Below are 288358 nucleotides of genomic sequence, written 5' to 3'. Positions count from 1 at the left end.
TTGACACAATTAAGTCAAACAAAAATACACATTCAGAACGTTTTAAATCAATACTGTTTTGTATGTATATATGGGCATGATGCCAATAAAAGGTCCAAATTAGTTCAGAAGATATGTTCATCTTTAATCATCTTTGGTTTTTGAAAAATGCGACGACGGAACTCTTCTTTTGTTTGCCGTTTCATCACTCTCCCTAACAAGACCCCAGCAGTAGTCACCCATCATCGAAGGGTTCCAATGGCCTTGGTAACGGTGTTCCATGGTAAGAATGTCTTGGTGAACGCGTTCACCATGCTCATCGCTTACGGGTCCCAAATTTTCCGGGAAGAAATCAAGGTGAGAATGTAAAAAGTGAATTTTAAGCGACATTCTACACCCCATGTTCTTATAGTTGTCCAACAGATCATTCACAATGGCAACATAGTTTTTGTCTTTCCTGTTACCCAAAAAGCCCTTCACAATTGCTTTAAAAGAAGACCAAGCAGGTAATTGGATATCTGTGAGTTTGGTATCAAAGGTTGGGTCTTTCAGCAATTTTCTTATTTGTGGTCCAACAAATATACCCTCTTTCAGCTTTGCCTCACTTAATTTGGGAAACTTTTCTTTTAAGTGATTGAAGGCCTCACCTTCTTTATCCAGAGCTTTTAAAAAGTTCTTGATAAGGCCCAACTTGATATGAAGGGGAGGCAAAATGATTTTATCAGGCTCAATCAATGGGGTATTGTTCACATTTACGTTTCCAGGAATATATGACTTCCTTATAGGCCATTCCTTGACTGTATAGTGGTTCTTGGTGTCACGGCTGTCCCAAAGGCACAAAAAGCAGCAGTATTTCGTGAATCCAGCCTGTAAACCTGTAAGGAGTGCAACAACTTTTAAATCACAGCAATGCTGCCATTCATGATCCTTTCTTTCATGTCTACTGCGTAAGCCAAAGGTACCGATAGAAATGCATTGCCATTATGCATTAGTACTGCTTTCAAGCTGGTATGTTGTACACCTAGCTGCATCATCAGGCCATTGACATCTCTACATACACACATTAAATTCTGCATATCGAAATATTGATCGAAGGAAGCACCCCTTGATCTGAAACAGGAAATTTTTGTCCCTGGAGCTAGAAGGTTCTGTTACTGCAGTCTCGACCCCAAGAGTTCAGCTTGCTGTTTCGAAAGTTTTACATCGCGAACCAAATCGTTCAATTCCTCTTGATTAAAGAGCTGAGGTGAAGTGTCATGATATTGAGGGCAGTACTCTTCTATATGTTCAGTACTTTCTGATTCACTTGACATGGTGTCTGGTTCCGTGCCTTTCAAGTTACAGACAGGAACAGGCAACCCCTCATCATGGGGCACAGGCAAATGCACTGAAGATACATTTGGATACTTTATTTTATGTCTAGTTTTGCTTGAATGTCCCTAAATATTTGTAAGACAGAAGTAACAGTCTGAATAATGGTCTTTAGGCTCACACCACACCATCGGAACAGAGAATGGCATGGCTCGGCGTTTTCCTTTCAACCACTCGGTTAAGGTTGTAGTACAGGTTATGCAGGCAATATGAGGTGCAAAATTTTTATCTTGATCACCAACAGGACGATCAAAATACAATTTATATGCCTTCTTAACCAAATCAGTGATTGGTTTTCTTTGGGCTTTTGGAGTGAATTTCCCACACACACACACACACACATAACAAAAGTTGTCGGGGTGGTTTAGACAGAAACGAGATTTACTAGTTGCCATTTTTCTTAGTGTAAGTTTTATACACAAAAAGTTTGCACTATCTTTCACAGGAAACACTCACTGAGGATCTCTTTCACACCACTGGATTACCACAGCAACCATTTACTGACGATTTGTAGATCTTCTAACTCTCCTCTGCAAATCAATAAGAAACAATTAGACATCAAAACAGAAGAACAGCAAAAAGCGAAATACTGAATACAAAAATAAAAAACCTTTAAAAACTCAAAAATGGTACGTGCTAGAACATTTTGAAAGGTATATTCGGATTCTACACACCAAAATACATACTAATTGATGTATCACATTCCAGATGCAAAATGGCTGTTGACTAGTGTTATATTATACTAATATCAGCTCTCTAAACACCAGCCGTGCTCTACTGGACAACTCCCTCTCACTGTACGACCCGGATATTTTAATCTTAAATGAAACATTCCTAACTCCAAAACAAAGCCCACACTTTAAGCTATTCCATCTCCACAGAGCAGATAGACCAGGTCTATAGACTCAACTTTTCATAACTACACATTTATAGCCGACATTAATATTAATTCTTATAATGTAACACAATCTAATGACTTTAATACAGTAATCTCGCAAATCCGGGGAGTACAGATTCCCTTCCCCTTCCACACCCGTCCTATTTCCAACTCCACTCCCGACATGCTTATCTTATCACCCTCACTCTCCACTAACCCAGTAATAGAAAAAGGACTATGTATAGATTCTGACCACTCACCAGCGATAATCACCATCCCAAACATATCCTATACATTACGTAACCAATATTCCCGCCCTCCTCCCACCAGACGTTATTTTCAAACCGACTGGCAACAATACCGCCAAACAATAACAGAACTGCTCCAGCACTCCCCCCCCCCCCCCCCCACCTACTTCAATCCCGAACCTACACGCACTAATTAGTCTAGTAGAGCAAGTAATAATAACAGCTGACCAAAAACACATTCCGAGACATTCCTACCATCCTACCAAACCCCCAATCCCCCCCAAAGCACTATCATTATTAAAACTAGCCCACGAACTGTACAACTCCTATTTACGTACTCGCGACAATACGACTTTACGAGAGCACAGAAGAACACTAAGACAAGCACGTTCGTACATCAAAGCAATAAAACAAAAACTATGGACTACTGCATGTTCATAATTATCTGATATGCACGACTCTAACAAATTCTGGACTACATTTCGAAGACTAACTAAAACACATAAATCACGACCCACCTATCCTATACACGTCGCTCCCAACCCTCCTACTACAGACAAAGAAAAAGCAGACGTTTTTGCCGACCATTATTCTCAAGTCTTTTCTCCCCCACAAATACCACAATACAGACATCCAGAAGAACCTACAATAATACAGCATAATAACCCAGATCTCACTCATCTCCAACCCTCCTTCAATCATTTTCGAGAAGTAGACTATAACCATCCACTTAACGCTCCAACCACACTTCAAGAAATACAAAACTTTCTACGTCACAAACGTAACACCGCTCCCGGCCCAGATAAAATCTCCTATCGCCACATTAAAGAAGCCCCACTCATCCTAATTAACATACACTGCTCGATCTATAACACTATGTTATATACCGGTGTTTTTCCCGAACACTGGGGTAAATCTATCATATTATTATTCCCGAAACCTAGCAAGCTTCCGTCTGACATTCACTCCTATAGACCAATATCACTCCTCACAGTACTCAGTAAAATTTTTGAAGGAATATTATATAAAAGAATGTCGAGATACCTACACTCTCTCAACCTCCTTCCAACCTCCCAAGCCGGCTTCCGACCACATTTTTCCACCCAAGACCACCTCTTCCACATCACATCCTCCGTAAACACCTATATAAAGACCCGTAAACCAGCCGCCCTAATATGCCTTGATGTTAACAAAGCCTTCGACTCTGTCTGGCACGAAGGACTTATGTTCAAAATTAGCCACCTCCCTCTCCCCACCACCATCATAAGACTAATATTTAATTATCTCAAAACTAGGAAAGCCGTAATTAACATAAACGGAACCCACTCGTATACCTTCCCCATAACCTCAGGTCTTGCTCAAGGCTCCCCACTCTCTCCTTTCCTTTATATACTATACACATACGACGTACCGCACCCATCACCACCATTACGACTCTACCAATATGCTGATGACCTTGCCATCCTAGCCTTCGGCACTACCTTCACATCCCTCAACAACAGGCTACAGAAACCTGGCTAAACCACTGGCACATCTCCATCAACCCCACCAAAACCCAATTCATAGTTTTCCGAAATAAATCCCGTCTCTGCCCTGCACGCCACAAAGTCCACATAACAATGTATAACACACCCTTTGTTGAAACTAAGAGACTAACGTACCTAGGAATTAAATTTCAAAATAACCTGCAATGGAACCATCACCTAGATGACATCCACAGGAAAGCTATAAACCGTTTTCGAGCACTCAGATCCCTAACAGGTTTCACATGGGGACTTAAACCCACCCAGATAATTAACGTTTATAATACTTTCATCCGACCATTAAAAACTACGCCTCCCTGACATGGATTACTGCCCACCCAACTGAATACGTTAAACTTAATCGACTCGACCGACACGCCATACGTATAGCTCACCATCTACCTACAGACACACCCTCTGCCAATTTCACCCCCTACTATACCTTCCCAAAAATAACTTCATACCTACATAAACTACGCCTCCAATATTTGACAAGAGGCACACTCCATAACAACCCTATAATTAAAGAAGCCCTACCACTGTCCCCTAGCCACCGCAATTCTAAACGACAACCACACTCCAGAAAATTCCCATATTTTCCCACCTCCCATCACCTAACTTCCACCACCTTCCCACTGTCACCGCCACAAAGTCTCAACAATCGCATATCACAATTGAAAGGATGCTCCTGACCACGGTGACACATCACCAGAATAGTGTACCGGCCGACTCAGGCACCAAAAGTGCTGTCACAAATAACGAGTGAAAGTGAAGTGAAGTGAAATCTCTAGTAATTCTCAAAGATACTGAAAAATTTCAGTGAATTTACCAAATAAATGTTTCAGGTTGTATACGTGAAAATGAATAATATCACAATCACCACTATTATTACTAAAAGATTATTACTATTATTATCGCTTTTCAAAATATGATTATTATTATCATATTATGGCTATTAATCAAAACTATCACTACTTCCCTGGATAGCAATAACAATATCTAAACGGACAATATAAACATTTGGTTAACATAATTATCATTATCATTATTAAATTACTATTATTATTATTATTATTATTACTATTAATTTACTAAAATACTTTATTTCCATCCTATGCAAAGATAAGTATTCAAAACATAAACCGCCACAAGACGAGACCAAACCATCAATGAACACATAGTTACACATAGTTGACAACACTGACTGACCCACTAACGCAGTGACCACCACGACTGTGAATGACATTCCAAACAAACATGTGACTAGTAGTACTACCACAGATGTTTATAAACAAACAAATAACACCAAGACAAGACAGACCATACCCCGCAAAAGACGTACTAAGTAGTATAAACCACTGCATAAATAAATATTAAATAATGTACCTTGTGAAATACAAAAGTGGATCGTATTACCTAATACATATGTTACAAATACAAAACAAAATGGACCTAAAAACTATAGCCAAGCAAGAGGCTCAACGAAACAACAAATTTACCTTTAAAAATTGTGTAAAATATATAACTTGTGCTAGATATGTAATTATTGTAAATTGATGCATATGTAGTGAATACGATCAGCAAGAAGGACTTAAAGACTCTAACCAAAGAAGAAGCTCAATGAAACAATTACCAAATGTAAATATATGTAAATATAAATGTACAAAGAAAGAATTCAATAAACGGGGTCTAGCGGCGGAAGACTATGGGGGGGGGGGGGTGCGGGTCCTCTCCGTGGGTTGGTTCCCCTTGGTGGTCCGGCGATCTCTGCGCCAAGTCAACAATAAATAATGACGAATGTACAACACATACAACCACGTTTAAAGCCAAAGTATCAATAAATCAACAATCAAAGGCCAAAGAGCTACTAGTTTAGCTGACGGCCCGCCTGTCAAAGGACAGGAATGAAATAACCTCAGCAGCAGCCTCCACGGGGCGGAACGTATCTTTTTTTCGGCCGGGTGACTGCTCATCTTTAATTTAGCACCCCGCCGAGACAATAAAGCACATAGGCTGGCACCAAGTTGGAGGTCGGCCTTCCCATCATGCTGTTCACCTGTGTTCTTCACGACGTTCCCCTTGTACTTTCTGAAGATGATCTCCTTACTGAACTTCATCCCACCGGCGCCTATTCTGTCTCCAGGCTCTACGAAGGGACTCAACCAGCACCAGATATACTTGTGTATTTTCACTCTCCAGCAGACCTCTCCACCATCTACAAGACTGGAGCCCGTATTCGTGGTCATCTTTATCCAGCGGAACCCACTCCAGAGGATATTCAAGTCCAGCTCCAGCTACAGGACGACGAACCCTCTCAGCCTGCAACAGTCGCTCTGATCGCCGTAACCACGCTATCTTCCTCCACCTCATCACCACAACCTTCGTCTTCCATTTACACCACCCCTGCCACTACCACCACTACTATCACCACCATTACCACTTCAGCCCACCTGCCTATTACTACTACTGTCATGTCTCATTCCTTCCCTCTTATGACGTCTACTCTTCCCTTCCCTCCCAACCCTGATCTAACACATCCGCAGAGCGCATCTCTTCAGTCACCTGCCGAGGGAAATTCTACTACAGATGCTCCTGGAAACATCGTACATCTTCCACCGACACCACCGCCTTCTGCCTATGCTAACACCTATAGCTGCGTGGTTTGCGGTGTAGAGCCTAGCAGGAACTCCGCCAGGCAGGACTTCCCGTGCGAAGAGCTTTCCGCATTTACAACGCCGACGGTCCAACATATTTAGTCAGACTTCTTGTTGGGTGACGAATTGAATGCTGTAGCACACATGTTGTATTACTAAACAGCGATGATTACTCTGGTAGTGGACTGTAGTTTGGTTAAGCACGTGATAAGACCATAGGGCCGAGTCATGCATCAATATTACACGTAAATAAAACTTTTATTACAATTAAACATGATTAACAAACTGCATAGAAATTATTTACACATTAACAATAAACTGAAATGCCTGGATGGCTATTGATTAAGTTAGAGGCCATGTGGCCGCGAATGCATCTCTAGCCGACATGTTGTCTTGTTAGAGTCTGTCTCTCTTTCTTGCCGGAAACCAAATACATTCTGGACACTCAATAGAGACGCGGACAAGAGTGCGCTCTGTATAAATTTTCTAAGAGGACGGAACATTCTCTCCTCTGTTGATTGCATTCAATCAAGACAAAATACAGTTTCAATGAAAATAACACTAACTTAAATGAACGTCAATCACTAATTAACATAGATAAAATGAAACAGAACTGTACACTGGTGTGCAGGCTGATGCATTGTTTTGTTTACAGCTGCACAATGAGAGTTTTTGAATTGTTCATTTGTTAAATGACTGTACAGTATAACTACAAATACAACTTTATACACCAATCAACTCACTGACACTGTAAGGATTCATATTGTCATTAAAAAGAAAACACTACTCGATGGGAAGGGGACACAACTTCACTATTGGTCTCTTGAAATTTCCATGAGCAGTTTTTATGGTGACTGCTCGCACAAGTCCATCGAGACCTGGGTGAAGTTCCTCAACCACACCTAGTCTCCACTGAAGCGGGGGTAAATTGTCCTCCTTGATAACCACCACTGCTCCAAGTTGTATACAAGGTTGCTGGGAGGCCCACTTTGGCCTGTTTTGTAGTTGGGTTAAGTATTCCTTATGCCATCTGGTCCAAAAGTGTTGCACCATTTGCTGCAACCGTTTCCATGCTGAAAGTTTATTGCTGGGTACAAGTGTCAGATTGGATTCAGGAATGGAATTCAAACTGTTTCCAGTAAGAAAATGACCTGGAGTCAAGGGTTGAGGGTCAGTCGGATCTGAGGATAGGACTGTAAGTGGACGAGAATTTAAACAGGCTTCAATTTGTGTGAGCACAGTACTAAGCTCTTCAAATGTTAATGATGAGTTTCCAACAACTCGATGCAAATGATATTTAACTGACTTGATGCCAGCTTCCCATAATCCTCCAAAATGGGGTGAACGAGGTGGAATGTAATGCCAGTTGATACCCTTGTTTGCCAGATTGCTTACAACTTCCTTTTGATGCTGCGGTGATGCCATGAATTGGTGAAGATCTTTTAATTCTCTATCGGCTCCAATAAACGTAGTATCATTGTCACTGTAGATATCTGCGGGCTTTCCTCTTCTGGCTATGAAACGGCTAAGTGCGGCTAAGAAGGCATCTGTAGTAAGATTGCTGACTACTTCCAAATGTACAGCCTTTGTCGTGAAGCAAACAAATAGTGCGATGTATGCCTTGAAACGGACATTGCTCCTCTTGTTAATTGGGCGAAGTAGAATAGGACCTCCATAATCAATGCCACAAACACTGAATGGACGTGCTGGTTGAACTCTATGCTCAGGATAGTCAGCCATGAGTTGATGACTAGTTACGCCTTTCAATTTGTAACATGTTACGCATTTGTGCACTTGCTGTCTGGTTACATTTCTGCCATTCAGAATCCAATAACGTTGACGAAGGGTTGCTAACAACAATTCTGGTCCTGCATGAGCTTGTTGTAAGTGTTCATGTTTGACAATTAGAGTCGTCAGGTGATGTTTTGATGGTAACAGTATTGGATGTTTGGATGAAAACGGAATCGATGCATTCTTCAACCTGCCTCCGACCCTTAGAATATTGTTGTGTAAGAAGGGACATAGGTTCCTTGTCTGGCTCTTCTTAGAGACTACGCCTCCGTTTTTCAGGTCTCCAATCTCTTCTGAGAAGGCTGCATTTTGTGCAATACGAATGCAGACTTCTAATGAATGTTCCAGTTCTTCAACATTTAAAGGTCCAATTTTCTTGTCCCTGGCATGCTTAGTGTTATGCAAAAATCTGTAACAATAAGCTATTACTCGTTGGAGTCTTATTAATGATGAGAATTTCTCAATAATAGTTTCAGCTTGTGTCACTACTAATAGTGTGGATGATTGTCGCTGCTCTGCTATGGCGAGCGAATCCTCAACATTGTTGTTCTGCGGCCAATGGTTGAGTTTTGCAGATCTGCTGGTCTGACGCCTCGAGAAATCAAGTCCGCTGGATTATCTTGTGATGGTACATGATGCCAGTCACTAGTGTTCGTTGATTGTTGAATGTGAGCTACCCTATTTGCTACAAAGGTCTTCCAACGTGGTGCTGGTGATGCTAACCATGACAGTACGATAGTGGAGTCTGTCCATAAATGTGTTTCATTAATGGCCAAGTTTAAGACTGGCATGGTTTTGTGTACCAACTGAGATAATAAAGCTGCACCGAGAAGTTCTAGACGAGGAAGAGTGACTCGTTTAACCGGAGCCACGCGCGATTTAGAGCATAGCAGTTTGACTGATACTTCACCCTCCTGATTCACTGACCGAAGGTAGATGCATGCGCCATAAGCTCGCTCGGAAGCGTCTGAAAATCCATGAACTTGAATATTTGCCAAGTCACCCTCAATTAATACGTGGCGTTCTACTTGTATATTGTCAATGTGTGCTAGCTGCATTTGTAATTTTGCCCAGTCTGATGCTAATGGATCTGGCAGTGGGTCGTCCCAGTGAAGTTGATGTAACCATAAGTCCTGCAAAAATATCTTGTATAGTATCACTAATGGGCTGATCAATCCTAATGGGTCAAATATAGATGCTACAACTGACGTAGTGGTGCGTTTAGTAATGTTACTGTTCCCTGGAATGTGTTTGATTCTGTTTGCCACTAAGAATTTGTCTGACGTAGGATGCCATGATAATCCTAAAGCTTGTATGGTGTCATCATTATCAAACTGGAAAGGTAATTTAATTTCTCTGTCTTCAGGTGGAACAGCAGCAAGTATAGCTTGATGATTTGAGCACCATTTCCTGATGGGAAAACCACCTTTATTGAGTAAGGCTATGAGTTCACTTTGCAATTTTAATGCTTCAGCAATGTTGGACGCACCACACAGGGCATCGTCAACATAAAAATCCCTTTGTAAAACCATTGATGCCAGTGGAAATGAAGTTGCTTCATCTTCTGCCAATTGTTTGAGGCACTGTGTTGCCAAATATGGAGCTGAAGCTGTACCATACGTGACAGTCAATAGTTCGTAAGTCTTGATAGCTGTTTGTGGCGATTCGCTCCAAATAATTCTTTGCAACTGCGTGTCATTTTCATGAACCCGAACTTGTCTGTACATTTTCGTGATGTCTCCCGTAAATGCAATGTTGTGTGTCCTGAATCTCAACACAATGGAATAAAGGTCTTGTTGTATAGTAGGCCCTACTAACAATGTATCATTAAGCGTCACTCCAGTAGTAGTTTTGGCTGATGCGTCAAAAACTACTCTGACTGATGTAGTTGTGCTTTGTTTAAATACTGCGTGGTGTGGCAAGTAGTACTGTTCAGAATCATTTGTTGCATGTAGGCCTACCTCCCTCATGTGAGATAACTGTTCATACTCGGACATGAAGTTTGCATACTGTTCATGCAATACTGGATTTTTCTTGAATTTTGCTTCCAGTTGTTGAAATCGTTGTGTTGCTATATCACGAGAATTGCCCAAGGGTGATCGAGTTTCTTTACGAGGTAACCTGACAACGAATCTTCCTTCAGGAGTGCGTGTGGTGTTTTCCTTGAAGTGCTGTAAACACTGTTGTTTATCCTGAGTTTTAGGTTTAGTGTGCAATTCTTCTATTTCCCAAAATTTACGAAGTTGCGTGTCGAGTTGATCTTCCTTTTTGACAAAGAGAGAAGTGACTGTGTTGCATGCAGGATGGCTGTTTGACTGAGGGCATTTACCAGAAATTATCCAACGCAGATGAGTGTCCTGCAATACCGGGTAATCACCTGCACGTTTTTTCCCATCTGTCTTTAAAATGTTAAAGAACATCTCTGCACCAATGATTAAATCTACCTTGCCTGGACTGTAGAATTTAGGATCTGCTAGTGTGATGTCATTAGGTAGGTTCCACGATTTGTAGTCTAACTCCATGGAAGGCATTTCTCCTGTGATGGCAGGAACTACTAAACAATTTATGTTAGTGTTAAAATCTGATGTTGTGGACTGGAGGTGAATATCCACACTGTGTTCCAGAGTTGATGAAGAATTGTTAATGCCTACAATAGAAGTGGTGTCTTCTTTACATTTTAAATTTAGTCTGCTGACAGTGTCTGTAGTAATGAGATGAGTCTGACTGCCGCTGTCCAAGAGTCCTCGAACCTTGCGAAATTTACCACTGTGATCCTTGATTTTGACAATAACTGTGGATAACAACACATATGGTTTGTTTCGAGTACATGGATGTTCATTCTTGGTGGTTGTGTAAACGCTGGCAAATACCACCTTGTTGTTAGAAGTAGTTTCGTTAGTTGTACTAGACTTGTGATTTTCAAGATGTAGTAATGTGTTGTGGGGCTTGCTGCATTTGCGACAGTGACTGGATGTACACTCTGACGTTTTATGTGATGCTCTAAGACAATTTAAACAGAGTTTGTTGTCACGAGCATATTGAATGCGATTTGACACTGTTAACTTGAGAAATGCTTCGCATGCAAAAAGTCCTGGTGTATGACCTTGTTTACAATAAGAGCACTGATTGTTAATGCATGCAACATGTGTATAGGACGACGGTTTTTTCTTGTGTGAGCTTTCTTTACTACCGCGCACCTTGACTTGACTGACAGATGTTTGCATGGTTTCAAGGACTTGGCAGCGATGTTCAATGTAAGATGTGAATTGTTTGAGGGAGGAATTTTTATTGGCGTTTGCTTCTAGTTCCCAGCCCCTCCTGGTTTCATAATCAAGATGATCAACAATATGTTGTGATAATATTACTTCTTCGAGGGGAGTATCTAATTTCAATGCTTTAAGTGCTTGTAAGTTGCTTGAGAATGTGCCGATGAACTGCCTGAGGTCTTCAGCGGTTTCATTCTCCACTGTTGCAATGTTTAAGATTTCTCTAACATGCTTTGCTGCTATTAGTCTCTTGTTTTGAAACCGATCACATAATAGGTTCCAAGCTACCGTATAGTTTGTTTCAGTAGTTGGAAGGTTCTGAATTAATGCTTTAGCTGAACCTTGAACTGTTCCTAGTAAGTAGTGAAATTTCTGAATGGTTGCTAGACTGGAATTTTCATGCACCAATAGTTTGAAATTATCTTCAAACGACATCCAATCTTCATAGTTACCACTAAACATGGGTAGTTTAATCGCGGGTAATTTGATGTTGATATTTTCATGCGACGAATTGGAAGTGTTACTTCTGGTACTACCGGCATTTTCGTGTTGGTCTGGCGACAATAATACCTGCATTTTTTCCTTCAAACTGTACACAATGTCATCTACTTCATCTCTATCTACCCCCATGATCTCGTTTACTATCCTCCACCTCAAGCTGCGATTGAACTAAATCGTTTTTGCTTTCTAAATCAATAAGTGCATCATATCTAACCCTAATGTCTGCTAGGTTTTGAGTAGTGTCGTACTTTTCGACGAAAGTTTTGATTTTTGTGATTCTACCTTTCAGATAACCCCGTTGCTTGATCAGCTTTGCGATTTCGTTCTCGTCCATCGTAAAGCACTGGCTCACACAAATGTAAATAATGCAAGGAAAAGGTAATTAAAGGGAATCTGACCTTGTAAACTGAAGAGTCCCACGTTGCATTGTATGTTTCCAATCCTGCGGATATTTCACACGCGTTTCACTTTTACCGTGTAATATCCGGCCCGGAGGACCAAAATGTTGGGTGACGAATTGAATGCTGTAACACACATGTTGTATTACTAGACAGCGATGATTACTCTGGTAGTGGACTGTAGTTTGGTTAAGCACGTGATAAGACCATAGGGCCGAGTCATGCATCAGTATTACACGTAAATAAAACTTTTATTATAATTAAACATGATTAACAAACTTCATAGAAATTATTTACACATTAAAAATAAACTGAAATGCCTGGATGGCTATTGATTAAGTTAGAGGCCATGTGGCCGCGAATGCATCTCTAGCCGACATGTTGTCTTGTTCGAGTCTGTCTCTCTTTCTTGCCGGAAATCAAATGCGTTATGGACACTCAATAGAGACGCGGACAAGAGCGCGCTCTGTATAAATTTTCTAAGAGGACGAAACACTTCTCCTTCCAACTTCTGACGACGCCGCACGACTCATCGCCACCGGGATACACCTCAACGGCCGCCACTATCGGATCGAACCATCTCGTTCACCTCCCCAAACTTCGCCTCGTCCCACCACATCTCGTAGCCGTCCCCGGCCTGCCCCACCTCCCGAACCACCTAGTCCATATCTTCGCTCTTATCCACCCCCACCTCCACCCGGTTATTTTTCACCACCACCACCTTCCTTTGACATCATTCGACTTCTCCTCACTTCTCTTGTTAACTTCTCCTCCTTCTATCATAGCTTTGCACTTCACCTATTTCCCTCCCACCTTGTCTAAACCTTCGCTACATAGCATCGCTGTCCTGTCCATTCATGTCTTGTATCCAATCTCAATCAAACACAGTATAATTACCCCCACTTCGCCACCTCCACTCTTTAATTACATCACCTACTACCCATCTCCTTCTTCTAATACCCCTCCTCAACCCCGTCAACTCTCCTGGCCAGAGAGAGGGCGACACCCTCTAGGTGGCCCGCCCCACCCCTTCAGGGTGGGGAATGAAAACTTCGATAGATAGATAGATAGATAGATAGATAGATAGATAGATAGATAGATAGATAGATAGATAGACAGATAGATAGATAGATAGATAGATAGCCTCCACGGTATGCACTAGCCTTGCGTCTTGGGTGGTGTGCTAAGTCCCAACTGATGAGCCTAACTTAGCACACGAGGGCGAAACGCAGGCAACCAAGAATGAGTTAGCTGGAAAACTTATAATGTCCAATAACGGACCATTATATTGGTATTATAAATAGTCTCCTGGAAGAATTCCCTGATGTACTGTCTACTAAGCTAGGATGTGCTAAGGATTTTTCGTATCGTATCGTACTGAATGATGGCACGCCTGTTAGACTCCCTCCTTTTCCTTGTTCTCCACCTAAACTAGCTGCTATGAGGAAACGCGTCAATGATTTGCTGGATAAGAGTGTCATAAACCCGTCGAAGTCGTCTTACAGCAGTCCTGCCTTTTTAATCCCAAAAAAAACGGTCAAACGCGTCTAGTCATTGATTACAGGGTCCTGAATCGTAAGGTAGTCTTCGACACTTTCCCTCTTCCTACGATAGAGTCCGCCTTGCAGTCCTTCGGAAAGCCAAGTTTTATTCTGTCTTGGACTTCAATTCAGCTTATTTTCAGATTTCCTTGGATCCTAGTTTGTCGCGAATTTACTGCTTTCGCTACTCCTTTCGGCCTGTATCAGTTTAATAAGGTGCCTATGGGCATCTCAATTGGTGGTCAAGCTCTAAGCCGCATACTCGACACGGTCTTCGGTGACTTAAAGTTCTCCTGTCTGTTTTCGTACCTCGATGATATCGTAGTCTTTTCCAATACCTTTGAAGAACACATTTCCTATCTCCGTGAATTTCTCACAAGGCTAAAAAGGCATGGTTTTACGGTTAACCCGGAGAAAGTGTCCTAATGTACTAGAAGGATCAAGTTCTTGGGACACATCATCTCCGATTCTGGCATCTCTGTAAACCCCGACAGGGTGAAATGCATCTGCGAGTTTCCTAGGCCTAAGAATGTCCGTGGTATCCGTAGATTTCTTGGTATGGTTGGGTTCTATTCTAGGTTCATCCCAAACTTCTCTGACACTTCTGCCCCTTTGAACCTGTTGAAAAGAAAGAATACTCGTTTCTGTTGGGGCGATGCTCAAGAACAAGCTTTCAGCAAACTCAAGGGTGCGCTCTGTCAGGCTCCGGTCCTGCACAGTCCCGATTTCGACAATGACTTCGTCCTTCAATGCGATGCTAGGGACATTGCAGTCTCTGCCATCTTGAACCAGAAGTTAGAGAATGATAGTCTGGCCCGTATTGCATACTTCAGTAAGATGCTACATGGTTCAGAATTAAGCTATTCTATTTATGAGAAAGAATGCTTGGCTGTCGTTCTCGGTGTTGAAAAGTTTCACTCCTACCTAGAACACCGTCATTTCTGGATTCACACCGATAATCAGGCCTTATCTTGGATGAGCGCTAACGTAAAAAAGTTAGGGAGAACTGCCCGCTGGATACTTCGCTTGTCGTCTTATAAATTTACTGTTGTGCATGTGAGAGGCAAGGACAACGTCGTAGCTGACTGTCTGTCACGCATGTTTGATGGCGTGGAAAATCCCAACGACAACGTTGAATGTAGTTCTGGTTCTAATCTTTCGGTCAACGTTCTTCAAAATTACCCCTATAGTTTTACAAATATAGGTGAATTCCAAAGTCAAGACGATGAGTGTGTTAAGATAATGGACGGAATTTCCAAGAACGACCACAGCTACGAGTCTTTCGAAATTAAGAAGGGTCTCTTGTGCCATAAGTGTCCTCGAAACAAGTCCTCGAAAGTGTTCATTCCCTGCGCCGTGAGGACTGTGATTCTGAATTATTACCATGACTCATATTTGGGAGTGCACCTTGGGCAGCTTAAAACATTTCATAAAGTTCTAGTTTTCAGAATATGTGTTTTTCGTGGGGTATTAAGCATATCCGTCTTAGCCCTCACCACCCTCAACCGTCCCTAATCGGGAGATTCCATCGTAACCTCAAAACATGTTTATCTGCCTTTCACCATAATAATCAGTCCCGTTGGGACTCCTGTTTGTCTTTTTTCAGTCTGGGTTTCAACACCGCGGTGCATGAATCCAGCCAATTCACGCCAGCCGAACTGTTTCTGGGCAGAATCCGTAACGATCCACTTATGTTACAGTAGAATATCGACTATCTCTCCGTTCATTCCCGTCACCTGAGTGTGTAAGAAAAATGGAAATTAGCTTCCGATCATCTGATAAAAGCAAAGAACAAGGTGGCTCGGAGGTATAACAAGGGGAGGAAACCGGTCCCTTTTGGTGTTGGGGACCTTGTTTTAATCAAGAAATTTCCTGTCAGTTCCGCCTCGGACCATATCAGCCGGAAACTATGTCAGAAATGGTCCGAGCCAAAACGAATCGTCAAATTCCTGGGACCTGTAACGGTCGAGCTGGAGGACATCGCTACGCAGGAGCTCTCCAAAGCCCATGTATCCTTGTTAAAACCATATTACGCAAGGAAAACTTAACATACATTTTACTTCACTTTTACTGGCTTATCATATTGTTTTCTGCATCTACCATGCAAACATGGATTATATCTTAGCGAGAAAACGGTATAGTCAGACTTCTTTCTGTTTCAGGAATAGAAAACTGTTATCTTCCTTATGAAATCAAATAGATAACACAGATTAATAACGACAAAAGGAAAGCCAGGAGTCGAATCGTAAAATATGGAGAAAATGAAGTATGATCGTACTTGACATGCGCATGTTTATACGCTTTACTGGACTGCGACACACTTCAGGTCTTAAAAGACTCTGCTCTTCATTGTTTCCTTGCGTTGACCTTAGTGGCAGGACACTTACGTCTATACGTGTTCTGATGCAAAACGTACATTCTCCTACATGTACCTAGCTTTGTATTATACTCATGTACCTGTATTACGTTAGCATTAAGTTTAGTTGTAGTTGTATGTGCACACTTTATTTACACTTCAGCCTTCAAGTAAAATGAATTCTTCCTATCTGGCCAACAGGACAGAATTCATTTTCGAGGGGGCACTTAGAATATTTCTACCGCACCATATCATTTTATGGTACATTTACTTTTTTCTGATATCTTCACGTTCCTAGCGAACTCTAGTATCTATCAACTATTATTCTTTCCCATCTTGTGTCGTTACCACTATGTAATCCTTCTCTATTCCGACAGATGGCGTCTTATACGATAGGATAGGTCAAAGCATTTCTTTTTGCCCCCTTTTGTGGGATTATCTTTCTGATGGATTTTTTTGGAAATCTTTTCGACTTGAGAAGATGGAAATATTCGATTTTCATTTCGCCTTTATGGCTTATAAAAGATATTTTAAGAAATTCAAGATGTCCTTGTAATTATCTCAGCCTTTTGTGTATGCTGTTTGCTTATGTAGTCGAGGTATTTAATTTTCTTTTTCTTCTTTTAGTTAGGTTAAAAAGGCTTCCCTCATTACGTGTTTTTCTGTTTTATTCGTGTGCTAACCTTGATTTTCTTTTACTGATCCACTATGTTTATTTTGAGAATAGAAGGTAACACGGATTCATGTGTGTGTATGAGATTGTTTGCTGTGTGCTTCCAAGACCTTTTACCCATGTCGCTTCATTAACATTCCGCTTGAGCTCATGTCGTATTATTTTATCGCGTGTTCTGTATAATTCATGTCCATTTCATTGATCTGGTGTGAATTCAAGCTAACTACGCGATTTGCCTGCTTCTGTGTGTTCTGGTGTTGGAGACACTCCGTCTCTTTTGATGGACCACTTTCTGATTCATATTGTCTGAGCTCGAGAGCGGTTGTTTATTTATTATGTGCTGTATGTCGACGCTCTTATAAGTCCCTTTATTTGCGACAACCTAACCTCTTGGTCTCTGTGTGTGCGTGGGTGGTTCTGACGTTTGATTCGTGATACCTTTTGTGCTTAATTTACCTGTTTATTGCTCGTTTCACATCGCCGTCATTGGCTTTCTTTACTTATTTTCTAGTTTAATATGTTTTATTCCTTGAGGGTTGCCTTTCCATATTTTCTTGTTGTGTTGTGTGAAACTATGGTAACCGCCCCTTTTGTTTTCTCTCTGGTTGAATTTTAAGAGCTCGGTGCACCCATCCCTCTTCTCCATTTTATGCTCCTTTTACTTAATGTTATTGTATTCTCGGGGATGTGATTTTTTATTGTTGAGAGTCTTGATGCCTTGACGGTGGAATCGAATGAGAGTACGTTATGATGTGAGGCTATTACTCTCTAATCTTATGATTGTCTTGACCTGACGTGCTATAAAGAAATGTTTTGTACCGTCTACATTCATATGCTTCAGCTAATTGATATAGATGCCAGACCTTTATGCTAAACTTTTCTTCACGTCCTTTACGAAGGTAAGCGTTTGCGAAGGTATTATTATCATTGTATCTGGTGTATTTTAATCACGGGCCACATATTATTAATATTACTCTTTTAATTTTCGGCCCACTGTTTTATTTATACTATTTTCTTTTGATTTTCTTTTCATAATAAATTTAAGTTCTTACCCTTATCACTGTTATGTTTTATTCTCTTTGCGTCTCTTATATGTGTCTTTTATCTATAAGAGGCCCGAGTCCAGTTCCTGGCAGTTTTTTTTCGCTAGTTTTGACCAAATCCACTGCACTGGGTCTTCATCGTATCCTTAACGTCTGTTCACAAGGTAGACCACCCAATTACCGTATATTTTGATGGAATGACGGTCAAATACACTTAATAGCACAGTGTTATGACACAGATACGCACTTGAATTAATTAATGATCTCGAATTCAGAGAATAATGTGCATAATTTTTAGATGTGATGTTTGATCATAATATTTTAAGAGTATACATTGACTTAAAGGGAGTTGTCGATGCTTATGCAAGAAGATTTGCCAAGGAACATGAACATGTTTTGAAAATACGATATCTGTCAAGTGTTTTAAATATTCTGAAGATATTTTCCCAGGTTAATTTGTTTGTGTATTTGAACACAAATATTTAGAATCAAGAAAAGCTAATGTATTCCCAGGAATTAACGAAAAAGACGAAAGCAAATAGTACATTCAGATTAGTTTCTCAAGTATTTAGGGAAGGATGTGATTCCAGTTCTTAATTGATTCATTGCCAAATATGAAACTGCGTCCTACATTTTCAATAAAAGCTCTCAATCCTCGACAGTGTACATAGTATGTTATGATGTAATTTTTCATTCATTTTTATTAGATGCATCTAATACTTTTATTTAACTTAGATTCTTTCCTTTTCAATTAGATTTTCAGACTAATGTCAATTAAGATCTTTTAAGGTCGTGTTTATTTTATTTTTAAGCATTCTAACTGGATATTTTATTTCTACCCAAAGACTTTAACTTAATGTTCCCAAAAATGAACTTCAAGACATATGTATAGTTCAACATGCATTACCTTTTATCTCAAAGAGAGAATATAATAATCTTTTACTCCTGATGGGAGTAACTTTTAGAGTAATTAACTAGTTGTAAGTGCTAATGTCTTGGTAATTTCTCAATCTACAAGTGGATACTAGCTAGGAATACGAGTAGGAGACGTCCTTCTGCGTAGGTTAGATATTTCCATGAGTATAGATCGGTGTTCTTTTCCTCATTCGGAACCCATAGCCCGTAATCCATGAACGGCGACAATTATAATTATATTTGAGCTAGTCTGGATCTTATGCGTCCTTACCTGGACGTGGGAACGGCGCATTATCAATTTAGCAAAGGTGCATAACACCACTCCACACAACAGCACACCAGCATCACCCGTATTGTACACCAAACTCGAGGCTGGGTTAAAAGGACCTACAAGTTTCAACATTCACAATACCCGTAATGTTCGTTTTGACAATGTCTGTCACAGTTGTATTTCACCTATTTATTTTAACTTTCAACACAGTTACTGACTGTTAAGGGGGGCTCATACAGAAGATTATACTAAATAATGTCAGTTTTTAAAATAAATCTCAGACAAAAGGTTGAGGCTTTTTAAATACAGATATGAAGTTTTATGTAAAAATTCCTCATAGTTTTAGAGATATTTGCAGTTTAGTGACAGCCTGCACATTGTGATGGGCGTGGTTACCTAGCAATGGATGAAAATGTACAGCGCCAGACGTTTGTGTGTTTTCTCTTTTCATCAATTTCTTATAGCACTGGCTGCATGGGTAGTATACACGTAGTCCATGCCTGTATCCTTGGTTTGAGTTGTCTTTCAGAGTGAAAAGCTTTGAAATTCTGTTTCCAAGGTTTCTGTTGTGTACTCCTTGGCGGTAGTACCAGTTTGTTTTGAAATTTTCCACGTGCTTTTATTACATTGTGTTGTGAATTGGGATCATAATTCCTAAGAAAAGGAACGTTGCAAGACAGAGAAGGAGGAGATTTTCTGGAAATCGCTTTTCTAATGAAGAGAGAGGTGTTATTATGACGTAACCAGTGGGCCTAGTGCATCAGCCAGGAAAATTGGGCCAGAGATTAGGTCACCTGTCACTGATGCTAAGGATACTGATAGCGTGTCATATAGGATTATAGATTTTTTACTTTAGTGGATAATATAAGTGAACATTTGTGTGGCATGTTGTGTCATGGAAGTGTGAAATTAACTGAAAATAATATATTTGGGTTGGCAAAACAGAGTTACTGAGAAGATGTCTAATAGGGAGAAACCAAAATGCAAACGAGTCATTCAACAGTAAAGTTTGCTCCAGTTGTCCCGAAACATCATACAATGGTAATAAAATTGTTCAAATAGCAACCTACAGTTCAGAGGCCGGTTTTAACGATGGAGATATCAGTAGTCTACAAGTGTTCAAGGCATTGGGAATCAAAGTTGGGAAAAATACTGTGGAAGCTTTTAGCAAGTTTGACAAGGTACGTGTAGATTCTGCTGAAAAAAAGAAAAAAATCAACTTTGGAGGCTAGAAAGACTAGGCGAAGACTCAGACTGGAAGAACAATCCAAGAACATCCGGTTACAGGGTATAACATTTCGCAGTGGAGCCTTCTGAGGTGATCGGTGAGTAGAACTGTGTGTGGCAACTTTACATGCGATACCTGAAAACGTATTTCTTTTCAAACAAGAAACGTAATATCACAAAAACCATTTCTCTGATCTAAATGAAACTTTGTACAGGTGTTCAAATAGAAATACTATAGAGGATAAACTAAAATAATGGAACTGGGACAAAATTTAGGCTTAATATAATGATATAAATAGGTCATGAAATGTAAAAATTATATGTACATGTTTTGAAAATATGCCAAATTAATTTGAATGCACTAAGAGATTTCATCTTAGACCATCCTCTATAATATTCTGTCAGTTTCAGTTCAAAAGAAGGAAAACAACCTTTTAAGCTCACATGTAAAGGGTTATCATATTTTCTGTCATATCATGTGTTTAATAATTTTACCAAATTTATGAATTAATAATGTGGCTACTTTACATTAAATTTTGATTTGTACTATATCAAACAATAGGTTAGGATGTAATGTATCATCGTATTGATTTTCAATGTCCTACTTGAAATAATGTAGGAAATAGTCATATTTTTGTCAAGTGGTAACTAAACATGGCATATCTAGTGTATGACCCCCCCCCCTAAGCAAATAAATTCATATTTTCTAGCCAACTCGTTAGTATTTTTTTACTTCATCATCAGAAAATGGTAATCTAAGAAATGTTAATATCAAGAATGTTGGTTATATAGCCTTTTAAGTGAATCAAGAAGTTTTTTATATTAACAAGTTTCTCGCGGCCGGAAAGGCTTAATATGAGTGGAAACATGTACTGCTTGTAGTTATTTAACTCGTACTAATAACGAAGAACCTCAGTTGAAATATAACAGTACTGCAAAGGGGGGAGGGAGAATTTATACGATTTCCAGATCAAAATTTTTTTAGTAAAACAATAAAAACTTACATTAAGTTAGAGATTTCAAAGGAATGAAATACGGTATTTATATCTGAATTGTGGTCATTTAATGCTTCACAAAGCTTGTCAACAAGAATCTGTCGCATTTACTTGCTTTTGTATAATAATTGACTGCTATGAGGTACGATCTCGCAACTTGTGATATGAGCTCATCTAGTCTCCTTGAAGCAGTAAAGAAACATTACACTTACCATTGGGCAATGCCTCAATGTTGTTATCCGTCAAGTTGAGTAACTTTAACTTCGGAAAGTATCCCAAGAGTTTCTCTGGTCTTCTCCAGTCGTTCCCAGAAAGAGAAAGAACAATTAAGGAGCCACTGGTGAGATGGGGCACCCATTGGCTGGGAATATTCCCCCTTAAAGTGCGTATTTCCATTTTTCTGATCCACTTCTTATTAAAGACGTCGTTGTCGTTGAATTTTTTCCAGAAATTCTCCGTCAGCGGTGAATGCTTAAGAGGCGCTGTCTCTATAAACTCAGGTGTAGTATGGAAGATGCACCCCTCCCTGAAATCACATGCGCGATTGTTAAACAAAGGAGGGACTACTGACACTGTGTTCATAGCCATAGTACCTTCAGATCTACGTGGAATCCGAACAAAGAGGACATGACATTCATGACGTTAATGGTCTTTGTGTTGTTTGGTATTCGGATCACGGTAAATCAACTAATCTATCAATCAATGTCCGACTTGTTGGCTGAACGGTCAGCGTACTGCCCTTCGGTTCAGAGGGTCCCGGGTTCGATTCCCTGCCGGGTCGGGGATTTTAACCTTAATTGGTTAATTTCAATGGCACGGGGGCTGGATGTATGTGTTGTCTTCATCATCATTTCATCCTCATCATGACGCGCAGGTCGCCTACGGGAGTCAAATAGAAAGACCTGCACCTGGCAAGCCGAACCCGTTCTGGGATATCCCGGCTCTAAAAGCCATACGACATTTCAATCAATCAATCGGTCAACATTGATCTGCATTTAGGTCAATCGTCAAGGTGGCAGATTTCCTATCTGTTGTCTTCGCAGCCTTTTCTTAAGTGATTGCAAAGAATTTGGAAATTTATTGAACATGTTCTTTGGTAAATTATTCCAATCCCTAACTCCCCTACGTATAAATGAATATTTGCCCCAATTTGTTCTATTGAATTCTAACTTTATCTTCACATTGTGATCTTTCATAATTTATAAGGCAACACTCAAATGTATTCGTCTACTAATGCCATTCCATGCCATTTTTCCGCTGACAGCTCGGAATAGATCGCTTTGTAGAGCAGCTCGTCTCCTTCCTCCCAATTCTTCCCAGCCCAAACTTTGCAACAATTTCGTAACGCTACTCTTTTGTCCGAAATTAAACAAGAAGAAATCGAGCTGCTTTTCTTAGGAGTTTTTCCAGTTCTCGAATCAATTAATCCTGGTGAGGGCTCCATACACTGGAAACATACTCTAGTTGGGGTCCTGCCGAGACTTGTATGCCATCTCCTTTAAATCCTCACTACAACCCCTCATACTCATGTGCAGAGACCTTTACCCTTTATTTACAATTCCATTTATGTGATTACCCCAATGAAGGTCATTCCTTATATTAACACCTGGGTACTTACAGTGATCCCCATAAAGAACTTCACCCATCAACACAGTAATTAAAACTGAGAGGACTTCTCTTTTTAGTGAAATTTACAACATGTTTTTAACCCCGTTTATCATTATACCATTGCCTACTGTCAATCTCACAACATTATCGAGTTTATTTTGCTTTCTTTTTGTTTTTTGTTTTGCAGTTGCTAACAATCTTGTAACATTTATTACTCTGTACAGAATAACATCATCCGCAAAAAGCCTTATCTCTGATTCCACTTCTTTACTCATATCATCTATATATATAAAATAAGAGTCTTGTCTGTACATTGTTCAGAATTTAAAATATATGGTATTTCTGTATCGGTAGTGTCCATAGTAACTAGAAAATGCACTTTTCAATTTTCCAAAATGTCTGTCTGTCTGTCTGTCTGTCTGTCTGTCTGTCTGTCTGTCTGTCTGTCTGTCTGTCTGTCTGTCTGTCTGTCTGTCTGTCTGTCTGTCTGTCTGTCTGTCTGTCTGTACAGGCATCACGAGAAAACGGCTGAAGAGAATTTAATGATAATCAGTATGTAGAATAAGCCGCTACAATCTAGGTCATGAATAATCTTATTCATGCTGAGAGAAATGGTAGCTTAGGGGAAGACCTAAAATTTAATTCTCCAATATTTATGTTATTAGTGGTCTTATGTTAATGAAAATCGGTATGAAAATTCGGGAAATAATGTTATTCACGCTGAGTGAATTGATAGTTTAGGGGAAGGCCTGAAATTTAATTCTCAAATGTTTGTGTCATTAGAGGTCATATCAACAAACACTACATAACTAAAGTTATATACTGTAGTATCAAATTATATATATAGATTTCCGATCATTTAGGTCTTATACATTTTTAGCGTACCGGCTATGATAACAGAGATGTTCATGTATTTGGATTTTTGTTGCTAAGTCCATAACAGCGCCGTGTCACGGGAAAATGGGTAAACAGAATGTAATGACAATCGGTATGTAGGCTAAAGTCGGGGAATAAGGAACTACAGTCTACTCTGTAAGACGCGCTAATATCAGAGAATCGAAAGAAAACTGAATGTGAAGACCTACTATACAGAAAGCTCATATTATTGATCAACAATTACATCACTTTGACCATTGTTTATTGTGATGTGCTTTGTGTCTCTCTCGCTACTCATTTCCGATAGATTGGATTACCGCTGTATACCGAGTATTTTTTAAATTTGCTTTACGTTTCACCGACACAGTTAGATCTTATGGCGACGATGGGATAGGAAAGGGCTAGGAATTGGAAGGAAGCGGCCCTGGCCTTAATTACGGTACAGCCCCAGCATTTTTCTGGTGTGAAAATAGGAGACCACGGGAAACCATCTTCAGGGCTGTCGACAGTGGGGTTCGCCACCTCCCGAATGCAAGCTGACAGCTGCGCGCCCCTAACCGCAAGGCCGATTCGCACGGTCGTACGAAGTATAACACCCTGCCTGAATATTGGCGGGAAGTAGCTGGGGAGTTAGATAATTTTCTTGTTAAGCATACAATTCCTCTGGTTCATTAATTTTCTGATACTACTGGTACGTAATACACTGGTTGATCATAGCATTTGAGCTGTTCAATCCCTACTCTGAGGCACTGATTGGAATGAGCAGTGTGCATATTTAACGGAATAATGTCAGATGAGTGTTCACGGTTGTCTGCGGCCTGGTTATTCCAAGACTGGTACTTTGGACTGCTAGTTCGGCACCTTAGTACTGCAAATATAAATGGTCCGTTATTGGACATTATATCACAGTAGTACTGTTCGTTAAAAGTGAGAAAATCTGCGGTTTTTCATTTGATCGAGTATTTTATATGATAACATTGCTTTTAATCGCTACATTCCTACTGACGTTTTTGTAATGGCCTAGGTTGATTTCAGTTAGGAAAACCACAAAGACAGTCCTGAGAATCCCGTAGCGAAGCACGGGTACATCAGCTAGTTTATATACCGTATATAAGAAGAGATAACGGTCCATTAGAGGAATTCCTCTCTTAATGATTACAGGATCAGATAACACTTCACCTACTATAATCCTCTGTGTTCTATTTTCTAGAATTATAGCAACCTATTCAGTCCTTATTTTATCTAGTTCAATTGCACTCCTTTTTGCCAGTAGTCTCCCTTGATCCACCCTATCAAATGCGTTAGACAGGCCAATCGCGATACAGTACATTTGACCTCCTGAATCCAAGATATCTGCTATATCTTGCTGGAATCCTACACGTTGAGCTTCAGTGTAATAAACCTTTCCTAAACATGAATTTCCTTCTATCTAACCAAATATTAATTTCACAAACATTGTATAATATAATCAGAAAGAATGCTTTTCCGAAGCTTACATGCAACGCATGTTAAACTTACTGGCCTGGTGTTTTCAGCTTTATGTCTATCACCCTTTCCTTTATACACAGGGGCGACTATAGCAACTCTCCATTCTTTTGGTATAACTCCTTCATGCAAACAATATTGAAATAAGTTCTTCAGATATGGATCTATATCTCAAACCATTGTCTTCAGTATATCCCCAGAAACGGGTATCTTGGAGAGCCTACCACGGTTTGCATTGTTCGATGCGCTAGCGAGTGGTTGACTGTTCCAAGAGCTCTGTGTTATCTCAGTGATAAAGTAGTTAATAATTCTAGAAATTAACCGAATTTTGAGTGTGTGTGATACATTTAGCTCCACAAATAATTGTGGTTAGTGTTTATTTGTAGTAATCTGCGATTAGTGGCATTTATTTACAGTTTTCACACTGAGTAGCTCCGTAGGCGTTCGCTAGATTACAACCGGTAATTTAGGTCTGCGTGAAAGAAGAAATATATTTTTCTTTTTAATAGTATTATTAAAATATCAATAGATTTGTTGATAAAAGTACGGTACTTACAAGGACGGGATATTAAAAAGAGTCGTAACTTCGGCAGTGGTTATATCTACTAGTGCAGGCATTTGACAGGGTATTTCAAATAGCAGTTCAAGTGCCCCACCTATCACGAAGGTAATAACTTCTTTTAATAACGCTATACTGTTGTAACTTTTGTTTAAAGAAAGGATTTCAACAGAATAGACAGTATTTCACTGGCGAAATAGTTAACAGTCGTAATTGTTATTGATTATTGTCGCTCTTCTTATTCAAATATTGGCATTGTTGGCTACAGTCTGTGAACAAAAGGTGTAGTGTATCAAGAAAATATAAATAAAAATCAGCTGATTCTTGTATTCCAGTCATTGTAGTTCTGAGTAGGCAGTAAAAGTATCCGTAATTTATATTTCACACCCTCGACATTTCAGTATTTATAAGCGGTTAGCTAATAATAAAGTTCCTACATTCCAATAACTGCAATTCAAGTCCCTGGCGTAGTTTAGACAGAAATACTTTTGAGAAATTATTGTAAACAACCTCATATTTTTCAACATTTAAGGACACTTTTATTCTCCGTCCCGCGGAGTAGGAAAAATATTAGTATTCCACCATCTGTAAAGATCACATAACCGCATTTCAGTTGAGAATTGTAGTGTAGATACAGTATATTAGATAGTACCTTGTCTGTTAAATTCGTGTGTATTTTTGTGCAAACGGCAGGTTTCATTTCTATTACAGCATTGTAGGACAAAGTAGTACTAATATTAATCTGTATACGTGTTTAACTTTGTTGGTAATCTTTGAGTACCGTATCTACCGGTAGTTCTTGCGAATATCTAAATTGAGGCCTAATTGGAATTTTCATTTCTACTGTGCTTAGTAAGAAGCTAGGATACGCCCGAACGTAGTTTTAAAATTATTGTAATGTAGTATAGTAACTTATTAGAAATTAGAGTGCCTATTCTATAATTTTGAGTAGTTTTGCGAATTTCGAACTTTAATGGTAATTTTCTTTTCTGTTTTTGCTTGGTAATAACCTGTTGTAATTAGAATACGTCTGAACGTAGTTTAAAATTATTGTAGTGTATTATAGCATCTTATTAGAAAGTAGTGTGTTTATTCTATTACTGTTAAATATTTGTATAATGTAGTACCGTTTCTGTGGTATCTGTAGTAACTCTCTTAAAAAAATTCTGTTGTTGTAATTAGGGTAGACTTAACTGCAGTTAAGAATTGTGTAATTCTTGTGTATTATTCTCTGTTTCCAGTAATTAACAGCAATTTTCATCGTGTTAGCGTGTTGTTAGAATAAAAATAGTACAGTTAAGTAGGTAGTATTGTAGTGTAGTAGTAGCCTATATTAAATAAATTACTGTCGTGTGTTCTTTGTGAACTAACCTAGACAATATTTATTTCCTTTCATTTTTATTTTGCACAGAATAAGTTATCTTATTTTTCCTTTTCTTTTCATTATTTAGTAAAAAATGCCTAAGCAGTGCGACTGTAGGAACTGTGGGTGTGGCCAGGCATTAAGGAGTAAGAGGGAGGAGTTGGAGAGCTTGAGGGAGATAATTAGGATACTCGTAGAGGACAGGAAGGAAAGTAGGCCTCCAAACAATGTGCAGGATACAGTACGTGAAATAGAGGGATTGGAAGGAAATGGGGAATTGTGGAAGACAGGTGGTCTAATGTTTTAAGGGGAAGGAGACTGCAGGCTAAGGGCTCCATTCAGGATCAAAATCCAGGACAGGTGTCGGTGAGAAATCGGTACTAGTCACTCCAGGTAGTACAACCGAGGGAAGATGAGGGACAGGGAACTGTTGCCGAGAAGTTTGGAAGTAGGAGAGAAGGAAGAGGTAGGAAAGGGAAATGTGGAGTTGTTAATAGGAAACGACAGGTGGAACAGGGTCATAGGATGGAGAAAAGGTAGGAGAAAGTATCTTCTACAGCTATCAGGAAAGATAGGGCTGACCAGGAGGGGAGGGGATCAAATGAGGTGGGTAGGGTTGAGGCTCTGGTCATGGGGGATTCCATCGTTAGACATGTGGGGAAAGTGTGTGGAGGAAAGGGTGCCAGGGTAGAGTGTTATCCAGGAATTAGGTTAAGGCAGATGTTGAAGAAAGTAGAAGAGAAGGAGGAGGGAAAAGAGAAGGTGGTAGTGTTTCACGTTGGTACTAACAACGTAAGACAAGCAAGTATAAGTACCAACATAGTTGGAGATGTGTGGGATCTGGTAAATGCAGCACGGATGAAGTTTAAGGAAGCGGGGATTGTTATCAGTGGAATACTGTGCAGGAGGGATACTGACTGGAAGGTGATTGGGGATTTAAATGAGACTATGGAGTGGGTATGTGGGAAACTGGGAGTGAAATTTCTAGATCCTAATGGGTGGGTAGGAGATAGGAATCTGCGTTCAGATGGCCTCCATTTAAGCCGCAGTGGTACAAATAAGTTAGGAAATTTGTTTAGAAGGGTTATAGGGAGGTACATTCAGGGAAACAGGGTGTGCTAGGCAGCGGTGTTAAGGGAACAGGGAGCTGGAAATCAAGTAGGGATGACATAAAACTGTTAGTGCTCAACTGTAGAAGTATTGTAAAGAAAGGAATAGAATTAAGTAATTTAATAGATATATACTTACCAGATATTGTAATAGGAGTTGAATCATGGCTGAGAAATGATATAATGGATGCAGAAATTTTCTCGCGGAAATGGAGGGTGTATCGTAGAGATAGGATAGGAAAGTTGAAAGAAGAATTTGTAAGCTACTAAAAAGTTAAAGATGACAAGCACGAAATTCTAGGTGTAAGGCTCATTTCTAAAGATAATAGGCAACTAGATGTCTTTGGAGTGTACAGACCAGGAAAGGGTATCGCAGATGCTGATTCAGAATTATTTGATAAGATAATAAGCTATGTGGGAAACGATAAGGAAAGGAACGTGATCGTAGCGGGTGATCTCAATTTACCAAATGTCAATTGGGAAGGTAATGCGAACGACAGGAAGCATGACCAACAAATGGCAAATAAGTTAATATGGGAAGAGCACCTGATTCAGAAAGTGATGGAACCATCTAGCGGGAAGAATATTCTAGATGTGGTGCTGGTTAAACCAGCTGAGCTCTATAGAGAAACCGAAGTAATAGATGCTATTAGTGATCACGAAGCTGTTTTTGTTTTAATTAAAAATAAATATGAAAGAAAGGAAGAGATTAAAATTAGGACTGTTAGGCAGTACCATATGGCTGATAAAACAGGCATGAGGGAGTTTTTAATAAGCAAATATGATCGGTGGAAAACGGTAAATAAAAATGTAAACAGACTCTGGGATGGGTTTAAAGCAATTGTTGAGGAATGTGAAAATAGGTTTGTACCTTTAAAGGTGGTAAGGAATGGTAAAGATCCACTATAATATAACAGAGAAGTAAAGAGACTAAGAAGGAGGTGCAGGTTGGAAAGAAATAGAGTTAGAAATGGCTGTGGAAGTAAGGAGAAATTGAAGGAACTTACTAGGAAATTGAATCTAGCGAAGAAGTCAGCTAAGGATAACATGATGGCAAGCATAATTGGTTGCCACACTAATTTTAGTGATAAATGGAAGAGTATGTATAGGTACTTTAAGGCAGAAACAGGTTCCAACAAGGACATTCCAGGAATAATTAATGAACAAGGAGTGTGTGTGTGTGCGAGGACCTTCAAAAGTCAGAAGTATTCAGTAAGCAGTATGTAATGATTGTTGGTTACAAGGATAATGTTCAGATAGAGGAGGTGACTAATAATAAAGAAGTATTAAAATTTACCTATGACAGCAATGACATTTACAGTAAGATACAAAATTTGAAAACTAGAACAGCGGCTGGATTTGATAAGATTTCTGGGGATACACTAAAGGCCATGGGTTGGGATATAGTACAATATCTGAAGTACTTATCTGATTGTTTGCATGAAGGAGCTATACCAAATGAATGGAGAGTTGCTATAGTAGCCCCTGTATATAAAAGAAAGTGTGATAGGCATAAAGCTGAAAATTACTGGCCAGTCAGTTTGACATACATTTTATGTAAGCTTTTGGAAAGCATTCTTTCTGATTATATAAGACATGTTTGCAAAATTAATAAATGGTTTGATAGAAGGCAGTTTGGGTTTAGGAAAGGTTATTCCACTGAAGCCCAACTTGTAGGATTCCAGCAAGATATATCAGATATCCTGGATTCAGGAGGTCAATTGGACTGCATTGCGATTGACTTATCTAAGGCATTTGATAGGGTAGATCATGGGAGACTACTGGCAAAAATGAGTGCAATTGGACTTGACAAAATAGTGACTGAATGGGTGGCTCTGTTTCTAGAAAATAGAACTCACAGAATTAGAGTAGGTGAAGCTTTATCTGTCCCTGTAAAATTTAAGAGGGGTATTCTTCAAGGCAGTATTATTGGACCTTTATGTTTTCTTATATATATCAATGATATGTGTAAAGAAGTGGAATCAGAGATAAGGCTTTTCGCAGATGACGTTTATGGTATGATGATAAACGGGGATAAAAGTCAGGTTGTGACTTTCACAAATAAGAAAAGTCCTCTCAGTTTTATTTACTGCATTGATGGAGTGAAAGTTCCCTTTGGGGATCGTTGTAAATACCTAGGTATTAATATAAGGAAAGATCTTCATTGGGGAAATCACATAAGTATGATTGTAAATAAAGGGTACAGATCTCTGCACATGGTTATGAGGGTGTTTAGGGGTTGTAGTAAGGATGTAAAGGAGAGAGCATATTTGTCTCTGGTGAGACCCCAACTAGAGTATGGTTCCAGTGTATGGGACCCTCACCAGGATTACTTGATTCAGGAACTGGAAAAAATCCAAAGATTAGCAGCTCGATTTGTTCCGGGCGATTACCGACAAAAGAGTAGCGTTACAAAAATGTTGCAAAGTTTGGGCTGGGAAGACTTGGGAGTAAGGAGACGAGCTGCTCGACTAAGTGGTATATTCCGAGCTGTCAGTGGAGAGATGGCGTGGGAGGACATCAGTAGACGAATAAGTTTGGATGGTGTCTTGAAAAGTAGGAAAGATCACAATATGAAGATAAAGTTGTAATTCAAGAGGACAAATTGCGGCAAATATTCGTTTATAGGAAGGGGGAAGGGACTGGAATAACTTACCAAGGGAGATGTTCAATAAATTTCCAATTTCTTTGCAATCATTTAAGAAAAGGCTAGGAAAACAACAGACAGGGAATCTGCCACCTGGGCGACTGCCCTAAATGCAGATCAGTAGTGATTGAAAATTGAACAAATTATATAGTGGTGTTATCTGTTGTTGACTAGGTGCCAAAGAAGTGTGGTCACTAAAGAAGCAACGTAAGACTTCTTTCCTGAATGTTGGCGTCACCAGCCGTGCAGTGCTTGCAATACGATATTCTAACTAGCACGTTGGCCGTGAGTTGTGCCATAACATTTTTGTATTACACATGAACGTCACTGGTGGTATCTTCGCAATGAGATGGATTAACTGTTTTCTTTTTCTTCAGGACTGTAAACCTGTTAGGATAATAGTAGGTAATGAATATGGAATGTTTACGACCGCATTGTAATCGAAACCGACTTTCAATTTATTAGGTCGTGTTACGTACATTTAGTATGTGTTGAAGGGATATTAAGTACGGAACAAAAATGGCCAACCGGACACCAGTGGGATCCGAACCCACAACCTCCCGATTTCGCGTCGGTTGCTCTACCAACCGCTACCATCTGCTAAAGTGCAAATATAGACAAAAAAAACTCTAACAGAATACAGCAAAATGTAAATTAACACAACAAAATTAACACTCACTTGAGTGCTTCTTATTGGGTAAAAGTAATCGTGGTATGTTTGAATAACGTATCCATTAAAGTAGTTACAATAGGATACCAAATACCCTTTAGAAGGCAATAGTGTTATTATTTCGTCCAGTTCACATTAAAATTGTCATTAAGATGTCCACGGAAGAAGAAAAATCTCTAAGAACTCCTCCAAAAATGGAAGAGAAATTATCTGCTGTACAAATCTCATTTCAAGAATCCATCGTTAACATTTACGGGAGGCTGAAAATTTAGGAGGATGCTATGTAGAAGATGAGAAGCAGAGATCCTGACAAGAGTTACTAATTTGGCTGGGGTATATATTATATATTGTTAAGTGATAAATTTCTAATTATAACGTGAATTATGCGAAATGTAACCAAACTTTTACTTTTCGTGTTTAACCTGTCCTAACAGTAACACATTGTTCAAATATTATCTTGACTTCATTGTGGTACGGTTTCCATTATGCCTGTATTCTTGCTGATTTATGGCAAATGTGTATGTTATATATTATTGCCTTGCTTTCAGTACGTCAAAGGAGGGATAATACGTTCTCCGAAAGGTGCTCGACTTGTTATATAACTAGTCAAAGTGAACCTCCTAACCTCAAAAGATGCATAGAATAATAAGCTTACCTACGTCAGGGAATAGGGCCTCATGAATAAATACCATTTTTATTTGTTTTTCATGAATGTTCATGTTGTTCTTTTTGTCCCGCGCACATCTGAAAATTGAACAAACAGTTACGGGACTCGTGTGTTTCTTGTGGATAATTTATTATTTTAACCCACATTTTGGTGACCCCGATGTGATGCCGCAAGAAAACGTAGAACTTAATTCCGGGCAAGAAACACGCTTAAGCGCTGAAGTCCCTCTGTTCTGGAAGCCGGATCTTAGGATATGGTTTATACAACTTGAATCTCAGTCCCGTACGTCCAACATAACCCGTTATCAGACGGAATACGAGATAGTGGTGAGTTCAGTCGACGACATCCTCGTTAAGTTGCCCGAATTCAGAAATTGTGGTACCATCAAAGAAAGATTGATATCGTTTTTTACGGACAGTGAGACACAGAGAACTACTAACGGAACCGGAAACTGATGGTCGGAAGTGCTGTGTGAGACGAGGAAGTTGGTTAGTGAACAGTTTCTACCTCGTGACATTATCAGTGGGCGAGGCTTGCCACCGCGGCAGGTAACATCTATAAATGTTGTCAAGCTCCACCGAGGCGACATAGAGGAATTGAAGGAACAGGTATCTGAACAGTCTCGCTCCCGTCAGCGGTACAGATCAAATTCGAGAAGGAGGGATAACAGCCGTAATTCCCGTGCAACTCCAAAAATGTGGGTAAAAATATTAAATTATCCACAAGAAATACACGAGTCCCGTTACCGTTTGTTTACTTTTCAGATCCGCACGGAACTTACAGGGCAATAAGGAAGAACAACACGATAATTCATTTGAAAAGCAAGTGAAAATGTCATTTCTACATTATTCCATGACGTAGGTAATGTTATTATTCTATGCATCTTTTGAGGTTAGGAGATTCACTTCCACTACATAAACAAATGAAGCGTGCACTGGAATCCACAATATTACTAAGCAAGCCATTGTAAGGTTCATTTATTGTTATTTACATCAAGGCAGGGTGACTTCACAAGGAATCGATTGCAAGATTATTTATGAGCAATTGCATGCAGGTAAAATAACACCTCAGAAACGTTATTGGCAAATAGCGTGCCTCATTGACATCTCTCTCCGCAAGAGAATTAACAAATGCAGCAGATTTCTTCTCCACAGGAGTGGAAATTATGATACTTTCTTCCGACATGATGTTTTCTTGGATGAGAGAATGTTTTATGAGCTTTAAATTTTGATATATTTGAGTAGTCCAGTTACAAACATGGCCACCTCCATTTCTTAAAATTTTTCAGGAGAGGCAAAAACTGTTTAATATATTTCCTGCTTACCTTCTGAGTTAATTTCAGGAGAAAGAGTAGTGTATCAGAAATGTTAGAGGAACTTGGGTGGGAAACTTTAAGTAAGAGAAGGGAGAAAACTAGACTCATAGGATTATATAGAGCCTATACAGGAGAAGAAGCATGGGGAGAAATCCGTGAGAGGCTTCAGTTGGAAAATAATTATATTGGTAGAACTGACCACAAGTACAAAATTAGAAGGAATTTTAGCAGAAGCGACTGGGGTTCATTCATTGGGAAGAGCGTGAAGGAGTGGAACAGTTTACCAGGGGTAGTGTTTGATCCTTTTCTAAAATCTGTACAGGTATTCAAGAAGAGAATAAACAGCAACAGGGAAAATAAATGAAATGTTAGAGGGCATTCGACCAGTGCAGGCTATTGTAAATAAAAATGTGTGTTAAAAAAATGAATTCCATTCCCTGGTCCATGGAGTTGGACAGCCAAAGTAGGGGACTGTCTGTAGGGGTGAAGTACAGTGGGGACTTCGAGGGCTCTGGGACCGCTACGGTAGCTGTGAAGGCCCTTCAGGAACTCTGAAAAGTGGTGGCAAAAGGGGGCTCTGGTTAAGACGCAGCAGGTCGTTATGCTACTTAGGTTCCAAAATGGGTAAAATATAAATATGTAAATAAATTCAATGTTAATTTTAATCTTATACCAGTTGCATAGTATTATTTGAAGTAATTCCACATACTGTATATGAGTTGACTATGTTTGTAAGTATAGGAGATATTATAAGTAGAATTTTGTAAACAATATAAATTTATTAAGGATGATCTGTTTGTTTAATAGAAAAAATTGTTAGCATAAATTGTATATTATTGTATTCTAGAAAAAATTTTCTTCTCTTGTTAATTTAAAATTAAGTGCTTGAAAATAATGTATTTTAGTGTACCATTTGCCACCGAGGTAGACACCTCATTTGCAAATAAGGAGATTTTTGATTTGATTTTTGATTTTGAAACTGTAACAGTATAACTGTCGGGAATAGTATGCAATTTGATCAGGCAACTTTGGTATGGGTAAATTCTTCTGCATGTCGAATAATATGATGTACACGCCAGGGGTTTCCTGTCTTAGAAAATTGAAAAGTCCTTTAGCCTGCATTGTGTGTAACGTCAAATCAGTCTGTAGTTTCTTCAGTACTGCCTCATCTTTTTCATGCTTTATTTTCTCGGTTAGTTGTGGGCAAGTAGAACAAACATCTGTGGATGGTGCTTTAAAACTGGCGTTAAAATTGGTAACAAAATTTTTTCGGAACAGCGATTGTTTAACTTTTAAATCATCGGAGACTGTTTCTTGGTACATTTTCCACATTCTAGCTATGCTCAGATTAGAGTCCAAATAAATACGGGCACTTCTTGACGTACAGTAATGCGGTTCACTTCCTTTAAACTGTTTAATGAAACTTTTCACTGACAGAATTTTGCTACTGTAATCGGCAGTCTTTCTGTAACTTCCGCGGGTTTCAATGGGTATAAGGCATCCTTCTTTCTTAAAACGTTTGAAAACCCCTTCATCCCGATGTTTTGTAATGCCAAGTACTCCTAAAATGTTTTTCTGCAAACTTGAATTCTATTTCCTGGCATGTTCTCAGTGGAATATTCAAAGGTGTAGCCTTTCTCACCCCGTTCCCCACTATCTGGTCGGTGTCCAGCTGGAGAATTTGACGAACAGTACTTCGTTATGAACGCATCTTGACTCTGCTTTGTCAGTACAGCATAAGATGCTCTGTGGAATTGCTTTATGTCCATCGTTTTCAGGAGACTGCAGTTCTTCTTTCCTCTATGACCACAGCTTGGAAATACCGGTAATTTCTTTGGTCCATACCTACACGAAACAATTAAATTAAACAGTAACACAAACTCGTGTTTCTAATAAACTATTACCATAATAAAAGTTAGGTGGAGCATTATTAATTTTCAAAGAAATGAAACTACTAACCTCACTTTCTTCTCTTTTGCACGTTTCCATTCTTATGGTCTGGCGACTTTCTTCCTGCTCTTATCAGGAGGAGTCTCTTCTATATTTTTCTCCATATCATAAAGTAACCTTTCGATGTATAACTACCTAATTCCTTTTACGGTACAATAAAACTATTAACAACAGCTAAAAATTTCTAGTACATCTATCGTTCATATCACATAATATCAACAACCACTGTTTACTCCCAGTTCCCAAAATCGTCTGCGCCAGTCACGTGATTAAATTGAAACTCGACGTGAAATTGGTCGATTTTGTTACCAATGCCTTAAGGAGTTGGACGTTTATGTAACTTAGGCTGATTTTATAATGCTAAATTAACACTGTTATGGCCGATTTTGATACTAACTAATCTCGTAATTAGATTCCCCATATTCTTTACTGTATGAATCGGCAATAACCCCGATTTTTAAAAAAATGGAGTTGGCCATGTTTGAGAGTATACACAAATTTCCAGACTTGATTATTTATAATTTATATTCAAGTACACATTTTTCTTTCAAAATCCCTCATATTCCCATGAAAAAGCCGCAGAGGTTTGGAGGTGACGTTGACATTTCTGAAAGTAGATGACTGGACGTTATTTATGCTGTAACAAACGACAGCTTTGTACCTTGTATATTTCTACATGATTTTTCTAGTCATTATGTATTGAATTTGACTGGATAATAAGGGATCGGGTACGAAGACAGAGTTCTATCAGTGCTTCTCCTCGTCTAATACTAACAATGCTTTCCCCACGGTTAAGGGATCTCTGGTCCACCGACGCGTATTCGTCTTTAGACGCATTTTCATATTCGTATCAACAAATTTGCATTCATCGTATTTCGTATTAACAATCTCCACCTGAGGCGATATGAATTAATTAGTCAGTACTTGATAGATGCGTGTGAGATATTTACTTTTTTAAGGATAGAATTTCCTAGTGCCTTCTATATTAAAGTAAGTGAATGGACTTCTAATGTAGATGCTATTGTTGAAGTGTAATCATGGCAAATTTTAGGATAGGTTGGTAATTCGATTATTCCAAGTTTAGGTGAAATTTCTGGATTTAAGATTCTTTCACTTAACATCAGGCATATTTTTCACTCATTCAACACAAATCACAATTTTTGCCTGTTAATATCCTTGAATAACGTGATCTAAAATATTTAGGGAACAGATATGTAGGGCAAATAATTTCAGGTTAAATCTCAGAATTCTTGCAAGTATTGATTTAATATTTGCAACGAATGTGGAGAAAAATCAAGAATACCATGGAGCTATGAATAGTCACGAATTTCATCGTGGGTTGAAGCACCTTTAATCATAGGATTAAGAAAAACAGAAATCTGTGCCATTGTGACGGATAATGCAGTATATAACTATTAACAACGAAATGGGGGAAGTAGTGATAATTGTACTAGATATAATATCTTCTCCACTAAATGACACTTAATGATGTTAGAGAAATTTCTTTTAAATTTTTATTATATATACAGTCATGGTTGAGGCCTAACGGACTGCCCCGTCAGACAATGCAAGGAAATATGAGGTTCAAAGGTTGTGTGTATGAGTTAAAGCCATTTAAATGGGTAAAACATATAAATATGAGCTTAGTTAGTGTCGTTTACTTACATTTATGATAATAACACAACTTTTTAAAATCTGATATGTTCATGAGATACTAGGAAATGACTTCCTCCATAGAAGGCCATGGAATTGGTACGCTCTGTAACAAAGCAGTATTGCAACCAAACAGTGGTTTCAAGGTGAGTCCATGGATTGGTCAGAGCTAGAAGAAGTCTCTTGATCAGCAAAGACAAGAGGAAGTGTTATTGGATCTGGGCAGTCCAACAAGCGGCAGAAGAGGTATGGAGAAATGCCGAGGAGATGACGTGTTTGTCATTTATCATCATCATCATCATAATAGAGGTACAGTTTGTTTGTATGTGATGGCTAATCTCAGGAATTACAGGACCGATTCTAAAAAATATTTCACCAATGTAAATATTCATTATCCGTGACGGACATGGGCTGTATTTTATTTTCAAAACAATTCACGGGGGATATATAAAAATACTAGGCTAACATAGGCGAAATACCGAATTTGTCGTACAAGGACGAGGCAAAGTTTAATTTAAGCCCGTTGACGCAAAGAACAAAACTCGGTAAGGCCTACGGTCCCTGGTAAGACCCCAACTAGAGTATGGTTCCAGTGTATGGGACCCTCACCAGGATTACCTGATTCAAGAACTGGAAAAAATCCAAAGAAAAGCAGCTCGATTTGTTCTGGGTGATTTCCGACAAAAGAGTAGCGTTACAAAAATGTTGCAATGTTTGGGTTGGGAAGAATTGAGAGAAAGAAGAAGAGTTGCTCGACTAAGTGGTATGTTCCGAGCTGTCAGCGGAGAGATGGCGTGGAATGACATTAGTAGACGAATAGGTTTGAATGGCGTCTATAAAAGTAGGAAAGATCACAATATGAAGATAAAGTTGGAATTCAAGAGGACAAACTGGGGCAAATATTCATTTATAGGAAGGGGAGTTAGGGATTGGAATAACTTACCAAGGGAGATGTTCAATAAATTTCCAATTTCTTTGAAATCATTTCGGAAAAGGCTAGGAAAGCAACAGATAGGGAATCTGCCACCTGGGCGACTGCCCTAAATGCAGGTCAGTATTGATTGATTGATTTAACCATGTTTTAAGGCCCTAAAATCAACCGTTATGGAGATATTGGCACCACACTACCCTCGCTCTAGGAATCAGATAAAGAAATGAACTGCCGTAACCATGGTAACGTCAGCTCCAGCATTCTTACAACAGCGAGATTATCTACAGGTATCCCAAAATCCTAACATGTTACAGACGTAAAAATCGGTATTTGGAATCTCCTTTAGAAATAAAGAAACCCTTTTTCTCGACTTCAAATGAACTGTTTCTCGCATGTAGAGTTGCAGATTTAGCTCGGCCAGTAGCCAATGCCAAATATGTGGTTTATAAAAAGGTTCTGGGGTAAATGAAATGCAATTTTTCGGTGAGTTATTATACATTAGGTAACTTCAGATAATGTGTTAGTTTAGTACCGAGGAACAATTAATTTTTATCAATTTACCAAATCCTCGCGAGCGAAGCCGTGGGTATAGAAGCAGCTGTCGTAGGAGGAAGAAGGACGAAGTGGAAGAAGTGACGAGAAGTTAGAGCCATTCCATGAAAATGACAGTATTCAAGCTCTGCAGGTAAATAATACATGTTTAACTGCCTTGCATTTCTAACATGAAAAAATACATCTATATTAATAATATAATATAATATATTGTACCAGAAAAAGTTGATTTTAAAGAGCATGAGGTCTTTCTGAGGGGTGCCTATTCCTTAGGAGATGGTACAGAGAGGGAGGATCACAAGGCGAAATAATAGATATTATATCTTTCTTTCGTTTTTTCAATCTTTGGAAGGCCACCCTATTATTTTGCCGAATCATAAATTTTAATGGAAAATAAATTCCAATTTCAACAACATAATAGGGAAATTTAAGTGAAATTCAACTGAATAATATCTTCTTCAATCTGTTATGTCCATTATAACTTTTATGGCGTAAATTAGAAGTAAATAAGAAATCCTAAAGTCTTTCTATTGGCACTTGCGTTTTCGGATTACACTTTCTACATGAATTGAATAAAGTAAATTTAGTAATTCCTTCTCAATAACAACTCAGAGTCAAATATAAAAACACTGGATATCAAATCTAGTCTTCTTGTATAAAGTTCTGAGTATCGTCCTACTCTTTATTGTAAATTATTGCACTTTATGATAATATTATGTATTAAGAGTTTATGATATACTTCCACTACGAATAATGCACTCAATTGATATTTCAAAGTTACAATAAATGAGAATATACGAGAGCACACTGTTATTTGAAAATCTGTCTTGACTTGAAGAGTTGTAAAACGTTAATTTTCCAAGTAAAATATTAATTAAGTGAGCTTTTAATGTTTTTGTCAGTAATGACACTGTTTATAAAAAGTTCTGCTCAAAGTCAGAATTGAATGGAAAAAGCACTGATATCACCTGATATACGCCTTCTCGTTGAGCTCGAACAGTTGAACACTGCTCTGCAAACAGCAATCTGGAACTCAGCTGTCAGCAGACACCAAGATGTTCCATAGTACCACGTCCCTCGTAGTACCAAATCTCCGTCGTTCTACGCCGATATCCGTCGTTCTCCGTCGATCTCCGTCGTCTTTAGTCAGGATTTCTCATGTTATTAAAAGAGTGGCTTTAACACGAGAAAGTCCAACTGACTAGGTTGAAAATGTGCACCATTTGATTTTGCACTGTTAGAACTGATGACTGTTTCAAAAAGAATCATCATTCACTCGATGAAAAATACGTCGGAGCATTATGTATTATCGTAAATCACGATAATGACAAATACACTTCATTGCACAGTTCGTCTAGACACTTACTGCTCACTGTTAGTATAGTCAGAATAACTTTCGTTTGGAGCACAGTTTATTATGGCTCAACTTCACAGCAAAGAAATGAATAAATGGCTCTCTCGCGTAATATCTCGTAATGTTAATTCTCACTAACACAGTTCTACAATTATTCATGTATGAGTCCTATACTTCACAATATCACTGATTACGAAGTTCATTATACAGTCTGTCCACACGCGTTGTTTTAAATGGTACAGTCTGTTATGACGATACGCGAACAGTCTTTCCACACAAATTTAAAGTGTTCTAGGCTCTGATAATACTCAAATAGTCACTGTGTTGCGACCTACACTCCTGATATTCAAAGTAAAAACAGTCCAAGATCATTACAATGTGAAGTAGCCGTGCTAACTTCAAGTTGGTTATGGCTATTCACACGAAAACTAAGATACTTGTCAAGTTCAAACATTGGTGAAATATTACAAGTCTTTATGACTTTGATGTTACGCACACGTTAATTTCCTAAGTATGAATGTGTGACGAATTACAAGTCCCAAAATTTATAAGTTACTCACTGGTATTCACAGAAAATAAGTGTCAACTTGCCGTCGAAATTTTCTTAGTACGGTATTACGATGTCCGGCAGTAGGAATACTGAGTTCGACTCGTCGCGTACAGCGTAGCATGCTAGCCAGCTGTGAAGAATGCGAACTGACTTGCTGCGTTGTTGTTTCAATGCTTTCATTCCCCACCCTGAAGGGGTGGGGCGGACCACCTAGAGGGTGTCGCCCTCTCTCTGGCCAGGAGAGATGACGGGGTTGAGAAGAAGTGAGAAAAGAGGGAGATGGGTAAAATGCGGTATGAGTAAGTAATGGAGATGAGAAGAAAGGACGTGTCGGTTATCGATTGCTTTAGCGACAGATTTACAAGGACAGATGGGCTATGAGCGAGGTGTGGAGGTTAGAGCGGTGTGCTTGGATGGAGATGAAAGGTTAGAAGATTGAGGGTAGCGGTGAGATTACGAAGGGAGGTAGTGAGGAGACGAAGGAGTTCGTACGTCGGAAGGGGTGTAGCGAAAAAACTTGTCGGGGGAAGGGGCGGACAGACTGGTTGACGAGGTGGCCGGGGGCGACGAGACGTGTTTGGAAGGGAATGACGAAGTTGTAGGGGCGATGAACGAGAGGGTTCCACTTTATACCGATGGCGGTAGATAGTTGCTCCGTTGTGAATAACATGGTGTACATCGTTGTCAGTTGGAAGGTGTAGTCTGACCATGTATGTAGGACCGGAGTCGTTCTGGATCCTGGACGCACGGCGGGCGGGGACTCCAGCTGCTTGAAGTTCCCGGAGTATTTCCCGTGGTGAGATTGCAGGGTCGATGCCGCGAAGTACACAGCTAGGCATAGCTGTGGATGATGGTGGTAGCTGCGTTGGCGATGACAGAGACTCGCGGTTGCTGCGGCGTCAGGGTATGGAGATAGTGGCGGTGGCGGTGCTGCGTGGGAATCCAAGACGTTCGTAGGGGGTTGCTGGGGGATAGGTTGTGCGGGAAGTGAAGTAAGAGGAAGGGATGATATCATTATTGACGAAGGATGACAGGTTGTTACAGTAGCGGGGGGAGTATTAGAAGGGGTAGAGTCTGAAGTCGTAATGGTGGTGGTGGTGGTAGTGGTGGTCGTGGGAAAAGGGGGCAGTGACTCTTCTTGCGGCGTCCTGGGTGAGAATCAACTTCGGCGAGCAGGTTAGCAGGATCTGTGTTGAGTTGGGCGATGATGTTCGGAGGAGTAGACTCCACTTGGTAAAAGCGTTGATAGATAGTAACGCCGGTGTCAAGGAGACGGGTCACATCGTCCACTCTGGGGAGATAAAGAAGGACCTTTGATGACCGTAATCCAGTAGTGCCATCCAACAGCCTGCAGGCATCGCAGATGGGGGCGCCGGTTGAGCGGAGTTCGTGATAGATGTCAGTATCGGTGAGAGCGGGATCAACACCGCTGAGAAGACAGGTGTGCATGGCGGTGTTGGGAAGGCTGACCTCCAACTAGGTGCCAGCCTATGTGTTTGTCTTGAAGTCGGCTGGGTAGCGAATATAGATGAAGGCCGCCCAGACGAGCGAAAGATTTGAAGTTGCTGCGACGGGGAGTATGCGTCCGCTCCCCAAGAGAAGTGAAGTTTGCTGCGGTCTGGTCTGCTGCTTATATCCCGTACGACTCATGGCTGCTTGCCACGTCACGAAGGGGAAATGTGCTTATATCTCTTGAATGCCGTGACGGATTTTATTGAAATTAACATATGTTTACATTTAGAACATGGGCTACACGATGATATATGTCTCATTTCCGTAACTTAATGGGCTGAAAAGTTAGACATTTCCTTTCCAGTACATTCGATAGAGAGGCGTGCAACATATGATAGTGACGTCACCCGCAGGTTCCTTGCTCGTGACGTGTCCAGCTCGCCACGAGGAACTTCGTATTGCGCTAGCACAAGATGTCGGGCATACGAACAGATATTATCACCGTCCCTTTTCCATATGTTTCGGCTATTATACACTGACTGACAGAGCAAATGCAACGCCAAGAAGGAGTGGTTCGAAAGGGATGAAAGTTGGGGAAAAAACAGAGACGGCACGGAAGAATAATTGATGTTTATTTCAAACCGATATGCAGGTTACACAATGCGCACGGCATCGACTCAGTAGGATGTAGGACCACCGCGAGCGGCGATGCACGCAGAAACACGTCGAGGTACAGAGTCAATAAGAGTGCGGATGGTGTCCTGAGGGATGGTTCTCCATTCTCTGTCAACCATTTGCAACAGTTGGTCTTCCGTACGAGGCTGGGGCAGAGTTTGCAAACGGCGTCCAATGAGATCCCACACGTGTTCGATTGGTGAGAGATCCGGAGAGTACGCTGGCCACGGAAGCATCTGTACACCTCGTAGAGCCTGTTGGGAGATGCGAGCAGTGTGTGGGCGGGCATTATCCTGCTGAAACAGAGCATTGGGCAGCCCCTGAAGGTACGGGAGTGCCACCGGCCGCAGCACATGCTGCACGTAGCGGTGGGCATTTAACGTGCCTTGAATACGCACTAGAGGTGACGTGGAATCATACGCAATAGCGCCCCAAACCATGATGCCGCGTTGGTTAGCGGTAGGGCGCTCCACAGTTACTGCCGGATTTGACCTTTCTCCACGCCGACGCCACACTCGTCTGCGGTGACTATCACTGACAGAACAGAAGCGTGACTGATCGGAGAACACGACGTTCCGCCATTCCCTCATCCAAGTCGCTCTAGCCCGGCACCATGCCAGGCGTGCACGTCTATGCTGTGGAGTCAATGGTAGTCTTCTGAGCGGACGCCGGGAGTGCAGGCCTCCTTCAACCAATCGACGGGAAATTGTTCTGGTCGGTATTGGAACAGCCAGGGTGTCTTGCACATGCTGAAGAATGGCGGTTGACGTGGCGTGCGGGGCTACCACCGCTTGGCGGCGGATGCGCCGATCCTCGCGTGCTGACGTCACTCGGGCTGCGCCTGGACCCCTCGCACGTGCCACATGTCCCTGCGCCAACCATCTTCGCCACAAGCGCTGAAACGTGGACACATCCCTACGGGTATCGGCTGCGATTTGACGAAGCGACCAACCTGCCCTTCTCAGCCCGATCACCATACCCCTCGTAAAGTCGTCTGTCTGCTGGAAATGCCTCCGTTGACGGCGGCCTGGCATTCTTTGCTATACACGTGTCCTGTGGCACACGACACAACGTTCTACAATGACTGTCGGCTGAGAAATCACGGTACGAAGTGGGCCATTCGCCAACGCCGTGTCCCATTTATCGTTCGCTACGTGCGCAGCACAGCGGCGCATTTCACATCATGAGCATACCTCAGTGACGTCAGTCTACCCTGCAATTGGCATAAAGTTCTGACCACCCCTTCTTGGTGTTGCATTTGCTCTGTCAGTCAGTGTAAAACAATGTACAGGGCTGGAACAGTTCCTGGTACAATATAGAATAGAAATAGAAATATATTTATTTAAAGTTTATTACAAGTTGGACCAGAGGTCCCTTTGGCTGTAACTAACTGCCACTTTAACTTAAATGTAACACTTAACGTACAAAATCTAACAAAAGAATACATAAAAAGCGTAAGATACATTTTCCTACTGAGGATATAAGAATAAGATTAAAAACTAAACATCTAGGAGGTTACAATAATACTTTTAACATTTCATAAACACACACTGTACTAACAAGGAAGAGAAGACTTCACAAACATACACTATACTATCAAGGAGCAGAAGACGAAAGAGAAACCTAAGAATTTTAAAGCCGAGGATGAATTAAGAGTAAAACTAAGCACCTAAAATGTATCTAGGGGATTATGATATTTCGTACTACTAAATGAATTTGGTGAAAATTCATTTACATGGCTTAATAAGTGGAAAGGTAGCGGTATTTAAGAGATTTTTTCTGAGTTCCAACACTACTTTGCTGAATTTCATATAGTTTAAGATCGTTGTATAATTGAGAGGCAGTGACAATGAACGACTTACTGCACTTTACCGTCCGATGCTGTGGAACCTGAAGGGTGTTAGCTGTAAACCTATTGTCCCGGTCGTGCACTTGACTCATCTGAACAAAGGACTTGGTCAAATATGAGGGAGCATTAGATTTTAAAATTCTCAGAAGTAAACAAGCAGCTGAGTATGATCGTCTATCCCTGAGTTTCCATCACTCTGCAGCTTTGTAGTAAGATGTTACGTGACAGTCTTTACGAATATTGAAGACGAATCGAACACAGGCATTCTGAATTCGCTGGAGTTTGCTATTATATTTCTCAGAGATATCGCTGTAAATTACAGCGCCGTAATCTAAAATAGGAAATACCATAGTTTGGATCAACATCTTTCTCACCGAGAAAGGAAGATACGGCAAGTTTCGTCGAAACTGATGCAATATGCCAGACACTTTCTTGACCAAGTGCTTGGCATGAAAGGTCCAGGACAGTGTTATCAATTAGAATACCTAAATTCTTAACACATTCCTGATACTTGACTACAGAACCGTTTACAATTACTGGAGGAATGTCCCTGTTGAAAAGATTCGATAAGTTTCTTCGATATCCTAGAAAAATAGCTAAGGTTTTGTTTTCATTTAATAGTAAATTATGACTTAGTGTATATTGATGTAGTCTTTCTATATCTAGATTTATTTTACTAATACATTTGACAACACGATTCACAGGAAAATGGTAATAGATCTGTAAATCATCGGCATACATATGATGTCTCGTGTGGCGTAAAACTCCAGGCAGATCGTTTATATACAGCGAAAACAAAACGGGACCCAACACGGAACCCTGAGGGACGCCAGAATGCACACCAGACCACTTAGAAAAATTTTGTTTGTCAAATACTACACGCTGAGATCTCCCTTTCAAGAACGATTCAAACCAAGAGAGAGCTGATAGAGATATGCCCATTGTACGTAATTTAGTCAGAAGGAGGTCATGATGAACTCTATCAAATGCCTTGCTTAAATCGAATAGTACCAGAAGTGTTAGTTCCTTTCTGTCCATTGCAAACTTGATATCATCGGTGACTTTGAGAAGTGCCGTCGTAGTGCTATGGCCTTGTTCGAAAACCAGACTGAAATGTGTTAAGAATAGAATGAGTATTTAAATACGAAGTGAGTTGTTGGTAAACAATCCTTTGTAATCCTTTACCTAATATTGACAAAATACTGATTGGCCTGAAATCATCAAATTTTTGAGGAGAAGGAACTTTAGGAACAGGTCTTATATTGGCCATTTTCCATACAGCTGGAAATACTCCTGATTGTAAACAAAAATTATACAGGTGAGCTATAACCGGAGTGATTATAGCCAAACAGTTCATTAGGAGGGGATGTGAGATACCATCTGGTCCAACAGCCTTCGTATTCATGCTCTTAAATACCTTGACTACATCCTCTGGGTAAATGTACGAAAAGTGAAAGAGATCATGTTGAGGTTCATTTGTGTTCATGTAACTATGAATAATTTCGGATATTCTGTGAGAATTGTTCACTGGTGAGATTTTTAAGAAATAATCATTTTGCAATTCTGCAGATATGAATGAGGAAGTATGTTGCGAATTTTTCTTAGCAATACCTAGTGATTTTATAGTTCCCCAGAGAGCAGACGGAGTTGATCTCTTACTGAACATGGAATGCATGTGTTTGACTTTAGCATATAAAGAGGTAAAGTTTGTTTGCATATAATGGCTAATCTCAGGAACTACTGTACCGATTCTAAAATGTATTTTACTAATGTAAATATTCATTATCCGTGATGGACATGGGCTCTTCTTTGAGGCGGGGAGCACGGGGAATATATAAAAATACTAGGCTAACATAGGCGAAATACTGAACTTGTCGCACAAGGACGAGATAAAGCTCAATTTAAGCCCCTTGACGCAAAGAAAAAACTCGATAAGCCCTACAGGCCCAAAAACTATGTTTTAAGGCCCTAAAATCAACCATTATGGAGATATTGGCACCACACTACCCTGCTCTAGGAATCAGATAAAGAAATGAACAGCCGTAACCATGGCAACGTCAGCTCCAGGATTCTTACAACAGCGAGATTATCTACAATATATCACCTAAACCTAACATGTTACGGATATGAAAACTGGTATTTGTAATCTCCTTTGAAAAGAAATGAACACACGTTATTTTGAAAATCAACTTAAGGAGGTGAAAAGAATAAAAAGAGGGTGAATTATTCAAATGAGTATCTTCTTCTTCTACCACTTTGCCCACGCTTGTGGGGTCGCGGGTGCGACCTTTGTCGCACATGTGGATTTGACTCTGTTTTACGGCTGGATGCCCTTCCTGTCACCACCATATGTGTAGAATTAAGGCCATGGCCGCTTCCTTCCAACTCCTAGGCCTTTCCTATCCCATCGTAGCCAGAAGACATATCTGTGTCGGTGCGACGTAAAGCCACTAGCATATGTGTAGAGATGTAATTACTATTACGTGTTCCTGTTGTGGTTGGTAATGTGGCGTGTTGAGTGAATATGCAGAGGAGAGTGTTGGGACAAATAAAAACAGCCGGTACCCGAGCAGGAAGAATTAATGACAAGTGTTTAAAATCCCCGACGCAGCCCAGAATTGAACCCGGAACTCTATGAATCGAAGGCATCAACGCTGACCACTCAGCCAAGGAGTGGGGCAGGTTTTAAAATGAGTATATCTACAGTATATCTCATAAACGTAACACGTTACAGACGTCACAATTGGTATCAGCAATTCCCTTTAAAAACAAAGAGTTTTGTTTTCGGTAAATAAGCAGGAGATCCAAAATAAGTGAAGGAGTTGGGTTCTCTTTTTGAGGATACTTATATGTCAGGAACTAAGATGTTACAGACGTGAAAATTGCTATTTGCAATCTCCTTTAGAGATAAAGAAACACTTTTCTTCTTCGACTTAAAAGGGACTGTTTCTCACATGTAGAGTTCCATGTCGCATGTTCCAGATTTAGCTCTGCCAGTAGCCTGGTCATCTTAGCCCCCAAAGGCAATGCCACAAACGTGGTTTACAATGAGATTCTGGAGTAAATGAATTGCAATTTTTCGGTGAGTTTTTATACTTTAGGGATTTTTAGATAATGTCTAAGTGCGGTGCCAAGGAACAATTAATTTTTATCAAATTATGAAATCCTCGCGAGTCAAAACCTGTGTAATAGCTAGTATTAAATATATAAGGCCCGCCTTCAACTCTGAATCATAAATCAGTCATCACTGATATCCCTTTAGGCTCTCACTCAGGCGGCAAATTCTCTATCAATTGCTTACCTAATATTATCTTAAATGATTTCAAAGAAATTGGTAAATAGTCAAGATTTTCCTAACACCTCCTGCTAATAATAAATATTTGCCCCAATTTGTCCTCTTGAATTGAAATTGTATCTTGATTTTATAATATTTCCAACACTCAAAATTTTCACACAAACTTATTTTTCAACTAATTTTAATGTACGCCAATTCTCCACTGACAGCTCGGAACATACCATTTAGTCTAGCAGCTCGTCTTCTTACTCGCAAGTCTTCTCCGATCTACTCTTTTCTCGAAAATCACCCAGAAAACATCGCTTTGCTTTCCTCTTTTTTTTCTTTTACAGTTCACGTACCAAGTTATCCTGGGTAGGATCCCATACACTGGAAGCATACTCCAGTTGGGGTTTTAGCAGAGACTTATGCTCCCTCCTTTACCTTCTCACTGCAACTACTAAAAGGCTTCATAAATATATGCAGAGTTCTGTAACCTTTATTTACACATCACCTTAATGGATGTTACCTTACACTAACACCTGAACCCCACTCTCACTCCATCAACACAGTAACAACATCTGTGAGGATGTTTCCTCTTTGTTAAACTTACAACCTGAGGTCTTTCTGCATCACTCTGTAGGGTATAACATCGTACGTGTGATTCCTGTTCCTTACTCGTGTCACTGATATATACAAGAAAATATAAAGGACCAATAACTCTATCTACCTACTCTAATTCTATGAGCTCTATTCTCTAGAAAGTCAGCCAACCAGAGAAACACTCCTTTGTTCTGTTCAATAGCCCTTATTTCCTTCAGTACTCTCCGATAATCTATCCTATCATAAGCATAGGATAAGCCATTTGACCTCCCGAATCTAAAATGTGTGCTACATCTTGCTAGAATCCTACGAGTTGAGCGTCCCTGGAGTAAACGTTTCTAAACTCGAAGTGCCTTCTATCAGACCAGTTAGTAATGTTACAAACATGTCTAATACATTAAGAAAGAATGCTGCCCCATAGCATACATCGTTCTACTGTTTCAATAAGAGTGGCCCCGCTGTGTAGGGGTAGCGTGCCTGCCTTCTACCCGGAGGCTCTCGGATCTATTCTCGTCGATGTCGGGTATTTTACCTGGATCTGAGGGCTGCGTGAATACAAATGAGAAGCTATCCTAGGTTGAGATGACGGCCCCCCTCTAGAAAGCCAAGAGTGATGGCCGAGACGACTTCTTGCGCTGGCTACACAACACCTCGTAATCTGCAGGCCTTCGGGCTGAGCAGCGGTCTCTTGGGAGGCCATGGCACTTCGGGGCTATTGCGCCATGGGGTCTGGTGTTACTCTTTTTTTTCAATAACAACTTTACTTAGAAACATGTACCGGAAGGTACACCTCAACTCCGTTCATTTAAAATAAGCGCCTTAATAAACTCCTCTATCGGTCAAAAGGTGAAATTGAAACTACAGAAACTTGGAACTTTAATCAGAAGATGTTACCACTGAAATATTAAGTAATTGTTTTGTTGTGTTTACTAAACTGACTGAATTACTCCTTGTTTTGTTTTGCTATACATCAACAAGTTTGGACATTTTTCCACAGATGACACTACCAAGAAACAATGATCATGCACTCTGGTGCCAGGTGAAAGAACTTATAACTTAAAGAAATTTCATATTCCTAGGTTTTCCATAACTAATCTATGTTCATTTATTTTTGGGTTTTGAATCTAGCCAATTACGAATTTTTGTAATTAATTTTCAACCAATCCCGCATTTCTTTTTCACCTTGAATCTGCCAATAAAAATTAAGAGTTTGTGTCCTGATTAATCTTGAATGCTCTCGAACTTTTCCTGAGGGTATATAAACTGCGGCTTTTCATGTTTCCTTGTCAATTGATCACCGTCTTGATAAGTGTGTGTGTTAAGGCAGGAGGCGGGGCCGCTTCTTTCTTCCGTCAGCAGAACATCTATAAGGTAATGGCCACGTAAACTTTATCTTTCTTGCTACCTCCGCAGCTTTATTCGAGGGGAAGGTTCCAATCCTTAATTACGTAACCATACTTTTATAAAATGTAACTTTTTCTTTCCGCTAATGTAAGAACTTCATAAAATCTTTAATTGTAAATCGGGGATAGAGAGTGAGTAACTCTCTCGAGCTCTCCTTCATCTTGATTTGAGGTGTCTGCGATTTAGCAACTTTTTTCTGTAATGTATTACTGTTATTTCCATGCTCGCCACCTCAATTAGCTTGGGATTAGCCCCTGTTTCATCGGCCGAGAGCTCTGTAGATTTTAATTTTTCAATACCTGGGAGTGCAGTTTTTTCGCAAAGGCCCTGTAGGTTGGGTACTAAATAACACTGTGCCTTGAGAGGCCAGAGATTGTAAGTTGATGTTGCCTTGAGTAGGCTGGAAGAAACTGAGGGCCTGTAAGCTCTTTTCAAAGTTTTGTAATTGTAACGAGTGCCTCTGGAAGGCTAGATATTGTATTTTGGGAGCAAGTGCTCTTGAATTAGGGGATTTCTGCCCTTGACTAAAGGATTCCTTATTTTAAATTAAAGTTTTATAAACTGGATCCGGTATCTCTGGAATTGTAAAACTAGGGGCTTGAAGCCCAGAATCTGTAAAAGTCACTAATTTTGGATTTTCCTAGTCTTGTTTGAAGATTGTCATCGTACCTGATGTTTCATTGTTATGAAAAATTGTTAAGTTTGAAGTCCTAATAGAAATATAACCTTCAGTTCAAGTTTTAAGTTAATTTTGATATTGTAGATAGACGCATTCAAGCCAGCTCCTTCTTTCACCATCTCTGCGCTCCACACAAACCCCTGAACAAAACACACGGAGATTAAGTACACAAGTTCCTTTGGATGTTGCTCCAAGTAAATTAACTGCAGCTTCGGGGAATGTTAACAGCCTCGAATTATGCAGTGTATTACGTGATATCGAGCTTAGTCACGTTAATGCGAAATGTATGTTGCTTTCTTTATTAATACCAGTAGGAGATGAAGAGAAATCAATTCCCCTTCAGTTGGTAAGGTTCTTGGCTACAAGTCTGCAACTATCCAGTAATATCTGGGAGGGAATATGAATCTTCTGTTGGCGAGAATCTTCAAATTATGCAAATATTATTTGGCGTGATTCAGAATATTTGAGTACAGGAACCTCCTTCCACCCAAAAGAAGAATAAATAAGAGCAAGAATGAATTACCCATTTTAAATGTATATGAAAGAAATATCACAAAGAAATATTGCTCAGAATTCAGGAGTGCTGTCAACAATAGTAACTGTTACAGAGTTATCCGTGGAAGGCAGAGGTGAAAGAAGGTGCGGGCTGGAATGGGTCTAACTACAAGTCCGAAAGATGAATTTAAAATGTAAATAAAGGTTATATTTTCAACAGACAAAAAAGTTTAACAATTTTCACAAGGTGAAATAACAAAATATCAGGTACAATGTAATTTTACAAATTCTGGGCTACGAGCCCAAAAGTCAGAGCTTTCAGCTCATAACCACAAATTACCAAAAGGCAGAAAACCCTTAATTACATGGAGCATTAGCTCCCAGCAATCAAAAATGTCACGCCTCCCCGAGGCACCTTTCAAAATACCAAAAAGAGCTGACCCGCTCTCGATTTTTCAAGCCTATTTAAGAGGCCATAACCTGACTTTACACTAACTACCCTCAAGGCACATTTATAATGGCACAGGGGTACCTCGTACCCAATCTACTGGGCCTTCTCAGGAAGGAAAACAAAACGGGTTAAATAAATGGCCCAAAATACAAAATTGAATGGAGGCGAGTACTTGCACTCCTACACTAAAGTTTTTTAAAACCTATGTGGCGCTAGGCCGATAATACAGGGACTAATCCCAAGCTAGGGAGGTGACTCGTATGAGAAATTTTAATACATTAAGGAAGAGAAGAAACGGTCACGAAAACGTAGTCACCTCAATTTCAAATAAAGGAGAGCTCGAGAGGGTAAAGCACTCTTTATCCCCAAATTAAAGTTCAAAAATACTGAAGTTTACCAGGAAAAGGGTTTACATGTTTAATAGTTTACATATTAAAGGTTTCGAACCTTCCCCGAGAGTTAAACTGCTGAGCTAGTAAGAAATAAAGATGTTAAGAGGCCATTACCTTGATGAAGAGCTGCTGTCTGACGAACAGGGCGCTTCCCGCCCCCTACTACATATTCACACACTGAATTAGATGTTATACGAGTGGCCCGGAGACAAGAAAATCAGCAGTTTTATACCCTCGTGGAAAGTTCGAGACCTTTTAGGAATGAGTAGACACACACACTCAATTTTTATTGGTTGACCAAGAGTTACACATGGAAATTCAAAGAAGAAAGCTATGATTGGAGGAAAATTAATTACAGAAATTACTGATTGGCGAAATTCAAAACAGGCGGAAGGAAAGGATTAATACTGCCAACCCACAAACCACAGAACAAAATTTAGTAAAGACACAACTTATGAATACAACATATCTCCAAGAAGGTTCATTCCTTTACACCTGAGTTCGTTATCATAGTTTTTGGTAGAGACATCTGTTAGAGAATGTCCACACTTCTTCATCAATGAAAAACAAAAGCAAATCAAAAACACACAGTGACATCTTCTGATAACCAGTAGAGTTAGTTCAGTTCTTAAAGTTCCGGGTTTCTCCAGTAGAGAAGTTTCAATTGGCGCAAGATTTGTGTACCGGGCGGTACACCTCCACGCCGCTAATTCAAACATTGCGCCAGTTGAAACTCCTCTACTGGAGGAAGCCTGAACTTTAACAACCATGTTAATTCTAAAGTTTCTCAGAAGATGTCGCTATTGTAAATTTTGAAAAGTTCTGAACTGTGTCTTTCTCGATTTATATTTGTTTGCTCCGTAGTAAGAAGTGTGAACATTCTCTTCTAGATGGCACTACTTAAGAACTACAATTGTGCACCCTAGTGCGAAGTGAAGGAACTTTTTTTTGAAGAAATTTTGTAGTCATAAGTTTGTTCTTTGTTCAATTTCTTTCAGTTATATTTTGGGTTGGCAGTATAACCCTTCTCTTTCCGCTTGTTTTGAATTTAGCCAATCCTGAATTTCTCTAATTAAATTTTGACCAATAACGTATGTCTTCTCCGATATGGAGATGTTGCTTTAAGCTAACCAATAAAATGGAGGGGGGTGTGGGTTCAAATTCTTGAAAGTTCTCGAATGTTCCACGAGCGTACTTAAACTGCTGATTTTCTGGTCTCCGGGCCACTTCAGTAACATCTATCTTAGTGTGATTATGTAGCAGGGGGCGGGAAGCGCCTTTTTCTTCGGGCAGCAGCTCATCCAACAGGTAATGGCCTTTTAATAACTTCTTTGCTCGCTAGCTCAGCAGTTTAACCCTCGGGGCAGGTTCGAAACTTTTATCATGTAACTTTCCTTTAAAATGTAAAAGACACTTGGTATAAATTCTGTCTCTTTAACTACAAATTGGGATAGAGAGTGCCTAACCCTCTCGAGCTCCCACTCATATTGTTTTTAGGTGACTACGTTTTCATAACAGTTTCCCTTCTCTTCGTAATGTAATAAAGTTTTACTATCGTGTCACCTCCGTAGTATGGGATTAGCCCTTGCATAAGCGGCCTAGTGCCAAAATAGGTTTTAATAAAGTGTATTAGGAGTGCAAGTTACGCCTCCACTCAAGTTGGTATTTTGGGGCCATGTAATTGTCCTATTTCTTTACTGTATAGGCCTCAGGAGGTTGGGTATTTTTACCCCTGTTCTTATGTGCCTGGAGGGCAGCTTAAAAGTGGAGTTTGGTGTGGCCTTTGAATAGGCTTGAACTTTAAGAGCGGGTTGCTCTTTCTTAAATTTGGTTTCTGTGTGCCTCGAGCAGGCTTAACTGGGTAATTGGGAGCTAGTGCTCCTTGGCATGATTGGGGTTTTCTGCCCCTTTGTTGAACCTTGTTCATATATAAAGTTGGGCTCATTGCTCAAGGATTGCGTGTCTGGGGGCTCGAAGCCCAAATCCATTAACAAATTGCAATTGTACATTCTTAATTTGTTGATATGCTACTGAGTACCTGTCATTCTTGTTATTTATTTATCTTGAAAAGAAAATATAACCTTTGTTAAATTTTAAATTTACTTTAATTTCGTAAGTTGAGATCTATTCATCCCAGCACCTTCTTTCACCTCTGCTGTTCCACAGATACCTCGGAACAAGTGGTAGCAGAGCGTGGTTGAATGGGTCTCAATTTAGCCCCCTTTGACGGCTAAACATTGTTTTTAATTCGAACTCTAACAATTTTCTCAGTTGCTGGAATTTTTTTGATTTTTTCTAAAAGTTGTCTGTCATCATGTCCGGCCTTCGCGAGGTTCTCCATCCTTTCTATTTGCGTAAAGAAGAATTAATTTATGAACTATCTCTCCGAGACGTTCAATCTGGAGGCACGGTTGCGTTGGATGCTAATAAACTTTAAGATTCCCTTGAGTTGCCTATTATCACCCCTACGTTGGGAGAGAAAGAAATTGACGATGCTCTATCCACGATCAATGACAATACTACTGAGCTAGCATCTGTAGTTAGTTTTTTTGAAGAAGGGAACCCATCCCCTAACCAACTTAAACGTGTGTATTTCATTTTTATAATAGGCTTAATGATCTATTGTCTCTCAAGTTGAGTGACATTCAGGGAAAGGAGGCTAGTGCCCTCATTGAAAACATTTTTAAATTGTCCAGTACTGTTGATCTCTTGTTATCGGGGGTAACGCCTCCCAAAACTGACCCGCCCCTGGCGGTAAACACTGTTAGCGAGAAAACTTCTCCCAAAGGGGAAGAAAATGGAACATCAACAGTTACTCAAAAAACCACTCCCCCATTAGAAACTGAGTCCGATCGTCGCACGTCCATTCCACCCTTTGTGTTAAATAGGGCACTTTCGGAATCGGCTTCTCCGCCACTTAGGCCCCTTTCTACTATGTCACCTGGTTTCATCAGTTTACCCCATCCATTATCTATGGTACTTAGAGGTATTTCCAAGCTTTCTGTTAACTCCACAACCAATGTCATTGCTTTCTTAAGGTTTTTAGTTGAATTCCAAAATCATGACCTTGTTTTTTCTCTGTCTCCGTGTCAAATCCTTCAGATAATTTACCCTTATTCCATTGGTGTTCTCTCCGACAAGATAGTTAGGGCAATCGCTGAACAGTCATCCATAGAAGACTTCCATGCCCATCTGTTGTCAAATTTTATCCCCGCTCGAGCTAGGTCATCGCTCATTCAAATGTACTACTACCGAGTGCAACAGTTGGATGAGAATTTGGCAGACTTCATCCAAGACATCAAGTTTTACACTAGGGTGTTTGCCCTACATTTCCTTGAAGATCAAATTGTTCAGGCTATTGTAGAAGGTATTTCACCACCTTACAGATCATACTTGTGTTTTGCGTCGCGTCCGCAAACTTTCGCTGAGTTAGAGGTTATGGCTGTCTCAGCCGAAGGAGTCAGATACGCCGATACCTTGCGTGTCACGAAAGAACCCCCTCCATCCTCTAGTAGTTTTCGGCCTCCTCCTCGCCGACCCATCACACCCCGTAAATGTTAGGCTTGCGGGTCGCCTGACCATCTTCGCAATAAATGTCCATTCATCAAATCTAGTAGGACAAATAATGGAGCAAATTCATCCCAAGGTTGCTTTAAATGCAGCGCGTTTTCACATATTGCCAAGAACTGCCCTAATGCTAACAGCACTCCCTCCTGCTCAACATCTGGTGCAACTACCACCAAGGCCAATGAAATGAAATGAAATGTCGTATGGCTTTTTAGTGCCGGGAAATCCCAGGACGGGTTCGGCTTGCCAGGTGCAGGTCTTTCTATTTGACACCCGTAGGTGACCTGCGCGTCGTGATGAGGATGAAATGATGATGAAGACAACACATACACCCAGCCCCCGTGCCATTGGAATTAACCAATTAATGTTAAAATCCACGACCCGGCCGGGAATCGAACCCGGGACCCTCTGAACCGAAGGCCAGTACGCTGTCCGTTTAGCCAACGAGTCGGACACCAAGGCCAATAATAATAAGTTACTAGGGGCTTCGGCTGAGTCGGCGAACCCTTCTTCTCGAGGCTCAGCCCCAGGTAATCATGTTGAAATTTCAGGGAAAAATCTGTCTTCAAATTTATCTTTTGAAGGTCCCAAAGAATATCTTAGGATTGCGGCGGATATCCCCGCACCTGTTCCTTTTCTCAAAATTGAAATAAATAATGAACCTGTAACAGCTTTATTAGATTCAGGCAGGGTGTGTTCTATTATTTCGGCTGAATGGTACTCCAAACTGAAAACTGTTTGTAAACTTCCTGACTATTGCTCATCTTCAGTTCAATATGTTTGGGCTAATTCTTCTCCATTAGAAATTTTAGGTTTTTTATATGCCAAAATTCGGATTTCTAAATTTACTTGGAAAGTTAAATTGTTTGTGGCAAAGCACTTGTCGTGCCCCATTATATTGGGAGCCGATTTCATGTCCCATACTGGTCTACTGCTCGATCTTCAAAGTAAGTCGTGCACATTCAAATTTGCTTCTAATTGTAAAATCCCCTTGTTAAAGTGTAGTTCTGTATCATGTTCATCTATTTCGCCTACCCAGGATGAGATGTTGTTAGATCTTAGACATCTACCTGAGGAGCAGGCTGATAGTATTCGTAAGCTGTGTCAGTCGTTTCCAGAGGTGTTCTCCGATACTCTTGGTGTTACTGACCTTATTGAATACAAAAGTGAGGTCACGGATTCGATTCCTGTCCGTTTTCCACCTTATAGGCTATCTCCACCTAAAACGAAGGCATTGAAAGAAATCATCGATCAAATGTTAAAGGATGGTATTATTCGGCCCTCTAAGTCGGCGTATTCTTCGCCTATTTTTGTAGTCCCGAAACCCCAAGGTGGCTTCAGGCCTGTGATTGATTATAGGGCTCTCAATCGGAAGGTGGTGTTAAAATCTGTGCCCCTTCCAGACCTTCACTCTTGTTTTTCATGGTTTCGGAAGGCTAAGTTCTTTACCGTATTGGATCTGAATCAGGCCTATAATCAAATTCCTCTGGCAGAAGAATCTAAACATCTTACAGCGTTTGCCACGGATTGGAATTTGTATGAATATAACCGCGTACCGTACCTTTCGGGATCCCCACCGGAGCAGCTGTACTTACGAGACTGCAAGATAGTGTCTTCTCCGACATCAAATTTGAGTACTTGTACCACTATCTTGATGATGTCGTCGTATTTTCGGAGACCTTCGAAGAACATATAGATCATCTGAAAGAAGTTCTCAATCCCCTTCGTAAGGCTGGGTTAACTGTGAAGTTGTCCAAGGTCGCCTTCGCTAAGCCTTCCATGTCATTCCTAGGGCATATTGTGTCGCCCGATGGTGTTGCAGTCGATCACTCTAGAACACAGGCCATCCGTGATTTCAAGCCTCCTAAGGACATCAAAGGTATTGCTAGGTTCATTGGTATGGTGAATTTCTTCAGGAAATTTATTCCAAATTTCGCCAATAGAGCGGCGCCCTTGAACTTACTACGTAGGAAAGGCGTCAAATTTGAGTGGGGACCTTCTCAACAAGCCGCTTTTGAAGATCTCAAATTAGCCCTGTGTAATGCCCCTGTTCTGGCTATGCCCGATTTCTCCAAGAATTTCATCGTCCAAACCGACACGTCGTCGTCGGCGGTAGCGGCAGTCCTTCTTCAAGAGACTGAACTAGGGAGGCGACCCATCGCCTATGCCTCTAGGACTCTATCGGCTCAAGAACCCAAGTATTCCATCTATGAGCTCGAAGGTTTGGCAGTCTTATTTGCTTTAGAAAAGTTCCGCATCTATCTGGAACATATCAAGTTCGACTTGGAAACTGATAACCAAGCCTTAAGCTGGGTCTTAGGTAGGCGGCGTCGTACTGGTCGTATAGCCCGATCTGCCATCCGAATTTCTGCCTTCCAATTTGATGTTAGGCATATGAGAGGTACTGAAAATGTTGTGGCAGACGGACTAAGCTGTATATTTTCCAATGATGTAGAGACCCATGAACTGGTTGATAGTTCGTCACCTCCCGAGTCCATACTACCTGAGGTTTATGCCATTATGACTGATGCTCCCATGTTGTTTAGGGATATTGAAAAATATCAACGTGAAGATCCAGTGCTGGCTACCATTATGGAAACCCTTTCTTCTGGGGAACATGTCGTCCCTTATGTATTGAGGAATGGTGTTCTATGTTGCCCGTCGGGGCATGATAAGAGGATGAAGGTAGTTGTTCCAGTTGTTCTTGTACCTATGATCTTCAAGTACTATCATGAAACCCCATTGGGGGGGGGCATTTAGGCATCTTCAAAACCCGAGAAAAGATTCGTGAGATGTTCATCTGGAAGGGTATGGACGGAGAATTCCGTGAATTGGTAAAATCTTGTAAATCATGTCGGCTTAGTAAACCTACCATGTCAACCAAGCAAGGGCTTTTGTCTTCTCATCAAGCTTCGCGCCCCATGGTACGTCTCTACATCGATTACATAGGACCCTTCCCCCAGTCAAAGGGGAATGCCAACAAGTTCATCCTTGTATGTGTAGATGGTTTTACAAGATTTTCTTGGTTATTTCCAACTAAGCTGGCTACCGCCCAGTCCACCATTACTTGTTTAAATTTCATTTTTGCTTCTTTTGGTCCTTGTCAATATATTGTGTCGGATAATGCTAAAGCTTTCACATCCCATCTCTTTCGTAAATTCTGTTTTGATCTGTCCATATCGCATGTAACAACCTCTGCCTACTATCCTCAACCATCTCTAGCGGAACGGGTCAACCGTAATCTTAGATCGACCCTTATCGCCTATCATCACGACGATCATTCTAGGTGGGACACATCCCTGCATTGGTTAGCTTTTGCTTTGAATTCGGCGCTTCACGAATCTCATAAATTTACTCCAGCTTCTTTGATGTTCAAGTTTGTTCCAAACAGGCCGCTCTCTAACCTTTGGTCTCTGAGTGACATTCTACCTGAGACAATAGATCCTGATAATATTAAATATCTTTGGAAGAAGGCTAAAGCCAATCTTAAAGTGTCTCATGAAAAGTTTAGGGAAAGATATGATCGTGGACGGAGACCCAACCATTGGAAGGTAGGCGACCAGGTTATGGTCAAGAATTTTGTTCCCGCGGGCAAGCTTTGCCCCCAGATTTCATGGGCCATGTATTATTCTTGATTTCCTTACACCCGTTACTTTATTATTAAGCAATCCAGCCACCGAGAGGATATTTAGGGTTCACCTGTCGCAGGTGAAACCTGTGTAACTTCCGCGCTAACTTAGCTGGTTTTTATTTTTTGTTACATTTTGAAAGAATTCGGAAGGTTATATTTTTTGGTTTCACTTTTAGGCCTTCTGCCCCTGGAATTAGGTCTTTTGTATTAAAATATTCTTTGTACAACCTCCCCCGACCAGTTAAACTGATATCCTGTCCTCACCATGGCCATTACCATGCTCCCGTCTCCTGCTCAAACACACCAGTGGCTAATTGAAATGAAATAAAACCTCCACGCCGCTGGCCCCTCTGCCTCACCACAAAGACTGTACCCTAAAATCATTATGGTCCAACAAAATTCTGCCGCCGAGGTCTTAATGTTTCAGTGCCCCAGCAGCCGTGCGGCGCCGCTCCGCTCCTGTAGTAGAGAACGGGCCCGATCTACTCAAGTGAGGACAACCAGTGTACGGCGAGCCGGAGCCCTCCTCCCGGCCAAGGCTGATGTGCGGCGCTCTTCCGGCAACTGCCCGCGGACTGTAAACAATCGTCGCGGGTGCGGCGTACTTCACCACCACTACCCCTCTCATAGTGCGGGAGAGCGGTATCTCAGGGTACTTGAGGGGTCCGAGCGGCCTCATCAGGACACAAGCTGCTGCGGCTGATCATGCCATCAAGTAATAGGCAACTAATGTACTTATCCAGCTACACGGACATTCCATATCTACAATTACTACATTTTTGGATTCAACTGCAACATATGGTGGACTTAGAAATTTTGTTTCCCTTTCAAGAATTAAAAGTTATTTTTTCTGAATTCAACTACTACAAGCATAAAGACCTTACATCAAAAGCTAATACAAAGGATTTTGAAACTGGATCCAACCAATTTAAGAAAACTTGTTTGTAAATCCTTCTGCAAGTAATTTCTATATCAACATCATAACTTGGACCTCGTTTTAAAACAAAATTTGGTGTTCTTCTGTGTCTCCCCTTGGAAGGACTTTGGGGCGGGGGGGGAGGTCTGTACCGGGCGGTACAACTCCACGCCGCTAATTCAAACATTGCGCCAGTTGAAACTCCTGTACTGGAGGAAGCCTGAACTTTAACAACCGTGTTAATTCTAAAGTTCTCAGAAGATGTCGCTATTGTAAATTTTGAAAAGTTCTGAACTGTGTCTTTCTCGATTTATATTTGTTTGCTCCGTAGTAAGAAGTGTGAACATTCTCTTCTAGATGGCACTACTTAAGAACTACAATTGTGCACCTTAGTGCGAACTGAAGGAACTTTTTTTGAAGAAATTTTGTAGTTATAAGTTTGTTCTTTGTTAAATTTCTTTCAGTTATTTTTGGGTTGGCAGTATAACCCTTCTCTTTCCGCTTGTTTTGAATTTAGCCAATCCTGAATTTCTCTAATTAAATTTTGACCAATAACGTATGTCTTCTCCGATATGGAGATGTTGCTTTAAGCTAACCAATAAAATGGAGGGGGGTGTGGGTTCAAATTCTTGAAAGGTCTCGAATGTTCCACGAGGATACTTAAACTGCTGATGTTCTGGTCTCCGGGCCACTTCAGTAACATCTATCCTAGTGTGATTATGTAGCAGGGGGCGGGAAGCGCCTCTTTCTTCGGGCAGCAGTTCATCCATCAGGTAATGGCCTTTTAATAACTTCTTTGCTCGCTAGCTCAGCAGTTTAACCCTCGGGGTAGGTTCGAAACTTTTATCATGTAACTTTCCTTTAAAATGTAAAAGACACTTGGTATAAATTCTGTCTCTTTAACTACAAATTGGGATAGAGAGTGCCTAACCCTCTCGAGCTCCCACTCATATTGTTTTTAGGTGACTACGTTTTCATAACAGTTTCCCTTCTCTTCGTAATGTAATAAAGTTTTCCTATCCTGTCACCTCCGTAGTATGGGATTAGCCCTTGCATAAGCGGCCTAGTGCCAAAATAGGTTTTAATAAAGTGTATTAGGAGTGCAAGTTACGCCTCCACTCAAGTTGGTATTTTGGGGCCATGTAATTGTCCTATTTCTTTACTGTATAGGCCTCAGGAGGTTGGATATTTTTACCCCTGTTCTTATGTGCCTGGAGGGCAGCTTAAAAGTGGAGTTTGGTGTGGCCTTTGAATAGGCTTGAACTTTAAGAGCGGGTTGCTCTTTCTTAAATTTGGTTTCTGTGTGCCTCGAGCAGGCTTAACTGGGTAATTGGGAGCTAGTGCTCCTTGGCATGATTGGGGTTTTCTGCCCCTTTGTTGAACCTTGTTCATATATAAAGTTGGGCTCATTGCTCAAGGATTGCGTGTCTGGGGGCTCGAAGCCCAAATCCATTAACAAATTGCAATTGTACATTCTTAATTTGTTGATATGCTACTGAGTACCTGTCATTCTTGTTATTTATTTATCTTGAAAAGAAAATATAACCTTTGTTAAATTTTAAATTTACTTTAATTTCGTAAGTTGAGATCTATTCATCCCAGCACCTTCTTTCACCTCTGCTGTTCCACAGATACCTCGGAACAATTTGAACTTGCGTCGTAGAGGTGTACCGCCCGGTACAGTAACAATCATTGATTCCCAGCTGTTTCGTCTATTATTCTTGAATCAATAAATGGATAACCCGGGAGCAGACATTGCGAGGGAACAAATCATATTGGACCTTCGATTATCTGTACATTCTTCAAATGGGATGAGTCTGAGTGCCCACAGAGCAAGGTTTGCGTCAACAAGCCGCCTGAAGTTTGGTGGTTGCCACGAAGTAGCATCGTGTGGAGTGATAACAGTAGTTAAATACCGGAATTCCGCGGCCTCCGCCTCCGCAGGCTCCCAGGGGCCTCCCCCTCCGCCTCCGCACGAGGGGCCTTCCCAGGGGCCCGCTCCTCCGCCACCGCACTGGAGGCCTTCCCAGGGGCCCGCTCCACCTCCCGCTCGAAATTTTAATTGGTAAACAAAGCCACGTGATTTATGACAGCTGTCATTGACAACAACGCATCGCTAACCACACTGCTGCCACATTGACGGGCCTAAACATCAATGCTGCCAACTTAACCTAACTAGCGCAAGGTTTGTATGGGTAAACAAAGCCGCGTGCTTTTTGACAGCCACGTGCTTTTTGACAGCTGTCATTGACAACAGCGCATCGCTAACCTCAGTGCTGCTATCTTGACGGGCCTAAGCTTCAGTGTTGCCAACTTAACCTTACTAGCGCGAGATTTGAATCGGTAAACAAAGCCACGTGCTTTTTTGACAGCTGTCATCCGCTATCTTCAATCAACAGACCACCGTGCTGCTATCTTTATCGTAGTAGCGAGCAATTTCGTCAGCTGTCATCCGCCATCTTTAATCATCAGAACACCGTGCTGCCCTCTTTATGGCTACTACCTTAAGCACGTAGTAGCGGGCAATTTGAAAAGTTCCGTTAGCTGTCATCCGCCATCTTGCATCACAAACCTCAGTGCTGCACTCTTTAGCTACTAGCTGAATTAGTAAACAAAGCCACGTGATTTTTTTACAGCTGCTATCAGCCATCTTCCATCGCTAACTTCAGTGCTGCACTCTTTAGCTACTTACCTTTGAAATGTGGTGGCGGACAATTTGAAAAATTATATTTGACAAGCTTCCATCTTTAATCAACAGAGCACCGTGCAGCCCTCTTTACCTACATACTTTTGAAATGTAGTGGTGGGTAATTTGTAACATTCTATTTGACAAGCTGCCATCTTTAATCAAGAGAGCACCGTGCTGCTATGTTTATCGTAGTAGCGAGCAATTTCGTCAGCTGTCATCCGCCATCTTTAATCAACAGAGCATCGTGCTGCCATCTTTATGACACTAAACATTTTTCTTTGACATGTGGTGGTAGGTAATGTGCTTTATTAACAGCAGCTATCTTTAATCAAGAGAGCACCGTGCTGCTATCTTTATCGTAGTGGCGGGCAACTTAAACGAACATGTCAAGCATACCTTTGTACTAAGAAGATCATATTACAAAAGAAGTGATTAAGAATATAATTGAACACTGTACTCAATACAACATGTGATTAGAACAATGATTGATGTGTTTACAACATATCTGGGGTATACCTTTGTTCTAAGAGAAAAAATAAGACTAGAATTTTGAACAGCTTATGCAACATAGCAACTCTTATAACTTCCTTTACCTTTACCTAATCTGCCAAGTATAGCTTTATCGAACATACAACGCTATTTTATGCATAAGGCAGCGCAAATATCGCGTACCTGCAGTGATGCATGTTTAGACTTGAACACATACTGCTGTTCAAAACCTATTACAACTAGAATCGCATACTATAGTTCGATGTTGTAGAACACTGCATTGCAAGACTAGAATCAAACACTGTTTAGGAAAAAAAATCTTCTCAACATACTTACTGAGCTGCTCATTCTTTTCAGTCAAGGTACATCTCTATGGAACATGAATTGTAAAAGCAAGAGTGTGCAAGTTTAGACTTGAACACATACTACCATTCAAAAACATATATACATACTATATTTCGATGTGTTGAAAACTGCATTGCAAGACTAGAATATAACACTGTTCAGAAAAAAATATCTTCTCAACATACTTACTGAGCTAGACGATAACATACTTACGAATCTGCTAAACACCTTATTTCTTACTCTTGCTCTTCTTCGAGAGGAAGGAGAAGATAATACCTAATCTAAAATAAAAGAATATGCCAATTCCACATTATTTATTTACACCTTGTATGTACAAGTTTTATCTCAAATCATTTTACCGTAGTGATGTTTGCGTACTTCTCCCTTCTCGACGCAATTCTTGTATGTACATGTTTTATGTTACAAGTTTAAACTTGAATCATTTGCTGTACCACACGCTCAGCGTACCTCTCGCTTCTTACTATCCTTATACAATACGTACAGTAAATTGTGATGTAAGACAGCTTAGCGAATATATTACAAAGTACACACCTCTAGCATAATGTTCACACACACTTACATCTGCTTTATGTGAAGTAGTACCTATCAGTACAACTATGCCCCCAGGCTAGAGTGTTGGTAGAATTTGGGATGACAAACAGTTTGCAATCATCATTATTAAGGGCTACCTTACTAATTAAATGAGTATACAACTGATGCTTCTTGCTTCTAATAACAGACATTTGCTTATGTAAAATAGGTGGATTACTTTTAATACAATTTTTATAATTTTCTAAACTTAACTGATTCTGAACTACATTTTTAATCCCTTTCAATTTCTTTATTTGTAGTTCATTTAAGAGTTTTATGCAATATGACTTGGATTTAGTACCTACAAATGAATCGATAAATTTCCAGCACATTCGTCTTTCATTTTACCTAGAACCTTGTTGTTTACTAGCGGTAGATGATATTGATCATTTTCAGGATAGTTACTAGTATCAAACATACCCAAGTCTGGCTTTATATCATTGTAATAGTCATCAGTTTGATTTGGTAAATAAACGAATCGGCATCTGTGTAGAGCAATTGCGCATTATGAGCGTACTTCTTCGTCATATAATCGTAATGGAATTCATACATGAGTGTTTTAGCTAATTCACTACTGCAAAGCCGACGTAAGTAGGTTTGTCGTACTTAAACTTAACACCATTCACCTGTATAATAACTAAATTTTCATGTATGATAGTACAGCTGTGAAAATTCGGTTTACTTATTAAATGGTTAGCACCATATCTTTTCTTAATATTTTCCCAGTTTGTAATCAATTTTACATTAACGCGTTTGTCAACATTTTCCATAATCTTACCAAATACACTGTTATTCATGAGCTTGTAGAAATCTTTCTCAAACTCGTTAACTGCATTTATTCTTATTGTTGAGATCGATATATGGCGTTAGCCAAGGTAACTGATTAACTTCTAATACGCGATGAATTTTAATTCACTTCAAACCATGCTGCAAACATTGTTTTAAATTTCGATAACGAATGGCATAATTAGATTTGTCACACAAATTAGGAATTAGCATTTTTGTTGTTGATGTGATGTACAGGGACTTCATATTTTCAGGGCAGAACGGTAAGCCATTGTGAGAAGTGTGTAACTCTTTAGGATACTGTAAGTCAACTTCAAGGAAATAGTCTTTATTAGCTTCATCGCCTAGGGTGTGCAGCTGTAAATCATCAATTTCGCACTGCGTTAGCCAGCGGAAACCACTTACTGGTAGATGCTGACTCATCGTCCACCCATACTGATTGTTAGCATCGAGATAAACAATATACTGAGATTCCTGACTAGACTCAAAACTCGGCATGTACTTATTATTTGCCTTAGAATACCGCCCACTACACTGACTTAGACCACCTCGAATAGACGGTTTTATAATGTGCACCATATCAATATCAGTTAGCAGTTCCAAATTCACTTGCGTGTATTTTAACATGGCATCCCAACTTAACCCAGGTGTTGTAAAATACTGACATGGATCAAGGCGGTAGGTTTTCTTGCAAACACAGCGAAAATTTTCGAAAACATCAGCTAACAAAAGTACATTTGTCTTATAATATAAGTCAGATTATTCACCTAGCGTTTGAATGTAGAACTGCTCCCAGATACGTTGCGCATGTAAATAGTCATCATCACTAATATCTGCTGAATTCAGTGAGCTGTAAAATGATTGTTTTGATGGTAAGGCGCGTTCTTCCAGCTTTCTAAGCAGTCAAGATATTCATAACACAAGACACCCTTACGTCGAAGTAAATTAAACTGCTTTTCTTCAGGAAAAACGCGTCGAATTTCTGTAAATTTTTGTGGCTGCAAATTACTAGAAAGTTTATCAAGGCTACTCGCCATAAAGCGAAACGAGTCAAGAAACATCAGTTTTATAATATGCTCCTCATCTACTTTTACGCACTTTGTAAATGCAATGTACCGCTCTTTGTTCTGAGGGATTATATCTACTTTTTCATCTGAAGCTCCAAATTGTGAAACGATGAAATGTGAGTCGTAACCAGATAAGTTATGAAAAATTACAGGAATAAATTTGGAACTCTACACTTAAGATTACAGCTGTAGTGAGTAGGACATCTGTTCAAGCCAGTGAAATGAACATGATCGAAAATTTTAGGGTCATTTTCGGAAAATTTATCATCACAAATACTACATTTTGTAGCACGTTCCTGTTCTTGTAACTGAATTTCGGTGAGTGGTTTCATAGGAATATTAGTATTCAGAATACTGCTAAGACGTACTGCATCACTTTCAGGTCTTTCTAAAAATACTTTAGCAGCATCAGGTCCTCGATACAACTCTAACTTGTTAAGCGTACTATCATAACTACACTTGATATAATACGCGAAGCTATACGGGACATGCATGTGTGTAGTATTAGTGAAAGAGTTGTCAGGATTAGGCGTGCATGTGCAGCATGGTTTGAGGATGGCTTCAAAGTCTGCGTAAATGACGAAGGGCACCCACATCTGCTTGTCATAATTCGTAAATTTTAAAACATTATTGCCTGTAGTAGGTATCTCTGTACATACATGATTGCAGTCATTCTTGGAAAGGTTTGTTAACTGATCTTCAGTTCTAAAATACTGCAAGCATCCATCGCATAGCCACTTTTTACACCTTTCTTTTGACAACTGACTACCAACATGTCTACTCAAATTATTAATCCAACAAACGTGGCTAATCTCACTGTTTTCAATATAGAGTAAGTTAACATGAGTACACTTCTTATTACATGTATAATACAGAGGACCTACTACAGACTTTTTGTCTACACCATACACATTAATGTTAATATTATTTAGTTGTTCAAAGTGCTTAATGTCCTTTAACTGCATAGGAAATTCTATACCATCTAAATGTATTTGCGTTGAATAGTGTGGATACGATGATGTTCTTTTAGCCACGTCCGATTTCGCAGGATTTAAAGCCGACACCACAGTCCATGCAATATACGCCTCGTCATCGTTTTGGATGTTTACAACAGCTTTTCTTCGCTGAATCCATGTCGCCAGCTCGATGTACGATGAACCTCGCAAGGGATTGTACTTATTGATGTTAACTTCTAGATACAATATTTCAACTAAAGCCCACCCTGATTCCTTTTCCTGAAATTCCTCGCTCTTAGTTGAAATAATGTTCGAGATATCCCTAAATACATCACCAAAATTAGTCGACTCACTTACTACAAAATTCTTCGTATTAAATGATTTAATTTCAGTTATTTCGGATTCATCAGTGCTCTTAATATACAACGCAAAAAGTTCGAAATTAACTTTAAATAAATTAAGATCAGACAAAGTTTTGTCAAGAAACTGTTGTACATCCAGTTGAACGCAATTTAAAAACTTTTCAGTACTTTGAAACTTCTGACGGGTACGAATTCTGCAACTAAAAATTCTACTTTTAAACGCAGTATTAATTTCCTCGATGTTTTTATTACTAGCACTTCTGCACGCATTATTTTTATGTGCATTACTCCGTAAGTGACCCTGAAAATGTAAAGATGACACATTAGTGTTACAGTGTTCGCAGTGTATAGTTTGAAGTTCTTGATTTTTCCTTGGTTTTTTACTACTACTACAACTTTCTACAGCTACATCAGTATTTACACGCTTTTTTCCTACTACCTGAGGGTTATAGTTGTAAGTAGATACCTGATGTACCTCTACTAATTGAGCCCGGTATTGCTCCACATTAGCGAAATACACCCCACAAACTTCACATAAAGCTGATGTTATGCTAGGATGTTTTGTTTTTAAATGTCGTGGGAGGATATCCTATCTTGCGAATGTTACACCACACTGCTCGCAGGGGAACAAAGCTGATACCTGTTCATGTTTGATTTTTAAATGACGTGTGAGGTTATCCCGTCTTGTAAAATTTACGTTACACTGCGAGCAGGGGAACATGCTGTCTTCAAGTTCTGAAAAGAGAACAACCATTTATCAATAGAGATTAGACGAAAGTTGTGATTTTCGGAAGAAACTAAGTTTCGGGGGAAAGTAAGTTTTTACCTATAGAGGTTAGATACTGTCATAAATTTAAAAAGCAGACAGAGAGAGATGAATGTTCTGTACCTAACAAAGTAGAAGCACTCTTGTTGTTAAAAATATAGTAACTCAATGTCCTACACTCGAGTCGCAAGGAAAAATTAAAATTCAATTAATAACGGTCAACCAGCATGAGGATTGAAGAGAACAAATATATATCAATAGAGATTGGACTAAAGTTGCAATGATCGGAAGAAACCAAGTTTCAACCTATAGAGGTCACACATTGTTGTGAGTTTGAAATTACAAGATTAACCTCTTCTATGTCTATGCCTTCTAATTCTCCTATCCTAGAATACTATTTTTTTAAACAATGTAAACATATAAGATCGATAAAAAAGTTTGAAACATACGTTAAAATGTACACGCTGCAGACGTCAAACTATTACTCGGATGAATAAAATGTGCACGTACAAGCCTGTAACTCGAATAAATGCCAACGATAATATTATTGATGTACCTAAAAGAGAACAAAAATATATGAATGTAGCGTAGAAGCACTTGCGATGATGGGATATGAAAGGGTAAGTCAGCTAGCCTAGCTATCTTTACAAACATGCAACTCAATTTTTTTTATTAAAGTTCGAAACATACCTTAAAATGTACACGCTGCAGACTGCAAACTGTTACTCGGATAAATAAAATGTGCACGTTCAAGCCTGTAACTCGAATGAATGTCAACGATAATATTACTGATGTACCTAAAACAAGAACAAAAATATATGAATGTAGCGTAGAAGCACTTGTGATGATGGGATATGAAAGGGTAAGTCAGCTAGCCTAGCTATCTTTACAAACATGCAACTCAAAGATTTTTAAACCTCGAAACATACCTTAAAATATACACGCTACAGACTGCAAACTGTTACTCGGATGAATAAAATGTGCACGTTCAAGCCTGTAACTCGAATAAATGTCGACGATAATATTCTTGTTGTACCTAAAAAAAGAACAATGAATGTAGCGTACGAGCACTTGCAACGCACATAGTGATGATAGGATATGAAAGGGTAAGTTGGTTTATTAGCTAGCGTAGAAGTTGCTTTCGAACAAAAATGCAAACACTAACCAACAGTTTAGGCTTACATTAAGTTGAAGGCTGCAAACTGAAGAATGTTTACTAGAATAATATTCACAGCAGACAGTGATTTTCTAAAAACAAAGAAAAAAGAAATCGTAAATAATAATAATAATAATAATAATAATAATAATAATAATAATAATAATAATAATAATAATAATATTCAATGAATTATTCTTACCTTTTGTTTTACTACTAGACGGTAGGCGATAAAGTAGAGGATGCGTACACACTTAACAAACACAGAGAACTGCGAGCGCTTCACACAGACTACGCCGAATAAATATGTGGCTTGTTACTAGGCGGATATGTAATTTGCAAACGTCTGCACTACAGTTGTAACGAAATGTTTATGCAACAAGAGTTCTTCCGAGTACCTTTATACTGTGTTAGGATCGAGACGCTGAGGTGTCAGAATTTAGGAGTTCTACAGGGTAGCGTATTTAAGCACTATCGGGCTAAGCCAGGATCGAACCTGCTGTTTTCGAAGATGCCGAGGTGCCGGAATTTAGGAGTTCTGCAGGCTGATGTATTATACTAGCGGATCGAACCTGGGGGAGGCAGCGCGCGATCCTCGACCTCTGAACTTAAACGGGGTACTAAGCTAAGCAAAAAGCTAACATCTACTGTATCCCCTGCCTGTAAGTAGACGGGGCGCTTGGCTGAGTTGTGTTCCTCATGGGCACTGAGCTAAGCTAACATCTGCAGTATCCCCTGCCTGCAAGTAGACGGGTCACTGAGCTAAGTAAAAAGAGAAGATGTCATCATCTACGGTATCCCTTGCCTGTAGGTAGACAGGGGCGCTGAGCTGAGAAGCGATCCTCGGGCACTGAGCTAAGCTAACATCTACGGTATCCCCTGCCTGTAAGTAGACAGGGGCGCTGAGCTGAGAAGCGATCCTCAAGAGCACTAAGCTAAGCTAACATCTACGGTATCCCCTGCCTGCAAGTAGACGGGGCACTGAGCTAAGTAAAAAGAGAAGATGTCATCATCTACGGTATCCCTTGCCTGTAGGTAGACAGGGGCGCCGGGCTGAGAAGCGATCCTCAAGAGCACTAAGCTAAGCTAACATCTACGTTATCCCCTGCCTGTAAGTATACGGGGCACTGAGCTAGCTGACATCTACGGTATCCCCTGCCTGTAAGTAGACGGGGCACTGAGCTAAGCTAACATCTACGGTATCCCCTGCCTGTAATTAGACAGGGCGCTGAGCTAAGTAAAAAGAGAAGATGTCATCATCTACGGTATCCCTCGCCTGTAGATAGACAGGGGGCGCTGAGCTGAGTTGCGATTCTCGGGCACTGAGCTATAACCACATCTACGGCATCCCCTGACTGTAAGTAGACAGGGGCGCTGAGCTGTAAAAAGAGAGGGAGCTATCATCTACGGTATCCCTTGCCTGTAGGTAAACAGGGGCGCTGAGCTGAGAAGCGATCCTCGGGCACTGAGCTAAGACTACATCTACGGTATCCCCTGCCTGTAGGTAGACAGGGGCGCTGAGCTGAGTAAAAAGAAAGGGAGCTATCATCTAAGGTATCCCTTGCCTGTAGGTAGACAGGGGCGCTGAGCTGAGTTGCGATCCTCGGGCACTGAGCTAAGACCACATCTACGGTATCCAGTCGTCTTTGAGACAGCAAGGAGTGCGGATGTGCTGAGTAGAGCGCGGAGCAATGGGTAATACGTTGACACAGTACAGGATAGCGATTGGTAGATGGAACGGTATAAAGGGAAGGAGACAAGAATGGAGCTGAAAGGTGAAAAAAGGAGAATAGTGGCTACTCTACTGGTGGCGGCGGTGGTGATGGTGCTATTGATAATAGGAGGAGTGGAAGTTAATCCTGGCCCAGGTCCAGTGAGTTCCATTGGATGAGAGGAGTTTGAAACGATAAGAGAGATGAGAAGAGAGGCTTGTCAGACGATGCAAATAAAGGAAATGTTTCGAGAGCTATCCAATGACTTTATGGACATAAAGTTGAGTAATAAGGAAGACGTAAAGAAGATATTAGAAGAGGAAGGATGTAATAAAGATGAGTTGGACGTGTTGAAACAGAAAGTAAGAAGTTTGGAGCGGGAGCTGAGAGATAGTGCAAGATAGTGTGAGTAAGAATATTGTTATATATGGTGTCCAAGAAGAAGAAAAAGAGACAAAAGTGGGACTAGTATACAAAGTGGTGGAAGTGGTACAGAATAGGATGAAGATCAATTTTAGTGAAGTCGAAATAGACGATGTGCATCGTGTGGGGAAAGTTAAGGGAAAAAGACCCATCAGAGTGAAATTATTATCCACGCTGATGGCTGACATTATGATAAGAAATTCGAGCAATTTAAAAGGAGAGAAAGTGTGGATAAGAAGGGAGATGAACAGGGAATCCATCAAGAAGAACAGGATCCTTAACAGGCACTTAAAAGACGCAAAAAACAAGGCCTTAAAGCATATATTAGAGGACAACAATTGGTGGTTGGAGACGGAAGATGGAATCGTATATGGGGGGTAAGCCGGAAAAAAAACTTGATGAGGAACACCAACAACAGCAGAAGGAGTCCTTGAGGGCAGAGGAAGTAGCAAGGAAGGGCACAAGGAGAAGTGGCAGTGACGTAGAGGAGAGTGACATTACGGAAGTGAGCGAAGTCCACATCATATCAGGTGCAGAAAGCAGAGAACTGCTGAACAGCAGAGCCAGCAAACAGGTGGTCGGGACTGCAGAGACCTTGAAGAGTCAGCGCAGCGTAGAGGTGGAGGAAGCAAGTAATGTGTCACAAGTGGTGCAGAGTGAAGTGAAAAGTGCAGTTGAAGACAATAGGAAGCAGGGTAAGGATTCACCCTCCCCGAATAAAAGGAATACAGAAAATGAAATGGAGAGAAGGCAGGTACTAAATAAGTAAAGATCATTAAGTTTGAAGGATTTATGGGCAAAGAAAAAAAGGCATAGGCACGGAGAAAGGGAAGGAGGACGAGAGGAAGGAAGAAGAGGAGAGAGTTGGAGAAGACCTGCAGGAAAGTGTGACAAGGAGTAGGGGTGGAAGTGGAGAAGTACAGAAGCAGAGCGGGGGAGGGAAAAATAACTAGATATGACGATAGGGTTGTGGAATATTGAGGGGTTGATTTGGAAGCTAGGGAATAAAGAAATAGAGAAATTAGTCAAAGAGTTTGAGATCATTGCCCTAGTAGAGACTTGGTTAGGGAAAGGGATAGAAATTGAATGGGATGGGTATAGAGTAGTCAACGTCACAAAGAAAAAATAGGGAGGATGGGAAGGAACCCTGGAGGGATAACAGTTTTAATAAAAATGAGATAGTAGGGAGAGTAGAGAGAATGCAGAATGAGGTAGAAGGGATGGTGTGGTATAGAATTAAAATGGGAAGTGAAGAGAAGGAGGCAATTTGTCTAGCTCTTTTGTACAATCATCCTAAGGATTCAGTTTATGCGAATATTTTTTTTGCAGAACTGATTGAAGAAATAAATAAAATTAAATGTACATATGTGGAAGATGGAATGATATTAATAGGAGATTGGAATGCAAGAGTGAGTAATAGGGTACAAAATTATGGGAGGGAGGATACCGAAGTGAGAGGGTACAGAAGAAGCAGTAAAGACAAAGAGATAAACAGTAATGGTGTAAAGTTGCTAGAGCTATGTGCTATAGGAAAATTATATGTTTTAAATGGATGGATGAAGGGAGACAGTACGGGAGAATTGACATTCATCACATCGAAGGGAGGGAGTGTGGTAGATATAGGAGTAAGCTCGGAAACAGCTTTAAGGAAAATAATAAGTTTTGAGGTGGTAGAATGTGGGAAACAGATCACATGCCCATTAGGATAAAATTAAGAGAGGATAATGGTGAAGTAAAGACAGGGTTAGGAAAAAGGGCGAGGCATAAAGAGGGATGGAAGTACATCTGGAATGAAACTGCGATTGAGAAATTGAGATTGGAGCTAAGTGAGAGGGGAGATAGTATAAGAGTAGAAGCTGAAAGGGTGCTGGAAGAAGAGGACATAGATAAAGCTTTAAAAATCTACCGTATCCCCTGCCTGTTAGCGACCTTTGAGCTAGGGTAAGAACAACACGAGACGCCGAGTTGCTGAAATATAGAAGTTCTGCAGGCGGACGTATTTGTGCTGCGATTGAACCAGAAGGCCAACGCCTCTGAGCTCAGCCCGACAAGCTGTCGCTGTTAATTTTGATGCGGACTGTACGTAAGCAGTGAACTTCGTACTCGGCGAAACTAGCTGAAGCATCACATTCCAGCAGTGTCTATGTGCTCGCCGGCCGGATGTAACTTGTGTATGGGCTTGCTTCAAGCTTACTCTAATAGAACGTTTTAGTAAAACACATCCCCGATATTTTTCTTGTTCAGGAAATCTAGAGTCTGCTTATTCGAAACCCGGTGCTAGTACATACCTACTTGCAAGGCATAACGCTTGAACTACACTAGGGAGCAGCTAGCTGCTGCTGCCACCCCGCTCCTAGTCCTGTTTTACAGCCGAATGCCCTTCCTGACGCAAGATTTTAAGTCGCAAGAACCTGTTTTACGGCCGGATGCCCTTCCTGACGCAAGATTTTAAATCGCAATAATCTGTTTTAGAGCCGGATACCCTTCTATGATTTTAAATCACAGTATCTAGTGTCTTACATCATGAACCATTGCTTTACGGCTAGATGCCCTTCCTGACGCCGAAGGACCAGGATTCGACCGGTTGCCCTTCCTGATGTAACAGGACCAGGATTTATTTTTTCGCAAAATCACTTCCTGCACAAGGGCATGTCAGATGCAAGTCATGCTGAGCAGCATTCGCCTATGGCTGTAGTCGCTTCTGCAAGCTTTAACTCGAATCCTAAAACAGATCCGTTGGATAGGGACCGTCAACAATGAAAATAGCACCTAACAAATTGCCTGCGTAAAGTTGCAAACATGTAGATTTAGCTAGCACTTTGTTGATGGTCGCTGTAAAATTACCCACCACAACATGCCAAAGGTATTAAAGATAGCGGATAACATCTGTTAAAAAAGCACATTACCTACCGACACATATCAAAGAATAAAGTGTCATAAAGATGGCAGCACGATGCTCTGTTGATTAAAGATGGCGGATGACAGCTGACGAAATTGCTCGCTACTACGATAAACATAGCAGCACGGTGGTCTGTTGATTAAAGGTGGCGGATGACAGCTGTCAAAAAAGCACGTGGCTTTGTTTACCGATTCAAATCTCGCGCTAATAAGGTTAAGTTGGCACCACTGAAGTTTAGGCCCGTCAAGATAGCAGCACTGAGGTTAGCGATGCGTTGTTGTCGATGACAGCTGTCAAAAAGCACGTGGCTGTCAAAAAAGCACGTGGTTTTGTTTAGCCATTCAAATCTCGCGCTAGTTAGTTAAGTTGGCAGCATTGAGGTTTAGGCCCGTCAAGATGGCAGCAGTGAGGTTAGCGATGCGTTGTTGTCGATGACAGCTGTCATAAATCACGTGGCTTTGTTTACCAAATAAAATTTCGAGCGGGAGGTGGAACGGGCCCCTGGGAAGGCCTCCAGTGCGGAGGCGGAGGAGCGGGCCCCTGGGAAGGCCCCCCCTTGCGGAGGCGGAGGAGGAGGCCCCTGGGAGCCTGCGGAGGCGGAGGCCGCAGAATCCCTGTATTTAACTACTAATTACGAACAGTTCCGAGGATGAAAATCGGTGGCTTGGGAGGAAAACACCTGCGATAATGGGTAAGGTGTAGTGTTGGCTACTGAATGCATGATTCGAAGCAGTGTATCGATTCATGCAAGTGTCCGAGTGAATCGATTCACAGGAACGGCGAGCTCACGGCACACGATTCAGCTTACTCCCATTGGACAGTGCTGAGTGGCGCACTCACTGGACATTGACGGGGAGCCGAGCTTCCGCTGCAGCGAGACAGTGAATCATGGCACATCGAAAGAATCGCGTACGAGCGCGGCTCAGTGAGACACATGATATACACGGCTCCTTATCGGCTCACTGGACACACGGAGAGCCGAGCTTCCGCTGCAGCGAGACTGAATCATGGCACATCGAAATAATCGTGAACGAGCGCGGCTCAGTGAGACACATGATTCACACGGCTCCTTATCGGCTCACTGGACTCGCGGAGAGCCGAGCTTCCGCTGCAGCGAGACTGAATCATGGCACATCGAAAGAATCGTGAACGAGCGCGGCTCAGTGAGACACAAGATATACACGGCTCCTTATCGGCTCACTGCAGCGAGACATACAGTGAGCCATGCTACACTGAAAGAATCGTATGCTCTAATGGACTCTCGAGCCCAGCTCATTTGAAAATAATACCCATTTGCATTCACTGTCTTCTTCTTACAGGGAGGATTTATTTGCAGTCACAACATAATTCTGAAGTAGCTAGTAAGTAGGTAGGCTATTAGGTTATACTATTTATTAGTTTAACGAATCTTAGTATTATAACTTAGTTGACATTTGACAATTAAACTCGACTCTAGCCTGCCCTATGACTATGAGTCATGCTCATGACCACTCAAAAGTACCTGTTTTATATTGGGAAGAACGGCTCAGTATTCTCTCAGTTCATATGTCACATCGTTGCACAAGACTTCAATCATATGTGGACAGACGCAATAACGGTATGTTGAATCAGAAAACCAGTGGGCTACTGTACATCTCGGGTAGCCTATACAAAATATGACTAAAAATCCTCAGCTGATAGAAAAATACTTTTTTTTAAATGACTGAGCGAGTTGTCGTGTGGTTAATATCGCGTGGCTATGCGCTTGCATTCGGGGGATGGTGGGTTCAAATCCCACCGTCGGCAGCCGTTAAGATGGCTTTCCGTAGTTTCCCCATTTTCACACCAGGAAATGCTGGGACTGTACCTTAATTCAGGCCATGGCTGCTACCTTCCTAATCCTAACCTTTCCCACCCTGCGTCGCTGGAAACCTTCGATGAATTACAGTAACTAGCATTTTTTCTAAGAAAGGAGTTCATAGTATGAAGACCAGATGGCAGCTGCGAGCACTGAATGCTGTTGCTGCTGTCTTACCAGCACATACTACACAGATGCAGTAGGAGCGGTGACCAATGAGCCGTGAATCGGATCACTGTATCGATTCAGTAACGTGAACGGAATCAAATGAATCAATTCAGTAAAATGAATCGAATGTCCCATCACTAGTAAGGTGGAGTAATGCTGTCAGCGAGGATAGAACTGAGCCTTACACACACCGCGGCCCACGTTCAGAGCCTGACGGAAAGGTAAATTATGAGCAGGCTTACGTAATGAATCTTGAGAAATATTTTGGTGAATATTGAATAAAAATAGACATAAACGTAACGCAATATATTCCAACCATACAAAAGTGACTTAATCCTTAACTGCACAGCACTACGTGTGTGCAAGCGAGAATTTACTTGCTTGTTATATCTGCTTTATGATTTTAAAAGAGTGCATTTACTGCTACCTCGCAGACGAACTCGCCAGGGCTCGCTAATGTTTTAAAAAGTGAACAATCTTTTGTTTTATGATTTTTCTTGCTAATCAGCCGGAGCGAAGTGTTACAGTTACCAGCGCTGCTCCGCAATATTCGTTATAAACAGGTCAGGTACGCTTTCGCTGTCATATTGTTTTGCCTGCCCTTTTCAATAGTTTTATGAACACTTAATACCGGCACATGACACTTCTTTCCGCACAGTATTCACCGTGCTTCGACCACTCGGGCGTATCTGGATCTTGACACTGTCAAACGATCCTGCCCAAGATAGTGCAACGTGACTGAATGGGCTACTGATTCGGGTAAGTAGACACCCACTTTTTCAAGAGTATATAGCGGAGAATAGTATTTTTCCATGACCAGAGGAAGTTTATACTCTCTGGCTTGACAGGTAGTAATCAAACATGGCTGCACGCAATGGCACATGAAAATCACATATACCAGAATATTAATGAAAGTGTTAGTCGCTTAGCAACCTGCTAAGTACAGAATGTGTTGTGGTTTAGAACGGGGTGATCATATAATGATTAGATTTTATGGTTTCTCAAAGTTGGTTTAACTCAGAGACTTTGTCTCATGATTCACCGGCAGGTAAAGCAAATCGGTCCAGTAGTACGGACAGACGGATTTGCCAAAGCTGTTTTAGTAAACTCTTTTAATATATAGATGGTAAAACAAATAAAATATTTTACAGAAGAGAATTCGTGAGCCAGGATATCGCTGAGATTGAAGTGTGGCAGTAGATACAGCAATCGTACAGCTCTGCACGTAGTTAAAATTTTGACTGAACCAAATAAATGAAAAAATACTTAATTTGTCAAATAACTTTTAAAATATGTTTCTAATTATAATGTATTACTTTTGGAATGAAATATAATCACATTTAAAAGAAATAATGAATTTCGCATTTCAAGGATTAAAGTATAATTAATCCACGAAAGGCACTACTCACCTACGTGGATGTAAAATATTTTCTGCTTTATCAGTATTACTTCCCTGCGATTTTCCTATCTTAGATTTGTTTTTAAGATTGAACTCCTCTGTGTAAATGTTTGCTACGGAAGTAACGAAATGCTCCTTCTCCTTGACTTTATCGCCAGTCGCTGTTCTCGTCATTGACGAATTTGGGTGAACGAGTGTGTGCATTTGATATACTTGATGTGTAAAAGGGACTGCCATTGCAAATTTTTCTCAGTGCGAGTTAAAGTAGTCATTTGGGAGGACAACACTGTGGAATAGAAGGGGAAGTGGTCAGACTAAATAAATATAAAATCTTACCTTGAACAGTTCGTAATGGAAGGGGTCACTGCTCCGACCAGTATTTTAGGGTCTGTTCGCAGAACGACAACCGCTCTACCTTTCTCACCATCCCTTCTGGAGCTCCGGATCCGCACCTTCGACATGCCAAAGCAGGTAGAGTTCGAGTGAAGAGCATCGAAATTCCAATCCGTAGTTCGAAACCAACCAATGTGAAATCTCAAACCAATGACGAAAACTCCGCTTTCATACACTAGATCATCATAGAAAGATATTTTCTCCGTCAGGTTTAGGATAATTGTATCATTCTCCTGGTTTCTTATCAAAACTCCACAGGTAATCTCATTTGAGACAGAGGCATCAGCCGACATGGCCGACACAAACAGTATTTCTATTCCCAAGAGAAGAATACCTAACATTTTCGTGTGTCCGTGTACTATCTGAACACTATGCACTGATTAAAGCAGTCTTCAATATTGACCAAATTATCGCGACCACACGACCACATCCGATGAGCCTGTCTTATCGACTTAACAATAACGTCACACGTAGGTCGTCTACTGTAATTCTGTAAACGAGATGAGGAAGGCTATTTGACCGAGCGAGTTGGCCGTGCGGTTAGGGGCGTACAGCTGTGAGATCGCAATTGGGAGATAGTGGGTTCGAATCCCATTGTCGGCAGTCCTGAAGATAGTTTCCCGTGGTTTTCCATTTTCACATCAGGCAAGCTGTACCTTATTTAAGGCCACGGCCACTTCCTAGCCATCCCCTATCCCATTGTTGCCAATAAACCTATCTATGCCGGTGCGACGGATAGCGAAATGAAACAAAAGGTTACTTGGGTTATGTGTTATTACAAATCTTCCTCAGGTGGACGGTGTACCAGGTACTAACGCCAGAAACCAAAGCAGGAAGGACCAGGAGATGTGGAACGGCGTGGTTGATACCGACTTGTGCTCCATAGCTCTGATGCAGGCCAAGGACGGCAGCACAGAGGTGGAGAGAGACGCACCCTCGCGACGCACTGCTTTCCGAAGTGGACGCACTCCCTTAAGTCTGCCAGCCAGGAATGACCGTCACTTGCACGTGTCACCCAGGAAGGGCCCACGAACCGGGCGCAATCGAGCACGGCGCCCGGGACTAAGGACGACAGCACGCCGTCCCAAGGCTGTTCGTCAAAGACCGGACAATCATTTAACTTGTCGGTACCTCAGTTTCATTAGCTGATAAGCAGGAAGAGGGGTGATGTGACTTTTCTTCACGGAAATTCAGAGATAATTTCTCGACCAGCTTAAGTGGGTATCCCAGGTCTACTTATTGGCAGAAGAGCACAATTTAAATACGATAGGAATAGGTCTAGCGATTGGAAGTAATCAAATATTTGCGACAACAGAGCTCATATTGGTAGGAGGACAGATGATTTGTGTCCAGGGGTGAAGCTAGCAAAATATAGCGGATTGTACGATGAGGAACGTAGAAAGATAAAGACTGAAATAACGAAGTTATTTACTTATTTCAACTTTTCGCTACTGCAGATTACCCCTGAGATGAAAGCATACAGGAAAAGTTTAAAATTAATTTTGAGTAGTTAATTACTTACGGATTAATTACATAGAGAGAGTTAGTGTGTTGAAAGGTTTGAAAGGTCTGTGGGAAAGGAAAGAGCGAAGATAACTGTTGGTATCACAAAGTCCGTTTGTGTGAAGGAAAAGTACATTAGGCTGGTACAAAATCTATAAAGAAGGACTGTTACGAAGTGTTGAGTAGAATAAATCAAAACGGCAGAGAGAGAAATGCGTAGAACTGGTGAATAGCTCATGCAGTGTGGATCGAATATTTCGCTCACTTGTTACGGGGTGAGGACAGTAGAACGGTGTAAGGTTTTGGGAGTGGACCGTGCCCCCTTTATATGAGGATGTGGATCAGTGATAGAGTGTCGGCTTCCGGATAACAAGATAGCGAGTTCAAACCCGGCAGTGGTAGTCGGAATTTTGAAGGGTGGAAAAAGTTTTTGGACACTCCATGTCGTAGATGTCGGCTTTTAAAAGATCTCTGGTGACATATTTGGTGTTCACCCGAAGAAATTAATCAAATCTCAACCATAGAGTTTCGGCTTACTCTGCCATATAGGGAGCAGTGTGCCAAACTTAGTGGTCTTATTATTTAATTCTTCAAATGGTCTCGTTATTCTAAGCCCTAATATCGATATCATATGTCTGTTCAAGACCGACTCTGACTTGATATCTGCTTCCTCCCGGTTATGACAGATGGCGCCTCATGCCATTATGAATTTCCAAAGCATTTCTTTCTATCGAAATTTTGCTTTGTATGATCTCTTTGAAAATAGAATGGAAGCCTTGGTTAAAAAGATGGAGAAGCAGAGCTATGAAATGTGTTTCGTATTATTTAAATGGTACTTTTAAAAAAAAAATTATACTTTTTCGTACGTGGCTCTCTGCTTTGAGACAACGTACAGGATCTGTTAATATGTGTGGGCTCTTATTCCAGGTATTTAATTGAGCCATTCATTCTCCTGGTAGCCTCCGGACTGAGCAGTTCTCCGAGCCTTCTCCGTCGTTCTGCCCAGCCTCCGCCTCTGCTAACTGGTGTCAGCGCATTCTTCGTGGTCTCCTCGGTCGTCCCCAGCCTTTGCCTGGACTGCCAAGCCGCTCCCGGCCAGATACTGCTGCCTTCAATTGACTTCACCTACCCGGAACTCATAAGAAGCGAGGAGGTATTCCAACTGGTAGTTGGGCTGGTTGCCTACCTGCCTCTCCCCTGCGGGCCATTCTTCACGGCTACTCACCTCTACTGGGACGTGACTTCACGCCTGCTACCCACGGTCACCCGACCCTCGCCTTGCTGGTTGCCTACCTGCGCCTGCACCTCGCCTTGCGGGTTGCATACCCGCTCTTGTCTCCGCTTCGCACTTCGTCTTCGTCGCAGCCTCCTGACTGCCACCAGCCCTCCATCCTCGGCCTGTTTCCAGGCTGACCAGAGCAATTTGTCTTTATAGCGGACCTGGTTCAATCCATAGTCCAGCTATAGCCCTCCGGTCTCCGTAGCAGGACTGGTAGTGTAGGTTGAGCACTTAGCGTCCTGCTTCGGCCTCAGGTCCCCGCTAAATCTTTTCTCTGCTGTACCGACAGCCTTCGTAACTTGTGTCGCCTGTTGACCGCAGCTCGCATCCTGTCAGTGGCCCCAACCACTACCAGAAAAACTCGCCCTGGTGCGACCTCGACAACAGGAAGACACTTTTCTGACAGTCCACTCCTGGTGTTTGACACTCCCCCCCCCCCTGCTGCTCGCTCTTTTCCACCCTGCCCGACTGCATAGCTGTTATTTTGGCTGCCCCCTCAGCCCTAGTGACTAAGGCCCCTGCCTTGGCAGGGGCTAACTTTCATTTCTCACTCTAACTAACTTATCATGACTAAAGTCGGCAAGAACCCTTCTGGTTCTTTGCAGTCTGCTTCCACCTCAGGCCCTTCAGGCCCCTGTAATCAAAGAATCTTCAAAATGAAAAACCCTAATAGAAACAGCCCAAGTGTGCTGTCCAACGCCAATCCTGCTGCAGTGAGCATTATGCCCGAGAGGACAACCAATTGTTTAAGAGTTGAGGTACCTCCAAGTATTACCCCGCCTTTTCTACGCAAGACTCGGTCACCTCCCCCCCTCCCCCCCCTTCTGTCACCCCTACATCCTCGGTGGTCACCACTACAGCTGATCCACCCGATTCTGGTCCTGAGTCGGAGCCGCCTCCAGCCACCTGTTTGAGGATAAGATCTTCTTCGCTTCCACCTCCGTTGTCAAGAGCCAGGTCCCCGGCCACCCAGTCTGTTAGCCTGGACAACCTCACTCCAGACTCCGATGATGCTGCCTCCACGGATGGTTCTTCTGATGACTCATTTACGTCGCCCACTGGACGTTCCCAAAGAAGACGTATGAAATGCCATGATGTGAAACCAAGACCACTGGTTGTGTCCAACAAATTTGATATCTTCAGTAAACCTTCTGCTCCCCCCACTTCGCCCCCAAAAACCCCCGCCGTCAAGCCCTCCACTCCCTCCCGTTCTTCCCCCCCACCTCCCCTCACTGACAATAATTCTTTCCAGCAATCTAGAACTGATTCTAACTCATCCCCTCCTGCGCAAAACTCCTCCCAGACTTCCCGGACTCCAAGAATCAAGATTCCCCCTGTCTATGTCAGGGACGTTAAGGACATTAATCAATTCACCGACCTTCTGAAGGCAAATCAGATTGAATACGCAATCAAAGTACTTCACGACGGCATCCGGGTTCAAACCCGCTCTTTAGAAGACTTTGAAACGTTGAAAGCCCTCATCCGAAAATGCAACGGGCAATATCATACTAGACTCCTAGTTGACAAAGCCTACAGGAAGGTGGTAATCCGTGGCCTCCATCACTCTCAATCCCTGGAAGAGATCGCCGAAGAATTATCGTCCATTGGTTTTCGCATAGCATCAGTAGCCCAGATGACGTCCATGAAGACCAAAAGGAAACTCCCGCTCTTTCTGGTCACTTACTTCGATGACCACGACGACGATCTTAAGATCTTCGACATCAAGCACCTCCTGCGCACCGACGTCAAAATTGAGAAATACAACAGCCCTTCTGGTCCAGTCCAGTGTTTCAAATGCCAGCGCTACGGCCATCTCTCAGGAGGTTGTCACTGCCTCTCAAGATGCGTAATCTGCGGAGACTACCACACCACCAACGACTGCCCCAAAAGAGGCGACCGCTCCCAGAAGCCTCGCTGCGCCAACTGCGGTGAACAACACACCGCAAACTACCGAGGATGTAGTCACTACCTCCGACTCCTGCAATTGCACAACTCCAGGCTCCCCTCTGCCCGCAAAGGCCCCTCCGGTCCCCCTCCGTCAAGACTTAAAGCTAACATAACTTACGCCAATGCAATGAACCCCCAGCCCTCCGAGTCAAATCAGACCACCACTCCCAATCCGATAAACCTTTCCCTTTCCGACTTCCCTCTTCTACCAGGAACTACGGCCCCCTTACCAGAAAGGGAAGCACCGTTAAACCTTACCTCCACCTCCAGCGCTTCTGACATACTAGAACTTTTCAAACTTCTCACAGATCCAACCATCAAAAGTTTAATCTCACTTATCAAGAACACTCTTTCTCGCATTGCTGCTGCCCCTACACCTGCTGCCAAAAAACAAGCCCTCTTTGAAGCCTTACTTGAGTGGTTCCAAGATGCCTAAACTTTCCACCAACCGGGCATCCCCCAGGGAACTGAGGGTCCTCTTTTGGAACGCCGAAGGCGTTCAACGTCAACACGTCGAATTGTGTGAGCTAATCAAGGAACTGAAGGTCGACATCGCCCTTATTTGTGAAACCTGGCTCAAACCCCGCCACTCCTTCCACCTTCCCAACTTCAAGTCCTACAGAAACGATCGTCCCAACCGAGAACATGGCGGCACTGCCATCTTTATCAAAAACACCCTTTCCCATCAACGTATCCCTACTCCACCTGACCTTTTCTCACTTGAAGCCACAACCGTCGAAGTAGCCACACACAAAGGACCCCTCAGTCTCTCTGCGTGTTACATCTCACCTAATGCAGTATTTGACTCAGCTGATCTGGATAAGCTCATCCGCCCTGGCCACCAACACCTGCTTGCTGGGGACTTTAATGCCAAGAAACCACGGTGGAACAGTCGCACCTCCACAACTAGAGGCAACCAACTGGCCCGATACTGCGACAGAAAACTCCTGCTTACTCACGGTCCTGATAGGCATACCCACTACCCCCATAACCCCAATCATATGCCCGATACTCTAGACATTGCCATTTCCTCTAACATCCGTCATTATATCAAATTGACTACCATTGATGCCCTAAATTCAGACCATTTACCAGTTCTTATCAATATTGCTTCCAGTCCCATTCACTCCCCAATCCCCATCCCCATACATCTACGCAAGATCAACTGGCAATCCTTTCGAGACTATCTACAAACGCATGTCAACGGTAACCCCAGCATAAAAGGTCCGGAAGACATCGATGCCCTTACAAAGGAGATCACTACCGCTATTATCTCTGCCGCTGAAACTTCCGCCGTGGGACCCTCGGTGGCCAGGACCAAACCTGAACCTCTACCAACAGAGATTCTACAACAAATTAAAATCAAAAACCGCACCCGCAAGCAGTGGCACCTATCCAGAGACCCATATCTAAAATCAGTCTGGAATCGCCAGAAAAGAAATCTGACCACCCTCATCAGAAACCACAAAATAAGTTCTTGGAAATCCAGATTAGCTGAGCTCAGTGCTGCAGATAACTCACTGCACAGGATGGCGAGACGATTCACTAGGAAAAGGACTGGCATCCCTACCCTACATGGTCAACAAGGATTGGCTCATTCAGATTACGAAAAAGCTAACGCTCTTGCAGACACTCTTGAAGAAACTTGCACCCCCAATGTAGACCCGTCCGATGACGATTTCATTGACCTTGTCGAGGAGGCTATTGACAACCTCGGTGACTTCAGTCTCCCCCCTGACTTCAAATTTGTCTCACCTTCTGAGCTCCAGGCTGCTATTCGCAAACTTAAAAACCGTAAAACTCCTGGTTTAGACAACATCTCAGCCACCTTCCTAAAAAACCTACCCAGGAAGGCCTTAACTTTTATAACCAAACTCTTCAATGCCATCTTCAGATTTGCACACTTTCCCAAACCATGGAAACTGGCAAAGGTCATCATGATCCCCAAGGCTCTCTCTGACCCCACTTTCCCCCAAAACTACAGACCCATCTCTCTTCTCTCTATTCTCTCCAAACTTTTTGAATCTATCCTACTTTCTCGTCTGCAAGTTATCATTGATGCCAAGCAACTCCTCAATGACGAACAATTTGGTTTCAGAAGTGGACATTCCACAGTCCACCAACTTATGCGAATCACCGAGGAAATTACAAAAAATTATAATCACAGGAGGCACACAGGAGTCTGTTTTCTCGACATCTCGCGTGCGTTTGACAGGGTATGGCACGAAGGACTAATCTACAAACTCAATCTTCTTCAGATTCCCAAATACCTGATTCACCTTCTTCACAGCTATCTCTCACAAAGAAAATTCCAAGTGCAAGTCGGCAACTCCCTGTCGGAACCCCGCCCCATTAACGCCGGGGTCCCTCAAGGGGGTGTCCTCTCACCGGTTCTCTTCAACCTATTTATGTCAGACATACCTCGTCCACCGCGCGCGAATGTCTACATGTATGCGGACGACACCGCTATCTCTTCTGTATCCTGGCAACCACCCAGAGTACAAAATTACCTCCAAGAAGCCCTCTCCACTATCGAACCTTGGCTCCGACAGTGGAGAATTAAAATTAATGTTACTAAGAGCAGTGCTACTCTTTTCTCCAAAAGAACTCATTCTGACCCACTACCACTGGTCTTTTTCGGCGAGGTGATCCGGTGGTCAAATGTCACTAAATACCTGGGTGTTTCCCTCGACAGAAGATTAACTTTCAGACACCATATTGAAAGAATTTTGGCCCAGGCATACAAACGCCTTTATGAAATTATACCTCTAATGAAAGCCGACAATGGGCTCAACTTAGAAAACAGGCTCCTGCTGTACAAAACCTCCATACGGCCAATCCTTGAGTATGCCAGTCCTGTCTGGGGGATCGCAGCCAAAACGCACCTAAACAAAGTTCAGCGCTTTCAAAATCGTGCCCTTCGCATGATCAGCGGTGCGCAATGGTACGAACGGAATCGCGATATACACAATGACCTTCATGTGGATGAAGTTTACTACAGAATCCTGATCTCGGCACAAAGATTCTACTACAACCTGAACTCCAACCCAAACCCACTCATATCCAACCTGGGTAACTACGATACTGATGGTCTTATCCACAAGCGACCAAAGTCTCTCCTAAGTTAAATCCACCCTCCGGGGTGCAGGTCATATCCTGACCAGTGCGATTCCGTTCAAAAAAGTACCACCTCATAACACCTATGCAGTCTAGTTAGAAACCTATCGAAAGTTGCACTCAAGGCCCCTAAGGCCGAAGGGCTAAAATTGCTCACGGGATTGGGTTCCGACCCTCTTATCCCACGAGATGTGTGGTCTACTACTACTACTACTATTTAATTCTTTCACTACTTCCCTTGGCTTGCCACACCTATGCTAGGCTAGTGTTCCTTATGATCCCGCTTATGTTCTTTGCTCTTCATTTTGATTGTGGCGGATTAATTTTCACTTTTCCCTTTATTTTATAATTTACTTGTTGTATATGTTTGTTCCTACGAAGGGACAAAAAGGTAACACTGACTCGTTTTGATAGAGGTATGTGTGATGTTGTTTGATTATGAGGATTATTCATTTGGGTCCTGTTTCTTTCTCTCCTACTGCGACGTCTTACTTGAGCTCATGTTGAGATGTGTATATAAAACGCTAGTGCCGTAGAATTCATGTTCGCTACCAGGGGCGATATGAATATGTTCACAGCGTATTTGTGGTTTGGTTATTGTAATGACTAGGCGAGTCTTGCCCTGTATTGCAGCCACCCTGATTATTTGATCTGGACTCGCAGATCGAGCTCATGATCGTTTGATTCACTTTCTCATGCTACTGCAGTTTTTATCGCGATGTGTCTTGTTTCTGCATTTTATTTAGCCTTGCACCTGGTCTCTACGTGTGCATGTGTGGATGCGTTGTGTGAATGTCGGGTCTGTGTTTTTTTTTTTTGGGTACTTTATGGATGTTATCTTTAATTTTACTGTTATGGCTGTTTATTTGATTACCTTGTCTCAGCTCCTAGCTGGTTTAACCGTTTTATGTTTATATTTCGGCATCTTATCCTATGTCTTACATATCATCTTTGACTATGTTTATTTCACTTCGCTATAACCTCTTAGTGTTCTTTGATTATTCTTTTCAGCTGAAGTGCTTCTATGTCATTTTAAATTCTGAGAGAGGCTCCTCTTTGGAGATTGTTGATGTCTTTGGCCTCGTTTTGTTCTCGAGCGGTTGCAATTACTTTCCGGATTTAAATGCCTATATATGTATATATTATTAATCGTATATTCGTCCGGCTCGCTGGCTGAACGGTCAGCGTACTGGCCTTCGATTCAGAGGGTCCCGGATTCGATTCCCGGCCGGGTCGGGGATTTTAACCTTAATTGGTAAATTCCAGTGGCACGGGGGCTGGGTGTATGTTTTGTCTTCATTATCATTTCGTCCTCATCATGACGCGCAGGTCGCCTACGGGAGTCAAATAGAAAGACCTGCACCTGGCGAGCCGAACCCGTCCTAGGACATCCCGGTACTAAAAGCCATACGACATTTCATTTCATCGTATATTCACTGAGGTTCCACTTTCACGAAATAAATGTTTTGTGACAAATTCAGAGTACCATTGGTCGGTATTTTCTGAATCTATCGATAATATCCTTCCCTATGTACCTATAAAAGAGATAAGTGAATAAGTTGATGAGATTATTTCTGGGGAAGTAAAAGACTCCTATGCATTTTAAAAGGAAATAGCATCCAAAAATATGTATGTGAGTAACATTTTTTCTTATGTATCCTTTTGTTTGTTACGTGCCCATCTCATATCTGCTTCAGTCTATTTTATGATAATAAACCCTAAACTATTTTAACTTATTTCTGTCTTGGATGCTTGCCTTTTATTCTTTATTCATTTATATAAGAGGCCCTGGTTCAGTTCCCGGCTGTCTTTCGCCAGTTTCGACCAGTCCACGATTAATGACCTCGTCAGCACCCTTTGGAGCAGACAGCCAGATGGCGTCAAATTGAAATGTCTGCACTCAGTAGCGGAGGTCATACGATTATTATTATTATGAGGATGTATCATCTGATAAAGTAAATTAGTTATTAGAGAAGGAAGGAAGGAAGGACTGATTTCAGATATTAAGTTAAATATTGAAAGAATGAAAGCAAGTAAGAATAACGTCTTTGCATGAGAAACGGCGTGGAAGATAAAACACATACAATATAAAAGGGGAGATTGGCCTATGTGGACGGCTTGGTCTTAATGGCAGACTGTGGTGAAAGGCTGGAACTTGAAAGTAGGTGCAATGAGAATGACATTAAAATTGGCATTTCCAGGACTAAAGTAGCTGAAGAGACCGCAACAAAGTTCGTTTACAGACCATATTTGTTATACGGGAGTGAAAGTTGCGTGGACACCGGATATTTGATTCAGCTAAAAGTAACCGACATGAAGAAGCGGGAATGGTAGCAGGTACAGACGGATGGCAACAATGACAGGAGGATCCTTACTGTTAGGAGGTACAAGTTAAGTTAGGAATGAACGCGATGGATGAAGGAGGGTAGGAGAATAATGGACTTTATCGTGGAAGGTAAGAGACTTAGAGGTAGACAAAGCTGACGGGGTATAGGCAGAGCTTGTAATGATTCAGAGATAAGAGGTATGGAGTTTGCCAGACCACAAAGCTAGTTTCAAGTAGGGGATTTTAGTAAATGTTCAGAGGCTTGCAGACTGGTCATAACAGCCCATAATGAGCATGAATATTTGTACGTACTGAAATTAAATTTAAAAATGAGCTGAAGAAAAATTAGGCCGTTTCTTGGGGGAAAGTATAATCGCAATAATGTAACAACATTACTGCAGTAACATCAGATATACAGTATAATAATAATAATAATAATAATAATAATAATAATAATAATAATAATAATAATAATAATAATAATAATAAATGATTATAATAATAATTATATAATTTATAATTATATATAATTATTATATATAATTATAATTATAATTTTAATTATATATATAATTATAATGATAATCAAATTATTATTATTATTATTATGGCATATGGCCTCCGAGGAGGCCTGATTCAAGTCTCTTGAGTTGACACCCTATAGGCATCCTGCACGTCTATGAGGGTAGGACCTTACCTATGAGGCCTCAGGGGCTCTGAACTTTGGAGCGTGGGTTGGCGACCACGAGGCCCTAAGCTGAGTCCTGGCATTGCTTCCACTTACTTGTGCCAGGCTCCTCACTTTCATCTATCCTATCCGACCTCTCTTGGTCAACTCTTGTTCTTTTCCGACCCCGACGCTATTAGGTTTGCGAGGGCTAGGGAGTCTTTCATTTTCACGCCCTTCGTGGCCCTTGTCTTTCTTTGGCCGATACCTTCATTTTTCGAAGTCTCGGATCCCTTCCATTTTTCTCTCTGATTAGTGTTATATAGAGGATGGTTGCCTAGTTGTACTTGCTCTTAAAACAATAATCACCACCACCACCTTACCTATGATCAATTCTAATGATGAAAACGGCACAGTCAACCAGCCCCGAACCATAAGAATTAGGCGATAAACGTGAAAACCCCCGACCCAGCCGGAAATTGAAACCGGGGTCCGCTGGTCCAAAGGCAGGTTCGCTAACCATTTAGACATGGCGCCTGGAAAGGTGTGCAGTGCATGATACTAATGAATTCGAGGGATGGAAACATCGAAACAAATAATAATAATAAATAAAGATAATATGCATTTCCTACAGCTATACTTATAAGTGATTTTGTATCTCCTATTGCATTCTCCTGTAAATCTAACTAATCTCGGGCGCACTACAGCCATTCTGTCAGTTGTCCTCAGTAGCAGTCTCGGTGGATGATCTCAACTGGTAACATATGATGTGATGTAGGACACTGCACGTGTGGGAGAATAATCGACCGGGCAGTTACGTGCACGCAGCTGTGAGCTTGCATCCGATAGAGAGTGGGTTCGATCCCCACTGTCGACAGCCCTGAAGATTGTTTTCCATGGTTTCCCGTTTTTACACCAGGCAAATTCTGGGGCTATACCTTAATTAAGGACTCGACTACCTCCTTCCTTTCGTATCTCATCGTCGCCATAAGACCTATGTGTGTCGGCGCGACGTAAAGCAACTTGTAATAAGAGTAACAATACTTTTACCAATTACCAGTGGAGGTTGAAGGAACTAAATTACCGGAACATTGTTGCGTAATGTTACCCGAAGTTAGAAGAAGGCGCGATATCGCTGGAGGTAATTGTCTTGGCCTCCGCTAAGTGTCCCTCTCCTAAGCCACATGCAAACATTAAGGTAAGATATTGTTTTCCCGAATGAGGGATTAATTCTCAATGTTGTACAGAACATGTGAGAATGTAGAGAATGGATGGGATGCGAGGCACGTTTCAAGAATGTAATTTCTGGTGTTCGGTACAAAGTGAATTCAGATTTCAGTAATATGTATGAATGTAAAAGGTCACTGTCATTAGGAACCTTTAGACTACGAATGAGAAGGCAAGCGCCGTGATTCTACAGCTGATCGTCCCCCGGGTGTAACCATGCCATACTTGTGTTACGGCGTGGTATGGACTTTCCTTAACTATCGGAGCAAATAGTTGGCGAATGTTGGTAACAATGCCTTATTTATGTTACGGCGTGGTATGGACTTCCCTTAACTAACGGAGTAAATAGTCGGTGAATGTTGGTGAGTTGGTAACAATGTGTTATTTGAGTTATGACGTGGTATGGACTTCTCTTAACTAACGGAGTAAATAGTCGGTGAATGTTGGTGAGTTGGTAACAATGTGTTATTTGAGTTATGACGTAGTATGGACTTCTCTTAACTAACGGAGTAAATAGTGGGTGAATGTTGGTGAGTTGGTAACAATGTGTTATTTGAGTTATGACGTGGTATGGACTTCTCTTAACTAACGGAGTAAATAGTGGGTGAATGTTGGTGAGTTGGTAACAATGTGTTATTTGAGTTATGACGTGGTATGGACTTCTCTTAACTAACGGAGTAAAAAGTGGGTGAATGTTGGTGAGTTGGTAACAATGTGTTATTTGAGTTATGACGTGGTATGGACTTCTCTTAACTAACGGAGTAAAAAGTGGGTGAATGTTGGTGAGTTGGTAACAATGTGTTATTTGAGTTATGACGTGGTATGGACTTCTCTTAACTAACGGAGTAAATAGTCGGTGAATGTTGGTAAGTTAATAACAATGTCTTATTTGTGTTACGATATTGAACTTTCATTGATGTCGGTTTGGTTTCGTCTCAAGTCCTGGGAAATTTCCTACAATACGTCAGAAAAATGAGACAAAGTGATTCTTTTCACTTGGAGGAGACGTAGGTAGAAATGTAACTGGTGATGTCAGACAGGAACTTCCTGTTATTCATACGGCGGCAGGTGCTGAAGTTAAACAGGATGCGGCGGGAAGCGGGTAAGTCTTCCGGAAGAAGTCTCCTAAACTGACGCCACACATTCAGAAGCTTGCTCAGGTTTTCCAGATATCTAAAATCAAAACACGGTTCAGAGCTCGTAATCTTCACGCTATAAATTTTTTTTCGGAATGATAAATTGTTAAAGTTGATATCGTAGTGAAGTTTATTAACAAATGCCTCAGCACATCTACTGTACACAGACTGAAACTTACAGAGTAAGGGGAGGGGGCGGGCCACCTTGAAGGTTACGCCTTCGCCCTGGCCAGGAGTTTCGGCTGGTTTGGAAAGGAGCGATAGTGTGAGGAGGATGGGTATTTCGAAGTAAGGGATGAGGAGATTTGCGCGGATATGTAAATACCGGGGATGTGTTTAAGGAGTGAAAATTTAGTGGGAGTACTAATGGGGAAGTGATGGGTTAGAATGCGAGGGTGCTAGGGGTAATTTGGAGGGCGAGGACGTGAAATAAGGAAGAGATATTGTCTAGGTAAGTGAGTAAGAGACGGGAAGATATCGGTTGTGGGCGATGTTGGGGGGAAAATAGCTAGGTGGGGGAGGGTAGAACGGTTATGTGGGCTAGGTGAATGGAATGGAGGAGTTGGCCGGGGACGGTGACGGGAAGTGTTAGGGCGGTTAAAAAGTCCGGGAGGAGAGTGTGACGGTTCGACCTGATGGTGGCGGCCGTGAAGATGTGTACCATTGGCGATAAGATGTTGGGCAGCGTCGGGAGTCTGAAGATGTAGTCTCACTATGTATGTGGGTCCAGATGCGTTGTAAATCCGGGTAGCTCTTCGAACGGGCAATCTTGCCAGGCGGAGTTCATTGGCGATGTCTTCTGTGGGTATTAGTGGGTGCACACCAAAGACGACGCAGGTGCAGTCGGGTGGTGGTAGCTACGATGATATCTGCAGGAAGAGATGTGGCGTAGTCATCGATGGGTAATTGGGTAGTTGTATGCGGATAACTAGGTTGATCAGGGGTGGGACGGGTGGGGAGAGAAGACGTCAGAAAGGAGAAAGGATGGCACATAACGGTCGTGGTTACAGGAACATTGGGGGTGGTGTAAGCAGAGGTGATTGTGGTGGTGGTTGTGGTAGTAGTAGTAGTGGTGGTAGTGCTATAGGATGAGGACGAAGTCTGTGGAGTTGGCATCCATGGAGGTGGCAATGTTGTTGCAGGCGTCTCTAAAGCATCGACGAAGTACGGCGGACAAGGTTCCACTCGATTCCCGGAAGTGGAGATGTACACACCGTCCTGGATCAATTGCTGTGCGGCGTCTTCTGTGGGTAGTTGAATAAGGACCCGACTTGTTGGGACAATGTTCTACTGGATCCGAGATAAATTTGTAACTGGGATTCAGTTAATGCGGAAGAAGTGGAGTAGATCGTCTTCAGAATAGTCGAGTTCAACATCGTGGATAAGGCAGTTTGGCATGATGGGAAGGACGACTTCCAACTTGGTGTCAGGCCTTTTTGCGTTATTGAGGTCGGCTGGGTGCAATAGTAAAGTTGTAGAGGCCCCCGGCCGAGCAAAAAGAGGCGTTGCGTGGAATTAGTGAATACTCCACTTCAGAGATGATGACGTGTGGATTTTGACTAGACAAGCGATGATGTGAGGTACAAAATGAGATGTTCACCGGCATTTTGGATGGGAGAGTGCGTTAATAGTTGGGAGTAAGTTCGCCTAAAATGAGAGTTCGTTCAGACCACGGAGGTGTTACCAGAATCAGATTTTCAGTATGTGTCAGGTAATTGAAAATGCTACAAGATGAATAGACAGTTATGTTCCGTACATCTTGAGGTGGCATATGATAGGGTACCGTTGGAAAAGGTGTTAGCCGCACTGGAAGATTATGGGATTAAGGGTAGATTATTAAATGTAATCAAAGATACTTAGTTTGGCAAGTGGGCTGGTAGAATGCGCTCTTAGTTCAAGGTATTCAGGGAGGTTAGAGAAGGATGTAACCTCTCACCTTTCTTAGCTTACATGGATCATCTGCCGAGACGTTTACATTTTCAGGGAGGGATTCACTTAGGTGGAAATATAGTAAGCTGTTTGGCTTCTGCTGCAGACTTTGTCTTAATGGCGGACTGTTCTCAAAGCCTGCAGTGAAATATGCTGGGACTTGGAAATAGGTACTATGAATATGATATTAAAATTAGATTTTACAAGCCTGAGTGACGTCGGTAGGGAAAACGTAAGAGAACTGAATGTCAGGTTGGGAAGACAAATTGGAGCAGGTAGATCATTTTAAGTATTTAGGACATGTGTTCTCCCAGGATGGTGGTATAAAAAGTGAGACTGAATCAAGGTGCAGGAAAGATGATCCAGTAAGCCCACAGTTGCGATCAACAGTATTCAGTGGGAAAGAATTCAACTCCCGCACAGAACTTCCTTCACACCGATCTGTTTCCAGAACAGCTTTTCCTTATGGGGGTGAAACCCGAGTGGACTGAGGACACCCTATTCATAAGTTAGAAGTAACAGCCATGGAATTAGCGAGAATGATCGCTGGCACAAGCAGGTGCGAACAGTGGCTGGAGGGTGTTGAGAATGGAGCTGTGCGCATAAACCGGTATTTGGTCCATGTGAGGCGAACGGAGGAGGATTGTTTATCTAGAACAATAATGGGCTTGGTCTTCCAGGGTAAGAGGGGTAAAGGGAAAACTAGACGACGAAGTTTAAACTCAGTTTCCATTGATTTCAAGATAAGAGGTGATCAACTAACAGGTCTGTATTTACAAGTAGAGGCTTGTGGACGTGTTCTGTAAATTCATGTTGGCTTGCAGACTGAACGCCGAACGGCATAACAGTCTATAATGAACATATGTACGTATGTCTTGTAATACATAATAATGTTTGTTATCTTTTCCCGTGTGATCTACTCTTTGCTTAATACTTCGACAATTGTGCGGAATTCCTTCATCTTGCTGGAGAGACGTGCACAGATATTCACTGATTTTTTAAATTCTCTGTAACTTGGTCATTATTTGCGTTAGGATCATGAAACTTTTAAACACATTGCTATTAGCTCTAAAGTTGTCCGGCTTTGTGGTTGAATGGTTAATGTTCTGGCCTTTGGTCCTGAGTGTCCCCAGTTCGATTCCCGCACCTGCCACGAAATTTGAAAACTGGTACGATGGCTGGAACGTAGTCCACTGAGCCTCGGGAGGTCAATTGAGTAGAGCGGGGTTCGATTCACTCCTCCGCCATCAGTGGTTACCCACTTCTCCTCTAGGAGATGGTACATAACTTAAGGCCACGGCCGCTTTCTTCCCTCTTCCTTGTTTATCCTTTCCTATCTTGCCATGCCCCCACAAGGCCCATGTTCAGCATAGCAGGTAAGGCTGCCTGGGAGAGGTACTGGTCATCCTCCCCAGTTTTATCCCCCGACCCAATGTCTTACCCCCCAGGAGTCCGGCTCCATGGCTAAATGGTTAGCGTGCTGGCCTTTGGTCACAGCGGTCCCGGGTTCGATTCCAGGCAGGGTCGGGAATTTTAAGCATCATTGGTTCATTTCTCTGGCACGGGGGCTGGGTGTATGTGTCGTCTTCATCATCATTTCATCCTCATCACAACGCGCAGGTCACCTGCGAGTGTCGAATCAAAAGACCTGCACCTGGCGAGCCGAACATGTCCTCGGACACTCCCGGCACTAAAGCCATACGCCATTTCATTTCATTTAATTTCCATACTCCCCAGGACACTGCCCTTGAGGCGGTGGAGGTGGGATCCCTAGCTGAGCCCGAGGGGAAATCCAACCCTGGAGAGTTAAGAAAGAATACACATTATTCCCCAGTTCCTCATACATTCCCATGTAAATCTCAATAACGCTCAGTTCTTCTCAGCAGAAGTCTCGACATCCCGAACACCTGGTCACGTGATTTATGGAACCACAGTATTCGGATAACATTGAGATCCCGTAATTCCGACGTAATTTGCATACACCTATTGCCAATGAATGTAGTCGTAATTAATTACTAGAGCATTGTTGCTGGAAGTTCGCCAGGGAATAGAAGAGATACTCACAGCTCGATAGATAAGACATTGATTTACGTAGATGGACCTGATACAGACAGAACATCTACGCTACTTGTGACATGGGGGGAAGGAAGCTTTAGAAATATATTTGCTGGTTTTTTACAGCAAAATGAAAACTAATTTCAGTATTATGTATGAATGTAGAACATTGCTATGAGCTGCGCTTTAGACTGGCGTGCAGCCTTCATGTGGCCGTCTCTCCTCTTCGTGTGATGACGAGGGAAGAAACTCTGTAAATACCGGGTGAAATACGTTATAATGTCGTATTTCCATTGATGTTGGAGTGGTTTCGTTTCAAGCCCCCGAAAATGTTCCTACGATTCCTCTGAATCACTCAGAGAGCAATGGAGTGTTTGTGATATCAGACTTCGGTCAGAAATTTCCTGTTATTCGCGGAACCAAGTTGTAAAAACAGGATGTAGCAGGAAGCGGTCGACTAGTCTCCTAGCACCATCACAACAAATGATTCTGCCAAACCGAGGAAGCTTGTTGCAAGATTTGAAACTTAAAGATTGTCCTGCCCTTCAGAAAACCATTTAATGAAACTAAGAGGCTTCAAATAAGCAGGACGCTCGAGAAACTTGTCTGTACTGCGCTAGTGACAACTGCAATGGATAGAACCATCACCTTTGATGCGCATCAAGGTGTAACTGCTTTACCTGGGCTTTTCTTAAGTCTACAAGCCAACGATTTCAGTTAAGAAATAAATTGGAAATTTAATGAATGGCCCGCTTTGTAAATTATTACGAATCCTAATTACTCCAGTTATAAGCGAATATTTGTCCAAATTTGTCATCTAGAATTCCAGATTAATCTCTCGTACTTTTGACATCTTCACACAAGCCTGTATGTCCGCTGACAGCTGCGAACTAACTGTGCGCATGTCCTGCAGATGTCTCTCGTTTCGCTCGTTGTTATGATGTCACAGAACTCTTCCCTCCTCTCCCTCGTATTTGCACTTCCTTCAACCCGAGGAACAATCCAGAGTGCTCCAGTTTTAATATGTAGTTACAATTTGCTTCACGTCGCACCGATACAAATGGATCCTTTGACGGCGCTGGAATAGGAAAAGGAAAAAAGTGGGAAGCAAGCGGCCGTGACCTTAACTGAGGTACAGACCAGCATTGACTTGATGTGAAAATGGGATATGGTGAAAACTATCTTCAGGGCTGCCTACACTCGGCTTCAAACCCGGTACCTCCCGAATGAAAGCACACGTCATATATTATGTACCGTATGGATTTTAGTGCCGGAGTGTCTGAGGTCAGGGTTAAGATCTTTGTACCTGACTCCCATAGGAGACCTGAACATCTGGGCAGGAGACTGTACAAGTCGCACATCCTCTCCCAACACTAAAGGACAGCACCACGACTGAAGACCTCTAATACCTTCTGGATCGAAAGAGAACACGAGTTGACCAAGAAACGTCGAATAGGAAACATTAAAGTGAGAAGATGGGCACAAGTAAAAGACTAGGCTCCGGGACCCAAATTGAGTTCCCGCGAGACATCTATATGACAGGCAAGGGATGCAATGGGCGTATTCTACCTGCGTTATCCTCTCTCGGTCAGTTATTGTTCTCTTCTGACACCGTTAGGTTACTGAGTTCTATAGAATCCTTCATTTTTCGTCTCCCCCGATTTCTTTTGCTCATACGTTCTTTCTCCTCAGACTGGTGTTAAAAGAGGTCCGAGACTTCGGAGGCTGAACGTGAGAAAGCAAAGTGGGTGAGAAAAAGATTGTGTACACCTCACAAGCATAATACCGTTCGAGATGGAAGACAACAAGCTTTGAGCAAGGGAGGTCGTAAGGATAACATGAATGTTATGTTTCTGGATCATGTAAGTCAAGCAATGCCAGGCTCAGCTTGCGGCAGGCTTGTCACCAGGACAGGTTTGTAACTTGAGACCCACTGGGAGCTAAGCTCATTTAGTCGCTTATCGCAAGAAGCAGGCTGGTCACCAGGACAGGTTTGTAAGTTGAGAGCCACTGGGAGCTAAGCTCATTTAGCTGCTTATCACAAGAAGCAGGCTGGTCACCAGGACAGGTTTGTAAGTTGGGAGCCACTGGGAGCTAAGCTCATTTAGTCGCTTATCGCAAGAAGCAGGCTGGTCACCAGGACAGGTTTGTAAGTTGAGAGCCACTGGGAGCTAAGCTCATTTAGCTGCTTATCACAAGAAGCAGGCTGGTCACCAGGACAGGTTTGTAAGTTGGGAGCCACTGGGAGCTAAGCTAATTTAGCTGCTTATCACAAGAAGCAGGCTGGTCACCAGGACAGGTTTGTAAGTTGGGAGCCACTGGGAGCTAAGCTCATTTAGCTGCTTATCACAAGAAGCAGGCTGGTCACCAGGACAGGTTTGTAAGTTGGGAGCCACTGGGAGCTAAGCTAATTTAGCTGCTTATCACAAGAAGCAGGCTGGTCACCAGGACAGGTTTGTAACTTGAGAGCCACTGGGAGCTAAGCTCATTTAGCTGCTTATCACAAGAAGCAGGCTGGTCAGCAGGACAGGTTTGTAAGTTGGGAGCCACTGGGAGCTAAGCTCATTTAGCTGCTTATCACAAGAAGCAGACTCGTCACCAGGACAGGTTTGTAAGTTGAGAGCCACTGGGAGCTAAGCTCATTTAGTCGCTTATCGCAAGAAGCAGGCTGGTCACCAGGACAGGTTTGTAAGTTGGGAGCCACTGGGAGCTAAGCTCATTTAGTCGCTTATCGCAAGAAGCAGGCTGGTCACCAGGACAGGTTTGTAAGTTGGGAGCCACTGGGAGCTAAGCTCATTTAGTCGCTTATCGCAAGAAGCAGGCTGGTCACCAGGACAGGTTTGTAAGTTGAGAGCCACTGGGAGCTAAGCTCATTTAGTCGCTTATCGCAAGAAGCAGGCTGGTCACCAGGACAGGTTTGTAAGTTGAGAGCCACTGGGAGCTAAGCTCATTTAGTCGCTTATCGCAAGAAGCAGGCTGGTCACCAGGACAGGTTTGTAAGTTGGGAGCCACTGGGAGCTAAGCTAATTTAGCTGCTTATCACAAGAAGCAGGCTGGTCACCAGGACAGGTTTGTAACTTGAGAGCCACTGGGAGCTAAGCTCATTTAGTCGCTTATCGCAAGAAGCAGGCTGGTCACCAGGACAGGTTTGTAACTTGAGAGCCACTGGGAGCTAAGCTCATTTAGTCGCTTATCGCAAGAAGCAGGCTGGTCACCAGGACAGGTTTGTAAGTTGGGAGCCACTGGGAGCTAAGCTCATTTAGTCGCTTATCGCAAGAAGCAGGCTGGTCACCAGGACAGGTTTGTAAGTTGGGAGCCACTGGGAGCTAAGCTCATTTAGTCGCTTATCGCAAGAAGCAGGCTGGTCACCAGGACAGGTTTGTAAGTTGATAGTTCTACATCAAGTTCCACAAAACTGGTGTGGAGTGAACGCTCCTCGGTGAACCTTTCATGCGACGGCGTTCTGGAAGTGCAGGCGAAACCGTGCTTGCAGCGGGATTGCGGTAGGTGTGTTGTGTTGTGCGGGAGATGGCTTACATGATGGTCAGTCACGGTACTACAGGAAGCGATCAACTAAACACATTTTCTAGCTCCAACCTATTCCTACTCAGCTTGGTGCGCATGCTACACCCAAACATATTTCTGTGTAATGTGTTAAGTAAGGAAAATTTAATTGTAACCCACTGATATTTGCGTAGCCTAATCTAAAAATGACCAAAATTCAAGTAAATGTTTATTTTCGTTTCCTTGTAGCTTTCGTGGTATGCCCGAAATGGAAGTCTTAACAATTTCTGGAGCAGGTTACTTGGAATTCCTCAAATAATCGACCGTATCCCAAAATTTAAAATATTGTGAGGTGAGGATGGTTCACATGAAGAATTCTTCACCATACCACTGGAGACCTTACAGAATCTTTAAGTCCTACCCAGAGATCTCAGAAATGCTACTACGATTACTCAACCTACATTGTCGTAACTTACATGAAATTAAAGAAAATAATTTCGTCGGGTTTCCAATGCTAGAACAATGAACTCTATCCAAAAATATGTTGATTTAGTTGAACAAAAATACTTTCCGTCCCTTGAAAAGACTAAAATTATTAAGAACCTGGCCTGTGTTGTATGACATCTCATTTATACCTCTGGATATGTCTCTTCATTTTTTACTCGACGTGCATAACTTAGGTAGGGCCTGCCTGGCCGAGGCGGTAAAAGCGTGCTCGGTTCGCCCGGAAGGACGTGCGTTCGAATCCCCGCCAGGAAGTCGTAAAATTTAAGAAACGAAATTCCCACTTCCGGAGGTGCATATGGACCTGAGGTTCACTCAGCCTACACCAAAAATAAGTACCAGGTTAATTCCTGGGGGCAAAGGCGGCCGGGCGTAGAGCTAACCACTATACCCCATGACGTGCCGAGGTTATCAATGGTAGAAGCCTTTACCTTCCACACCTCCAAGGGCCTGTACGGAGCTGACTTTGCCTTGCATAACTTAGGTAACAATAGAACGACCGTTCTGTTAGAAGAAAGATTCATCTAACAGAATTTCATATTGGGAGGTCAAGTACGTATTCTCACTTCAAAAATCTCTCAATCCCCATAATGATCAACGCTACGAACTCAGTACGAACATATTTACTTTTGTTTCTGCAAAAGCTAATAATATTTTTAAGATCATGGGATTACCGACTACTCAAAGAGCAGAATTAAGCATTCCTTTATAATCTGGATCTCATAAGAAGCTTTTTAATCATATTCTTCAAAATCGTTTGTTGGTGAACAACTTGTATGGGCAAACCGAACTGCCAAAGACCGACAGGGGTGCTTAAATCACAGTCAACACTTTTGAGAATACAACTGAATATAGTTCTGTTATGAATTCCGCCGGGCTGAGTGGCTCAGACGGTTAAGGAGCTGGCCTTCTGACACCAACTTGGCAGTTTCGATCCTGGCTCAGTCCAGTGGTATTTGAAAGTGCTCAAATAGACAGTCTCGTGTCGGTAGATTTACTGGCACGTAAAGGAAGTCCTGCGGGACCAAGTTCCCGCACCTGAGCTTCTCCGGGAAACCGTAAAGGAGTAGATATTATTATTATTATTATTATTATTATTATTATTATTATTATTATTATTATTATTATTATTATTATTATTATTATTATTATTATTACCGTGGTTTGGAGGATCAGCAGAGGTGAAAGAAGGTGCCGAGGTGAATGGGTCTAACTACCAAAATGAAGTCAATTTAAAACTGTAACAAGGTTATATTTTTTCTCCTATTTTTTTTAACAAGAAACAATGCAATAGGTACAAGTAGCAAAAATTAACTCTAGGAAAGATAAGATTGGTGGTATAAACAGAACTTGGGCTTCAAGCCCTCCCTTTACATTTTCTGAGCTGTCAGCTCACAAACACATATTTACCAAAGGGCAGAAAACCCCTAATACCTGGAGCACTTGCTCCCAACTTTGAACCTCAAGACTCCCAGAGGCACTATTACACACTGGAAAAGAGCTAACACGCTCTCAGTTTTTCAGGCCTATTCAAGGCAATATCAGACTTTACCATTGATTGCCATCAAGGCATGACTTACAACAATGACACGGGGGTATCTTGTACCCAATCTACTGGGCCTTAGCAGGAAAAGAACAGGTTAATAAATGGCCCGGCATACCAAAAGGAATGGAGGCGTATACTTGGGCTCCTAAATACACATTTTAAAACCTAAAAGGCACTAGGACGATGAAACAGGGGCTATTCCCAAACTATGGAGGTGACTCTTATAAGGAAGAAATTTAAAACATTGAGGAAAAGAAGAAAATCAGTTACCAAAACGTAGTCACCTCAAACCAATATGAAGGGGAGCTCGAGAAGGTAAATCACTCTCTATCCCCGAATTACAGTTACCAATTTACTTAAGTTTTACATAAACTGGTAGAAATGTACATATTTGTAAAGATGGGTTACATGGTAAAGGTTTCGGACCTTTCCCGCCGGTTAAACTGCTGAGCTAGCAAGAAATAAAGATGTTAAGCGGCCATTACCTTACTGAAGAATTGCTGCCTGAAGACAGAGGCACCTCCCGCCTCCTGCTACACGTCCATACACAGGGATAGATGTTAAACAAGTGGCCGAGAGACAACAAAATCAGCAGATTTTATACCCTCGGGGAAGGTCCGAGACGTTTCATGAATGATCAAGACACACCCACGGAGTTTTATTGGTTAACAACAAAAGGTACACACAAAATCGAAGAAGAAATACGGGATTGGCCGATGTTGTTATATGTGAGATGGAGAGATCAAAACAGAATTTACGGAAGAGATTGGAGGTAAAGGCTTTAGCATTGTCAGAAACAATGCACTGGCATGGAACAAAAGAAGCAAAGATGGTATTTAAACAAGCAACGGTGGACTGAGCGGTAGCCAGCTTAGTCGGAAATAACCAAGAAAATCGAGTGAAACCATCTACACACACGAGAATGAATTTATTAGCATTCCCCTTTGATTGGGGGAGGGGTCCTACGTAGTCGATGTAGAGGCGTTCCATGGGGCGCGACGCTTGATGAGAAGATAGTAGCCCTAGCTTAGTGGACAAGGTTGGCTTACTAAGCAAACAAGATTTACAAGCTTTTACCAATTCACGAATTTCACCGTCCATACCTTTCCAAATGAACATTTCTCGGATCTTTTCTCGGGTTTTGAAGATGCCTAAATGCCCACCCCAATGGGGTCTCATGGTAGTACTTGAAGATCATAGGTACAAGAACAGCTGGAACCACAACTTGCATCTTCTTATCATGCCCCGACGGGCAACATAAAACACCATTCCTCGATACATAACGGACGACATGTTCCCCAGAAGAAAGGGTTTCATAATAGGAGCCAGCAGTGGATCTTCGCGTTGATATTTTTCAATATCTCTAAACAACATGGGGGCATCAGTTAAAATGGCATTTACCCCAGGAGGTATGGATTCGGGAAGTGAAGAACAGTCTTCCTGTTCGGAGGCGTTTACATCATTAGAAAACATACGGCTTAGTCCACAACATTTTCAAACCCCCTTATATGCCTGACATCAAACTGGAAGGCAGAAATTCTGATGGCCCAGCGGGCTATGCGACCTGTACGACGCGGCCTAGCTAAAACCCAACTTAAGGCTTGGTTATCAGTTTCAAAGTCGAACCTGACATGTTCCAGGTAAAGGCGGAACTTCTCTAGCGCAAATAAGACTGCCAAACCTTCAAGTTCATAGATGGAACACTTGGCCTCTTGAGCCGATAAAGTCCTAGATGCATAGGCGATGGGTCGCCTTCCAAGTTCAGTGTCTTGAAGAAGCACCGCAGCCACCGCCGACGACGACGCGTCGGTTTGAACAATGAATTTCTTCGAGAAATCAGGCATACCAGGGACAGGGTCATTACCAAGAGCTAATTTCAGGCCTTCGAAAGCGGCTTGTTGAGAAGGCCCCCACACGAATTTGACGCCTTTGCTACGGAGTAAGTTCAAGGGCGCCACTCGGTTAGCGATGTTAGGAATAAATTTCCTAAAGAAATTCACCATGCCAATGAGTCTGGCAATACCTTTGATGTCCTTGGGAGGTTTGAAATCACGGATGGCCTGTGTTCTAGAATGACCCACTGCGACACCATCGGGCGACACAATATGCCCTAGAAATGACATAGAAGGCTTAGCGAAAGCAACCTTAGATAACTTCACGGTTAACCCTGCCTTACGAAGGCGATTAAGGACCTCTTTCAGATGAGCTAGATGTTCTTCAAAGCTCTCAGAAAATACGACATCATCGAGATAATGGTTATAAGTATTCAAACTTGATGTCTGAGAAGACCATATCTAGCAGTGTGGGAAGCACAGCTGCTCCCGTGGGGAGCCCGAAAGGCACGCGGTTGTACTCATACAAGTTCCAGTCCGTGGCAAAAGCTGTGAGATGTTTGGATTCTTCAGCTAGAGGGATCTGATTATACGCCTGATTAAGGTCTAAGATGGTGAAGAACTTAGCTTTCCGAAACCAGGAGAAACAAGAGTGAAGGTTAGGAAGAGGCACAGATTGTAACACCACCTTCCGAATTAATGCCCTATAATAAATCACTGGCCTGAAGCCACCTTGGGGTTCGGAACGAGAGAAATAGGCCGTGAATACGCCCACTTAGAGGGTCGAATTATAAGTTACCATCTTTCAGCATCTGATCGATGATCTCCTTGAGAGCCTTCATTTTAGGAGGAAATAGCCTATAAGGTGGAAACCTCACAGGGATCGAATCCGTATCCTCAATATTGTATTCAATAAGGTCAGTAACACCTGGAGTGTCGAAGAACCCATCAGGAAACGACTGACACAATTAAAGAATACTCTCAGCCTGCTCCTCAGGTAGATGTCTAAGGTCTAACAACATCTCGTCCTAGGTAGGCGATACAGATGAACATGACACAGAATTATATTTTAACAAGGGAATTTTACAATTATTGGCAACTTGAAGGTGCACGACTTGCTCTGAATGTCGAGCACTAGACCAGTAAAAGACATGAAATCCGCTCCCAATATATTGGGACAGGACAAGTGCTTAGCCACAAATGATTTTACTTTCCAAGTAAATTTCGAAATACGAATTTTGGCAAAGATGAAACCTAAAATTACCAATGGATAAGTGTTGGCCGACACACATCGAACCGAAGACGAACAAAAATCGGAAAATTTACAGACTTTTAATTTGGAAGCCGAAATAATGGAACACACACTGCCTGAATCTAATAGAGCGGTGACGGGTCCATCATTCAATTCGGTTTTGGGAAATGGTACATGTGCGGGGGTATCCTCCGCAATCCTAAGATATTCTTTGGGACTTTCGAATGATAAATTAGAAGAACCCTGACTTTTCTCTGAGCTTTCGTCGGGTTTAACAAGGGCTGAGCCTGAAGGGGAGCACGCCGACTCAGCCGATGCCACTAGTCACTTTGATAATTGGCGTTGGTGGAAGTTGCACCAGAAGTTGAGCAGGAGGGGTCTATTAGTATTAGGACAATTCTTGGCTATATGGGAAAATGAGCCGCATTTAAGATAGCCTTGGGTGACCCTGCTCCATTCCTTATTCCGCTAGATTTAACCAAAGGACACTTGTTCCGGAGATGATCTGCCGACCCACAAGCATAACATTTGCGGGTTGTGAAAGTTCGGCGAGGTGGAGGCCGAAAATTAATCGAGGATGGAGGGGGCTCCTTCGCGACACGTAAGGTTTCGGCATATCTAACGCCTTCGGCTGAGACACCCATAGCCTCTAATTCAGCAAAGGTTTGAGGACGCGACGCAAAACACAGATATGACCTGTAGGGAGGTGAAATCCCTTCCACAATGGCTTGAACAATTTGATCTTCTAAGAAATGAAGAGCAAATACCCTAGTGTAAAACTTAATATCTTGGATGAAGTCTGCCAAGTTTTCATCCAATCGCTGTACTCTGTAGTAGTACGTACTTCTGTATTAATGAAGACATTGCTCGAGCGGGAATGAAATTTGCCAGAAGATGTGCATGAAAATCTTCGATAGTTGATTGTTCAGCAATTGCCCTAACGATCTTCTCCGAGTGGACACCTATGGAGTAGGGGTAAATGATTTGAAGAATTTGACACGGAGAAAGAGAAAAACAAGAGCGTGATCCTGGAACTCGACTAAAAATATTAAAAATGAAAAGACATCACTAGCAGAGTTAATGGAGAAGTTAGAAATACACCTAAGCAACATCGCTAAAGGATGAGGCAAACTACTGAACCCGGGTGACATAATAGGTAAAGGCCTAAGGGGCGGAGAAGCTGTTTCAGAGACTGCATTATTCAACATAAATGGTGGGATTGAGGTACGACGCTCAGATTCATTTTCTAATGACGCAGAGGTTTGTTGAGTTGCCACAGATTTTCTACCTTCTTCACCCTTGGAAGAATCCTCCTCGCTAGCTATGTTTACCACAATGGACTGGTCGGTTTTGGGAGTAGCAGATCCATATAACAATTGACTAACCTTACTGGACATTTTAGAAAGGTGTTCAACAAGAGCGCTAGCCTCCTTCCGCTGAACGTCATTTAACTTAAGAGACAATAGATCACTAAATCTATGATAAAATGGAACAGTCTAGCTTGTACTCCTTTAAGTTGATTTGGAGATGGAACACTCACTTCAAAAAAACTAACTACGGATGCTAGCTCAGTAGCATTGTCCGTGATCGTGAAGAGAACATCATCAATATTTTTCTCTCCCAAGGTTGGGATACTAATCGGCAAATCAAGGGAATCCTCCGTGCCTCCAGATTGAACATTTCTAATAGTTAATTCATAGATCAATTCCTCCTTGCGCAAATAGCCAGGATGGAGGACTTCGCGAGGGCCGGACATGATGACAAAAGATTATCAAATTTAGAAATTTGGAAAAGAAAATTCCAGCGACTGAGAAAATTGTTGGAGTACAAATCAAAGATTATGTTTAGCCGTCAAAAGGGGCTAAATTGAGACCCATTCAATCACGCTCTGCTACCATTTGTTACCGCGGTTTAGTGGATCAGCAGAGGTGAGAGAAGGTGCCGGGGTGAATGGGTCCAACTACCAAAATTTAAAGTTAATTTAAAACTGTAACAAGGTTATATATTTTTCTCTTCTTTTTTTGAACAACAAGAAACAATGCAATAGGTACACGTAGCAAAAATTAACTCTAGGAAAGATAAGATTGGTGGTATAAACAGAACTTGGGCTTCAAGCCCTCCCTTTACATTTTCTGAGCTGTCAGCTCACAAACACATATTTACCAAAGGGCAGAAAACCCCTAATACCTGGAGCACTTGCTCCCAACTTTGAACCTCAAGACTCCCAGAGGCACTATTACACACTGGAAAAGAGCTAACACGCTCTCAGTTTTTCAGGCCTATTCAAGGCAATATCAGACTTTACCATTGATTGCCATCAAGGCATGACTTACAACAATGGCACGGGGGTATCTTGTACCCAATCTACTGGGCCTTAGCAGGGAAAGAACAGGTTAAGTGAATGGCCCGGCATACCAAAAGGAATGGAGGCGTATACTTGCACTCCTAAATACACATTTCAAAACCTAAAAGGCACTATGGCGATGAAACAGGGGCTATTCCCAAACTATGGAGGTGACTCGTATAAGGAAGAAATTTAAAACATTGAGGAAAAGAAGAAAATCAGTTACCAAAACGTAGTCACCTCAAACCAATATGAAGGGGAGCTCGAGAGGGTAAATCACTCTCTATCCCCGAATTACAGTTACCAATTTACTTAAGTTTTTACATAAACTGGTAGAAATGTACATATTTGTAAAGATGGGTTACATGGTAAATATTTCAGACCTTTCCCGCCGGTTAAACTGCTGAGCTAGCAAGAAATAAAGATGTTAAGCAGCCATTACCTTACTGAAGAATTGCTGCCTGAAGACAGAAGCCCCTCCCGCCTCCTGCTACACGTCCATACACAGGATTCGATGTTAAACAAGTGGCCGAGAGACAAGAAAATCAGCAGGTTTTATACCCTCGGGGAAGGTTCGAGACGTTTCATGAATGATCAAGACACACCCACGGAGTTTTCTTGGTTAACATCAAAAGGTACATACAAAATCGAAGAAGAAATACGGGATTGGCTGAAAATTAATTACAGAAATTATTGATTGGTTAACTTCGAAACAGGCGGAAGAAAAATGTAAATATTGCCAACCCAAGAATGAATGAACAAAATTAAGTAAAGAAAAAACTTATGAATACAAAATTTCTTCAAATGAAGTTCCTTCACTTCGCACCAGGGTTCATGATCATAGTTTTTAGTAGAGACATCTATGAGAGAATATCTACTCTTCTTGATAAATAGTAAACAAAAACAAGTCGAAATTCACACAGTGACATCTTCAGAGGAAAAATTTAAGTTGGTCTAGTTCCAAGTTCAGTGTTTTTCCAGTAGAGGAGTTCTAATTGGCGCAAGATTTAAACGTGCGGCGTAGAGGTGTACCACCTGGTACAATTATTATTATTATTATTATTATTATTATTATTATTATTATTATTATTATTATTATTATTATTATTATTATTATTATTATTATTATTATTATGGTACCGGGAGGTACACCTCAACGCCGTACATTCAAAAGAAGCGCCTTATGAACTCCTCTATAGACCATAACGTGAAATTGCTGCTTCAGGAAGTTCGAACTTCAATCGGAAGATGTCCCTACTGAAATTTTAAGTAATTGTGTTATTGTGAAGTTTCCTAAACTGATTGGATTTGTTTTGATTTTGTTTTTGCTGTACATCAAGAAGTTTAGACACTTTTCCACACATGTCACTACCAAAAAACTCTATTACAAAGTAAAGGAAGTTGTTTTTGAAAGAAATTTTGTGTTCATGGGTTTTCCTTAGTAAATTATCTTTCATTTGTTTTTCTTAAATATTTCAAGGTTTGTAACACTTATTTCTCAATCCGCTAGTTTTGAAGTTAGCCAATTGGAATTTTATGTAATCATTTTTCAGCCTATCACATCGTTTTGGTTCTTTGGGTGTAACTTTTGTGTCTGCCAATAAAATTCAGAGGGCGTGTCCGGACTAGTCCGGAATCTTCTTGAACCTTCCCTGAGGGTATATAAACTGCGGCTGCTCTGGCTCATTGATCGTCATCTTTCTGAGTGTGTGTGTTAAGGCAGGAGGCGGGACACCTCATTCTTCGGCAGGCAGAAAATCGGCCAGGTTATGACCACCAGACTTAGTTTTCTGTAGCTACCTGCGCAGACTTATCCGAGGTGAAGGTCCGGATTTTTAACTATGTAACAAACCTTTTCTAAATGTAAATTTTCTTTCGACTAATGTAAACTTTCTTAAAGTCCTTAACTTTAAATCTGGGATAGAGAGTGATTTACCCTCTCGAGCCCCCCTTCAACTTGGTTTGAGGTGACTACGATTTCATAACTGTTTTCTTTCCTGTAATGTGTTAACTTTCATTCGAGCCACCTCAGTAGCTTGGGATTAGCCCCTGTAACATCGGGCCGAGAGCCCTGGTAGGACTTTAATTCTTCATTATTTAGCGCCGCAAGTGTAAGCCTCCATTCAGTTTGTGTTCGGGACGTTTATTTAACCTGTTCTTTTTCCGCAAAGGCCCAGTATGTTTTGTACCAGATACCCCTGTATAAAACTATTTCCATTTGTAAATCGCGCCTTGTGAGGCCAGAGAGTGGTAATGTTGCCTTGAGTAGGCTGTAAGAAATTGAGAGAATGTAAGCTCTTTCATAAGTTTCTATAATAGTGAGGGGTGCCTCGGGAAAGCTAAAGATTTTAAACTTTGGAGCAAGTGCTTTTGTATTTAGGAGACATCTCTCCTTACCTGATCAACGAAACATTTGCGAATATTGTAAATTTTTAGTCTGAAGCTCAATGCTTGTAAATCTGAGGGCTTGAAGCCCACAATATTTAAATGTCTATTCTGGGGTTCTCTATTTTAACCCACAAATTTGTTATTGTTCACTCAGTGAAGAAATTTGTTAAGTTTGAAATTCTAATGGAAATATAACCTTTATTTAACTTTTAATTCAGTTCTTGATATTGTCGTTAGACCCATTCAAGCCCTCACCTTCTTTTACCTCTCTGCGTTCCACACATACCCCGGAACAATTATTATTTTTATTATTATTATTATTATTATTATTATTATTATTATTATTATTATTATTATTATTACTTATGAAGTCCGATTTCAGGGTGAAGTTAATTATTTCAAGCAATTTGATCTCAGACTTGTCAGCGACTATGATTCAATCTTTAGAATGAATTCATGAAGTGGATCTGAGTGGTAATCCATTCAAGTGCGTCGACTGCAGAATGATTCCTTTTCAGAAATGGCTGAATACAACCTCTACAAATGTTAGCAACTTGGGAACTCCAGATCCTCTCGTCTACTCGGCTCCTCCTAGTCTGAGAGGAACACCTGGGGACCTCGTACAGTAAGATGAAGAGCGATGTGTGGAGAAAATGCGAACTACAAGTCTACTAACGCTTATCGGTGTTCGTGTTGGTTGTTGCCGCAGCAGGAGGAATTTACAAGTACCGATCAGCAATCTGTTATATGCTACTTTCTGTACAGCTCCATGGATGACTGTTTGAGGCCTTGGCCTTCGATCCTCGGAACCCCAGGTTCAATTCTCTACCGAAATGAGGGTTATACGCTTTATTCCCCGATCTCAGGGATCAACATTCCTGTAACCCCTACACCGCGCACTACACCATATTTCACCAAGCATTTTCCTGTACGTGGCAGACTAGACCCACCTTCAACGGAGGGACATGTTAGCAGAAGCTGCACGAAGTTATCACAGACTAAACGCTAATTTGTCATATTTCATTCTATTCGTCTTATACACGAGAAATATCCTCTATGTACACTACAAAAGTGATCTCTGTAGCTTCAGGGATCTCCTGTCCACCTAAGGTCAAGAAATGTTTGCTTTTCAATACCACTTTCTGTTGTTTTATTGCGGGCTAAAAACGGGGGGGGGGGAGATATTTTAATGGAAACATATTCTGTTGCTCTATTACAGTTATAAATATTCTACAGTCATCTGTTTTTCCCCATGACGAAGATTGTTAATGTAATCTCCATATTACACTCGCCAGATCTCCTCACGTATCAAAACATCGCTATTTTCTTTCCAATTATTTCAAATAAAAAAGTAGTAAATTTTAATGATATTTTCAGAAAATTTTCCAGTAGAAATGTTCAGTACAACTTCTCTGTAAAATATCGTATGCCTGAGACGAAAATTTAAGGACAGGAATCTTGTTCATGAAATGTGCTGGTATCCTCAAATGTTTGGTAGGATGTGTACTTCAGAGGAGGACGTAAAGTAAAAACCGTTAGTGAAATCATAAAAGTTTATTTTAAAGGATGTGAATATTTTTCCAAGATATCCTCCGTATACTAAAGGATTTGGAAACAATTATTCGACATGTCCTGTATGAATCTTGCCACTTTATTCAGTTAGTAGGTACAGTGGTGAATGGAAGTAAAGATTTGTCCCGATCATGATTCATGTCGCTACTGAGGTATATAATGGGACCTGCAGTTCCTATTTTAAGAGGAACCTAGCCTCCAATAACTCTGATCTGAAGGTAAAGTTGAAGAGATCCGACATTTCGGAGTGAGAATGTATTGGCTAAGGAAAGGCAAGAACCACAGAGTGTTTGAGCTTCTCAAAGCTACCACCATCGCTGTTGGAAGAGGCTGAGTTCGAATATGAACGATGAAAGAGAGGAGGCTGGCAAATGTAAGAAGAATCACTGCCAAGATGAGCCAGGAATTGGCACAGTTCGTCTCGCCTCTTACGGCAGGCAGGGGATACTGTGGATGTAATCTAGCTGCCCTCCCACTGGAGATGATGTGTCTGCAATGTTCACATAAACCACAACTTGCGCTAACTTCTTAACTACAGTATTCAGATCAAGTGTCTATTTACTGTCCATTACATTTCGTGCTCTCTCATCTTTAACGTGGCATCACATTCTATAACTTTGTACTTTCTAACTTGCACTTTCCTGCTCTTGCTGATACTGTGGCATTTAACAGGGCATTTTTGTGAAGTGGATGTATAAGTAAGACATACTGTGACTGACTGGGTCCTGTACCGTGTGCTACACATACATACTCCGAAGTATGGTGGTTTGCCGCACACCTCAGGTGCAAGGAAGGGAAACCAAATCCCATGGCGCAACAGACTCGAAGAGCCATACGCTACTGAGATATACGAGGTGTGCTTTCGGTCATTATTCGTGGCTCTCTAGACGAGACCACCATCTCACAGTCAGGTAGCTCCTCAATAGTAATCGCGTAGGCTGAGTGAACTGGAAACAAGTCTCAGATCCAGGTAAAATTCCGCTAGTGTTGGTGATGATTACTGTAATAAGACATAGCACAACTAGGGAAACGTCCCCTAATAACACTAATCAGAGAGAGAAAAGGAAGGGATCCAACACTTCAAAATATGAAGGTATCGGCCAAAGAAATACAAGGGTCATGGAAAGCGTGAAAATTAAACAGTTCGTAGACCTCGATTCGTAATAATATCGCGATCAGAAAAGAGCAAGAGTTGGCTGAGGATAGGTCAGATGAAAGTGAGGAGTGTGGCACAAGTAAAAGGAAGCAAAGCCAGGAGGCAGCTTGAGGCCCCGTGGTTGCCAACCCAACAACTGAGGTCTCATACGACAGGCAGGGGATAGCGTGGATCTTATTCTACAGCCCCACCCACTGAGGGAGGTTATTTCCGACAAAATGGCAGTGTAAGGAAAATGTTGGGAATAACAACACGAGCTGCTCGACTTAGCGACATGTTCTGAGCTGCCGGAGATGAGATGGCAGAAGGTTGGAGTAAAGGTATGAAGCAAAGTTTGAATTGAAGAGGAAAGATTGGGGAACATATTCTTTTATATGAGGATGAAATAGGGATTTTAATCAATTATTTATCGAAAGGTCCGATAAAAATTCTTTTAAAACATTTAAGAAAGGAACAGGTAAACAACTGAGAGGAAATCTGTCTTCTGGATAACCGCGTTAAAAATTAATTGATTGATTGATTGATTGATTGATTGATTGATTGATTGATTGATTGATTGATTAATTGATTGATTGATTGATTGATTGATTGATTGATTGATTGATTGATTGATTGATTGATTGATTGATTGATTGATTGATTGATTGATTGATTGATTGATTGATTGATTGATTGATTGATTGATTGATTGATTGATTGATTGATTGATTGATTGATTGATTGATTGATTGATTGATTGATTGATTGATTGATTTACGTACACGAGACAGGTGGATACGTGCGCCTTCAGTCACCACTGGACGGAGCCTGGATCGAATCTGCCAGCTTCGGCTCAGGTCAGCACTTGCACCTTCTTCTTCTTCTTCTTCTTATTATTATTATTATCATTATTATTATTATTATTATTATTATTATTATTATTATTATTATTATTATTATTATTCCGAGATATCTGTGGAACAGCAGGGGTGAAAGAAGGTACGGGCTAGAATAGGTCTCAACTACCAAATTAAAGTTAATTTAAAAATTTAACAAAGGTTATATTTTATTTTCAAAATCAACAAATAACAACAACAGAGTAACAGGTACCAAGTAGCCGGAAAACAAGTTAATAAATTATATTTGCTGGGGTTCAAGCCCCGGGTGAATAATTAATGAGCTCCAAGCTCCACTTTACCAATATTCAACCAGACCACCTGGGGCAGAATTCCCCTGAAATCAAAGATCACTTGCTCTCACCTAATACATTCCGGCCTTCTAGAGGCACTCAAAATCTAATTCGAAACGAGCGAACCGGCTCTCAGTTACTCACGCCTATTTAAGGCATCCTCGTCTTTTACAATCACTTGCCTGCAGGCACAACTTACAAATTTACACAGGGGTATCATGTACCCAACCTACTGGGCCTACTCAGAAAAGGAACAGGTTAATTACATGGCCCAAAATACCAAATTGACTGGAGGCGTAGCTTGCACTCCTAAAACACTTTTAAAACCTACTTGGCACTAGGCCGCTTGTACACGTTTAAGTTGATTAGGTGATGGATCACCCCCTTCAAAAAACTAACTACCGATGCTAGCTCAGTAGCATTATCAGTGATCGTGGAGAGAGCGTCATCAATCTCTTTTTCTCCCAAAGTCGGGATGGTCAGGCTAATCCCATACTAAGGAGGTGACTCGTATAAGAAAACTTTATTACATTGAGAAAAGAAGAAAATCGGTTATGAAAACGTAGTCGCCTCAAAACAATATGAGTGGGAGCTCGAGAGGGTTAGGCACTCTCTATCCCAATTTGTAGTTAAAGAGACGAAATTTTTACCAGATGTCTTTTACATTTTAAAGGTAGGTTACATGAGAATAGTTTCGAACCTGCCCCGTGGGTTAAACTGCTGAGCTAGCAAGAAATAAAGTTATTAAACGGCCATTACCTTGTTGATGAATTGCTGCCCGAAGAAAGAGGCGCTTCCCGCCCCCCGCTACATATTCACACACTAAGTAAGATGTCGATGGAGTGGCGACGAGCCATGAACCTCAGCAGTATTATACCCACAAGGAAGCTTCGTGACCTTTCATGAAATAAAAGCGCCACACCCCTTCCCTTTATTGGCTAACATCAAAAGTAACACACAACATGAACAAGAAACCTAGGATTGGAGGAAAATTAATTTAGAAAATTCGGGATTGGCTGAATTCAAAACTGGCGGAAACAGAGATCAATATTGCCAACCCAAAAACTGAAGAAAGAAATCTAACAAAGAACAAACTTATGGATACAAGGTTTCTTCAAAAAACAGTTCCATCACTTCGCACCAGAGTGCACAATCCTAGTCTTTTCTCTGTAGAGACATCTAGAAGAGAACGTCCACACTTCTTGGTACAGGGCAAAACAAACACAATTCGAAGTAGACACAGTTCAGAACACTTCAAAATTACAAAATTTACAGGGGTGACAGCTTCCGAGAACCGTTGAGTTAATTCAGTTTGTTAAAGTTCAGGCTTTCTCCTGTAGGAGTTTCAACTGGCGCAATATTTGAATTAGCGGCGTGGAGGTGTACCGCCCGGTACAATTATTATTATTATTATTATTATTATTATTATTATTATTATTATTATTATTATTATTATTATTATTATTATTATTACTATTATTATTACTATTATTGTACCGGGCGGTACACCTCTTTGCGACGCAAGTTCAAATCTTGCGCCAATTGAAACTTCTCTACTGGAGAAACCCAGAACTTTAACAACTGACCTAACTCTACGGTTTATCAGAAGATGTCACTGAGTGTTTTTGATTTGCTTTTGTTTATCATTGATCAAGAAGTGTGGACATTCCCCAATAGAGGTCTCTACCAACAAAACTATGATTATGCACTCTAGTGTGAAGGAATGAACTTTCTTGAAGAATTTTGTGTTCATCAGTTGTATCTTTACTAAATTTAGTTCTGTGCTTTGTGGGTTGGCAATATTAATCCTTTCTTTCCGCCTGTTTTGAATTTAACCAATCAGTAATTTCTGTAATTAATTTTCCTCCAATCATAGCTTTCTTCTTCAAATTTCCATGTGTAATTCTTAGTCTACCAATAAAAATTGAGTGGGTGTGTCTACTCATTCCTGAAAGGTCTCGAATTTTCCACGAGGGTATAAAAACTGCTGATTTTCTTGTCTCTGGGCCACTCGTATAACATCTAACTCAGTGTGTGAATATGTAGCAGAGGGCGGGAAGCGTCTCGTTCTTCAGACAGCAGTTCTCCAACAAGGTAATGGCCTTTTAACATCTTTATTTCTTGCTAGTTCAGCAGTTTAACTCTCGGGGAGGGTTCGAAACCTTTAATATGTAAACTATTAAACATGTAAACACTTTTCCTGGTACACTTCAGTTTTTTTGAACTTTAATTCGGGGATAGAGTGTGCTTTACCCTCTCGAGCTCCCCCTCATTTGAAATTGAGGTGACTACGTTTTCGTAACCGTTTCTTCTCTTCATTAATGTATTAAAGTTTCTCATACGAGTCACCTCCCTAGCTTGGGATTAGCCTCCGTATTATCGGCCGAACGCCACATAGATTTTAAAAAACCTTAGTGTAGGAGTGCAAGTACTCGCCTCCATTCAATTTTGTATTTTGGGGCATTTAATTAACCCGTTTTGTTTTCCTTCCTGAGAAGGCCCAGTAGATTGGGTACGAGGTACCCCTGTGCCATTAAAAAATGTGCCTTGAGGGCAGTTAGTGTAAAATCCGTTTATGGCCTCTTAAATAGGCTTGAAAAATTGAGAGCGGGTCAGCTCTTTCTTGTGTGTGAAAGGTGCCTCTGGGAGGCTTGAGGTTAAAAGTTGGGAGCAAGTGCTCCATGCAATTAGGGGTTTTCTGCCCTTTGGTAATTTGTGGTTGTGAGCTGAGAGCTCAGAAATTATACTTGGGGCTCGAAGCCCAGATCTTGTAAGAATCCCCTAACAATTGCGATTTCTTTGTACCTGATTTTGGCTTGTTGTTGACTTGTTACTTGTTGAGTTTTGAAAGTCTATATGAAAATGGTTAAATTCTGAAAATATAACCTTTATGAAAATTTTAAATCATCTAACGGACTTGTAGTTAGACCCATTCCAGCGCGCACATTCTTTCACCTTGGACTTCCACGGATCACTCCATAACAATTATTATTATTATTATTATTATTATTATTATTATTATTATTATTATTATTATTATTATTATTATTATTATTATTATTATTATTGTACCGGGCGGTACACCTCCACGCCGCGAATTCAAATATTGCGCCAGTTGAAACCTCTCTACAGGAGAAACCCTGAACTTTAACAAACTGTATTAACTAAACGGTTTCTCGGAAGATGTCACTACTGTAAATTTGGTAATCTTGAAGTGTTCTGAACTGTGTCTATTCTGATTTGTGTTTGTTTGCTCCGTATCAAGAAGTTCGAACATTCTCTAACAGATGTCGCTACCCAAACAATGGTAACACACTCCGGTGCAATGGAATGAACTTTCTTGAAGAAATATTGTATTCCTAACTTTTATTTTTACTAAACTTTGTTCTGTGGTTTGTGGGTTGGCAATATAATCATTTCCTTCCGCCAGTTTTGAAATTAGCCAATCATAAATTTCTGTAATTAATTTTCCACCAATAAGGTGTTTCTTCATCGTCTTTTGTATTAATTTTTGCTGGTAGCCAATAAAAGTTTGTGGGCGGGTTGTTATCATTCAGGAAAGGTCTCGAATGTTCCACGAAGGTATATAAACTGCTGATTTTCTTGTCTCGGTGCCACTTCTGTAACATCTTTCTTAGTGTATGGATATGTAGCAGGGGGCGGGAAGCGCCTCTTTCTCCAAGCAGCTGTTCATCTACAAGGTAATGGCCTGTTAACATCTTCATTTCTTGCTAGCTCAGCAGTTTAACTCTCGGGGAGGGTTCGAAACCTTTAGTATGTAACCTACCCTTTTAAAATGTAAATTCTTTTCTGTCTATCTACAAATTACAAGTCTGTAAAGCGGGGATAGAGAGTGCTTCACCCTCTCGAACTCCCCTTCATTTTGAATTTTGAGGTGACTATGTTTTCGTAACCGTTTTTCTCTTCCTTCTTAAAGTCTTGAACTTATTTGCCGACTAGTCACGTCCATAGATTGGGATTAGCCCTTGTATCATCGGCCTAGCGCCACATAGGTTTTGACAAAACTTGGTGTAGGAGTGCAAGTTATCGCCTCCATTCGATTTTTGCATTATTGGCCAGTAACTTAACCTGATGTTTTGTTTTCTTCATGTGAAGGCCCTGTAGGTTGGGTACAAGATACCCCTGTTTCACTGTATGTGTGCCTTGAGGGCAGTTAGGAGTGAAGTTGGTTGTGGCCTTTGATAGGCTTGTAAAATTGAGAGCAGGTCTGCTCTTTCCTAATTTGATCTCTGCGTGCCTCTCGGAGGCTTAACATTGTAATTAGGGGCAAGTGCTCCTTGGAATGATGGGGTTTTTTGCTCCTTTGTTCATTTGGTAACTGGGTAAAGTTGAGCTATTCGCTCAAAGGTTGTGAGTGTGGGGCTCGAAGCCCAAAACTTGGTAAAAAACCCCTGACGGAAAAAATCATTTTGTACCTGACTTTCATTGTTATTTCACCTAGTGGAAATTGTTGAATGTTGTTTACTGTTATGTGTTGATTTTGAAAAAAATATAACCTTTGTTAAAGTTTTAAATTAACTTTAATTTGGTAGTTGAGACCTATTCCAACCCGCACCTTCTTTCACCTCGGCTGTTCCACAGTACCCTCGGAACAAGTGGTAGCAGAGCGTGGTTGAATGGGTCTCAATTTAGCCCCTTTTGATGGCTAAATATTGCTTTTGATTTGAACTCTAACAATTTTCTCAGTCGCTGGCATTTTTCGATTTTTCCATATTTGTATACTTTTGTCATCATGCCCGGCCCTCGCGTTGTCCTCCATCCCGGCTATTTGCGCAAGGAGGAGTTAATTTATTAATTAACCATTAGAAATGTTCAATCTGGAGGCACGGTTGCGGTAGATACCAATAAGCTAAAAGACTCCCTTGATTTGCCTATTTCCATCCCGACCTTGGGAGAAAAGGAGATCGATCACTGATAATGCTACTGAGCTAGCATCGGTAGTTAGTTTTTTTGAAGGGGGTGATCCATCACCTAATCAACTTAAACGTGTACAAGCTAGATTGAACCATTTTTCCAATAGGGTGAGTGATCTGTTGTCTCTTAAATTGAATGATACTCAAGGCAAGGAGGCTAGTGCCGTCCTCAAAACCCTTTCCGATTTATCCAGTAAGGTTGGCCTACTCTTAACTGGGGCAGTACCTCCCAAAACCGACAATCCCACTCTGGTAAACGTTGTCAGCGAGGAGCGTTCTCCCACCGAGGAAGAAAGTACTAAATCTGTAGGAGCTCAACAAACCTCCGCTCCATTGGACAACAAATCTGAACGACGTACCTCTTTGAATAATGCACGTTCTGAATTAGATTCTTCACCACTTAGGCCTCTACCTACTATGTCACCAGGGTTCAGCAGTTTGCCTCACCCATTAGCAATGTTGCTCAGGGGTATTTCTAAGTTTTCTGTTAACTCTACCAGTGACGTAATTTCATTCTTAAGGTTTTTAGTTGAATTTCAGGATCATGCCCTTGTTTTTTCGCTTTCTCCGTGTCAAATTTTGCAGATCATCTGTCCCTATGCTATTGGGGTATTATCAGACAAGATAGTTAGGGCAATTGCGGAACAGTCAATCATAGAAGACTTCCACGCCCATCTGTTAGCAAACTTTATTCCGGCCCGAGCTAGATCATCACTAATTCAAAAATACTACTACAGAGTGCAGCGACTTGATGAAAACCTGGCAGACTTCATACAAGACATCAAATTCTATACTAGGTTATTTGCCCTTCATTTTCCCGAAGATCAAATCATTCAAGCCATTGTGGAAGGAATTTCACCACCTTACAGATCATACTTGTGTTTTGCGTCGCGTCCGCAAACTTTTGCCGAGTTAGAGGCTATGGCTGTCTCCGCCGAAGGAGTTAGATACGCCGATACCTTGCGTGTCGCGAAAGAACTCCCTCCATCCTTTAGTAGTTTTCGGCCTCCAACTCGCCGACCCGTCACACCCCGTAAATGTTACGCTTGCGGGTCGCTTGATCATCTTCGCAATAAATGTCCATTGATCAAGTCCAGTGGGACAAGGAATGGAGCAGGGTCATCTCAAGGCTGTTTTAAATGCGACGCGTTTTCCCATATCGCCAAAAATTGCCCAAATTCGAATAGCACCCCCTCCTGCTCAACTTCTAGTGCAACTTCCACCAACGCCAATAATAATAAGTGACTAGTGGCTTCGGCTGAGTCGGCGAACCCATCTTCCCGAGGCTCAGCCCCAAGTATACATGTCGAAATTTCAGGGAAAACTCAGTCTTCAAATTTATCTTTTGAATGTCCCAAAGAATGTCTTAGGATTGCGGCGGATACCCCCGCACCGGTTCCTTTTCTCAAAATTGCATTAAATAATGAACCTGTAACAGCTCTATTAGATTCTGGCAGTGTTTGTTTCATTATTTCGGCTGAATGGTATTCTAAATTAAAATCTATTTGTAAACTTCCTGATTTTTGCTCGACTTCGGTTCAATATGTTTCGGCAAATTCCTCTCCATTAGAAATTTTAGTTTCCTTAAATGCCAAAATTCGCATTTCTAAATTTACTTGGAAGGTTAAACTCTTGGTGGCCAAGCACTTGTCTTTCCCCATTATATTGGGAGCAGACTTCATCTCCTATACTGGTCTAGTGCTCGATCTTCAGAGCAAGTCATGCACTTTCAAATTTGACAGTAATTCCAAAATCCCTTTGCTAAAATGTAGTTCTGTGTCATGTTCATCTAATTCGCCTACCCAGGATGAGATGTTGTTAGATCTTAGACATATACCTGAGGAGCAGGCTGATAGTATTCGTAAGCTGTGTCAGTCGTTTCCAGAGGTTTTCTCGGATACTCTTGGTGTTACTGACCTTATTGAATACAAGATTGAGGTTACGGATTCCATCCCCGTTAGATTTCCACCTTATAGGCTATCTCCGCCTAAAATGAAGGCTCTGAAGGAGATCATTGATCAGATGTTGAAAGATGGTATTATTCGGCCCTCTAAGTCGGCGTACTCTTCGCCGATTTTTTCTAGTTCCGAAACCCCAAGGGGGCTTCAGGCCTGTGATTGATTATAGGGCTCTCAATCGGAAGGTGGTGTTACAATCTGTGCCCCTAACAGACCTTCATTCTTGTTTTTCATGGTTTCGTAAAGCTAAGTTCTTCACCATCTTAGACCTTAATCAGGCTTATAATCAGATACCGCTAGCAGAGGAATCCAAACATCTGACAGCTTTTGCCACGGATCAGAACTTGTATGAGTACAATCGCGTGCCTTTCGGGCTTCCCACGGGAGCAGCTGTGCTTACGAGGCTACTAGACAGGGTCTTCTGCGATATTAAGTTTGAGTACCTGTACCACTATCTCAATGATGTCGTCGTATTTTCGGAGACCTTCGAAGAACACCTAGATCATCTGAAAGAAGTTCTTAATCGCCTTCGTAAGGCTGGGTTAACTGTGAAGTTGTATAATGTCGCCTTCGCTAAGCCTTCCGTGTCATTCCTAGGGCATATTGTGTCGCCCGATGGTGTTGCAGTCGATCATTCTAGAACACAGGCCATCCGTGATTTCAAGCCTCTCAAGGACATCAAAGGTATTGCCAGATTCATTGGTATGGTGAATTTCTTCAGGAAATTTATTCCAAATTTCGCCAATAGAGCGGCGCCCTTGAACCTTCTTCGTAGGGAAGGCGTCAAATTTGAGTGGGGACCTTCCCAACAAGCCGCTTTTGAAGATCTCAAATTAGCTCTGTGTAATGCCCCGGTTCTGGCCATGCCCGATTTCTCCAAGAAATTCATCGTCCAAACCGACGCGTCGTCGTCGGCGTTAGCTGCAGTCCTTCTTCAAGAGACTGAACTAGGGAGGAGACCCATCGCCTATGCCTCTAGGACTCTGTCGGCTCAGGAAGCCAAATATTCCATCTATGAGCTCGAAGGTTTGGCAGTCTTATTTGCTTTAGAAAAGTTCCGCCTCTATCTGGAACATGTCAAATTCGACTTGGAGACCGATAACCAAGCCTTAAGTTGGGTCTTAGGTAGGCCGCTTCGTACTGGTCGTATAGCCCGGTGGGCCATCCGAATTTCTGCCTTCCAATTTGACGTTAGGCATATCAGAGGTACTGAAAATGTTGTGGCAGACGGACTAAGCCGCATGCCATTTTAACTGATGCTCCCATGTTGTTAAGGGATCTTGAGAGATATCAACGTGAAGATCCGACGCTGGCCCCTATCATGGAAACCCTTTCTTCTGGGGAACATGTTGTCCCTTATGTGCTGAGGAATGGTGTTTTATGTTGCCCGTCGAGGCATGATAATAAGATGAAGGTGGTGGTTCCAGCCGTTCTTCTGCCCATGATCTTCAAGTACAATCATGAGACCCCATTAGGGGGGCATTTAGGTATCTTCAAAACTAGAGAAAAGATCCGGGAGATGCTCATTTGGAACGGTATGGACGGTGAAATTCGTGAACTAGTTAAAACCTGTAAAACTTGTTGGATTAGTAAACCCTCCATGTCCACTAAGCAAGGGCTTTTGTCTTCTCATCAAGCGTCGCGCCCCATGGAACGTCTTTAAATCGACTACGTAGGACCCTTCCCCCAGTCAAAGGGGAATGCCAACAAGTTCATCCTTGTGTGTGTAGATGGCTTCACTAGATTTTCTTGGTTATTTCCTACTAAGCTGGCTACCGCTCAGTCCACTATTTCCCGTTTAAATTCAATTTTTGCTTCTTTTGGTCCATGTCAATATATTGTGTCGGATAATGCTAAAGCTTTCACATCCAATCTCTTTCGTAAATTCTGTTTTGATTTGTCCATCTCTCATGTGACTACTTCTGCTTATTATCCTCAACCATCTCTAGCTGAACGGGTCAATCTTAATCTGAGGTCGACTCTTATTGCCTATCATCACGACGATCATTCTAGGTGGGACACGTCCCTGCATTGGTTAGCTTTCGCCTTGAATTCGACGGTTCATGAATCTCATAAATTTACTCCAGCTTCTTTGATGTTCAAGTTTGTTCCCAACACGCCGCTCTCTAACCTTTGGTCTCGTAGTGATATTCTACCCGAGACGATAGATCCTGATAACATTAAAGATCTTTGGAAGAAGGCTAAGGCCAATCTTAAAGTGTCTCATGAAAAGGTTAGGGGAAGATGTGATCGTGGACGGAGACCCACCCATTTGAAGGTAGACGACCAGCTTATGGTCAAGAATTTTGTTCCCGCGGGCTAGCTTGCCCCCAGATTTCATGGGCGGTGCGTCATTTTAGATTTCCTTACCCCGGTGACGTTGTTACTAAGCAATCCAGCCACCGAGAGGATATTTAGGGTTCACCTGTCGCAGGTGAAACCTGTGTAATTTCCGTGCTAACTAGGTCTTTATAATTTTGTAAGAATCCTGAAGGTTATATTTTTAAGTTCATTTTAAAGCCTTCTGCCCCTTATTGTTTTACATTTGGTTGAATCTGCCTTGTATAAAGTGTGTGAAACCTTCCCTGAGGTTATTCTGCTGTCCTCTCCGTAAGGCCATTACCAAGCTCCCGTCTCCTGCTAAACCACACCAGTGGCTAAACACTTCCACGCCGCTGGCCCCTCAGCCTCACCACAAAGACAGTACCCTAAAACCATTATGGTCCAACAAAATTTTGCCGCCGAGATCTTAATGTTTCGGTGCCACCGCAGCCGTGCGGCGCCGTACCGCCACTGAGGTGGGGTACGGGCCCGCTCCACTCCAGTGAGGTCAACCAGTGTACGGCGAGTCGGAGTCCTCCTTCCGGCCAAGGCTGATGTGCGGCGCACCACCCGCAAACTGCCCGCGGACTATAAACAATCGTCGCGTGTGCGGCGTGCTTCACCACCACTACCCCTCTCATAGTAGCGGGAGAGGTGTATCTCAGAGTATTTGAGGGGTCCGAGCGGCCTCCTCTGAACACAAGCAGCGGCGGCTGGTCTGGCCGTCAAACTTAATCAACAGCTAAAGTTCTTCTTCAGCTACATGGACACCTTATAGCTACCATTAATAATTTTTTGCTTCAAATCAACCTTTGGTGGACTTAGAAAAGTTTTCTTTCTTTCAAGAATTAAAGTGTTTTTTTGAATTCAACTCCTACAAACATAGAGACTTTTCATCAAAATCTACTACAAAAGTTTAAAAACTGGACTTAATCTAGTCGCACCCACCAATATCAAACCTATTAAGAGATCTCTGACTACTGAAAAATTGGTATTTTCTCTGCTAAATTTTTCTTCATCCAATCTGCAAAAAACTTAGACTTTTTTAAAAACAAATTTTTGGTTTCTTCTTTGTTACCCCTTGGAAGGACTTTTGGGGGGGGGGGTCTGTACCTGGCGGTACACCTCCACGCCGCGAATTCAAATATTGCGCCAGTTGAAACCTCTCTACAGGAGAAATCCCGAACTTTAACAAACTGTATTAACTAAACGGTTTCTCGGAAGATGTCACTACTGTAAATTTGGTAATCTTGAAGTGTTCTGAACTGTGTCTATTCTGATTTGTGTTTGTTTGCTCCGTATCAAGAAGTTCGAACATTCTCTAACAGATGTCGCTACCCAAACAATGTTAACACACTCTGGTGCAATGGAATGAACTTTCTTGAAGAAATATTGTATTCCTAACTTTTATTTTTACTAAATTTTGTTCTATGGTTTGTGGGTTGGCAATATAATCCTTTCCTTCCGCCAGTTTTGAAATTAGCCAATCATAAATTTCTGTAATTAATTTTCCACCAATAAGGTGTTTCTTCATCGTCTTGTGTATTAGTTTTTGCTGGTAACCAATAAAAGTTTGTGAGCGGGTTGTTATCATTCAGGAAAGGTCTCGAATGTTCCACGAGGGTATATAAACTGCTGATTTTCTTGTCTCAGTGCCACTTCTGTAACATCTTTCTTAGTGTATGGATATGTAGCAGGGGGCGGGAAGCGCCTCTTTCTCCAAGCAGCTGTTCATCTACAAGGTAATGGCCTGTTAACATCTTCATTTCTTGCTAACTCAGCAGTTTAACTCTCGGGGAGGGTTCGAAACCTTTAGTATGTAACCTACCCTTTTAAAATGTAAATTGTTTTCTGTCTATCTACAAATTACAAGTTGTAAAGCGGGGATAGAGAGTGCTTCACCCTCTCGAACTCCCCTTCATTTTGAATTTTGAGGTGACTATGTTTTCGTAACCGTTTTTCTCTTCCTTCTTAAAGTCTTGAACTTATTTGCCGACTAGTCACGTCCATAGATTGGGATTAGCCCTTGTATCATCGGCCTAGCGCCACATAGGTTTTGACAAAACTTGGTGTAGGAGTGCAAGTTATCGCCTCCATTCGATTTTTGCATTATTGGCCAGTAACTTAACCTGATGTTTTGTTTTCTTCATGTGAAGGCCCTGTAGGTTGGGTACAAGATACCCCTGTTTCACTGTATGTGTGCCTTGAGGGCAGTTAGGAGTGAAGTTGGTTGTGGCCTTTGATAGGCTTGAAAAATTGAGAGCAGGTCTGCTCTTTCCTAATTTGATCTCTGCGTGCCTCTTGGGGGCTTAACATTGTAATTAGGGGCAAGTGCTCCTTGGAATGATGGGGTTTTCTGCTCCTTTGTTCATTTGGTAACTGGGTAAAGTTGAGCTATTCGCTCAAAGGTTGTGAGTGTGGGGCTCGAAGCCCAAAACTCATGGCGCGGAATAGTTATGTCGTGTTAAGAAAACAAGGTGAAGCTCTTTACGTTTGTTCCGCGTTTGCAGAAAAGAAATCTCAGCTTTTAACGACAAAGACTTTTTACTTCAGACTTTTGCGAAACGTAAAGTGTTTCACCTGTTTTTCTTGACGTGGCATAAGTCAAAAATCATGTTATTATTATTATTATTATTATTATTAGTAGTAGTAGTAGTAGTAGTAGTAGTAGTAGTAGTATAATTGGATGGTTCTGGCGCCTCCTCTCGCGGGAAATTTGAATTCTGGCTGGAAATTTGAATTTTGGCGGTAAATTTGAATTTTATCGGGATATTTGAATTTTGGCGGGAGATTTGAATTTGTAAACAAAGCCACGTGCTTTTTGACAGCTGTCATCGACAACAACGCATCGCTAACCTCACTGCTGCCATCTTGACGGGCCTAAACCTCAGTGGTACCAACTTAACCTAACTAGCGCGAGGTAAACAAAGCCACGTGTTTTTTGACAGCCACGTACTTTTTGACAAACAACAACGCATCGCTAACCTCAGTACTGCCATCTTGACGGGCCTAAACCTCAGTAGTACCAACTTAACCTAACTAGCGCGAGGTAAACAAATCCACGTGTTTTTTGACAGCCACGTGCTTTTTGACAGACAACAACGCATCGCTAACCTCAGTACTGCCATCTTGACGGACCTAAACCTTAGTGGTACCAACTTAACCTAACTAGCGCGTGGTAAACAAAGCCACGTGCTTTTTGACAGCCACGTGCTTTTTGACAGCTGTCATCCGCCATCTTTAAACTACAGAGCACTGTGCTGCCCTCTTTATCGTAGTAGATGAAAATTCGTCACCTGTCATCGGCAGTGCTGCCATCTTGGCGGGATTAAAACCTTAGTGCTACCAACTTAACCTCACTAGCGTGAGATAAACAAATCCACGTGCAGCTGACATCCGCCATCTTTAATCCAGAGAGCACAGTGCTGCCCGCTTTAGCTACTTACCTTTGAAATGTGGTACGTCACAGCTGTCATCCGCCATCTTGCATCCGAAACCTCAGTGCTGCACTCTTTAGCTAGATACCCTTGAAATGTAGTGGCGGCAAATTCTTTATGCTCTTGTTTGGAAACAAAGCCACGTGCAGCTGTCATCCGCCATCTTTAATCCAGAGAGCACCGTGCTGCCCTCTTTAGCTACTTACCTTTGAAATGTGGTACATCACAGCTGTCATCCGCCATCTTGCATCGCAAACCTCAGTGCTGCACTCTTTAGCTAAATACCTTTGGAATGTAGTGGCGGCAATTTGAAAAATTCTTTATGCTCTTGTTTGGAAACAAACCTATGCGCTTTTTTTTGTCAGCTATCATCCGCCATCTTTAATCCAGAGAGCGCCGTGCTGCCCTCTATGTGGTGGTGGTAAATTCTACACGCTTTACAAACCCATGTGTTTTCTGACAGCTGTCAACCGCCAGAGAGCACCGTGCTGCCCTCTTTGTGCCGGTGACAAATTCCACGTGCTTTTTGACAGCTGTCATCCGCCATCTTGCATCACAAACCTCAGTTCTGTACTCTTTAGCTAGATACCTTTGAAATGTGGTGGCGGCAAATTCCACGTGCTCTTGTTTAGTAAACAAAGCCACGTGCTTTTTTTACAGCTGTCGTCCGCCATCTTTAATCAAAAGAGCACTATGCTGCGGGTAATTTCGTCAGCTGTCATCCGCCATCTTTAATCCACAGAGCACCGTGCTGCTCTCTGTAGTAGCGGGTAATTTGGAAAGTTCTGTTAGCTGTCATCCGCCATCTTTAATCAAGAGAGCACCGTGCTGCCATCTTTAGCTAGATACCTTTGAACTGTGGTTGCGGCAAATTTCACGTGCTCTTGTTTAGTAAACAAATTCACGCGCTTTTTGTCAGCTGTCATCCGCCATCTTACATCGCAAACCTCAGTGCTACACTCTTTAGTTGAAAAATGGTGGCGGATAATTTAAAAAGGAAAAATTCTACAGCAGCCATCTCTCGACGCTAATTGCACAAGATGGTGGCTATACATGACTCCTTAAAGGTGCTTATGCGAGATGATCGCTATACATAGTTTCTTATGAGACACCCTTGGGATGCTTGCGCAAGATGGCGGTTATACAAGGCTCCTTATGAGACACCCTAGGGATGCTTGCGCAAGATGGTGGTTGCTCTTATGAGACGGCTTAAGGATCCTTGCACAAGATGGCTAGAGACGCCCCCCCACCCCTAAGGATGCTTGCGCAAGATGGCGGACGCAAGATGGCGGCTATACATAGCTCCTTATGAGACAGCCAGTACTCGATACAACATGTGATCAGAACATTGATTGATGTGTTCAGAATACACAATAAGTGATCAAGACTAGAATCGAACACTGTACTCGATGTCGTTAACTTCAACATGTGATTAAAACATTGTTTGGTGTGTTCATAACACTACATACGTAGAATCGAACGCTGTACAACATGTTAGGGGATACCTTTGTTCTAAGAAGATCAGATTGAAACATAACAAGACTAGAATTGAACACTGCACTCGATGTCGTTAACCTTAACATGTGAACAGAACATTGATTGATGTGTTCAGATCACTAAACAAGTAGAACCGAACACTGTACAACATGTTAGGGGATACCTTTGTTCTAAGAAAATTAGATTGAAACATAACAAGACTAGAATCGAACACTGCACTCGATGTCGTTAACCTTATCATGTGATCAGAACATTGATTGATGTGTTCAGATCACTAAACAAGTAGAACCGAACACTGTACAACATGTTAGGGGATACCTTTGTTCTAAGAAGATCAAATTGAAACATAACAAGACTAGAATTGAACACAACACTCGATGTCGTTAACCTTAACATGTGATCAGAACATTGATTGATGTGTTCAGATCACTAAACAAGTAGAACCGAACACTGTACAACATGTTAGGGGATACCTTTGTTCTAAGAAGATCAGATTGAAACATAACAAGACTAGAATTGAACACTGCACTCGATACAACATGTAATCAGAACATTGATTGATGTGTTCAGATCACTAAACAAGTAGAACCGAAAACTGTACAACATGTTAGGGGATACCTTTGTTCTAAGAAAATTAGATTGAAACTAACAAGACTAGAATCGAACACTGCACTCGATGTCGTTAACCTTAACATGTGATCCGATACAACATGTTAGGGGATACCTTTGTCCTAAGAAAATTAGATTGAAACATAGCAAGACTAGAATCGAACACTGTAAGAACATTGTTTGATGTGTTCAGAGCAAAAGTACAACTTCAATGATTTACCTAGTATGAAAATCAAAAACACACTGTGCACATATCGCATAGCTAACTCGGCAACACTTCAAATGATTTGCTTAGTACGAAAATAAAAAAATCTATACCGCGTAGCTAACTCGTTCATCGCACTGCTAAGACGCTTAGTAATTGCGAATACACTGATATATCTCATACGAAAATCAAGAAAGCACACTGCGTAGCCAACTCGCTCGGTCACTCGCTTAGTAATTGCAACACGACTAGAACACTGATACACACACGGATAAGAATGTTGTGAGATACTACATACTTACATGGTTTTTTTTTTAATATTGGGGGTGAAAGATCATAAATTATATGTACACATGTCGTCTCCTCCAAGTTGTAAGACGAAATAGACGCAGTACTGCGAGTTTCCGCTATAGCTAGCGAACGGAAGTAGCATGATATCTCAGCAAAAAAATACGCGTGAGCTTGCATACACGCAAGTAAGACACAATGATGGATACCGCGATTCAAATTCTGGCAACTTATGCCGTCAGGAAGGGCATCCGGCGAGCATCTAGCTGTAAATCCCCGATTCTCGTGTTAGAAAGAGCAACTTGTTGTAAAACATTTTTAATCCCAGTTCTTTGACGTCAGGAAGGGCAACCGGTCGAAAACAATAGTGTATGATGTATGAGGCTAGATACTGCCAGTTTTGCGTCCGGAAGGGCAACTAGTCTTAAAACAAATTCTTGCGATTTAAAATCTTAGTTTTGCGTCAGGAAGGGCATCCGGCTGTAAAACAATAGTTCGTGATACAACGATTTAAAATCTAAGAAGTGCATCTAGCTGTAAAACCCCGATTCTCGTGTTAAAAAGAGCATCTAGTTGTAAAACAGATTCTTAATCCGAGTTCTTTGACGTCAGGAAGGGCAACCGGTCGAAAACAATAGTGTATGATGTAAGAGGTTAGATACTGCTAGTTTTGCGTCAGGAAGGGCAACTAGTCTTAAAACAAATTCTTGCGATTTAAAATCTTAGTTTTGCGTCAGGAAAGGCATCCGGCTGCAAAACAATAGTTCATGATACAAAGATTTAAAATCTAAGAAGTTCATCTAGCTGTAAATCCCCGATTCTCGTGTTAAAAAGAGCATCTAGTTGTAAAACAGATTCTTAATCCCAGTTCTTTGACGTCAGGAAGGGCAACCGGTCGAAAACAATAGTGTATGATGTAAGAGGTTAGATACTGCCAGTTTTGCGTTAGGAAGGGCAACTAGTCTTAAAACAAATTCTTGCGATTTAAAATCTTAGTTTTGCGTCAGGAAGGGCATCCGGCTGTAAAACAATAGTTCGTGATACAGCGATTTAAAATCTAAGAAGAGCATCTAGCTGTATATCCCTGATTCTCGTGTTAGAAAGAGCAACTTGTTGTAAAACATTCTTAATCCCAGTTCTTTGACGTCAGGAAGGGCAACCGGTCGAAAACAATAGTGTATGATGTAAGAGGCTAGATACTGCCAGTTTTGCGTCAGGAAGGGTAACCAGTCTTAAAACAAATTCTTGCGATTTAAAATCTTAGTTTTGCGTCAGGAAGGGCATCCGGCTGTAAAACAATAGTTCACGATACAGCGATTTAAAATCTAAGAAGAGCATCTAGCTGTAAAACCCCGATTCTCGTGTTAAAAAGAGCATCTAGTTGTAAAACAGATTCTTAATCCCAGTTCTTTGACGTCAGGAAGGGCAACCGGTCGAAAACAATAGTGTATGATGTAAGAGGCTAGATACTGCCAGTTTTGCGTCAGGAAAGGTAACCAGTCTTAAAACAAATTCTTGCGATTTAAAATCTTAGTTTTGCGTCAGGAAGGGCATCCGGCTGTAAAACAATAGTTCACGATACAGCGATTTAAAATCTAAGAAGGAAACGTATTTTTGATTCTCCTGCAAAATATTATGACAAGATTTTTAGAAGTTTGTCGTCGATAAGCTACACTGCATCAGTGTATACAGCTTGAGGAAGGGAAATGATGAAGTGATGAAAATAACACATAAATATTAGTTGTTATAAAATTCTTTGTATTAAGGCTACTTGCATACCGGAATATGAACAATACCTAACAAAACTCGAAACAGGAGTATACCCTATCTAATAACAGCTGTTTTACATGTTCATGCAATTATAAGTCCGGCTCCATGGCTAAATGGTTAGCGTGCTGGCCTTTGGTCACAGGGGTTGCGGGTTCGATTCCCGACAGGGCCGGGAATTTTAACCATCATTGGTTAATTTCGCTGGCACGGGGGCTGTATGTGGCGTCTTCATCGTCATTTCATCCTCATCATGACGCGCAGGTCGCCTACGTGCGTCAAATCAAAAGACCTGCACTTGGCGAGCCGAACTTGTCCTCGGACACCCCGGCCATACGCCATTTCATGCAATTATAACTTTACTCCACTCGATGCACTCTTTCCATGTACTGGACAGTTTTCTTAAGGAAGGTGTTAAGAATAAAATATCCAGTGATAACACAACTTTTATAGTGGGTGACTCACAATTCTCCTTAAATCGAAGTCGTGAAAACAACCTCTGTTGACGCTTTATAAGTTCAATTATCTTCTCGATTACCAACCATCTTCATAATTGTTAAGATTTACAGGAGAGAATTTTCACGTGATATTCCTCTGTGTTCCAGAACAGCCGTGGTTCAGTTTGGAACAATGGCCTCTCTTTCACACGTCACATTGCCACTTGTTTAGTAACCAGAGAGTATAAACTGCAGAAGAATAATCAAATATGTTGTGCAACAACCTGTTAAAGTTACATACAGTGAGCGATCAATGGAAAAGAAGGAGCAGGCATTGAGTTCAATCCTCATAGACTGTAGTTGTAAGGAGAATTGTCTGAGCAATTCGTCCCGAGGTTGCTGGTACTGCAGCTCATGAACGACAATCCTCAGTTGTGAAGTTTCGTTCACCACCCTGTGGCAAGGTTCCACCATCACGATTGTCTCAATTACTCCTATCATAGTCCTCGTTAGAAACGCGAGCACTGTCAGAGTATTCAGCTGGAGGAAATGACCCGCCACGCACATAAACAAATAAAATATGCTGGTAACGACAGTCATCAGTATCTGAATTACTAACAGGACCAAGATGTACCCGAACGAACTGTTTATGATCTGTGCGATACGACAAAGCATTGTGTAAACTTTACGTATGTTCTCAAGTTTTTGGAAGTCCCTATCGACTATAGAAATGTTCCTCAGTGTATTCTTTTTGTTCACATAGATAGGTGGTCTTTTGGAGCTACGTAAATAACGGAAGTGTGAGACTGGATCAGTCGAATACTCTTGTTTGAATATTCTGTGAGTCTGATGTTTAAGAGCTCTGACTTTACCATGCAGCAATGTAACACACGTTACAAACTGCCACAGCGCAAGAAATCCCCAAAAATACATGGCATAAATTGGCACTGTGTTATAAGTATCGGACTTTTTAATTGTTATGAAAAATCCAGTAAAAATGAACAGAAACATGAATAATGCACCTATGATGGTGTGCAGGTACACGAGCCTGTGTTCAGGAGCACTTTGACTCCCCAGAATGTTATCTGTTTCGTGGATCAGGATCAACACCCGCTCAATCTGTCTTGTCATCGAAGTCAAGTGAAGGAGCAGAGCCGCGGCAGGAGTGACATGAGTGGTGATTATCATGAACGTGTAGGGCGCCGTGATCGACACACTAAAGTAACCGTAGAAGTAGAGGACCTCAATGACCATTTGCCAGATGAGCGATATGATGACGGCAGTGAAGACCACGGCTGCGTGAAGCGTGGCCCAAACGGAGCGTCGTAATCTCGGACCATCTTCCATGTAGCAGTTGAAGGTGGCGTATCCAAAAATTCTAGAAAGAACGAATACTGGCTTGAGGGCTGTATACAGATCCATTGTTGAACATTGCGGTTATGAACTGTGAGTGTCTTCCTATTTACGTACTTTACGGCACAGGGAGTGTCTCAGATCGATTAATCACTGTCACACTTTCACACGACACTGGAAGCGATAATCTCAACGTTTTTGCCTTAGAACAACCATCCTCGCCACTACTTATCACTGAAATATCTGCACATATTCCTTGTTTATATTATCGTTGCTACGGGAACACGTTTCCTCTTTTGACTCCCAAAATATTGAAATAAGCGAAAATAAATTTCCAAACTATTTTAAAATAAATTGAATATTGAGTTAAATATGCTGATGTTATTCCCGCAATAAAACTTTTGAGTTATTGTGTTGAGGTTCCACGCTGTCTTCATGTTTCCAGCCGAAGTTTGCTAAAGACGAGTGTGGTCGTTTACCATAAGTTAAACGGTGGTGGTGATTGCTGTACAACAATCCTCCATTGACACTAATCAGAGTTAAAGTATTGGAAGATATCCGACACTTCCGAAAATGAAAGTGTCGGTGAAAAAAGGGCAAGGGCCAAGAAAACGTGGAAAGACCTCGACACCTAATACCACCGGGGTCGGAAAAGAACAAGAGTTGACCAAAGGAGGTCGGATAGGACAGATGAAAGTGAGGAGCCTGGCACAAGTAAGTGGAAGCAATGCCAGGACTCAGCTACGGCCAACCTTCGCTTCCAAGTTAGGATCCCCTAGGGCTCTTTTAGTCGCCTCTTATGACAGGCAGGGGATACCGTGGGTATATTCTACTGCCACCACACAAGGGGGTGAGTTAGTGGGTGCACAGAGGAGTGGATCAATGCGTTATTAACTTCTAGTTCCTGGATTGATTGGCGTGGATCTGCCCAGTTTTAACGGCCGAATGTCCTTCCTAATTGTGGTTTTTGTGTGAATGAAGAGTTCAGTGCAAACACTCAGTCTCCGAGCCATAAGAATTAACCACTTCCGACCCAGGAGTCATACCTGGAAACCGAACGTCAGTACGCTGGAGTCAGCGAAGGACGTGGAAGTTCATTTTGATCATATTTAATGCTACTGTACAAATATGAACAAGTTGAACGTAAAACATTATTAAACTCAAAACTGTGCTGTTCAAAGGTTTTGTTAGGAAGTATATCATTACAGCAGTGCCATTGGTTTGCTTTGTTTTACTTCCTGGTAAATAGAATACCGTTAGTGCGGTGTTAGTGAAAGAGAGGAATATTATAACTATTTTGTGAAATAAAATATCAACGATTTAAACCTTTACAAATCAATGTGTAACTTTCTGAAAGAGATGCAATATTTTTCATTTTGGTGAACAGCTTTTCACCAATCACAATCGAGATAGTTATTATTACTGGAGTAAATGGCACTTACTTTGCACTACAGATATCTCATAAATAAACTCTGTACAAATTTAATTACACTATCGTATTCCGAGCTCTGCAAGTAAGAAAGAGATATGCGCCCTGACAAGGCTGGAAGCAACCACTCCCAAAATGAACTTCACTAATTTGATCAGCACATATTAGTTTTCGAAAATTCAACCAATGACGTCAAAAGCAATAGAGGGGGCCGATTTGTAAACAGTAATAGGTTAGATTTCAACGAGTAGAAAGCTCTTTAAGTAGCTGCATAAACAGTAGGGACAAAGGCCTCAAAACCCCTAACATTTCGTACTGAAGTTACGCACAGGACAGTGAGGAAGAGAGATGAGTATTGAGAAGGGCAGTATGAATGTCTAGTGAAAGTTGTCAGCTGAAAGTGCCTCGAAAGATTTATGGGACATTGGCTGGCTATTTGTTTCTGACAAATAGCGGTATAACATTCATGCAAAAAATAATAAATTGCCACTGTGGTAATAGATTCGATATATCAGGAGATGAAAGAATTCCTCCAAATTATTCTATTTATTAATTCGACTAAGGAATTTAGGCATGCACCCGATTGTAAGAAGACAATGGGTTCGATCCCATCCGAGGTCGTCCCCTGAATTTATTATGTAGCAATTAGTGTTTCACTAATTTAATAGTTCTAACCTATACAGTACTAAAGTACTATTAAAGTACTAAAGTATTATTATTATTATTAAAGTTAATTTAAATGATAATAATAATGAAATTAAGTGTTGCCTTCCAAGTAGGTAGAAATGCTACCATATCTATAACGAGTTTACTCTGTCTTTGCGTGGCGTTCTCCTTAATTCACAGTAACGGCACCGAAGGCAGCAGAATGTTCTCATAATACGTATCTTGTGAATATGCGAGTAAAACTGTGTGCTAAATCTTTCGTTGAACGTTGATCTTGAGAGGTGGGACTATCGTTCTTAGTTGTTACAGTTAGGGAGAGCCAATTTCATCAATAATTTCAGCAGACGCAAACTCCGGCTGAAAATATGTAGCCTGCCTATATACATGTACCGGTACAGTTTTGTACCTATCACCAAGACATGGTTAGATTTGTACAGCACTATGAAAGGTGAAAATATAGCTTCAAGCCGGCATGTTATGCCACCTTTTCGTCTCCCCAGTGGCCCTAGCTGCGCCAATTTGTGGACTGTGTAGTGGTCACACGTAAGTCAATCTGCAGTCAGAAAGGTTTCTACCATAATGACTGCGTCATAAGTATTAAAGACAAGTTCTGAAGCTGATTTCTTGATACCTAATAGTCCCTCAACATGCCATAATAGTACCTTCATTTCACTGATTTCCACTGACTTCATATGCAGGTTAGAATCGAAATGGCCGAAAGGTTATACCGGCCGCCCAGAATGCGGTGTCTTGTGCTTAGTCCTTTCGCTCAAAACGAATTCCCAATCTGAAAGCTTTATTGTCTCCCTTCGTCTTGAGTTCCTCACATTTTATACACTCTTCGACACCTTTACCTTTCAAGTACTCCACCACATCATTAGGAGACGTTTCAGCATTCGCGCGACCAATGTATAACCTCGCTGTACTATTCGCGGCTCTGCTGATGCTCTTCTGGGAACACTGGAGAGGATGCTCGCCACCCGTGACATCACTGAACCCTTGTGACGCAGTGAGGGCCCCTTCTTCACTAACTATTTATTCGTCGGATATTTCATTCAAATGTGATGGTATTCTGTTGTCGTAAAGCGATGAACATCGTCCTGTTTTCCTTTCTGACTGGCATTCGCTCGAATCTCCTGCACTAACGTTGGATCATATGTGTGTTTCCGATCTTCCACTGGAATCGCTGATCTGATTTCTTCACTATTTTTTTTCCACAATGTCACTTTCCATGCTATCCAACATTTCCTTTTATCTCTCCGTCAGTATCTGCAGATGGTTACTAACCTTAGGAGTATAAGTTTGCAGTGTCTGCTTTTAATTATTTCCCATTCTCCCTTTGACAGACTGCTGCTATCTGTTACAAGCTTCATATTGTACAGTTCTGTCGCTCTTTTCAACGTTCTTATTGAGCTTCTTCCTTGATTACCTTGTCCATCATATCGCTCTTGCTTTCTCTGTGGAACGTAGGTGCGCCTCGCTAGTGGCGTGGTGTAATGAGCAACTATACTCCTTGACTACGGTTCATAATTTGACGATAACCCCCATCACAAGTTTAACAAGACACAAAATACACTATGCGGTTCGTATATATATATTCCTTAGCTATCCTTAAATATACCGGTATTATACAGTTCAGTAGACACGAATGTATCACTTATATAAATCCTGAAAACACTTCTGATAGACTTATTTCCCGGGATCGTATTACTTTCACTTCAGCCGAGCCCCTTTTACATTTCTGCCACCTCGCCTTTCTTTATGCGTTTGTTATTATTAGTGATATTGTTGTTGTTTCATGTCGGTAATTGGCAAAATATCTTATTAATAATAATAATAAGCCCAGTTCACGTATAATAAATTACAGGCAAAATTTTGAAGTAATGTTGTGGCCAGACATTAAGTCAGGATGTGTCTTACTGAAGCAATTAACATTTCAATGTAAGATGAACTGTGTTTCTTACTAATGGGATGGATGATAATAAGAATAATAATAATGTCACATAATAATTCTAGTAATAATGCCAGAGAAATTTGAACCGAGCTCGATAGCTGCAGTCGCTTAAGTGCGGCCAGTATCCAGTATTCGGGAGATAGTAGGTTCGAATCCCACTGTCGGCAGCCCTGAAAATGGTTTTCCGTGGTTTCCCATTTTCACACCAGGCAAATGCTGGGGCTGTACCTTAATTAAGGCCACGGCCGCTTCCTTCCCACTCCTAACCCCTTCCTGTCCCATCGTCGCCATAAGACATATCTGTGTCGGTGCGACGTAAAGCAACTAGCTAAAAAAAAAAAAAAAAAGAAAAAAAGAAAAAAAAGAGAAATTTGAAGTCGCATACCAATAATAATATATTTTATGAAAACCAGTGGTGTGACGATAAACTCTGTAGATAGAATTTATCCCAGTTAATTGATTGAGATACTGTAGTCGGACATTTGCGATTATCGTAAATATTCAAGGCGATTAATATTGATTGTGTTAATACTGAATAATTCCAACCATTAGAAATTTGTAATAACAATAATAATAATAATAATAATAATAATAATAATAATAATAATAATAATAATAATTGTGCTACTGAGATTATTATTATTAGCAAACAGATTACCGTTATATACGCGAAATTTGGGACTTAATTCAGGAAATAATAATAATGTATAAATGGATTCGCCATAATACAAATTTGAATTTTCTTAAATACGTCAAAATAGTGTTATGGTGCATTAATGTAACTGAAAAGCTCAATTTTAAAAGTGTCGATGGGACATAAGCGAATGGCATTGTGGTGTATAGAATTGAGAGAGAGATGAGCACTAATTAAATATGATAATTTCCCTGCAAGAGGAGTCTGTTCCAGTTTCTGAATATTGGAGATCAAAGAGGAATATTACTGAACTACGTGTAACGTTCTTTGAATGAAAGCTGATATTTACACCAATGAATCGACAACGTATAAGGAATTAAAGAAAGAATGATAAGGAACCTACGACGGATGACAGTGATGAAATTGAGGAACGATAAAATAGGATCATGATGATGAAAGAATAGTATTGATCCACGCATCACATTCTCAGATGAACGTTGAAAGGACCGGGTAGTTATTGTGCCCAGACGCACATCGCAACGGTTTATCGTGAAACAAATAATTAGCTTATGTACAAATGTTAGTGCTGTATGTTACTAAGCAGAGTTATGGCATGTCCAATTATTTTCGTATGGCAAATTTTCGTGGGAAATGTAATTATACTAATAATGATTTTCAGAGTATTTGATCAAGTTGATATTTCTGTCATTTGAATGATACTGACTTTTTAATATTGTGTGCGCAATTATAACACGCATAGACACAAGTGGTGAATATTTCAGTTACAAATTATTAAGGTGACCAGGAAAGTAAATCTGAGTCATAGTCAGCGGTTTTGTTTCAGTGGGAGAGTATTAATAGTCATTGGGACAGGGAAGGCGCAATTATAAGATGCTAGAGGGAGTCAATAAGACAACAGTTATCCTATCATTATGGTATTCTATGGGATGTGGAATATGTGAATATATTTTATTTGTGAATAGTCAAGATAGCATAGGATGTGTATCATAGACATAGGATCGAGGATGTTTAGCTGACACTTCGCTTGCAATCCAAACCAACCTAAACCCCATGACGCAACAGCTACGAAGGGCCATGGCGTACCAAGCGACCGTTGCTCAGCCCGAAGGCCTGCAGACTACGAGGTGTCGTGTGGTCAGCACGACGGATCCTCTCGGCCGTTATTCTTGGCTTTCTTGACCGGGGCCGCCAACTCACCGTCAGATAGCTCCTCAATTGTAATCACGTAAGCTGAGTGGACCTCGAACCAGCCTTCAGATGCAGGTAAAAATCCCTGACCTGGCCGGGAATCGAACCCGGGTCCTCCGGGTAAGAGGCAGGCACGCTACCCCTACACCGCGGGGCCGGCACTTCGCTTGTAATCACTTAATTTTAATCAAGATGGGAGAATCATCCACATTTTGTTTTCATGACTGGAGGAAAATTTGGTTGTCTTTCAAAAGCAACATTTCTGTTATATTGTACTATGAAGGCAATGCACGTGAAACTAAATTAATCGCTGAACATACCTGTGGCGAATTGTAAATAGCAATGTTAGGTCATAAATGTATCGCTTACCAGTTGTTTGAAGTAAATCAGAATAATCACAGTTCCATATGATTGACATAGAATCTTACAGGGAAACATATTCACTAGTGGAAATGGAAAGTGTTACACCATGAACACCTCGACCGAATGCCACCAAACTGATACCCCAGTATTTCTATTCCTGTGAGATATGTTGATGAAAATTTCATCCTCATACGGCCTAATTGTCAGTACAGGAAAGCGCCTTTCCTAAAGATGGCGGCTGGTGTGTGTACGTGATGACTTTTGAATGAGTATAACAGTACTGTGTCTTTTTAGGTTAAGATCGCAACACAGCATGCCTAGAGGACGTGCACTGAAAGCTTACTGCCATCTTTCGGACTTTGTCGAATCCTTGGCATGAGGGATATTGGAGCATCATACCGACAGACTGTGCAGACAATTGGCTGCAGTGCAAGAACTGTAGAACGAGCAGTGACAAGATGAACTCAGGACACCAGTATGGCACGAACAGCAGGTACGCGTCCTTCCAGAAGGAGTACATCACGAGAAGATCGTAAGATTCGTCGGCTGGCTCTGACAAACAGACGGATGACAACAGCTGAAATTCAGGCAGAAGTTACAGGCAGAGTATCACCACTAACCGTCGGGAACAGATTACTGGAAGCTGGGTTGAGATCTCGAGTTGCCATGGATTGTTTACCACTGACAACGGAGACTTGCATGCTGTAAAGCCAGAGTCAACTGGGATATTGAGTGGCATTCTTTAGCGACGAGCCTCGCTTCTGTTTCTGGCGGTCAGACCGACGTGAACTTGTCCGTAGACGAACTGGTGGAGGGTCACTGGAAGCAGCTATTATCGAGGCGCATACCTCTCCAACTCCTGGAATCATGGTGTGTGGAGCAATTGGATATGATAACAGGACGCATTTGGTACTTGTTAAAGGGGGACTAAATGCTCGCCAGTATGTGGCAAGAATGATACACCCTGTTGCCATACCCTTCATGACGGGAATACCAAAAGACATATTCCAGCAGGATAATGCAAGAGCCCACACGGCAGTTCACACCAGACAGGCCTTGAGGAGTGTACGGATCCTTGACTGGCCTGCACAGACCCCTGATTTGTCACCCATTGAGCATGTCTGCGATGAGGTGGGAAGACGTATACGGTCATACCAGCCTCCAGCCAGCAATCTTCACGAACTGACACAGCATGTATTTCAGGCATGGCAAGAAATCCACTAAGATTACATTAAGAGGCTGTTTGCTCCCAATGCCACACCGAATACAAGAGTGTATTTGTGCCCGTAAGGTTCAAACCTCACACTGATGAATATGGAAAGTTCCGAATGGGCAGAAAGTTTAATCATTTAATACATCTTATGTGATGAGGATCTCCACAAAGTTTGATAAATATCGGAATGGTACTTCATAGTGTAACATTTTCCATTTCCACTAGTGTATAATATTAGTCTGTAAGATGTCACGAAGGTCTGTTCAGGCGATAGAAAGAAATATTAGTAGAGGTAATTGACCTTCAACGATCCGTGTGTATCAGTGTGCTCATATTCAGACATTTGAACCTTAAACTGCAATTGTAAACGTGTGTAACTTTTCTTGTGGACCAAATGGTCGATGACAAATGCTAAGGCCATTTGATGCCAGGATAGATGTACTTTATTTGGGAGCAGTTTTAATTTTGTTGATTCTGTCATTTTTTATTTGCAACAATTATTACGTATCTTTCAGGCTGAAGTAATGAACTGCTCATTGTATAACAAATACATTATTAAGCTCACTTAATAACGCAGTGTTCAGATTTATTTAATTATTAATGTGTTGTAAAAATATGGATTTTTCACTTATCAAAATTAATAATAAATTGATTCTAACTTGGTATAGGAATCATTTGAGACATTGGGTGTAATCATTTTTTTTTGCTATTTGTTTGACGTCGCACCGACACAGATATGTCCTATGGCGACGATGGGACAGGAAAGGTCTAGGAATCGGAAGGAAGCGGCCGTGGCCTTAGTTAAGGTACAGCCCTAGCATTTGCCTGGTGAGAAAATGGGAAACCACGGAAAACCATCTTCAGGGCTGCCGACAGTGGGGTTCGAACCTACTATCTCCCAAATACTGTATACTGGCCGCACTTAAGGACTGCAGCTATCGAGCTCGGTCTGTAATAGTTTATTGGAATCCAATTGTTTTTGACTTTTATTCATTTATGCACTCATTTCCCTTTGCTTCAACTTTTAAATTTCCTCTTTTTATTCAATACATTAATTATTTTATACCGGTCTGGGCAACTTTATTTCGATGAGGTAGAGTGTAGACTTGTTACCCGTGTATCCCTGAAACAAAAAGACGACGAACTGATCGCGCCTGAGAAGAGAGCGGTAAGGCAGGACACACCACCAGTCACCGCGATCTATACTCCTTGTAAGGGTACAATATATATCTCTGAAAGCACTGCCAATGATGTGAAGAACTAGGTTCAGACAGAATGAGGTCGATCTCCCAATTAATAGCACGATACAGTTTCTGAACCGAAATTCCCCCTTCTATATACTATAGTTCCTCTGACCGCTATCAAGGAAGCTTTTCCTTTTTCTTTGCTATTCGCTTTACGTCGTACCGACACAGAAAGGTCTTATGGCGACGATGGGATAGGAAAAGCCTAGCAATGGGAAGGAAGCGGCCGTGGCCTTAATTAAGGTACAGCCCCAGCTTTTGCCTGGTGTGAAAATGGGAAACCACGGAAAATCATCTTCAGAGCTGCCGACAGTGGAGTTCGAACCCACTATCTCCCAGATGCAAGCTCACAGCTGCGCGCCCCTAACCGCACGGTCAACTCGCCCGGTGCTGTCAAAAAAGACCCGCGAAATACATAGTGCATGATACCTTCCTTATTGCCAGCTCTATCTGTTTTGTTCTACCTGCATACCCATCTCGAATTTTGCTGAGGATTCTGCATTTCTTTGAACGACGTACAGCAAACCTTCTGCTAAAATATTCCTCAGCAGTTAGATTTTCGCGTCTATCCAAGTTTCTACGCATGTTTCCATAGGATCACTCCATCTAAGTTTCACTTAAAAGCTGCTATCTAATCCTCTGAGAGTAAATGATGATCAGCATCACACTCTGAACCTAGAAAACAGAATAACACCACTGGCAAAAAGCCCTATCTGTGACTCCAGTTCTTTACTAAACGATTCGATTAAAGAACAGGAATCATAGATAAAGCTTTTTGCAAATGGTTATGATGACATTTAGGGTTTATGGTAAGAATGTAAAGGAGAGGACATATAAGTCTCTGGTAAGACCCGAAATTGAGTAGGTTCCAATTGAGTATGGACACTCATCGGGTCTAATTGATTCAAGAACTGGAAAAAATCCAAAGAAAAGCAGCTCGATTAGTTCTGAGTCATTTCCGACAAAAGAGTAACGTTACGAAAATGTTGCAAAATTTTGGGTTGGGAAGACTTGGGGGAAATGAGACGAGTTGCTGGACTAAGTGGTATGTTCGGAGTTGTCAGTGGAGACATGGCGTGGAAGGACATTAGTAGACGAATAAGTTTGAGTGGTGTCTTTAAAAGTAGGAAAGATCCCAATATGAAGATAACAGAAGTTAAGGATTGTGATGAGAGAGATATTAAAAAATTGCAATCATTTCAGAAAAGGCTAGGAAAACAACAGATAGCGAATCTGCCACCTGGGCGACTGCCTTAAATCCAGATTAAAATTGATTGATTGATTGATTGATTGATTGATTGATTGATTGATTGATTGATTGATTGATTGATTGATTGATTGATTGATTGATTGATTGATTGATTGATTGATTGATTGATTGATTGGATTGAAGAGCCTTGCCTCGCGCTCTGAGGCTATCTTGCTGTGCTAAATGGGTTAGATATCTGTCCGGAACGTGGTGGGTTTGATCCCTCCTCAGTTCGGTGGTTTGTGAAGAGGATCCCATGTGCCAACCTCTACATAAATGAACTCTTCCGGCACAAACGTTCCGGCTCCGCACAGTATAGTAGTGGGACGTAAAACAACAATATCGACAATGGCGTTCCCTCTGCGTGCTGAAACTTGCCTACTTTCAGCATCACTCTCCAAATTTCTTCCAAAACCTGTCCGCATTCAATTTGGCCTCGCGTTCAGACGCCCTCAAGCTGGACTGGTGTTCTCTTTGCAAACCGAGCTTGGACTTACCCTGAAAGGTAGTCTTAGACATCTTGATTTTCTCATATTTAAGATTTGAACGACGACTTTCTAAGGGCCTCTCGTCTCGTAGTGGCCGTAGGTACTAACGCGCTAAATCTACCCACTCAATTCGAATACGTTCTAGGTACGTTGTGTGACGTCAGCGAAATCATAATTGCGGAGGAAAGAAATAGTGCATAATATATCTTTAAAAAAAAAAATCAGCCTTGGGGATTAGCATTCCCATACATATGGGATTAATTGAAGGCAGGATGATATTTGAGGAAGCGAGCTCGATAGCTGCAGTCGCTTAAGTGCGGCCAGTATCCAGTATTCGGGAGATAGTAGGTTCGAACCCCACTGTCGGCAGCCCTGAAAATGGTTTTCCGTGGTTTCCCATTTTCACACCAGGCAAATGCTGGGGCTGTACCTTAATTAAGGCCACGGCCGCTTCCTTCCCACTCCTAGCCCTTCCTTGTCCCATCGTCGCCATAAGACCTATCTGTGTCGGTGCGACGTAAAGCAACTAGCAAAAAAAAAAAAAAAAAAGAGATTTGAGGACATATGGATGTATTGGAAAAATGAAATGTCTCAAACTAAATTCTGATCATACAAATGACGGATTTTTGAAATCAGTAACAAAGGAGATGTTTAGGTGAGTAGCTTGTTAGGCATTCAGGTAAGAAGAAGACTAATGATGTAATTAGTTATGCCTAAAGTGGCAAGGTCGAGACAATAAATTAAAGAAGAGTACGGAAATACAGTAAAACTCATAGCATATGCCACAAAACATCTCACACTGTGACACTCAGCAGTACTGTCCAGATATTAACAAACGCTCTTAGCACTATTCGAAGACGATAGTAAATTCCAACGGTATTCCGCAAAATGACAGCCTGATAATTCTCCCGCCTCCTACGCAACGAAAAACCACGAGTTTACACGAATGATGACGAAAATTCCAATATGTTACTTCCTTGCAGCCAAGCAGACTGAAACGTTGCCGCGGCAACCGGAGACTCGCTGTCGATCTACGAAGATGTCCATCACTCACGCAAAACCATAAAACCCGTAGAAAACAGTCGTTTCCCCTGACGTTTTAAAATAAGCAAAATTATGTGCACAACAAGAAATAATACAGTAAAAGAACGTTTCACATGTTGTTCACAGATTTTACAGAAAATCAATAGTACGTGAAAAACATTAAATAACTCTCTCGGTCTTGCTATAAACCCCCAGCCCATTCAGTGGTTTTTAATTGTATTCTTTTCAGAACCTGCTCCGGGATGAACAAACCCTGCATATGAAGTCTGGCCAAGATCTATTTCGCAGTTTCCTAGTGTTGGTTGAACAAACAAACACGAAATATAAAATCTATTAATACGGTCTTGAGATGACCTAAAATAGATAAATACCTCAGAACAGCTCAAAATGTACGAATTTACAGGCAGGGGATCCCTATAGTTTAATTTATAAAGATAGGGATCCGCCTACATTACATTACTTGAAAGAGAGGCGTATCAATTCAGGCAGTACCAGATATGAAGTTTCAAATTAATATGGAATATTGAAATACAAGTAAGGAGTGAAGCTCCAACGTACTGTAACATTAAATATTCAAATGCAGAACAAAGCGCTAATTTTGCTCAAGATCAAATTAGCATCAAAATACCGTAGTGAAACTTCTTTTTTTTTTCTTTTTTTTTTTTTTCATATATTTATTGATGAACAACACAGGCGTTTAGCCCCAATACATGTTCACAATAGAGTCTTACCTAAGCCACCCTACAACTAAATAAATAGCTGAATAAATAAACAAATAATATAATAATAATAATAATAATAATAATAATAATAATAATAATAATAATAATATAATAAAACAATAATAATAAAGGAATAATAATATTAATAATCAACTGGCCAACGGTAGATTCCCTCGAACCGTTTGCCTTACTTGCAATATATCTCATATGTGATCCCGGGGCAAGACTACACCTTCCACCAACTGTCCTTTCTTACTCAGCACATTCCCACACCGCCATTGTTTTTCTGTTTGACCTACTCTGCTTTGTGCTCAGGCCAACCATGCCTATGTTTACCTTCAGCATTTTCATCAGCTTTATCGTTCCCTGACCTACTCCAAAATAAACTACCACAGCAACATTACACAAATACATACCAAACCAGCCAAAATAACAACAATATTCCGTCATTACATTCCAATCCACCATACCACAACTTTCACAAAACCTCGGTAATATTGCTTCATTTCATTTCATTCCGTCATAACACTCCATAATAACATTGAAATTTCGGCAATCATATACCAACACCTCTCCAACAACATATTTCTTCGTCCCTTCTGCACAAACAAACCAAAATTTACAAAATGATAATAAATCATCTCTCTCCAACTCTAAAAATTCGATACTCATACCAGACACAATACCACCTCCCAACTCCTACGAATTCAGCCGTAAATAAACCATCTCAATACCAAACCATACATCACCTCATAACCACATTTCCAACACCTCATTTCTATATATACCACTTCTACTTCTCCGACAATTACACTCACACAATCTATTTAACAGACATATCACATATCATAACTTATTCAATTTACCATACACTCATACTCCTCCTATTACCCATCATAATTACCTACCGAAAACTCCATCTTCCACCAAACCAAAATTTACAAATAGCCAAATTACATTACTACAACTTCATACTTTTCCAACACCACATTTCAACATCTACAAATACCACCCACTCGTATACCATCATCACATTCAATACAACTTACTCATGAGTACTCCACCACTTCTCCATACCTTTCCAACACCACATTTCAACCATTTACCACCTCTACTTCCAACACCACATTTCAGCCCTAGCACACACTCGTCCTCACAACATTTAATAACTTACTTACTCGCTATATTACAAACAAACCCAAATTTACAAAATGATAATAAACTCACCTCTCTCCAGCTCCAAAAATTAAATAGTCATGCCAAACACCAATACAATAAAACCACCTCCCAACTCCCACGCAATCATCCGTAAATAAACCATCTCAATACACATAATAGCAATAAACTCACCTGTTTCCAGCTCCATAAATTAAATAGCCATCAACACCACATTTCAACCCTATAACATAGCATAACTTAAATACTAAGCCTTCAATACTTCCAACACTACACTTCACCCTCTTATACCACCATTTCTCCCACACCACATTTAAACTCTGTAACATATCATAATTTGCTCAATTTGCCATACACTCATATTCATCCTATTACCCATCATAATTACCTCCCGAAAACTCCATCTTCCACCGAACCAAAATTTACAAATAGCCAAATTACAACACTTATCCAACACCACATTTAGCATCACTCCTCCAGCTCCAAATAACAACAAACTGCCATCCACCATATTATACCACCACTTCTCCAACACCATCTTTCAACCCTTTAACATATCATAACTTGTATACCACTTCTCCATCACAACATTTCAGCCTCCACGCCCTTAATTACTTACTTACTCACTATATTATTGTTTTTTACTACTTTTAACCTAGCTCTCATCATATTGTCCGTATATCTTCTATCTCTCCCTATGCTCAAACTCAAATTCTGTGCGAGGTACTCATAGGTTAACTTTGGACTTACTTTTATACCCTGATCTTGTCTAACTACACCACTACACCCAGCTCTCTCGGCTTCTTGTTGCTCATTCTCCTTTCCCTCATTACCCCTTTGTTCTTCAGCCTCTCTCCTGCATTGTCCGTCCACTGCTCTTTCCTTACCGTTGTTCGTACTTCCACTTAGCACCTCGCTCTGTCTCTCTTGACACTTTTCAGAACTACTTCCTATAATTACACTTACACTGTTACTTCTTGTATTTTGCCTATTCTCTCCACTACTCGCTGCACTGCTCCCTTCTTCTTCAGCCCGCTTTGCCTTCATCTCTAAGTCCATACTAATACTGATATCACTCCTCACTTTCCTACCTTTCGTTGCACTACTCACTTTTTCTTCGTCTTCTTTTATCCTCCTGTCTAAGTCAATCAGTCCATTTACAGTCCAAATTTTCTTCCAATTTCTGCCTGCTACCACTAGCTCTTGCCCTTTAATAGTCGCTCTCAAACCTTGATTTATTGCACGAATCTTATGTTTTCTAAGTATTTTCTCGTTCCTAATCGTCTCCCATCCAACGTCTCTCTTGATCCATATTTTCTCTCTCTGCATGTTACTCGCACTTCTTACCACAGCATCAGCCATCAACGTAGAAAACAGTTCTAGTTTGATAGGCCTTTTGCCCCTAATTTTTCCCACCCTCTGCACATCATCTATATCTACTTCACTAAAATTAAGTTTCAACTTCCCCTGTATTAAATCCACAACTTTGTAAGTTGTCAGTACTTTGTCTTCTCTCAACTCTTCAGGCACACCATAGATAAATAAGCACTTCTTTCTTCGATGTAAAGTATTTGCTTCCACTTCTCTTTTCAGCTTCAAGTTTTCCTTTTCTATTCGTCCTATTTCTTCCCTTAATGCTGCCACTTCTCCGGTGTTATGTCTCACTTGTACTGTTATGCCTTCCGTTTTCTCTCTTAACCATACCTCCATTCTTTCAAATTCCCTGGTTTGTTCCTTAATCATATTTTTAATTTGCTCAAAAGGGCCAACTTCTTCCACCACCTCTTTTACAGCTCTTTTGAATGCGTCCATATTTTCCCTTTCTTCATTTCTACTAGGGGTCGGGCCTGGGTTCAATTCGACCCCCCCCCTATACATAGCAAAATTAAAATCACCGCCGCTGATAGCAATAATTCACCTTTTCTCTCCAAATCAATATAACACCTTCCTAATTTCATTTCTTCTTTCTTCATTCTTCCCTGCCATCCTCCTACCGTCGCCCTGTACTGCTCTATACTAATCATTGTCGGCACACTTCTCCACAACCTTCCAGCTCTCGGCACTTTCACCCACACCTCCCACTCCCGGGACCCTCCGCTCAACGCGACCTCACTCGTCCGTGGCTTAGGCAAGACTGCCCAAATACCGTAGTGAAAAGTAAATAGAAGTGACTTACATAATAATCGCTGCGATAAATAATAGGCTATATCACGAATTTTGCAGTAACCTACAGTAAATGGACAATGATACTCACCCTTGAAGGACTTAGCAACTCAAACCTGAATTTGTGAATATCTCCATTAGGCTTTTCAAATTATAAATCGTCCCGCAACATCTACGGACTACCGTAAACTTTAATGGCTAAGTTAATGCAAGTATGTAAAAATTCCAATATATTACGAATATATATTACGGTAAAAATGTGACACCTACAAAAAGTTGAAGCTAAGATTTTATATAATATTCATTATGTAGATTTAAATACAACAGGTATTTGCTGATATAGGCCTATTTTAAATTTGGTAAAAAATGCTGAAATCACTTGTATCCTCATCACTAATCAATCACCAATGATGAATGATCTGCATTTAGGGCAGTCTTCAAAGAAAATAGAAATTTATTGAACATCTCCCTTGGTAAGTTATTCCAATCCTAACTCCTCTTCCTATAAACGAATATTGCCCCAGTTTGTCCTCTTGAATTCCAACTTTATCAGCATACTGTGATCTTTCCTACTTTTAAAGACACCACTCTAACTTATTCGTCTACTAATGTCATTCCACGATAACTAAATGTCCACAAATCGTCCGGTAGGATTTGTACAGAAGATAGAACGAGGATAACACAAACAACAAATGGACACTCCAACACCCTCCCTTTCGAAACTGAACGAAACGTTAACTTGATGCAACCAATGCCAGAGCAAAGTGCCAATCAAAAAAGGACAGAATAGAAGTGCCAAGCATATGTTAGCGCCATGCGGCTTTTTATTCCTCGCACGATAAAACTGCATGAAACACAGATGTAAAGAAATTAATCTTGACACAATATGTTGTTATTTACAGTTTTGATACAGCTGATATTAACGGAGGGATTTAACATTACCTGTCCCCTCCCCTTAATATTGATACGCCACTGTTACTAGTCAAGTAATATTGGGTTGATACAGAAGAAGTGTCTGGATATAAGTTGACAAATTGTTTATCGTGTCAATTGCCATTTCTGTGCCTGTGGATAGGCTTTGAATTGCGCTGCTCTAAAGAAGGACAAATGTTAGACGAACGGTCGAACATGAAAGGCCAAGCAGCTAAAAATGAACATTTCCGCCGTATTTTTCTGCGCAACAGAGGAGCGTAAGCACTCGAAGTGGCTCGAACAGTTTGTGTTCTGTGCGAGAACTACGCTATATTTTGCGAGTACGACAAGAGAATGGTTTCATGTTTTCAAATGGAGTGACTTTGACCGGAATGACAGTCCACGTTCAGGAAGGCCATCGGAGGATGAAGTTGTTTCCCGGGAATGTGACCATTACTGGTGACGTCTAAGGAAAACAAGTGAGGCGTGCAATGCTAGAAAACTGGCCGGGATGACATCAAATGTCTCTATCAGTCGATAACGCACGCCAGTAGTATAATAAGCGGGTTCGGCCGCCTCCTCCTCCTCCCGCGGCGCGGGAAATTTGAATTCTGGCGGGAAATTTGAATTTTGGCGGGAGATTTGAATTTGTAAACAAAGCCACGTGCTTTTTGACAGCTGTCATCGACAACAACGCATCGCTAACCTCACTGCTGCCATCCTGACGGGCCTAAACCTCACTAGTACCAACTTAAACTAACTAGCATGAGGTAAACAAAGCCACGTGTTTTTTGACAGCCACGTGCTTTTTGACAGACAACAACGCATCGCTAACCTCAGTACTGCCATCTTGACGGGCCTAAACCTCAGTATTGCCAACTTAACCTAACTAGCGCGAGATAAACAAATCCACGTGCTTTTTGACAGCCACGTGCTTTTTGGCAGATTTGTAAACAAAGCCACGTGCTTTTTGACAGACAACAACGCATCGCTAACCTCAGTACTGCCATCTTGACGGGCCTAAACCTCAGTAGTGCCAACTTAACCTCACTAGTGCGAGGTAAACAAAGCCACGTGTTTTTTTTTGACAGCTGTCATCCGCCATCTTTAAACCACAAAGCACTGTGCTGCCCTCTTTAGATGCAAAATTCGTCACCTGTCATCCGCAGTGCTGCCATCTTGACGGGTCTAAACCTTAGTGCTACCAACTTAACCTAACTAGCGCGAGGTAAACAAAGCCACGTGTTTTTTGACAGCTGTCATCCGCCATCTTTAATCTATAGAGCACAGTGCTGCCCTCTTTAGCTACTTACCTTTGAAATGTGGTGGCGGATAATTTGAAAAGTGCTTTTTGACAGCAGCCATCTTTGTGCACCATGCTACCCTCTTTAGCTAGATACCTGTGGTGGCAGGCAATTCCACATGACAGCAGCCATCTTTAATCAAGAGAGCACTGTGCTGCCATCTTTAGCTAGATACCTTTGAAATGTGGTGGCGGCAAATTGAAAAATTTCACGTGCTCTTGTTTGGAAACAAACTCACGTGCTTTTTTGACAGCTACCATCCGCCATCTTTAATCAACAGAGCATAGTGCTGCCCTCTTTAGTTTGAAATGTGGTGGCGGCAAATTCCACGTGCTCTTGTTTGGAAACAAAGCCATGTGCAGCTGTCATCCGCCATCTTTAATCAACAGAGCACCGTGCTGCGGGCAATTTCGTCAGCTGTCATCCGCCATCTTTAATCCACAGAACACCGTGCTGCCCTCTTTATTGCTACTACCTTAAGCACGTAGTAGCGGGCAATTTGAAAAGTTCTGTTAGCTATCATCCGCCATCTTTAATCAAGAGAGCACCGTGCTGCCATCTTTAGCTAGATACCTTTGAAATGTGGTGGCGGCAAATTGAAAAATTTCTCGTGCTCTTGTTTGGAAACAAACTCACGTGCTTTTTTGACAGCTACCATCCGCAAGAGAGCATAGTGCTGCCATCTATGTGGTGGCGGCAAATTCCACGTGCTCTTGTTTGGAAACAAAGCCATGTGCTTTTTTGACAGCTGTCATCCGCCATCTTTAATCCAGAGAGCACCGTGCTGCCCTCTTTAGATGTAAATTCGTCACCTGTCATCCGCAGTGCTGCCATCTTTAGCTAGATACCTTTGAAATGTGGTGGTGGATAATTTAAAAAGAGAAATTCTACAGCAGCCCTCTCTCGACGCTAATTGCATAAGATGGCGGCTATACATGACTCCTTAAGGGTGCTTACGCAAGATGGCTGCTATACACAGGTTCTTATGAGACGCCCTTGGGATGCTTGCGCAAGATGGCAGTTATACATGGCTCCTTATGAGATGCCCTAGGGATGCTTGCTCAAGATAGCGACTGCTCTTATGGGACGGCTTAAGTGTCCTTGCACAAGATGGCTTGAGACGCCCTAAGGATGCTTGCGCAAGATGGCGGACACAAGATGGCGGCTATACACAACTCCTTATGAGACGCTTTAAGGGTGCTTGCGCAAGATGGTTGCTACTCTTAGCTTAGAGGCTAACGTGTCGTGCTAGTTCGATTCATTAAATTTAGGGCTTAAATGCAAAATGTTAAATATATCGAAAACGGTGCACCGTAGAGCAAAACGGACAAACTTTTTCTGCCTAATACCTAGGTTCACAGTATGAGGAACAAGAAAACCATAGTCTAATGATGGGATCAAAGGTTCGGTTCCTACTTAGGCCCTTTGACATTTGCTCTGTTTTAGCTTGTATTGAAGCGAGTCTTCGTAACATGATCAGGTCTAACTATGGTAGAGAGTATAACGTACCATGCTGGTTCGATTCATTAAATTTGGAGGCTTAAATGCAAAATGTTAAATATCTCGAAAACGGTGCATCGTAGAGCAAAACGGACAAAATTTTTTCGCCTAATACGTAGGTTCGTAGTATCAGGAACAAGAAAAAACATAGTCTAATGATGAGATCAACGGTTCGATTCTTACTTAAGCTCTTTGGCATTGGCAGCTATCTATTTCTACAAGATGGTGGCTGCTCTTATGAGACACAAGATGGCTTGAGACGTCCTAGGGATGCTTACGCAAGATGGTGGACACAAAATGGTGACTATACATAGCTCCTTATGAGATAGCCTAGGGGTGCTCGCACAAGATGGCAGCTACTCTTATGAAGAAAGCTAGCTTAGAGGCTACTGCGCAAGATAACAGCTGCTGTTATGCATGTGGTGGAGGGCAATTTGAAATTCTATGTGCTTAATCAACAGAGCACCCTGCTACCCTCTTTAGCTGAAATGTGGTGGTGGATAATTTGAAAAATTCTTTGACAGCTATCATCTTTAAACAATGGCGACTATACATAGGCTGTTAAGGCCTTATCATTCTCCTCCTCCTCCTCCTCCTCCTCCTTCTCTACCTCCTCCCCCGCCTCTTATGTCAAGGCATAGCTTTATATCGAACAAGTTTTAACCTGCATCGCGAAGGCAAGCGTGTGCAGCGATAACATTATTATGCATGTTTAGACTTTCGAAACATAAGAAGAGTAGAATCAAACGCTGTACTCGATACGACATGTGATCAGAACATTGATTGATGCGTTCAGAAAACAAAATAAGTGATCAAGACTAGAATCGAACACTGTACTCAATACATCATGTGTTTAGAATATGTCAGGGGATACCCTTGTTCTAAGAAGATAAGATTGAAACATAACAAGACTAGAATAGAACACTGTAATCGATGTTGCTAACTTCAACATGTGATCAGAACATTGATTGATGTGTTCAGAACACAAAATAAGTGATCATGACTAGAATCGAACACTGTACTCGATACAACATGTGATCAGAACATTGATCGATGTGTTCAGAACACAAAATAAGTGATCAAGACTAGAATCGAACACTGTACTCAATACAACATGTGTTTAGAACATGTTAGGGGGTACCCTTGTTCTAAGAAGATCAGAATGAAACATAACAAGACTAGAATCGAACACTGTAATCGATGTTGTTAACCTCAACATATGATCAGAACATTGTTTGATGTGTTCAGAGCAAAAGTACAATTTTGATGATTTGCTTAGTGTAAAATCAAAAACTATGGAAACACACTGTGCACATATCGCATAGCTAACTCGCTCAGTAAGCAATATTGCAAAACTACAACTTCAATGATTTGCCTAGTGTAAAAATAAAAAAAAACACACTGTACCCATACTGCGCAGCTAACTCGCTCGGTAAACGATATAGCCAAAGTATAACTTCAAATTATTTACCTTCCATCATTCGTCTTGTGTGAAAATCAGTCGAACAAGTTATCGCATAAACATGTAACATGAAATATCAGTCAATCTGTTGGCATGGGTTACAAGCATGTAGCTTATGCGGGAAGTAAAATTAAACAGAACGCTAGTGCTATAAGAAATACTCTGCTTACATTTAAGTCCCTAGCTGTTGAACAAGTTATTACATAAATATGTAACATGAAATATCGGTTCGGAAACATATTGTTTCAAGGATGAAAGGACTCTTCCTCCTCCTTACCGCACATTCCTTGTAGGGCTAAGGGGCTAATGGGCTAATGGGCAAAAGGGCTAAAGGGCTAAATGGCTGAAGGAGCAACAACCTCATCGATCGCTATCAGCAAGAACGCTTGTACTTTGTTAAGTGTAGAAAATTAATCTTTATTTGTAAATGGTTTCATGTTCAGAACAAGGAATGGAACCTAGGGGTTACGTCTTACCTAATAAAATTCCCGAGGTGCGATGAGTTACGTTTTTCGAACTAGTGTTTGGAACACTGAACTTTTCAAGATGATAGCAGAGAGTTTAGCAATGTTCTCTTGTCGGATTATAAATTCCGCGCTACAACATGCATAAGGTGGCAGCCTTGAGGTTTACTGCCGTAAAGATGACAAGAGTGAGGTTAACAATGTTCCGTTGTTGGATTTTAAATTCCGCGCTATAACATGCATAAGGTGACAGCCTTGAGGTTTACCGCCGTAAAGATGGCAGCAGTGAGGTTAGCGACGCTCTATTGTCCTTCAAAGTGAGGTTAGGGTTCGTCAAGAAGACAGCTGTCAAAAAAAGCACGTAATCAATCCTTTGCTCGACCTCGTTAAGAGCAGCATTAGGATTAGCTATGCTCAAAAGTCTTGGGGGCAGAGCAGCAGTATGAATTGCCATGTTTCAAAGTGTGTACACATCACCTATCGATTTTACATGCATCGACCATCGAACTAAACTTAATCCGCTAGATCGTGCTGCTATCTTAGCATAACCTATACACATAAAATTAAAGTACAATGAATAGCCATGTTTCAAAGCGTGTACACATTACCTATCGATTTTGCACGCATCGACTCTCGTACTAAACTTCTTTCGCTAGTTTTGCTGCTATCTTAGCATAACCTATACGCGTGACCTTAAAGTACAATGAATAGCCATGTTTCAAAGCGTGTACACATTACCTATCGACTTTGCATGCAACAAATATCGTACTAAACTTCTTCCGCTGGGTTGTGCTGCTATCTTAGCATAACTTATACACATGAACTTAAAGTACAAAGAATAGCCATGTTTCAAAGCGTGTACACATTACTTATTGATTTTGCATGCATCGAATCTCGTACTGAACTTCTTCCGCTAGATTGTGCTGCTATCTTAGCATAACCTATACCCATGAACTTAAAGTACAATGAATAGTCATGTTTCAAAGCGTGTACACATCAACTATCGAATTTGCATGTATCAACTCTCGTACTAAACTTCTGCAGGTAGATTGTGCTGCTATCTTAGCATTACTAAGACGCATGAACTTAAAGTACAAAGAATAGCTATGTCTCAAAGCGTGTACACGTTACCTATCGATTTTGCAAGCATCGACTCTCGTACTAAACTTCTTCCGCTAGATTGTGCTGCTGTCTTAGCATGTCCTTAAGGTACAAAGAATAGCCATGTTTCAAAGCATGTACACACTACCTATCGATTTTGCATGCATCAAATATCGTACTAAATTTCTTCCGCTAGATTGTGCTGCTATCTTAGCATAACCTATACCCATGAACTTAAAGTACAATGAATAGTCATGTTTCAAAGCATGTACGCATCAACTCTCGATTTTGCATGTATCGACTCTCGTACAAAACTTCTCCAGGTAGATTGTGCTGCTATCTTAGCATAACTAAGACGCATGAACTTAAAGTACAAAGAATACCTATGTTTCAAAGCGTGTACACATCACCTATCGATTTTGCATTCATCGACTCTCGTACTAAACTTCTTACGCTAGACTGTGCTGCTATCTTAGCCTAACCTATACGCATGAACTTAAAGTACGAAGAATAACCATGTTTTAAAGCGTGTACACATTACTTATTGATTTTGCATGCATCAAATATCGTACTAAACTTCTTCCACTAGGTTGTGCTGCTATCTTAGCATAACCTGTACGCATGAACTTAAAGTACAAAGAATAGCCTTGTTTCAAAGCGTGTACACATTACCTAATGATTTTGCACGAAACGACTATCATACTAAACTTTTTCCACTAGATTGTGCTAAAAACGTGTAAGTGTGCTGCTACCTTAGCAAAACCTATCGATTTTACATGCATCGACTATCGTACTAGACTTCCTCCGCTAGAGCATGTAGCAATCGCTTTTGTGTATCCCTAACCCATGTGCACGAACTTAAAGCACAAAGAAGAGCTATGTTCTAAAGCGTGTACACATCACCCACCGATAATGTATCGAATATCGTACTAAACTTCTCCTTCCAGAGCGTACGACTATCGCTTGTGTGTGCACGAACTTAAAGCATAAAGAATAGCAATGTATAAAAATCTTGTAAACAAAGCAGCAGCATTAAGTATAGCATGTTTAAATGCGTGTACACATCATGTATCTATGATGCACGCAGTACTAAACATATTCCATTAGAATGTACAAAGTTCGCATGTTAGCATAGCCTATGTGCATGAACTTAAAGCATAAAGAATAGTTATGTGTAAAAAATCTTGTGAACACAGCAGAATGTTTACTACGTAGGTGTAGACATTGAACTTTGCATGCTGAGGCAGCATACTACGTGACCGTGACGTCACGACCACGTGCTCTTGTTTGGTAAACATAGCCACGTGCTTTTTTGACAGCTGTCTTCTTGACGAACCCTAACCTCACTTTGAAGGACAATAGAGCATCGCTAACCTCACTGCTGCCATCTTTACGGCGGTAAACCTCAAGGCTGTCACCTTATGCATGTTATAGCGCGGAATTTAAAATCCAACAACGGAACATTGTTAACCTCACTCTTGTCATCTTTACGGCAGTAAACCTCAAGGCTGCCACCTTATGCATGTTGTAGCGCGGAATTTATAATCCGACAACAGAACATTGCTAAACTCTCTGCTATCATCTTGAAAAGTTCAGTGTTCCAAACACTAGTTCGAAAAACGTAACTCATCGCACCTCGGGGATTTTATTAGGTAAGACGTAACCCCTAGGTTCCATTCCTTGTTCTGAACATGAAACCATTTACAAATAAAGATTAATTTTCTACACTTAACAAAGTACAAGCGTTCTTGCTGATAGCGATCGATGAGGTTGTTGCTCCTTCAGCCCTTTAGCCCGTTAGCCCTTTTGCCCATTAGCCCATTAGCCCCTTAGCCCTACAAGGAATGTGCGGTAAGGAGGAGGAAGAGTCCTTTCATCCTTGAAACAATATGTTTCCGAACCGATATTTCATGTTACATATTTATGTAATAACTTGTTCAACAGCTAGGGACTTAAATGTAAGCAGAGTATTTCTTATAGCACTAGCGTTCTGTTTAATTTTACTTCCCGCATAAGCTACATGCTTGTAACCCATGCCAACAGACTGACTGATATTTCATGTTACATGTTTATGCGATAACTTGTTCGACTGATTTTCACACAAGACGAATGATGGAAGGTAAATAAATTTGAAGTTATACTTTGGCTATATCGTTTACCGAGCGAGTTAGCTGCGCAGTATGGGTACAGTGTTTTTTTTATTTTTACACTAGGCAAATCATTGGAGTTGTAATTTTGCAATATTGCTTACTGAGCGAGTTAGCTATGCGATATGTGCACAGTGTGTTTCCATAGTTTTTGATTTTACACTAAGCAAATCATCAAAATTGTACTTTTGCTCTGAACACATCAAACAATGTTCTGATCATATGTTGAGGTTAACAACATCGATTACAGTGTTCGATTCTAGTCTTGTTATGTTTCATTCTGATCTTCTTAGAACAAGGGTACCCCCTAACATGTTCTAAACACATGTTGTATTGAGTACAGTGTTCGATTCTAGTCTTGATCACTTATTTTGTGTTCTGAACACATCGATCAATGTTCTGATCACATGTTGTATCGAGTACAGTGTTCGATTCTAGTCATGATCACTTATTTTGTGTTCTGAACACATCAATCAATGTTCTGATCACATGTTGAAGTTAGCAACATCGATTACAGTGTTCTATTCTAGTCTTGTTATGTTTCAATCTTATCTTCTTAGAACAAGGGTATCCCCTGACATATTCTAAACACATGATGTATTGAGTACAGTGTTCGATTCTAGTCTTGATCACTTATTTTGTTTTCTGAACGCATCAATCAATGTTCTGATCACATGTCGTATCGAGTACAGCGTTTGATTCTACTCTTCTTATGTTTCGAAAGTCTAAACATGCATAATAATGTTATCGCTGCACACGCTTGCCTTCGCGATGCAGGTTAAAACTTGTTCGATATAAAGCTATGCCTTGACATAAGAGGCGGAGGAGGAGGTAGAGAAGGAGGAGGAGGAGGAGGAGGAGAATGATAAGGCCTTAACAGCCTATGTATAGTCGCCATTGTTTAAAGATGATAGCTGTCAAAAGAATTTTTCAAATTATCCACCACCACATTTCAGCTAAAGAGGGTAGCAGGGTGCTCTGTTGATTAAGCACATAGAATTTCAAATTGCCCTCCACCACATGCATAACAGCAGCTGTTATCTTGCGCAGTAGCCTCTAAGCTAGCTTTCTTCATAAGAGTAGCTGCCATCTTGTGCGAGCACCCCTAGGCTATCTCATAAGGAGCTATGTATAGTCACCATTTTGAGTCCACCATCTTGCGTAAGCATCCCTAGGACGTCTCAAGCCATCTTGTGTCTCATAAGAGCAGCCACCATCTTGTAGAAATAGATAGCTGCCAATGCCAAAGGGCTTAAGTAAGAATCGAACCGTTGATCTCATCATTAGACTATGTTTTTTCTTGTTCCTGATACTACGAACCTACGTATTAGGCGGAAAAATTTTGTCCGTTTTGCTCTACGATGCACCGTTTTCGAGATATTTAACATTTTGCATTTAAGCCTCCAAATTTAATGAATCGAACCAGCATGGTACGTTATACTCTCTACCATAGTTAGACCTGATCATGTTACGAAGACTCGCTTCAATACAAGCTAAAACAGAGCAAATGTCAAAGGGCCTAAGTAGGAACCGAACCTTTGATCCCATCATTAGACTATGGTTTCCTTGTTCCTCATACTGCGAACCTAGGTATTAGGCAGAAAAAGTTTGTCCGTTTTGCTCTACGGTGCACCGTTTTCGATATATTTAACATTTTGCATTTAAGCCCTAAATTTAATGAATCGAACTAGCACGACACGTTAGCCTCTAAGCTAAGAGTAGCAACCATCTTGCGCAAGCACCCTTAAAGCGTCTCATAAGGAGTTGTGTATAGCCGCCATCTTGTGTCCGCCATCTTGCGCAAGCATCCTTAGGGCGTCTCAAGCCATCTTGTGCAAGGACACTTAAGCCGTCCCATAAGAGCAGTCGCTATCTTGAGCAAGCATCCCTAGGGCATCTCATAAGGAGCCATGTATAACTGCCATCTTGCGCAAGCATCCCAAGGGCGTCTCATAAGAACCTGTGTATAGCAGCCATCTTGCGTAAGCACCCTTAAGGAGTCATGTATAGCCGCCATCTTATGCAATTAGCGTCGAGAGAGGGCTGCTGTAGAATTTCTCTTTTTAAATTATCCACCACCACATTTCAAAGGTATCTAGCTAAAGATGGCAGCACTGCGGATGACAGGTGACGAATTTACATCTAAAGAGGGCAGCACGGTGCTCTCTGGATTAAAGATGGCGGATGACAGCTGTCAAAAAAGCACATGGCTTTGTTTCCAAACAAGAGCACGTGGAATTTGCCGCCACCACATAGATGGCAGCACTATGCTCTCTTGCGGACGGTAGCTGTCAAAAAAGCACGTGAGTTTGTTTCCAAACAAGAGCACGAGAATTTTTTCAATTTACCGCCACCACATTTCAAAGGTATCTAGCTAAAGATGGCAGCACGGTGCTCTCTTGATTAAAGATGGCGGATGATAGCTAACAGAACTTTTCAAATTGCCCGCTACTACGTGCTTAAGGTAGTAGCAATAAAGAGGGCAGCACGGTGTTCTGTGGATTAAAGATGGCGGATGACAGCTGACGAAATTGCCCGCAGCACGGTGCTCTGTTGATTAAAGATGGCGGATGACAGCTGCACATGGCTTTGTTTCCAAACAAGAGCACGTGGAATTTGCCGCCACCACATTTCAAACTAAAGAGGGCAGCACTATGCTCTGTTGATTAAAGATGGCGGATGGTAGCTGTCAAAAAAGCACGTGAGTTTGTTTCCAAACAAGAGCACGTGAAATTTTTCAATTTGCCGCCACCACATTTCAAAGGTATCTAGCTAAAGATGGCAGCACAGTGCTCTCTTGATTAAAGATGGCTGCTGTCATGTGGAATTGCCTGCCACCACAGGTATCTAGCTAAAGAGGGTACCATGGTGCACAAAGATGGCTGCTGTCAAAAAGCATTTTTCAAATTATCCGCCACCACATTTCAAAGGTAAGTAGCTAAAGAGGGCAGCACTGTGCTCTATAGATTAAAGATGGCGGATGACAGCTGTCAAAAAACACGTGGCTTTGTTTACCTCGTGCTAGTTAGGTTAAGTTGGTAGCACTAAGGTTTAGACCCGTCAAGATGGCAGCACTGCGGGTGACAGGTGACGAATTTTGCATATAAAGAGGGCAGCACAGTGCTTTGTTGTTTAAAGATGGCGGATGACAGCTGTCAAAAAAAACACGTGGCTTTGTTTACCTCGCACTAGTGAGGTTAAGTTGGCACTACTGAGGTTTAGGCCCGTCAAGATGGCAGTACTGAGGTTAGCGATGCGTTGTTGTCTGTCAAAAAGCACGTGGCTTTGTTTACAAATCTGCCAAAAAGCACGTGGCTGTCAAAAAGCACGTGGATTTGTTTATCTCGCGCTAGTTAGGTTAATTTGGCACTACTGAGGTTTAGGCCCGTCAAGATGGCAGTACTGAGGTTAGCGATGCGTTGTTGTCTGTCAAAAAGCACGTGGCTGTCAAAAAACACGTGGCTTTGTTTACCTCATGCTAGTTAGTTTAAGTTGGTACTAGTGAGGTTTAGGCCCGTCAGGATGGCAGCAGTGAGGTTAGCGGTGCGTTGTTGTCGATGACAGCTGTCAAAAAGCACGTGGCTTTGTTTACAAATTCAAATCTCCCGCCAAAATTCAAATTTCCCGCCAGAATTCAAATTTCCCGCGCCGCGGGAGGAGGAGGAGGCGGCCGAACCCGCTTATTATACTACTCACGCCCAATAAGTTCCTTTTCATAACTGTTAGATTCTTGAGTCTATCGGAACTAATTTCGAGTATTAAACTACCGGAAAGGAAACATACCTATAATAACAGAATTTTACTTGAAAAATAACTTAATTTAATTAGAATGAAACGTTTCGTTCTTAAAAGAACATTATCAGATTCTATCAAATCACGCTCGAATATTTAGAAAAGTATACACATTTACTGGCTACATCTGCTGGAGTGAAAAAGAAACAGTACATTAAGATAAATTCTAGATTTTAAAGTTCCTCAGTATTTAAACAGAAATAAAAATAAATAATTATACTGTCTAAATATTTCAGTGTGATTTGAAAGAATCTGATGATGTTCTTTGAAGAACGAAACCTGTCATTCTATTTCAATGACGTTTTTTAGCGCTGCTACCATATGTTTTCGTTTTCGGCTGGTTTTTAAATTTATGACTCAGAATTTGTTTTTACAAAATGAACATAACAGTTATAAAATAGCCGCCCCCCATAGCGTAAGAGCCACGAAGGGCCGTGGCCTGCTTAGCGACCGCTGCTCAGCCCGAAGGCCTGGAGATTACTCGGTGTCATGTGGTCAGCACAACGAATGCTCTCGGCCGTTATTCTCGGCATCTAGACCGGGGTCGCTATCTCACAATCATCTGTCTCCTCAATTGTAATCACGTAGGCTGATTGGACCTCGAACCAGCCCTCAGATCTTGGTAAAATTCTCTGAACCTGGGACCTTCAGATAAGAGGCAGGCACGCTACCCCCACCCCGCGAGGCCGACAGTTATAAAATGACTGACTTGAAACTGGAGATAAATCGCTGCAGATATTTCAACAACAACGAAAGAGAGTTGTTCCATACTACCCCCCAGCCGTTTTCACCACTTCGATTGCTCACCGAACAATATGCAAAGACGCTCCTCTGATTATGATCAGTGACACTAGCGTGTAGTTCGTGTCGCCACTGTCGCACACCTGTTATAATGTGAGCATGTGTTGTCACAGCCTCGTGTCTCATCTGCAATCTCCAGTTTCCAGTCCATTTTCTCGTGATGTAGCAAACAAGATGAACATTCGACTTGTATAAAATGCATAATCCTAAGTAGGAACAGAATAAGAGGAAAAATGTGAAGTGTCCAGGACTTACGTTCCTTACATGGAAAGAAAAATGTTAAGATGCTTTCAGTGTTTCGGTAGAACTCATATATCGCCGAGAGTAATTTCACTTATGATAATGTGTAATTGGGGAAAGCAGCGGGAAACTACCTCACTCCTCTTGTCCCTAGTAGAGTGACGCCTAGGCCATCTATGACAGCTGTTGGCGGAACTGTGGAGAATCAAACCAGCCTTCGGGCTGAATATCTAACATACATATTAGCCTATGTGTAATGTCTCAACGGACAGATAAAAGTAAGGCGAAATGTGTGCTAAATATGTGACGTCACACGCATACTCTGTTATAACATGGCGCTGTGTTGACTCACGCGCTCAGTTGTCGTGAATACATCGTGGTCAGTTGTACCGAATAACAAATTTAATCATGGAAAGGAAAGATTTGATTAGGATTCGGCAAAAAACGTGCAAAACTTATTATCCAAATAATACGGTATTTGTCTTTTATTTGTAACAGGTAAGTGTACGAAATCCTAAAATTCCTGCAGCCGTTACAACAGTAACAGCTTACTACTCTCGTGCGATATTCACACCCAGACACAGTATTGTGAAAAATGCATGTGAAGATTTCCTCACTTGCATGCATAAAATAGTTATCTGTGGCATAATACCGGTACTCGCTTTCGTCATAGATTCTTCTCTTTGGAATTGCTGCCATAGGTTGTTAATCGTCTACCAAATTACCGACAGCCCTACGGCGTAATTGCAGCCCTTTTAGAGAAACACGAGGTAGATTCTACCACAAGCATCAATCAAGGACTCTAGCCTATTATTAGAGATCTAATCAATTCAGCTGTGTGAAGACAAGCATTTATACCAGTGTATATGAATGATTGCTCATAGAGTGGGCGTGTTGAGGGTTAGGTGATACATATCAGTGGATATATGAAATATTTGCCCACGAAGTTACGAGACTAACTCTATTAAAAATACAACTTACGAGTTAATTCTTTCTGACCTCGCCAAAACCTACAAGCATTTGGTGAATTTCGTTCATATTGAAAGATCGTGAATCCAATTCGCCATCTTGAATAATGTCTCTTAAAGGTAGGAAAGATAAAGTTGGAATTCAAGACGAAAAATTGGGGCAAATATTTATTTATAGGGAATGGAATAATTTGTTGACAGAAATGTTCGATATATTTGCAATTACTTTAAAATAATTTAGGAAAGAAATAGATAAACAATTGATAGACAATCTGTCACGTGGGCGACAACAATAAATGCACATCAATGATGAGTGCATTGGATTGGATTGGATTGGATTGGATTGGATTGGATTGGATTGGATTGGATTGGATTGGATTGTATTGTATTGGATTGGATTGGATTGGATTGGATTGGATTGGATTGGATTGGATTGGATTGGATTGGATTGGATTGGATAAGATAGAATTAATTATGTCTGCATCCTTTTAATATTTCCCTCAGGTGTTGAAACGCACGTAGATATTGGAGGATCACTAGGGATGTAACAACACAGTGACATCGTGTTTATTTGCGACATTCAGAGCCGAGTGTTGTCTGTTGAAGTGCCTCGTGCATGCGCCTGAGCAGAGTAACTAAACTTCTCGGTTGACTGTTTCCTCTGGAGTAGAGAGTTCATGATGACAAGTGATTTTCACAATTCACGTTTCGATGGATGCCGCCTTACTTTCTTTGACATGAGAATCTCTGTAACTGGAAGATAAGAAACAGTTGGTGAGTTCCTAATGGAGCTAGATGTATGGATAGAACTTGCTATTTAACACTCTTTGTCACATCAAGAAGAAAACGTCGAATTCACATTAAATTTATTAGTGTAACAGTACGGGCAAAAGGTTAAAATCACCGTCATAGCACCACACTGAGTAGCTCAGCGGTAGAGCGCTTCCCTTCTGATCTCAACTTGGCAGGTTTGATCCTGGCTCAATCCCGTGGTATTTGAAGGTTGCTTAAAAATGTCAGCGTCGTGTAGGGACGTGTCCTGTGGGACTAAATTTCCGAAACTCGGCGTCTGCGAAAAGCGTGAAAGTAGTTAATGGGACGTAACAGCCAATAACATTAATAGGAAATTATACATTTCGAGTTTTTGGCATGCAAGAGACTTATGACTTTTTTATGCTAAATATATTTACTGTTGATATAATAATAATAATAATAATAATAATAATAATAATAATAATAATAATAATAATAATAATAATAATAATAATAATAATAATAATAATAATAATAATAATAACTTTATTGATTTTGCGTTCCACTGACTACTTTTACGATTTCAAGAGACACCAAGGTGCCAGAATGTTGTCCCGCAGGATTTCTTTTACGTGCCAGTAAATCTACCGACACAAGGCTGCTGTATTTTTTTCTGTAAACTTCACATCTTTGCCACAAATTTGGTTCATTTCCCGGATTAGGTATAGAGAAGTCAAAATTAGTTTCAGTCCACTATTTGTTTATCTTGTTACACCACGGGAAGAGGCTAAACAGAATTCCTCGATACACAGGTTGAGCAGTAGACTGCGACCTACACCGTGTGATTCAGCCATCCCTCCCAATTATAAGTTTGATGCAACCCAACTAACGTGTGACATGGTTATGAGGTGGCTATTCTCCTGCAAGCGTACTGTATGGTACCAATGTCCGTTGAGCACATTTTGCACACGATTCTGAACCCTATCGACAGATTATTTCGTCCGCTCGCAAAACATAACGCCTTGAAATCATGTACCGACGTCCCTTGACCATGTAACTATGTTAATGTGTCGGGCCTCGTGAGCTGGTGTGACGAAGAGGGGAATCAATGCATACAACTAAGTAACAGTGCAGGTCGCGAGAATGGAACAATAAACTCCGTCTATTCGACACAAACACCAGGCCAGTGTGGAACTTAGCGAGACACTTCACTCGTGAAACACACAGCATCCCTACTATCAAGGGACCTAACGGCCCGGTATATAAGAACCGCGATAAAGCGGAAGTCATAGCGGACTCGATCGAGGCGGCATTCACCCCGAACGAAATACCATCTGACCCAGCCTTCATCAGGCAAACCGAGGCAAAGGTAGCTGACTTCCTCGAAAACGCACCTAAGCCGGAGGTTAAGAGGACAAATATACATGAAATTAAGTGGATTATAGGTCATCTTAACCCCCAAGAAGGCGCCTGGCCCAGACGAGATACAGAACATTGTAATTAAGTAATTAACACACAAAGTCCTAACACTACTTACCAGCATCTTCAATGCAATGTTCAGACTCCAATACTACCCTGAACAGGAAAAGGGCTAGGATACTCGTATTTGGAAAACCAGGCAAAGACAAGTCAGACCCAAATAATTACAGGCCCATCAGCCTTCTGGACGCCCTCAGTAAAGTATTCGAGAAAATACTACTGAAAAGGTTAATAGGGCATATCAAGGAAAGAGAAATAATTCGCAACGAGCAATTTGGCTTCAGGAATGGGCATTCTGCCCCACAACTGCTCACGCGATTCATAGAACAAGCGACCATAGGTTTCAATAAACGAAGGGACACAGGTTCGGTTTTCCTTGATATACAGAAAGCTTTTGACAAAGTCTGGCACGAAGGCCTACTAGCGAAACTAATAGACCTCGAATTCCACCCTGGCTATATAAGGCTAATCACATCCTATCTGGAGGGCCGAGAGTTCCAAGTAGACGTACACAACACGCTGTCAAGCACGCGAAGGATTAGAGCGGACGTAGCCAAAGGGTCCCTTATTGGCCCAATCCTCTTCGTCCTATATACAAATGACATGCCCACTACGGAACTCACTACCACACACCTCTATGCCGATGACACTGCTATCACAGTCCAACACCCACAATCAGCGTGCGCTCGGAAGAGGCTCCAAGTAGCACTACGAACTCTCGAGCCATGGCTAACGAAATGGCGCATCAAGGTAAATGTTGACAAGTGCCAAGCCGTGCTGTTCACTAGGAAGGACAGAAGCACACGCAGACCAGCCAACATAAAACCGCTAAAGCTTTACAACCAGGATATATCATGGCATGACAAAGCCAAATACCTAGGAGTAGTCCTAGACCGAAAGCTCACCATGCTACATCACATCAAAGATATCCAAAGGAAAGCCCACATTAGACTCAGCCAGCTATACCCTATACTGAACAAGAAGTCCAATATAAACACAAACGTAGCCATAAATATGTATAAGGCCTTAATTAGGCCAATAATCATGTACGCAGCCCCAGCGTGGGGGTTCACTGCAAAGACGAACATGGACAAGCTAGAACGAATACAAAATAAATGCATTCGAGCAGCGGCCAGACTCCCTTTCGACACACCAATGCGCCAACTACGCGATATTGCTAAAGTCAGCTCGATTAAGCGCCACATACGTAAACAAACACTAAGCATGTACACAAAATCATGGGGTAATAAGATCAATCCGCTAATAAGCGGGATCGGACGCTACGACGTCGATCTTTACAAAAAGTACCCCACACCGAAACACATTCTGTTCAGCCACAGGGTTGGGGAGACGAAGGGCCGATAGTTGGCTCCTCCCCAAGCTGACACCTAGACAACACTTAAACCCACACACTGCAGACAACATGTATCTATGTAAATATGTAAATATGCACCTATGATTACAGCTGTCTTTATCCCAGGGACCAGGCGAGGAAAGATTGATAAGCAACACAACACGAGGAGAAGACGATGGCAACGCAGCCAGACGGCCAAGGACGAATCAACTACCTCCGCCCCCCGAAAGAGATACGGGAGTGGAACACCAGCCCGCGCCCTATAACGAAGACAGCAGTACTAATAAAGTTATTTATTTCGGGTCATTTTACTATTATTTAGGTAGAGCACTGGACGCGAGTGCAGGCAAGCAAGCCGGCACTCCAAGGAGCACCTATTTCTTGCAGTTGCAGATCTGCAGTGACAAGTGTGTTCCAACAACACCGCACAAAGGGACATCGCCAGGCGGAAGAAGAAGACAGCCTCTTGCACCAAGTAAGGCTTGGCTCTTAATCCCCCTCTCCAAGCGGAGACTTGGCACCAGGGACCACTGGCTGCTGGGCAAAGGGACGAAGCTGTGGCCCTGAGCCCAGACGCTAGTGGACCCGAGCCGACCCGATAGTGACAAGTTGGACTGATCCCCATAATAACAAACAATGGCAAGGAAATAGTTATGACTGCATGACACATCTTCCTAACTAACACAACCTCTGGACTTTTCCAGCCCACATCCTTGCATGTGTTATCAAAAGATGTCAGGTTTTACACGTAGGCTCTTTCTGCCTATGTGGTTTTTCCCTGACCCTTCAATACCATACTTCAACACGACCTTACCAAACACAAACTCTTGCCGTGGTAGCGAGTCTAACTCGGAAACCGGCATAACTCCTTGTATCACTTCCCACTCTTCCCTGCTATCTCTTTCTTCTTAGAAATTAATAGCATGTCGGAGGCCATGTAGATTGAGTCGATGGTCACGGCGGGGGAGCGGACTACGGGGGCCCCCCGTAAAAGGAAAAAAAGTGCTCCTTCTCATTCAATTCTTATTCTATTCTCATTATACTGGTCAGCGAGAACGTCGCTACACATCGTGGGAGAACGTTATTCTACATTCAGCTGTCACCAGAGACAGTGAAGACGTCTATCCAGTGTCTATTATGTAGGTACTTAGAAAATTGTGCCAATCTCTACCACTACCGGTACGATTAAATGTAGGCCTACTCGACCAAAAGGCATCGAATAAATGCGGATAACTATTAATAAGTACGTTATTTTCAATTTCAATTCGAAGGATTGTGTCTAGAACTATCGCTAATTTGTTCTGTGCAAGTTTCAGTGAAATCATCTGGAAGTGTGGAGTTGAAGAGGACGTCAACAGCCAACAAGGAGATGGAACTTACAACTGTGTTTTGCCATATTTCGCCATGAGTTTCTAAACTAGTAGACCCTCGCTAACGGAGGAAAAATGCAGGAATTTCAACCCTAGACTGATCAGTTAAGGACGTCACGAGCTCACCATGAAGCCTACAGTATATGTTAAGTCGACTACGTCTTTACTTAATATCTGTTCTATGTAGTAACTTATTTCTTTCTTTATTCTGTTGGTGTGGTCTCATAGTCTAGTAGTTGACCTATTTCTTACATCTCTTCATTTAATTGTTCCCAAATGTCGGAGTTAAGATGTGAAATTTTGTTCTAGTATGTGAGTCATATCCTAACCACGTGTTACAGGTTTCTGAAATGATGGACCATTGAAAGTTTATCCATGTGTTATCATAACCATCCTTTCTTATTTAATGAATTTTACAGCATTAGTGAGTTAATCTGTGTCATAGGAATTTACTGAGATAATATTTTCCATATATTTGTCCATATTTCGGTGATATTATGTCCTCAGGACGTTACGGTAATTCTGGAATAAGATCATGGTTTAATTAGGAGTACGTGAGTAGAAATATATGATTTTGAATGGTATATTTAATCATCGAGATGAATTTAATGAAAGTAAGACTTGTTTCTTGGATGCTAGCATATTTTATTACCGGTACGTGATTTTCTGACTACATGTTTTGTGATATACAGTTCTGGATAATAATAGTCTTCGTTGTGAGGTTGTAATTGTACTATGAATTAATGGTCAATTAATATATGCGATAAGAGTCGTCAGATAGTGAATTACGACGTGTTTTGTATGACGTTGCTTTATTGTGTGATATTGAAGGTTGATGGAGATAAATGATAGTTCTTCGAGAATATAAAATTGTAGTCGCTTTGATAAAGTCTTCTTCTGATGATAGTAAGAATATGTTAGTAGGCGTACTCCAGAATTCCGACTTAATTTCCATGAATAGAATTATCCTGTTGCATGTTGTGGAAATCATTGATTCGAAGTTACGACTGCTTTGTGTGAATATTTACTAGAAAATTATTGAATTTGGACGTAGATTCTAGGATGAATATCCGTAGGCTATCAGGCTGTAGTTCGATAACAGGCGAACTCACTTTAATCGCACGAATTCTTAACCACATGGAGACTTCATATTTTCAGTTGTATCCCAGAATGGATTTCATTGGAGAATGGGGAATATTAATTCATACGTAGATGTGGTGTAAATAATGTAGATAGTTCTTCCACATAATATTTCACTTAGTTAGGTGTTAGAATTAGCCATATTTTGTAGTTATTAGAGATGTCTTGTAAATTGTTCGGATACGGTATGTGTTGTATTGACAGATGGAATAATCAATGATGTTTTTTATGTTACCGTACTTATAATTCACGTTGCGAACCACATTTCAGCTTTGATAAATTTTGTTTTGATGGTTTTTGAGGAGGATTATCAATTTCAGTTCATTAGAAATGACCACTTAACGCTAACGTTAAATATTCATTCTCATAAGGAGATAATTGAGAGTAATTTAGAGCAGATATACCCGACGTCTCGATTTAATTTTTACATCTTTTCTAAAGCATATTCAAGTGAGATTTTAAATTATAATAAATATTTTTCAAGAATGTAAATTCGCTAAAACGTTATCACGAGGAAATATTTTGTGATTTCTAAATAGTTTTCTATTTCAAACGTTCCATTAAAATTTGATGTATTTTTCAGATTTGTCCGAGGACTGCCTCGTAGATCAATATTCAAATTATTAATTTCTTAAATTGATCGACAATCAAAAAAACATGTGTTTATAAATCAATTCTGTTAGAATTGTAGGGCAAATAAGTCGAATGTACCATCCCATTTGTTTGAATTATTTTTATGTCACGTCAAGAATTATCAGTACCGGTAATTTAGTTTAACGTAGCGATCATTTCTCATAATCAGAGCTAGTCAGGATGGCTAATAACATTTTTATTTTATGAATAAATCATGTAATAATTCCATCCGATATCGATTATTTTCTTATTTCCTAACCTACTGTTTACTCCTGCCATTTATTTTTATTCGGCCATGTATGTCAAGTACGAACTGAGTACCCCTGAGGTGTGTCTTGTTCTCCGACTACTCTGTACGGGCGCAATATTTTTGCACGGGCATGACGTTTATATACGTAAACACTGGCCCATGTTTGACAAATTCAAACAGTAGAACGGTGCTTTTTATTCTTTGTGTGCCCTGCGCATACTCCGCTTGTTAGGGGCCTGAATGTAATCTCTGCTGTCACTCGGCATGTTTTTAACAGAGGAATACGTTGATGATTAGCTCCCCTTTCGTGGGGAAGCAAGACAAAACGCGTACGGGGCACTACGTCTATACTAGGAACGGTATCCCGACAGGCGATACCCGACCTCTACGACATTCTGCCGTGTTGAAAGACGCCTAAGGACAACAGGCGTGATTTCCAAGCAGCCACCAGTCCGCAGGAGGCCCGTTACATCAGGTGAAGCAGAAGAGGCCGTTCTGGAAGCAGCTCGTAATAATCCACACTTGAGTACAAGGGTGATAGCACAACAGATGAACAACACCAGCTGTCCGTCTGGCGAATACTGTATGAAAATAAATTTCACTCATACCATCTTGAGCTACACGAAGAACTCCATGCGCGGGATTTCGAAGCTCGAATGGTGTTCTGTTGACCCGGCGAGTTGGCCGTGCGGTCAGGGGCGCACGGCTGTGAACTTGCATCTGGGAGATGGTGGGTTCGGATCCCACTGTCGGCAGCCTTGCAAATGGTTTTCCGTCGTTTCCCATTTTCACACCAGGCAAATGCTGGGGCTGTACCTTAATTAAGGCCACGGCCGCTTCCTTCCAACTCCTAGTCCTTTCCTATCCCATCGTTGCCAAACTACCTATCTGTGTCGGTGCGACGCAAAGCCACTAGGAAAGAAGCGGAGTTCTGTTGGTGGCTATTAGACAGGCTGTACAATAATGCAGCATTCGAAGCGTATATCTTTTCTCGGACGAATTGCCCTTCCACAATAATGGGAACGTCAAGTGCCACAACAAACACTATTGGAGTCCGGACAATCCTCACTGCGTGCGACAGGATGCGGAGTGAATGTGTGATGTGGAATCTTTGGGTATCGCCTCAATGAACCACCTTATTTCTTTCAGGACCATTGGACAGGCCCACACTGCCTGCACTTTGTGCGTCAGGAACTCCCACTGCTGCTGGAAGATGTGCCTTTGCACGATCGTTTGACGGTGTGGTTATAACGGAATGGAGCTCCGCCACATTCGACTTCACCCATTCGTAACCATCTGACCGAGGAACTGCCAGGGAAATGGATAGAACGAGGAGGCTCTGTTTCTTGGTCCACCAGATCACGGGATTTGACGCCGTTAGACTTTTTTTTGGGGGGGAGGGGGGGGGGGGGGGCATTTAAGAAAAGGCTGGGAAACAACAGATATGGAATTGCTACATCAGCGACTGTCCTAAATGCATATTAGGATTGATTGATTGATTGATTGATTGATTGATTGATTGATTGATTGATTGATTGATTGATTGATTGATTGATTGATTGATTGATTGATTGATTGATTGATTGATTGATTGATTGATTGATTGATTGATTGATTGATTGATTGATTGATTGATTGATTGATTGATTGATTGATTGATTGATTGATTGATTGATTGATTGATTGATTGATTGATTGATTGATTGATTGATTGATTGATTGATTGATTGATTGATTGATTGATTGATTGATTGATTGATTGATTGATTGATTGATTGATTGATTGATTGATTGATTGATTGATTGATTGATTGATTGATTGATTGATTGATTGATTGATTGATTGATTGATTGATTGATTGATTGATTGATTGATTGATTGATTGATTGATTGATTGATTGATTGATTGATTGATTGATTGATTGATTGATTGATTGATTGATTGATTGATTGATTGATTGATTGATTGATTGATTGATTGATTGATTGATTGATTGATTGATTGATTGATTGATTGATTGATGCAACATTTTCGTAGCACTCCTTCTTTGTCAGAAATCACCCAGAACAAATCGTGCTGCTTTCCTTTGGATATTTTCAGCAATCTAGACGATTATATTACATAGCATTGAATAGATTGAAATTTTGATGTCTAAATTTAGATATACGGACCTTGAAATATGAATTTAATTTCATAGAAGGGAGATATTCGATACATTTCTAAAATCTTTAAAAGTATTGAAAAAAGGACTAGGTAAACAACTGTTAGTGAATCTCCCACCTGGGCGATTGCCCAAAATGCAGATCAATGGTGATTTATTAGAAAAGAAATGGCCTGTATGAAGTTTGCTTTCAAAGTGGCAGGTATGCAGTTCTGTCATACTGAAGATTCAATGTGCGCACTCGACATACCGCGCTACCTCATACAGTTTTGGTTTTGCTCCGTTATTGTGTGGTTTCTCTAAGATTTTCTGCTTAATATCGATTTCTTTCATTTTTTTACTTTGTCCACAACGTCTAACATATCCTTGATCAAATGTGAGCCCCAGTCATACTTTTGCCAAAAATTTTTATCTCAGGGGATAACTAAGGCTACGGAAGGTAAGCTTTATTATTCACTACATTAAAGAAGTCAAATATTTATATTTTCAGCGTACAGTTCTCCGTGTAGGCTTACATTAAATGTATCCAAGGCAGTTGCAGCGCACATATATTTATATTTGTAACATAATAAATAACAGTTCATACATACATGGCTCAATGGTGTTACTTTCAAAATATTCCTCAATCAATTGATAAGTTTTATCAACAAGCAATCTGGCTTAAATTGTTACGTTAAAACTTGAGTAACGGGGATGTGGTTCACACGACATCACAAGCTTGCTCACTTAGGTTCGTCTAGTGAAAAGACTATTGGTGTTGTGTTATATTCGCCTAGGTATTTCTTAACAGTTTTGTCAATCCAATCAATCAATCAATCACTACTGATCTGCATTTAGGGCAGTCGCCTAGGTGGCAGATTCCCTATCTGTTGTTTTCCTAGCCTTTTCTTAAATGATTGCAAAGAAATTGGAAATTTATTGAACATTTCCCTTGGTAAGTTATTCCAATCCCCTTCCTATAAACGAATATTTGCCCCGATTTGTCCTCTTGAATTCCAACTTTATGTTCATATTGTGATCTTTCCTACTTTCAATGACACTACTCAAACTTACTCGTTTTCTGATGTCCTCCCACTCCATCTCTCCACTGACACTCGGAACATACCACTTACATGTTACAAATCTCATGTTATGGTCCGTATTGAAATGTACGTAAAGTCAAATAATAATAATAGATTATAAATTGCACCTGTTCAATACATAAGAGTTTTTTATTCAAATTTAAGAAATAAATTTAAATTAAAAACTCTTATGTATTGAACAGGTGGAATTTATAATCTATTATTATTATGAGACTTTACATGCCGGTACCACTTAGTCGAGCAGCTCGTCTCCTTTCTCCCAGGTTTTCCCAGCCCAAACTTTGCAACATTTTTGTAAAGCAACTCTTTTGTCAGAAATCACCCAGAACAAATTGAGCTGCTTTTCTGTGGATTTTTTCCAGTTCTTGAATCAAGTAATCCTGGTGAGGGTCCCATTCACTGGAACCATACCTACTCTAGTTCGGATCTTACCAGAGACTTATATGCCCTCTCCTTTACATCTGTACTACAACCCCTAAATACACTCATAACCATGTGCAGAGATCTGTACCCTTTATTTACAGTCGTATTTATGTGATTACCTCAATGAAGATCCTTCTTTATATTAATACCTACGTACTTACAATAATCCCCAAAAGGAACTTTCACCCCATCAATGCAGTAATTAAAACTGAGAGGACTTTTCCTATTTGTGAAACTCACAACCTGACTTTTAACCCTGTTTATCATCATACCATTGCCTACTGTCCATCTCACAACATTATCAAGGTCATTTTGCAGTTGCTCACAATCTTGTAACTTATTTATTACTTTATACAGATTAACATTATCTATCTCTGACTCCACTTCTTTACACATATCATTGATATAAATAAGAAAACATAAAGGTCCATTAATACTGCCTTGAGGAATTTCCCTCTTAATTATTACAGGGACAAATAAAGCTTCGCCTACTCTAATTCTGTGAGTTCTATATTCTAGAAGCAGAGCCATCCATTCAGTCACTCTTTTTGTCAAGTCCAGTTGCACTCATTTTTGCCAGTAGTCTCCCACATGATCTACCCTATAAAATGCCTTAGACAGGTCAATTGCAATACAATCCAATTGACAGGTTAAGTTCTGTAGCACCTGTAATGAGTGTGATGTAAATAATATGATAGCCTTGTAAATTTTGTTAATAATGATTTCAGGGGAATATGCAGTATTTCACTGACTAGGTAGTTAACTGTCCATGTATTTTTTTGTAATTAATGCTGCACTTTGCATTTTAAGATACCATTGTTACAGTTGAGTAAACAACTAATAATACAAATCATTTATCCCATTTAGCATAGTTTTGAAAGAAGTTATTGAGAAATTTGTTTAGATGTCCCTTTTTCTTTGTTTTATTTCTTTTTCAGCACTTAAGTGTAGTAGGAAAAATAATATTCTACCATCTGTAATAATCTGTCTAAAGAGTTTAATTTTAACCACATTTCTATTACTTTACGTCCATTAACGTGTTGAAATTCACATTAGCACGCACAGGATTCTGTTCTCGCTTTATGGTGGCAGGTGTTGCTTTGCAATTCTCCCTAATGACAGAATCCAAGCACATGTCGTATAGTTCACTTCTCACCACATTCTGGATGATTGCAGTGGATTGTAGTTGCGCATCTGCCAAGTATTGCTTGAACTGGCGAAGTGTTCTTCTTAGAAAGTGCCCATATACTATTTTTTAACAGATGAAATTCTAGCAGAAGAAAAATGTAATTTACTCGTTTAGTCATTTCAAATTCTTAATGATGCAGGGCTTGGGACAATTTCATAACCACTATTGAGTGCATTAACATAAAAATTATCAAAGAAAGAAATTTAAAACATGAAAATAAATTTATAATCATGTCATTAAATCAAAATTAACTAGGTAAATACACGACAAGTAAGGCATGGGATGTGGAGAGCAGAAGGAGCCTTTTCACGTGGTGGAAGGAAGACTTTTGTTGCTGAAACACCAAATCAAAGATAATTTAGTTAACCTATTCATTATATAAATCAAAAACCAAAAGAAAAGAAAATTAAGAACATTAGCATAAGCACTAAAATGGGGAAGTGAACCATAGCGCTGCAGTCTTACAATGATCTTACTGGTAGTAATCTTAAAGGAAAGTAATTTATGTTACTACAGATACAAAATAAAACTCAAGTTAGGATGCAAAAGCGAATTGGTCCACTGCGTAGAGTGGGTCGATTTCCAAAGAAAAGGTACTTAGTAGATTACAAGTTAAAAATGTAAACTGACCACCTTCACTAAAGAAAAATACAGGTCATAGGAAATCAGTTTAAAATAAATCAGAATTACTGAGGTCAAGCTGAGTGAAGGTACAGGAACTGTTAGAAAAGCTTGCCTCATGCAAACATGAGAATGGATGAAAAAGACCTTTACACCTTCGTGAATTTCTTTAGATTCTTGTTAGTAAAATCGACAGGTAAACTCCTTTAACAAATTAAGATTTAAAATCAAGTTAAATTAAGTTATTTTAGGAAATCTAAGATTTGTTTACCCCAAGAAAATCCAGTGTACTCTATGAAGCACAGAGTTCCCGAACAACACATCCACTCTACATGATCCCGAAGAGAGAATGAAGCTTCCCTGTGATGCGCTTCCCGAAGGTGGCCTGCGCTGTGTGTTGCAGCAGAAAATAGCACAGCAAAGTTAATGACCAATGACCACAAAGGAGCTACCTTTCGATTTTATTTCAGCCAACGGAATTTACATCTTTAATTTCTTATCTTGTCCTAGGACATTTCTCAAAGGTTGTGTCTTGTGCAAGTCCCAGAAAACTTGACACATGCAGTTAAGTGTGTCACAAAAATTCATATGATTAAATTTAATACAGTTTTAAATGATCCAGAATTTACTTGAAGTAGACCAGATATAGAAACACAGCACACATCACAAATTCAATAACTTTTAACGGGGCAGCTGCAGATTAAAATGCAGTATAAAGAAACGCATTCTCTCCAAATGTAATAGGAAGAAAACATATGACCCTGGCTATCTCATTAATAATAAACTATATTATGAACAATCTAAAACCTATCTAAGTGATGATTTGGGAACGGTAATTAACAAGCTAAAAACCATTGCTGAGGAAAACGCTCCCGTTAAAAAGAGGAAAAACATGCTTGGTGGAATGAGGAGTGCGATGCTGCGATTTAACACCGACACAAGGCATGGTTGATTGAACAACAACGGAAAACAGAACAGTCACGCGAAGAACTTGTTACTGCTAGATAACATATGGCTAAAATCATCCGAAGGGTTAAGAGAAATTATCACACGGAGATGTTACACTCTATTGACGAAGCATTTACTCAACATAAGACAAGAGATTACTATAAAACATTTCGGCAACACCAAACTAATTATACTCCCCCAACACTCCTAATGAGAGATACTAATGGAAAATAGGCACATACTAATCAAGATAATGAGGAAATTTTAGCTAGATACTTTGAGAACTTACTTAACAGTGAGGAACCTTCAGAATATCTGCAATATGAGACACATCCAAAAAATAGGATACCTTTAGAAAAGGTTACACCGCCCATTTTTAATGAAGTACGAGCAGCAATTGATTCCCTTAAAAATTATAAAGCACCGGGAGAGAACCAAATCATCGCAGAGGTATGGAAGAATGCTAATGACCAAACCGTTCAGAATCTACATAAACATCTTATAGATATGTGGAATACTGCTACAATGCCTGAAGAGTGGAATATGGCAATAATTCAACCATTGCATAAAAAGGGCGATAGATCTGATCCAAATAATTATTGGGGAGTATCATTATTGGATATTACATATAAGATTTTATCTAAGATTATCTATAACAGAATACAGGGACATCTTGACTGTGAACTAGGGGAATATCAAGGTGGATTTCATCCAGGAAGAAGCTGCCCTGACGAAATCATCAGTTTAAAATGGATTATGAAACATCATAGATCTAGAAACAAAAATTTAGTTATTACGTTTGTTGATTTTCAAAAGGCATATGATAGTATACATGTCCTTCAGGAATTTGGTCTACATTCCAAATTTATTAGCCTGATTGGTATGATTCTTAAGAATCATTTGCAATTACAACAGGCCTCCACCAGGGAGATGGACTTTCGCCATTATTGTTCAATTGTGTATTGGAAAAAGGCATGCGAGAGTGGACTAAGGTATGTACTCCAAAAGTCAAAATTGGAAAAAATATCAAACTAAATTGCTTGGCATTCGCAGATGATCTTGCGATACTGGCAAATGGTTTCGAAGAGGCTAAAGTTCAATTGGAAGAACTTGCAAATGTAGCGAAAAAAGTTGGATTGCAAATTTCGTATGATAAAACAAAAATAATGCCTACTTTCAGAACTTTAAATTCAGAACTATTATTAAATAATAATAAACGAATTGAAATTGTAAGTACATTTAAATATTTGGGTGAAAATCTCACTTGGAATTGCAATGAAAAACCATCAATAGAGAGCAGAACATATAAACTGAAGCAGGCACGACGGATAACTTGGCCTACATACAAAAAGAAATGTCTTTCGATTAATGCTAAATTTAGGCATTATAACTCTGTTATTAAACCAGAAGCAACTTATGCTTGTGAAACATTATTTAAACTCAATACTAGATCAATAACAGAACGCTTACAATGAGTTAATCGAAGGATACTCAGGACGATCATAAACAAGAAACGTCAGATGGATGGACAGTGGAGATTGTTGCCGAATGAGTGTTATCTATCGGGAAAGTGAGTCCATCACAGACACGATGAGAAAAAGAAGAATTGCCTTTTTTGTCATATATTTCGACTAAGTGATAACAGAGTTTTAAAACAATTATTTTATTACTTTTGGAATAGTAAATCAAAAAACAATTGGTTTAAAGAAGTCCAAAGTGATTTGGAGGAGTTGAATATTACCATGCAAACCATAGAAAACAGAGGCGAGAAAAGTATTTTGAAGAATAAATGCATCAGGTTTCCTCTGACCACTGTACAGAGGAAACAATATGTTATAACGGATGCAGAGAGGGCAGCCAGGTCAACCAGACTCAAGACTTTTTGGGAGAAGAAAAGGAAGACAAATTTGTTGTAGTCTGATTTAAGTGCTCCAATGTGGGCATAAACTCTGTAAATAAATAAAAATAAATAAAGCACAGGCATCATTTTCACTAGATGATCCTAAACTGTGGTTTCCAACCTTCATATGAGAACAGAAAATTTTGTTGTACTCAGTCTTTGCCGTATGCTAAAATTAGTCAAAGTTTTCAGGAAATATAAAATAGCTTCATGATGGATGGTTAGGTTATCAATAGGCAGTACTTTCCAAAGTTGCATGCATTGCAAGAAAACGAGGGACTGACTAGCAAATAAATTGAAAGCTCATTATTTCAATGTTATGTATTAGGGATCCGCCTTATCAATGCAATGCAATACCTTGTTTGTTGTCTGACACACATTGATATACACGTACATGTTTTGTGAATGCGGGAGCGTACTCTTCTTCAGCCTCTGGTTAAAATCACTTAAGTACATTAGATCTGTTACAAATTGTACAATCTGCCATGAAGCTATCCACAAATAATCTCCGGAGTCTGCTGACTAATTTAAAAGTGTAAACAGACCACCAGAGCATTTGCATTCAATATAATGGGATGTTACCTTAACCTACCAGGCTAATCTTTTACTACAAATTATATTTCTTTCCATTTGGATGCGCCTTAGCAATTATTATGTCGAAAAACAGGGATAAACTGAATCATCACAGCTCGGAACAACAATAAAAGACCAATGAAGGATGTTTGGAAAATGAAGCTCACATAGTAGTCACACAACATCAGCATTTGAAATTTGAGAAACAACACAATTCATACAAACTTTCAGATGAAATTTATATGATAGGGATCATGACACATCATGAATGTTTATTCATGTTTGAATTCATCATGAATTATTAACTGGAGATTACTTTGGAGAGTTTTATGTTGGATTGTACAATTTTAACCAGATTTTAACCTGAAGCTGAAGAGGAGAGTGCTCTTGTGTTCCCAAAACATGTTCTTGTATATCGGTATGTGTTAGGCAGTAGGCTGGGTATTGTATTGTACTGTATTGTATTGACGAGGCAGATCCTTAATACATCCAGTGTATGGACCGATTCAGAACTGCAAAAATCCAAAGAAAAGCAGCTCGATTTGTTCTGGGTGATTTTGAACAAAAAATGTAGCATTACAAAAATGTTGCAGAGTTTGGTTTGGGAAGATTTAGGAGAAAGGAGACAAGCTTCTCGACTAAGTGGTATGTTCTGAGCTGTCAGTGGAGAGATGGCATGGAATAACATTAAATGAAAAAGTTTGAGTGGTGTCTTTAAAAGTAGGAAAGATCACAATATGAAGATAAATTTGGAATTCATGAGGACAAATTGGGGCAAATATGAATTTGTTTATAGAAAGGGGAGTTAGGGATTGGAATAACTTACCGAGGGAGATGTTCAATAAATTTCCAATTTATTTGCAGTCATTTAAGAAAAGGCTAGGAAAGCAACTGATAGGGAATCTGCCACCTGGGCGACTGCCCTAAATGCAGATCAGTGGTGATTGCTTGATTGATTGGTTTTCTTGTTTTGCTTTTTCTATCTTTTTATGATTTGTTCATAACTTGAAAATTCTTTGGGTATAGTCTCGAAGACAATTATGGACACAATAATTGGAATTATAAGTTGTGTAATTATATATTTGGTAGTCTTGGCAGAGTTTGTCAAGGCATTGTGTGTTATTCAAGCCATGAATTGGAAAAAGGTAAGTGCAAGAAATCAAATGAACAACCATTTTACTAAAAATGTAAACAAATTTAAGTGTTAAAAATGTGAGTTACATCAATAACTACGTATAGAATGAGTACTAGCTTTGTAAATATTGTTACATATATTGTACTTGTCAGTATACTGGAGAAAGGAATAAAATACATATGAACAGTCCAGCATACAGCTAGAGGTCATTCCATTTCTTGCACTTCCTGGTGCAGATGGCAATGCCAGGCTGAGTGGCCCAGATGGTTGAGGTGCTGGCCTTCTGTGCCCAACTTGGCAGGTTCAATCCTGGCTCAGTCCGGTGGTATTTGTTCAAGTACATCAGCCTCATGTCAGTAGATTTACTGGCACATAAAAGAACCCCTGCAGGATTAAATTCTGGCACCTTGAACATAAAGCAAATAACATTATTTTTACATATGTCAGTGCAAGACCCACAGGCTGCTTTATTGCATGCATTACCAGTTTGTTCTCTTCCTGTTCTTGCAACTTTCCTTGACTTGACAGTACTTTGTCATTGACCAATCATCTGATTATTCACTTGGTATATGGGCAGCTTTTCGTGTAAGCACTTGCCAACTCTTCAGCTAACTTTGGCAGAAATCATGATATTGCTATTTTCTCAAAAGTTATTTCCTTGTATAAGACCCAAGTATTCATTGCAGCCAAATGTAATGAGTTCTGAATAGAGTGAACTGGCCACTGCCTTATCCCTGTTTGTAGAGTATTTGCAGGCTATCTGGTCCACAACACCGACACCGTACTTTCTCTTATTATGACATGTCACTATTCTTCTCATTGTCAGACATATCTACGTCTGAGTGGAGAGTGGTCAGAAGCACCACATTCTTTCTCCTTGATACACAATAAGGGTCGTATCATCTTTCTTATAGATTTTTGTTGAATGGAGTTTATTTTCACTGCTGGACCAACACCACATGTCTGGCAATGCTCTTCCTATCCATTATATTCCATAAGACTGTCACGCCTCCCAGCCACATATAGATATACAGTCCATCAGAACCATTTTTGTCTTATGTTTGTATCTAAGTGAAAATGAACTTTAAACACATTGTACTGTAGGAGTGCCAAGCAAACATATGTTCCTACAATATGGTACGGTAAGGGTTAAGTTCCCTTTAGCCATGAGCATAAGAAAATTAACATAACGGAAGTTGTTCGGATGGACTGCATATCCATATCTGGCTGGGAGGTGAGACCAGTCTTGGAGAATAATTGATAGGAAGTGCGTTATCAGATACACAGTATTGCTCCTGCAGTGATGTTATCTTCATGGTTTAAACTTAAGCTGGAATTTCCCTTTCTTTCTTTCTTTCTTTCTTTCTTTCTTTCTTTCTTTCTTTCTTTCTTTCTTTCTTTCTTTCTTTCTTTCTTTACAGTGTCCAAAAGACTAGTGCCTTTCTCTTTCAGTTTCTTTGCAAGCATCACCGATGTAAAATAATTGTGAACGGTAATATTCGTGTAGCACCCAAATCCATACTTGATTTTAGCACAGTTTACTTCTGGCCTGGGTATTCTGCTACGGTAATGGCGTAGACCGTACAACCAGCGTCCCTACGCCGAGTGTTGGGCGGTAGAAAGTAACCTGACCACCCTAAAAGGCCAACAGCTTCAGACAGTTGAGCCTTTATGAAGAAATGTGGTCCCTAAGTGGAGGAAATGCCACTGGAATCCATAATGATGGAGGGCAGCAGCTTCGTTGTTAATGCAGGTTGGCGCTAATACGGTGATGTGGCACATATTTGGGAGTGTAACCGCAGTGGTATAAGCAGTCTCAAAACTGTGGGGAAGGCAACGGGTAACCTCCTCGTATTTAATCCCCAGGAAAATCTTAAACATGCCTGGAAAACTTAAAGCCAAGGCCCCCAGTCTTTAGAAGGATAGCAACGTGGAATATTCGTAGCTTGTTTCAAAGTGGAAAGACTCACAACGCCATCAGAGAGATGGAGGGACTCAAGATCAACGTTCTTGGCATTAGCAAAATGCGCTGGCGTCATTCATGAAAGAGTGTAAGGTTACCAGGTATACTATTCCGGTAATGACGAACCTTGCCATCTTAATGGCATGGGTTTCATTGTACATTAAGCACAGACATCAGTAAGACAGTATCAGATAGAGTATGTTTATTACAGCTTAATGCTGAATATCATCCCCAACATGTGATGCATCAGACGTTGATGCCGGAATGGAAGCAGCCATGTCATACACCAAACCATCTGAGATGAACATTGTGATGGACAGGCTGGTATAGTCAGTGACTACGGATTAGGAGCACGCAATCTTCGAGGTGATTGACTGGTCCAGATGTGTGGGAGGAGGGCCTTATTATAGCAAACACATATTTCCAGCTACCTCCACGTCGCCTCTATACGTAGACCTCAAACGCTGACAGCAGTATTAGGCACCAGATTGATTACATCACAATAAACAAGTAGTTCAGAAATTCTATCAAATGTGTGAAAGAATACCCTGGTGCCGATATCAAGTCAGACCATAACCCACTGTTTGTTTCTATGACTCTCAGGCTGAAGTAATGCCATTTAAAGGGGAATTTTAGTCGGATTTAGATTCAGAAACTATACTGAACTGAAGAATGAAGTTCAGTCAGTCCTAGGTGTAAAACTTGCATAATTTCAAAACAGCGTGAATTTAAATGATGTTGAAGGTACTTGGAATCACATCAAATGTGCAATTAACAACATAAGTCAAGTAAAATTAAGGGAATGTGGAAAAAGGAAAAACAACCAGCGGATGACAGAAGAAATTCTGATGCTGATGTACCAGAAAAGGTCTTTTAAGAACAAATATCCTGTAAAATACAAAAGCTTGCAGAAGTAAATACGACAAAAAATAAGGAATGCAAAAGAACAATTCTCTGAGGAATGCAACGAAATAGAATTACTGAATTCAAAACATAATTTTTTCAACATGTACAAGAAAGTGGAACAAGTAACCAGTGAATACAATAAGAAGGGTAGTGGGGTACTCCTTAATAAGAATTGTGACATCTTAGTGAGCACAAAAGAGAAACTGAAGGAATGGGTGGAATATGTTCAAAATCTCTTCTTGGACCACAGAAATGAGGTTCATGGTACTTGCACAGACAATGGTGTTGTACCGTATAGACATGTGGAAATATAAATCAAGATGGGCGGGTACGGAGATGGGCAATTTATCTATCATTCCTGTCCTTTCTTCATCTGGCTAGGTCATCGGAGAGCACATGTTTGGGTTCGGTACCTAAATTAAGTATAACTAAAGACAATCTTAAAGATCTAACAGGATAGGAAACGTTTTTGTGTGAGTAAATGAGGAACGAGTTTAAACAAACTAGATTTTAATGAAAGAAAGCATAAACGAAAAATGTAAAAAAAAAAAAAAAAATCACAGATAATACAAATAAATAATTACAGAATTTAAGCCGTTGGCTATGAGGTGGTAATGAAACAATAAACTTCATGAAGTCTGCATGGTAATTGCTTTAGCATTTAATTGAATTGGTGATAAGCTTCAACAGGTTATTTACGAAAACGCCTTGGCACAACGTTTATATCTTATGATGTTAGGAACAGAAATACTTCGCAGATTTGTAAATTAAACATAACATTACTTCCCTCACATACGGGGCATAACTACACATAAATATAACTGCAGGACCATTGGTTCCCCCCAGAATAACAGAATTTAAGTGTGATCCTGAAATCACTGGCACAGATGGGACTTGAACCCACGACCGCCAGGAGGCGTGCGCGCTTCAGCACATTCTGACAAAACACATGACAACTGAACAAATAAGAATGTTACGGGGGTACCCGTGGAGCAGAGAGGTGAAAGAAGGTGCTGGGGTGAATGGATCTAACTACAATATCAAAGTTAATTTAAAACTTTAACGAAGGTTGTATTTCTTTAGAATTTCAAAAATCAACAATATAACAGGTACAATTAGCCAACATTAAACAAGTCTAGGAACGACAAAATTGGTGGTATAAAAAAATTGTTGGCTTCAAGCCCCCACTTAACTTTTCCTGAGCTCTTAGCTCAAATTTGCAATAGAACACAAATTTTATGCAACGGCAGAACTCCCCTAATACATGGAGCACTTGCTCCATCAGTTACATTATCGAGCCTCCCAGAGGCATTCAGAAAGCGTACTTTGAAAAAGAGCTAACAGGCTATCAGTTTCTTCTAGCCTATTCAATGCAATATCAAAAAATTACAATCACTCGCCATCAAGGCTCAACTTACAAATTTGAAACAGGGGTATCTTATACCCAACCTATTGGGCCTTTGCGTAAAGGGAGAGGTTAAGTAAATGTCCCGAAACACAAATTGAATGGAGGCGTGTACTTGCACTCCTAGATATGAACTCTTAAAACCTAAGGGGCACTAGGCCGGTGAAACAGGGGCTATTCCCAAACTACTGAGATGACTCGTATAAGGGTAAATTAATACATTACGAAAAGGAAGAAGAACAGTTACAAACGTAGTCACCTCAAACCAAGATGAAGGGGAGCTCGAGAGGGTACATCACTCTCTATCCCCGATTTACAGTGAAAGAATTTATGAAGTTTTTACATTAGCTGGCAGAAATTACATTTTCAGAAAAGTTGGTTACATAGTTAATGATTTGGACCTTTCCCTCGGGTTAAACTGCGAAGCTAGCAAGAAAGAAAGATGTTATGTGGCCATTACCTTGTAGAAGCTCTAGAGCTGACGAAAATGCTCCCGCCTCCTGCTTGACACACACACTCAGTAAGATGACGATCAGTTGGCCAAGAGACGTGATGATCCGCAGTTTATAAAACCTCAGGGAAGGTTCGAGATCATTCATGAATAAACCAGTCACATCCTCTCAATTTTATTGGTTGATTTAAAAGTTACACTGAAAATCGAAGAAGAAGAAGAAGAAGACTGTGATTGGTAGAAAATTAATTACAGAAATTAGGGATTGGCTGAATTCAAAACTGGCGGAAAGAAAAGATAAATATTGCCAACCCAAAAATAAATGAACATCAATTAGAAAAACTTATGAATACAAAACTTCTTTAAATCAAAAGTTCTTTCACTTCGCACCAGGGTGTATGATCATAGTTTTTAATAGTAACATCTGTGGAAGAATGTCCAAACTTCTTGATGAATGGCAAACAAAGCAAGTAGAAATACAGACAGTGCAGGAAACTTCACAACAACAAAATTATATCATATGTTAGGGGTGACATCTTCTGAGTAAATTTGTAAGTTGGTCTAGTTTCAATTTCATTGTTTCACTAGTAGAGGAGTTATTTTAGGCGCTAGATTTAAATGCGCGGCGTTGGGGTGTACCTCCCGGTACAAACCTCCCCCCCCCCAAATGTCCGTCCTAGGGGTGCCACAGAGGAATTTTGAAAAAATTATTTCCAGTTGAATAAAATTTTCCTAAGTATTTTTTTGAAGTTAATTGGTAGAAACTAGTTTAACTCCAGCTTTAGAGTGTCTTTGTTGCAGTAGAATATGAAATACATGTTGATAAATTTGATGGCAAGTCCTGCCGCCGCTGCCGATATCCAGTTGAGGTCGCCCGGACCCCTCAAGTACCCTCGGATACACCTCTCCCGCTACCATAAGAGGGGTTGTCGTGGTGATGGTCGCCGCAGATAGGAAGTATATGGGCAGTCCCCAGATGAATTGGCGGTATGGGCACCGCACTTCAGCTTTTGCCGGGAAGATGCACTCCAGTGCGCCGTTCGGAAGGAGACCTTACTAGAGCGAAGAGGGCCCTTTCTTCTCCTTGGTTTCCCTCACAAGATGTTAAAATATGGCGGCGGCCAGCTGAGGGGGCACTGAAACAGTAAGATCTCGGCTACAGAAAGGTGTTGTTGTAGACTTGAGATTAGGGGGTGCGACCTTTACTGGTGATGCTGAGGGGCGGGCGGCGTGGAAGGTGCTTGCCAGCCAATAGTGTGGATATGCAGGAGACGGGGGCTTGGTAATGGCCACAAAGGAATTGACAGCAGGAAAACAAGAAGAGAAGATCGTACATACAAATCATATGCACACTATAATACGATGATCGGGGCAGAAGGCCTCGAGAGATTATTTAAAATAAAGTATAACCTTCAAACTCCTGCTAAATATTAGCGGCTATGAATATAAAAAACTAATTATACAGGTTTAATCTGAGAGATGTGGACTCGAAAGATCATCTCTGTGGTTGGATTGCTTACTAAAAAACGGGAGTCAGAACATCCAATATAATGCACGGCCCATGAAATCTGGGGGCAAGCTTGACCGCGGGAACAAAGTTTCTAACCATGACCTGATTTCCGACTTTTAAATTGGTGGGCCTCCGTCCACAATCATATCTTTCTCTAACCTTTTCATGAGAAACTTTCAGGTTGTGCTTAGCCTTTTTCCATAGATCTCTAATATTATCGGGATCTATTGTCTCTGGAAGGATATCATTCAGTGACCAAAGGTTAGAGAGCGGCGTGTTAGGCACAAATTTAAACATCAGAGAAGCTGGAGTAAACTTATGGGACTCATGAACCGCCGAATTCAAAGCAAAGGCAAACCAGTGCAGGGACGTATCCCATCTGGAATGATTGTCATGATGATATGCAATGAGAGCCGATCTCAGGTTACGATTGACCCGCTCAGCCAGAGATGGTTGAGGATAATACGCCGATGTAGTTACATGTGATATAGACAGATCAAAACAGAATTTGCGGAAGGTTAGATGTAAATGCCTTAGCATTATCAGAAACTATATATTGACAAGGACCACAAGAAGCAAATATGGTATTTAAACAAGAAATGGTGGACTGAGCGGTAGCCAGCTCAGTCGGAAATAACCAGGAAAACCTAGCGAAACCATCTACACAGACGAGAATGAATTTGTTGGCGTTCCCCTTTGATTGGGGGAAGGGTCCGACGCAGTCTATATAGAGGCGTTTCATGGGGCGCGACGCTTGATGAGAAGATAGTAGACCTAGCTTACTGGACAAGGTGGGCTTACTAAGCAAGTAAGGTTTACAAGCTTTTACCAATTCTCTAATTTCACCGTCTATACCTTTCCAAATAAACATCTCTCGGATCCTTTCTCGAGTTTTGAAGATGCCTAAATGCCCCCTAACGGGGTCTCATGATAGTACTTGAAGATCATAGGTACAAGAACGGCTGGAACCACAACTTTCATTTATTGGTCATGCCTCGACCGGCAACACAAAACCCCGTTCCTCAACACATAAGGGACGACATGTTTCCCAGAAGAAAGGGTTTCCATAATAGGGGCCAGCACTGGATCTTCACGTTGATATTTTTCAATATCCCTAAACAACATGGAGGCATCAGTTAGAATGGCCTTTACACCCGAAGGTGTGGGCGTGGGGAGTGAAGAACTATCTTCCTGTTCAGAGGTCTGCACATCATGAGCAAACATGCGGCTTGGTCCATCCGCAACACCATTCTCATATCCTCTGATGTGCCTAACATCATACTGGAAGGCCGAAATCCTGATGGCCCATCGGGCTGTACGACCAGTACGACGCGGCCTAGCTAAGACCCAACTTAAGCCTTGGTTATCTTTTCCCAGGTCAAACTTTACATGTTCCATATAGAATCGGAACTTCTCTAATGCGAATAAGACTGCTAAACCCTCAAGTTCATAGTTGGAATACTTGGCTTCTTGAGCAGATAATATCCTAGACGCGTAAGCAATTGGTCGTCTTCTGAGCTCAGTTTCCTGAAGAATTACAGCAGCCATCGCCGATGATGAGGCGCCAGTTTGAACAATGAATTTCTTGGCAAAATCACGCATCGCAAAGACCGGGGTATTACAAAGAGCTAATTACAGATCTTCAAAAGCGGCTTGTTGAGAAGGTCCCCACTCAAATTCGACACCTTTCCTACGAAGTAAATTCAAGGGCGCCGCTCTGTTAGCGAAGTTAGGAATAAATTTCCTTAAGAAATTCACCATGCCCATGAACCTGGCAATACCTTTGATGTCAGGAGGTTTGAAATCACGGATGGCCTGTGTTCTAGAATGATCAATGGAAACACCATCGGGCGACACAATATGCCCAAGGAATGACATGGAAGGCTTAGCAAAGGCTACCCTAGATAACTTCACAGTTAACCCTGCCTTACAAAGGTGATTAAGGTCCTCTTTTAGATGATCTGGATGTTCTTCAAAGGTCTCATAAAATTCGACGACATCATCAAGATAATGGTACAAGTATTCAAATTTGATGTCAGAGTAGACCGTATCTAGCAGTCTCGTGAGCACAACTGCCCTCGTGGGGAGCCCGAAAGGCACGCGGTTGTACTCATACAAGTTCCAATCTGTGGCAAAAGCAGTTAGGTGTTTGGATTCTTCAGCTAGAGGGATCTGATTGTACGCCTGATTAAGGTCTAAGATGGTGAAGAACTTAGCTTTCCGAAGCCATGAAAAACAAGAGTGAAGGTCGGGAAGAGGCACAGATTGTAACACCACCTTCCCATTTAAAGCCCTTTAGTCAATCACAGGCCTGAAGCCACCTTAGGGTTTCGGAACCAGAAAAATGGGCGATGAATACGCCGACTTCGAGGGTCGAATAATACCATTCTTTTAACATCTGATCAATGATCACTTTGAGAGCCTTCATTTTAGGAGGAGATAGCCTATAAGGTGGAAACCTAACGGGGATCGAATTCGTAAACTCAATCTTGTATTCAATAAGGTCAGTAACACCAAGAGTATCAGAAAAGACGTAAGGTAACGACTGACACAACTTATGAATACTATCAGCCTGCTACTCAGGTAGATGTCTAAGGTCTAACAACATCCTGGGTAGGCGAAACAGATGAACATGATGCAGAATTACACTTAAGCAAAGGAATTTTACAGTTACTAGCAAATTTGAAAGTGCACGACTTGCTCTGAATGTCGAGCACTAGACCAATATGAGACATGAAGTCTCCTCCTAATATTATGGAGCAAGAGAAGTGCTTAGCCACAAACAGTTTATTTTTCCAAGTAAATTTAGATATCCGAATTTTGGCGAAGATGAAACCTTAAATTTCTAATGGAGAGGAATCGGCCGAAATGCATTGAACCAAAGATGAACAATAATCAGAAAATTTACAGACAAACTTTAATTTCGAATACCATTCAGGTGAAATAATGGAACAAACACTCCCTGAGTCTGACAGGGAGTGACCGGTTCATTGTTCAACTCAATTTTGAGAAATGGTACCAGAGCGGGGGACTCCGCTGCAATCCGAAGGCATTCTCTAGGACCTTCAAATGATAAATTAGAAGAACCCTGATCCGTACCTGAGCTTTCGCTGGGTTTAACAGGGGCTGAGCCTGGAAAAGATGAACACGCCGACTCAGCCGATGACACTAGTCTATTATTAGAGTTCGCGGAGGTTGCACCAGAAGTTAAACAGGAGGGGGTGATATTGGCGTTAGGGCAATTCTTGGTGATATGAGAAAACGAGCCACATTTAAAACATCCTTGTGATGACCCTGCTCCATTCCTTGTCCCTCTCGATTTTATTACTGGGCACTTGTTACGCAGATGATCTGTTGACCCACAAGCATAGCATTTGCGAGTGGTGAAAGTTCGGCGAGGTTGAGGCTGAAAATTACTCGAAGACGGAGGGGGATCCTTAGCGACACGTAAGGTGTCGGCATACCGCACTCCTTCGGCTGAGACAGCCATAGCCTCTAATTCAGCAAAGGTTTGAGGACGCGACGCGAAACACATGTACGTCCTATAGGGCGGGGAAATCCCTTCAACAGTCGTCTGCACAATTTGATCTGGGAAATGAAGAGCAAATACCCTTGTGTAAAACTTAATATCTTGGATGAAGTCTGCCAGGTTTTCATCCAATCGCTGTACTCTAAAATATTACCTTTGAATTAACGATGACATTGCCCGAGCCGGAATGAAGTTAGCTAAGAGATGGGCGTGGAAGTCTTCTATAGAAGATTGGTCGGCTATTGCTTTGACTATCTTGTCCGAGAGGACGCCGATTTAATAAGGGTAAATTGAAGAATTTGAGAGTGAGAAAGGGAAAACACTAGTACGTGATGTTGAAATTCAACTAAAAATCTTAAAAATGAAATGACATCATTAGTAGAATTAATAGAAAACTTAAAAATTCCCCTAAGCAACATAGCCAAAGGATGAGGTAAACTACTGAACCCAGGTGACATAGTTGGTAGTGGCCTAGGGGGGGTGAAGAAGCTTCAGAGACAGCATTATTTAAAAAGAATGGCGGAATGGATGTTCGACGATCAGGCTCGTTTCTTAATGGGGCAGAAGTTTGTTGAGCTGCTACAGATTTGCTGCTTCCTTCGCCCTTGGAAGAATCCTCCTCACTTACAATGTTTATCGCAGTGACTTGGTCGGTTTTGGGAGCAGCTGTCCCAGGTAACATTTGACTAACATTATTGGACATTTTTGATAGATGATCGACTAAATTACTCGCCTCCTTAGCATGATCTTCCTTTAATTTTAAAGACAATAGATCGCTCAACCTGTTACAAAAATGGAACAATCTTGCCTGCACTCTCTTAAGCTGATTAGGAGATGGATCACTCACTTCAAAAAACTAACTACAGATGCTAGCTTGGTGGTGTTGTCGGTGATAATGGAGGGAGACTCATCAATTTCTTTTTCCCTCAAAGTGGGGATACTAATAGGCAACTGTAATGACTCTTTGAGTTTGCTTGTATCTGCCACAACCGCGCCTCCAGATTGAACATTTCTAATAAGCAATTCGTAAATCAATTCCTCCTTGGCAAATAGCCGGGGTGGAGATCTTCACGAGGGCCGGGCATGATGAAAGAAATGTACAAATTTGGAAAATGAAAAAAAGAAATTCCAGCGACTCAGAAAATTCTTACAGTTCGACACGAATTCTGTGTTAAGCCGTCAAGTGGGCTTAATTGAGACTCATTCAACCACGCTCTGCTACCACTTGTTACGGAGGTACCCGTGGAGCAGAAAGAGGTGAAAGAAGGTGCTGGGGTGAATGGGTCTAACTACAATATCAAAGTTAATTTAAAACGTTAACAAAGATTATATTTCTTTAGAATTTCAAAAATCAACACATAACAATATAACAGCTACAATTAGCAATTACAATTAAACAAGTCTAGGAACGACAAAATTGGTGGTATAAACTTAAATTTTCGTGAGCTCCTTGCTCAAATTTACAGTAGAACACAAATTTTATGCAACGGCAGAACTCCCCTAATACATGGAGCACTTGCTCCATCAGTTACATTATCGAGCCTCCCAGAGGCATTCAGAAAGCGTACTTTGAAAAAGAGCTAACAGGCTCTCAGTTTCTTCTAGCCTATTCAAGGCAATATCAAAAAATTACAATCACTCGCCATCAATGCACAGCTTACAAATTTGAAACAGGGGTATCTTGCACCCAACCTATTGGGCCTTTGCGGAAAGGAACAGGTTAAGTAAATGGCCCGAAACACAAATTAAATGGAGGCATATACTTGCACTCCTAGATATGAACTCTTAAAACATAAAGGGCACTAGGTCGGTGAAACAGGGGCTATTCCCAAACTACTGAGGTGACTCGTATAAGGGTAAATTAATACATTACGTAAAGGAAGAAGAACAGTTACAAACGTAGTCACCTCAAACCGAGATGAAGGGGAGCTCGAGAAGGTACTTCACTCTCTATCCCCGATTTACATTTAAAGAATTTATGAAGTTTTTACATTAACCGGTAGACATTACATTTTCAGAAAAGTAGGTTACATAGTTAATGATTCGGACCTTTCCCTTGGGTTAAACTGTGGAGCTAGCAAGAAGAAAGAAAGATGTTATGTGGCCATTACCTTGTAGAAGCTCTAGCAGCTGACGAAGAGGCCTCCCGCCTCCTGCTTGACACACACACTCAGTAAGATGACGATCAGTTGGCCAAGAGACGTGAAGATCCACAGTTTATAAACCCTCAGGGAAGGTTCGAGATCATTCATGAATAAACCAGCCACACCCTCTCAATTTGATTAGTTAATTTAAAAGTTACACTTAAAATCGAAGAAGAAAAAGAAGAAGAAGACTGTGATTGTAGAAGATTAATTGCAGAAGTTAGGGATTGGCTGGATCAAAACTGGTGGAAAGAAAAGATAAATATAGCCAACCCAAAAATAAATGAACATCAGTTGGAAAAAACCTATGAATATAAAAGTTCTTTAAATCAAAAGTTCTTTCACTTCACACCAGGGTGCATGATCATAGTTTTTAGTAGTGATGCCTGTGGAAGAATGTCCAAACTTCTTGACGAATGACTAACAAAGCAAGTAGAAATACAGACAGTTCAGGAAACTTCACAACAACAAAATTATATCATATGTCAGGGGTGACATCTTCTGAGTAAATTTATAAGTTGGTCTAGTTTCAATTTCACTGTTTCACCAGTAGAGGAGTTCTTTTAGGTGCTAGATTTAAATGCACTCGTTGGGGTATACCTCCCGGTACAAAGAACAACACACAATAAAACAACACAGTCTGCAGCACCTGAAAATAATTACAAGCCATGAGAAATACAAAAGAAACACCTCACTCGTCTTGCAGTCTCCATACAGGATGGATCTCTCCCACTTTGCTCTGATGGGCTGTGGCAATGACCTACTCGTGGCAGGGGGGGTAAGGCAAGGTTGTCTACACTTAGAGCCATACAAAAGAAAACATAAACAAACCTACGTAGCTCGGCCTGGCTGACACGTAACTGACAACTGTCTCGCCGTAATGGGACCTTTAAACATTCCGTTTTCCTCTGAGCGGGTATTCTTTTGGCTCTCTGGGCCTCTTAATAACTCTTAATAACACACATGGGGAATCATTGCCTTCTGATTTACATCAAGGTGTACGTGCCAGACCCCATATCAGGTCAATTTTTATCCAATGGAAACCTCTGTATATCATGGGTGATATGAAGTGATATGAATAAATATTGAGATGTAGCTCATGAGACAAGTCTTGAAGGAGGATTGAGACAGAAGTCACTTGCAAGACTGAATTCATCATGTATATGCATAAAGTTTGCTTCCCGCTAACGAAACTTGTCTCCTGCTTCTTGAGATGAGTCTCGCACACTGACTCTGGTATCTCTCAGCTGACCCCATAGCTGTATAATCAAACACACCCTAATAAGAAAAGATTTGTAAGTGTCCCATACTCTGCGTACGTCCTTTAAATTTCTTCTGACATAGTTTACTTCAAAAAGATGGTGATGGAGGAAGAAAATGCAGAGTTTAAGTTCGTTTTATCGATATTGTGATTTTCGCAAAATCTCAACTTCTCAAAAAACGCAGAAGGAAATCCACCACAATGGTTCGCATACATGACCGTTGCCATGATCTCGTAAATATCGAGTTGACGGATGCTCAAATTTAAAAAAAGTAGTAAGAAACATGAAAAGTAAGTTGGAAACAAAAACGGATCTGAAAAGAACGGGAATTAAGCCTATTGTGATCAAGGATTGGGAGAAAAAGCTCCTAAAGGTAATGCAGGCAGATACAAACCCTGCTATTGTCCAAAATACCAGGTAAGAATGAACAACTTTAGAATTATAAGTCATGAATGCACATTTATTAATAGTTAAATTACATTTATTCCACAATGATATCTATCTTATTATAATTCATGAGAGGATGCTGGGGTTACGGCGCATCGACGAGTGAAGTTATGTCTCCTGACCTTCCTTTAGAGGACATTTCCCCTGAGGATCTATCTTCGCCACATAATTCAGCTGATGTCACACGTGGAGGACCATCTAGACCTAAAAAGAGGAAACTAAGAGAATTTTAAACAGATCTGACAAGTGACAACAATCGGAGAGCTACAAAGAGTGGTTTTGTTGAAACAGATGAAAGTGAAAAAGATTGAAAAGCAACAGTGTTTTCTCAAAAAAATAGAAGAGCTCATTTCAGTGCAAAAACAGGTTTTACAATTACAAATGGAAAATCTTTTACATGAGAGGGAGAAAAGAGCAAAACAAGTGCAAACGAAATGGAACACATACTAATATTTTTTTCATTTAGAACAGAATTGTGTTTTACTTGGAAGCCTATTCTCTAAACTATGCCGTTCGTATAAATCAATATTAATAATCACTACAGTTACTATTTCAATTCTTTCTAGGCTTACATAAATGTAGTGGCTCGTACCCTTGGTATACTTGCACCCCAGTTTGGGAACGACTGATTTAAGGTTTCTTTCCTTGTAAGTTTCCTTCAAGATATTGTCTAAGAAGTTACATTGTATTTAGGACTAGGATCCACATTCAAATGCATATTTTTGTGCTGTAATTGAAAGTGACTCGAACACTTTTTAATACACGTTTCATACTTCATTCTACACGAATATGATGAGTTTATTTACTAGACCTGTGCATAGTTAGGGGTGTTTCTGCATACTACCGATACCTATAGACTGTTGCATATTTTATAGATTCTGCTGCATAAAGTGTCTAACTTGCATAACTTCAAAACTTAGAAATAATACAAAATGCTGTCCAAATTCATAAATGAATATGAACTTGTTTGAGTTGGACCAGACCAATTGCAATGAAACTTAGTAACATGATCAGCTAAGACATCCGGAACTTAATGGTTATAGCCGTTCTGCCGTGAAATAATATTTTTATACCGGTACTTATACACAGTAAATTTTTGCTCCAGTTTTAAATGGAACGCGGAAGCGATTGCAATGAAATATGGTAGGATGATCAATTAAGACATCAGAACATCGCTGCATGCCTGCTGCTGTTATATAGGCTACCCACCGTGTGACAAAATGACTGACTCTCAACAAGAGTCCGGAAGTATCCTCATCTTTGCAAGTAAAAGGCTGTTTATAGCATGACCGGGAGAGTTGGCCGTGCGGTTAGGGGCGCACAGCTGTAAGCTTGCATCCGGGGTTCGAACCCATTGTCGGTAGCCCTGAAGATGGTTTTCCATAGTTTCCCATTTTCACACTTTAATTAAGGCCACAGCCGCTTCCTTCCCACTCTGAGGCCTTTCCTATCCCATCGCCAACATAAGACCTATCTACTGTATGTCGGTGCGACGTAAAACAAGTTGTAAAAAATGTTTATAGCCTGCACGTTTATATACAGATGACGAAGATTTCATATTACATACTTTAACTTCAATTGTAAACGACAAAGAAGTATTAAAACACTAATATTTTGAAATATTTATATACTGTGCATGTTAGTAGAATGGGTTTGACGAGCATGACATTCTGTCCATGTTGTCAAAATCTCTTTTTCATTCTAAAGTGTACAATTTATTTTAAAATAGAACTATCAGTTCATTTCTGCAGTGCATAGTGAGGTCATTACAGCTCCAAACTTTCCAGCTATTCTTTAGCAATTAATTATAACACTGTCGTTGACTTTATGACAAAGTTAATATCACCAGAAGAATTTAAGACAGGTGGATTGACTATTCACCATAGTTTCATCGAAATCTGTCTGATCCAAACCAAATGGTTCCCTTGTAGTACTCAGCGCAAGTTTGATTTTGGTGCGATGGTTGGGAAAGAGCAGCACTCATAGAGGCAGCAAATATTGCGCTTCACATGGACAGCGACCTTTTGAGGTCCGCATTGAACTGGGAACGTTGTTCTTGATAACATATTAAAGGGCTTATTGCTCATTTCCACCTCATTAGGATTGCTCCATTAAAGGGACACTGTAGTTTTTATTGAATTATTTCTACTACGATACTGTGTCAAGTTTTAAGAAGTGCGAAATTAAGCACATTGTGATTCAAGACTATTCTATTTTAATTTGTTGTTCTTTTAAATCCACTTGATATCATAAGTGAGCAAACTGGTTTGTATATATTTTTATCAGTTTATGGGCATAAGACTCACTCACTCACTCACTTAAGTTTCCTATCTTCCATTCTCAGTTCAATACAGACAAAAATGAAATTCTTAGATTTAAATAAGACTCACAGGTCTGGGACTTGTAGAAAATATGAACTTAGAGACAGTATATTTTTAACACAGTTTCATGATGTTCATATGGTTTTAAATTGTGATCAATTTGACGTTGATAAACATTATATGATTGTCAATTTTTCTACAAACTTCTATCAGCTGATGATGACGCAGTGGGGCGTCGAAACTAGTACTGTTTGAAATATATGTTGTAATTAAATATACACAACAATTTTTACGTATAGAATAAGGTGGACCCAAATTATAATAAAAGTTGTAACCTCGTGTTAAACCGCACACAAACTTTCATTAGGAGTCTGTAATTGTTCCCGTTCTCGTTCAGGCTCTAGCTACACTCCTATCTCAAATTGCACACTGTTCGCCTATTCAGCTTCTACGACGAAGTCTTTGTTCAATGGTAAGTTCACGGCGCAGTCATCAGCCGGACTGACACACTCATGACCGCACTGAAGAAAATGTTAGAATGGAATGAAGTCTCTTTACATATCTCTCACTGTTTATAAGGAACAGTAGGTGACGCCAAGCCAGGGTTTTTTTTACCAAGATACACTCTTCAGATCTGTGTGAAGTGAGTCGTTAGGTTCCCACGGTGTTTGCGCGAATGTTTACTTACTTACTGGTCGGCGCTACAGTCCTTGTAGGTCCTTGGCCTCCTTTATCACCTGCCTCCATTCATCTCGGTCCTCAGCTTTTCTTCTCCAACGTTTAACTCCTAACTTTCTAAGGTCATCCTCAACATCATCAATCCATCTTTTCCTGGGTCTTCCTCTCCTCCTCCTTCCATCAAGTTTCCCTATAAACCCCTTTTTTACGGTGCAGGTTTCTGCCATTCTCTGAACATGACCGGCCCACCTAATTCTTCCATCCTTTTTCCTTCTCTTTAGCCGTTTTTCTCGCCGGTTCGTCACCAAGTTTTCCAGTCCTGCATTATTCATTCTTAAGGTATCCGTAACAGTTGGTTTTTTACGAGGTAGGGGAGTTAACCCTACGCTCAACCCCCAACCTGGAGGACCAGGGTATCACTCATAGTCTGGATCATCACCTTAGACCTGTCCGGCTTGGGTGGCCCTACCAGGAGCAGATGCTCCCGCCGGCATAGCTCTAAGGATCATTTGTCCACGCAAGCCTCCAATAAACACCCGGCAAGGTGGTGATACCGTCGGGAGGTTGCGCGAATGTTGTATTACAAAAAACACTGCTTATTAGCATCTCGAGAAACATCCTGTCATTCAGTAAATTAGGTATGAGAAAAATAACTGTGGTTTTAATTTCTCTAATGTCTTTCCAGAAGAGTAGATATGACTTGATTCTTGCTGCTTTAATTTTAGTAATGTGGTAGATGTAATTCCCCAAAGAGAATCCGAGTATCGCCATCCTTTATCTGCTCTTCTTCCTCGCTCACTCCCTGTGCCACGCCCGTCGCTGCAGGCTTCATCCACCAAAAATACTCAGCTCGACTTCATGCCAATTTGTGACTTCGATCCTCTGGTGCTACATTACTGCCGCATTAAATATCAATTTCTCTTACCATGAACGATACGGTTCAGTGTGGATATCACATTTGCAGAAGTAGGGTACGCTATAAGAACAGCGAAGAATGGGAAGGCTGCAGGCCCTGATGAGGTGTATGCTGAGATACTAAAACTGCTTGAGAAAGGGAAAATCCTAAGGTACAATTCTAAACGAATACATGTTTGTCATTTGCTAAATGGTCTGTCTATAAAGCTACATGGGACATGTTTTGACTTAGCCTAGAGGTCATCATCAGCTAAAGTAACATAAAGAAGAAAGACATATACAAAAACAGTGATACAAAGAAAACTTGAGATAAAATACAATTAACAAATGCAATGGAAATGTATGTTTAAAAAGTGCATAGCTTAAAAAAAATCAACAAATGCAATTGAAATCCATGTTAAAAATGTACAGTAGCTTTAATCCTGGATGAATTTTGTTGTAAGTGTGGGTCCAACCGTATTTAATACAACTAGTGGTGAACTGGAGGAAATACTTAAAGATTGTGGAGAAAGTTAAATGTTGTTCTATTTGTCATGCTTCTGGAAATCAAGTGAAGTTTTATAAATCCATTACATTTCTTCATGGAGAATAGAAATATAGCCAGGAACTAAAAGTGAAAACAAAAAGCCGAGTATGAGAACGAGAAATGCAGTAGAAGTAAAAGATAATATGAAGAGTCGCACTTCATTTTGTTTGTTATTATTAGTAGTAAATACGGTAATAAACTTACAATAACAGTTTCACAAACTAGAGTACATTATAGCTCAGTACTGAGCTCGATAGCTGCAGTCGCCATTGTCCAGTATTCGGGAGATAGTGGGTTCAAACCCCACTGTCGGCAGCCCTGAAGATGATTTTCCGTGGTTTCCCATTTTCACGCCGGGCAAATGCTGGGGCTGTACCTTAATTAAGGCCACAGCCGCTTGCTTCCCAGTCCTAGCCCATCCTGTCCCATCGTCGCCATAAGACTTACCTGTGTCGGTGCAACATAAAGCCAATAACAAAAAAAATAGTTCAGTGACACTTGTGCTGTTTTTGCAGTAGCAAATTATCACAAAATAATAATAAAACTTTGTTCCTGGAGCAGATCAGTGATGAAATTCAGTGAAACCCAAAATATATGTTGTTTTTTAATACATGAGTGCATAACTTAGGATAGTATTAACATCAAATTACTAGGTCAGTGACCTGCTGTACTTTACTTTTAACTGTCTTACTTTTAGTGATCCCATTATTATTATTATTATTATTATTATTATTATTATTATTATTATTATTATTATTATTATTATTAACATATTCAAATTGTTTTGTAAACAATGCAGGGGTTCTTAATGAGAATTTGATAGGTTCCCTATTATACCGGTAAGTTTTCGTGATGCCATTTCTGCTTATGTCACCTCTTTTGGAACTGTACTTTCCATTTCATGATTATTATTAGCCAGAGCGGGGGGCATGGCAGCTGGAATCATGTAACAGCTAGAGCAGTGAGGACTTCACTAGAATAAGTTCCAAAAGTCAATTTCTTAAAGGATTTAAATAGAAATAAACATAAATGTTGATACACATCTAAATATATCTGAATGTGGTTTGATAGAATCTGATGGTGTTCCTTCAAGAATGAAACATCTCAGCTGTAATACAGTTATCATATGTTTTATTTTTCTGGTAGTTTATACATTAATTTACTCAAATTTAGTTTCTGCAGTCTGAAGAACCGAACAGTTGTAAATTGGCTGGGTCAAAACTGAAAAGGGATGGCTCCAGATAGCATCCATTTACTAAAACATACTAATACAGATTCTAACCTAATTGGTCAATTGGCACGGGCATCGTGTTTTACAACTCGTAATTTGTTCTCTCTCCATTTGCGCTTGATGACGGGCTTGCATCGAGTTGCTGCAGGTTGTCAGTCACACACAGGAAACCATCCAAATTTTTCGGGAATAATATGAAAGAATCCACTTCATACCTATATGAAATTAGCTCTTTATCTAGGTTTACTTGCTTATAACGCCAGAATCATTATGTTGGCTTGGTGTGTAATTGTTATCCTTGTCCTCATTTTCAGAACCTGAATCTTCCATTAGAACCTCCAGTGTAGATTCATCATCTGAATTTCATACATTTCAATAAAACATTCTAAATATTCACAAGAATGACACAAACAAGCCTGCCTTTTGAACACACTCTCTTCCTCTTTGCATGTACTTACTTCCCTGCTCATTTCACAGCTGAGATTAAATGATGATGCAGCCTCAGAGTATATAGAAATGTGGCTGTGTTATCAATGCCTTAAAAGAAGAGCTCTCAACTTTTGGTCATAATGAGTACATTTTATGTTTATAGAAGCATTCAACAGTATTCTGGTGAAGTCACAGCCTGCTGAAATGGTGGCTACAATTTTTAGCTACAGTTAAAACAGGCACCAGTAAATTCTCCAAATTCCATCAACATCAAGGAAATAATGCATTTGTAGTTTCAAGGTTGCAACACGGAAATGATAGAGTTATGTCACGATGCTCAGTAATGAGCACAATGACTAATGATGATGATGATGAGTTTCAACGGGCAGCGTTTCCAAACTGCAAGCTTCTTGCTTAGTTTATGGAGTGATAACCCAAAGATGACGACAGTATTAACAATACATTTTTGTGGCTCATGTTTCAGTGCAAGGTCAGTGGAAGTAATATACATCCCCCAGCACCACTTAAATACTTCATCTGCTCTGTGAGATGGACGTGGAAGTAGAGATCAAAGAGGAACCAATTTGGCTTGAAGAAACACCCAATACTTCACTCGTAAGTATCATTCAGAGATAACATAGTAGTGATTAGAATTTAACCAGCAGTCAAATAAGTTTGGATGGTTACACCCCATTGAAGGCCAAGTTTAAGTGAAAGGTTTATTACTGGACTGAACACAATCCAATGTAATCTTCTGAGCATGTGGCTTGCAGTTCATTGGCACCTCATCTTGACAGGAAAAATGTATGTCTAGTAGTTCAGATGATAGAGCGCTGGCTTTCTAATTTCAATCGCACGTTAGTGAATGTTCTGTTGAGTGATATTTGAAGATGCTGAAATATGCCACCACATGTTGGTAATTTTACTTCCTTGCAAATGAACTCCTGCATGATAAAATTGGAGCAGCTTGGTGTCAAAAACCATAAAAGTTGTTAGTGGGCCATTAAAGAAATAATAGTGATTTGACAGGAAAAGATCTATTCCACGGGCCATGAGCTGCTCATTTATAGATATGATAATGCAGCAGAGTGGCTAAAATTCTTCCATTAATGCACAGTATTTGTAGAATAAATGCATAAGGGAAGAGTTCTAAAGTAGGCTACAACCACTACAGGAGGTATTGATTTCTAAACTTATCTGACAAGTGAGTGCACTCAATGTTCAACCACTTTAGGTTTGATAGTTCTCATCATGTTATCGTGTCAAACTTTTGTAAATATATCATATTAAATAAATAAATGATTATGTAAGAAATTAATTCTTATACACTTTCTCTTCAGGAAAGTATAGCGTTTTCCTAACTGATTCATTGCAAGTAAAAATTTAAAAGTTTATAAAGTATTTCACTGAAACAGTATTTGGTACATGTTAAGAAACATAAACTCTTCAAGGTTTAAAAGGCACATTGACAAGGTGACATCACCCAACATACATCTATGCTGTCACATCCATGTAGCATGTCACTGTTGATGGCCACCAGAGCAGCAGTCACTCTTTGTTGCCGTCCAGCTCCACGGCTAGACAGTCAGCATGTTCACCTTTGTTTCAAGGGGTCTCTGGTACAATTCCTGGCGTGGTTGGGGATTTTAACCTTCAACGATTAATTCTGATGTTTTGGGGGCTGGGGGTGTGTGCTGTCTTCAGCATTAGAATTCATGATAGGCAGGGTTGCAGGCACGCAGGTTGCCTGTAAGGCATTAACTCAAAAGACTTGTGCTAGGCCTCTCCGGATGCCACATGCCATTTTTATAGTATTCATTGTTGCTGGAGATGGTGGGTAGTTTCTGACACCGCACAACTTTTGCTCTTGCTTTGTCTTCACTTCACCATTCTCTAGCCGGTGTGCTGATGGCCAGAGGTTTTACCAGTCAGGCACCGGAAGGAATGCATATTACTCTAACCAGAATGTGGCAAAATATAACTGGTAGGTAGGCATAACACAATGATGGGACTGTAAGCCCCCTGATGACCCATGATGGTTTCCGTTGATAGAGAGTTTAGGTTAGAGTTGGGTTACTTATTACATTCAGTATCAAAAAGACTGAGCTGGTTTTGAGGCTAGGCATGCAAGCCTTCCTCGTACGCGCGATCACAAGCAGTCAGCAGACCTCGTCATCCATTTTATGAGGGATAGTGGTCTTTTTTTATCGTGTGTGCTATTGTCCTTTGTCTTTGTGTATTTCTGTTAACTGTGCTTTTATCCATAGTTACTGCATTATATTCATGGTGTGGGTTACTGTAGTCAAGTCCTGGATGTGGCACAATAACAATTGATATAGCTATGACTTGTTTTATTGCCTTAGATGAGAATTCAGTTGCCAATCATGGTAAGGAACTGTCAAGATTTCCTTTTAAGCAGACAGTAAATAAATAAATAAATAAAATAAATTAGCCGTATGAATCCCCTAAGGGCTATGGCCTCCTGCAATGCAGGGACAGTGCTCAGTTTAGCTCATCAGGTGAGCAGGTCCTGAAGAGCATTATTATATTGGTTAATCTGTAGTTTTTCATGATAACGTATTACCGCATATTGTACACTTGTGTAGTCTCACCCCGAAGTGAATGCAATTGTGTTTTTCTGGAACAACAATTCGCGAAAACGCACTGTTGCATTAATGACACGTGTACACTTTTATCCCAGGGAGGGTTCAGGTTGTTTCTAGGTAAATGCGTTAACTTGCAATCTTCGTTCTTGCATAGCTTCTTCTCCGAATGTTGTAGACGTTTCTTGTAATTTCTAGACCTTATCCTCCGTTGAAATTCTCCTGACATATATTGCAGGTGCTTATCCTCCTTCCACTATGTGTTACGTGATGAGTTATCAAATCACTACTACTACGTCTGTCTGTTTGACATTCGTCTTGCTATTCTCCCGAGTGCACAGAAGATGACCATCACGGTATCCTCTTCGTCAAAAAGTACAGTTGTATGTTGTATTCTTCGCCTCTGTCCTGAGAGCGTACCTCAACATATTTTACACTTGCTCGGCTTCTTTCCGCAGTGTACGTGAGGATGATAATTTTATATTCGCCACTTCATAAAAACCTCTTTTTATCAATTTTACTGTATTATGCCGTAGTTATCAGAGAGGTGATCTCCAGGTCTCTTTGCGGAAGCGCACTGTTGCATATTTCACTGCTGCACAATATCTATAATATGTGTCTTGATCGACCTATGTTATCACAGGGCTTGAGCAAAGGTGTGTCCCGTTAGGTCAGTAATGCAAACTCGTGTCCTCATTCCGAGGTGGTGCAGCTCTTTTCAGTCACACCCCCATTGGAGGTGAGCTGCACGTACCATTTCAACCACATACCAGCCCTCCTGCCATTCTTAAATTTCTGGCAGTACCGGGAATCGAACCCGGGCCCCCGAGGATGGCAGCTAATAACACTAACCGTTACGCTACGGAGGCGGACGTTAGGTCAGTGATCTCTGCACACAATTTTTCCCAGCTCTTTCCACTCTTGCCTTATCTTTGCTGTTCTTGTCCATTGTTTTCCTCCCCATCTCGCAAACCAGTCTGCCCATCTAGTTCTTTGCCTTCCCACGTTCCGTCTTCCTTGTCTGGGATCCCACATTGACATTTTGTAGGTCCATCGATTTTGCTCCAGTCTCGCTACGTGTCCTCCCCATTTCCACTTTAGCTGATCGGCTGTCGTCAGAGCGTCTTTCATGCCGGTTCTCCTTCGTATATCTTCGTTCCGTATTCTGTGTCTCAATGAGACCTGCAGTATTTTTCTTTCCATTTTGCGCTGGCATATCTGGATCATTTTCCTTTGTTTTAGTGTTAGCGCCCAGGTTTGGCATCCATATAGTAGGACTGGTATCACACATTTTTCTAGGACATCAGCTTTAAGGGTGAGTTTCTGAGTCTTGTCTGTCAGTATGAACTTTAGAGACCAGAACCTCTTCCATGCTTGTCCTATTCGCCGTTTGACCTCTTTTTCTGAACAGTTTGAGAATGATATGTTCTGTCCAAGGTATACACATTCCTCTACGTGTTCCAGTATTTCTCCGTTTACGCTAACTGGATTTTCCAGTGCATTAGTCATCAATTTTGTTTTTCTTGGATTCATTGTCAGGCCTGTTTCTTTTGCTGATGTTGTCTAATTCTATTATCATTTGTTCTAGCTCCGTTGCCGACTCTGCCACCAATACGATGTCGTCTGCAAATCGTAAGTGCGTTAGTCTTGCTCCATCTATTTTGATGCCGTATTTGTTTTCCCAATCTAGTTTTCTGAACTGATTCTCCAGTAAGCACGTGAATAATTTTGGTGAGAGAGGGTCCCCTTGCTTAACTCCTCTTTCTGTCTTGATGTTATTTCCTTCTCTTTCTGTTTTTATTCTGGCCTCGCTGCCTTCCTAGAGTTTATCCAGGAGTCTGATGTATTTGTTCTGGATCCCTTGTTTGCTCAGTGCTTCTAAAACGTATTCCCGTTCCACGGAGTCGAGTGCTTTATTGTAGTCCAGAAATGCTATATATACATCCAGATTGAATTCGTGTGTTTTCTCGATCAGTTGATTCACTGCTTGTAGGTGGTCTGATGTACTGTAATTTGTTCTAAATCCTGCTTGTGTCACTGGTTGTTGTTCATCTAGTGTCTTCGCCATTCTCTTAGTTAGGATCTTCATGAAGAGTTTGTAAAGATTTACAATGTTGATAGGTCTGTAGTTATTGATATCGTCTTTGGCTCCTTTTTTGTGCAGAAGTATGGTGGTGCTTTGTTTCCACTCCCTTGGTATGTCTTCTGATTCGAGTATCTTGTTAAATAGCATAGTGATGAATGGGGTTATGTCTTCTTCACCCCATTTCAGGAATTCATTGTAGATTCCATCTTCCCCTGGGGATTTTGCATTCTTCCCTTATGGCTGCTGTTACTTCACTGGGAAGAATGGGTGGTATTCCTTCCTCAATGTCCTCTTTTGGCATCTTATGACACTGTGTGCCATTTTGGGAATTACTTGTATATAATTTCCTGTAGAATTCTGTCGCTTGTGTCACTATCTGTTCTCTCTTGGCTTGTCTTTTACCATTACTGTCTTTCACTCCCAGTATCCAATGTTTGTCCGGAGTTAATTCCTTTCGAATCTTCTTCATTGATTTTGTATTTTCCATGATTTCTTTGACTACTTCCGTGTTGTGGTCTCTGATGTCTTTTCGGATTTCCCTTTTCGTTTGTTTATTGATTTTTGTATATTCCAGCTTTGTGCGCTCATTTTCTTTGGCTTGTGGTTTCAGACGTTCTCTTTCTTCGATCAGTCTTTTAGTACTATCCTTTAATTTTATTCTATTTCTTCTTCTGTTTCCCGGTGTCAAAGATTGCTTGACTAAGAGGGATATGCAGTTTACAAGCTCTGTATAATATTGTTGTGCCTTCTGGTCTGTTTGTTGACTAAGCTCTTGGAGGTTGTGTTGTAGTGCTTTTGTGTATTCTGTTCGATCTGTACTTTTGGGGTTTGGGGTCGTCTTGTTGAAGTAGCATCTCTTTTCCTTCCTTATTCTCATTTTAAGTCGGACCATTCTGTGGTCTGTATCGAATTTTAGACCATTGATTGTAACTATATATATTTGTCTTAAAGAGTGGTAACTGTGTAACTTTGAAATTACTTAGGGTTATCATCATCATAAGTCATGTAACTCATTGCTGAGCGTCATGACCCCATTTGACTTCACACAATATTCTGGATTAAGCGGCACCAACTTTGACGCTGTTCAGCTTCTCTTAAAGTCCGCTGAAGAGTCAGACCGGTGGTACGCAGAACTTGATCAATCCACCTTCTCATTGTCCTTCCTCGTGGTGTTCTGTGAAAAACTTTGCCTTCCATGATACATTTCTCCAGATTTTCACTATCACGTCTTACAGTATGTCCGAAGAATTGGACGGTTCTCTTTATGATGCAAGAGGAGAGACGTTCAGAGATATTCAGTTCTTGAATAATAGATGCATTAGTTCTTCTTTCCGTCCAAGGTACACGGAGCACCACATCTGAAAGGCGTCGATATGGTACTTATCTCTTGCCTTGAGGGTCCAGGTCTCGGAACCATAAAGGAAGACAGAGAACACGAGAATCAACTAGTCTAATCTTTGTACTGTACTTAAGGTTAGCAGCAACATAAACCAGTAACTTGTAACAGCCAACAGCAACTTAGCAAGCAGTCTTTTTTTTTTCCAGCAAAACTGTCATGTTTTTCCTTATGAATTTTGGACTGTAATATCTATATTTCTTACATTTTATGATTTCCTTTAGAGAAATGGGTATTCACATGGGAGGATATTAACATCTTGTTTATAGTAACGAAGCAAAGTGAATATTTGTTTCAAAGTGTGTTTATTTTAGAATGAACTTGCTTTTAGTTGCAGAGCAGGATTTTGACATATAATTCAGAAGAAATCCCATATTACTCTTTCTTTTGTAGGATTTGTGTGTGAATCACTCTGCCGATAAAGACAATGTATCTCTTTCTTCGATCAGTCTTTTAGTACTATCCTTTAATTTTATTCTATTTCTTCTTCTGTTTCCCGGTGTCAAAGATTGCTTGACTAAGAGGGATATGCAGTTTACAAGCTCTGTATAATATTGTTGTGCCTTCTGGTCTGTTTGTTGACTAAGCTCTTGGAGGTTGTGTTGTAATGCTTTTGTGTATTCTGTTCGATCTGTACTTTTGGGGTTTGGGGTCGTCTTGTTGAAGTAGCATCTCTTTTCCTTCCTTATTCTCATTTTAAGTCGGACCATTCTGTGGTCTGTATCGAATTTTAGACCATTGATTGTAACTATATATATTTATCTTAAAGAGTGGTAACTGTGTAACTTTGAAATTACTTAGGGTTATCATCATCATAAGTCATGTAACTCATTGCTGAGCGTCATGACCCCATTTGACTTCACACAATATTCTGGATTAAGCGGCGCCAACTTTGACGCTGTTCAGCTTCTCTTAAAGTCCGCTGAAGAGTCAGACCGGTGGTACGCAGAACTTGATCAATCCACCTTCTCATTGTCCTTCCTCGTGGTGTTCTGCGAAAAACTTTGCCTTCTATGATACATTTCTCCAGATTTTCACTATCACGTCTTACAGTATGTCCGAAGAATTGGACGGTTCTCTTTATGATGCAAGAGGAGAGACGTTCAGAGATATTCAGTTCTTGAATAATAGATGCATTAGTTCTTCTTTCCGTCCAAGGTACACGGAGCACCACATCTGAAAGGCGTCGATATGGTACTTATCTCTTGCCTTGAGGGTCCAGGTCTCGGAACCATAAAGGAAGACAGAGAACACGAGAATCAACTAGTCTAATCTTTGTACTGTACTTAAGGTTAGCAGCAACATAAACCAGTAACTTGTAACAACCAACAGCAACTTAGCAAGCAGTCTTTTTTTTTCCAGCAAAACTGTCATGTTTTTCCTTATGAATTTTGGACTGTAATATCTATATTTCTTACATTTTATGATTTCCTTTAGAGAAATGGGTATTCACATGGGAGGATATTAACATCTTGTTTATAGTAACAAAGCAAAGTGAATATTTGTTTCAAAGTGTGTTTATTTTAGAATGAACTTGCTTTTAGTTGCAGAGCAGGAGTTTGACATATAATTCAGAAGAAATCCCATATTACTCTTTCTTTTGTAGGATTTGTGTGTGAATCACTCTGCCGATAAAGACAATGTAGTGAAGGTTGAGCCTCAGACTTTAGTTATCCCAGTGACAGAGAATGCCACGTTACACCCAAGAGCTGAAGACGTCATGACAGCAGTAAGTCCAGTTATTAAAAATAACGTTCCGTCACTTTCTTCCGTTTTACTCACATGGAACTGATCTCCTGCATTTTAAAAATCCTTCTTTTGTGTGACTGGAATGAACACTTTGTAAAGTTCTCTTCTTTAGAAGTTCAGAATATTACGTAGAAAGTTTTTTGGGAGGGCATGTTTTACAAATGATGTCTTTTATTGAGGGAAGAATTTTATCTTTTAAACTGCATTTGGCATAACATATATTTATTGTAAAGAATCGTAACTTTGAAGTGACATGCCAGCAATGGTATGGATCCCGAGATTATGGATCAAATGTAGCAAATATAGTCAGAATGTTTAAAGGTGGAAAGATCTCCATTTGACACTCTTGTCATATGACGTCAGCGTGTAGGAGATCTCTGGTGACACATTTGGTGTTTACCCAACAAAATTCATTAAAACTGAACTGTAGACGCCCAAAGGAGATTCACTTTACTTCGCCATCTAGTAGACTTATGCCTGATTGCAGAAAGGTCCATCAAATAAGTTCTTGATGGCAGATCCATTGATTGCTTATCAACTTTGATTTCTGATTGTGTTGCAGAAAGCTTAACGCTGATCAACTTGCTCCAGTTTACTGATTGAATATCTGAGAAGGAAATAAATCTGGTAACAGTACAATTTGTGACCACTGCCATATTGGTTCGTTAAGAATGTTGCCGAATAAAGACATCAGAAAGGCAGTGAATCAGGAAGCAGCTGATCGTGCTCTGTGATAGCTGAATAAGCTTGTTTGTTGATGTGGTTTTCAAAAAATGAGTGATATACCCACTAAGAAAATGAAAGGCCCAAATTTTTCATTGAATGAGAGAGCCCTCTTACATTACCCATTTGCATCGCACTTAAATGCCATAACAGTTCACTGAGAAATCATATTTAAATGCCTCTCTACGCCAGTCATCAGCACAATATTATTCAGAAAATCTAACAAAACCAACCAGTAAAAACTCCTTTTTGAAACATTGCATGCACGATAATGAAAGAATAAACTGCTTCTCTAGTACAACTGCTGAGTGTGGCACAGCTCAAAACATTCTCCACGCATTTTGCACTGCCAGCAACTTCCACTTTTTTTACTTTGGTTGTAGCACTTTTCGCACTTGTGACATTAGTATATTCACCAGGTGTGAACTCAAACCATTTGTTGTCTTTTTTCACCTTGTTTCTGTCAGGATTGCTCAGCTGTCTTGGTGCACATGCATTTGTCTCGTCAGATATTTTGTCAAGGAGCAGGTTCATGTATTCACAAAAACTGAGAGTTCAGATAGTAGCTGCGTATCAAACTAACCCTACCGTATCCTCTAAACTTATGTTCAATAAGGTTATTGTCACTCTTTGTCCAGTTTCAGTCAGTCAGGTTAGTCTGTTGCGAGGTACAAACTTATTTCGAAAGACTTGGCCCGCTTTCATTATTTATATCACTTTCCGTGTCTTCAGCATTATTACACACATCATTAGAACTCGAATTAAGACCTTCCTTCAATATCACTCTATAAAGCACTATTAGCTTTCGTATTGCATCTTCATCAACACCAACAGATCTGCTTGACACCATGAGGGCAACTGACGTGAACAAAATAATATGAACAAAGATTCTTTTATGTCTTGTTCTGGAAGATAGTGATAACCTGGAGCAATGGAAATAATGAAAGCCACATGTCTAAACTTCAGCTCAGAATGCACACAAGTGGCATCTGTGGGTTAGTAACTGAACTACATGTATTGATAGTCAGCAGTACATACCTGCAAGGTAAACTTGTCATTTGATTCATATGCCACGAATGAATTTTGCAAGCTAGGGCCATTAAATGATGTGATGGGGTTAATATATACTGTGAGTCAACTCAAGTCCTGAGTGGTCCCTTTGATGTTAAGGCAAGTTGTTGGTCCATGAAGAGGCTTCTGCAGCAGTAAAGTTTGTTGCTTCTGTTTGAAGCCAGAAACTTCCTGCAGTTTGGTTAGATATTATGGTGAACTGACTTGACCTATTTTAAAAATGCCCTGTAAAAATGTGGAAAATATTGCACAAGTTTTATATTAATAGGTTTCATTACCAATTCATGTCTTCCTTACGTAGATAAAATTATTTAACATGAGCTTAATATCTCCTTACATTATGTACTTTGTAAGCTTTGTTCGAGCTCATTCCATTGTTTCTACGTACTGATTAGTTTGCATAATTTTTAAGACATTGAAGATAGGTAGATGAGAACTGTTGACGATACTGGCTGCCACCTGTGAGAAATGTGTTGGTTTTGCTACTGTAACACTGGAGTCACCTATAAAGTACTCTAAAGCCAATAAAAATGGTGATAAATTACGTACGAAGTCAAAGCAAATTGTTTTCCATGTTTACACTAACTGACGGGATGAGAGTCCGTGGTAAATGGTGGAAGAAGTGGTGAAAGTGACCGACAGTGTTTACACTAACTGACGGGTTGAGAGTCTGCACTAAATGGTGGAAGAAGTGGTGAAAGTGACCGACAGTGTTTACACTAACTGACGGGATGAGAGTCCGTGGTAAATGGTGGAAGAACTGGTGAAAGTGACCGACAGTGTTTACACTAACTGACGGGATGAGAGTCTGCACTAAATGGTGGAAGAAGTGGTGAAAGTGACCGACAGTGTTTACACTAACTTACGGGATGAGAGTCCGTGGTAAATGGTGGAAGAACTGGTGAAAGTGACCGACAGTGTTTACACTAACTGACGGGATGAGAGTCCGTGGTAAATGGTGGAAGAAGTGGTGAAAGTGACCGACAGTGTTTACACTAACTGACGGGATGAGAGTCTGCACTAAATGGTGGAAGAAGTGGTGAAAGTGACCGACAGTGTTTACACTAACTTATGGGATGAGAGTCCGTGGTAAATGGTGGAAGAAGTGGTGAAAGTGACCGACAGTGTTTACACTAACTTACGGGATGCGAGTCCTTGGTAAATGGTGGAAGAAGTGGTGAAAGTGACCGACAGTGTTTACACTAACTGACGGGATGAGAGTCCGTGGTAAATGGTGGAAGAAGTGGTGAAAGTGACCGACAGTGTTTACACTGCTCAGGCGAAATTTAAACTGCAGTCCCCAGTGAAAGGTCGAACAGTGAACAAGGGGAAGAGAGTTTGTGTATCACAATACTCTGCTTTTATTCTTAGTGGTATTCACAAGAAAGTCCATGGTTTCTTTCTTAAGAATAAACTTCTGGCTGTCAAGGAAGTGACAGTGAATCGTCGAGCGGTAGTTTCAGTGGAATAGAAGAAATTGATGGATATTAGTGACAGTACTCATAGGTTATACTGGATTCAATACAAATTAAATTTTTTCTTAAGAGAATTTGTATGTTTTCTTGTAGTAATACATCCTATATGCTGTCCTGTGGCTGTTTATGTATGGCTTGATTGGTTTTGAATTCAAGTCCCCACTTTTGTTGCTAAAAACTTTGGTTTAATTTTACAAAAGTGTCTGATTTATGTAACTAAGCAATCAGAGCAATACGGGAAGTGAAGCTAAATATAACTCAACTAGGCTTAATGCCATATATCTATTAGTCGGTATGTCCAGGTCAGTGCAAACTATGCACTTGCCATAAATAAAACAGGAGGGACTTTTAACACGGTATGACAAAATCTGTAGCGCACCAGTGTTCAAAAATAAATAAATTTAATAGATAAATAAAAAATAATAATAAATGAAATAAGCTTTACTTAATATTTGTAGTTGCCCTCTACCTGCAAGAAATTTGTCATCTCGGAACAATCTTGAGTTTGTTTCTACTTTTTGAATAAAAAGACTACAATTTACAACTTTCATGAAGCACACTGTAGTTTGCAATCGCACTCAAAGGCGAGTTTTCAGCTTGTTGAATAGTGAGAAACTGCCACAGACAGTAATTTCTTGAATGTAGCACCTTATACTTATGTCATCATACTTCCCTTTTTTTAACCCCTCATGTATTTCACAAAAATTGCATTATGAAATAGAAAGAAACAGTGCTTATCTTGCAGGGAGAATAATTACATTTCATAACCTCACCTCCTTAATGTTCATCAGTATATGGATATGTAACTGGTATAAACAACAAGGGAATAAATAGATACAGTATGTAATCAAAGCACAACGATGTTATAGGAAGAAATTTCCTTTGAAGATGCATTATTTGAGAATGAAGCATTACTTATTGCTTGATGTCAATAATAAGTTGGTTGTGGTGGGCAGAACTGACATGGAGAAGAGGAAAGAGGCGAAGTGCTCATATGCGGAAGAATACTTTCCTCAGTTCTTGAGTTTTCTTCCGCTATAGAGGGCTACATTCATATTATAAAAAAAAAAGCAGATGTGTGGGCAAAACAGAAAGAAGCCGCATAGAAAGAAAATGCTTATGACGTCAATAAAGCCAGTTGCAAATCTACCATGACTTCACAGTAGCTGAAAATTGCCTATGAAAATTTCAAACGAAGAGCAAAAATCCAGTATCCAGATGATAAGGTAGGTTAAAGTTTTATCATGTTGGTTAGTTAATTCTAAAGTTTGGGTGTACACGAGTATAAATATGCCAGAGATAAGTACCAGTACTTATTTTGAGAAATTCAGTTTGGGATAATTTGGTTGATAGAAATTAACTTGTTTTATATCTGAAACAGGTAGAAGTTTGAGTCTTTGTTAGACTGTTGATTGTAGGAAGAACCAAACATTATATGACTCATAATATAATTGCCCCTTTTAGATGACCTTGAATATATTATGCTTTATGCCATCATTGAAATGTTTAATGAGATTTACATTTAATGCAGGGGCAGCTTCACCATTTATTTTTACCACAATGAATTTTTTTGTAAACTTTATTTTTCTTATGACATTTGTTGGTTTTACGGAAAGAAAATGTTTTTTGTACGGCATTTGGAGCACCAAGAGCTTGCATCACTTGATGAGAACCAGGGAAACTCACGAAAGCGCCGGCTGTCGGCCACAGCACGGCGCATGAGATTGAGTGAAGACAAGAGATTCTGCAGCTGGCTCTACCTTCCAAGTGCTTCTTCGTACTGCTTGGCCTTGGCGGTTGCCATGACAACCATGACGTCACCCGCATACTTTCCTCATAGCAGAATGCGCAAGTGAAGTTGCCGGAAGATCGGAATGTTTCGTCTTCTCTGCGTCATCCTGTGTGAAGTACGAGTACTTACGCTTCGTGGTTCATTCGTATTGTTGTGCTGTTTTATTTAAACATGTATCCTGTTTATGATGTAGTGTGTATTTTGTTAGAGACACCATTTTTTCATTGGAGAAATGAAGATCAGAATGAAGTTCTACGTTTTGGTTGCCCTACTATATCACTGTAAAAATGTGCTACAAAAGAAGTGAAACATTCCGGTAAATCTTACAATCTTAGTTTCAAACAATCGTGGTTTAAGCAATTTCCATTGTTGTGCTATTCAGAAAGAACTACTTCAGCAGTTAATGAACAAACAACCATTCTATGAAGACATTACCGACAAGTTTGCAGCTTTAAAGGACCGGAGGATTGACTTGATGTACAAAAAATAGGTGAGTTCAATTATTAAGAAAAACAATTAATGTAAATATATGTTTTCTTTACTGCTATAACTTTTTTGGTTTCTAGCATCAGTAAACAGCTGTGCTTCGTAAATGAAAAAATGACAGATGTCCAGCTCTTCCCGAGGGTGCTGTGCTTCCATAATTGTTAATGTCTTGGTCAGATCTTATCTCTACTTTGCATTGTAGAGCAGAGGCAGCCGCATGGTTGCCACGCTGTGACGTTACCCAGCGTTCCGGTCTGTATACATTTTTGGTCGTGTGCTGGACACTCCGCCAGTCACAGGTACAAGTACAAAACAACCAAAAACAATGTGTAGTTCCTAAATCTGTCGCTCAAAGCCGAACGGGTTATAGCTCTTCACTATACTTTACAGCCACAAGCTGCCACTAATTTAATGAAAGAATAACTTGGTGACACCTCCTTTGTTGAACAGCCATTGATTGCCAGGTGTATATTCGTGGTATAGTTCTACTTCATTTCCTTTTTGGGGAAGTTTACACCAATTATTGTATTGACATTTCCTCAGTTCCTAACGAACTACTTAGACAATAAGTTATGCAGGTTCGTTTTACAATTCTCGTTAAAAGCAGTCTGATATCTCCTCAAAGGGTTTTGTGGCAGTTACATGAGGATTTCCAGTTTTAAGTTTCGTCTTGCCGTTATTAATGTGTTGCAGATATGCTTCCAATTTTGAATGAAATAGACCTAACCCCATATATTTTCTTGCTGTATATAGCAAGATACAGGAACTGGAAAGGATCCAGAGGAAAGCAGCATGATTTGTTCTTGTCGATTTACAACAAAAGAATAGTATTGCAAACTTAGGGCTGAGAAGACTTGGGAGTAAGGAGACGAGCTGCTTAGCTAAGTGGCATGTTCCAAAATGGCCTGAAGCCATGTTAGTAATCAAATAAGCTTCAGCAGAGCTTTTAAAGGTAGGAAAGATCATAATATAAGGATAAAGTTGTAATTCAGGAGGACAAATTGGGGAAAATATTCATTTATAGGATGAGGAGTAAAGGATATATCAAGGGAAATATTCAATAAATTTTCAAATTCTTTGAAAATATGTAAGAAAATACTAGGTAAACAACTGATAGGGAATTTGTCATCTGGGTGACAGTCCAGTGAGCATTGAGACACTCATCCCACCGACGCACTAGGTTGAAGATCACTTTGTTCCGCTGCGTGAAGGAGTCCGTGACTGCCTGCTGCACATCCTCGTCCGACAGAAAGTGTCGACCGTTCAAGATCATTTTGAGGGACCCAAGGTGTGATTATTGCATGGGAAGAGATCAGGACTATAGTGCTGCTTGTGTCCATAATCGATGACACTGGTCTCTCAGATCGACCGGCATCTTGTGTCGATATGCGACCCGCGCAGAACTTGGTGCACCATTCCACAACGGTGGTTTTCGACAGACATGCTGCCCCATACACAGTCCCCATTATCCGATGGATGCCCACCGGTGTTTGTCCTTCGGCAGCCAAGGACAGAATAACAGCCCTTTGGTCCTGTTCAGATGCTTTTGGTAATAACATCGCCATATTTTACATGGCCGCAATTTAACGCACGCACATCGGCACAACACGACTGCCACACTAATCCCTTTACCTACATGTCTGTGCTTATATATCTGCATTGGAGTCACGCTACGTTGCATGTCCACTGCAGCAACATGTTCAAACGGAAACCTTTTGATCATGCCATATAGATTGATTGATTGATTGATTGATTGATTGATTGATTGATTGATTGATTGATTGATTGATTGATCAGAACATCGATTATATGTTCCTGGAAACTACGTTTTCCCGTATTAGTCGTTCCACGAGCATTCTAATGAAATCACGTAGGCAAAATCCCACATTATCCGATCCTTGAAGAAACGATTTCCTGGATCAACCGTCCAGAAATGTTAGTCCCATCAATGCTAAACCCTCAATCACGTGTTTTTCAAGAAACTACCTTATCTCACGAAAGGATGGCTCTTGGTGTTAATGTCCCGTCATTGCGATAATTAGAGGAAGTGCTGTGCCGCACTGGAAAACTTGTATGAGGGACCATCTTAACGTCGCATTCAGGTGGTATTGTTTGGAGAATCGTGGGAAAGGTGGACACAACATAAACTGAAGCTGATAGATTATAGTATAACACAACTATTTTAAATAGTTTCTTCAATAGATTTAGACAAGTTGGTATAGGATCAAATAAAATACCTATTATCATTTCATTCCTGACCCGGTCGAATGACTGGAAACAGACTGTGGATTTTCATTTTCATATGGTTAAGTTTATCAACACTCGATTTTGAAGACCGAACAAGTTTCTTGAAATGTTCATACTTTCAAAACGTTTTCATTATGTCCAGGGTTAGATGTTTATTTTAATTATTTACTTTTTTCAATTGTATCGCCGAATAAGTTTCTGGCACTTCCTTCAGGGCACTGTATAGGTGCTGGGCTTTCAGACAGGAATTGAAACTGCTCCTTCTTTACACAAATTTAGTGTTTTAGTGTTATTGGATACAATTATTTTATCAAGACCAGAACAGATGTTGCACCATACATACATAAAGCCATAGGAGGTTTTGGGATTACCAGTTACTTTTTTGGTCCAAATATAAGATTGTGAATTTCACGTTTTTGTGTTAAAATGTTAGATAAATAGCAGTCATTTTATTTGCACATGTTATGTTTTAAAAGTTAATATAATTTCGCACTCGTACCGACTTGTCCAGTGAGCACGCTTTCCAGCTGACCTCAAGGTCACGAAGAACTGCAACTTCTGAAGTTTTGATGTTATTTTTTCTCTTTCCAATTTGATTGTGATTAGTGACGGACAAAATTGAATATAATGCATTCGAGAACTTTCGAGAATTGAACCTTACATTCTTCAGTAACCATAATCTCCACTTCAGCATAACCTTTAAAAGTCGATGTATGCCTAATTTACGCGGTACAAGATTTCCATAAACTGACTACGAACAGTATACCGGTGACTAAATTACAATGAAAGATTAAAAAACGGGATTTTGCCAGTATTTCAAGATTTTAAATTCCGTACTTGTAATTAATGTTTGAAGCCCATCCCTTGTCTAACTTGCCTGCCTCTCACCCGGTGGACCCGGGTTTGATTCCCGGCCAGCTTTGTTTTATTAGATTAGAGAATTAAAAACTGCTTGTGGTCAATTGGTTTTTGGCTTGGTGTTACGGATATTAGATTTTTCAAAGAGTTTGGTTGTTCAAAGTTGCTGAACTGAAATAAGTTTTCAAGGGAAACTGACGAAATTTCCCCGGTAAAAGTGAATGTAAAATTTTGAGATTTTTAAGTCGCACACCGGTAATTAATGTTTGAAGCCGGGCCCGTGGTCTAACTTACCTGGCTCTCACCTGGAGGGCCTGGGTTAGATTCCCGGACAGGTGAGGCAATTTTAGCTGGATACGAGGGCTGGTGCCAGGCCCACTCAGCCTACGATTACCTTTAATTGAGGAGCTATCAAATGGTGAGACGGTGACCCCTGTCTAGAGAGCCAGGAATTACGGCCGAGAGGATTTGTCACACTGACCAAGCGTCACCTCGTAGGGCTGAGCAGCGGTTGCTTTGTAGGCGGAAGGCCCTCTGGGGCTGTAGTTTGGTTTGGTTTAGGAGTGTTTGTAAGATTATACATATTTCATTTTTGTGCTGTTTAGCTAAAGTGTTGATGGTTCATTCATTCTTGGATTTCCTGTTTTCCCATGTTGAACATTTTTTCTGTGGTCGCTCCAAAAACGGAGAATCGAGGTTCCAATGTAAACACGTTGGCAAATGGAACAAAGTTACAGATAGTCCAGCTGTAGTGACTAGTAAACTGAACGATGAAGTTCAGTGGTATCTTTTCACAATGGAACATAGTTCGGCCTAGAGAATCTTAACTTAATTCAGTTTGACTTTTATTTTAAATCAAAGTTTGTTTTTTAATTTTAAATTCTATTTGTTTGGGGCGTCGACCTACAAAGATCTTTTGCCCCTACTTGCACCATATTTTATGAACCTGTGTGTATTTGGATATTGCGTAAGTGTAAAGTGTTGAATGTGAGGAAAGGAACGTTAAGGACGACACAAACATGCAGTCCCCAGACCAGGGATATTGAACATTTACAATTAAAAAGCCCTTGACCTGGCCGGGAATCGAACCCGGGGCCGGCGGGTGACAGGCGGACGCGTTGCCCCCTATACCGTGGGACAAGACTAAATTAAGTTCAACTTTTGCCTGTTTGAGCTTGAAAAGAATCAGTGTATAACACTTGTTTTACAAAACCCTCACTTCGCACAAAGTATAGATAGAAAGCAAGTGGACTGGAAGAGCCTGGCATATGGGAAAGTAATATAATGGAGGAGAATGGAGAAGTGAAGGGGGCTATTTTTTTTTGCTAGGGGCTTAACGTCGCACCGACACAGATAGGTCTTATGGCGACGATGGGATAGGAAAGGCCTCTACGCGCACGGCCAACTCGCCCGGTGGTGAAGGAGGTAAAACTGCAGAGTTTAGTTTTTATCTTAAATTTATTTCAGATCTATTATTCAGATAATGCAATAAAATAATCTGCTAAAAGTGTCATATAGTTCTAGCATGGAATTAATTGAGTGTATTTCTTCATTACAGGATACACATGTCTCTGTCCCTGTATTAACACATCTTCCTTCAACTTCTGGCTGTGATGATTCTACGCATCCTGTAGAAGGTGAAGTTTCACCTATTCCGTTGCCCTTGTCTCCTGCAAATACAGCCCCACAGCCAGCAGTGCCACAGGTTGTGAGAGGTGACAGAATTGGAGTATCCAAGTCCAGGTCAGATGTATCTCCAGAGTCAGTAAGGCCCCAGAAGAGGAACACAGCCAGTAAAACAGATTATAATGATCTGAGATGCCAACTCTTGTTGGAGAAACATGAGTTGGAAATGAAAATTTTAAAATCAAATTTGCAGGAGGCAAAAATGAAACTAAAAATTAAGAAAGCAATTTTAAATAAAGAAAATAAAAAGTTTCCATTTCAGTGAAAGAATGCAGTAAAACATTATTTACCTTTCCCCCACTTCCATAAAATGTACATGTATGACACAGCTCTGAATGTATTCCTTCTGTTTCCTCTTCCTCCTACAGGTACATCATCCTCGTATGCCTCTGGGTAGAATCTTGCAATTACATCTCCTTCTACAGGTGGGGGTTCATTTCCTTCTCTCACTAATAGTAAATTGTGGAGGGTGAAACATGCAGTAATGCGTTCTAGCGTAGTTGATCTTTGCCTTCCCAGTATGAATTGAAGACCCACTGAGAAGTATGGGAAGCTCCTTTTTACCACTCGATGCAGTTCCGAATGTATATGCTGAATAACGCCTCCAGTTCAGTCCTGAGATTGGTTAAGGGTGTCAACAGAAAATTTGAACATGGGTAACCTCTCCATCACCTAAAATTATTCCATTGTCCATTTCTCTGTTGTCAAACTGAGCATGCAGTCTGCTCACTGAAAATGTAGTGTCATCCTGTGTAGATCCTTGCCAACAGTCTACAACATTCCAGAATTTACTATGGTGTACAGAGTGCCTGTACGTTTATAGAAATGAAACCTTTTCTGTTATGGTACAGTTCTACATCATGACCAGCTGGTGATGTGATGGCAATGTGAGTACAGTCGATACAGCCAATCATGCTTGGAAACCCTGGCAAGGCAGAAAGCTCGCTTTATATTTTTAGATATTCTCTGTCAGTAGTGGAGGGAGGGGGGGGGGGGGGGTTGATAAGGGTCATTGGGCAAGTCAGAGTTAAGGGAGCAAGAATAATAAAATGGTTGTTATAGCAGTGGAAGATAATAAGGTCAGAGGTTCTGGGAATGTAGAGGGTGGCAGCGATAAATGTAGTTAAAGGAAGTGATAGTTTCTATAATAACAGTTAATTTGACTTCAATAAATATAGTGTATACATTTCCAACCAGCAGGGACAACAACAAAGAATTGCAGGAACAATTTCCATTGCGAGTTTAAGATAAGTTGCACAAAAATGATAGCCCAAGATGCTTAGGTAATTACATTACAAACAAAAAAAAAAAAAAAAAAGAAAGGGTGATGAAAACAAATTTAATAAAAGCAGTTGAGCTAGGCCCGTACGTGTATGTTCATCTGTGCTGGAAATTTTTACAAAGCATAATGTGCCAGAGGAATGTATTTGGACAATAAATAAGTGCTTTATAAATTTAGGTAAGCAAAATAAGCTTATTTAACATGATCAACAATCAAATTCACTAAAAATTGCGAGACAAATAATGAAGCTAAGGTTGTTAAATTTTTCTACAAAATATCTTAAGGATCCATATACAGTGAAAGATACAAAGAATTCTAACAAGATATAGGGTAGGCTGGGGAATGTAAGTAGTGAAGGAAACAGAGAGACACGACCAGAAAATTTTGTTGTTAGATGTACGAAGCAATGAGTCCAAAAGACACGAGGATTTGCATAATACATTAAAGGTTAGAACAGTTTGAATGCACTGAATGACAGTGCGAGCCCTAGAGTAGTTCAAAAGTCCGTAGCCTGTTGACACAGAATGACGAATAGTGCCTTGTAAGACGATGACCCCCCAACTCCATCAGCAACCGAAGAATATAATAATATGAGAAGATATATCATATTATTTGGTGTGAATGTCTCACCTGGAAAATAGTTGCAGACGATGGAGCAGAGAATCAGCTCTGTCCAATATAATGAGCTCACACATTCAGCAGGGAACAGGCTCTCGTTCAACCTGCCAGGTTAGGCCGGTAGCACGTATTTATATGAATGTGAATTTAAACCTCTTCCACTATCCTGCCAGTACTGCTTCCTGTCACTCTGCTTGTTTTCTCTATGGTTGATGCGATCAAGTTCTTGGTGCTGTATTGCCATTACTTCAAAAATCGTCTTGTTTCTTCTAACGGCAGTGATGGAAAATTTATCATGCAGGAAACATAAAATTTATCTTGCTTCGGCTTTTAGCGCCACAGTACAGTAGACACCTTTTTACTCTACCACTGAGCCGTGGCCTTTCTAAGAATTCAAAGGCTCGCATGTTTTGATGCCATTCCGCAGATTTGAGAATCGTTTCGGTAGAGGCTAACAGAACATCATTTTCTGTTCACTATTTTCCGAGATCCAGTGACGTTACTCAAAGGCACTGTACAACCGGTTGCAGCAACTAGCAATGTGCAGTAAAGAGGCGGACGTTGATTGTCGACGAGTTTTGTGTGCGGGTGAAAAGAAGCATTGTGGTTACCGTGATAGCTGCCAGTGGTGTTCATTAGTGTTAGGTCACAAATACAAGATGACCCTTGAATTTTCACATGAGATTATGAAACAAAAATGTTGTCTTGGATTCGGAGGAATACGGTAATTCAGGAATACAAAATATGGGGCTGTATGTGAAGTAGAGTAAAATAGAACATCTAATCTTGGAGATAAATTCTGACAAAATATTATGGACTGGAAATGAGGAAATACAGACAGTCAGTAAATTCAAATATTTAGGAGTAATAATTGAGGCTGATGGCAAAAGTTTAACTGAAATTGAGAGACGAGTAAGTGAGGGCAGGAAAACAATCAGGGTACTAAATTCAGTATTAAAGAGTAGAAACATTTTAACCAAAACAGAGAAACTCGTCTACAATTCTGTGGTGCAGAGTCTTTTATTGTACGGGTCAGACAAATTAGCCAGAGCAGCTAGAGAATGAAAATTTGATAAAGTAAGAATTACTAAAATAACAGAGGATGACAGGAGACAGAATCCTCAAGATGATGTTAAACTGGGAAGCTGAGGGCAACAGAAAATGGAGAAAACCAATGGAAAAGTGGATGAGTGTGTATATGGAGAAGAATGGATAGAAGAGGTTCAAGTATTGTCACCATAAGACCTATCTGTATTGGTGCGATGTAAAGCAAGTAGCAAAAAAAAAAAAAAAAAAAAAAAAGAAAAAAAAAAGAGGTTCAAGTGATGGAGATGTAGAGATGCACAAGATCAAAAATTGTGGAAGAATGAAGTACTGTATATAGACAAGTGGGTTAAAGGAAAACTATGTATTGTAGAAAATTCCTAAATAAAGAAATGATTGCATGCATAGGAGAAAAGAGTAAGGGACGTTGCTATAACATAATTAATGTCAGTGATGGAGTATGACTGCAGTACTGAACACCTATAGCTTGCCGCAATACTTGGAATTGTTGTACTAACCCATTTGCATAAGATTACATAGAATTGGTTGTCAAATTGTATCTCGTATTACCGAGCAGATTGGTTACATGGTTCGAGGTGTCTCGCTGTTAGCTAGCACTCGGGAGATAGTGGGTTTGGACCCCTCTGTCACTGGCCCTGAATATGGTTTCTCATAGTTTCCCATTTTCACAACAGTCAAAGTGCTGTACCATAATTAATTTAGACCCTGGTCACTTCCATCCCAGTCCTGTCTGACTCAGTGAGGTGTAAAACAAATAGCAAAAGAGTATTATAAATTCTTCTTAGAGAATGCTAAAATAATTTGCGAAGTGTATTGCATCGTAATGAATGTGCCACTGATGTACCCAACATCGATAGAGACGTTGTATATTTTATTGTATAATATTATATAATTCATAACAGTTTTGAACTTATATATACAGTATATGATTTTGACATCAATAAGTGGTTAATACAAGGGCTGTGGATATGAAACTGTCTTGATTCAGCCTGTGCTTTGTATGCAATGACTTATCAGCCAAGATGTCAGCGCTCTCTGAAGGTTAACATTGGGAACACAAGCTGGTGTTTGTATCAACGAGCTAGAATAACATAGAGGGGCTGTATGCCTGACATCAACGCTTCTTGCATAGGCAAGTTGATAAAAGGCAGCCATGTTTCAAGTTGTCAAAACAAAGCGAGTTGCCGTGAGGACATATGATAAGGTGGCTTGGAGTTTGTTTGTGGCAATTGAACATCGTTAGTTTTAAGAAGTGAAAATTTAGATTCTCTGCTTAAAGAATGCCAGCCAGCCGTAAGCTCAGCATGCAGCTGCACTAACCAAGTAAAGTGATGGATAGTGTTCCCTTTTTTCAGGCTTATTATAAGTGATGATTTCTTGGTATCTATTTATCTTTGCCCTTGAAAGTTCATTTTTGTTGTCATCTGGTGTTGGCATATGACTCATGGAAATTTAATATTCAGGTTCTTTCTCTCCGTAATGGTCCTGAAGACTTGTTTTGTGCTTGGACATTGGTGTGATGTAGGCCTGTTTCAGTGAAACTTACACCAAGCATGGTAAATATAGTATTTTACTGGCATTCGTGAAATTTATGAAGTGTTTATTGTACACCGAGTGAACTGGCCATATGGTTAGGGGTGCGCAGCTGTGGACTTGCATTCGGGAGATAGTGGGTTCAAACTCTACTGTTGGCAGCCCTGAAGATGATTTACACTTAACCACAACAGCCAAGCAGGATTACGCTTGTGTTCCGAATTTGTAGCCTGTTCATATACCATTGTGATTCACCTTATATCTTCTTGGAACTACCCTACAATCAGCCGATCATGGTATTGGCCTCGCAACATGGATGAAGTGGTGCTATTCTCACTGTATGATTATTAATTCTCTAAGTTTTCAGCTAATGGTCTTTAATTTTGAACCATCAATAATAATGCGTCTTTTCAACATTTTTCGTGATTGGACAGCCATGTCCCCTTACTTATGTGACCACTGACAACGTTAGGGACGTTCATTCAGTTAATTTCAGCCAGGCAGCGCTTCCGCCTTTCTATGTTATTCTAGCTTGTTGGTTCACATAGATTTATATCAGTAGAACGTGATGTTGAAACACTGTTGCAAACCCGCTTGTTTACTTCCCCCACATGGTTAAGCAGAGGGTGTGTAGCGTGATGAATTGAGTTAACAAATTATCTGTAGGAATTGTTTGATGATACAGAAGGTTCGTGTGGCTTATGGGTTATATCCGTGACCGCTTCCTTCCCAGATTACCTGTGACGTGGTCTATCTGTCTTGAGATATATACGGTATCTTTTGGTAGGGGCAAGAGGAAGTTTTTCACTTTTATATTTGTGTCTTAGTCTCTTCCTAGGCTCTGACAATGTGAAAGTGATTGAGATATGAGCAGTATACAGCCAGTTCCTGCACTGCTTGGTGTGAAAGTTAATTGGTCTGTGAGAACATTGTCTGGATAGGAGAGGAAAGCTCACCCTTTTTCGTTAGTGACACCGAGGCTTTCTGCATCAGCTGATAGTAAATCTGTTGAGAATCCAACCAGCTTTCAGACTGAGGACATACACCAGGTGTTTCATGCTGAGCTGTACTTGCATATGTTAGATGTAAATGATATATGTGATAAATTTGAAATCCTGATTTTTCAGCACTGATTTGTTTAGGAAGAATAGAATAATCATAATTATAATATATATAATATGATAATATATAATTTTTTTTGTACATTTTCCTGATGTTACAGTGATATTTTAGAAGGTTTTATGTATCATATAACTGCTGTACAATACAAAAAATTTCTGGTGCATTCATATGTGAAGCATTTCTTCCCTCCAAAAGACTCCATGCTGACATATTTTCAAAGCTCCTCCATGTGTAGAAATTATTCCAGAACATTCATACTTACATAATGGAAAGTTATGAATTGCCATGACTACATTACCTGATGCGTCTGAAGAATGTGCCTGATGATTAACTTTCCCTAAGGAAAACTGAACTTGTATTAGAAATGACACATATGAAAGAAGAAATCAAATTAGAGTTGACGGAGTCAAGACCAATACATCTAAACACATTTGAGTTGTTCTATGTATTTGATAAGCCATTGCCTGATAGTGGAAATTATGAGAAAACTACTGAACAGATTTCAAAAAGGCAACACTCATTTTAAAGCATGCAGTTTGAAGGTTTTCATAGAAAGAATAATTTTTATGAGATTGCCAATTTTCCTAATTTTAACATTTTCTTCAAATTGTTCAAAGGTCTTGTGCTACTGTGTGGCAGTTGATATCCAGTATGAGCCCCAGTTGAGTTCCCTATGCCGTGTCTGGGTGAATTATCTTGACTGACTCATATAGTTCACCCAGTGATGTCATGTACTCAACTAAATCAATCAATACTGATCTGCATTTAGGGCAGTCGCCCAGGTGGCAGATTCCCTATCTGTTGTTTTCCTAGCCTTTTCCGAAATGATATCAAAGAAATTGGAAATTTATTGAACATCTCCCTTGGTAAGTTATTCCAATCACTAACTCCCCTTCCTATAAATGAATACTTGCCCCAGTTTGTCCGCCTGAATTCAAACTTTATCTTCATATTGTGATCTTTCCTACTTTTATAAATGCCATTCAAACTTATTCGTCTACTAATGTCATTCCACGCCATCTCTCCGCTGACAGCTCGGAACATACCACTTATGACGTAGATGTTGATTCCCATAGGGAACCTAAAATATTTGTCCTGAATGAGTAAATTTATAATACCAATATAATGGTCCGTTATTGGACATTATAAATTTTCCAGCTAACTCATTCTTGGTTGCCTGCGTTTCGCTCTTGTGTGCTAAGTTAGGCTTGTCAGTTGGGACTATGCAGTGGCCTCCACGGTATGCACCAGCCTTGCATCTTGGGTGGTGTGCTGCATAGGCTATTTGAAGCCACCAGCAGTGCCAATGCACTGCGAGAGCCATGTCTCATTTCCAACAATAGATGCCTGCCTGGCCATCAAATGATGTAGATGTTGATTCCCATAGGGAACCTAAAATATATGTCTCATTTCCAACAATAGATGCCTGCCTGGCCATCAAATGATGTAGATGTTGATTCCCATAGGGAACCTAAAATATTTGTCCTGAACGAGTAAATTTATAATACCATTATAATGGTCCGTTATTGGACATTATAAATTTTCCAGCTAACTCATTCTTGGTTGCCTGCGTTTCGCCCTCGTGTGCTAAGTTAGGCTCGTCAGTTGGGACTTAGCACACCACCCAAGACGCAAGGCTGGTGCGTACCGTGGAGGCCACTGCATAGGCTATTTGAAGCCACCAGCAGTGCCAATGCACTGCGAGAGCCATGTCTCATTTCCAAAAATAGATGCCTGCCTGGCCATCAAATGATGTAGATGTTGATTCCCATAGGGAACCTAAAATATTTGTCCTGAATGAGTAAATTTATAATACCAAAATAATGGTCCGTTATTGGACATTATAAATTTTCCAGCTAACTCATTCTTGGTTGCCTGCGTTTCGCCCTCGTGTGCTAAGTTAGGCTCGTCAGTTGGGACTTAGCACCCCACCCAAGACGCAAGGCTGGTGCATACCGTGGAGGCTGCTTCTGCTGCTTCAATGCTTTCATTCCCCACCCTGAAGGGGTGGGGCGGGCCACCTAGAGGGTGTCGCCCTCTCTCTGGCCAAGAGATGCGGGCGGGTTGGGGAGATGTGATGGAAGAAGGAGGTGGGGAAAGGATGTGGAGAGTTAGGAGATGGGAGAGGATTTGCGTCTTGTCTAAGTGCTGGTAAGTTATATAAGACTTTATTGATATTTTGGTGAGTTTTACAATGCAGACTGATGGATGAGGTGATACAATTCTTAAAGATGAGTATGATGTGCCTAAGTCGGTCGGACGTAGGGTCCGGGGTAGCTATGGGAGGTTAGGAACTGGAGGGTGGTGGTGATGTTATGGAGAGATAGAATGAGGAAGCGAAGAAGGTCGTATGTTTGGAGAGGTAGAGGGATGGGTCCAGTTGGGAGAGGGAACGGAGTTTGTTGTAGATATGGGGGAACACAGGGGAGGGTTGGCTGGGGGCGGCGGTGTGAATTGATCGATGGTTGGCGGTTTCGTGGGGGTAGGGGTGGGGAGTGGGAGGGCTCTACTCGATGGCGGCGACCATAGACTTGTGCGCCGGTACTGATGAGGTGCTGGGCGTCTTCTTTACTGGGCATCTGGAGGCGCATCATGAAAGTAGGTCCATGGCTGTTGTAAATTCTGATGGCTCTAAGTACATTGACTCCAGTTTTCCGTAGTTCTTGGATTATGTTTTGCTCGGTAACTTCTGGAGATATCCCACGTAGTACACAGCTGAAGACGGCTGGTGGGGGCGTCTGTTGTTGGTTTGCTGGTGGTGAGACTGCGGCGTCCGGCGGAAATTGCAGTGGTGGGGTGGCTGGGGTCTGCTGGGATGATGACATTACTGGGGATGGGTGGGAAGTTGTGACGGTGGTGAAGATGTCTGGGGAGGGGGTACAAGTTGACGGAGTTATGGTTGTGAGGGTAGTTGTTGTTGTTGTTGTTGTTGTTGTTGGTAAGGTTGGTAGGGGCGATGGGGGCACCTGGATGATGGGGATGTGATAAGGGTCGGCTTTTATTTGGTTCAGGATGCATGGGGGGGTTGGCACCACTGCGTAGGTTTTATTATGGATGTTTGCTCCGGTGGTGAACAGGCGGCGTTGGGCTGCTTCTCCTTCTAGTTGGACTAAAACGTGAGTAGATGGTGCTGCGGTCTGACCGTCCTGTAGTCTGAAGGCGTTGAGAACTGGAACGTCGTCTGCTTGGAGGTCTTCAAATATGTGATCTTCGGGAATGTGGAGTTCCACGCCAGGGATGAGGCAGTAGGTCATGATGAGGATAGGCGACTGCCAACTAGGCGTCTGCCTGTTTGTGTTTATATTGGGCCGACTGAGTGGGCTATTAAAGATGATGGCCACCCAGCCGAAAAATTTCGGGCGTGTGTTATGTGTTCTCCCCTCTCCAACCAGAGCAGGTCCCCCCCCGTGGAGGCTGCTGCTGCTGCTGCTTCAATGCTTTCATTCCCCACCCTGAAGGGGTGGGGCGGGCCACCTAGAGGGTGTCGCCCTCTCTCTGGCCAAGAGATGCGGGCGGGTTGGGGAGATGTGATGGAAGAAGGAGGTGGGTAAAGGATGTGGAGAGTTAGGAGATGGGAGAGGATTTGCGTCTTGTCTAAGTGCTGGTATATAAGACTTTATTGATATTTTGGTGAGTTTTACAATGCAGACTGATGGATGAGGTGATACAATTCTTAAAGATGAGTATGATGTGCCTAAGTCGGTCGGACGTAGGGTCCGGGGTAGCTATGGGAGGTTAGGAACTGGAGGGTGGTGGTGATGTTATGGAGAGATAGAATGAGGAGGCGAAGAAGGTCGTATGTTTGGAGAGGTAGAGGGATGGGTCCAGTTGGGAGAGGGAACGGAGTTTGTTGTAGATATGGGGGAACACAGGGGAGGGTTGGCTGGGGGCGGCGGTGTGAATTGATCGATGGTTGGCGGTTTCGTGGGGGTAGGGGTGGGGAGTGGGAGGGTTCTACTCGATGGCGGCGACCATAGACTTGTGCGCCGGTACTGATGAGGTGCTGGGCGTCTTCTTTACTGGGCATCTGGAGGCGCATCATGAAAGTAGGTCCATGGCTGTTGTAAATTCTGATGGCTCTAAGTACATTGACTCCAGTTTTCCGTAGTTCTTGGATTATGTTTTGCTCTGTAACTTCTGGAGATATCCCACGTAGTACACAGCTGAAGACGGCTGGTGGGGGCGTCTGTTGTTGGTTTGCTGGTGGTGAGACTGCGGCGTCCGGCAGAAATTGCAGTGGTGGGGTGGCTGGGGTCTGCTGGGATGATGACATTACTGAGGATGGGTGGGAAGTTGTGACGGTGGTGAATATGTCTGGGGAGGGGGTACAAGTTGACGGAGTTATGGTTGTGAGGGTAGTTGTTGTTGTTGTGGGTAAGGTTGGTAGGGGCGATGGGGGCACCTGGATGATGGGGATGTGATAAGGGTCGGCTTTTATTTGGTTCAGGATGCATGGGGGGGTTGGCACCACTGCGTAGGTTTTATTATGGATGTTTGCTCCGGTGGTGAACAGGCGGCGTTGGGCTGCTTCTCCTTCTAGTTGGACTAAAACGTGAGTAGATGGTGCTGCGGTCTGACCGTCCTGTAGTCTGAAGGCGTTGAGAACTGGAACGTCGTCTGCTTGGAGGTCTTCAAATATGTGATCTTCGGGAATGTGGAGTTCCACGCCAGGGATGAGGCAGTAGGTTATGATGAGGATAGGCGACTGCCAACTAGGCGTCTGCCTGTTTGTGTTTATAGTGGGCCGACTGAGTGAGCTATTAAAGATGATGGCCACCCAGCCGAAAAATTTCGGGCGTGTGTTATGTGTGTTCCCCTCTCCAACCAGAGCAGGTGTTCCTATCCCCGTGGAGGCTGCTGCTGCTCGCAAGTTTTCATTCCCCACCCTGATGGGGTGGGGCGGGCCACCTAGAGGGTGTCGCCCTCTCTCTGGCCAGGAGAGATGACGGGGTTGGGAAGGAGTGAAAAAAAGAGGGAGATGGGGGAAAAGGTGGTTTGAATAAGTAAAGGAGACGGGATAAAGGAAGTGTAGGTTTTCTTGCGCTTTATTGACAGATTTACATTGTGTGTATTGACAAAGTTGCATACATATATATACAGAGCTTTATGGATGTTTATGAGAGTTACATGAGCGATTTTACACCCAGGTTGCGGATGGTGATGTGATGAAGTGACGGGTTTCGTGAGGTGGAGGGAGGATGTGGAGTGCTAGGATGTGATACAGGGAGGAGAAGTTTACCAGGGAGGTGAGTAGGAGACTTAGGAGGTTGGATGGAGGAGGGGGTAGTGGAAAGATTGCAGGTGGGAGTGGTGGATAGTTGCTGGGTGAAAATGGTGGAAAACGGAAGTGTGGACTGGGAGGTTGCTGAGGGGGTGCAGGCCGGGGGCGTGTGCGGTGGCGGGGTGATTTATGTTGGTTAGGAGTTAGGGGCGGAGAGCGGGACGGTTCTATCCGGAGATGTCGACCGTTGAGGTATATCCCTTGGGTGATGAGGCGCTGGACGTCTTCGGGCGTTGGTAGTTGCAGGCGTACTAAATATGTAGGGCCATCATCGTTGTGGATCCTAATGGCTTTCTTCACCGGGATTCCTGCTTGTTGGAGTTCTTGGAGGATAGCTGTTGGTGGTAGGTTAGGTTCCACGCCACAGGCAACACAGCTGTATAGGTTGTTCTGGCTGGGCGGTGAAGTTAGCGGTCGTACAGTATCTGGTGTTGGTGGTTGTGTATTGTCTGCTTGAAGTGCTATTGCTTCATTCGGTGGCGTTGTTACTTCTTCCTGCGGGCCCTGAGCGTGGGAGGGTGGGGGGTGGTATGCCATTATGGGAGAGGGGTGGGTAGTAGTTGTGGTGGTGGTGGTAGGGGCGTTGGAGGTAAAATGAGAGGAGGTGGAAGTAGTGGTGGTGACGGTGTTGGTCCGGGAGGTGTAAGGAGAGAGCAACTGCCGTGGGTGTGATGTGCCAGTAGGGGCGGTGGCTGTGGCGTGCTTCTTCATTAGCCGGTCGAGTAATTTCCCTGGGGTATCTTGCACTCGATGCAGTTGTCCTTGGATATATACCCCATTGTCTAGAGCGTTGGAGACGTCCTCGAGCACTAGATAATATAATAGTACTTCTCTTGTTGGTTTGTCGAGATGATAAAGTCGAGTGGCAGCGTAGACGCCTGTGGGGCGAAGTTCCGTAAGGATGTCATCTGTTGGAATTGCTGGGTCAATATCGTGGGCAATGCAAGTATAGTACATTATGGGAGGGGGGCCGACTTCCTCTTGGTGTCGGCCGTTCCCACACCATGCGCACCTGTGTCATCCCCGATGTTAATCCTGCCATATCCGAAGAAGAGATTTGCTACGCCCTCCGCACCGCTGGCTACCCAGTCCACGATGCCCACCGGATGTTGGATGCCTCAACTTCATCACCATCATCGCAGGTTCTTCTTTATCTACCTACGTTGGACGACTGGAAGCGCCTCCTTGACACGGGAGTGTCTATTCACGACCGATACTACCTAGTGGAGCCTACCAGCCAGCCTATATTAGCCCAGCTTACAGCAGATCCCACCACATTGCCTGTCGTCAACGCGCCTCACCCCAAGCCTTTGCTACAACAAACATCGCCCTCCTTTCCCCCTCATCACACACCACCTACTACTACCACCGCGACCACTACGATGTCAGCCACTATTCGCCACCATATTCCTGTTACTACCGTTATGTCATGCCATCCTTCCCCTGTAATGATATCCTCCCCCTCTTCTACCCTGACTTCTGTACAACCTCGTCCCCAGCAAATTCCCGACAACATCCTAGACTCCCCTGCCGTGTCACCACCAGACGACACCGCAACAGCCGCCCCAACATCGTCGCAACGGTCGCAACCACCACCTCTGGACACTATGTCAAGCTGTGTCATCCGCGGCGTAGAACCTACCATCTCAGAACGGGAAATTCTCCAAGAACTCCAGGCAGCAGACATCCCCGCTCGTCGTGCGTTCAGGATTTACAACGCCTCCGGCCCTACTTTTATGGTCCGAATTCACCTTCCCACCGCCAATGATGTGGAACAACTTATCAACACTGGTGCCTACATCTTTCAACGTCGCTTCAAAGTGGAGCCCTCACGTTCCCCACCCCAACCTTTTCGCAACACTTCCAACACTCCCTTTCGTCGCCCCCGGCCAGCCAGTCCTTCATTTCAACCTAGTCAACCCGTCCGTCCACCCCTACCTCCACCTAACTTCTTCTATCAACCTCCTCTGCAACTTGAACTCCTCAGACTCCTCACCACCTCCTTATGCAATATAACCGCAACGTTACACCTTCTAACTCTTCAATTCCATCCTAGCCCTCTCATCTAAAACTTGTCCATCATTGCACTCCCCTCTAAATATTTAATCCTTACACCCATCTCCGATCATTAAATACTATCTGCGCACACCTCCTAATTCCACACATCAAATTACCCACCTCCCTCTTTTCTCACATCCTTTCAACCCCGTCATCTCTCCTGGCCAGAGAGAGGGCGACACCCTCTAGGTGGCCCGCCCCACCCCTTCAGGGTGGGGAATGAAAACTTGGAAGCAAGCAAGCAAGCCTCCACGGGAGGACACATAACACCTGCTCTGGTTGGAGAGGGGAACACACATAACACACGCCCGAAATTTTTCGGCTGGGTGGCCATCATCTTTGAATAGCTCACTCAGTCGGCCCACTATAAACACAAACAGGCAGACGCCTAGTTGGCAGTCGCCTATCCTCATCATGACCTACTGCCTCATCCCTGGCGTGGAACTCCACATTCCCGAAGATCACATATTTGAAGACCTCCAAGCAGACGACGTTCCAGTTCTCAACGCCTTCAGACTACAGGACGGTCAGACCGCAGCACCATCTACTCACGTTTTAGTCCAACTAGAAGGAGAAGCAGCCCAACGCCGCCTGTTCACCACCGGAGCAAACATCCATAATAAAACCTACGCAGTGGTGCCAACCCCCCCATGCATCCTGAACCAAATAAAAGCCGACCCTTATCACATCCCCATCATCCAGGTGCCCCCATCGCCCCTACCAACCTTACCCACAACAACAACAACAACAACTACCCTCACAACCATAACTCCGTCAACTTGTACCCCCTCCCCAGACATATTCATCACCGTCACAACTTCCCACCCATCCCCAGTAATGTCATCATCCCAGCAGACCCCAGCCACCCCACCACTGCAATTTCCGCCGGACGCCGCAGTCTCACCACCAGCAAACCAACAACAGACGCCCCCACCAGCCGTCTTCAGCTGTGTACTACGTGGGATATCTCCAGAAGTTACCGAGCAAAACATAATCCAAGAACTACGGAAAACTGGAGTCAATGTACTTAGAGCCATCAGAATTTACAACAGCCATGGACCTACTTTCATGATGCGCCTCCAGATGCCCAGTAAAGAAGACGCCCAGCACCTCATCAGTACCGGCGCACAAGTCTATGGTCGCCGCCATCGAGTAGAGCCCTCCCACTCCCCACCCCTACCCCCACGAAACCGCCAACCATCGATCAATTCACACCGCTGCTCCCAGCCAACCCTCCCCTGTCTTCCCCCATATCTACAACAAACTCCGTTCCCTCTCCCAACTGGACCCATCCCTCTACCTCTCCAAACATACGACCTTCTTCGCCTCCTCATTCTATCTCTCCATAACATCACCACCACCCTCCAGTTCCTAACCTCCCATAGCTACCCCGGACCCTACGTCCGACCGACTTAGGCACATCATACTCATCTTTAAGAATTGTATCACCCCATCCATCAGTCTGCATTGTAAAACTCACCAAAATATAAATAAAGTCTTATATACCAGCACTTAGACAAGACGCAAATCCTCTCCCATCTCCTAACTCTCCACATCCTTTACCCACCTCCTTCTTCCATCACATCTCCCCAACCCGCCCGCATCTCTTGGCCAGAGAGAGGGCGACACCCTCTAGGTGGCCCGCCCCACCCCTTCAGGGTGGGGAATGAAAGCATTGAAGCAAGCAAGCAAGCCTCCACGGTACGCACCAGCCTTGCGTCTTGGGTGGTGTGCTAAGTCCCAACTGACGAGCCTAACTTAGCACACGAGGGCGAAACGCAGGCAACCAAGAATGAGTTAGCTGGAAAATTTATAATGTCCAATAACGGACCATTATATTGGTATTATAAATTTACTCATTCAGGACAAATATTTTAGGTTCCCTATGGGAATCAACATCTACATCATTTGATGGCCAGGCAGGCATCTATTTTTGGAAATGAGACATGGCTCTCGCAGTGCATTGGCACTGCTGGTGGCTTCAAATAGCCTATGCAGTGGCCTCCATGGTATGCATCAGCCTTGCGTCTTGGGTGGTGTGCTAAGTCCCAACTGACGAGCCTAACTTAGCACACAAGGGCGAAACGCAGGCAACCAAGAATGAGTTAGCTGGAAAATTTATAATGTCCAAAAACGGACCATTATATTGGTAGCGTAACGGTTAGTGTTATTAGCTGCCATCCTCGGGGGCCCGGGTTCGATTCCCGGTACTGCCAGGAATTTAAAATTGGCAGGAGGGCTGGTATGTGGTTGAAATGGTACATGCAGCTCACCTCCAATGGGGGTGTGCCTGAAAAGAGTTGCACCACCTCAGGATGAGGACACGAGTTTACATTATATTGGTATTATACATTTACTCATTCAGGACAAATATTTTAGGTTCCCTATGGGAATCAACATCTACATCATTTGATGGCCAGGCAGGCATCTATTTTTGGAAATGAGACATGGCTCTCGTAGTGCATTGGCACTGCTGGTGGCTTCAAATAGCCTATGCAGTGGCCTCCACGGTATGCACCAGCCTTGCGTCTTGGGTGGTGTGCTAAGTCCCAACTGACGAGCCTAACTTAGCACACGAGGGCGAAACGCAGGCAACCAAGAATGAGTTAGCTGGAAAATTTATAGTGTCCAATAACGGACCATTATATTGGTATTATTAACATACCACTTAGTCGATCAGGTCTTCTTCTTTCTCTCAATTCTTTCCAACCCAAACATTGGAACATTTTTGTAACGCTACTCTTTTGTCGGAAATCACTCAGAACAAATCGAGCTGCTTTTCTTTGGATTTTTTCCAGTTCTTGAATCAGGTAATCCTGGTGAGGGTCCCATACACCGGAACCATACTCTAGTTGGGTTCTTACCAGAGACTTATATGCCCTCTCCTTTACATCCTTACTACAACCCCTAAACACCCTCATAACCATGTGCAGTGATCGGTACCCTTTATTTACAATCCCATTTATGTGATTACCCCAATGAAGATCTTTCCTTATATTAACACCTAGATACTTACAATGATCCCCAAAAGGAACTTTCACCCCATCAATGCAGTAATTAAAACTGAGAGGACTTTTCCTATTTGTGAAACTCACAACCTGACTTTTAACCCTGTTTATCAACATACCATTGCCTGCTGTCCATCTCACAACATTTTCGAGGTCACGTTGCAGTTGCTCACAATCTTGTAACTTATTTATCACTCTATAGAGAATAACATCATCCGCAAAAAGCCTTACCTCCGATTCCACTCCTTTACTCATATCATTTATATTTATGAGAAAACATAAAGGTCCGATAACACTGCCCTGAGGAACTCCCCTCTCAACTATTACAGGGTCAGACAAAACTTCACCTACTCTAACTCTCTGAGATCTATTTTCTAGAAATATAGCAATCGATTCAGTCACTCTTTTGTCTAGTCCAATTGCACTCATTTTTGCCAGTAGTCTCCCATGATCCACCCTATCAAACGCTTTAGACAGGTCAATCGCGATACAGTCCATTTGACCTCCAGAATCCAAGATATCTGCTATATCTTGCTGGAATCCTACAAGTTGAGCTTCAGTGGAATAATCTTTTCTAAAACCGAATTGCCTTCTATCGAACCAGTTATTAATTTCATAAACATGTCTAATATAATCAGAAAGAATGCCTTCCCATAGCTTACTTACAATGCATGTCAAACTTACTGGCCTGTAATTTTCAGCTTTATGTCTATCACCCTTTCCTTTATACACAGGGGCTACTATAGCAACTCTCCATTCATCTGGTATAGCTCCTCCGACCAAACAATAATCAAATAAGTACTTCAGATATGGTACTATATCCCAACCCTTTGTCTTTAGTATATCCCCAGAAATCTGATCAATTCCAGCCGCTTTTCTAGTTTTCAACTTTTGTATCTTATTGTAAATGTCATTGTTATCATATGTAAATTTTATTACTTCTTTGGCCTTAGTCTCCTCCTCTATCTCGACATTATCCTTGAAACCAACAATCTTTACATACTGCTGACTGAATACTTCTGCCTTTTAAAGATCTTCACATACACACTCCCCTTGTTCATTAATTATTCCTGGAATGTTCTTCTTGGAACCTGTTTCTGCCTTAAAATACCTATACATACCCTTCCATTTTTCACTAAAATTTGTATGACTGCCAATTATGCTTGCCATCATGTTATCCTTAGCTGCCTTCTTTGCTAGATTCAATTTTCTAGTAAGTTCCTTCAATTTCTCCTTACTTCCACAGCCATTTCTAACTCTATTTCTTTCCAGTCTGCACCTCCTTCTTAGTCTCTTTATTTCTCTATTATAATAAGGTGGGTCTTTACCATTCCTTACCACCCTTAAAGGTACAAACCTGTTTTCGCATTCCTCAACAATTTCTTTAAACCCATCCCAGAGTCTGTTTACATTTTTATTTACTTTTTTCAACCGATCATAGTTACTTTTTAGAAACTGCCTCATGCCTGCTTTATCAGCCATATGGTACTGCCTAACAGTCCTACTTTTAAGACCTTCCTTTCTATCACATTTATTTTTAACTACCACAAAAACAGCTTCATGATCACTAATACCATCTATTACTTCAGTTTCCCTATAGAGCTCATCTGGTTTTATCAGCACCACATCCAGAATATTTTTCCCTCTGGTTGGTTCCATCACTTTCTGAATCAGCTGTCCTTCCCATATTAAATTATTTGCCATTTGTTGGTCATGCTTCCTGTCGTTCGCATTTCCTTCCCAATTTACATCTGGCAAATTCAGATCTCCCGCTACAATCACATTTCTTCCCATGTCGTTTCCCACATAGCTGACTATCCTATCAAGTAATTCCGAATCCGCGTCAGTGCTACCCTTTCCCTATCTGTACACTCCAAATATATCAAGTTGCCTATTATCTTTAGAAATGAGCCTTACACCTAGAATTTCATGTGTCTCATCTTTAACTTTTTCGTAGCTTACAAATTCTTCTTTCACCAGAATGAACACTCCCCCTCCCACCATTCCATTCCTATCCTCTCTCTATGATACACACTCCAGTGCCATGAGAAAATTTCTGCATCCATGATATCATTTCTCAGCCATGATTCAACTCCTATTACAATATCTGGTAAATATATATCTATTAAATTACTTAATGCTATTCCTTTCTTTACAATACTTCTACAGTTCAACTCTAACAATTTTATGTCATGCCTACCTGATTTCCAGTTCCCTGTTCCCTTATCACCACTCCCTAGGCCATCCCGTTTCCCTGAATGTACCTCCCTATTACCCTTCCAAACAAATTTCCTAACTTATATATACCACTGCGATTTAAATAAAGGCCATCTGAGCGCAGATCCCTATTTCCTACCTACCCATTAGGATCTAGAAATTTCGCTCCCAGTTTCCCACATACCCACTCCATAGTCTCATTTAAATCCCCAATCACCCTCCAGTCAGTATCCCTCCTACACAGTATTCCACTAATAACAATCTCCGCTTTCTTAAACTTAAACTAAACTAAAACTTAAACTAGTCTGTGATAAGCTTCTATACTGTATGTCAGTCTAGCTGGTCATTATTCTATTGGTGGTGCCAGCAGATTCAAAATTCGTAAATAAAACTTCCAAAGTTGCAAGTACAGACAGTGTATATTTACCTATGCTATAAGTTATGTGAAATCACATTATTTAACTGTATAAGACTGAAACATGCTCGTTTAGCATGTTCATTATATGTAACCTTTCCCATAATTGCTAAGAGTTTGTATCAGCTCTTGACTGACTGGCTTAACTATTTACCAAACTGTACCGCAGAGGGCAGCACCCTGCTCTGAACACGGATGGTCCTTCTTTCGGCGAGTCTTTGACTTTATCTCCTTGACTTGCTATATTTGTTGTGGTGATGACGTGAGGAATACTAAGATGGAGTCGTCTCTGATTGCTATGGCATTTCTCAATTACTGATGGGTTTTCATTAGGTTTAAACTCTGCCTGTACTCCCAGCTTATACTGCAGCTACTGTGAGCTGTGTTTATCTCGTGGCCATTTCTGATTGGTACACGCCTTTTTGCTCCGTGATATGAATGGGCTGTGTGCTTGATGACATTATTGTGATGGTGGTGATGTGGTAACTGGGTCTCTGCGAAAAATTCTGATTATATGCACGGTATTGTGATGTATTTTGCCACCAAATGCAAGTATGCTCTGGGTGTTGGCATGGAGATCCATTCGAGACGTACCCAATGCGTCAGCTGGTGGGGCTTGTACGTGAACCATGGGTCCATATCATCCTGTTTATGAAGTATTTGCGTTGTGCACGTCACTCCATCGTATATGAGACCTTTACTTATGACCAGATGAGTCATGTTACATGTGTTTGGAATCTGCTTTTGAATGATTTATTGACCCTATTGTTACCACATACCGGTAATGGCTGAATGTTTGTGTGTGTGAACACGAGCAAGGAGTAAAACGATGTCGTATTGGTCAGTTAAATAATATTTCTTTTCTTTAATCCTTCCATACTTGGTTTTCGCTTCCCTTGGTCTATATATTTACCGTTTTTGCTTGTTCTCGTGGCCACCATTATTGTTTATTTTAAATACGGGTGATGCACACACCTGATTCTCTTTGCCTTACGTGTTATTCTTTGATGCAGAGATGTTCCATTCTCGGCCATCGCGATAACCTGCATACTTCCTTTATATCTGGATTTGCTCTATTCCATGATGCTTTGAAAACCTTTATCTTTGTAATGGCTATTGTTGTTGTCGTGATGATGGTGGAAGCTTGATCAATGCTTGGAAATAACAATGTAATTTACCTCGTTGAAAGAAACGATCGAACAAAATCCTTGCAGTTTGTTTTCTTTTCAAGATATTTTAATATGTTGTGAAACTATCATTCACATGGTGAGCACATCGTAAGGTATTGTTCATATCGGTGTTTGAGATATGCTGTGCTCGCAGGCTTGCATTACTACCTCCCACAAACCTGAAGGACGAATGTATGTATGCTTTGTATGTTTAATTTTCATTGGTGGCTTTGTTTTAGTTTTTCTTCTGATATGTTTATATAAATAAACCATCAATCAATTTTATTGGATTTTCATTGCTATTAGTTAGTTGCTTCCTTGTCATGCATTATTAATGAGGAGCATCTCTAGTTTGGGGCTGTTATCTGCCTCTCCTGGTCGGGATCCACGCCCTCAAATCTCCCGTCGTGTATTATGTTTTCCGTCGTATATCTTTAGCGAGGGAGGGGTTTGGTTCAAGACTTAACTTTTAATGAAGCAGCAGTCGAAACAAATTTATAAATTGAGAACCTAGTATAAATATTTACTTTAATCCACATGCATTTTTTCTTAGAATTCTAGTCTTGAGAAATTTTTTCAACAAATTAACAACTTCTCTAGGAAAAATAATGAAGATAACGTATGTAGAGCTTACTCACTAAAAGGGTTCATTCCAGACACTCGAATGACACCTCCAAATAAACTAATAAGAACAGAACTGAAATTGTTTTCCTCACAAAGGAATAAATAACCATAGCTATTGCCAACTTACATACACTAACTCTTGATCATTGTCAGTAGATGCTAAACTGAAATTTACAAAATGACTTACATTCAACTTTAAGGCTAGTTTACACACATATATAAATTTGGAGGGGATATCTGCTGCACCCTGTATGACTACATGCAAAAATAATTAACTCTGATATTCTTAAACACGTAAAATGAATGCCATAAAAGTTAGCAAGTTTGATATTTTGTGCTTGCAGTTCTGGCAGTTAAAGATAACTGTGTTGCCAACTTACATTAATTAACAATAATAATATTACTGTTTTTACGTCCCACTAACTACTTTTATGGTTTTTGGGGATGCCGAGGTGTCAGAATTTAGTCTAGTAAGAGTTCTGTTACATACCAGTAAGTCTACCAACATGAGGCTGACGTATTTGAGCACCTTCAAATACCACCAGACTGAGCCGGAATCAAACCTGCCAAGTTGGGGTCAGAAGGCCAGCTACATTAATTAAACAGAGCAACATTCATAGCAAAAATTGCAGATATTTACGTTACAAATTGAGAAAGATTTATTTTCTGTTGGTAATATGAGTTTTAAAAGAAGTTGCTTGGCTCTTCAGTCCGTTGAAACTAAATAATGAATAAATAAATTTATGCACTACTGGAAAGAGAAAACATATGATAACATAATTATACATGAAAAGAAACAACTTAATTAAATTAAATGAATTAAGGTGTCTAACACGAGAGAACGAAGAATATTTTGTTAGAACTTGTAATGGTCGTCAGATAGAGTGATAATATCACTCACTATATTGGTAATTTTGGGTGTTGTGTATACCTATTCTGTATTGTGGCATTTCTCGTGGTTGTAATATAAAGCAGATTTGATATGTGATTGTACATTCTGAACTCTGGTGGCTGAAATTGACGCGTTGCATGATGCAGCCATTGGTGCAGTCACAACGCACATGAAACCCAAGCCAAACTGAGCCAAACAATCTTTTGTACAGTGTCTTATGCTCGGAAGCAGTGCCTGTGAGACCTGGCGCACATACTCCAACAAGATCCACCAGAGCACATGTTGGTTTGTGCACTTGTAACACTAGGTGCTCGTAACTGAGCTGATATTTATATAATAAACAAAATTTTTAAAATAGATGAACTGAAGAATTTATATCTCTATGGGTAGGTCATGTACTGAAGATATCTGGACATTCCAATCACTAATACACCCATAATTTGATCCTGCGTCAATCCGGTAGTATTTGAAGATGCTCAAATACTTCAGCCTCATGTCGGTAGATTCACTGGCATGTAAAAGAACTCCTCTGGGACTAAATTCTGACACCTCAGCATCTCCAAAAAGTGTAAAAGAAGTCAGGGGGACATAAAGTAAATCATATATATATATTTTGACCTGAGTAATTACTTCCCTGCGGTTGTATGCCAGTGCAGCTCACACTTACCCTGCCACTGTTTTCTTCAAATATTGACGTACTGCCAATAATAACATCACCTGCACCAACTTGAACATCACTCTGGTTATCAGAATTTCCCATTACTTCCGAAGCACCTTGTACTTCGCTGTCTCTTTCACTACTTTCAGGAATACCCTCATCGGACTTAACACAATAATCTGTGTCACCGTCAGTACTGTCACCAAGATCTTAAAAAATCAAGCGCTTGATTTCAGAAACATCTTTTTTTTTTTTTAGTTGCTTTACGTCACACCGACACAGATAGGTCTTATGGCGATGATGTGACAAGAAAGGGCTAGGAGTGGGAAGGAAGCACCCGTGGCCTTAATTAAGGTACAGCCCCAGTATTTGCTTGGTGTAAAAATGGGAAACCATGGAAAACCATCTTCAGGGCTGCTGACAGTGGGATTCATACCCACTATCTCCCGAATACTGGATACTGGCCGCACTTAAGCGACTGCAGCTATCGAGCTCGGTCATCTTTACTCTAAGAACATATGAAGGTAGTTTCACTTCTCCAGCTAAATAAACTTCTCTAAACCTTTGCTTGTTTTTCAAAGACTTTCAAAAGTGAAGATAAAAGTTTCACTATTCAGCTGGTATCTGTATTAGTGCCATCTGGTGTCCAATTATAATCCTAGGGCGGAAGAAAGACACCGTCTCTCAGAAAGACGGTCACACTTGACGAAACTGTGCACTGTCTTCCAGGAAGAAGGACCACAGTTCTAGGGTTAAAGCACTATACAAAACTTCCTACCTTAAATTTTAGTAGGTGATATGAAGAATCAGGCTGTAACTTTTCTTCGTTATAAAGTTGAAGAGTCGTAAGACAGTCTGCACTAAAATGCCTCCTCTTGAATACCTCTGATCTTAAACCCCTAGACTATTCACCAACAGATCAATAATATCAAAAACTGCCATCTTCTCCAAATAATTTTATAATGAATTTTATGCTCCTCTTTTGTTTACATTCTGTTGTTTCAAAAAAATTACTTATTTCTCTCATTCATTTCAAAATTACATGATAGCACTTTATATTAGTAGATGTTTCTCGATAATATCTGACATTCTTCAGTTTGCTTGAAGTTTATATATATATCTCGCTCCTGCATATTCATTCCTATACATCACAGACAAGGTCAATTCTGCACCTGCCACTCTCAAGCCTTTCAAAAACAGTTCACCAAATCTACAGTTTAATCAATATTCTTTAATTGTAATCTGTCAAATAAACTTTTTCTTCCACAACATATGCTTCAAATCAATCAATTTTTTTTTTTTTAAACATCACCATGGCAACACATTTTGTCTTTCTTATTGTCATTAAAATATCATATTAAAAGAATATAGAAAAGGCCAGACAATTACAAGATAATCACAACAAACAAATCAACATCACATAATTATCACAATCAATAAATAAAATACACCTACACACACCACAATTGAGTACCATATCGTAACCATTATGAACCTTCTAATAAATAAAATCATTCAATCCTTGTATGGTTACATGCTCTTTCAAATGAAGGTAGAATAAGGTATGTACTCATGTTTTTTTTTTTTTTAATTGAATATAAGCAGCTCTTTATTACATTGGTAGTGCCATGGCACACCGGTACCTCATGAACTGTCACTGCTGCATATAGCATGACCTTCCTATTCAGCAACAATGGTTTGGTTTAGTGTGTATCATTGCTTTTGAATGAGGTGCTGAACAGCATATTTTCTTGTGATTATAAAGTGCAGTTCACATCAAAATTTTTAATATTTATGGGGCTGAATTGCACTTTTTTTTTTTGTCCCACTTCTTAAAGACTGGTATTATTATTCCTTTTGACCAATCTCCTGAGACAGAAACATGTGCCAGAAGACTGGGGAAAGGGAATAATAATACCAGTCTTTAAGAAGTGGGCAAAAAAAGATGTGATAACTATAAAGGAATCACACTCGTGTCACAAATGACAAAAATACTGGAAAGAATAGTAAAAAGGAGAATGAGAAAAGTAGAATGTGAGTTACAAGGGGAACAGTATGGCCTTCGAAGTGGAAGATTCACAGTGGACCCAATCTTTAGCATGAGGTAATTAACAGAAAAGAGTTGGGAATATGAAAATGATGTGGCCATGACGTTCATAAATCTAACAAATTGTTCCCAGGGAGAAGGTGTAGGAAACCATGGTCAAAAATACACTGGGTACACAAACTGTAGAAATGGTGCGAGCAATGTACAACAACTGCGTCAGCAGTGTACAGACTCCAGCTGGAAAGACAAAATGGTTTAGTAATGAAACTGGACTAAGACACGGCAGGGTGCTGTCGCCTCTTTTGTTATGGACGAGATTGTAAACGAGACAAAGGAAGCAAATGGGAATAGGGAGATGAAGTTGCAGACAATGTTGTTGTCTGGGGAACAAACAACAAAGAAGTACAAGAACAAGCTGATGCACTGAACAAGAAAATTGAAAAGTATGACATGAAAATCAGTGCAGAGAAAAATAAGACTCTGATGATATCAAAAGGAAAAAGACAAGGGTAATATATTATGAAAATTGGTGTTCAAAGCCTTGAAATTATTGACAGTTTGAAATAGCTAGGGAGTGAATTAATGCAGAATACAAGGCTGGATAGGAGAGTAAGGAAGTGCACCCATAGTGAGACCTGGACAATAACGAGTAGGGAGGAGAGAGGAGCAGCAAAGTGAAATACCTAACAAGTATAATAAGAAAGATGAGGAAAGAGACTGAGAAATGAGATGTGAGAAAGGAAGTTGAATGAAAACATAAATGAGAGAATGCAAAGAGGATGGAGGAAGATAAAATACCAAAACAGATGATGGAGATGAAGTTCGGGGGAAAGAGAATGAGAGGGAGTGCAAGAAGAAGAAACCGGGAGCTGGGTAGGAGGAAAGAAGGATGAGGTTTCTCTGCAGGCTCTGGAAGAACATTTTCAACACTTGTTATAATGGGGTATGTTTTATTGTATTTTCTGTCGGTCTGAAATTGATGGGTTTGGACCGTGCTCTCGTTTACCAACACGCGGCAGCAGTTCTATGCAGCATGTCATGGCTGATTTCATTGCTACTAGCAGTATGACACAAGAATCAGCAGTTTCAAGCACGGACATGTTAGCCTGAAGTTACTGTAAACTTCTGCTTGAAGAGTAGCTGTAATCAACTGCGTTGATAAGGCGGTGTGTGGAGAGGGAGGGAGAATGTCCTGTCCTATTATATGTTCCTCTCCCCTATTTAATTATCACTTGATTTCACATGTTTCTCTCTTTCCATTTCGTACATTGGAAGATAAATTAAACATATGTATTTTGTGCAAGTATGAAATGTATCTATTAAGCTGTTTCTTGTTTAATTATGTTTTATTTTTGTTACCTCTGTACTCTACATTTTTTAATTTACTTCCCTTATTTCTTACTTATAGCCTTCAGCAAATGTTAGGGATGAAGTATGCATAGATAAACGTACTGTCGATCAACTGGTCCCAGGTTTCCAAGAAGAAAACAAGTAAGTACAGTTTGGCTTAGTTATAATTTACACCCCTATCCCAACACAATACAGAAAGTATGCCATTCTGAGTGGTGGGTGTTTGATCTCTGTGATCTATTCAATTTCATCAATTTCATCCTTATTTTACTGTGTTATATTTAAATTGTAATTCCTAAAAAAGCTAGCAATTAAAATTGAGTGGTGTGTTCAGATACTTTAACATTAGAACGGCTGAGAATCTGATATTCCTAGAACAGTGGTAATGGATCATTTTGAGCCATCAAGGGAAATGCTTGGAAACATTCAAATCAGAACTCAGTAAGAGATGTATTTTCTTCTACTGTGTTTCCACAAATTTATTTTACACACAACACCTATGGACCTTTTTTATTACTGATGGACACATTAATAATAATAATAATAATAATAATAATAATAATAATAATAATAATAATAATAATAATAATAATAATAATGTTTCTCTAAGCAGTGTCCATAAAATTAACCAATTGAACACCTTTTGTTAGTAAGTCGTTAACATTACAGTAATTATACATTTTCAAAAGTACTTTAAGAAAATTAAAAACATCCTAAACTCATTTTACACACACAATTGCTTTTCATGCACACTGCTTTGGGGCACTTACTGCAGGCATTGCTAGACTTGTTGCCTCCACACAGACCAGCTTGACTCTTCTTCCGCTTCTTATTCGGACACTGCCCTACAGCCCCTTCCTCTCATCGTTGTTGTTGCCCTTGCTCGTTCCGTGTTGTTACTTCGCTTACCAGTTGGAGAATGAACTTATTTTGCTTTATCTTCCTACCCGGTACTTGCTTGTAAATGACCCTAGAATTGATAGCTGTTAGGTCTAGGTTATTGTAAAAGACATGCATTGGCCACCTCCTGCATGCAGCCTCGGTGGTATATTTACGAAACAGTTGATCTACCACATCTACACTCTGTTTTGTGCCATTGTAGAAAATTACCGTTTCTGGCTTCTTCTTTTGTTCCGTGCTCGTTACTGGAGCATGCCGTGTGCTAAGAAGAATGTTCTTACTCTTCTTCCCTTGGTCCATAGTCAAGGTGCACACTGTGTTCCCAGTCTGTCACAAGATGGTTGTACTTGTACTTCTTCACCTCAATAGTAATGGGGTTGATTGTTCCCACCAACTAAGTACTTTTACTTGGAGCTTCGTAGCAGTTTGGAGAGATGTGAAGAAGCTTCTCCCTCGGTTTAGAAATGGCTCCATGAGGCTACACACACACAACATACCCTCCCAGTGTCTGCTAATCCAGAAACACATCGACGTTACCATCCACGAACCTGCTACGCTGGCATAGCAGGGGGAGAGGTGATACTCCCATGAGGTGCGTCCCAGGTGGCGGATAGTGGGGTCCTAACCGGCTTGCCGGCGGACTTGAGGGAAATAAAATAGCTCTCGCGGACCAAACACACACCCCCTGTGGGTGGGGTCACAGACGAAGCATTCACCCACGGTATTCCCCGCCTGTCGTAAGAGGCGAATAAAAGGGGAGACCAATGGATGATCCAATTAGAACCATGAAACTACTTGTAATTAGTACCATCATGCAGGGAACACCATGGGTTGCATATACTTGCGCGTAGTACCACTATGTTAGGTACGCCATAGGTTTGTGATTAGCAGCGACAGTGTGTAAATCAGGAGGTGGGTCCTACAGTACCTGTGATTCGTACCCCTATATGAGCGACACCATGGTTCTGCCTTATGCTCAGTTCCCACTATGTGAGGAATTCCACGGGATAGTACGAGTCCCTGTGGTTAGTCCACTTATGTGAGGAACGCCAAAGGTTTGCGTTGCCTGCAAATAGTGCCACAATGTGCGAAACACCATGGGTTTGTGTTACATGTGCGCATTACACTACCTGTGAATAGTACCATAATGTACGGAATACTGCGAGTCTCCACTACTTTGGATTAGTACCGCAAAATTACACATAGCATGGTTCTACTTTCCTAGTGATAAATACCATTATGAGTGGCTGATGACCTGGGTTTTGGACCCGTTTCGACTATAAGCATAATCAATTCAGCATCGTACTATAGAAGCAGTCCCTTGGTCAGTGATACTATTGTTTTGTGCCAGCTTCTGTGCATGTGAGGCACTGTGGGTCGGATCCACTGATCATTTTAAATTCATATCCGTCCATCCATTCATTCTTCGTCCTCATGCTTTGAATTCTGGTCAGTGGAGGATTTTGGACTTTTAAGTTTCATTTAATTTTGTCTCATTTTGTACCATTAGGGGCCGATGACCTCGATGTTAGGCCCCTTTAAACAACAAATATCAATCAGTCATCGACCTTACCATGATATTGAAAGGTACTGAATATTTATTTTGTGGCCACATCTGCAGCACTCCAGAATTTGAGCCCATACTTGTTGGGCTTGTTTGTCATAAACTGGGTAAATCTGCTCATGCTGGGAAGTAACTGTTCATTGACTGTTATATTTTCACTTGGGTGGTAACAGTGAAGGCAATTTTCCACAAATTTGTCCCACATTTCAGAGACAAGAGCAAACCTGGTAGCTGGCAGGTGCTCATCTCAGGTTGATTTCTCTTCGAAACAGAGGAATCTGACAAGCTCTCAAAATCTATCTCTTGACTTGGTGTCCTTCATGAATTGCTGCCCACAAAAATACGACCATAGGTAGAGTTCGGTGGCAAATAGCACTTTCTACTTCTCCTGCTGATTATTCATTGTCTATCTCATTACGGTCTTCGTCCTTACTAGTCTTGCTTGTCTCAAACAAAAAATCATCATCTGAATCAGATAGTTCACTTTCAGATTCAACATCTGAATTAACTAGCATACGAATAACTCGTCAGTAGAAAGAAGGTTGTAACATGATGTGTTTGTAAGAAGAACACCTTCTAAATGATAAGAAGAATAAAATAATCCCACTAACTGGAACACACTTCTGACAGTAAGAGCTCAACAATACTAATAATCCAGGCCAGGTACACACTGTTGTCTGATAGTGAAAACTTCTGCGTTGTAATAAGGAATTGTACAGGTGTCAAAATGAACCCTTCTGCTGTCCAGGATATGTGATATCAAAAATCTATGAAAATGGTAATTTTTTCCTGGGTGAAATACATCACCATAAACGGGACAAAAAGCTATGAAAAGTCAAGATATTTGAAGTGAAATGATATAAGAATGCTCACATTATTAAAGAAAAATTTAAGGGGTGGTGTCATTTTGATTCTGCTGTTCTAGTGTTAAGAATAGGTTAAATCTGTTCCTGGATAGCTTTATTGAATATATGTGTGTCTGAGGTAGACCAGTCCATTTCTGAGGTCGGTTAGTTAATAGTGCCTTTAAGCAACCATACAAATTTCTTCACTGTTTCAATGTCTCTGCATAATTTGCCATCATATTTTCATCATCTGAAATGTCATCTACTATAAAAGGAGGGATCTCGTGTCTGATAAAACCAAAGTTCTGTCTCTAGAAAATCACCAGGAAAACAAACAGTATCATAACACTTCAGACTAAATTGCTTACAATGTTAGCAGCCTACTTTCAGCCTGAGTTCAAACGTCATCATGTTATTGATCATGTTAGTGCAGCTCTAGCTGAAACCAAGACAGTACTCCACTTGTATTGGTGGTAGGCGTAAACTGCAGAGCCGGCAGAGAAAACCCCAAATCAGTAGTGGTTCTATGTTACTTTGAGGAAGAAGGTCTTTCTCTAGTAAATGCTTCAGCAGATGTGACACAATGGAATTGATGTTATTGATTTTGTATTCACAAATTTACATAGTGTAAGGGCTATGGAACAAATTATCATAACAATCATGAAAAACACCCTGATCAGAAAACATTTACCAGCCTTAGTCACTAACACTGAGGAACACCAAGAAAGAAGCTAGGTTCTTCAGGAGATTAAACACTGAAGGATTACAAGGAAGGTGCCTCAAAACAAAAAAATTTTATCAGGAGACCAGGATTTGTTCATTCAGTTCCTTTCTAGATTGCATGTGAATTTTCTCACTGGTTACTGGTTAACAGGTGACATGTAGAAAATCTACAGGTGATTCAGAGTTAGTGAGTGTGTCTACAATAATATCCTTGAAAGGCTAGAAGCAGTCTTGATCAATGCCATTAAATGCATGAAAGAGCAAAGCTATGGTTCAACAAAACCTGCCATGAAGCCAGAAAATCCACTCTTGAAGCCCTACCTGCATGAACTCAAAATGAGATAATATCAGAAGAGGAGAACCTAGAGGAGAAGTCTTAGAAAAGAGAGGGACAAATTTCGCATACCAGAAGAAGCATCTCTAATACAGCAAGCAAAGGAAAATCCATACAAAACATACCTACCAAGGAAACCAGAATTCATCACAAACATATTCATGGACAGATGGGAATAGTGTTTTACAGCCCTTCTATGAATTAGTGACACAACTCCAGTTTCTTAACCCATTGCCATACTTTGATGGAACTTTCTGTCCTGTGATCATAAGGTGGTAACATACTTTGACGGACACTTCCGTCCTGGGGCACGGAACATTTGTAAGTTCATTATCGCGATTAGCTGGTCAGAGAGTTTTATTTTGTTTGTTTTGCAGCCTACCCGATAGATTTCAGATGATACCTGAAGCTATTTTCTCTGTGTAAATAGTAACTCTGAGCTGAAATATGGAAAACTCAGTTTGCCACTATTTGTAAACGATCATGGTGGCATCCGAGCACGGCATGGATGAGGTTATTCGTAACTGGCTTGAAAATAGTGATGTTGAAAGTGGAAACGATTCTCTGGAGAGTGAAACTACGTCTTCTTCTTCAACTGACAGTGATGAAAGTGATTCCGACTTCAGTTCCGAGCTGATAGTGCCAATTGAAACTACGGGACAAAACCAGAATGCAACAAGAGCAGGTGAGAACTCTAGTAATGATACTTGGAATTGGAATCTTGTTGACAATAAGCCGGTTTCTGTAACATGCAAACCAGTTCTGAAACTCATTCTATAGTGAGGAAGAGGTTGGGAAATAATCCAAAGGAAATTGACGTAGTGAATGAAATTCTATCCCCACAGTTCTGGTATCACATTGCAAAGGAAACCAATGCCTATGCCTCTACATTTCTTTCCAATTTATCTGCTCCCCTTGAAACCAGTAAACCATTGGTTTCCTGTTACTATAGACGAGCTAAAAGCTCACTTTGCTCTGTGTATTCTTATGTCATAGACAAAAAAGCCTGCAATGCAAGATAGCTGGTCGAAACGTAGAGTAATAGAATCTCCCATATTTAGTGAAACCATGCCATTCAAATGCCATGTTTCTATAAACTAATTCTTGCATTTTAGTATGGACTCCTCCAAATCAAAGCATGACAAACTAAGAGAGGTTAGACCTGTTTTAGATGTACTTTTGGACAGATTCATGTTTGTGTACACTCTAGGAGAAAATATTTGCATTGATGAATCGATGATGAAATTCAAAGGTAGACTGTCATTTGTTCAATATAATCCATCCAAGAGAGCAAGATTTGGTATCAAGGTGTACAAAGTTTGCTCTTCAGAGAATGGCTATTGCTGGAATTTCAAAATATATACTGGGAAGGATTATAAGGGAGGGTCTCCCTACAATTATTTATTAGTTAGAGGATTGTTATTGATATGTGTAAGGATATTTTGGATGCCTGGAGAACTTTGTACATGGATAACTGGTACAGTTCACCGTCTTTGTACAAGATTCTCCTAGAACATAACACACATGCTATTGGCATGGTTAGGACAAACAGGAAACGTATGCCTCCTAAGTTCAAGGAAACACAGCTGAAGAAGGGTGAACTTACTTTCGCCTCAGCGAACAAAATCCTAGCCGTAAAATGGATTGACAAAAAGCTGGTACACTTTTTGTCAACTCAGCATGATAGACCAGATTTTATTACAGTCCAGTCAAAATGAGGGAAGAAGAAGCTGAAACCCAACCTGGCATTCGATTATAATAGTGGAATGGGTGGGGTCGACTTTCACAATCAGCGACTGGCATCTTTCTCACTCATGAGGAAGTATGTGAAAGGCTATATAAAGATGCTCTTCTACCTCCTTGATATAACATTATTGAATTCCTTTCTCATTTGGCAAATTCTCAACCCAGCAATGAAGAATAAACACTTCGTAGCATTCCGCATCATTGTTGCAGAACAGTACTTGGAAGGTGCTCAAATACCGCAGTACCCCAGCAGAGGCCGTCCCCACACTGGTACCACCCCATTGAGACTTCAGAGTCAACATTCTGGGCACTTTCCATCCAAAATTTCCCCTACAGAGAAGAAATTAGTGCCATCCTAGTAATGCAAGGTCTATTACGCACAGGGTCTATTAATGAAAACCCCTTTTCAATCCGTTAAATGCATGGTTGCCCTCTATGTTGATACCTGTTTCTTGGTCTACCATACAAAAACTGACTTCTCCAAACCATACAAACATGATAAAACTCAAAAAAAAGTTATAGCTTATGTCTTCAAGTTTCCTAATGTGATTAGTCAAATTTATGTTAAAGTGACTTAAAAATAAATGGTATGTAAGGGAATATTTCCTTTCACAAGTAATGGTAGGCCAAAGGGTTAATCCACAGATAACATTGCAAACAATTCACCACTGTATACTTTAGAAGAAGCCATCAGAAACACAAAGAATTTAAAAACTAGTGGACTATGAACACCTGAAGGATAACAGTATGCTTCTCTCAAAGTCAGGACAGTATTGTTCAACCACTGGCTAACTTAAATGGCTATCACCGAGAAATGGAGGTATTGCATCATCAAAGTTCTGTATAGCAGATCACAACTCTTATTGAGGTATAGCACTAGAGCAGGGGTTCCCAACCTGGGGAGCATGGGGCTTTATCATGGGGGGCATGAAGGAATTTCCGAATTACTTTTTTTAACTCGAATATTACAATTTTGTGCAATAAACATTTTTCGAATCTCTCAAAGTCATTGTCGTGCCAAGTCAATCGTTCAAAAGCATTGGTAATTGCCAACTGTCAGCACAAACCTCTGCGGAGCCGTGAGGTTGGAGGCGAAATAAGGAATTTGCTGTGTTGTGAGGAGCAAAATGAAGCCTGAGAGCAGGTGCTGGAACAAGACCACTCAACGCATGTTTAATTGCACACTTTGTGGACCTACTTGCGTGAAAGTAAACTATGACCATACGCAACATGTTTCAACTCATTAACGATATAGTAGTTACATTAATTTTCCAGTATTATTGTTACATACTGTACAAGGTTTTTCTCATAAACAAAATATATTACATGAAGGAGGTACTCGTATAAATGTCGGTATTATATCAAATTGATCTAGCAGTGAGAACAACAGGAGATAAGACAATAATAGTAGGCCGAATTATAATAAATTTATTTAATATAACATGTTAGGCTTTTACGGCTAGCGTGAAATTCTGTGTAGGCCTACTGGTATTTTGGGCTACAACTAATTAATGTTTAACCACAGCAATTAACGAAACAGTGACATTTTCTCACCAAAGATTTTAACTGGCAATAAGTTACTACAGTCAGAAGTCGACATTAACTCTGAAGAACAAAGAATATCGGAGTTTCAGAAACAACAAATGAAGTGGAAATTCCTCCTTCCCTCTCACTCTGCGGCATATAGACTTGTTTTTTGGGTAGCTCGTCCTTGAATGCTCTTTTCCCACTCCTGCACATTCTTATTCTTCCCTTGCAGTCAAATTGGCGAGAGCTACATAGTACAACTGTCCCATCAGAGATGGCACAGTTATGTCCATGACAACACATCGCTGATAGACCATCAGTGGCCAGGCCCTTCGACTGTTGATTCTGTGCCCCATATACTTTCGCAGTGGATGTGTCTGTCAAGTTGTTTATTGTGAGTGTTGTGTATGCTTCGCTGTAACAGTGCAACTGTGTGAATTGTGTTATTTAATATTGCGACTTTTTAAAAACTGATAACGATGTCCAAGAAGACATTGTACAATGATGACTACATTAAATATACAGATGTGCCAAGTCTCCCGATTTGAGTGGGAGACTCCTGATTTTTCATCGTTCCTCCCAATCTCCCGATCGCCGGGACCGATCTCCCGGTTATCAGAGCAGTATCAGTAATTTTTGTATTATTTTAAACTCCCATGAATTTCCTCGTTCTATCGATATATGGCTGGTCGATAGTAGTTCTAATAATGATACCAGATAACAGTACGGGGTACGGTGCCCAGTCATGTGCTCCTCTTTGGTCTATAATACAGTCATTCTCTTTGCAACTGAGCAAAGCGAAGTTACATTCTCTTTGGAGTAACCTAACCTCAGAAGTAGCACACCATAGTCGCTCTACCCAGGCCAAGACCTGCAGAAGTGCTCTTGTTGTGTCTTAATATTTGTTTTGGCCAAATGTCAAAATAAAAATATGATGCAGTGTTTAAAAGTGCTTATAGGGAAGAGTTTCCATGTTTGAGTGAATCCAGAAAGGGACCAACGTTCACATTCTGTACTATATACTCAAGCATATGCAAACATAAAAACATAAGGAGAGGGTCCAGTGTGTAGAAAGAAACCAGAAACCGAACTTTTCATGTAAGAACAAAGATGTAAATCCTGTGACAAATGCCGAGGCATTATTTACATCATTTATAGTAGAACACAACCTGCCTGTAAATTGTGCCGATCACGCGGGACCTTTGTTTCACAAAATGTTTCCTGATTCGGAAATTGCTAAACGATATGGGTGTGCTAGAACAAAAACAGTGGCTATCATTACAGAAATGTGCATGGAAGAAAGGGCAAAAATTGTATCACATGTGCAGGTGAACGCATTTTCTCTTGCTACTGATGGTAGCAATAAAAGCAACTTGAAAATACATCCCATTGTTGTAACATTTTTTAGGCCTAAACTCAATGAAATTCATAGTTGTCTACTCTCTGTGCCTAATTTAGAAGGGGATGCTACTGGAGCTAACATTGCCAGTCTTTTGCTCTCAACTTTTCGAGAATTCTGCATTCCATTAAAAAACTGCCTAGCTCTTGGTGCTGATAATTGTGGCAGTCGAAAGGTATAAGTTATGTCTCAATAATCAGAGTTCGATAGAATAGTGTTATGGTCAAGTACTTGCGATTCTTGGCGAAAGATAAACAACAGCACTTCAACAAGCAGGAAGCGAATGACTCAACCGTGATGGAGCATCGAGCAGCAGAATGCAGGGAAGCATGTAGTATAAGAATTCTGCTCAGTTCAAGTTTCCGCAAACAGCGCAAACCAGTTCCCTAAACACTAGCGATGCATCGTACAAATAGTTTCGGGCCATAACCCAAGAGAATTCCACGGTAGATACAGAAAGAATACGATAAGGAAGGGAACATATATAGAGAACTGCCCAAAGAACAGGTTTCAATAACAAATATATTGTAACAACTCAAAGGAGATGACAAAATATTTACATAAAAATGGATAAATAAAACTTCTTGAGGTTTAACGCAAATCATGCAAGCAATTATATCTATCGCAGATACATCCAGGTACGAGAAAAAGCAGAATTACACAGTTGCTTCTTATTATCTTTGGTGTAAGCATCTAATATCTATTAACATCTATCATCAACATACATCAAAACGAGAACAAAGGGAACCATGGAAGTTACAGTTAGATATAATTTTTTTTTTTTTTTTTTTTTTTTTTGACTCAAGATATTTTCAGATACAATAAAGGAGGAACTACTCTTGGTATCACCCTTATCTTTGGTAAACACAGATCGTGAAAGGAAGAACCACACGAATTCTTCTTATTATTATTGTAATAGACTTGGACATGAAACTTACAATCTCAACACACCTAGAAATTTTTTTTAAATAGATAATCAATCTCTTATAAGTAGTAGGAAACATTCCCTAGACTAACGAGTGAACAGGTAGCATAACATCTTGTCCTGCAAAGCATTAGCACACGCGCTGGGAAAGGGGTAATTACTAGAAAGTTCGAAATGTAAACAAGAGACATACAACAATTTTAGCAGACCAGAAAATACCAGTGTTTCTCATACAATCTGATTAAGTTGTACTAACAAGGGAAAGAGGAAAAGGGGGGGGGGGGGGGGTGGAAAGCAGGAAGTAAGGACAAAAGCAAAAAAAAGAAAAATAAGGAAGTAACAACAAAGGGATGGGAAATCGAGCAGGAATCAGGCTGCCGAGTCCCCAACACGAAATGACGCGAAACAAAGTTCACCACACCACACGTGAAGTTCAGGGAGCACTATTATATTGCCAGTCCAGAGCACTTTGGCCACCACACTCCAAATAATAATGTCTTAATTGCAAAGTTAAGTGCACCAAGGTTATGATAAGTCCTGAAGGGACTAAAATTCGAATGCACACCTGTGGCAAAGCACAAGCTAAGAATATAAGGCCTTTTATGAAAATGAGATAGTAATAAAAAGTATCTGCTCACCCAGTCAGTTTTGAAGTACGAAGTAAGTTAAAACTGACACGGTCCAGCCATGTCCAGAGGTCCAGCTCCCACTGCCTATTACAAAGTTGAATCACAGCTGATCAGACAAGGGAACGATCGAGATTGATTAGCCATAAATTACAATAATTAGTGGTCTGCCAGATAATATTGTGTTACAAAAGATAAAATTAGTCATAAAATATTTTCAAAAAGGGGTGATAACAAGCAAAATCAATATAAGGGGAGATCAGGCGTGAAAGAATTATGCAGTGGGAGCTGGGTCGGGAGAGCAGAAACCCAAAACAATAAGGAGGAGAAAGAGCACTGGACAGCAAATAAATAGGAAAATGGAAAAGAAATAACACAAGTTATATAAATAAAGGATTGCAAACCTGATCAATACCCAACTCCCACCCTACAAAAAAAAAAGAAAAAGGGGAAACTAGGCATGGAATGGCTTTAATAAAGAAAAATGAGCCTTTTTAATGTCCGTAGGGGAATTCAGAGATTGAAGCTGAGCAGTATTAGGGGAAGGAAAGGAAAGGATCCGATAAGGGCCTAGCCAAAGTGGGGAAAGTTTAGCAGAAAGATTTTGAGAGGCGGAACTAAAGGGATGATTATTAAGAAGGACAAGGTCAAACAATTTAAATTTAGATTTAGCAACACGGGAGTTACAAGCCCTCTTGTGTACCACCCTAGCCTGAAGGAGCTTGTGATATGCCAGTTGCAACTGGAAATGGCTGAGGCGATGAGAGGGGGTATTCAAAAGGGAAGGTAAATCCCATGTGAGAGAAAGAGGTGGCAGTAGTAAGACATGTTGGCAAGCAGACAGTTCGTATCGCCGCGTAGTATAAGGAGCACCAAATCGGAGCGGAGAAAATATCATCAGGTAAGAGAAAAAAGATCTCGTAACATAATGCTCCAGTAATTGTAGGATTAAAGAATGGTGTGGCAGGATGTTTGAAGTGGCAAAATAGTAACATAATCATCGTAGGCTGCTCTTGTCACCTAATTAATCTTGCTGCCGAGAAGGGTGCGGTGTGCTTGCCCATAAATGTAGATGATAGTATAATTGATATACACTGACTGACAGAGCAAATGCAACACCAAGGAGGAGTGGTTCGAAAGGGATGAAAGTTGGGGAAAAAACAGAGTCGGCACGGAAGAATAATTGATGTTTATTTCAAACCGATATGCAGGTTACACAATGGGCACGGCATCCACTCAGTAGGATGTAGGACCACCGCGAGCGGCGATGCACGCAGAAACACGTCGAGGTACAGAGTCAATAAGAGTGCGGATGGTGTCCTGAGGGATGGTTCTCCATTCTCTGTCAACCATTTGCCACAGTTGGTCGTCCGTACGAGGCTGGGGCAGAGTTTGCAAACGGCGTCCAATGAGATCCCACACGTGTTCGATTGGTGAGAGATCCGGAGAGTACGCTGGCCACGGAAGCATCTGTACACCTCGTAGAGCCTGTTGGGAGATGCGAGCAGTGTGTGGGCGGGCATTATCCTGCTGAAACAGAGCATTGGGCAGCCCCTGAAGGTACGGGAGTGCCACCAGCCGCAGCACATGCTGCACGTAGCGGTGGGCATTTAACGTGCCTTGAATACGCACTAGAGGTGACGTGAAATCATACGCAATAGCGCCCCAAACCATGATGCCGCGTTGTCTAGCGGTAGGGCGCTCCACAGTTACTGCCGGTTTTGACCTTTCTCCACGCCGACGCCACACTCGTCTGCGGTGACTATCACTGACAGAACAGAAACGTGACTCATCGGAGAACACGACGTTCCGCCATTCCCTCATCCAAGTCGCTCTAGCCCGGCACCATGCCAGGCGTGCACGTCTATGCTGTAGAGTCAATGGTAGTCTTCTGAGCGGACGCCGGGAGTGCAGGCCTCCTTCAACCAATCGACGGGAAATTGTTCTGGTCGATATTGGAACAGCCAGGGTGTCTTGCACATGCTGAAGAATGGCGATTGACATGGCGTGCGGGGCTGCCACCACTTGGCGGCGGATGCGCCGATCCTCGCGTGCTGACGTCACTCGGGCTGCGCCTGGACCCCTCGCACGTGCCACATGTCCCTGCGCCAACCATCTTCGCCACAGGCGCTGCACCGTGGACACATCCCTATGGGTATCGGCTGCGATTTGACGAAGCGACCAACCTGCCCTTCTCAGCCCGATCACCATACCCCTCGTAAAGTCGTCTGTCTGCTGGAAATGCCTCCGTTGATGGCGGCCTGGCATTCTTAGCTATACACGTGTCCTGTGGCACGACAACACGTTCTACAATGACTGTCGGGTGAGAAATCACGGTACGAAGTGGGCCATTCGCCAACGCCGTGTCCCATTTATCGTTCGCTACGTGCGCAGCACAGCGGCGCATTTCACATCATGAGCATACCTCAGTGACGTCAGTCTACCCTGCAATTGGCATAAAGTTCTGACCACTCCTTCTTGGTGTTGCATTTGCTCTGTCAGTCAGTGTATTTTGTTATCTGGAAAGGAGTGCAAAGAAGAAAGAAAAGTTCAGAGAATTTCAGACTTTACATAACACAGAGATCAGGAAAATTTTGAAGCATGTGCCTACTCAATGGTTATCACTAAGAAGGTGTTTAGATAGGATTTTGCTAGAGTGGGACCCTTTGGTTACTTTGTTTAGGAGTGAAATTGTAAGGATTCTCAGATGGGAACTTTGAAGACTTACAAAATTCCTAAGCACAGTTTAAGTGCAGATGTGTCTTGTTTGTCTGGAAAGGTGAAGGATTGTCATAACATTTCACCTCACTCCTCAGTTAAAAGGAAAACCCAGTCATCATACATACATTATCATTATAGACTGTTACGCCTTTCAGTGTTCAGTCTGCAAGCCTTTGTGAATTTACTAAATGTTGCCACAATCCTCTATTTGCAACCAGTGCTGTGGCCTCATTTAGTTCTATACCTCTTAATCTTAAAATCGTTGGAAGCTGAGTCTAACCATTGTCATCTTGGTCTCCCTCTACTTCTCTTACCTTCCATAACAGAGTCCATTATTCTCCTAGGTAACCTCTGCCCCTCCATTCACCTCACATGACCCTGCCACCGAAGCTGGTTTATGCGTACAACTTCATCCATCGAGTTCATTCCTAAATTATCATTTATCTCCTCATTCCAGGTACCCTTCTGCCATTGTTCCCACCTGTTTGTACCAGCAATCATTCTCGCTACTTTCATGTCTGTTACTTCTAACTTTTGAATAAGATATCCTGAGTCCACCCAGCTTTTGCTGCCGTAATGCAAAGTTGGTCTGAAAACAGACTGATGTAAAGATAGTTTCATCTGGGAGCTGACTTCCTTCTTAGAGAATGCTGTTCATCGCAACTGCGAGCTCACTGCATTAGCTTTACTACACCTTGATTCAATCTCACTTACTATATTACCATCCCGGGAGTAGACACAACCTAAATGCTTGAAATTATCGATCTGTTCTAAATTTGTATCACCAATCTGACATTCAATTCTGTTGAATTTCTTACCTACTGACATCAATTTAGTCTTCGAAAGGCTAATTTTCATAACATACGCATTGCACCTATTTTCAAGTTCCAAGATATTTATTTGACTGCAGGCTTTCGGCACAATCTGCCATTAAGACCAAGTCTTCAGCATTGGCCAGACTGCTCTTACTACATTTCCACCTAACTGAATCCCTCCCTGCCATGTTACACCTTTCAGCAGATGATCCATGTAAACTACGAACAGCAAAGGTGAAAGATTACAGCCTTGTCTAACTCCTGTAAATTCCTTGAACCAAGAACTCATTCTACCATCAATTCTCACTGAAGCCCAATTGTCCACATAAATGCCTTTGATTGATTTTAATAATCTACCTAATTGCATAGTCCCCCAGTATGGCGAACATCTTTTCCCTCAGTACCCTGTCATATGCTTTCTCTAGATCTACAAAACATAAATACAACTGCCTATTTCTCTCGTAGCATTTTTCAATTACGTGGCGCATACTGAAAATCTGATCCTGACAGCACCTCTTTGGTCTGAAACCACACTGGTTTTCATCCAACTTCCTCTCAACTACTGATCGCACCCTCCCTTCCAAGATGCCAGTGACTAGTTTGCCTGGTATATTAATCATTGAGATACCTCGATAGTTGTTGCAATCCTTCCTATTCCCTTGCTTATAGATAGGTGCAATTACTGCTTTTGTCCAATCCGAAGGTACCTTACCAATACTCCATGCTAACCTTACTACTGTATGAAGCCATTTCATCCGTGCCTTCCCACTATACTTCACCATTTCAGGTCTAAGTTCATCTATTCCTGCTGCTTTATGACAATGGAGTTTATTTACCGTCCTTTCCACTTCCTCAAGCATAATTTCACCAACATCATTTTCCTTCTCCCCATGAGCTTGGCTGTTCGCAACTCCACCAGGAAGATTTCCTTTTACGTTGAGAAGATGTTCAAAATATTCCCTCCATCTCTCCAGTGATTCCCTGGGATCTGTTATGAGTTCACCTGAATTACTCAAAACACTGTTCATTTCCTTTTTCCTTCCCTTCCTAAGATTCTTTATTACTGTCCAGATAGGTTTCTCTGCTGCTTGACCTAGCCTTTCCAGGTTATTACCAAAATCTTCCTAATAATTATTTTTGGATTCAACAACAATTTGTTTCGCTCTGTTTCTTTCATCTCCGATCAAATCCCTGTCTGCTCGGCCCTTGTTTGGAGCCATTTCTGATAAGCCTTCTTTTTACGTTTAGAAGCTGCTCTTACTTCATCATTCCACCAAGACGTTTGCCTTTTCACGTCTTTACAAACAGTTGTTCCTAGGCATTCCCTTTCTGTTTGTACTACAGCATCTTTTTATATCCTGAACCTTCTTAATGTCTACCGTTCGAAACTTCTTACTAATCATATTCATGTACTTCTGTCTAATTTCCTCGTCCTGGAGATTTTCTACCCTTATTCGTTTGCAGACAGATTTTGCCTTCTGTACCCTAGGCTTAGAGATACTTGGTTCACTATAAATGATATAGTGGTGTGTATCATCAAAAAATCCCCAGAAAACTCGTACATTCCTAACAGATTTCCTGAATTCGAAGTCAGGTAAAATATGGTCTATTATGGATCTGGTACCCCTAGCCTCTAATAGCCTTATGTTTGAAGAATGTATTCGTAACAGCTAAACCCATACTAGCACAGAAGTCCAGCAAACGCTTCCCATTTCCATTAGCTTCCATATCTTCCCCACATTTACCAATCACCCTTTCGTATCCTTCAGTTCTATTTCCAACTCTTGCATTGAAATCGCCCATTAGCACTGTTCTATCCTTGCTGTTGTCCCTGACCACGATGTCACTCAGTGCTTCATAAAACTTGTCATCTTCATCCTCATCTGCACCCTCACATGGTGAATACACTGAGACAATTCTCGTCCTAATTCCTCTAATTGCCAAATCTACCCACATCATTTGCTCATTTGCATGCCTAACAGAAACTATGTTGCGTGCAATGATATTCCTGATAAACAGCCCTACCCCATACTCTGCCCTTCCGTTTCTAACACTCGTCAAGTACACTTTATAATCTCCTATCTCTTCCTCTTTATCTCCCCTTACCCTAATATCACTCTTAGCACATCCAGATGCATCCTCTTTGCTGACTCAGCCACTTCTACTTTCTTTCTTCCATAAGCCCCGTTAATATTGATAGCTCCCCATTGAATTCCATTTTGTTCTCCTAGTTGTTTCCAAGGAGTCCCTCGCCTGTCAAATGGGAGTGGGACTCCGTTACTCCCATGGGTATGATGCTTGCTTAAAATTTTCTGAGCTCAGTAGATTCATGAAGCAGGATGCTACTCTACTTACACATAGTCGAAGTGAGGATCTCTCCTCTAACGGGTGATGAACCACCAGCACATTGTAAAGTCCTAGCCGCCTGAGCACAAGGTGGGCCATGACTCAGAATATGTCCATAGCAACTGGTATCCCGACTCTGTGGGCCACTTACTAGGCCACTCATCCGTTGCCCATGGTTCACGAAGTAGGGCGTGCCTACTGTAACCCACACCATGAACCATACCCAGTCATCAGTTTCACTAAAAAAGAAATGAAACTACTGATGACACTAAGAGCCATGCATTGTCATGTGAAGAACGACTGTTCATGTTCCTTTCACCAAATTTACATAAATCTTTTTGCCTTTTTCTCTCACGTTTTATGGATATCTTTGAGAATCCAAACGTAGCTCTTCAGTTAAGTATGCCGCACATCCACTTATTGAAGTCAGTTTTGGAGGAACTATTGAAGAATGTGATGGCCAGGTTTGTGAAACCAGACGTTATTAAAAGATCCTCCTCTCTCCTTGATGTAGATTATCATACTCCAGCAAATCATAAGGATGATTGTGATCTGATGATAGGGAACTCTGCGTTTGTTTTAGTGAACACCTTGAAGTCTGAGGAAAAGTGCAAATTCTTTAAGTCTGTTTGAAAGGGTTTCTCTTCATCGTGACATGGTACACAAATTTCCATTCAAAGATGAAGTTTTAATTAATGCAAAAGTTGCAAATATTTCTGCTATAAGTAAGGCATCATTTTCTAGCTTTAGATTTTTCATTAACAAGTGACCGAACATTTTGACTAGTGAAACTTAACATTTGGATAAGGAAACTGATATTCTGCACTCCCAGTTCTGTAACTTTCAGCTCGAAGAAACAGACCTGGGAAAAGGAAGAATTGATGTTCAATGGGCGTTGGTAGGTGAGATGAAATCAGCTGATAGTGTACTTAAATATGACAGACCCTCTAAGGTGATGCTTGCTATTTTATCAATTCCACACAGCAATGAAGAATGTGAAAGGATTTTTAGCAGAGTCACAAAGACAAAAACACAGTTCAGATCCTTGCTGTCTGAACAAACTTTTGGGAAACTTTTAACCTTAAAATCAGTTCAGCAACGCAAGTGCTTTGAGCAAAAATTTAGTTCCGAGTTTCTGAAGAGGGCTAAGTCAGCTACTGGTGTGTTGAACAACAATTAGTCGTAAGGTGATCACCAGGTTGAAAGATGAGAAGTCGCATTTTCCTACAGTTCAGGTATGTCCAGTATTTAGTAATCACATATAAATGATGAAAAATATACATATGTAGGCCAAATAGAATTGTTAATGTATTGAATTATAATGAATTTGTACATGTTCTGCCATCAGTGATGTGTTGTAATACGTCGCGATTCGCTGCCAAATTTCTCCTGATTTTTAACTTTTGAAAGTTGGCATGTCTGAATATGGCTTCACAGTTGTTGAATGGAATGGAATACAACAGCCTCAGTGTGTAATCTGCCACTGTGTTCTGAGTAATGATGTGATGAGGCCTGTGTGTTTAGAGAGACATTTAAATGCGAATCATTCAGACTTAAAAGACAAACCCACAGAATTTTTTGCAACTCAACTGAACTCACTAAAACGTATGAAATTAGATTCATCGGGTACTTTTAACCAAGAAAATGAGAAAGCAGTGGAAGCATCATATGAACTAGCTCTTCTTATTGCCAAAGACAGAAAAGCACATACAATTGGGGGAACATTAGTAAAGCCAAGTATGTTATTAGCCGCAAATATAGTTTTGGGTGAAGGGAGTCGGCAGAAATTGTTTAAAATTTCCCTTTCTGATAACACAGTGAAGTGCAGACTTGAAGAACTGTCAGAAGACATTAAAATGCAAATTTTGGAGAAGGTGAAAGCATCTCCAGTGTTTTCAATTAATTGTGAAGAAACAACCGATGTGGCCCATTGTTGTCAACTGATTGTATATTGTCGATTTGTCGGCAGTAGAATTTTAAGAGAAGAAATGTTATTCTCCCAATGTTTGAAAACAACTTTGAAAGCTTGTGATGTGTTTTCTGCCATTGATAGTTTTTCCAAGAAAATGGACTTTCCTGGGAAAATGTAGTGGGTGCATGTACGGATGGTGCACCTGCTATGATTGGGTCACGTTCCGGGTTTCTCAAATTGGCCAAAGATAAAAATCCAAACATCATGGGAACCCGCTGTATAATTCACAGGCAGGCTTTGGCGGCCAAAACCTTGCCCCAAGATTTTAATAACACTCTAAAAGTCGCTATAAGAATTATGAACTCTCTGAAGACAAGTTCTTTACAGACAAGATTGTTTGAAGCCCTTTGTGTCGACCTTCAAGCCGATCACAAAACTCTCCTTTTCCACACAGAGGTTCGCTGGCTATCAAAAGGGAACATGTTGGCTCAGCTGTTTGAATTAAAGTCTGAAGTTGAAATTTTTCTTCTTGGTGAAGGTAAGAATGATCTGTATGAAGTGCTTACTAATGCCAGTTTTATCATCTCATTGGCATATCTTTGTGGTTTTTTGAAGCTTTGAACAGTTTGAACTAAAAGCTCCAAGGCAAACATCAAACTCCAATATTATGCTTGCTTATGATGCCATCAGAGCTTTCCTGGAAAAAATACAGTTATGGAAATGCCGGCTTCGTTTGAAAAACTTCTCGTCCTTTCACCCCCTTAATGAAATTTTGCCAGAAAATTAATCTGTTCGTAATAAACTGAAGGTGCAAATTCAGTCACATTTGTATTCCCTGGCACAAGAATTCAAATTCTACTTTCCTGATATCTCATCAGATGAATGGTCCTGGATGTTAACAAGAAATCCGTTTGCCATTGACATTGAAGTGTGATTCGAAGCTAAAAGATGATTATAAAATATTAGGACTGGGCAACTTTTGGATAAACTGCCCAGCCAAAATAGCATTGTGTGTCATTGTCCTATTTTCAATGAGGATTTTCAATGCTGAGTGCCATAAAAAAAAAGCAGCGCTGTCGGCTTGATGTTGCAAGTGATCTCCGCTGTGCTCCATCAAATATCAAACCAAACATACCGAATCTTATGAAGAGAAAACAGTGTCAACCCTCTCACTGACATTTGTTGACTAATTTAAGGATTTATTGTAAAAGTGTGTTCTTTGTGTTGTGCTAAAATGAAGTTAGTATGTCATAGGTGCAAAGCGTGTACTTCATATTATTTTTTCATAAATAACTCAGTAATGTAATAATTCATTATGTAGCGTCATTAGGTTAGGTCTATATCCTCCACATCAGTTTATCTGAGAGTTTATAGAAGCGACCAGGAAGGAGGGAGGGTGACCACCCGTATCTGAAAATGGGGGCGTCAGCTGGCAAAGGTTGGGAACCACTGCTCTAGAGAATATGGTGCTAAAACTTTTGTCAAATTTTCTAACTAAAAGCCTGACAGAAATATTGTAGACCTGCAGATATCAGAACACCATTTTGACTTCCACAAAGGGAGACAAATCTCACATGCCATAAAATATCTTTTATTTATTTACTAGGTGCTGTACCCATGCTTTACTATGGAATTCTAGATTTTATACAGAATTCTAGGTAAAGTAGTGCACATGTTGTGAGTAAGGTTTTATGAAATCCCATAGCTTATAGCATTACCCCAAAAACATGACGGGGAAGTCGCCATACATCATTTTTCATGTGAAGATCACGTTAGGGAATTTTCATTGTAATGGCAGGTTCTCTTGCCTATTGCCAGTCACAATTAAATTGGGGAGTTTTCATTATGATGGCAGGCCCCCTTGCCCACTGCCAGTCACAATCAAGTTTGGAACCTTGCGGGAGTCCATTATTTAGTCTTCTTGGTTTGCTCAGGGTATTGTTCATGAGCACTTGAATTATTTGATCTGAAAGCATGCAATTGATAAGATTTGTAGTGTTTTTACACTGTAAGGTTTCCAGGAGTTTATACATTAACCTGTCCCTCCATACAGTGTCAAAAGCAGCAGTGAGATCTATGAACGCTGCACTGGTCTTTAGCTTCTCTTCACATCCAGTTTCAATGAATGTCATCAAAGCAAGTACTTGCTCTTCGCAACTTCAGTCCGATCTAAAGCCAACTTGTTCTGCAGGGAGGATCTTGAAGATAGCTGGACTGATTCTGCTGTAGATCAGTCTTTCCAATAGCTTGTAGGTTGAGCTTAATAATGCTATGGGTCTATAGCTTTTGGGAACATTGGGCAGTTTTCCAGTTTCAAGAAAGCAATGATCTTTGATCTCTTGAACTCCGGTGGCAGGTGTCCTGTGCATTGGATGGATGAAAAGAAATCAGCAAGCCATTTCCTAGCATTTTTACCACAGTAAATGAGGAACTCATTATGGATGTTGTCAGAGCATCATCATTTTCCCATTTTGCAGCTTTGAAGGGCTATTGTGATTTCGTCTGTGGTGAATGGCGATGCTAGCTGCGGTGTAGAGGAGCGTGATTTTCTTAGTTTTCGTAGGTCTCTTCTGATTGCTTTAGAGTGTGCTTTGTCTGATTTAATCCTAGACATCTGAATGATTCGGGGTACAGGTTGCGTAGTGGTAAGCGTGCATTCAAGAGGAAGTAGGTTTCAGCAAAGTTCAAGATAATGTTCCATTTTCAAACTGGCAAATGTCGGGGTAGTTTATTAATGTTTATTTAGAAGGCTCCAGACGTTTTTTACTTAAATGCTTAAAGTCTAGATCCTCAACCGTTTTAGTCGATCTTCCCCTTCTGTCTTTACCCAGACTGCTAATGAGATCAACCGCAACTTCTGTCTGACCACTGTAGGAATTCTTGATACAGAAGCTCACTAGTGTTGCTCCAACATGGTATGTACTTTTTTGAATGCCTCTGGGTATGTGTTTTTTGACCATTGAGATTACCATCCTGACGAACTTCTGGTAGTTACCAGGGGTGGGAGCGATCCATCGGATATTTCGTCTAGGTGTTGAGAAGATTGGTCCCAGTTGGCTTTGGAAAAATTCCATTGCGGGTGTGGTGAATTTTCAATGGTTGGTATCTGCATTCCTACTTATAGGATGATGGGCCGATGTTACTGTGTGTAAAGTTATCAACGATGTATATGGTGGTCGGTAGAGGTAATCTTTCATTGTCAGTCATGACAAAGCTCAGGTCTGGATTTGTTTCACATTTCCTTGTGGCTGAACGAAATGTGCGTTTGTCTTTTGGATCATACACGAGGTGCTGATTGTGTGCTTTGGCCCAGTTGATTACTTCAGTACCATGCCTGTATCCCAAGTTGGTATGATGACTGTTGAAATCTCCAATGATGATTGTTAGATGTGAGGCGGTTGGCAGGAAACCATCAGGCCAAGATGCATTTGGTGACTTGTAAATGTTTGTAATGCTGAAGTTAGCCATTTTGATTGTTATTGCTGAGGAGTCATTGTGAGTTGGGCGTTAGGCATTGACTTTCGGACTAGGTAGCTGTGCCATAGTGATCATGATAAGTGGCACATATTGTGTGATATCCACGGATTGAACCATGTGTCTGAAACTGGTCTGCATTGCCCACATATGTCTCCTGCAATGTGACAACACCTACTTCGTGCTCTGTAAAAATCTTGTGTAATATTTCACATTTTGATCTGCCTATGCCTTCAATGCTGAGGTGGCATATATGGAGAGCTCCTCCAGGAAATCGAGCCTTTGGGCTAGTCTTTGTGTGTCTTTCAGTAGAGCCTTTGAATGTGTGCGTGTATCGCTTCATCTCGGAGTTCAGGAGACAGGTCTGGATAACCAATGCTGCAGAGTGCCATTAGGACCAGATGATAGCACGTCCTTTGTGCCTGCAGTGACTGTTATTTAGCACCACACAGGAGATACTTGTAGCTTTAGGAATACTATGGATGCAAATAGTCATTTTCTCCTGATGCCAAGCTATGTTCAACAGGAATGAAATAATTTTAATAGTGTATTTGTAAATTGTTCAGAGAAAACATGTGGCAGAACATCAGGAAAAATAAGAGAGAAAGGGACAGCACAGGGAATAATAGAGTGAAGGATAAAGTAAAGGAAAACTTGGAAGGATTGAAAAACAGAAAATAATGAAGAGAGTACAGCGAGATACATAGAAGTAAAAAGACTTTTCAAAGAAATAATAACTAGAGAAGAGAAGAAATTTGGGAAACACTCATCCAAGAAGTAAAGAAAGATTTGAACTGTGAGGAAAAAGTTATTATTTGGAACTATGAGAAACTGTAGGAATGAAGCAGTGAACACAGGGTTTGTGAGGAATAGATGATGAACAGATTGAAATAATATTTCAGTGAAGTGCTGGAGGTGTTCAGGCACCAGGAATAGAAGAAGTAACAGAGAAGGAATCGGACGATACAGTGACTGAGGTGGAATGGGCAGTTAAAAAGGTGAAGATAGGAAAAGCTATGGGAATAGATTTAGTAGCCTTAGAAATGATCAAGACTACAGGACCAGCCATTGGACTGGACTTACAGAATACTGAAGTGTGTATGGAGGGGGAAAAATGTGCCTGAGGATTGGAAAAGGGCAAAGGATAAGAAGATGTGCAATAACTACTGAGGAATCACCATTCACTCCCATGTTACCAAGATAATGGAAAGGATACTGGAAAGAAGAATCAGAGAAAAGGTGGAAAGTCAGTTACAAGAGGAACAGTTTTAATAATATTTTAATATTAAACACAATCAAAAAATGAAATGGCGTATGGCTTTTAGTGCCAGGAGTATCCGAGGATAAGTTCGGCTCGCCGGATGCCGGTCTTGTGCTTTGACTCCCGTTGGCAACCTGTGCGTTGTGATGAGGATGAAGTGGTGATGATGATGACATGACACATACACCCAGCCTCCATGCCAGCGAATTTAACCAATTATGATTAAAATTCCCGACCCTGTCAGGAATCGAACCTGGACCTCTGTGACCTAAGGCCAGCACATTAACCACTTAGCCATGGAGCCGGCATTAAATACAATGTGTACATTTTATTTTAACCGGGCGAGTTGGCCGTGTGGTTAGGAGCGCGCAGCTGTGAGCTTGCATCTGGGAGATAGTGGATTCGAACTCCACTGTCAGCAGCCCTGAAGATGGTTTTCTGTGGTTTCCCATTTTCATACCAAGCAAATGCTGGGGCTTTACCTTAATTAAGGCCACGGCTGCTTCCTTCTCGTTCCTAGGCCTTTCCTATCCCTTCATCGCCATAAGACTATCTGTGTCGGAGCGACGTAAAACAAATAGCATATGATTTCAGAAATACAGAAATTCACTGTCAGTACAAGGTTTCAATATGTGCAGTCAGACAGGTATTTTTTTTTTTTTTTGCAAGTGGTTTTACGTTGCACCGACACAGATAGTCTTATGGCGACAATGGGATAGGAAAGGCCTAGGAATGGGAAGGAAGCATCGGTGGCTTTAATTAAGGTACAGCCCCAGGATTTGCCTGGTGTGAAAATTGGAAACCACGGAAAACCATCTTCAGGGCTGCTGACAGTGTGATTCGAACCCACTATCTCCCGATTACTGGATTCTGGCCGCACTTAAGCGACTGCAGCTATCGAGCTCAGTATTTGTGGCCTTAATTAAGGTTCAGCCCCAGCATGTGCCTGGTGTGAAAATGGGAAACCACAGAAAACCATCCTCAGGGCTGCCGACAGTGGGATTCGAACCCACTCTCTCCCGGATGCAAGCTCACAGCCGCGTACCTCTAACCTCATGGCTAACTCACCCGATTACGGGTGGTGAAGTGAACTGTGTGAGCTGTAGGTTTCACAAACATACACAGTCGCTGGATGAAAACAATTTGGATTCAGAAGTAGAAGGTCAACTGTAGGGACCGTTTTCATTCTAAGACAAATTGTGGAAAAGAGCTTAGGAAAGGCATACAGAGCATCCCCAGATCAAAAAGGTTGGAAAAGCCTGGCACAGAGGGGCAAATGTTAAAATCAGCTGTGTGATAGTTTGGAATTGACTATCGGCTAAAACAAGAGAGTTTGTTGTGGTCTTCACTGTCCTTAATGGTGATGGATGACATGATAAAGGCAGCAAGGGAAGATTATGGAGGGGAAATTATGAATGTAATGATGTTTGTGGAGGATGATGTGTTCATGGGAGAAGATGAGGAGGAGGTACAGCAGCAGCTGATTGTACTGAATACAAGGATTGAACAATGGGGATTGAGGATCAATGTGGAGAAGAGCAAGCCAATGGTGATGAGTAAAGGAAATATAAAAGGAAAAGGAGCTATCAGAATTGGAGACAAGGAACTGGAAATAGTAGAACACTTCTGATACTTGGGAAGTGAACTGACAGAAAATGGAACACTGGATATGGAAATTAGTAGAACGATACTACTGGATAGTGCCTTTTACCACCAGGTGCGGAGATTAATGTGGAATAAAGACGTACCAAGGGACATTACTTCCCTATAATGACATATGCAGCAGAAATCTGGATAATGACTCAGAGAGTTGAGAGTAAGTACAGGCAACTAAAGTAAAATTGCTGAGGAGTGTGGCACAGGAACAGGGGTAGAGTAGGAAAAGAAGGCATATGAAAAGAGCTGAATGTGCAAAAACTAAATGACAAATGGAACAGAACAGATTGAGGTGGTTTGGACAAGTCAAGCAGATGAAAGAAGAAAAACTGCCAAGACAAACACTGAAAAGAGAGGATGTGGAAGACCAAGATAATTATGGATGACTCTGTGAAGAACAGCATAGGACAATGTAACCTGGACCGCAACACGGTGTTGGATGGGGAATGATGCAAAGTGAAGAGGACCCCACCCATTGTCAGCTGAAAAGGGGGAATTGATGACAATGATTAATATTTTATTTTTGGAATATGGATGGTGTAATTGGCCTGTGACAGACATTGTGCAAAATGGTTCCTAAAGAACAGTATATTGTCATAGCATCCTGGAGAAAGTTAAGAATCGGGAAGGCTGCAAGCGAGCAAGAGTTAAAGAGATCTCTGTTATATAATATATCATATTAGTATCTTGCAGTGATAGCTGACTGAGTATGCTTTTGTTTCACCATTTGTTTCATCTTTTCAAGTTCCTTGCCAATTGAAGGCATTCAAAATAAGATAGACTCATACACAGCACTAGTGTACTGTCCTCAAATTCAGGTGGAGTCGGTTGTATATGATTCTTACTTGTTTAACGCAAAAAGTAAAGAAAAGGTGAGAGGGTGAGAGAGCACTGTGACTCTCACATGAATGTGTGTACCAGTTCTTGATTTAGTTGCACAGCTTCTGCCATTTTGTGGTTTATTATTCATTCAAAGTAAGGACATCACATTCCAATCCTCAAAAGTATGCACCAAAATAGAAACATTATTTTCTAGGAAATTATTAAGAGTTATGAACAAAAATTCATATATACTTTTTTCTGGCAAACTGAACTTCAGGTACATGTGGTGCGCTCCATTGCTCAGTAGGACATTTTTAAGGGTCCGAAGCAAACGTTTTCTTCTGAACTGCTTCACACTTTCTTTCCCTACATAGCCCACTTAAATTTGATAATTGATTTTTGATGTAACTTCTGTCATTTCTAAAAAGAAACCTTTTATACCTAGAATCATTCGCAAGGCGATAGAAATTGCTAAACACCAAAATAATTTTAACAAAGGGGACGACTGTATACTGAGTGGATCTCGCCTACCTCCATAGTTAACACCGGGTGAGTTGGTCATGCGGTTAGGGGTGCGCAGCTGTGAGCTTGCATCTGGGGGATAGTAGGATCGAACCCCACTGTCGGCAGCCCTGAAGATGGTTCTCCGTGGTTTCCCATTTTCGCACCAGGCAAATGCTGGGGGGCTGTACCTTAATTAAGGCCACGGCTGCTTCCTTCCCATTCCTAGGCCTTTCCTATCACATCATTGCCATAAGACCTATTTATGTCGGTGCAACGTAAAGCAAATAGCAAAAAAAAAAAAGTTTACTCTTCGTCTTTCTCCTTGACTCTGGAGGCCCTGAAACGAACTACATTTCTACCAGGGTGTCTCTATCTTGAGTCTATTTTCTATGGAATGACAGTTGCAACTGAAATGTGTGTTATTGCTCTGAAGACGATCCTGGTTGCAGGTTCGAAATGTGTCAGCTTAAAATAAGTATTACAGGATCTAACATCCACAAAATTATATACACTCATGTTTTTAAAAACCGGAACACCTTGCAAGACCAGAGATAGGAAGTTCATATTCACAGGACATGTGCATTAGTATGTTCTGAAGAAATGATTAGCATTTGAACCATGTCCGACCTCAGATCAAGGTCCACATCGATATCTCGGCGCACCACCACTGATTGCTAAAATGTGTCTGTGGCTCTCGTTGTCATTATAAACTGAAAAGGTAATGGATCAGTGTGACTTGAGCAGATGTGCAGGATGCCTCGCAGATGTATGCGTGAACCGTACCATCAAATGAGTGAGTTTCAAAGAGGGCGCATTATTGACATGAGAGAACGTCATGTATCCATCCGGACAATTGCTGGTCATGTGGGACAAAGTGTGTCGGCAGTGCAACGAGTGTGTACAGAATGGTTCATAGAAGGCCGTAGAACACAAAGGGATTGGTCTGGTCGCACCACCTAGACCACCCCCCCCCGAGATGATCGACACCCCATCCGAATGGCATCGCAGGACGGATCTGCGTCGTCCTCAGCTCTGGTGCAACAATGGAGCAGTGTACCACATCGTACACTATCAGGGGTGACAGTCCATCACTGTTTATTACGGTCTGGGTTACTGGTACATCGTCCTCTTTTCCACCTACCTTTGACTAATGTGCATAAACATGCTAGACTGCAATGGTGTATGGAACGACATATCTGGGGAAAAAATTGCAACGGTAGTGTTTTCGGACGAATCCAGGTTCTGTTTTTTTTAAATGATGGCCTCATTTTGGTTCTCCATAGACAGGGGGAGAGGCATCACATTGACTGCATTTGCATAAGACGTACAGTGCCAACTCAAGGCCTTCTGGTGTAGGGTGCTATTGGGTACAACCACAAACCACAGTTGGTGCATTTCCAGGGCACTGTGACCAGTTTGACCTACGTGAATGACATCCTGCGACCCGTAGCCATACCCTTTCTGTATGACACCTCAGACACCATATTTCAGCAGGATAATGTGCGACCATATGTTGCTGCACAAACACGTGCCTTCTTGTTCTTACAGGATGTCAGACTGTTGCCCTGGCTCACCCAGTCACTAGACTTGTCACCAATTGAAAATGTGTGGGATATGGTGGAACGATGAGCCTGGCGCTTTGACCCACTGCCAACCACCAAAGATGAACTGTGGAACTAGGTGAATGCAGCATGAATATACCCCAAGGCGCCATTCACACCTTATACATGTTGATGCCGTCACACATGGAACAAATCATCAGTGCCCATGGAGGACCCAGTTGCCTACTAGGCAACAGGATACATGCTGAACCTTGATGACAGAAATGCTAATTGTTTCTGTTACCGTGGTTTGGTGGATTAGCAGAGGTGAAAGAAGGTGCGGGGGTGAACAGGTCTCAAAATACGAAATTAAAGTTAAGATAAAATTTAACAAGGTTATATTTTCTTTTCAAGATTAAGAAATAACAAATAGAACAGGTACTCAGTAGCCGAAACACAATTCGAAAATGTACAATTACAGTGATTACAGGATTTGGGCTCCGAGAGCCAGACACACAATTCTTGAGCTATAAGCCCAACCTTACGATATACAGAATTCAACAAAGGGGCAGAAGACCCCGATCATGCCTAGGAGCACTTACTGCTCTTTACACGGTAAAGCCTCCTCGAGGCATACAACAAGTCAATTTTCAAGAAAGAGCAACTCGCTCTCAAAATTTAAGCCTATCAAAGGCCACACCAAACTCCACATTCAAGTTGTCCTCCAAGGACATGAAAACAGGGGTAAAAATACCCAACCTACTGAGGCCTATCAAGTAAAGAAACAGAAACATTACATGGCCTCGACAATACCAATTTGAAAGGAGGCGATGCTGCACTCCTAATACATTTTGTTTAAAACCTACTTGGCGCTAGGCCGTTAATGCAAGGGCTAATCCCATACTAAAGAGGTGACTTATATGAGAAGACAATTTACATTACATTAAGGAAGAAACGGTTGAGAAAATAAGTTCACCTCAAGGCAATATGAGTGGGAGCTCGAGAGGGTTAAGCACTCTCTATCCCAATATGTAGTTTAAACAGATAGAATTGATACCGAGTGTCTTTACATTTTAAGGGAAAGTTACAGGGTAAAAGGCTTCGGACCTGCCCCGAGAGTTAAACTGCTGAGCTAGCAAGAAAAGAAGTTATTAAACGGCCATTACCTTGTGGATGAACTGCAGCCCGAAGAAAGAGGCGCTTCCCGCCCCCTGCTACGTACTTTACACACTGAAAGATGTTACTGAAGTGGCGCGGAGACCCGAAAATCAGCAGTTTAAATACCCTTGGGGAAAGTTCGAGGCGTTTCAGGAATGAGAACACCCGCCCACAATCATTTTATTGGTTAATAATGAAAACCCCTACACCAGATGAAGAAGAAACACATTATTGGTGGAAAATTCATTAGAGAAATTCGGGATTGGCTAAATTCAAACCTGGCGGAAGGAAGGGGTTAATATTGCCAACATAAACAATAACTGAAAGAAATTTAACAAAGAACCAACTTATCAACACAAAATTTCTTCAAAAACATAGTTCTTTCACTTCGCACTAGGGTGCACAATTGTAGTTCTTCAGTAGAGCCATCTGGAAGAGAATGTCCACACTTCTTACTACAGGCAAAACAAAAATACATCGAAAACGACCCAGTTCAGAAACTTCAAAATTTACAAGTAGTGACATCTTCTGAGAAACTTGAAAATTTACGCAGTAGATAAGGTTCAGACTTCCTCCAGTAGAGGAGTTTCAACTGGCGCAAAGTTTGAATTAGCGGCATGGAGGTGTACCACCCGGTACAGTTTCTGCAGAACATACTAATGAACATGTCCTGTGAATATGAACATCCTATCTCTAGTTTTTCAATGTGTTCTGTTTTTTATGAACATGAGTGTATTATAATGTCATTTAACAGTAATGAAAGTCTACATCCTGTGTATGGAAAAGGTACAAAGGGCACTAGGAAAGTATTGCAATACGCAAAAGTGCTTGGCCAGACACCCCTGTTATGGTGAGGGATGAAAAGAGGAGTAAAAGCCGGTCTAGAAGACAGCAAGGCACGACCTTCACACCAGTTGTTACAAAGCAGTGGGATTGAAAGCAAGTTAAGATGTCAATGTGGACTAAAGGTGAACATCACGCAATTATCTGCTACAATTTTGCTCGTGGATTAACTGTTGACCAGTACTTGGAAGAAATTACTCCTGTGCTGGGGAAGGGCTGTCCACATCGGACAACAATTTTCCACTGGTACAAAGAGTTCCAGAGGGGAAACTTTGGGGTTGAAGACGATCCTCGTTCTGGGCGACCGTCTGAATCAGTGACTGAGCAAAGCATGAAGCTGTGAAGAAAATGTTGCAGCAAGAGAGGCGTTTGACATATTGGAGGTAGAAGAGACTCTCCACATCCCTGCACCAGCTATTCCTTCAATTCTACACAACCATCTCCATGTTAAAAAGGTTTGTTCCCTTTGGGTGCCCCATTCACTTTCAGAAGAACAAAGGGCACATCAAGTGAAATGGTGCCGAAAAGTGCTAAAACACTTCGAAAATGGGACTTCGCGTAACGTCAATAGCATCGTTACAGGTGATGAAACTTGGCTTGATTATTACGATGTCCCAACAAAATCCCAGAACAAGGTGTGGCTGTTTGAAGATGTGGATACTCTTGTGACTGTGTGAAAGTCAAGGTCAGTGAAGAAAATAATGATTGCAGTATTCTTCACTAAATGGGGCATCCTGACTCGGGTTGTGCTAGAAACACAAAGGACAGTTACTGTGAAATGGTATAGTGAGACTTGTCTGCCTCAAGCACCTCCATCCAAGGTCACGGCTCAACACTTGGCTCTTGCGTCACGACAATGCTCCATAACATCATGCTAATGTAACAATGGATTTTCTTGCCAGATCAGAGTTGACTGTGCTTGATCACCCTCTACACTGCCCTGATCTTGCTCCATGTGACTTGGCACTCTTCCCAGAAGTGAAGATGAAGCTGAAAGGGCGGCATTTTGCATCCGACAAGGAGGTTCTGGCAGCATGGGATCAAGAGTGTGAAAATATAATCGAAGGAAAGTGGCAGAGTTGGTTCAGTGACTGGTTTCAACGTATGGAGAAATGTATTGAGTGTGGTGGAAATTATTTTGAAAAAGTCTAAAGCGTTCACTCACATTGCAGAACTTTCCTAGTGCCCTTTTTAATTACATCTGAAGAAGTGCTGAGAGCGAGTGCCTGTAGGGAAATGAATATTGATCTGTTGCAAGAAATTATGATAGTGTCAAGGGTGCTCTGTCAACTATGCAAGGAAAACTAAGTGAACAATTCATCAACTATGCACAAAATTCTTTGATTGAACAAGGAGGAAGAACCTGATTTCCAAACAACAATCACTCCTCAGAAAAGAACACTATCTAAGCAGATTCCTGAAGTATCTTGAAATTATGTCTACACTGATGACCAACTCAGAAGATTCAAGGCAACAGAACAAACTGTACACCCCTCAGCCCTTTGCTGTTTAACACGACCAGGACAGACATCAATCTGTTTATTTCACATGGAGATCTCCACATCATGATGTTTGAAATGGAAATAATATGGGATAACCTTGTAAAAATTGACTTTAAATTGGTTAAAAGTGAAATCCATGTATCTAAATAAAACACTTTGCCCATCCGAGACAACACTCTCAAGAACAGTCTGTAAGCTGACTGGAGAACCTTTCTTCTTAGAAGAACTCTGACTAAAGCTCCCACTGTCATCTACAACCCTGTACCAGGTAGTATATGTGTTGTATCCACAAAGACGCACACACAAAATGCTGTCATTTGCATACACAGTTTTATTTGCACACTATACACAAACTAATAAACTGCCCTCATGAACAAAACAGCAGAACATACACATTCACCAGTGAGTTCATACCCAGCCTAACCTATGTCTCCTTATTAAAATAACCTCCTATCTGTAACATCAATCATTCTTGCTCTTTTCAAGCATATTACTTCTAATATGACTAAAATAGCACTCTGCTTTCACCTGCATACAGCGAAGTCGATCTGAAAACAGATCTGTGTGAAGATAGTCATCACCAACACAGTAAAGTAGAAGAGATGAACATGCATGTTGGCTCTCTTATTCTGAAAGCAACCATTGCCACCCATTAACCTGTTAACACTGATATAGCATATATGCCAGCCTCTCCTCATTAAAGCATCAGTTCTACTATCAGGTTTCTGGACCCTTGAAAGCTGGCTGGAGGAAATTGGTGCAGTCAAAAATTGCATTTGCAAACCACAGACCATGTTTTCTTGTGAAGTAACGTGTTGAATTAAAGAGAGTAAAAGGTTGAGTGATAGTTACTAGAGAGACCATCTCGGAATATCTTAGGGCTTGTGTAATCAGTATGAACTTACAACAAACCTCATTAACACACCTGCCATTAGAGCACTCAAAGTTTGCATATTTAGGAACCATGTTTACATACTTGAACAGATTCCATTGAGACTTTAAAAAGAGCAGATTCTTGTACTATAATACATACTTTTTCATATAAGTGTATGTTGTTATTTACCCTTTATGTCCATGAACACCTGCAAATTCCGCCAAAAGATTTACCCTTAAATACCCAATTTATTATTTCTTAAGAATCTAAGTTTTCACTCCGAAGTTATGAATAATCATCAAAAAGTTATAACATCTGAATCAGTTCAAAGCCAGGTTTGGACTCTTCAATGTTTTTTGAACATACAGGCTGTGGAATTAGCTACAGGGTCTACACCACCATTTACTCTCAGGGAATGACCACACTCTTGAATGCTCTGATATAAGTTATATTTTCTTTCAGATTTTGCCTAAACTGTGTTTACACATCACTGCAGCTAATTAGCATGAAAAGAGGTTCATTATTGCTACACTGGCATCACCTACCCAGCTGATATACAGTATTTGTAAACTTGTAAAGCAGAAACACCAATTCCCACCTAAAAGAAAATACAGAAAGCAAGTAAAATCTTTGCACATATGCATTGCTGGAATTTAAAGCTTAAACAATAATGTAATATTATTTTTTTTTCTTATATATTGATTTCCTTTATAGAATCTATTCATCATTGTTCTGATCCTCAGAAATGGCTGTACGTATTCTGTATATTTCAGTGTGGAGTGTGTTCCAGTATCTACCAAAGGTCCTGTGAATTCGAGTGATTGTTCGGGCAAGACATGCAGTCGAAGAAAAACGCTGGAGCCACTTTCGTTAGTTCACTCTCTACAAACGCCACACAGTTGTACAGTATGCAATAGAGTGTTTTCAACGAGAAAAAGTCTGAACAGACACCAGCTGACACATTCTGCAAAAAAGCGATACCCTTGTACACATTGCAGTAGAGAGTATTCACATAAGACAAGTCTTACTACACATCTGTTGAGGAGACACACTGAAGAAAAGCGGTACCGTTGTAAATGGTGCAACAAAATGTTTGCTCAACGTTACTCTATTCGGAACCACTTGTTAACACACTCTCGGAAAACTTTGCACTGCTGTCCATTTTGCGACAGTACATTTACTGGAAAGGGTGTTCTTAAAGACCACCTGTTAACATACTGTAGAAAGAAACCGTACCATTGTACAATTTGCGAGGCTACATTTAGTTTGCGGTTTAGATTTCACTTGCATCTCTTGACTCATGTAGTATCTAAACCTGCCTCTGAACTCATTTTAGCAATAGGCCCTTCAAAGGATTGATTGGTGGAAATAGTTTTAGAGCATCTTCAAAAAGTAGAAGAGCACTTATACTAAGAGTAGGACCTTCTTTTATTTGATTTGTCATAATTGCCTCTAGAATAAATCCTTATTCTCTCATTAACCATACAGTTTTCAATAGACAATGTTGCATACATGTTGTATATAGATAAACATATATATTAAATTTTGTACTTAATATTTATAGTATTCTACAGTTAAATACTGACCTTCCATTTCAGAGAACTCCTTTGTTGAATGAGGGAGCAGGCAATGCTTCAATTTAGTTTTAAATATATTATTAGAAAGAATCTGTACCCTGCTTGGTAGTCTGTTGAAGAGCTTATAGAAAAATTAGATGGCCTGCCTTTGTTTTTTATAATCAGCAGTAGGGTATATCCACCTGATTTCTACTCCTCATGGTGTGATTGTGGAAGTCATTTTAGCATTTAATATCTGTGATATGTTTTACTTTACATCATGCATCACAAATGTACAGATTAACTATGGTAATAGTCTCCTTTAAGTCCAACCCCTCGTCCACGTCTTGGGAGATGAGCAAAATCATAAAGTAAGGGTTTGCCTGGTGGGGTGATGTACAGTGGGGACTGTGTGTGCCACATGACCTCTTTGGTAGCTGTGAAGGCCCAGCAGGAACCCTGAAAAGTGATGGCGAACGGGGCTATGGTGAAGATGCTGCTGCCTTGTAGTATGTGGAGTTGGTTCTCCAAAGGCTAAGGGAAGAAAACCCTGATTAAAATTTACCCATCCTCCAGAAGAGGCTGGACATAGGGCTGACAACCCGCTCTGTAAAAAAGGTCAAGTTGCAAAACTTCAACGAAAGAAAGCCTGACTGATCAGTGGAGACAAACTTGGCGTGGAAAAGGACAATGATAATCGACCATCAGTGCAAGAAAGAAAGAAAAGAAATATAAAGCGTAAGTCAGATTTCTATATTGGAACCTGGAATGTGAGATCTTTTTATTGCCCAGGAGCCCTGAAGGTGCTGCTGAACCAAACAGTGAAGCTGAAGCAAATTATCATAGCTCTACAGGAAGTAAGGTGGACTGCAAGTGGAATTCTAGAAAGGCGAGGAGCTAGTATATTCTATAGCTGTAGCGAGGAGGAGCATGTGTTCAGCACAGGATTTGTGGTACACCACCAGCTATAGCACATTGTAATATGGGTTTACACCTATTAGTCCAAGAATGTCAGTACTCAGGATAAAGGGTAAATTCATTAATTACTCTATAATTAATGCCCATGCACCAACAGAAGAATCTGAGAAAGAAGAGAAAGAATTGTTCTATGAACGTTGGGAAAGAACATATGATGATTGCCCAGACCATGACATTAAAATAGTTGCTGGTGATCTAAATGCTGAGGTGGGAAGGGGACAGATATATAAGCCAACAGTTGGACCCCACACCAAACATACTGTAAGTAATTGTAATGGAACGAGACTTATATTATTTGCAGCATCTAGAAATATGGTTATGGTCTCCTCATTGTTCCCATATGAAGACATACATAAAGGAACATGGACATCACCAGATGGAAACATAATTAACCAGATTGATCATGTGTTGATAGATGCAAGGCACAAATCAGATCTCTTGTATGTAAGGAGTCTCAGATACCCAAATATAGACTCAGACCACTTCCTGGTACATGTGCAAATTAGGGCTAGGATCTCCGGTGTATTCAAAGGAACCAGAACCAACATACCAAAATACAATATAACAGCTCTAGAATCATCTGAAGTTAAAAAGCAATACTAGGAGAGGATAATACAGATCCTTGAAAATACTGAAGAATGCAATGTCATTGAGTATCAGTGGGAACTGATTAAAAATGCAGTGGAGACGTCAGCAAATGAAACACTGGGAATTGAAACAAAATGTAAATGATCTCCTTGGTTTGACACTGAGTGTGTTATAGCAACAGAAGAGAAGAACATGGCACACAGAAGGACATTACAGTCAAATTGTACAAGAAGAATGAAGAAAGTCTATAAAGAAAATGGAGGATTGAAAAAGAAGATCCGTCAGAGGAAAAAGAAAGAGTGGATGAAGGCAAATATTGAAAAAATGGAGCTTCTGAGAAATCAGAATGAGGTGAGGAAGTCTTACAGAGAGGCAAATGCTGCATAGAAACCTTTGTGTGGCAAAACTAGCCTGATAAAGGATGAAACAGGAAAAATTGTTAGCGAAGGGAAGGAGATATGTGAAAGATGATGGCGACATTTAGATAGACTCCTGAATTTCAGAATGATAAGACACTCAATTGATGTGCAAGGAGAAAATGACCCTGACGAATATATAGGTCCACCAACTTAATAAAGGTGATAACTGCCGTGAAGAAATTGAAGAATAACAAGGCAACAGGAATACATTATATTCCAGCGGAACTGCTCAAGCAAGGTGGCAATGAATTGGAACGGACTCTCCTAAAAATAGCTATTTCAGTATAGGGTGAGAAGAAAATGCCTCAGCAATGGGAAGAAGGAATTATATGTCCTATATGTAAGAAAGGGGATCAGCTTGAGTGTGGATGGATGGATGGATGGATGGATGGATGGATGGATGGACGGACGGACGGACGGACGGACGGACGGACGGACGGATGGATGGATGGATGGATGGATGGATGGATGGATGGATGGATGGATGGTACTGAAGCCATTCCTCATGCAGCCAGTCCCTGTTATGAATGGGGTGAAATTGTTGCTCATAGTATCGGTTGGTGCATCAGTGGATTTAATCGACTGATATGTGATAGTAACTTCTGGCTCGGTGAGGAAAATAACGGGAAACTGCATAACTCCTCATTTACCCAGTATGCCTCTTCAGTCATGCTTAGGGCATCTATGATACAGCTGATAACACAGCTGTTGCGGATCCAACAACCTTACGGCTGAGGCCTGAACATACGTACACACACACACACGCATAGTATCTGTAATTGGAGAATTATTGAAATTGTTGGTAATGAATAAACGAATCAAATCAAGTTTTGATTTAGTCATCTTGAAAATTATGAAAATCCTAATGGAAATATAAACATCGCTTGAGAGCGACCATTTTGAAAAGTTTGTTGATTCTCACTTAGTATTTAGAGCCATTTAATGTATCCATGTTTAAAAAACACAAAATGTGTGTAAGTTATGCCTTTTTGTCTTGCAAACCTTGGTATCATTCCATCCCGATATAAAAGGAATGTTATTTCCTGAATTCCCGCGTTCTGTACTAATTGTAGTTTCAGTGATTACTTTTTGAAATAGCAATTTGTATTTGCAATTTAAGCAAAATATTCCTCACGTACCGTAATTCAACCCAATTATCTTTTATTTTTTACTTTCTTAGCCACTGTATATACTTAGCAGATATTGCAATAGGAGATGAATCATGGCTGAGAAATAATATTATTGATATGGAAATTTTCTCACGGAACTGGAGTATTTATCGTAAAGGTAGGACAGGCACGGTAGGAGGGCGAGTATTCATGCTGGTGAAAGAAGGGTTTGTAAGCTACGAAAAATATAAGGGTGAGGAACATGAAATTCTAGTTGTAAGTCTCATCTCTAAAGATCAAATGCAACTTGATATATTTGAGGTGTACAGACACGAAAAGCATGGTGCTGACGCTGATGCGAAATTATTTGATAAGATAATCAGCTATGTGGGGAACATCACAGAAAGGGTTGTAATTATAGCAGGTGATCTCAATTTTCCACATTTGAATAGGTAAAGTAATGTGAATGACAGAAAGTTTAACCAACAAATGGTAAATAAGTTAATCTGGGAATGGCAGTTGAATCAAAATGTGATGAAACTAACTAGAGGGAAAATTAATCTCGTCTCTTACAAGATCGGTCCTGAAAAATGTTTAGTTGTGAAGGCGACCTTGGTTAGGAGTTTTTTTTGTAAAGGAAGACTTTGGAAAGTTAGTTTTCCACTATTGTAAAACAGAAACTTAACCTATTAACAAAAATAGAAGATATTCGCAATAAAATCGTTTTTTGGAGCAAAAAGAAATCCGTGCCACAGGAAAGCCACATTGTAACTACTGGTGAAGGCCCTTGGCCCATCATACGCGACCCTCTTTTTAACTCAAGCAAATGGCGCTAAACTCTAAATTGTCTCAATCATTCCTTGTGATGTCGAGCGATGTTTCCAGAGTACAAAGCAATTTAAGGAATAATAGATGAAGTCTTAGACTTAAGAATGAAGAGGCATTTTTATCTGCTATTGCCTTTCGAAGAACAGGCAAATTTATTAAAGGATTATGGAACACCAGCCAATTTGGTTCAAATTGTGCAAAAGGTAAATTAATATCATTCTTACGCTAAATCCATCCGCCGTGGTTAGTTACGTTTGTGTGACGAGATCCTCTATTATATTTCATGTCATTTGAAAGTTTCAGTACTATTCTTTATTCATCTCACATCATTTTTAGGAAAAGTATCGCTTTACCTTTTACGCCATATTTCGACATTTTGTTCACCGATATTTGGTAACTGTAAGTAAGTCTGCATATAAATCATAATCCTTGCAGATATGTGGTTACTTTGAAGATTATTTTCTGTGGTTAAGTGAGAGCTACCCTACAGTGCTTTAGCTGTATAGTCGATGTGATTTAGAATGCAGGCCGTCATAGAGATCACTTCTGTTGATAGAAATCGAAATATGATCAACCCATGGGATGTATCTTAAGAAAGGAGACGTTTAATATGTCGTCTCACTTTCGCAATGAATTAGATCATTTCAAATGCCAGATTTAATCCGCTAAAAACAAGAATATTACATTCATTTCTCAAGAAACGATAATGGGCTTAAAATATCAGCAACCGCGACCTTTATAATTTTCGGCAGATATCACACTTATCGTTAGTGCTAAGATTTAAAAACTCTAATTAAACTTTCCTTGTAACGTACTCCGCTTGGTCAACACATCAACCAGCTTAATTTTTGCTATGAAATAGCCGTTTCGTCCCTCACTCATGAACTCGCGAACTCGTACAGTCTTTCTAAAAATAAGATTAACATTGTTGTGTTAGAAAGACAGTGAACAAGACTTAAACTGGAAGGATGTCATCTCCGTATATTCTTCTTGACGTTCGAAACTGAAGCTCCAATTATCTACTTCTCTATGGCAAATAAAATGCTATTTACGTCACACATTTCGCACTGTGCAGTGATAAACTCTCCTTAGTTGTTCTTTCCAGTGGCGTAGCGTAGTTTTCTGATTAGGTTTAGCTGTCATCAAAAATATGTGTAATCCAATCACAACCATTCACATTACGTTATTAACTGAATCACTGCGAAAACACTTTAATAGAATATTGCTTACCTTGCTTCAATCAATCAGTCAATCAATCAATCAATCAATCAATCAATCAATCAATCAATCAATCACTACTGTTCTGCATTTAGGGCAGTCGCCCAGGTGGCAGACTCCCTATCTGTTGTTTGCCTAGCATTTCTTTAATGATTGCAAAGAAATAGGACAATTATTGAACATCTCCTTTGGTAAGTTATTCCAATCCCTAACTCCCCTTCCTATAAACGAATATTTGCCCCAATTTGTCCTCTTGAATTCCATCTTTATCTTCATATTGCGATCTTTCCTACTTTTAAAGACCCCACTCAAACGTATTCGTCTAGTAATGTCATTCCACGCCATCTCTCCACTGACAACTTGGAACATACCACTTAGTCGAGCAGGTCGTCTCCTTTCTCCCAAGTCTTCCCAGCGCAAATTTTGCAACATTTTATAACGCTACTCTTTAGTAGGAAATCATCCAGAACAAATCGAGCCGCTTTTCATTGGATTTCTTCCAGTTTTCAAGTAATCCTGGTGAGGGTCCCATGCACTGGAACCATACTCTAGTTGCGGTCTTACCAGAAATATATATGTCCTCCCCTTTATATCCTTACTACAACCTCTAAATACCCTAATAACTATGTGCAGAGATCTGTACCCCTTACTTACAATCATATTTATGTGATTACCCCAATGAAGATTTTTACTTATATTAACACCTAGGCACTTACAATGATCCCCAGAAGGAACTTTCACCTTATAAATGCAGTAATTAAAACGGATACGATTTTTCCTACTTTTGAAACGAACAACCTGAATTTTAACCCCGTTTATCACCACACCCTTGCCTATTGTCCATCACACAACATTACCGAGGTCATTCTGCAGTTGCTCACAATCTTGTAACTTATTTATTACTCTGTACAGAATAACATCATCTGCATAAAGCCGAATCTCTTATTCCACTTCTTTGCACATATCATTTATATATATAAGGAATTATAAAGGTCCAATAATACTACCTTGAGGAATTACCCTCTTAATGATTACAGGGAGAGATAAATCTTCACCTATTCTAATTATCTGAGTTCTGTTTTCTAGAAATATAGCCACCCATTCAGTCATCCTTTTGTGTGGTCTAATTGCACCGCTTTTCTAGTTTTCAACTTTTTTATCTAACTGTAAATTCCATTGTTATCTTGTAGACCAGATAAGTTCTTCGATTTTTGGTGGAAAATATATCAATTACGCCATCCTTGAATGTTGATTTTGGCCGCAGCTTTTGCAGGAGTGATTGCTCAATGTTGAACGGAGGAAGTGATGAGAGCCTGTCTTGTCCTGGGAGTTACGCAGATAGACGTTAATTCTCTACAATGCCGAAAAACAGTGTTCATCCACCGCACTGCTAGCTGGGAGAGTAAAAACGAATTCATACAATTTGTAAGTTTCAGGAAGACAGTTGTTTGGCCAAATATCCTCATGCACTGATACGGACAAAACACGCTTTTGTTTTGAAAGTCCGAAACGAACACTCAGACGATTAGTCGAAACCGTTCATGTCTAAAAATCTGAAATTCGGTGGCTTCTTCAACAGAGAATTTAATTCAAGTTCCTTCAGAAAGGACTAAATGTCCCAGGTGGAAGATTTGGCGTTTCTACAATTGAACTGAGGCAGCATTCTTTATTTGTGAGTCTAGGTACTCAGTTCATTTGGTGGACTTTGCGAAGAAATTTCGGAAACCTGGCAGTGTATCAAAGAGAGGTTTAACGTGCTAAGCCAGCAGACTGTGGTAGCATCAAATTTAATTTGTACGTATAACTTAATAGTGTACAAATATGGCTTCTTTATACTGATTAAGGATATGGACTAAACAAAAGAGTGACTGAATGGGTGGCTCTGTTTCTAGAAAATAGAACTCAGAGAATTAGAGTAGGTGAAGCTTTATCTGTCCCTGTAATAATTAAGAGGGGAATTCCTCAAGGCAGTATTATTGGACCTTTATGTTTTCTTATATACACTGACTGACAGAGCAAATGCAACACCAAGGAGGAGTGGTTCGAAAGGGATGAAAGTTGGGGAAAAAACAGAGTCGGCACGGAAGAATAATTGATGTTTATTTCAAACCGATATGCAGGTTACACAATGCGCACGGCATCGACTCAGTAGGATGTAGGACCACCACGAGCGGCGATGCACGCAGAAACACGTCGAGGTACAGAGTCAATAAGAGTGCGGATGGTGTCCTGAGGGATGGTTCTCCATTCTCTGTCAACCATTTGCCACAGTTGGTCGTCCGTACGAGGCTGGGGCAGAGTTTGCAAACGGCGTCCAATGAGATCCCACACGTGTTCGATTGGTGAGAGATCCGGAGAGTACGCTGGCCACGGAAGCATCTGTACACCTCGTAGAGCCTGTTGGGAGATGCGAGCAGTGTGTGGGCGGGCATTATCCTGCTGAAACAGAGCATTGGGCAGCCCCTGAAGGTACGGGAGTGCCACCGGCCGCAGCACATGCTGCACGTAGCGGTGGGCATTTAACGTGCCTTGAATACGCACTAGAGGTGACGTGGAATCATACGCAATAGCGTCCCAAACCATGATGCCGCGTTGTCTAGCGGTAGGGCGCTCCACAGTTACTGCCGGATTTGACCTTTCTCCACGCCGACGCCACACTCGTCTGCGGTGACTATCACTGACAGAACAGAAGCGTGACTCATCGGAGAACACGACGTTCCGCCATTCCCTCATCCAAGTCGCTCTAGCCCGGCACCATGCCAGGCGTGCACGTCTATGCTGTGGAGTCAATGGTAGTCTTCTGAGCGGACGCCGGGAATGCAGACCTCCTTCAACCAATCGACGGGAAATTGTTCTGGTCGATATTGGAACAGCCAGGGTGTCTTGCACATGCTGAAGAATGGCGGTTGACGTGGCGTGCGGGGCTGCCACCGCTTGGCGGCGGATGCGCCGATCCTCGCGTGCTGACGTCACTCGGGCTGCGCCTGGACCCCTCGCACGTGCCACATGCCCCTGCGCCAACCATCTTCGCCACAGGCGCTGCACCGTGGACACATCCCTATGGGTATCGGCTGCGATTTGACGAAGCGACCAACCTGCCCTTCTCAGCCCTCGTAAAGTCGTCTGTCTGCTGGAAATGCCTCCGTTGACGGCGGCCTGGCATTCTTAGCTATACAAGTGTCCTGTGGCACACGACAACACGTTCTACAATGACTGTCGGCTGAGAAATCACGGTACGAAGTGGGCCATTCGCCAACGTCGTGTCCCATTTATCGTTCGCTACGTGCGCAGCACAGCGGCGCATTTCACATCATGAGCATACCTCAGTGACGTCAGTCTACCCTGCAATTGGCATAAAGTTCTGACCACTCCTTCTTGGTGTTGCATTTGCTCTGTCAGTCAGTGTATATCAATGATATGTGTAAAGAAGTGGAATCAGAGATAGCCTAAGGCTTTTCGCAGATGATGTTATTCTGTACAGAGTAATAAATAAGTTACAAGATTGTGAGCAACTGCAAAATGACCTCGGTAATGTTGTGAGATGGACAGTAGGCAATGGTATGATGATAAACGAGGATAAAAGTCAGGTTGTGAGTTTCACAAATAGGAAAAGTCCTCTCAGTTTTAATTACTGGATTGATGGGCTGAAAGTTCCCTTTGGGGATCACTGTAGGTATCTTGGTGTTAATATACGGAAAGATCTTCATTGGGGTAATCACATAAATGGGATTGTAAATAAAGGGTACAGATCTCTGCACATGGTTATGAGAGTATTTACGGGTTGTAGTAAGGATGTAAAGGAGAGAACTTATTTGTCTCTAGTGAGGACCCAACTAGAGTATGGTTCCTGTGTATGGGACCCCTACCAGGATTACTTGATTCAGGAAAAGCAAAAAATCCAAAGAAAAGCAGCTCGATTTGTTATGGGTGATTTCCGACAAAAGAGTAGCGTTACAAAAATGTTGCAATGTTTGGGCTGAGAAGACTTGGTAGAAAGGAGACGAGCTGCTCGATTAAGTGGTATGTTCCCAGCTGTCAGTGGAGAGATGGCGTGGGAGGACATCAGTAGACGAATAAGTTTGGATGGTGTCTGTAAAAGTAGGAAAGATCACAATATGAAGATAAAGTTGGAATTCAAGAGGACAACATGGGGAAAATATTCGTTTATAGGAAGGGGAGTTAGGGATTGGAATAACTTACCAAGGGAGATGTTCAATAAATTTCCAATTTCTTTGCAATCATTTAAGAAAAGGCTAGGCGAACAACAGATAGGGAATCTGTCACCTGGGCGACTGCCCTAAATGCAGATCAGTAGTGATTGAATGATTTTGGCAAATGAAATGTGATTCGATGGGGAGCTATTAATAACAGCGGGGCTTATGGAAGGATAAAGTAGAACACTCTGTGACAACAAAGGGGATGCATCTGGATGTGTTAGGAGTTTATGATATTCGGGTATGAGGAGATACGAGGAGGATCTAAGGTATTACGAAGTATTCTTAACAGGTATTAAAAGGAAAAGAGCAGAGTGTGGGGTAGGAGTGGTCATCAGGAATACTATTTCTTGGGTAGGTTTGGCTGTTGGAATAATTAGGAAGATGATTGTCGCAATGTATTCACCGTGTTAGTGTGCAGACGAGGATGAAGTTGACAAGTTTTAAGAAGCATTGACATCATAGCTAGGGTCAACAGTAAGGATAGGGCAGTGCTAATGGGCGATTTCAATGGGAGAGTTGCAAATAAAACTGAAGGATATGGTTGATTAGTAAATGTGGGAAGATCCGGAAGCTAATAGGAATGGGAAGCGTTTGCTGGAGTTCTTTTCTAGTACCGTATGGGATTAGCAGTACGAATACATTGTTCAAGTATACGGCTATTCACCGCTACACATGCGAGGGTAGGGGCACCAGATACATAATAGACTATTTATCGTAATTATTACAGCCCGGATTTCCATGCAAATTGCATGTTCCTAAATAAGCTGGTTACACTTCTGAAACTTTGCAAATATTCGTTTTATGACTAATCAGTTCCAAACAACCTATTTTTTCGTGCATATTTGCAAGTTTTGACCTTTTTGGGAGAAAATTAATGCATAATGCATGTTTTGAAAATTTTGGATTAAATAGTGAATACTTGGATATTTATATTCGATTACATGACTTTTCTTCTGACTTTGACGCATATATTAGGTTAACTTGCTTGATAGTGCCTTTCCTGAACATGGGTTTCCAGAATTTGAAACCGTGCGTCCACGTTATTTTATCTATTGTTGAGAGGGAAAGAAAATGTATTCCTTGTATACTACTTGACAACAAAAGTTAGATACATATAGGTCCTATAATCCAGTTAGCCAAGCACTTTCTTATCTTTTGCTTGAGTAAACATTGACATAAGCTGAAAGACCCCGCGTCGACCGCTTTAATCATTAGAAATAAGGTGTCCCAGTAAAAACTGAACCCCAAATTTTACATTACTAAATGACGGCTATTTCATATTTCATCTTTGTTAGACGTAGATAGCAGCTTCCAAACCTTGGTTATGCACTGAATCTTGTATTGCTTTCCTAGAATATCGAACCCCGAACTCCGAACTCTCATTGGTGACATGCCTGAGGCCAAAATAATTGAGAAAATAAGGGAGTTCGAAATCGGCACACTTGGACTGTGATGTGAAGTGTTGGTGTCATGCCGCCTCGTGTCTTAATGGATTGAGGAAAGGAATTTTGAAAAGAAATAACTTCAAATATACTTCGGCCTAAATGTCTTCATTTAAGAATGAACCTGTCACTTCTTGTGACGTAGAAATACCATTTTCTGTATTTAGAAATGTTCTGTCAGATAAACGAATGAACGCAAATGAAGAAAATGTGGAGAAATTAGTTGTTGTAGAATGTTTCGAAATATAACAGCATTGAACTGAATTTTGATAGTGCATATTTTCCTAGTTTACTGTGATATTCCGTCATTTTATAATACATGAATGCATGCATATTTTGAGATGTTATAATGCATGGAAATCTGGGCTCTAATCATAACCGACTTTGAATTCAGAAATTCTGTTAGGAATGTGTGGGTATTCCTCGAAACTTTTATGATGCACACCAGGTTGTGAGTTTCACAAATAGAAAAAGTCCTCTCAGTTTTAATTACTGCGTTGATGGGGTGAAAGTTCCTGTTGGGGATCATTGTAAGTACCTAGGTGTTAATATAAGGAAAGACCTTCATTGGAGTAATCACATAAATGGGATTGTAAATAAAGGGTACAGATCTCTGCACATGGTTATGAGGGTGTTTAGGGGATGTAGTAAGGATGTAAAGGAGAGGGCATATAAGTCTCTGGTAAGACCGCAAATAGAGTATGGTTCCAGTGTATGGGAGCCTCACCAGGATTACCTGATTCAAGAATTGGAAAAAAATCCAAAGAAAAGCAGCTCGATTTGTTCTGGGTGGTTTCCGAAAAAAGAGTTGCGTTACAAAAATGTTGCTAAGTTTGGGTTGGGAAGAATTGAGAGAAAGAAGAAGAGCTGCTCGAACTGATAGTAAATCCCAGGGAATGGAAGAATTATTTTGACAATCTTCTCAAAGTAAAAGGACACCTTTCTGGTGACGAGGCTAACAATCGAGTTCATGGGGATGAGGACAATGATGTTGGTGATATTACACTTGAGAAAGTGGAATGGATGCTAAACGAACCCCACTGATAAAAAAGGAATAGATGAAATTAAACAAGAAATGGTGAAATATAGTGGGAAGGCAAGGATAAAAGTGACTTTATATAGTCATAAGATTGCCATGGAATGTTAGTAGGGTACGTTGATATTGGAAAAAGCAGTAATTGCACCTATATAGAAGCAACGGAACAACTATCGAGGTATTTCGTCGACCCGTATAAAAGGTAAGGTGTGTGAACAGGCATTCTTAAAAGGAGTGGTTAAAATATGTTGGGTATAATCCAGTGCGGTATCAGACCGCAGACGGGCTATCCGGATAAGATATTAAGTATGCATCAGATAACTGAGGAATGCTACGAGAGGAACAGAGAGTTATATTATTGTTTCGTAGATATAGAGAGGGGAAAGTTGTTAGTTTATATCAAGTTTAAAAAACAGGGATTGCAATCAATTAATCAGTCAATCAATAAATCAATCAATCACTACTGATCTGCATTTAGAGCAGTCATCCAGGTGGCAGATTCCCTATCTGTTGTTTCCCTAGCTTTTTCTTACGTGATTGGAAAGAAATTGGGAAGTTATTGAACATCTCCCTTGGTAAGTTATTCCAATCCCAAACTCCCCTTCCTATGAACATATATTTGCCCCTATTTGTCGTCTTGAATTCCACCTTTGTATTCATACTGTGATCTTTTATACTTCTAAATACACCGTTCAAACTTATTCGTCTACTAATGTCATTCTACGCCATCTCTCCACTGACAGTTCTGAAAATACCACTTAGTCGAGCAGCTCGTCTCCTCTCTCCCAATTCTTCCCAGACCAAACTTTGCAACATTTCTGCAACGCTCCTTTTTTTTTCGGGAATCATCCAGAACAAAT

General features: G+C 40.9%; 1 protein-coding gene across 1 annotated transcript; it reads left to right on the top strand.

Annotated features, from left to right (window-relative positions):
• Window positions 1–171237: 171237 nt before the first annotated feature.
• Window positions 171238–275626, top strand: LOC136859508 (oocyte zinc finger protein XlCOF26). Its single transcript, XM_067138700.2, has 5 exons — window positions 171238–171429; window positions 199063–199193; window positions 206270–206392; window positions 242148–242230; window positions 274881–275626. The coding sequence occupies exons 2-5, from the start codon at window positions 199128–199130 to the stop codon at window positions 275464–275466; spliced, it is 858 nt and encodes a 285-aa protein (XP_066994801.2). The 5' UTR covers window positions 171238–171429; window positions 199063–199127; the 3' UTR covers window positions 275467–275626.
• Window positions 275627–288358: the final 12732 nt, after the last annotated feature.

Source organism: Anabrus simplex, chromosome 1 (genome assembly GCF_040414725.1).
Source record: "Anabrus simplex isolate iqAnaSimp1 chromosome 1, ASM4041472v1, whole genome shotgun sequence".
NCBI lineage: Eukaryota > Metazoa > Arthropoda > Insecta > Orthoptera > Tettigoniidae > Anabrus > Anabrus simplex.
Note: the sequence above shows the minus strand (reverse complement) of the source record. Positions and strands in the feature narration are given on the sequence as shown.

Bases quoted from the DNA above. Each gene is read 5' to 3' on its own strand.
- LOC136859508 (XM_067138700.2), top strand. From the start codon at position 199,128: ATGGACGTGGAAGTAGAGATCAAAGAGGAACCAATTTGGCTTGAAGAA. The intron at 199,194-206,269 runs GTAAGTATCATT...TTTCTTTTGTAG, and splicing joins AAACACCCAATACTTCACTC to GATTTGTGTGTGAATCACTC. The intron at 242,231-274,880 runs GTAAGTACAGTT...TGTATATTTCAG, and splicing joins GGTTTCCAAGAAGAAAACAA to TGTGGAGTGTGTTCCAGTAT.